The following is a 288,358-nucleotide window of genomic DNA, read 5'->3' on the forward strand; positions in this document are numbered from 1 at the left end:
GAGACATCAATATGCTGACAAAAACTTGTCTTTGGGCAAAGTTGTTTCCTGCTTTGCACATCAGCATGATGATGGCATTGGCCACGAGTAATATTGAAAGGAGCAAAGATTGTGAAAAGAAAATGAGGAAAAAAAAACTATCTGGTTTTGAGCATAAGCCAAACCTTCCAATACCAATGCTGCATAATTAAGGGAAAAACTATGGGATTTGGATCTTCAGAGAAGAATTGATAAACGAGCAGGACTTATTAAAATTGAAGTGAAAAGAAAGAAAAAGAATAGAATTATGATGAATTCAGAAAAACTCTGATAGAATATTCAAAAGAAGCATGGTTAAAATCAGGGTTTGTAACTATACTAACAGGAAGAAATTCCTATAAAATATTTTTTTAAATAAAGTGTAGAACTGTGGGACAGGTCCTCATCCTCAGCTGAATTCAGCAGCCCAAAGATCATAGCAGCTAAAATCCTGACCTGTGTATGTATAATAAGCACATTTATAAATAGGGTAATGATCATTATAGTTAAGTTCAGGCCACAGCAATTGGACCTGGACTTTGACCATGCCAGTCATTAGGGAGCTTTGGATTAGGCCCATCTCTAGGAAACACATGAAAGATAGAGGAGGAGGAGGGATAAATGACAGAACTACAACCACCTAGAAGCGACCTTTAAGATGCTATATTGTATATTAAATATAAGAAGTGAAAGCATAGGGAAAGAACATGCAACTAAAGATGATAAAGTGTTTAAAAGAACCGTCAATAGCAAAACCTGGGAATTTAGGCACACATTAAGCACTGATGAAATTTCCTGTCCTGACGTGATTTCATTTTAAATTATCTGAAGCAGTGAAATAGCTGAATTACTTTTCATGTCTCTCACCTGCAAGATTTCTAAAACAGACCTTTTTCTTTTTGTTTTGTCTTTTTTTTTTTTTTTTGTTAGCCACACTTGCTCAAAACATGTAAAATAGCAAGTTCTCAATGCACTGGTTATTAACACCATATGTCTACTTCATAAAATATCTGCAAAACAAAACAAAACCCTATTCTAAGGGTAACGACTGTCTCAGCTTGTATATGAAAAAAGGATGTGTTAGCACAGCATACAAACCTTCAAAGATCTATTGAATATTCGTAACAATGCCATATAAAAACATGATTTAAACATAAAAATATTCATAGTATATAAGACAATCTTCCAGTGGTAGTTATTGGACATTACTCTTCACACATACCCTACCCACGCATACAGATACACAAACGTACGCTCACTCTCTTGCCTGGGGGCTCTGTAGCCCCCAGTGTGGAATTGCCTTTCTTCCAGATTAACAGCTGTTGCTCTAGGTAAACAGCTGTTTCTCAATGCATTTGATTCCAAAGTAACACAAAGGAATGATTCAATGGCATGGCAAAATATATTGTTTTTTGAAAAGATAGTCAATAAATATTGTTCTGCTACAGGAAATGTTGTGTAACAGTTTCGCCACATGGTTTGCAACCTTATACAAAAGGGCAGTTTTTCTAAGTCCTTATCTCATTACAAGTACTACGGCAAGGCTTTCTTCAGAAGCCTCTTGAGTCTTAACTTGATCATATTTTTCGCTCTGTTCACAATCAACATTAAAAGAAGCCCAAATCCCCCAAAAAGCAGCCCAGGACGAGGAACAAGTCATTCAGATAGGAGTCAGTAAGAGCCATGTGCTTTCACATTATCTCATCTCCTCACCCTCAAACAACATTCCACAGTTTTGCCACCTGTGGAAACCAGGAAAAAAAATATTTATGCATATATGTCTCATATACAAGTAGCTTTGTTCCCCTTCACCACACTCTGCCCTTCCATCTCCTGGGTGTGTTACTCCCGTAGCAGACAGACAGCAGTCATGAGGTGTGCTAATGACTTCTCCAGGTCACACTTCCCAGAGTCCTTTTCAAGCATTGCCAAGAGAGGGTGTGACTAAGTGTGATTATATTTTTTTTTTTCCTGCGTGTTTATTCTTTTTTTTTTTTTGCTGTAGAAGTTGTCCCTTTAGTTTGTGCTTTGTTACGGTTTCCTAACATTTTCCCAAAGTACAGTATTTTTATTTTGAACAGATAGACTATCTTGAGCCCTCAGAATGCGTTTTTTATTTTTTTTCTGTTTCATTTTAGTTACTTAAGTGCAGGATGAAATTTTTGCCCTGTCATTTGTCACTTTGTTCTCTGCTCTCTCTCCCCACAGCCCTGGGAGACTTGTCTCCGCAAGTCCTCCCAGTGGGCAGCTGCCAAAGTCCTTCCCATCTTGTCTCTTGCAGCATCTACAGGGTGGACGAGCTTTGCTTATAATCCCTCAGGATGACAGAGGCATAGGTCACATCTGGGGGTGTGCAGAGCACTGACTCCGACACAGGGGAGCTGGGCACGGAGCTGCCTGAAGCCACTGAATCCCGGAAAGGGGACGGGGGCGTCAGTGCCGGAGAGTCTTCTAGAGTCATTTTGCTGGTTGCCGGCTCCTCGTCCTCCTCCTCTGTGTTCTTTTCATACACATATCCCTGAATGAGCTTCACCTTCTCGCTCTCTGCTTCCTCAGCCGGGGGAGACAGGGGCTCCTCACTGAAGGCAGCCACCTGGAAAGGCTGCAGGGCCGGCTGCTGCGGTGGCGGGGGCGGGTAGGGGGGCCGCACGCCATTCCCTGAGCCAGGAGGGGGGAGGACAGTGTTGAAGTCAGGGATGCTGGGGGCAAATTTGTTGACCACTCCTTGCAGCTGGTCCATGAGAGACTGTGGCTGCAGGGGCAGGGTCTTGGGGGACTGCTCAGGCAAGAAGAGTTGGGTTTCCTCTGCTGTGGCCTGCAGCGGAGGCGTCGTTGCCACCCGCCTGTGCACCACCATGGAAGGGCTGCTGGACTGGTTGAGGCGAACGGGCTCTCTATCTTCTTCCTCCACCACATTGTACAGAGTCTTACTGCTGATGTCAGTAAAAGTCAGACTTTGGCCGTGGTAGTCTTTAGTGAGGGGTTTGATCACTGCTGTCTGATTGCACCCTGTCTCCTGGTTCTTCACATGCACTGAGAGTCTGTGCCACGTATGTTCCCCCTTTGGATCTTGTCTTCCACCTGGTTCAGACCATGACACAGACTTTCCATTAGAACTATGAATAAAATAAAGATGGGTTTATTTGCATTTACATTACAAAGACACAGGCAGTATAACAAACAAGCCTACAAAAATACTGATTGCTTTGCCTCATCAGTAAGCCTCCCCCCTCCAGTTTTTCATGTCCTCCCAGAAATACTACATGAGAAAACAACACTGTGATTTTCATCCAAAAGTGATTACTTCCTGTTGGTTATCCATCCTACAGCCAACCTGGAAAGGCTAGCCTGCAGGAAGGGCTCCGGGTGAGCCATCTGTGATTTGAGGACTTGAGCTGTCATTTGGTATCTAGGTTTGCTCACCATTTTGCAGGGGGAAGAAAAAAATCAGGAAAAAAAGTCACAGGAAAGCTTTAATTAAGCCTGATTTGCAGCTTATAGGAAATATTTTCAAGCTGTTGGAAGAAAAACAACCCACAGTCATAGCCTTTGGCAAACTGGGTAGAGAGAGAAATTGTTGCTAACCCCTCCTTTCCCTCTTATTCCCTCTCCCCCTTTTTGCACTTAGAAACAGATTAGCTATCAGAGAAATGAAGGGCTTCCAGGGCCTCTATGAGGTGGGAGGCAAATGCACTTCTTCCTGGGTGACTGTTATTTATGAACCAGGCTAAAATGCTGGGATGAAAACAGCTGGTTTGTGTGGGAGGAGGAACAAGCAGCAGCATGACCATGGTGAGTCAAACCTTCTGACTCCTCGTACGGGCTAGGTCCCATCGAAACGCTGGGCAGTTTGGCTGAGTGAGGGTCTGAGGGTCAGTTCTGACACTGAGGAACTGTAGGTTTTTGCATTTCCTGGTACCCTTGAAGGGAGCAGCACTCAAAGCTGAGTGGCAGCTTGTCAGCAGCTGGTGGGACAGGGAGCTGAGCAGTGCTTTAGAGGACCAAGAAACTGTTTAATTGCAGGTCAGGCAGTACAGATGGTTCACAAATCATAAAATACATCACCTGGGTGGAAACCAGAGACGGAGAGAAATTCTGAGATGATTTATTCGAAGCAGCCTTGTCTCAGGGTTTTGTCCCTCAGGGACCAGAGGCAAACAAAGAATTACATTTCAGACCATGTGATTGCGGTGCAGACAGGAGACAAAGTGAGTAGGAGGCTGGTACAGCAGCCTCACCTCCTGCTACTGCACACACCAGGGGAGATCCCTTCCCTTACAGTATTGCAGTATTTTTCTAAGCATTTCACTTTCCTTGCTCAGACTCTCATGGTTCTCCTTTTTAAGGAGTAAGTAATTGCCACTTGAATTTTATTAAAAAACCCATATTTACTGACTTTTTCATAGCTGGAAGAGACTGGTACAACACAGATAGTGTTGTAAATCTGTCAAAACAGAAAAGAAATGTACATGACAATGTGTCACTTTTCTGCTGAGCAGTAAGTACTCCTGGAGAAAAAAAAAAGAATTTAGGTGGATCCAAGCTGGGAAACTCATCTCCAACTCCAGACTCCAAAGGCTGGACCTGTGACTCACCACCTCTGTGGGAACTGGGGCACATGAAAGGGCCAATCTAAAAAATTCATAACTCCCCAAAGCAGGTAGTTGGTATGACCTGGACCTGTTTGGATTTAGAGTTTTAACCTAGAGAATAAAAAAGCCAAGTTCCCAGCTGAAGAAAGAAACCTCTGTATTATAGTGATCAATGAAAAGATAAGAATGAAGGTTTAGAAGCATTCCTGTTTTGATTAAAATGAACTGTGGATGACTTTTTTTTTAAGTGCTATAGAGATAAGCAAATGAATGTAACTCTGGAGTGTGAAAGATTTTTGAAGTAATGTTTTAACATGCCAAGAACTGCAAACTCTTCACACAGAAACACATTTGGTCTACTTTAACTTCAAAACAAGTCTCTTCTTGTAGAGAGAAAAATAAGTCAAGTACTCTCATATTGTATTTTGTTGATGCTGTAGCTTATAAATACTTCAAAGGGCTTTTCTAAAAAAAATATGATGATTATCTGCTGCCTTTTATGCTAAGTCCACTTCTGCATCATTTGTTTCTTCATATCTAGTTCTGGTGCATCGTCTCACTTTTGATTCCCTCCTCACACCATCTGTTTAGTCTCTATCTCATTTTATTTCCAAGATTTTCTATTTTACATCAAAGGCAAGCACAACTATTTTAAGGAACTCACTACCTCTGTCTTCAAGTCTTGCTCCTCTTTAGTTCATTTCCCTCTCCCTCACTCTCAAATTCTGCTCCTCTCACTTCTTTCTTCTGTAGCACTCTCCATAGTCCCAAGTCAATGGCCATGCTTAAGCTGTGCTAGGACTGCAATATCTAAATATGAGCAAACCATTTCATCAGGATTTGTCTGGTACCAACTTACTCTTTGGGGAGAGCTGGTGCTGCTGACCACCTTGCCTCTTGCTTGCCAGACCTTAATGCTCATGGCTCCAACAGCCTCATGACAAAGAGTTTTAGGGCTGCAGTGGCTCTCTGTGGGATCCATTTGATGATATCCACTGATTATTCACCTCAGGTTATTGTTTCAGCTCTTTGCCTCTACTTTCTCTGCTTGCTATGTCCAAGCACTGCTAGCCTGTTAATGAGTCACATTTTGAGATGGAGTCCCAAGACTGCCACAGAAATACCTGGGCTCTGTCTTGCTGGATGGCTGTCAGGGAGTCACACCGAGACTGACACATTCAGGCAGAATTCATAATTAACATGCAAGAAAAGCACTTGTTATGCTGGAACGAAGAGCAGCCATCTTGAATATCATTAATTGACATTTAGACAAAAAGCAAAGAGGTGTCTCTAAAAGCTCAGACCTGAACTGAATCTCAGTGAGAGGAGTTGTCTCACTTGTGCAAAGCAACGATGACAATCCTGACTGTGTGGTCACCATTCGCTAAGTGATTGTCATCCCCTCTTTTGAAGGAAGCATCCCTTGGAGAAGGTCAAGATCAAAATAATCTGCCTGGCATAATGGGAGAAGGGATGGTTTTCCACACAAAGGCAAGAGAGGGCACCAAGCTGGATCACAGTTAGGGTATTGAAAACCTGATGTTCAATTGCACAGCAACGAGATGGCACTAAGTGGTGGTTTCTTCATTTTATCTGTAGGATGATTACCCAGTTCATCTCTGTCCTTTCTCCTGTTAATTTCTCATAGGATTTAGTCTTCACAATTTCTGCATAGAAGTGAACTTCTTGGAGTCTCAAGGGATCTTAAGGTTTGTACTTGAGCATACCTAGTGTAACACTCCAAGTACTATTTCTTCAAATCCTCCCATCTAGTCTGCAGGTTCAGACAGATTTCTGGATATCCTATCAGCACATAGGATGGGTTTGCTTTTGCTTATAAGCAAGAGCATACATTGAATTTAGATGTTTTTTCTCAATTTTCACCACAGCTTTATCTATGGGCTTTGTATTTTGGGGAAAATAGAAGTATATTTTTTGTGTGAGTTTTTATTGGTTTCATGAGCAGAGCTGTTGCTATTTTTGGTAATTCAAAATTTTGCTTTTAATTCATGCATTGATCTTTATAACATATTCTCTGCATGACTCTGGGGCAGTCATTTTGAGGCACTTTCAGCTGTTTATTATAGACACTAAACAAAATGGAAAACAACTTCAGATCGTAATAGTTACTTGCTGAAAATCTTTAAAAGAACTGATGCACGTGATTCTGAGACTGTGGTTCAAAATATGCCTGCCCACCAGTAGGACATGCCTATAAGCTGTCAGATGGCTCACTGTTCATTGTTAAGTATCTCCAGATGCTCAAAATCTGGCCCCTCCTTGTGACCAGGAGTTCCCCAGACTCAAGTCCAGTTTCAGACCAAAAACAGAGTCCTGCTCTTGCCAGTTCCTGCAGGATCTGACCTTGCTGGTTTCCTTGGAGCAGTGTCAAGTCTGAGTACCCCACAACAGTTGGTTCCTCTTCACACTGCAGGAGTGTGAAGATGCCTTACTTTAAACATTGCATAGAAAAGATTCCTTTACATTTTAGGGGCTGAATGCTTCTGAAGTGAAAAATTATTGTTCCATTGGTCTAAGGTAAGTTAGTCTGTGCAGCTATAGATCCTTTCACCAGTGAAGTTATAACCTGAGATCCAGAGCACAGAGAATTAAATCACCTTTGAGTCCTGTGTACTTGCAACTTTGCCTTTTTTTTTGCCTTGAACATTTTATGTGTAACAATCCCTAATTGATAGCATATGAAATTGTTAAGCAGACTGATATGTGTTCTGATGAGGTTAACTCCAGGAACCCAGAAATTGGAAAATGGCTTCAGATGCAGTCAGGCAAAGCGCTTGAGAAAGAGGCCTTCTTGTTAAAACAGGAAGGGACATTCCTTGATCTATGAAAAGTTCATCCCCTGTTTCGTCCTTTTAGGATGCCAGAGTGGTGGTCTTCTCCAAGTGGCCGTGAGCTGAGGGAGAATCTTAAGCTTGCTGAGATGAGTGATAGAGTCATTTGAGCCAGCTTGGTGGTGTTAGACAAGACACGGAGTACAGATTTAATGTATAAGGCTGGTTTTTTAAACACAACAATGGCAATTAACCAGATGAAGAAGTTATAGGAGAAATAATAAATGTTACCTGTCTTTCATTGCCAGACCAATGATTTGGCCCAACCTACCTCCTTGTAGTCACTACAGTAACTGAAATGCCACAGCCAGTAGAAAGCACTGGGATAACCTGGCAGTCCCTTCTATGATGATAAAATCTTAGGACTGAACATAAAATGCAAACTGAGAGGCCTATCAACTTTGTCAGCAAAAATTAACTCTGAAACAAACCTTGAACTATCTTACTAGCAACCAGAGGAGGTCAGTGTCAGGTGCTGCCCAGTCATCCAATGCTGCTCCTCCCTTCAAAGAGCAGGGCACATTTACAGCCACCCAACAGCTGGCTCCAGAGCACAGCGCATGTGGGGCTGTCCCTGAGCACTGACACAGAGGTGAACAGCCTTTGGAGGCAGTGGGACACAGGGCAAAAGGAAATGTCCTGTTCAACAGCTGTGCGTTGGACAAAACCTTTCTCATCCCCACACAGCATTTGCTGATGGATGCCATCCTAGGGAAGCAAGTGAAGGAATTCCTGCCCTGCCCACAGAGAGGCAGTCAGTCAACTACAAGCTTTCTCCAGTCCTGCAGTCACGTAAGTGGTAATGAGTCTGAGTAAAACTCTGTCCCACTGCGCCTCAGTGTTCCCAGAGACCAAGCTAACAAGCCTAAAATTTAAGGCTAATACCTGCACTGCAGCACACTGCAGGTGCTTTGCTGGTATCCCCAAGGTCTCTTCCAATATTGTTTCCATTTCAGTAAGGCCACCGGGGCATGAAATTTGATTAAGGGAGTGAGCAGATTTTAATCCAGGGTAGTGATATCTCCCTGCGCTGAGCAGCCTGTCCTCTCAGAGCTTCAATAGCCAGCCCTGATGCTCATTAGCAAAGCAAACCATGCTGGTCTGTGTGTTTTCTGCAAGCCTAGCTTCTGAACACTGGTTCTAGGGTCTCAAACCTGGGTTGGTAAAACTCCTCAGCACTCTCTCACGAGTGAGGGAGCCATCATCCACCACAGTCCCTATCTGGTGTACACTGAGGATTTTTGCCTGACATAATCACCTAAATGAAAAAGAGAATCACAAACCAATTTCAGCCTTAGTTCGTTTACACTATAATCTCTATCTTGGTGATAAGAAACAGTTCTCACAGCATGGCTCCAATACTTTTGTTAGTGCTGTATAATTAGAGCAAAGTTTAACCTCCCACTTGTGTTTCTGGAAATTTAAATTACTTAACTAACTTTTCCTTGGGCGTTGGATGCAATATTCTATGTGAATTAGAGCACTGCTTTAAATGTATGATGAAAACTGCTTACATAAAATACAGGAAAACATAATGCGTTACACTGTCTTGCCAGGGCAAAACCTGATAATACTTAGGGGTGTTGTGAGTGAGCTCAAGTCCAGGGCTGCCTTTCCAACTTTCTGTCTTGCCACTGGTTTATGTTAAATAAATGTAACATACTCATTTCCTTCATAAGTTACTCTAATGCAGAAGTTAAGTATCATTTTATCTGAGTTACACATAAGCTTTCTAATGTGTATTGACCCTATTGATAATTGGGGTATTTTTCTCTTTTTTTAAATTGAAATCTTAGTATTATACAGTCTGTAATGTGGATGCAGTAGCTATGTCTAGGCTGAGTACTCTGTGATGAGATCCTGATTTCCGTCCACAGGGTCTCCAGGTTGGGGTCAGACCCTTGGGCAGGATCAGAGGTTGGCAACCCCCCTCATGTCTCCCCCAGATGGGGAAAGCTGGAACCAGGACTGGGGTCACTCACTTTACGTTTGTGTTACCATGGAACAGGGTTGCTGCTAGGCTCATACCTGGCTGTAGGGGCAGGGAATTATTTCCAAATCCAACAGCTCAGATATAGCCAAATATCCCCACATAAGTAGATTTATTCTACATACACTTTTATGTACATAAGCGCTTTTATACGGCTGTGAATTTGGGGCCACTAGGGGGTGGTGAGAGAAATGGTCGGTGCATTGCTTCAGTGTCGTTGAAGTCCCACAGCTTCAGCATGTACCACAGATCTAACCTACCTAGCTCAACAGAGGTGGCAGGATATTACACTGATAATGTGTAAGAAGGTCTGACCACTAATTATAATTACTACCAGAAATCTGTAGTCTCTGAAATACAGAAGCTGAGTCACATTTCAGTCATCTAATTAATAGTGAAAAGATTTGGTTCACCTGTGTGTTCATTAGGTATTTTGAAAAAGTTATCAAATAACTACGAAAGTGTTGCTTTGAAAAAACAATCTAATAAATAATACAAAGTTCAGGATAATAAACAATTTGTCAGAAACAGCAATAAAATTCATCCAGTGTTCAAGAAATGAAGATGAGAAACCTGCAAATCAAAGTGAAATTAAAAAGTGCTCTTATGCTTTTGAATCTGTTTATTTTGTTCTTATTAATTAGTAAACCCCACCAAATATTCAGAATGACTTCATCCTACTGAATCACTTTTGTAATTATTTTAAGGACAATAAAGATAATGCATGGGAAAAGCGCGGTGTAAATCATCATAGACTCTCTGTTATCAATGGAGAGGCACATTTGTGTTATCTGAAGGTCTGTCTCATGCTGCACATTCAGATAAAGGTATATGACAGTGCAGCCAGTGCCAATGCCTGATCTGAAGCATTTATTCTGACAGGCTCAGAAGGGAGCACAGTTGATAGAACCTGAAAACTGAAAAGTACAAGGTTTTGAGCAAAGTACAAAGTACAATGTTTTGAGCAAAGGAACCTGGAAAGCTTAGGAACATAGGAAGAAAATGCTAGAATTAAATTCATTTACAAAAAAATGGAGGTGGTTGCAACTAAGGCAAAATAGTCTGTAGGATTGGGAGGCTGTGAAGATCAACAACCTTCAAAAAACATTACATCAAAAGAAATGCCATGGAGTTGCTGTTGAATAAGAAACACTCATTAACGAACTTTGAATATAATAAAACCACAAAAATTGCCCATGAGTTTTGTGTTCCCCACTCAAAAGCACCACACCATGGTGCAAGTAGGTCTTTCCCTATGAATGCAGTTTGGTAGTAATTAAGACAGTTGGAGGTTTTTCCTTGCTTTCTGTAATCCTCTGTGGTTCTGATGAAAAATTATTTGGGCCACCATGTTTTTTGCCAAAAAAATATATTGACAAACTGAAAGCTGTATAGTGAACAGCAATAAAAAAGCACTGGGGACATAGAATAGAGAGGATGAGATAAAACTAAAATATCCGAATATATTCAGGTTTTTTTCAAGCATCTCAAAGGCATTAGCACCAAGACTGAAAGGTATTTCACATGGCATAGAGATGCCCAACTGAGACCCCTAAATGAAGCTACGAAAGGGCCAAGTTATACTGCTCACCCAGAATATTTCTTAGTCAGTAGCTGTATCAGAGCAGGAATAAATTCCTAATGAACAGAAAAGCCTGTTGCCCTGGATATTTTCTGCCAAAAAGTGTGGAACCCTTGCAGGGGTAGCAGTCAATGAGGTCCTTCTCCCACTATAGCTTGTCAGATTCTCTGGTATGCTTGAGAATAAAATAAACTCCCAATGGTTTAAACAGGGCTTAAAGAGCATCAGACTTGCCTTATCATGCCAACATTTTGAGTGCTTCACCTTGTGGCAAACTTAACCAAGTTTCAACAGGAAGTTTGGTCATGAGGCCTCTTGTCTGTAATGTACGGCTCTCCCTAATATGCTGCAGCACATAGAGCAGCCTATAAACCCTGTGGGTTTTTTGGGTGTATCCAAAAGTTTCCATGGTAACGAATGTGCAGCTTCAGAAGAAGAGTCCTGAAACTCAGAGCTGATGCTTCTGGGTTTTTTTAATATGATAATAAAATTTTATGATTCTATATTTTGATGATTCTGCATTTCTAACCGTCTCCAGGATTGTACAGAAAATGGAGACAAACCTTAGTGAAAAACATGCTGCTAAGTATTATATGCATCAAAACACATGACAGTTTCAAGACTCTACATCTACTTGCTTGTAACTGGGAGCTGAGGGAAACCATAGCATGCATGGCGATTTCTAGCATGTTGGGGTGGTGAAGCAGGGCCTCCTAAGGAAAATCTGGACTTGCAAACTGCTGCAGTTCTGGTGAGTGAGACTGAGGCTTGAGACAAGGTGGTGCTGATGGACAGCTGGTGATATGATAGACACTTATCTACTGCTCAGACTAGGCTTTGTGACCACAGAGAGCTCAGGCAGTCGGTTGCACATGCCCTTCCCTGGGCCACAGTGCAACACTGCCAGGCCTCTGAACACATCAGCCCTGGCTGGAGGGAGAGGGAAGCCTGAGGGGAAGGGATGGGCAGAGAAGCCAAAATAGCAAGCTTCATGCTCAGCAGGTCTGAAAAACTCCACTGTTTCTTAAAGCATTTCTTATCTGGGCAGCTGCCACAAGCATTTGGAGACCCGCTGACAGGTTGGAGCCCCACCAGAAGTGTTTCTCAGGAGCGCATGTGGATAAGTATTCTTTTTTTTCCAAACTGAAAAAAAAATCCCAAGCATTGTCATGCAAAAAGCAGGAGCTTCAGCCTTCCCTGTGGTCAGGAGTTTCACAGCCTGTGCCCATGCTTTTTTGAATAGAATCCGTTGTTGCATTTGCTTTTGCCTCCTCATAGTATGCCTGTGTTAGACTCCCATTTGAATTTCCAGACAGACAATCGGTGATCTGTACCCTGAGAATCTGCAGCACTTGTTCCAGTTCAGAAAAGAGAGGCATATTGTTCTGATTAGAAGAAAGTAACAATATGTTTGTTCTGCTCCTTACACTGCCTGTGCACAGTTTGCCTTTCAGGGTGCCAAATCTGGTTGCTGCACAAGCCCTGTAATGCCATTGCTACTGCTCCAAATGCATATATGATGCATTTTGGGGATTTCTTCTGATCTGCAAATCAGAGGGGCAGGTTGGATTGAATTAACATAATTGCTACATGCCCACAAATTGCATAGACTCTCAGAGTCATACACAGAGCTAGAATGCTTTGCACTGCTTGGAGCAGTGCAACAGCATCTCTGGTTGCAGCAAGCAGCACTGCTCAAAATGCTGTGTCAGTGGACCACAAGCATCTTTCCACCGAGTCACTCTACAATCTTCCCTGGGGCGGGGAATGGGACTGTTTCACATCTGCTGCTTATCAGATGGAAATGATCTGGATCTGGAAGAAAGGAGGTGAAGCCTTTCTGGTTTTGCAACAGCTTGCTTGTTTTCTCCACCGTGTTTGTGTTTGCTCAGAGAGGGCAGTATTTGCATTTCTTGCATCTGAATAGCTGAACTTCGCTATTGTTTGCTGAATGCAGAATTATGCCGAATCTGAATATCTTTCAGAAATTATAACAGAAAAATAATTCACTGCTATTGAGATGCTGTTTGTTCCTACGCCAAATCCTGCTGGTTTTATTTACACGTGCCTTCTTGTGATTTCCCTGTTTTCTGTAAATCCCATCAAACAAGTGTTTTCTGTGTTTTCTCTACTGGGTCTGCAGCCGCAGTTCGCTAACAAACACAGGTAGCAAGAGCTGTGCACAGCAAAGGTGTCTCGCCGTGTAAAGCACACAGGAAAATGTCATCTCTATGAAAAACTATAAAAAAGAGAAAAAATGTTGGCTGAATGGAAAAAGAAGGTAAAATTAGTACCAAAAAGAGGACATATTTGCAAAGTTGTAGACATTTAGAAATAAAAAAGTAAAAGCTGCAAAAAAATTATTCAGTGTCCTCTTCATCACATCTGGACAATGTTTAAAGTATTGTGTGAAACAAGGGGACATAAGCAAATTTCCCATCTTTAATGGCATGCATCACATTTGTCCCATCATTAGACATGATAAACCAATGAGAAAGAGAAAGCAAGGGGTAAAACCACTCTTTGTCATGCAGCTTCTCTTACACATTCACTGCAGGGATTTTTCAAAGCTGCACGTGTGCCGACGGACACTGGCTGGTGGGCGAGAACTCTGGCTGCCTCTTCCTGAAGATTAAAAAGAAAAAGACACCCAGTGAGTGGTTATACACATGTGCACACATGGTGGCTATACCACTCAATAGGTGCCTGTCCCTGACCTATGTCTGTGGGCTTTCCCATCTTTTCTACTCTTGTCACCTTAACTTCCACATAGATTTCTCTTTGGCTCCAGCACAATACTGTTTAAAATAGGTTTTCATGATGTTCATTCTGCTTCCTGTGCTGAGCCTTGGTGCACTTTACATACCAGATGGCAAGGGCTGCTGTGCATCTAGCTGTCAGAGGAACTTCGCCCCTGGTATTCTCAACACAGGATGAAATGATGAAAAAAGGAGCATCTGCCTTTCATATCTTATTTACAAAAGCATCACCAAAAGTTTTTGCTGGTGGAGTTTTTAATATATACTCAGCTGCTGCTTTTTCCTTTGTCTCTCTTCCCCTAATCTGTTTTTCTAAATGTTTCTTTTACTTTTGGAGCTCTGGCTGAATAATCACTATCTTTCATTATATGTGATTTCACTACTGTGCTTCTTTTCTTTTACGGGAAGCATTGGGCTTATTGAGATAGACACAAAATGAATAGTCTCTTAAGCACTCTATCTGCAATGGTAATTCAATACAGAATTGCAAATTGCAGTTTGGGTCATTAACATAGGACGATTTCCACTTCATTTTTCTTTTCTTCCTTGCCCTATCAAGCAGATGCAAATTCTCATTTGTCTTCCCCATTATCAATAAAAATAATATACACACACGCGCGTGCTTTGACAAAAATCTCAGGTATTTTTGGACATGGAATGTATCACTGAATTTCTGCAAAAAAAAAAAAAAAAATCATCATTGTATTGCAAATAAAATGCAAATCAAAATTCAGCATTTTCCCCCATCGAACAGTCATAGTGCATGCTTGCCAGACTTCTGTGTACCTCCACAGATTCATGGATGGTGTGTGCATGTACTACATACTCAGTACATGAGCCAAACAAGCCATTCCTCTCACCACATACTAAAGCATGACGTACATGGAAAACATGCATACCCATTTTGGAGCGGTAAATGCCTTGAGATGACTTCTGAACTATTATGAATAAAACACAAATAAGACATTCTGCTGAGCAATTTTGCCAACCTGATCACCTTGAAGCCTCTAGAAAAAATAAATTCCTTACCAGGTATAATGAGATTGCTGAGATTTGAAAATTTAAAAGTGATCATGACTAGGAACTAAGCTACCATGCTCTCTCCTCTGCCCTATTAAAATTACAGGGATTATTAGGCTTCTGATTAGACAGAATATTCAACATTTCTACAGTCTTCCAGTTTTCTTAATCAATTGAGAAAATAAGAGCTTTCTACTTCCTGTACTTTTTGTTCAGTCACAGGATCTAATTTTACAAAACAAGTAGCAATATGCAGTTGATTATCTGAGATAAGAATCCAGAGCTAAATGTATTTCACACATATGTAGTGCTGTACACTCAACTGAGGGCACACAGCCACAGACAGCCCTGCTTAGGGACTGTGGAATAAGTGAAAGACTTTTCTTTCAGAGCACTGCTTGGAACTTGGATCTTTCTGAGTCAACAGGCTTTGCCAGCCATCATTCCTCGGCTGCTGCAGTTTGCTGTCACTTATGGCTTGCTTAGCAGCACACTCTCTGTATTTCTTCTTATTCATACATATCCCTGTAGTGAGTTCAGAGCATTTTGCTCTCCAGGCTTTGGGCATTTGTAGGTCTTGTTATGAAATCTTCCTAAGTGAAAGGAAAAAAAGAAAGAAGCCTGCTTCCTCAAGCAGTTCAAAATGCCTCAAAACATGTTCAAAATACAGCAAACTCCTCTCTTACTGTGACCACAGTTGTGCTCCTCAGCCAACAGATGTTAATCTAATAGTGTATGCAACCCCCAAATGCCTGGCCAGGTTTCTGTTCTGGAGGAGGTTGTTGTTGCTAAAATGATGCTAAGCTCCATCAAAGCAGTTGTCTGCCTTTTGGTCAAGGTCAAGGGTGATCCCCACATGGTGATGCACAGCTTGTACTCTACAGAAATCACCTAAATCTCAAGGTTCATGCTTCAGTAGAATTTGAATTTATAGTGAAATCTAGATTTATAGTTACAGGAAATGTAGTGCATGTGTTGACTGTATTTCAGTGAATTATTTTCCAATTTTGAAATTATGAAATCCATGTTAACTGCATAAATAATAATAAACACTTTTGCATTGAATATTAAGTATCCTTGTAGGCTTTCTTTTATCTTCCTAGTAGTGTGTGCTAATACTGCAGAGCTGTGATTCAGAATTAATGTCCAGATCTCTATACCCTTCTTTTTTTTCTTTTATTTTTAATTATGACAATGTATCCCCACTTCTTTCTCCCAGCCTTGCAGGCAGTAATGGCACTTCACATACATTTCTCTGGTTATAAAACATTAGATACTCTGCCCATCTTTACAATATGAGGATTAATGAGTCATTTTGGGGGCAGTCTTCTCAAGGGTAATTCCTGCTGAGTGGTTATTTGTATCCTGAGCCCAGAGGCACGATGGATCTTCTGTGCATTTGAACAAGGAGCTGGCATACCATCATGAAAGTGTCTGAGTTGCTTTATAACGAACCCCTGGGTGCAATAACAGGGAGTCTGGCAGAGGAAGCAGGGAGGCAGTGCAGAGGGTTCCTGAAAGAAGTGGATTAATTGCTTTACTTTATGTTCTTTGAAGCAGAAAAATGCTTCTGGCTAGTCATTCAGAAGAGGGTAGGTAACAAGCCTGTTGAAATTTGCAGTGAGGAATATGAAGGATACAAGGGAAGTGTCACTCTTGCTACCATTTTTTCTCTTAAGTGTAAATGAATCATCCCATGAGGCAAACAGCTGTGTCAGGATTATAGGAAGTGTAAATTGCTATCTGCACAGCTATATCTGAACAGCTGTGAAACTAGAAACATTCACCTTCTGCTCTGGAATTATTCTCTCTGCTCAATCAGACTCCCCAGATAGACGCAAACTGAATGAATCTGTCTGGTGCCCAAGAAAACTGAGGTGCAGTACACTGTGCTACTTATCATTTGAAGTCATGGTCAGAGATCCTCCTCACTAGATGAAGTCCAAGCTGTAAAAAAATCTTTCACATTCCCCATGTGAAAAAAGTACAGAATAGCACATCACCAGAATTTATACAATCTCATTTGAAACAACTGACCATCAATAACATTAGGAATAAAGTAAAATGGGGAGGATATTCAAGGAAAGTTAAGTGATAGCCCTGAATCAACTCCTCATTTTAAAGAACTTATTTAATACAGGAAAGGAGAAGTCTTGTACCATGTGCCCTTGGCACACTGCCTCACATTCCAGAGCACTTCCTGCTCCAACACTCAGACTGGCTGCCTCTGCACTCTCAAGGAATAGCTCAGCAACATCACAAACTTTCTGGCCTGCTTTTCACCTCCTCAGTGCTCTAGAAGTCTGCAAGGTGACTGGGAAGGTAAGCACCCCTCATGTGCACAACCAGACCAGTAAAGTGTTCAACTCAACTCTCACCCCAAATCCTCTTGCCTCTCCAGTTCTAGCATCTTCCTAGGAAGAAGCATGTTCCTCTTCAGATGTTTGTGTCCTTGAAAGGTCAGGTTTTATGTATGGTTGTCATGGCTGCATCAAAAGATATCTACACAAAAAGAAGCAAGCTCATGTCGTTTTCCTGTAGGATGGGGAGCTGAATTTTCAATGCCTTTCATATGAGCTACAGCCTGATAGAAGATTTCTAAGCCCATAGATGAAGTTGGGAAGATGGACAGATTCTTGGTACAAATTAATTTTTAAAACACAAGTACTGAATTCCTGTCTAAGTGATGTCTGGAAATAATTGCTCTGGGCTTTAAATTAATTATGCTAATCAACGGCACAGTGACAGGTTTTGGAGAGAAATTAAGAGCTGTGGTGCAAAGAGCAGTATAAGTAGAAAGGAGTCTATAGGGTTATTCACCCTTGCCCAGCAGAGTGAGGCATTTGGATAATTATCGCCCACGGAGGACTGAGAAGCAGGAGTGATTTCATGGTATACCCTTTCTGTTGAGGTGTGAGCATCTGCTGAAGAGGACAGAAGGGTCAAGGTCACCAAAGAGAACATAATCCCAGAAGGATGCCCAGAAAGACCTTGCACTGAGCTGGAGAGTGAATATGGAGCAAAGGCTGTGTGTACTTCAGGTCACCCCAGGGCAGCAGGAGCCAGATGTGTGCTGGGGGAGCGCTCTGGCACTCCCCAGTTTCTTCCTTCTGCTGCTCTACCTTCCCCTCTCTGTCAGCACAACCCTTGGTGCAATTATTCAATCATCTGGCAGGGAAGGACAGGGACAACTAATCTGGGTCACAACTATGCCAGAAAAAGAAAGGGAAAAAAGCCCCTTTTGTTTCCCAATTTGAGTTCACAGCATGGCTGTCCAGATTCTTGTCCCCGTGTACAAGAAGTGATGGCATGGGGTAAAGGAAGGCTTTGAGTGTCACTTCTGGCTTAGGGCAGCTTAAAGCATTTGTGGATTGACAGGCTATGATAGCCCAAAGTAGCTGCAGGAAAATCTCCTGGCTGTCTGGGATAGTGGCTGGAGAGATTTTTGAGATAACTTATGTAACACTAAGGATTAAGAAATGTTTATAGCCTTATTTTCAGAGGATATGGGAAAGTAAAGGAGGAAGGACTGCTCACTGACTGGGGAGCACAGAGATGCCTGGGGCCGCACTTTGTGATCCCCAGAGCCTGTACTGCCCAGGCACACAAGCTCCGACTGCACACCCACGCAATCCCGCGCTCCAGCCCTGTGAGCCCACGAATGAACCTGCCAGCTGGGCACAAGAGCCGCGGCTCAGTGGGGCTAATGCCACCCACACGCCTCGTCTGCTCCCTGGGCACTTTCTGCCGCTGTGGCTGTGCTGCTGTGGCTGCGCTTTCAGGCACAGCTCCGTATCAGTCCTTGTCAGTCTGCTCAAGGTAGATAATCCCTCGGGGGGCGTTTCCACGGACTATGGGATTTGCTTTTCTTGGTTTGATTGGTTGTTTCCTGGGTATGTTGGCTATCTGGTTAGTTAACTTGTTTGAGGCGTCTGAGATGCAAAAAATTAGTAATGTGGAATAAGTCCCAATTTCCAGACAATCTTTTCTCCGGCAATGCAAGGCTTGCAAGCCAGCCAAAACAGGTGGAATGGAACTATCTGAAGATTTAGGTTGTGTCAGGAAAAGAAATGGCCAGAAAATAACATTAAAAAAAAAAAAAATCATTCAAGTAGAGGGGAAGACCAACAAGAACTCTGAGTAAGAAAGCGTGAACATTCTTGGCTTTAATACACCAAGGATGAGGAAAGATTAATAGTGTTGGGTAAAGGGAAGGAAGATATACTAAACAGCAGGTGGCTTGTAGATGGTTATTTAAACTGAACCTGTGATTCTCGAGGGCTGATCAGACTGAAATTGCAAACACCAGCAAATAATCTACTAGTGAGGGGTTGCTATAATCAGATCAAGGGGCCCTTGTTTTGATAGAGTTTATGATAAGCTTTGACATCTCTGGCTGTGGTGCTGCAGCACAGCTGTGCTAAACTAATAATTTTCTGCTGAAAGGGACAACTCTCACCCCTGTTCCCCAAACCATGGACATCAGGGACAGTTTGTCTTGTGCTGACATTAGTGTTTATCTGACCTTGAAATCTGGCTCAAGGAATCCAGAAGACAGTAATTCATTTTCTTTTCTTTTTTTCTCTTTTTAAGGTTAATTTTATAGGGTGGAAGAAAGCCACATCCTGCACACCACAAAAAAAAAAAAAAAAAACAGAGAGCAGAGAAGGGGAAACAGCTTAAGAGATAAACTGAAGCAGTAAACTAGAAATGGTAAATTGTCTATAATGCACTAACAAAAAACCTGGAGTTTTCAGTTTTCAAGTGGGCTTTAAAGTAACAAATTGTGTGATTACTTTCAGCCTGCACAATTGTTTGCAGTTTACAGTGATAATGACTTTTAACCTATGCTTGTCAGGTGTGGGAGGCTGAATGCCAGAGCACGTATACACTCTGAAGAATTAGTTGACTTGTTATTTTAAAATTAAATAGTCTCTAACAACTTTAATGTGGAGGCAGATGTTTTATTGATACAATATACTTTCAACCCACGCTTAAAAGTGGTTTCTTAGAGTTCTTTGGCACAGCAGAGAACCCAATTTCTCATGCTGGCCATGTTTATTAGTGACTCTTTGACAGTGTATGTCTTCTCTGTGTGGAGTCTGTTCTACAGATGCACCTTGGTCTGAAAACCCTAAAAAAAGATCTGACAATGAGAAATTTGCCCATTCAGAGTCTTTGGGGTACAGAGCTAAGAACAGGGAGAACAGAGAGGAATGTTGTCACATCTCTGCTCTGGGTGGGAATAGTTTTCAGTGTATTTGGGACATATGAAAAACAGAATCAGAAGACAAGTGAAAAAAGCATCACACTATACTAACTAAAAAAAAAAAAATCTAATTCAAGTAGAAAGCCAAGAAAGAGATTTTTAAATTCCTTACTCTTACAAACTCTTAAATAACCAAGAACAAAAATAGTAAGAAAGCAAATTGCTCCGTTACACACGTCTGAAGGATGGACATTTAGCAAAGACTACATCCAGATTTTGGACTCAGTAGTGCAGCACAAGTTAGCCTCTGCTTTGCCATATCCATCATATCCTTATACAGGTATTTGTAAATGAACATGTCTGATTCTGCAGATTTAAGTTCTAAGAGGGTGGAGAACCATACCCACCTACATTTCCTTAGCAGAGATGGACCATCTTCTCTCTCTGGGGGTAGGATTCATTTGTGAATTACAGAGTCTGGCTAAAAATCAGATGCTTTGTCAGCATGTGATCACAGCATCTGCAGTTTGTCTTGTGGTGTTTTGTTTTGTGAGTGTCTTGGGGTGACTTAATGATGTGCATCCCCTATCACCTGCTCTGTGCCAAGACATTAATCCTGCGCTTTCCTGTGCTTTTAAAACTGGGTCTGAGAGAAAGAAAAAAAAGCCAGGCCAACTTTTCAAAGCGATTTTTTGGTCAAGGACACAGATACACACTCCCCTGTGTTCTGCTGTGGCAGCAAGAGGGAGGAAGCGCCCTTCCTGCTTTTAGCCTGCCCTCGGCTCCTTTTCTCAGGAGAGAGACAACCTGCTAGCAGAGGCATACTGTCTTTTCCCTGGAACTTCAGTTTCCTCTCTTCTGGACTGTTCAGCAAAACCAGAACATCATCTGGGAGGCCCACCCCCAACCCCAGCTCTGGAGAGGAGCACCCAAAGAAAGGACTCTGAAATTTACCAGGTTCTCTCCACAGCAAGAGGTTTTATTATTTAGCATTACTTTTACCCATGCCTGAGTGCATTGTATTTGTTAAATAAATAGGTTTTTTTCCTTTCACTGCCCTCCGAGGAAAATTTTTCCCGAACCTGGTGGGGGAGGGATGGCTGTAACCTGCCTTCTATCAGAGGACATCCATTTTGGACGTTCCTCCGAACTTGTCTCAAACCGGACAGTGAGGCATCCCTGAGCAAAGAGGACTGCTCATCACAAGTAGGGATAAGCTTGTGAACAAGCCAGAATGCAAAATGCCTTTCACATCAGTGAAAGAGATTTGTCCCCTTCTTAGGCTCTTATGTGTCTCTTATGTGTCCCTAAGCAAGGAAAAGGATTGAATAAATAAGCAGTAGCTCTTCATTTCACATTAGTAACTTTGCACTAAATTGTTGGTATGAATCAAAAGTATTTTTCAGACGTCTTCATTTGAGGGAAAAAACAAACTCCGGTATTAACTGTATACGGATGTGAATACTACTTGTGCTGTTTTATAGTCTTGATCTTCAATAAAGAATATTAGAGATCCACATGATATCCTTCAGTACCCAAATTTTTTCACCTCCAAATTAGCTCAAAGATGTATGAAATCAAAGGTGGCTCAGAGACCCCTGCAGAATAAATGCTTGCAGAACACCCTGCATGTTTATTCTAGCAAGTATTTGTACATGAAATAACATATGTTTTTGAAATGTCACAGCTCTCTTTGCTTCTGCTGAGGTGAGGTGAACAGTGGCATGGGCTGAAACATCACACTTTGAGAATAGAAGGGAGGTAAATTGCATTCTTGACTTTAAAAATGTTAGTGACCTCTAGAAAACTTGTATTTTAGTTTTTTATTCCATTTCCATTTTATATTTCAGAGCACTACACAGAGAACGTATGTTTAGGGATTGTTTTGTTTCCTGAGAATGTGCTTATAATCTGATTTCTACATGTAATGTACAGAAATATCTAGGGGTTTAGGTGCTTAACTTCAACACCTACTTATGTACCTGACACTCTTAAAAGGTGACGTTTTCTTCCTTATTTTTCTCACAGAGACAATTGTAACCAAACCAGTGTGAGAGTATGGTGCTAAGCAGATAAACAACACTTGCTTATCCCTACATGTGAATGCAGTTGTTTGTATCACTCACTATTGAGTTGGTGCACTTTTGCAGCATCCTAACTGGATGTGAATAATGCATATAAATACCAAAATACAAGGAAATGTAATAAGTGATCCAGTCAAGCAAGAAATTAAATTACAAGTGGTGTCCTTATTCCTGTGGTTTATGCCAAGAAAGATACTAGCTTTCCCCAGGGTTTCTGTAGTGCTGCCTTTGCTTCCCCTCAGTCAGGAAGCAGAGGTTATGGTACATAACTGTAAAGCTCCCCTCTGATGTGACTGGGTATCTATTCGTCATTGTGCTTAAGTACTGAGAGTCATTAACAAAGCTACAGCAGTGCCCCCAAGCAGAAAAACATTTTTTGATTCAGCATCCTGAGAGCTGCAAAACAAGAGGAGTAGTAAGGTGAGGTTCTCCAGCAGTCCTTTGGCAGGAACCAGGCTGGACTCAGAGACCATGCCTTAGATTTATATCCTGTCAAAATCTCCTGGGAGAACAAAGTTGTGACTGCCCATGAAAAGAAAATGGCAAAACTGCCATGGACTGGGAACTTCTGAGAAAGAGAGGAAATTGCACAAAACCTTACACAACAGCCCTCTCATCTAAAGGGACCATGCACATAAAACGTGGCTCTGACTGGTGATAAAGAAGCAGAAGTCTGGATGGCAGGGCAAGGTGCAGGCAATGTATCCTGTAAACTTACTCAATATAACCTGGGTTTTGCCTGGGAGGGGGGGTGGTTTATCATCACTACTCTTACTGTGAGGCCACTGCAGAACCTCATAGCTTTTCTAAGTTATTTCTCCCAAATGTAATCTCAGGCAGCCTCTGTTTGGCCATGGAAGCAAACCCAGAGGACTGAGCTTAAACTGACTGAGCCAGGCCTTTTGGCTTGTGCTTGATCACAAACATCCCAATCATGGTGTGTATCTGTCCCCACTCCTCCTCATCTTGCCTTAGGAATGGCATGTGATCAGTTATGCATAAGCTGGGACTCCCTTTAGTTGGTATAATTTACAAGGAAAACTTATGTTGCCTTATGCAGCTATGCCCCTTATTTCTCATTAGAAGGATGAAAAAATCCACTATCACCAGACTGGTTATTTTGCACATATACACACAGATAGACAATTTGGTATATAATTTGATATATGCATATGCCATGCCTGATTTTTAAATAAATATGGGTTTTAGTAGTTATTTAATTGAGAAGGAATGTAGGTGTGGAAGTGATATCTGAAAGTCTTTTATCTCCTTTTCTGTATTTAATTTTTGGTCTATGGGCCAGAACTATGATATATGTGCATCACAATCAAATGCAAATTCAAGGCTATGGAAGACAATATTAGATATAATTACATAGATCAAATTTAATAGACAACCCTGCAGCAGGGCTAGAAGAGATTGCCATTGGATTGTTCAGTTTCACACTCCCCTGGTATTTTGTGTTTCTTCCCAGTTCTTTAACATTGGTTCTAAGAGTCTCTTTGGAACCATGTAACTGTCTTCTGGGAGTTTTAAATATTCACTTAAATCAATATACTGACATGGACTGAACAGCTTGACTGGGTTTGTTGTATTTTCTTACATGAAATTCACATCACATCCACAAGAGAACAGGATAAGAGCTGTAACATGTCACAGCGCTATGTGTCTGCAAAATCATTCACGGTTTAAGACCAGTAAACAGCCCAGCAAAGCCAGCAAACATACCAGCTGCTGAGAGAGAGATGTTTAGCATTAACACCTTCAGCTGTCCTTTGTGAGCATGCAAGAGGCTTTCCCAAAAAGGCACTGCAACCTCAGAAAAGGGTGAAAGACTACACTGAATACAGAAGCTGGGTAAATATCAGGGAGGGCTGCAATATGAAGATGAATCAGGCGAGAACAGGGTGCCACCTGCCTTCCTTGTGACAGCTGTGTCACCAGGAGCCTTTCTAGAGGTGCCATATCTGCATCAACCTGTGAAGGAAGCAGACTCCTCCATGATATGCCCTGGGTGTGATGTAAGGGTGAACCAAATATCCAGTGGTTTTGGAGCCTCATGCCCTGATGGGGATCTGGGAGCGTCAAAGCCACGGACCAGCACACCACCTTGTGCCCCACAGTGCCACTGCCCTAGAGAGTCAGCCCCAAAAACAGATTGTGGGTGTCAGCATTTTATTGGGGGTTAATGAAAAGATCAGATATACAGCAAGAAATTGTTTAAATAAACAACTGAATCTGTCCTGTACAATTTTGCCAATTTTTTTTTCTTTTCAATCTCTGTATAATTTTTCCAACTGGCAGAAGCTCACATCCTTTGTGCTGTTCCAAAATTGTCTTTCATAATATGCCATTTCCCCCTGGGGTAAGCTTCAGTAGGATGGCTGTGCAGGTGAAGCAGGTGTAAGGGTGTTCTCGAAAATACCTTGGAATGTGGTATTTTCCAAGGTCTGTAATGGTAAAAATGAAGGTCTGTCTCATTGTGTCTGCAATACTACTGCAGGACATGAGAAGTTTACCCACTGCATCAGTTTTCTAAATTGCAAAGCAAGGTAGTCTACCATTTCCTGTTGGATTCAGCAAGCATCTCTATACTGGTTTGGCACTGCTGTAGGAAGGTAAAACTACACCAGATGCTAATCTATATAAGAAGCATTTAAAGATAATTCTTGTGTGCTGCAGGCTAGATGACACACTTTAGGACCAAAGAAAATACTTCTCATGTTGGGCTTGTGTCCTGAAGCACAGGATTTAATATATTTTTTTTACAGGAGAAGGTACAATGGTGACCAGTTTTTTTTAATCCTCCTTGCATTTTCCACTAAATTGACTTGTTTCAGATGTTTTGAAGCATTTCAGCCAGACAGAGGGAAATATTCCCCGTGTGGCTATGCTAGGTTGAGATGGATTGGTTTGGTTCAATTTCACCTACTTTAGCCTGCAGAGATCAGAACAAATGGCATTGTTTTACATCAAAAGTGCTTTCACATCTTCTGTTCACACTTTTCTCCCTCCCTCTTGCCTCCATAACCCCTGTTTAAAGATAGAATATTGACTCCACAAAGAAATAACATAACTAGAGTGATGTTATTAGTACATGGAGTGCTCCTGAGCACCTATTCCTATGACAGGACAGTCAGGTTGGATCAAGTGACAGGGTGTAAAAGATCTACATTTGAACAACTGCAATTCAGCATGCTGAACATTTACTCTGGAAGCTCCAAGTCTTGCCGTGCTGCACTCTGCATTTGCCTCCTCCCACCACCACGAAAACCAGTGAAACAAAATCTTCTGGACATACTTGTGCTAAGATTCCCCTCACTGTGTGTCTGTGGGAGGCTTGGAAAAAGAAGGAGGTGAAGAGCCTGAAAGCCTTTGTGGACTGTGAGTGGCCAAGGGAAATGAGTCCAGAAAAGCACGACTTGTCAGTACAGCTTGCTCAAGATGAAATGGCAACTCAGCAAGGCAGTTCAAAGAGAAACACTAATTTAAGAATAACTGGAGGTAATTTTATAACTGGCAAGACAAAAAAGCAGGTGGTTCCCTAAGCCACGCTAAGGGAACAGACACGTTACTAGAGGTTACTGAGAACCCTGATTCCCAGTTAAAAAACTGTACGTAGGGATCCAGAACAGAGGGAGAAAGGACAAAGAGAAGCAGGAAGAAGTTACTAGGGGATGTTGGGTTGTCTGGAAATTTTTATTGGAATAAAATAAACCAAATTTTAGAGATCCATGGGCCAGGTGACTGCCTGGACACTGCTTAGAGTGGATGCCTGTGACAGAAGTTTAGAGGCATGGACTGCCAAAATGTGTTAAAAAGATAAATTACATGTTTGGAAGTACTTTAAATCAGCTATTAATTTCTAAGGGAAGACAGCTGGATGAAAAATAATTGGATGTAAATATACTAAAATTACAAAGGGAAAGCAGGTGGCCTATGCATTAATGTGGAGTCTTGGCCATTCACTGAGTCTTGCTAGGTGGCTTCCTATTAACTCAGATTTTGCTACACAATGTATATTGACAAATAAATCCTTACTCACTGCAATAAAATGGTGTCCAGACCTGGGTTCTCAACCATAAATTTAAAATAATTTATAGGTGGAGACTGAGGGAGCACATAAGCGTCACTGCCAAATGTGGAGCTAATTACCCAATGATACAAAATGAACTTTCTCCCTGCAATCACTCCTGCAGCACTGATCCCTTCCAGGCTACTGCAACCCACAAGAAGCATGATAGAAGAGGTGAGCCTTGCTGTGTGGCTCAACTCTATTTGAATTGTGTGTGTACCACAGAAAAGCAACACAACAGACCTGCAGACTACAGTCCAGACTTCAGTCTCCTGCACACTGAGTAGGGTCCTTTTGAAGCAGTGGCTGGAGAAGGTACTTCCTGAAACCTCATCAGAATCAGTATCTGAAGTGTCACTGGCTATTTTTTCTGCATGTAGTACAGAAGGGAGCATTTCTTCCCCAGGGAAGGGATCATACAGGCACTGTACACACATCCTTCTCATTGACCCTCATAGACTAAAGTAACATTTGTGGCCAAGAACAAGGCTAAAGATCGCACCAAGATCCATACACAAAAGTTTTCATCTCGCATCTGGAAAAAATAAAATATAGATGCAAAAGGCTCTCCTAAAAAATGCTGCTATGCCATCATCCTACAACAGCCAGGATCTTGTAATACCATCAAGTAGCACACTAACAATAAATGTCCCCACAAAGCTTCAATACAAGCAGCAGATGACAGTCTCTCTTCATCTCTCCTGATGGAGTTGCTCTATTTTTTATACATATTTAAGTATTCATTTGACAAGAGGGTAAGACTGACAGTTGCTTGGTACTGAAGACACTCATGAGGGATCTCTCAGACCCAGATTCAAGCTCTCTCACAGAATAATACAAAGTATTTCCCTAGAGTTTGCATTACAATGTTTTTTCTCTGTTCCAAAATGCTGCTGGACAAGGACATAGAGAAAGGAGGCTTGCCCTGGGACAGTGCATAATCCAGTTATAGAGCATCCACCCGGGAAATGAAGGAGATGCTCTTAGCCTAAGTGAGTGCTTTAACTTCTGGGGTAAGATTCCCTCATGATTTTCCAATGTCTTCTCTCCATGGGAAAAAAGAAAGTCCCTCTGGCCCAGGGAATATCCTTACCAGCAAAGCCCGATTCTATGAAACGTTTTGAGAGACCAGAATTTTCTGGAAACACATATATTCCACTGGAAAATTCCCAACCAGCTCTATGGAAAATAATTCTGGCTGTAATTGCTCATAGTTTAACTCAGCCAAAGTAAGAGAGAGTTCAAATCCTCAAGACTGCACGTACCATCTTCAGAGTGCAACAGATCAGTAAAGGCAGTGTGCTTTATTTTTTAAGTGAAGACCAGTGTTACTAAGCAATATATTTTCACTGAAACTCTGTGGCAATGCAGCTGGGACAGACATTTTTCAAGATGGTGTTTCTGACCTCTATATCAGCACCAGAGGTAGCTGAAGGTTTTGAATTGACTAATAAAGCCTGTGTTAATAGACTTCCCTGGTTAATTATTTTGCTTTACTTGAGGAAGGAGAAAGGAAGAGTGCCTTGGCTTGCTCTAATCCTCAAGCTATACTAGTTAAACTAACAGCACAACATTGCATGAAAATGCTTTATGAAGGCTTATATAAGTTTGATTTGCCCTTGTAAATGTAAAAAAATTTCCATTTTCAAAACTAATTCAATTTAACCCTATATCTCCCCACCAATTTAATTTAGATGGATGCCACTTTTCTGTTTAGGAACTGGAATTCAATGGATTAAAGAGAGAAGAGATTTGATACAGGCAGCAAAAGAGATGAAAATTGAAAAGCAGAAAAACAAAAGCAAACTAGGAAGAGAGAAGGTATAGCAAGAAAATAGATGAACACACCTAGAAGAGAAATCTTTTGAGTGCAGAATTGCTGGCCACCTATAGACAGAAAAATGTGGCCATGGGGAGAGACTATTGAAGACTCTAAAACAGAGCAACATACTTACAGGGATTAAAATTACTGAAAACATGGCAAATAAATCCCAGGTCTTGATAGGGAATTAAAACAAAAAAACCAACCAAATCAAATTTAAAAAAATCCACCCAAAACCAAAAAATAAAACAAAACAAAACCCCAACAAAAAAAACCATAGAAAATCAGTCTGAAGGTCATTTCTGTGGGCATTGAGCATGTACCAGTAGCTTTAAGTCCTGTTTCAGGAAGGACCTGACTACACATTTGAGTTATCTAGGTGCTTCAAAAGCTGCAGCAAATTCTACTTTTTCTTTCTTGGTTTCCACAGTGACTCACGTTTTTATCTGTGTTGTCACAATGTCCTCAGAAATTTTGCAATGGACTCAGCTAGGAGCTAAGAAAACCCTCCAAAGCCCTGAAATTACTTTTTGTTTTGCCTTGTGACTTTATTTCCAAGGCTTCATGTTTCTGTATTAAACTTCTTTCAGTTCTTCATGCCTATGAACAGAGAGATGGGCTGTCCTTTTCCATCAGCAATCCCAGAGTGCCTCTGCACCTGTGCTGGTTTGGGTGAAGAACATGCAGTAACTGTGCAAGAGGTTTAGGCCAGGGGTGGGAATTTGGCTGTATAAAAGGCAGGGATGCTTAACTTGAGGAAAAAGGCATATTAACTAGGTATTGAGCTTTTAGTTTAGAAAAGCAACTTAGAACTCTGTAGAGCTTTTTTGCTTTGTAACACTCGCACAGGCTTAACAGGGAGGCCAAGAAAACCTTACTAAAATTGTGTAACAAACAAATTGCTAAAAAGCTCAGGTAAGCCTTATTGTGTTTTAAAGGTGACAATGATGAGGGGGAAGCTCAACTTTTGAATGGGATGAAATATTCTCTCATATTAAGAACTGTGTTCTAAGTATATTGCATATCTAAGTATATCTAAGTGTATTTTAATCTTTTAATAATTTTTAATAATAATTTTAATAATAATTTTTGATATTTTAATATTACTGTTTTTAAAATAAAAGTAGAAGAAGAACAAGCAGAAAAAAGAATTAGTTATTAAGTTTCTCATGACCTAAAATACTCAGAAGTCCTCTTTTTTTGACAGACAAAATCTTAAAGAAACCAACAGCGTTAGCCTGAGACCATGCTGCAGGGACACCACACTGGTTTCTTACAGATGCCTGAGTCCCCATCCAACTACCACAGAGTCAGAGGAAGGTGGATCAGTCTCCATCTTTCTATTTGCATGGAACTCAAGCTCTTGGGCTACGGAGATTTTTGGCCATCTCCCTACAAGTGGTGGCTGCTAGGACTGCTTGCCACTCCCTGCTCCTTCTCTGTCTAGCTCAGGAGCTGGCAGCCTTGATGTGGCCTCTGTGGCACACTGAGCCATGTATTTGGGTCACTTTTGTCTCCATTCCCTTCCCTTCTGACCCCCTGTCAAACAAAACAATAAATGTATTGAAGTAGCCTAAAGACAAAATTGATCACAGCATGGGTTTTCTACAGTATTACCTCCATCACCAGGACAGATGAAAATGGTTCTTATGCAAACTGAATCAGAACCAACTTGAATGACTCACAGAAACCTACAGATCCCAAAAAACTGGAAATTAACTTAGTTTCAATTCTATTGGGAAGCTCAGAAATGTAGGTTTCACTGGTGCTTTATTTTTTTTTTTTTTTTAATTAGGACAAAAATCATCTAAGCTCATATCTAGCCCTGTGGTGCTTCTTTAAAGATTAAAAAGCAATAAGATAATAAAGAATGCAAATTTTCAGACAGCTTCTCACAGGGAGTTGCTGTTTGAAGTAACAGTTCTCTCTCCCGCTCTGCTGCATCTGGGTTGCTTTTAATTATTAGCAAGGAAAATAACAGGTTCAATAGATGTGAATGCAAGTTCATTTTCACCATCAGTTGACTTCTGCAACTTTCACACCAACGCTGAGTTTGGGAACATGGAGAGATTGACACGAATGATGAGTAAGAGTATTGCTCATAACGCTGAGTATTAAATAGAGCATAGGGATAGCATGGAGAGTGCTTTTGAATCACAATCATGAGGGCTGTCACAATACACTCCTTAAAAACTAGTGTTCAGTCCCCAGCTTTCACACAGATTCCAGTGGCCTTAGGCAAGTATGTGTGATTTACAATCACTCAGACAGAGATTTCTTTTCTAAAAGGCTACAGTAGCACCTCAGTTTGAACATAATGCAGAGCAACTGCACATCAGGGCGTGAGATCCCTGTCACAGGCACATGTGACGGAGATGCAAGAAGGGGCAGATGGAGTTGGTTACTCTGCCACTGCCTGACTTGCCCCAGTGGTACAGGGAGTTGTGCACAGGGCTGCCTTCAGAGTAGGAGAGAAGATAATAAGGAACATGTCAATATCCATCTGAGGCTTGGAACTAAGGGGTCATTTCCACCTTCTCTGCTACACATGAGATGAAAAACTGTTACATACCTTACTATTCAGCAGACTAGTCAACCAAGAGAGAATGGCAAAGAGAGGGACATATACAGATAGATGTGTACCTGCAGTCAATCCACTTACTTTGGATTTCCAGCCCCTGGCTTCTTTCTCCGGAATATGTTGAGGAAAGTGTTGGACTTGCAAGGTGCCTTGCCATCCCCGACATGCATACGCACCACATCCGAGGTGGTGAAGGCACTGCGGACGTTCCTCTCAGGCTTGGCTATAATGATGTACATCTTAGGAGTGAACATGCACCCCAGAGCCACCGTCACGCTCAGACTCACTGCGAAACAGGTGGTGATGATCTTGTAGTTGCTCCCAAAATAGATGGGCACAAAGGCCAGCCAGATGATACAAGTGGTGTACATGGTGAATGCAATGTACTTGGCCTCATTGAAGTTGGCGGGCACATTGCGAGTCTTGAAGGCATAGTATGTGCAGCTCATGATGAGGAGTCCATTGTAGCCCACGGGAGCCACGACGCCCAGGTTGCTGGTGTTGCAGATAAGGTAAACTTCCTTAATGCTGGGGTAGGAGAGGATGGGCATGGGGGGCTCCAGGATGATCAGTGTGATCACCAGGGTCAGCTGCACGCTGATCAGAATGGAGGCGATGACCACCTGGGCCCAGGCGCTCATGAAGCGGGGCTTGCGGGTACAGATCTTCTTCTTGCTGCCCGCCAGGATGCGCGCGATGCGGTTGGTTTTGGTCACGAGGGCGGAATAGCACATGGCGGAGGAGAGGCCCACCAGAAGGCGCTGGAGGTAGCAGGATGTCGTGGTGGGTTTAGCTATGAGGGTGAAAGGGCAGACGTAACCCAGAAAGATGCCAGCCAGGATAATATAGCAGAGCTCGCGGCTGGAGGACTTGACAACAGGGGTGTCTCTGTAGAGCACAAAGATAAGGGTGACAAACATGGTGACCAGGATTCCCAGGCAGGAAAAGACCACAGCCACAATAGACTCTATATTGCTCCACTGGAGGTACTTTACAGGGATGGGTTCGCAGCCTGCAGTGTACAGAAGAGAAACAGAGAGTTAGAAAGGCAGCTCCTGGAAGAACCCTCTTTTCCTGTATCTCAATATAATACAAGCATTAGCATATGGCTATGTAACATGGATTATTAAAACCATTTTACAAAGGAATGATCTGCAGCATGGAAAAGTTCTCATGAAATATGTTCAAAAATCAGCCATCCATTTTGGGTGTCCCAAACATTTTCTCATGATCCTACAAGAGGAAATTAGATTTGGAAATACCTGCTTTTGGAGATACCTGATTACAAGCCCAGCATATCAAAGGCACAGCTGGGAACAGAGCACAGACAAACTCAGCATCATCTCTTCATTTCAGCAGGGAGAGCATTGTTGCAGATCAGAATGGGTAGGTTTTTTACCTCCTCAGATTAACTTATTTGATCATTACCACAATCATTATAGCTTGATCTACTACATTCTTTTGAGAGTGATTTTATAAATAATATAAATTAATCAGAGGTCTATGGACAGAAAAATGGTAATAAATCCAAAATTTTAATGGAACTATATCATAGATACCATACCTTCTTAGTACATTTCCTTTTTTCTCTTCACATTACCTTATTCTTATTTTGTCAAACCCTCTGCTCTTTGTTTTCCTACTAAAAAATATAATTTAATTCCCTTGGAAAAGCCAAACCCACAGAATATGCATGCCTTCAAATAAAAACTGGAAAGACTCTCCTTTCTGACTAGTACAGATGTGCAAACAAAGGTATCTGTTAAGATGGTGCTTAACTGCTCTCTCCCACACTCAAGTTTAAGGAATCTCTGGATATCTTCCTCACTGTGCTGAAGAAGTAATACCAGCAATAAACATTACAGAGAAAATAAAATCATTTGTGTTAATAAGATGTTATGGTTGTGAAGCTGTTATGGAAAACCTTCATTCTGGCATTTTCTAATTTCTGTTCTTCACTTTGTAGTTCCAAAATGCTTTTAAAATGTTTCTTTATCCCAAGGGAAGTATCCATGGCCTCTTCTATTTCTTGTTTCTGTCCTCCTCCAGTTTCCCTAGGACACAGCTCACCTTTTCTGGCTTTCCCCCACCTCTCAAGTATCTTTCCTGCCAGTCCCTCATCCTCACTGCCTCAGTTCCCCTTACAGTTCAGTTTTTTTCTAGCCACCTCTCCACCCAGATGTCTTCATCAAAACTGCTGGTCCAGATTTTCTCATCCTGGCCTGGCTGCTCATGAACTCTGCCTATCTGAGTTGTTGGACATGCCTGAAAAGAACAAGGAAGAAATGGTAATGTCAACAAGCTTGTGAGAGAGGCATTTTTTCCTCTCAGTTTTGCTGCTAAATCTTGACAAGGGCCCTGATGTTGTGATGGGCTAAAGTCATGCTCAGTCCCTTCCTCCTCAGTGTGGAGTATATCTGCAGAAACCACCTATGAACTAAAAGCTTCTGAGTCCCATAGTTTTGCCTAATTTATACGCATCTTCCATGGGGTGACACAAAACTACCAACAGATACCTCTGCTGTAATGTAGGTTCCTGTACTGTAATGTAAAGTCCTTCCTTCCAAATAATAGAGAAGTAAGCCAAGGTATGGATTGGGGTTAAACAGTTTTACTGTAACCTCATTTGAGAAACAGAAGGAGAAGAAATGGTTTTTGTTGAAATTAAAAAAATAAAAAAAAATCAGCCCAAGGCAAAGTCCTGACATGGAAAATTTCTGCTTGAACTTTTAATACCTGCCAATGTCATATGAACTGAGAGAAGGTCTTATGATTCTGTACACTTTGCCTCAAAGAATGCCAAGCTGACTTAAGTACAGGTGGTGTTGTTACATCAACTGGTGGCTTGTAACATCAAAAACAGTAGAAATTGTAGCCATAGCACCAGAGGTCTTATTTTATAAAGAAAATATAATAAAATACAAAGAAAACTTTATAAAGAAAATTATTTTGCTCTAAGTAGTCTGTTCAAGACTCAGATAGGAAACCTATACTTCCAACCAGTACTTTTATGGTGAAATATGAAGGAAAAGCTCTTTATCAGAAGTGTGAACCTTTGGCCATTGGCCTCAGCAGCCCTGACGGGAAGCTGTCTCCTTCTATGATTTAATAAAAGACTAAGGGTCAGCAGCTTCTGCTCTGGTCAGCAGTTGTTGGAAGGGTTAAGTTTCAATTTGGGCTTTAAGCTTAAAAACATCAAGACATACTCACATTATTCCACTTCAAACTATATTTTCAGGGGCTTAGCCCATATCCAACATGGTAGTTAAGCCTATCATTTGCTTTAAGCTTATCCTGTGCAAGATTTTCTTAGAAATCTGTTTCATTAAACCAGTGCAATTCCTGTGCTCCCAAGAACAAAATATTGTAGAAACTGCAAGAAGTTCCCTTCACTGCTTATTATCAGCTAACAGTTGTTGATTGTCACCACCTGTGAAGGTGGGTCCTTTCCCAGCTAGGAGAAAGTGGCCTCTGGAACCACATTGAGACTGAAGGAGGATACCTAGGAAATTGTGCACACATTAAAAAACAAAACAAAACAAAACAAAACAAAACAAAACAAAACAAAACAAAGAGAAAAAAAAAAAAAAGCCCCCACAGCAACTAACCCAAACCTCAAAAAAATCAGAGCAAAAGCTTCACAGTTAAATTTTCTGGTAAAAAATATGTCTGGTAGTTTTCATGCACTATTTTCCCTGCATTTAACCATGAATAATTTCCAAGATCAGAAGGCTAATAATTTTTTTTATTATTATATTCATAGTGCAAAGCCAATAAGAGAATCTGTTATGTTTTCTGGGGTCATTAGCACATCCCAGGTAACTGATGGCCCCAAAACCTTACGATTATTTTCATAAGTCTATAAAACTTCTTATCCTATCTTGTATTATTGCTTATTTAAGATGTTTTTTGTAAACTGAGTTTACTAGCTTGACATTCATCCTTTTTATATTATATTCTGGTACTATAAAAAATTTCTCTTGGCACAAGGTCTAAGGTACTGGCTTGAGTGACTATTTCTCAGGTCAGATTTTCATCATCTGTGATGAGAAATCCTTTGTGTCTGCTGAGTCCACTTCACTGAATTCATATTTAGGGGAAGCCATCTAAAAAAAATTGTGTACATTTAAAAATAAAATTAAAATGTCAAGAAATGATTGCTGAGCAACAGAGACTGTTTTCAAATGGAGAAAATGAGCACCTTGAAGTGCATGTCTTACAAAACAGTTTAGTATGTGCTTCACGTTTCTTGAAGGGATTAAGGATTTTAGAGCCTCCATCTGTAATGGAAAATGAGTCTAAAACCACATACATGTTTAGCATTTAAGATTTAAGGCAAAGGGAAAAACAATCTGCACTGTGAGATGTTACCGTCTGTGTCTAGATGCTATGGTGACTGTCAGGGTATGAATACAACACATAAAATCAAGCTATAAAAAATATGTTTGATGGGAGTCCTGGCAAGAAGAGAGAATTCCAAATTAAATCATACCAATGGTGACTCCCACAAAGTTCAAGAGACAGAGTTTATCTAGATAAATCACCCTCTTCTAAAGATTAGGATGGCATCAGCTTCCCTTCACAGATTTGGACTTTGTAGTATAGTTCAAGTAAATCAATTTTAGGGGTTAAAAAAAGAAGTTTTTTTTCTTCAATAAGACAGACTGAAGAAGCTGTGCGGGAGCAGACTGCCATTTCAATGTTCTCTAGGAAATAAGTCGATGGCTATGCTGTCATTTGGCTGACGTTACTGTGATTTTAGAACAGCAGCAGTCCAGTCTCCTTGCTGAGAAGAAACACAAATCAGCAGGTCATCTACTGATTTCATTAAAAGTTAATAGATTGCAACATGCCCTGGAGATTTTTTCCAGCACTGATTCTTTCCGCAACTCTTTTCAGCAGTGCCTGTCATTTCGACATGACCCCTTTTGAGCCACTTTGAGCAGCTGGTAGCACTGAACCGTATTACCTCAAGTGCATATTGATCTCACCAGGTTCTTGTTCTGGCTTCTTTTTAATAGCTAAGTCCTCTTTTCTTCCCTGAAGAGTAGATATGAACAATTCTGTGAACCTCAAAGATCAGCAAAAGCTGGTTGTCTATGGATATCTGCTTTAAAATTAGCAGACACTGGTGTCCTAGGAGCAGGAATTATATATGAGCTTTTCCAATGGTCAGGACACTTATGAAGGGTTCTGTGGATTTTTTGGTTTCTATTATTACCAGATATTTTTCTGCAACTTGGGCCCTTACAGAATGTATTTTTCATTAACTCCTCTCCCTACAACCCACTGACATGAAACTTGAAGGGTCTGAATGATCACTGAGATTTCTGTATCCTGGAAAATCTGTTTTTAGGTTCAGCTGCACACCAGAGCAGGGTCAGGGAGGGGTGGTGGGAGTGGGAGGTACGGGATATAGACATTTACACATACATTTGGGCCATGACCATAACTTATTTTCCATAGAAAAGCAAGACAGACAATGGGTCATGTTTCCCAGTCTCCTGTAATTAATAGCATATTTTTACCCAGAGAAGTCGCTAGCTTTCACTCTCAAAATACATCCTCTGAGAGCTCATTTGGCTTCAGTGACTAGCTTAAAGTATCTCACAGAACAATTTAATCAAACTTTGAGGATTTTGTCTACGTGCTAAATGTTGCAGCAACATCTAGCTGCCAGCCAGTCATGGTAAATGACAAAGATGTGATAAGTTGCATATTTGATCTTTGGCTAGGGTGATCAGGTTGTTTCTCTGATTGCTGGCATCCAAGATTTGCAGAGGTGACATGGGGCAGAGGTGCCTCTAGTCATTCACAGTGATACAAAGCAAATGCTAAGGTCAGGGTGATGCTTCTCAATATGTTGTAGCTATTTTTTGAGGGTAATGGTTGCTGCGAAGCCCAGAGCAGGTGTGGAAGTTGACCTTGACAAGTAAAAAATAAACAGAAGGATGCCACAGCATGCAACTCATACAAAGCATATACACAAGGGAGACTAATTCTAACCCTTTCCAGGCAACTCTTCTCAGGATTTTGTTGAAATTCCTCTTGCTGATGGGTGCAATGAGAATGGTCTTTACACCAAACAGGAGTCCAGTAATCGATTACTGAAGGTCCTGAAATCCCAGGTAAAGTGCTACTAACTGCATGGTAAAATGATCAGAAAAGTATATCAAGTCAATATGACAAGAATGAACTGAACACTTGATAGTCACTGCTAAATTGCAGCAAATGCTGCTGAGTTCATTAGCAGTCTTAGCAAAGCTTTATTAATACTTGTGGAACAGACAGACTATAACATTTCTTCTTGGCAGAAATTTTGCTGTCTGTATTGTCTCTGCTGTTGCACTAAGCTGAAAGACACCCTAAACTGCACCGTAACATTTGTCCAAGTATGTACCTTTGATATGTCTGCACACTGCCACCTTACCGTCCTGCACACGGCGTTCTCCTTGTGCCCTGTAGAAAGGGAATGTGTTTGGAGGGACACATCCCTACCTGTCAGGTCAGCATTCGGCCACCAGCCAAGCTCACAGGCTTTACACGTGAATTCATCCTGAACAAATTCATTCTCCTTGCAAGCAGTGCAAATCCAGCAGCAGCTCACTTCTCCTTTCCTGATCACCTGCAATCCAAAATACGTCCTCAGTTCTGATCCTCTATCAGACAACTAAGAAGCACACACCACCACCCCCCAGCAAACACGTAACACATACAACTGTTTAAAATATGACAGGATTCCTGTGTATGGCACATTTCAAACAGCTAGAAAACATGAATAATGATTTTTTATCTATTCCTGCATGTTAAAATTTGTGCTTAGGAGTTCAAGGATAACCTCTGGGGATGATTTTATTTTGTTTTGGGGAAAGCAGTTCTGAGTTAAAAGTACAAAACCATTTTCCCTCTGGTACAGAGGCAGGGTGAATGTCATATTTTCAATCAAACGTCAGGCTTTATCTGTGAGATGGCAGAGGTCAGAACAAGTAGCTCAGCCCACGCTTAATATATATTGCATAGTAAAAAGCAGTAAACAAAGTCAAAGGTTAGAACAAAGAGTAATTTATGCATAAAAATACATATATATATATACACGTGTACACACAAGCACAATCACATACACATAAATTCCAATTTATGTTGAAGTCTCTTTGGGGCTCTTTACACAAGCGTAAATAGAAATTCAGACAACAGCAGATTACAAAGCATCCTGCTCAACGAAAGTATTGGGTTCTAGCAGAAAAAAACATTAAGCAGTGACCAACCTCATGCTTCACAACAGCTTTTTTAGGGACAAATGTCCCTGAAAATGTTCTTTCTTTGCTGTGAGGGCTGCTAAATGTAATGATCCAATGCTGAGAAGATTATTTCCTTGTCTTGATTCCTAGTTTCATTACCCTGAGGCTGAAAGGAAGATTAAGGATATCTCCAGTTTCTAAGGCTCTGACAAAGACTCTGGCCTTGTTTGCCAGGAAGGAGGAATCCAGCCTTCTCTTCCAGATCTTCCTATCCATCTATATGCAGAGAGAAGTACAGTAGTGAAATGCAAAATGTTTGTTTTATTGAATACTGGCTTCGTGGGCTTTTTTTTGTTAACATTTCCTCCTGCAGTCTGTGGAGACAGTCCAATAGACTTCAAAGAGAGCTGAAGCTGGCATTTTGTATGCATGGTGTTTACATATACACACATACACAAACTGCACAATCTCAAAAACAGGGAAAAGATGTTTGGGAGGGTAGTAAATACCAATAATGTTTCTCCTCCAAGTTTGTTGAGTATGTCACTGTGCCTTTGCCAAATCATCAATCGCTTATTGCTTAGAGTAGCAAAATAGAAATAAAAAGCTGCAAATGTGCTTATTAAATGTAAACAGAAAAGAGGTCTGCTCTAATGAGATTTTGCTGAATGGGCTTCTTGCCATTTTAAACTTAATGCATCCATACCATTTTGAGAGTGGTGAAACATGTCTATATGTCATCCAGACATGACTGGTAGCAAATTATTCATAGCCTGATGCAAGTGCTACACTTTGGTGAACATAGAGTGATTTCATTTGTGTTTCCATTCCTCCTGTTGTGAACATGAGATACAAATAGGCGTGGGGGGGTTTTATTTTTTTTTCAACTTTTCCTTGCAGGTGTTATTGCTGGAACAAAATACTGGATTCCCATGGGTCACGATATTTTCAAGATCAGCCCCCAAGTGAATCACAGCTACTAAATGTTGTAGGCAATGACTAAGTGAAAATCTTTCTCACATAAGGTGAAATTCAAATTCTGTCACATTAGAAGATTCTGCATCCTTACAAAGGGTAATTTTAGAAAACACGGGCCTGGATATGGTATCATTAAACAAAGATGTTAATTTAGGAGTCTTTCTATAGTTTTGGCTTTCCTGAACGAAAGGAAGTCCTACCAATTGGCTTGAAAGAAGCTTGCTTGGGTTTAGGGAAAATCACTGACTAGATATTAATATTTCTATAGCAGAAAGTAATTGTCTGAGGCACACCTTAATCTGGCCCTTCAGGCAAGGCTCGCTGCACACCGACCGGACCATTCCGCTCTTATTCATCTGAATTCTGTAGTCGTCAATGTTGAGCACGCCCTCGTGCCAGGTCCCAATGAGGACATAGTCGTAGCGGTTGGGCTCTATGTACTGCAGGTTCATGATGTCATATCTGCAAGGAAAAAAGAGTGAGTCACTCTCCTGCAACATAAAGGACAAAAATTTACCTCGCTCTTCTCCTTCTGCTCTAAATATTCATGTTATCTCTTAATACCAGGGACTTGGTTTTCACAAAAACCCCAGATCCTGTAGGATTTGCAGCAGAATCACAGGAAATGTCAGCTCTGATTGACACACAACTGCTGATTGCCTGCCTTGCTTGCATAAAACTATGGGAAAAATTTTGTGTGTCCAGGAAGAACTGCACACCAAAGACAGTAAACTCTGCTAAAGATGCACATGTAGGCAGTGTCTGGATGCCATGTTTTCAAATAATTTGTCAATAGGTCTTTAACCTTCACTTGGTGTCTCCATGCAGGCTGGTTGTAGTATAGCCCTTGCTGGATGCTCTTAAGTAGAAATGCTCAAACCAACTGAACTGGTTTGCCATAAGTTAACTGTAAGCTCTAAGTTCAACCATTCATATTATGCAGCCCAGTGATTCTGTCAGGAAAAATTAGCACCTCAGTCACTGCAGTAACTTCCTCACCTAGGCAAGTAGGAGAGCACTTCCCAAGGCTAAGGTAAGGGAAGCATAAAGAACTGCTACAATAAACATCCAGCCTCTACCATTGCCCCCAGTGTGTTGGACCTGGTGTGTGCACATCCCTTATTGATAATTATTCTATTCATTCTTTTACTCCACAGAATGTGGCTTGTTTCTTAGTATGAAATAAGCAAGAACGAAAGAATGAATGTTGGAGCACAGAGAGGAAGAACAAAAATTGAGGTTAAACCTAAAGCCTGGTCTCTTAAGATGAGAAGGGGGAGGACTTTGTTTAATAAATGACAAGAGAAAGAGCATGGAGAACAAGGAATCAGCATTGGAACTGAAAATAACAAAGCATCTTCTATTTTCCAAGCCTGGGATTTACTGCCTTGCTCTTCTGTAATGGATTGCCTCAGTCTCTGGAGATAAAAATCTTTTGTTTATAATGGGTGTTGCTAATCTATGCATTAAGAATGCTTTAAGAATGAAAGGTAAGGTAAGCAAATTATGAACCATAAATAAAATTGGGATGTTTGGTTGTGAGCAAAGAGAGACATCCATTTCTTTCTTTTCCATTTTGAGGTTCAAACACGCAAAATTTCAACTCTCTCTGCACTTCACAGAGGGAAGAGGTGCCAGAATTATTCTCTAGGGTAGAGCAGAGTAATTTTCTTAACTAAGTCTTCAGGTTTCTCTAGTTAAAGATGATTTACAGAAATGCATATTTACAGCTGTAATTAGACCTCAGTTTTGCAAATATGCATGCTCAGTTAATGCCAGTGCCACTGCAGAGCTCCACTGGTTCACATGTGAAAACGGATCCCTGTCACTGTGTTCAATGGAGCTCCAAGCAGGAGGCAGCTCCATTGGTTGGCAACTGGCCACTAATCAAGGCATTGCTTAGGAAAAGGGCAAATTTCAAATTCATTAGTGAACAATTACTTCTCATATCCCAGTTCTTCTAAAGGAAGTGCCTAAAAAAAAGAAATTCTGTTTCCAGGCTTGTGAAGAATTAAGATAGCAAGAAGCAGTGAGAGTCCGGCATTTCATAATGGATACTCAACAGACAGGAGTAAAACTCAGCAGAAATGTACATGCCTCTTCCTAGCAAGGAAAATGTACTTGGATTTTAGTTTGACCGTATATTAGACTGATACAAAATCAGTTACTCTGGGATGGAAAATTAATTCAGGAAGGGGAATAGAAGATTACTAAAACCTCATATTCCTTTAATGGAATTTTTGAGCCTGCACACATTGTTTTCATTTTTACAAAAATACATTATGAGGCACAGAGTGACATTAATGCAATATCAATTAAGAGTTTCTTCTGTGTAGGTTACCTGTCAAAGAATAAAGTAGGTAGATTAAAAGTTCTTACACAGTCTTGCATTATGACAAGTTGTAGTACAATGTTTGCAGCTTTGATACACAGCTTGAATTTTAAGTGGAAAAATGTGGTTTATCAAATACACTTGGTATATGGAGATGTGCTTAAGTTCTTTATCCTTTCCTTCTTAATGAAAAATCTGTGCTTCGAGCAAGGAAAAGTTCAGTGCTGGAATACCTCCTCCCATCCCCTTGCTCACATATGTACAACTTTAATAATTTTGAGCTTTGTCCATGCTAAAAATTATGATCCCAAAAGAAGTGGGTTTGATGAGAGTTGTGAAGCTCTCAGAGAGTGAGACTTCTCGGAGGCAGTTGTATTTGACACACACATGGCAGAATTTAAAGAAGCCATTAAAATATTCTGCAGGTAAGAAAATTAATCCTTTTAATATAAAAGCAAGCTCTCTGGTGTATTGGGAAATGATGTGACCCAATAGGTAGTGTCATATGAACAAGTTACTTGTAAGGCAAGCCAGAATATTAGTCAGCTGGTCACAAGCACATTCTTACTCTAGTTAATCTGAGATAGCTGAAGTTACCTTTTTCCAAAGCCATAATACCAGACTGGTACTGATGTTTGCTATCCTGGAAGTCAGGATGTAAAAGAGCAATGCTGAGCAATGCTGGGATGTAAATGAAAGAAAAAAAACACCCATGAATTCAAACTCCAAAACAGAAATGCATATTTGAAAAAAAAAATTCATTTACATTCAAGTTTGAAGGCTTTGCATAAGGCAAAATTTGATTACTTACTCAAAGCGTTGGAGTTGGTAGCATTGTCATGACTGAAGCCAGAACAGTTATTGGAAATTTTGAACTAAATAAACTTACATGGTTCTAAGTGCAAGTCTAGTTAAGACAAAATGTTAGTTAGGTGAAATATTCCTCTTAGTTTGTGAACCTCAGCATTTCTCCCCATATCAAAGGTCCATTGTAGGGATTGAAATTTCTCCTGCGTATTGTCAAAAAGCATTTTATGGTCAGAGGTGTATGCAAATCATTGTTCTAGAGAGGTAAGGGTCTTCATACCAGCCACAAGGTAAAAAGAGGCAATTATCTAGAATAGACCAGAGCTAAAAAGGTATCTCTGTATCCCAGAGAAGGATGTTGTGTTGACTATTGCATCCTTCACACCTTCTCCAGCCATTTCTGGAAATTTGAGTGGTATGATTGCTACAGAGAAAGGAAATGGGAGCTACTCAATGAAAGTAAAAAGTGCAGCAAATTTACTAGCATGTTCTTAATGACAGTATAGCAAGCACATACAGTTGAGTTTCCAGAGTTACATCCACGTCATTTTTTCCCAGAGGCAGCACAGTCAGCTAAATGACTGCATTTGTGCCCTTCCAATAAAAGTTTGCTTCATATTTCTGCATAAGAGATCTTCAAAGAAAAGTTTCTTCACAGAAGAAATACACCTTTGACAACATGCTTTGTGTCTTCTAATCTCATTTTGATAAAACCTTGAAACCATTAACTGAGCCTGAGAGAGAAAAAGAGTTGTATCTAAACAAATGGTTAAGGTTTCATGAAGCTGCAAGGGTTTCAAAACAGGAGATTATGGGAGTGCCAGACAAACATAACTACAGGTAACTCTATCTGCTCCACCCATGATTGCAATTAGGAGTTTGTGAGAGTCAGTTGCTTGAAGAACCTCACAGATTTTGAAAATTATGAGAAAGGTTGCTGTCTTCTAAGAAGGAATATTATTCCACCTTTTGAAGTTGCTTTGTTCACATGATTCGAGGGCAGGATATCTAAAAACTTTTTACACATATGTGTGACATTCTTGCACTGGCATAGAAAAGCCAAAAACTAGGAAATTTCATAGCAGGCTGACCTTGGTATTATTTAGGTGTTTCTGTGGTGTTTATCTTTCCATTTTTCTGAGATTCAAAAACTCTTTTGAGCATTGACACAGTGCTATGGTCTGTTCACTGATCCACAAAGAGACTTTCCACATGAAGCTGTGGAAACACTACAGCCAATCTGAAGCTACAGACAATTCTGTTAAACTACTGCTGGCATACAAGGATCTGACAGACTGCAGATCAAATTTCATGTACACATAACCATTCTCTGATATGATATTGCCCATGTCATAAATGCCACAGATTGATCCAACGATTACAGAACGAATAACAAAAGGTTAATTGAATTTCCTTGCCTAAACTTGCTAGCTCCAGCTGTGAAAATATAAATGAGGAACAACAACCAAAAAAAAAACCCTGCCTAAAATAACCTATCAAATTCTAGGTAGGCCAGAGAATCAAGAAAAATGAACCTTGTTGTAGACCAAAATGATGGACGGAATAAATTCTATCATTCTGGCATACTCAGAGAAATATCCTGATATAAACTCTCATATGTTTTGAATTCAGCAGCTGTTCAATCTAATTCTATGCTTGGTACTGATGAGAGTTGTGAAAATGCTCTTGGGTGACAAAATAATAACTAAGAAATAGGCTAAAATTAGAAAATTACATCTAAACATCAAACCAAATAGCTAACAGACAGAAAATGCAGATATGCAAAGTTGGAGTAATGCTTTTATGGACACAAATAGTGTGCAAAAAGCATAAAGCTACACTAAGCAGTAATTTCTCTGTATTATCTAAATTATATGTGCAAAGACTTGATTTATGCATTTGTGTCAGTAAGTATGTGTTCGAATGTAAGCGAATTGCTTGCTTCTGCTTTCAAAGGCTGACCTAATGATCTGTATCTTTGACTAAAAGAATCAACACTCAACAAGACCAAACTGACTAGCTTTTTATTGCTAATTAAATGTAATGAACTGTTTAAATGTATATACTGTTAAAATATGACAATAGGAAAAAATATAACACTGTAGAAAATGGTAAAACATTGGCCACTTTTGCTAATAAAGCCTAGTAATAGAGATAAGAGTTGCTTTAAGACCACTGTGTCTTATGAATACTCTTTGGAGGCATGAAAAGACATGAAAACTCCTGTTTGGTCCAGAGCCCTCCCTTTGTGTGGTGCTGGCGCTCAGATGCACTTATGCAATAAGCCCAAAGATGGAGTGAGAGAGTCTTTTATAACACTCTAATAACTCAGTAGGAAAACAAACTTCAGTGAAGCAATCCTTGAGTAGGTTTCAATTAATAATGGATTTTGTACTTCGGCAGTTGAATTAAATGTATTTATGAAATAGAAAACAAACAAACAAAACAAATCCACGTGTTAAAATAGTTTAACAGAACTCACAAAACTAAATGAAAGGAAAGAGCTCTGTCAGTTTGCTCCCATAAGAGAAACAAAGGTGACATCCAAGTCCACAAAGGTGCTGCCTTACCTACTGCTTGGGTACATCCTGAGTCTGCTAGGGGGCCTAGACAACAGCAGCTGCCACAGCTGGGACCAGACCCCGGATGAGTGAAACACAGAAACTTCTGCCAACCCCCCCCCCATCATTTGTCCTGCTCTATACAGACCTATCTTTAAATTCTGGGACTGGTCTGATTGTATTTGGAGTGAAACAAGGAGATCATACAGGAGCTTACCAATCAACACTAAATAGTCTCTGGCAAGGTTTCAGCAGAGCTCCAATTGGAAAAGGATGTGCTCCTCCCTTTAAAACTATGGCAGGTAAATGCTTCATTAAATTTCAATAATTTGTATTAGGCTTTATACATACTAAAACCCTGGTGCTGAGCCCCAGTAGTACCTTGCACACCAGAAGTCTGTGAGTTACAAGGTCTGTCATCTCCTAAAACACTAGAAATTTATAGGCTATACTGTAGTTCCTGTCCCAATATAAGATACCATGTGTTACCAGTGTTATTCCTGGCTGTGGGAAAGACTGGTCCATGCTTTATGTTTCAGCAAAACAGCCAAAGAAATCTACATCACCAAATGCAGTAACATTCCCACTTCCCACCCTCTGGTTTAATTAGTAGGGATGAAACCTCTTTACCTTCCAGGAGCATCTCCCTTTTCATCAAACCAAACTTCTTCTCCAGAAACACCAATGAATGAGGATTTGAGGAGGAACTCCAAGAGCTTGCTGCCGTCAATTGGCTTCATAGCATCACACAGTCCAACGTGTCCAGGGCAAAGGGAATGATGCATATTTTGTAGCCCGTAAGCCATAGCGTATATAGCATTGATGACAAATCCCATTTTACTGTCCTGCACATAATTTTCTTCTAGGCTCTCATTGCCTACAACAGTAAGAAAAAAAGTGTTGTTAGAAACAAAGATGAAATGACATGAAAATATGAAAAAGCAATGACACATAAAAAGAGATTTCCTTATTTCTCTGATAAAGCTTTAGAGGCATAAGCAAGGTTCCAGTCAGGGATTTAGAATAAATAAATAAATAAATAAATAAATAAATAAATAAAATGCTTCCCCACCACTACCCCAGAAATCTTGAATTCACTGAAAGTTAAATGCTCCATGAGAAAACATCCATTTAATCAAGTTGTCATAGTTTGTTTATTATTTTTTGAATTTTTGCATGTCATTCCACAATATTCTTTATTTTAAGGAAGGTTTATCAAGAAGCCAGATTTCAGCTGGAAGTATTTATAAAAGTGATTTCCTTGCAAATTTGACTTTTTTTACATTTGAAGTTTTTTTTCTTTAAAATCTCATGTTTTTGAGGATCAAGATAGCAATGTCCCTTTCAGTGTTAACAAGTAAACAGTGTAAATCAGCATCACTTCTTGAGTTATCAGAAAGAGTCATTTTAATTAAAAGTAGTAGTAGATACGCGACTGCTACAGAAAGTCAGCCAAAGTTTGTTGTACTGATTTTGTGTAACTGCAGCCTGAGCGGACATTGAAGTCTCCTTTCTCTGATCAGAAACAATGTGGCAGTGAAGGTTTTCTCTACACGTAGGTTTTCCCTCTGACCTGCAGGTGGGCCGGCACTGTCAGAGGGTGCTGTTTTTCGTCTGCACTTCCCATCAGACCCCGCTGGGTCCCGGGCTGCGCCCTGCTTGCCATCTGCCAGCCAAACTGCTGCAGAACACTGCCAGCGCCATCCCCAAGGCACTGCAGACCTGTGCTGCTTAGTCCTGAGGCAGCTGGAGGTAAGGAACCTCCTTGTTTTCTGTCTTTTCCCTAGTCATTCAGTCACAATATACTCCAAACTGCAAGTCGCTTTTATCTGCAGGCCTCCCACGTTACTCGATGTTTAGCAGGCAATTGCAATCCAGTCTCTGTTATTTTGTCTCAGTAACACCTTGTGTATACCAGGGAAGTAGGATGTGTGAGAGACTAGGTGTTAACTGTCACTCCTTGAATCCAGGCTGAAGAAGATATTTGTTATTTTAATATGATGAAAGGAGGTAAAAATCTACAAGTTCACTAAAACTTTCAAGTTAAAAAATAGTTCCTTACTCTAATGTATATATGATATGGCTTTCAAAGCAAACCATGAAGACTGTCCTTACATTTGTCACTGGAAAAGGCTCTAATTTGGTAGGTCTTCTCAGTTTCTTTGGCCTAAAACTCAGAAATTTCAGCTGGGAATTCACTGAATTCTCTGACAGCAGAAATCCCAAATGCAGGGATGTCTATCTTTTTTTCTCTGGGTTGCATTGCAGCTGGGCAAGAAAATTTTGCCTCGGTAACTATTTTGCAGATGAGCTGAACATAGCAAACAGATGTGTTGGTGAATTTAAAATGCTTTGTGAATATAGCATAATCTGACTGAATGAGTTCATGTGCTTCTCACTGTTATATATTCACCACCAGCACCACCAAGCAAGGAGCAGCTGAAGAAATTCTTTCCAGAGGCAAGGTATCTGCCTCTTTCTTTGTGAGAGAAGGTTCACAGCTCCCATTCAAATCACCCACCACCAATCATGAAACCAACACCTTTCAGATTCGTGCTGAGAAACACAGAAAGAATAAAAACCTTATATGCAAGATGACAGAACATTTACCCAGGGAAGCAGAAAGTGCACCTGTGCATGTGCACCCTCGCATCTGTACAGCATAGCCTAGACATCTGTATGCCTGTATATGTTAATATATAGCCTCAAAGTATCTGTTGGTGTGTTTTATCAGCTGATTTGTCCCATAGGATTAGCACACTGTGAATTTATCACCGATTCTGCTTTCGTGTAGCTAGAAGATGAAATTGTTCTTGGTTCCTAAGTGAATGAAAGACAGAAAGAACCTGGGCTTGGCACAGCAGTCCTCTCTTGTGAAGCTTCTGGGCAGCGGGTTGCAGAAGAGATCACAAAAACAGATAATGCACAGCACTCACAGTCTACTCTTTTGAACCTGAAAGTTTATCTCAGATCTTCCTTTTTAATTAGTTTAAAAAAAGGAGCATAAACATCAGTAAGGCTTGCAGGAGAAAAGGATAGCATCTGTGTGTTTCCTGAGGCAAGCCTTCATGTTGCTGCTGGAGGTAGAAAATGAAATGTAACAGCGCTTGCCAATGTTTAAAAAGAGGCCATTTCCCTTAAGTATGTATTCACTCAGCAAAACATGCTTTGGATTATCATATTTCAATATAATATGCATACTTACAAAGAGAATAAATATTTGACGGTGGAAGGATTTGCTTTTGACTATTTTGGAATGAACACCTAAATTAAGGTTGCAAGCACATAGTCCCACACTGCAGAGGTGACTGCCTTAATGTCACCTCTAGAAATAATTGTATTGTAGTGGATAGCAACGTGAGAATTGTCTGAATGAATTGTCTCCCAGTCAACAATGTAAAAATCCCTATATATAAATAAGATATTTTCCGGTAAATCCAGAATGAGAAGTCATTCTTTCCCTAAACATGACTTCCTAGAGTCAAAATCCACTTATTTCATTTTCATTGTTATGTCATCAATACATTATGCATTTGAATTTGTAAAATTCACTCAAGACAATCAGTAAGAAATGTGTATGTTTTTAGAACAAAAGAAAACATGTAATTGCATTCAGCCAGAGACAAAACAATGTTACTTAGGTTTTCATAAGGCAAGTTTTCGATAAATGCAAGAATTTTACTATATTTGTCATGGGGCTTCTCTATAAGTTGTATTTTGCCTCAGTAAGTCTTTGAAATGTAATAAAGAGCAAAGCAGAACTCTGAGCAGTGAAGCTTTTATTTTTTCTTTGTTTCTCAGCCCTTGGAAGAAAATATCATTGATCTACAAAGACTAATAGAAAAATATTTTGTTAGCTGTCTTCCTTCTTCCTTTTTTTTTTATTTTTTTAAATTTTTTTTGAGACTTTAGCTTTTACTAAGCAAAGAAAAATTGTAAGCCTTAAGTCATATGAGTACTGGATTAATTGAAGTCACTCAAATTAGACCATTAATTTTTGGATGACCTTGAAGAATTCAGGTGTCCTAAATATCAAACTTACTTAATTTTGTATTGGATGTAATGCAAATCTTCCTTTAATAATTCAAGTTTAACAGCTTCTCAGTAGTCTGGGTCATTTTTTTTTTTATCACAGTTTTGATTTTAGCCTTTTTTCCTGTCAGTACATCTTGGAGGACGAGGGCATATACACACATACACTACTAACTGGAAAGGAAAAGAAAAAAAAAACAACAAACAAGACCCAACAAAAAACCAGACACCACATCCTGGCTGCACACAACTGAAAAATGCTCCCAATAGTGCTAAAAGTGATACCCCAGTACAGGGGGAAGGAAGGAAGGAAGAGAAAACAGTCCAAATTTTCATGAAACTCACTGTTAATCTTTCCATTTACTATAATGCACAGCTCACAGCTAACTACTACTAGCTTCAGCTACGTCCTTAGAAGGATCAGAGTGTGAAGCAGCCATGATTTTAGTTTAGTGCTTTTGCTGTGAAGCCAGCTCTTGAGAGCAGAGAGCGTATTTTGCAAATCCCACTTGACAAACTGAAATAAAGAAAAAATATGCTATTGGAATTATGGCAAGACATGAGTTACCTTTCCTGTAAAAGTAAATTTAGGAGATGTCTCTTCATATTCAATATAAAACTCAGCATCAAGGAGTGCAGTCTGCAGTTACTCGTTTGCAGTCCTCAGAAAGGTTAGGCCAGGAGAGAATTTGTGATGGAAAGAAATGTAAAAACATTTTCGTTGGGGAATCTGATGAATACCTAGCCAGTTGGCAAATTTTGAGCAAACACAGACATTTGATAAAGAACACAGTCTGTTCACAGATGACTCCTGATTAGTTTAAAAAGCCAAAATCTCTTCAGCAATATTGTTATAAAGGGTAATATTTCATGTGGAATAGGCAGACAGTTTTATGGTTTCCTACGGTCACCTGCTGAATATTTAGGGTCACATAAAAAGTTAGCAACTGTATGAAAACTATCTTCTTTTCAGGTGGTCCTGACAGAGGTATGAAGGTATTAAATATTGTATATATTGCCTTCTTTATTTGTAGTGGTCCTTTCCAGAATTGCCATGCTTCATGGGTAGGCCAAATGAGATTTTTGTCTTTGTTGCAAGTTACAACATGAGTGATGGTTGCATTCAATGGTGATGGTTGGTAACTAATGCAAAAAAAAAATATATTCTGGAAGGACAATTGGGGCAAAATTTCATTGGGAAAATGAAATGAAATAAAATTAATCTCCCATACTCGGGTTGCATATGCGAAGGAGTAAATAGGGCTCCCCCCAAAAAATGCCATGTATGAACTGGTAGAGCAGTACCCACGCATATAGCAAATGTCCATATGTGTTGGACAAATTGTGGAGGCAGGTTTCTTATGCTCCCCTTCAGTCCCAACATACACTGCCTTTACCACAGGGTGGCCAAACACTGGAAGAGGCTGCCTAGAGAGCTGGTCAATGTTTCAAGCCTGTCAGCAGTTGGAACCATTTGGACAAAGCCCTTAACAACCTGCTTTAACTCTGGTCAGGCCCAACAAAACTGAATTAAGAAAACTCCAACGAAACAAAAGAACCCCCAGCAGCTCTGAGAAAATTTCCACATCTTCCTCTGTGCAGGTTTGTGCAGAAATGTGCTGGTGTCATAGCATGTCCTTGCAAAACAATGGAAGTCACATATCTTACAGTGTCTCATGCTATAGAAGACCTGCAAACTTCAACCACAGCAAATTTGTGTCATAGGATCTTGCAAGGAGCAGGGCAGGAGGTCAGCATTTTTGAACTGACCAGTCATTTTAAATCTGGGACCCTAAAGGTAAGAACTAAAGATTATTCTGGAAACTAAATGACACATTAATGGTGATGAAGAAACTTAGTTAATGGTGATTTTTGTAAACTTTGAGGATATTTGGCTATTAGAAAAATTGGAGCAGTTTTAGTTAGACGGTTAAGTATTTAGTTATGGTTTTATCTTTGTATACATAGGAGAGAAAATGTAACCAATTCTACATTTCTGTGTTGTCACCAATCCCTTGAAAATTTTAATTTTTAATTTTATTTAGAAATATAGAATAATTTATGTTTAAAAATAATTTTAAGATCATTGAGCCCAACCATTAACCTGACACTGCCAAGTCCACCACTAAACCCTTTAATATCTTTTATGATAGCTAGATTGGGTCCTAGTTGGGCTTTGGCGCTTCTAATTTTCTCCCTGCATAACCTCATGAAATCCTTGTAGTCCTTTTGAGTTGCTTGCCCCTTCACTCAAACACCATAAACTCTCCGTTTTTGACCTGGGTTCCAGCCAAAGATCTCTGTTCAGACAGGTCATTCTTCTTCCCTGGCTTATCTCTCCGCACATGGGAACATTCAATGATGGCTAATCCTCTGAGAACCATGCCAAACTATGATTGTATAAAATAATTTTTCCAAAGAGGTTCATTTGTTTTAACTCATTTGGCATTATTGATTCAGATGTTTTAGAAATATTGCCAGTTCACTCCCTCTCATATTCAATTTATAGCATCTTTTTACATTATCTAACTTCAAAGATAACAATAAAATTATTTAACAAATTTCACTTCAAGGCACTGCAAAATGAATAAGAGATTATAATGTCTCTAAGTGTGATAAGTACAACGATGGTGTGTTTAAAACCTGTGCATCTTTTGTTTTCTTCTCTCCATATCACCTGTTTGTTAACAAATACATTCTGATAATTAATATTGTATGGCTGAATGAAATGTGCACATCTTGAGGGTAAAAAGTGAATTTTTGCTCATGCTACTGTACTCATTATATCCAAAAATAAGTCACAGGAAAAAAGTAATTTATTCTATATGAAAACATCCAAAAACCTCTTCCAGCCCACAATCAAATATACAGTAACAAGAAATTCTGAAGTTTTATTTTCTTATGTAACTGCCTGTTTTCAAAGGCAATTCAAGCTGTAGCTGTCTTCCTATGAGGCAAAGGCCGGGAGATATTATTTGGTGACCAAAACAAGCAGTTGTGGATGAGGGCCACAGGTTCCACCTGTCGTGGGCTGTCTCAATGACATTGCTGTCTCTATGTGCATGCTAATGTGACCACCAACAATCTGTGGAAAACTTATCTGGGGGCGAAGCATATTTTCCAAGCCAAAAGATGATCAGAAAAAACAAGGCTTTGCTTCATTCTCAATTAAAAAAACATTTGCAATTTTCATGAGAGAGAATTGATAGGCTTAAAAATTTCTCACATTCTCACAGACCATAATAAAATGTTTCATTCAACCTACAACAAATGATCCCATCATGGTAAATTACTGTTTCTTTTATGGCTTCTGCTCCCAGGAAACCAGTTACTAGACTGTTTTCAACCAGAACAGGATATGTGCAATTCACTTCCTACTTTGATGTCTGTATCTTTGCAGCAGGGAGGCAAGTCCAAGAGGCAGCTAAATACAGTGAAAGAGAGGAGAAATCCCTTACAAGGGTCACATACATGGAGGATAGAGCTATCAAAAAGGCACAAGATGAAACAGGTAACTCAATTCCCACTGTATGTGAACTACTTGTTTGACTGGACAGAGCTCCTTTATTTGTAAGGTAAGGCTGAGGAAAGATGTATTATTGTTAGATAAGAAAAGAGATATTTCCTTAACTTCCCCCTGAGCATCATGTCACCACTCTATAGGAAATAATGCATTTCTCTATCTAGAACTGCAAGTTTCTCCACTTTTTGACAAGAAGAGAGGAAGCAGAGCTTTCACAGGAGCAGCCAAAAGGAAGGAATAGCTTATAATATGTGGGTTCTACACCAGATTTCAAAACATGCTGAAAAACATTTGACATCTTACAGTACTCATGAAGCAATAAACGGAGTTCACAGGGTTTCAGACTTTGTTTTCAGGATGTCATTAAATCAGAAAGGTTTTGCTTCCATTCTTCAAATGGTTTTTATTTCCCCAAGCAAAGAGATTCAATTCATGCAATTACATTTGATGTATTTTTCCCTGAAAAGCTAGGATACAATTACAGTTACCAGTGAGATACCCTGCTATTTTCTGAGCATGGTAAAATCTGAAAGACTCTCAGATACTACTGCTTTGTTACATCTGGTGAATGTTGTTTTTAACTGGGATTAGTGTACTTCTATTCTTGTATGAAACTAGAGAGAAGAGAAACACCCATTTGAAAGCTGGGTGTTCAGCAAAAGCTCCTCAAAAATTTGCACTAGAATTCTCTAAGGCATTAACAGGATGACAGACATTGATTGCAGCAATGTTTGTATACAAGGGGTTATTTTTTATCACTAGCAAATTTAGTCAAATCACTGATGAAATTTCTTCTCTTGGAATAAAGTTTATATTGAATTTAAAAGGATTTGGGTTTTTTAACTTATTTTTACCAGCATATATTTTACAGATGTCAACTCCATGGCTAAAAGAAACCAGAAAGAGTGAATTCAGCCATCAAGGTACAGGTTCTCCCTCATTTCAGATATCTAACACCTAAACCTTGGAAGATTAGTTCCCATTTTATATATACTATACACACACCACCAGTGTCTTCAGTTTCCTTGTCTGCTTTTGTGAGTATGCTACATTATTCCCCAGTGTTCAAAAAGAGGTGTCTTCCTTTTGTCTTTCCCTATGTGTCAGAAGCAGTGAGGAAAGATTTTAATTAAATTTACTTTCTTGGTTCTCCACATCATGTTATGTAAGCACATTAGGGCTTTAAGAGCTTAGTATCAAACACTCTGGAATAAGTCTGGCATACACAAATACAAGAGTGCCACAGTGAAGCTGAAGCATTATGAGGAGAAATGACTGTACAAGTCGATGACTCACTCATTAATATAGAGGGAGTGTCAAAGTCTCTAAGTACAGGGCAGGAGAAAGTGGACTCAGCAGTGCTGCCAGCCCTATGCCAAGTCTGAACTCATGGGTACAACCCATCCACCACACAACTTGGGAGCAAAGCAAAAGGAAACCGATCTAACTCCTCCTTCATTTCCCAGTCTGCAGACTTTGCTAAACAGATACAAGAGTCTGAAGCTTGCTCCCTCCTCTGCCCTCTCTGCCTCTTCCCATGGACATTCCAGACTCTCACATAACTATATGACTTCAGGAGGGGCAACAAGTGACAATACACATAACTCATGCTTACACTATGGGGGATGATAAAGACGTGTTCGAATGTGTCTTTGTCCAAGAGAGCAGAGAAAGATTTCCTCTTGTGTCTCCTTCCTGTGACCCAGAGAAGCTAAGCAGGGGATGAGAAGACTGTCAGTTTTCCTAGGGCTGGCTGCAACCTTAAGTGAATGCGAAGATTGGGCATGCCTGATGCCACACAATAATGCAGGGGTGAGCAGGCAGGGCACATCTGGGTGAGATATGGCACATTCACCAGCTCTCCCAGCTGATGTGCAATGCTGCAGCCCCTGTCTGCCTTCAGAAGAGACTGGAGGAAGGCTGGAGGCCTTTGCAGCAATTGCCAGCATGGCTTTGCCAGAATTGCATCATTGGAGTGGGAGGCAGGTGAGGGAAAAACAGGCCTGTGTTGGAGAAAAAGTTCCTTTTCCCCTTCTCCATAAATCTGCATTGCCTGCTCTGTCTCTTGAGTTGTTTAGCAGCAAAAGAAAGGACTTGAAGGGAAATATAATGCATCACCTAAGGGCCATGCTAACAGCACAGCTGTCTGCATGCCAGGAACCCCAGGAGAGGAACCCCAGGAACCTTCATTAGGCTGCCCCTGGCAAGGCATAGCTCTCCACCACCAAAGGTTTTGCAATCTACACAGATTGTTCCCATGCATTTATAACTCTTGTCATTGAGAGCTGAAAGAAACTGATCACAGAGTTGAAAAGTTGCAATATATGTCCACAAAACTACGTACAGCAACAGGAAAAGGAGCAAGAAACTGGATAACAAGCTGAGAGATTCCACAAGAAATTCATGTACAGGTGGACATGCTGTTAAATGCAGGTCTGGAGAAATCCACTTAGAGCAGATGGCTTGACAGAAGCTCATCAGCCTAATAAAGCTTCTGTAGGGGATGACAACAGCCTGAAGCCTCTGTGTTTCTTCCCACTAGGCTAAAATTCCTCATAAGAATTTTTTTTTTTTACAAAAAATCCTGGGATTTATGGCCCTATGAGGATGATATGCTGAGATTCTTTCCCTTATAAACAAGCCTGCAAGCCAGCATTTGAAACCTCTTCTGTACACATCCACTGCTATGAACTGTTAAAGGCTTGGCAGGAAATTTTAGCATTGCATCCCCTTGTTCCTAGCTTTTAGTGGAATGATCTTGATGAAATAGCTCTGCAGTGAAGCCTGGTTTTTAATGAAAAAGAAATGGAAGGATCTACAAAGTATAGCTCAGTGCAAGGTGAAAAAAACTCAACCCACTTCAAAGCATTAAAAAAAAAGACTTGTACCCGTGATATTTGTATGTGTACTTCAATGAAATCAGCTTGAGAAGTACAATTCACAGAATGTTCAACAATGAAGCAACATAACAAAAAAACTGCCAAAAATTCTAAGTTTTAACGTTATTGATTTCCTCATTTTGGCTATTATCTTAATTCCTGTTCTTTGGAATTAACAGACTGGAAAACAACAGAAGAAAATAACTGCCCCTATTTGAAACAAATTACTTTCTGGATCTTGTACTCTCAAGTAAGCATCAGTTCAAATGGTTTGAAAAGAAACATGACTTTGTATTTATTTTCATGGCTGCAGTCATGTGCCAAAACAGAAGTATATTTAAAAATGCCATAATGCAATAAAATGATGAATACTCATTTTTATGCACGCTCTAACAAAAATGTTTGGAATTAATTCCATCATGAAGCATGCAAGCTGTAAAGATATTTCATCTACTTTCTGATCATAAAAATAATCAATATTTGGCCATTCTAGCTTATGGAAGTTCATCCCTGATTAAAATACTGTGATCACGTATTGGAAGGCTAATGGAACTGACCAGGAAATCACATGGAAATAGAGTGGCTTATTATGGTCAAATACTCAAATATGATATGCAAGACTTTAGACTGGGAATCAATAAAACTTTGGTAGTGATTCTGAACTTGGGAATTCATCAAGTCAGAAACAGTTTAGGCTTAAAAGAAATCTACACTAATTCAGAGAGTTAGGATGCAACATTAAATTATGTGTTCATTCTAGAAACAAACAATGTAGAAGACAATGTGAGGTGATTCTAGCATCTTTTTTTGAAACAGAGAGTAATTATTATGAGAGCTTGACAAATAATTACTGTGATTAATTTTTTTTTCCTTAAATGCTGGACTGTGTGCAGTCTGCCTGCAAAATGACCACAACATGTTATTTTACTTATTTGAAATTATTATTTACCTTCTGTAGCAACATATTATCTCCCAGATCCTATTTTATTTAGAAATTAGTATTGCATCCTATAACCAGGAATAAAATATGCCAGATGATTTTTTTCTTTGATTGAATAGTTTGTATATGTAATCAGCAAAGACGCTGATTTCAAATCCTAATATACCATTTGAAATCCATCTTATTATTTCATTAGCTAACTAAGATTTAATGCCAACAAAGGCATTTGAACGGTCAGGCTCAGTCTTTGCACATTTAGCTCACTCTCAGTCAGCAGCACAGTTATTTTAATGGAGATTCACAAACAGGGGAATGGAATGGAATGGAATGGAATGGAATGGAATGGAATGGAATGGAATGGAATGGAGTGGAATGGAATGGAGTGGAGTGGAGTGGAATGGAATGGAGTGGAGTGGAATGGAATGGAATGGAATGGAATGGAATGGAATGGCTTTTGATCTGTCTCAGCCTGGTAAGAGGCCATATTCTCACCTGGCATCATGATACCCCAGTCCCAATTTATTCTTTGACTGATTCTTTGGAATTTCTTTTTGGGGCTTAGGAGGGGTTTTGTTGGGGGGTTATTTTTGGGGAGTGGTGGTACTCTTATTATTGTTGTTGTTATTTATTATTTTCTCTTCTTCTGTCCCCTTTCTTGGGAATATGACAGCAGGGAATTTAATTTGTTGCTGTTACTGTGTCTCACATAGCTTCTTCTGTCAGTTAGAGTTCAACAATAAACTGTCTCTAAGCCTCTATCAGACTCAGGGTCCAACAAGTGTCCATATTCCCAAGGCCTCATGGAACCATTTTAATCTGATTATTATTTTAATATGGTTATTATTGCAGAGACTTTGGATCTGCCTTTGTCTCTTGCTTTCTTTACAGCCTTCTCCCAGTGCCATGTGGATCCTCACCAAGATTCTCTAAGGACCGGATTCCACAGAGACAATTTTCTACATGACCTGAACTCCTGGGGAGAAACAATTACAAAGAAAGAAACCCCAACCTTCAGCTTTCCCCTCGCCCTCAGGTAGCAATTTAATCTTGCAGCCTTACTCGTACACTCAATTAAAGACATATTTAGAACTACTATTCTTAACAGATCAGTTATTTGGAACAAGTCTAGCAGATAATAAGTTGCTGCTACTCTTACATGAGACAGGAATGAACACACTTAAAATCAAATTCCTTTACAAATGTAAAGACACGTATGCAGATTTTATGCTATTTGGCTAGTTTTAATGAAGCTTTTCACTCTTAATAAAAAGAAAAAAAGTCAGGCCAGATACCCTTGTAGATGTCCTATTGTAACACACTATGGTAGAAAAATGGAAAGTTCAGGAAATAGGACTGATTATATTTCAGGTGTCACGCTTTTCATATGAAGCCTGAGACCTTATCTGAAAGAAAGAGATGGAACTCAGTAATTGTGCTGCAGCTTTCAGAGCATTAACTACCTTACAATACTTAAATTAGTAATCTGAATACATATTCAGGCACCTAATTAATTGACTTGATTAATGCCTGAACTTCTCTTGCTGCTGTTGACTTTCATGGAAATTATGGGATATCAGTACCCTTAAAAATCAGGCCAATTTATCTAGGTCTCAGAGCATGCACTGGAGGAGCCTAATTTTGAGCATTTTCATCAGAAAATGCTGGTTCAGAGTTGAAAATAAGCAATTTCATATTGACCACAGAATATATTATCACCAAATAGGGCAAAGGAATTAACAATAAATCCATTCTCAGGGTATGTTAAATATTTGACAGCAGTGCAACACCCAAAACAAAAAGTCCACGTGGAAAAATATGATGATGGTAATAAAATACACATATTCATCTGTGCTCCTGTCTGGCATGGAGACAGAAGATGGAACAAATGACAAACTCTCTTCCCTCCATTGATCTAGATTTGTAAATGACTAAGTAGTGGCAGTGGTTGTCAGTGTACAGGCATGAGATTCTGAGGACATCAAAGGTATGAGTCAAAATCTCATATTAACAGACCACATATTCCTCTCATGGTAGGACATAGACTAGCTGGCATAACTGGTCTTTGCCTATCTTAAATTCCAGTGGTTCTACATGAGTATGAAAAACAGCCATGAAAGATATCTAATATTTATTGCGCTTTAAATCACTACTGATTTCAGAGGGGCTTCAGGATTCTTGCCTGACAGTGTACCACCCATCAGCCAGTACTACTGCTTTTCTCTTTCTCTGTCTTTTCTTTTTTTCTTTTTTATTATTCTAAGAGAACAAACCACTTCTTCCTCACTTCTGTTCTTAATGCTAAGGTGGTATTAAAACCACCAGCATTAGCTGTCAGAATACAAATCCATAGGAACACCAATGTGCCTTACTTCTGCAGAAATATAGCTTACTCCAGATTTCTCCTTTGTCAAGTTTGCTGTTGGTTTTTGGATTTTGTTTTGTTTTTAATAGTCTGTATCCTCACACAAGACAGCCTCTGTCTGAAGGACTGGCTTCCTGGAGCCACATGTCTGCAGCTGATGGGATGGATATCCCATGTGCAAGGCCCAGGCGACACAGCAGCCCTGCAGCCATGCAGTTGCTTCCAGAGAAACTCCTGGCTTCCCAGGACCAAAGCCAGAGGCTGCAGCTGCTCTGGAGCAGAGGAGCTAAGTGGTCTTGGCCACCCTAACCAGCTGGGCCATGTTATAATTTAACGGAGTACACTCGCAGTTTTTGGTGAAATTAAGCATAATTTTCAAATGATTGTTAAGAGGATCCAAATGCTCCCTTGTAACCCTTGCGATATGCAGTAATTTAATCACAAATATGCAGATCACAAAGACCTACTTTATTTTCCCCTTAACTGGACATCTGTCCAGAGCTGTGTTCAGTATCACAGAAATTATCCTTCTTAAAGCTAAGCTAAGATTAGGAGTTTCTGAACAATGCCTCCATGAGGACAATGCATCGCTGATTAGCAGCAAACTAGAGCTAAGTAAATCAGAAGATAAAGTAAGTGGTCCTAATCTGTATTCACATGTTAAATTCAACAGAAAAACAGAAGCAGAATTCTTTCTGATCTGAAAGAATTTTAAAAGCATTCATTTTAGCCCACCTCTTTTTTTCCTGGGCATAGTCAAACGTGACAATGCAGAAAACACTGAATTACTTGAGATCGCTCAAGAAAATGGGCCCTCGTGATGTGAATTTTTAGACAAAATAAGCCTAGAAAAAGGAGCAGAGTAAGCTGGCCTTTGCAGAAAGTAGACAGTTCACTGAATAGCATGATGTGTACAGTCCTACTGCTTTGAAGAGAACAGCCCTGCTTTTTCATTCCTGTAGAGCTGAGCCTCAGTGCAAAGCTAAATTGAAGCTTTGAACTTGCGGGTTCCTCCAAAGCTACTTTCTACTCTATGAATCTCGAAAATCTCTGCTGAAGGAAACCTTTTGAAATCATCTGGTCTAGTACTTTGCCGTGCTACAATGGATTTCTAGCTCAGCCAGCAACCCAGTTTAGCTGCAGTATCTTGTTGCTACCTGTTCTGAGCTTCCCCTCCCCAAGACACTTGCCTCTGCCATGCGCTTTGAACCCCTTTGTTCTAAGCGCGGGCAAAACCAAATGTAACTCCAACTCTTTAGCAGTGTCTGATTGGCCGCTCACCCCGGGTCCGCCCCCAGTCCTCCCCTTTCCCCTTCTCCTAAAAAAAGAGATTATCAAGGGAGGCCCCGCCCTCTCTTGGCTCTGCTACCTTTCCGTGAACATCTCTTGTCTGTTTCTTTCTGAAAGCTTCTAACTGTGGCTTATCTATTCTAACTTAGGCGAATCGAGAGCTATATTTCTCCCTCTTTGCTTCTGCTGGTGGTATTAGCTTTGCAGCTGATACAGTTACTGATTTTAGAGCTACTAAAATGCTAGATTGCCCGAGGCTTTCTAAGGCATTGAACTACAAGCGCTAGCCAGTAAAATAGCTGAAAAGATACCTCCTCAATATCTTACCATTTTTCCCTAGCTCTCTCTACACAAGCAGACCTCTGCGCTTCCCCAGACACCCCAGTATGAGTGGGAAAACAGAGATTTATTCTAGCAGCACTACTCTTCAGAGCGCACACCGTTCATCAGATTATTCTCCCTATGTATACCACCACTACAGCATATTCTGACTAGGAAATTCTGTGGCTTTCATGGTTTAGGTTTTACCACTCAGGCTCATAATTTATTGTTCTTTATGCCACTGCTTGTCCACAGTCTTTTAAGAGGAACCCATTTATTTTAAGAACTCTACTGGCTATTTTTCAGAAAATATCCTTGTGTACAAAGAGCATCTCTGGGCTGCAGCTAGACATGTGTGAGTGTGTGGGTCTGTGCCTACATGTGTTAGCCTCCACTGCATCTCCTTTGCACCTGTATTTATGGGGTAATGCTGCCAGTAATGACAATCTGTAAAATTGCAAGCTGACTTAAAACTTTCCACCTACAGGTAAAAGGAGAGGGAAGATATCATCTAATAAAAGACATGGGATGCTGACAGAAGGCAGTTTGCCTTGTGTTCAGATCAGATACTTGTGTTATGTCATCTGACTTACTGGTTTGGTTAAATGTTCTCTCTCTGCTAATTGTTTTGATGCACAACCTGCACAAACAATTGATTTCTAGGAACAAGACAATTTATTTTAATTGTGTGCTTTTGTCCTCACCATGCTCCTGATAAAAGTTAAAATCATCTATGGCAATCTGAACAGTCAGGAGTGCCCTGTCTCTCTCTAGGCACAGGAGGCAGGAGCCCTAAGGAGGCACAAGGGAGCATGATTCAGGTGTCCTCTTCCTTAGCACCACCATCAGTTTACCCCTGTAATGGAGAAGGGTGAATGTCACAAACCTTCCTGAGGATTTTTTTAATCCCAGAGGTGCAAACTTCTACTGTTAAAATCCAAAATGGAAAATGCAGGCGTAGATTCAGAAAACTTTTGTCATATGCTGCTGTAATATGCATGGTTCTGCAAATTGTCTTCTATGCTGTTTACAAAGGCACATGTATATTGCTTCTCTCCTTTATTTCATGATGATCTCATTTTTTGTTATGGATCCCCAAAGAAGAAAGATTTTTTTTTAATTGTATATTGATGGACAGCCTGGTTTAAAAGTATTTTTGGAAATAAAAAATGTAAGATAAATATAGCTGCTTTTTTCCAAACATGGAAACAAAAAGCTAGAACTAAATGAACAAAAACCTGGCCATAATATCTTCTCCGAATAATTAATACAATTTATCACAGATAAGCACATTATTAATCCTCCTCATCTTCAAGCCTTAAAAGCTTCCTGTAGCATTGCCTGGGAAATAAAATGAGACTACAGCTCTCCCATCTGATCTGCTGTAAAAAAGCCTTGACTAAGAAAGGTAGCAACTAGAATATTTTCAGGCAAGTTGTCCTCGGTGGGCTTCATTCTAGGTGCCCATTAAATTGAGATCAGTTTTGAGCACTGCTGTAATCACTAGGATCTTCTGCCTAATACTGAGGAAAAAGAGTGTGATACAGCACCTAAGTATGTAATGAGAATGCAAAGCAGAGGAGAGCAAGGACAAGTCGCAGGATACTTATTGTAAATACATATTTTAAAGAAATTATGGCATGTCAGTAGCTTGATTCCTTCTTCAAAAGCTTAAAAATATGTCTCCTATATATCACAAAGGTGATTGACAAGCAGTGGCTGACTTGGCAGAGTGCACACCAGGCTGTTGCCTTATAATTACTTTTTCTGAATTATTGCAGTGGCAGTACTTCCTGCTGTAGGTGCTTCTGCTGATAAAAAGTCTCATGGGACAGGTGCTTCATGGGGGAGCCCAGCAGATGTTGAGATTAAAAGAATGTTCTCAGAGAAACACCTACATGCTTGTTTGACACAGCAGGATGAGCCCTAATAATGTCTGCTGGATCTAATTTATCCGACTCTGAAAACAACTCAGATCAACTCTCACTGGAAATGCATTCACTCCTTCAGAAAAGTGTAGAAAAATCAAGTAGACATCCTGGAGTGCATTGTCCACTGAGATGAGAAAAGGAAAACCCCATGTCATCTCATATAGATTCATCAAAATTGGGTGGGTCTTGAGAAAAAGTTCAGAGAACCTCTGAACTACATTACTGGTGGCCTGGATGTAATCTGAAAGATGCATTGGCCAAGTATAGCTGTGTCTCAGGATGGGAATAGGCAGCCATCAGTCTTCTATCTTCCCATCTGGTGCAGTAAGTGCAATCAAGGAGAACTTCACAAACAAAAACAGAAAAACAATCATGACTGGCATGAGCAGAGGCCCTGTAGATCTCCTAAAAAGATGTTATTATCCTTGCCCTTGTTTCAGCCAAAATCAGTGGAATGGGCTGTAGCCAAGACTGTAATGTTATTTGATACCATCTTACATCATTGCCAAGGTGAGGGAAAGGGCCTTTCTCTTACATTCCCCTCCAGTGGGAGAAAAGGTGGTGTGGTGGTGAAGAGTTGGTCGGTATTTGTTGCAGTTTTCCATGTAAACCACCTCTTTGTTTCTTTGTCTTATATTTTTCATTCTTGTTGTTCTGCTATTGTTCACTTTCTTATTTAATTTTTATTTCCAGTAAATTTTTTCTTATCTTAACCCCCTTTCACCTTCTGTGCCTCTAATTCTCTACTCCATTCCTGGACTGGGAAGGGGTGGGGGGGAAAGAGGGTGAGTGAGTGAGTCGCATCAGGTTTGGGAGAGTCTTGGTTGGGGCACTGAATTGGGGAGTACCATTTCTAAACCACAGATATCCTATGTCAGAAAACCCCAAACCTTTCACTAAAATTATAAGAGCTGCATGTCTGAATGGGATAAAACCAGTTACTTTTTAATGAGTGGGTGATAATGGTGGCAAACACTTAGGGATGCTTTTCAGAGAAATCTTAACTAGAGGCAAACAACTCCACCTGACATCAGAACCACTTGTTGAAATGAGTCGATTTCAAAGTTTGGGTATAATATTCCACAGACATAAATACACTACTCCTGTACTTGAACTGGTATTTTCATGTAACACTGCACAGATTTTTGTATTGCTGTATGGGTCTCTAATATTTAAACCACCTTTGCACAGGGCTCCACATCTCTTTCAGAGTATGGCTATACCAAATGTAGTCCAGTGACAAAATAATGTATATTCCCTGACATTCTCATCTCAAGAAGTATGAGCCTGCATTATTTATACCAAAGCATAAATGCCTCTTCTGGAATATTTAGCCTTCTTCCCAAGATTCCTCTGCTATCATTATGTTCTGCCCATGATTTGATATGTTAGGAAGATTTATGGTGGTCATCCAGAACTGGTTAGGTGTGATGAAAATTTATGTCTGCTGCAGAAAGGAGATGGGAAAAGATACATCTTCTTAGGACCAAATTTGACACAAGAATAGGGTGGACATACAGATCCTTGGTAGGAATGATGGCAAGCAACATCCTGTAAGCAGGATGGTAACAACAGCACAACCAGTGACTGAGGCATGTGGTTATCTAACCACTACCACCATCCTTTACTTGGCATGCATCAGGCTGCATCTAGAACACTGCACATGGTTTGTGAATCCCTAATAAAAAAAGACACTGATAACCTGGAGTGCATGCAGCAGAGGGCCATCAAGATGATCTAGAGCTCCATTCCTTGCCTTTGAGGACAGACTGAAGGACCTGAGCTTGTTCAGCCTGCAGGGGAACCTTACAACAGCCCCTCATACCTATGGGGTGGTTATGAAGAAGAGAGGGACAGGTTTTTAATAGTGAAGCCTGGTGGAAGAATAAGAGATGATGGGCGCCTCTTGAAACAAGAGAGGTTTAGACCGGATATGAGGCCAAACTTTTTCACATTCAAGCAGTGGAACAGGTTGCCCAGACACTCTGTGCAACCTCCCAGACACGCTGTGCAGCCTTGGTGGTTTTCAAGGCCTGATCAACCTGGTCCGAACTGATGATAATTTACCCTGCTTTGACAGGGAGTTGGACTACAGTCTTCCAGAGCTACCTTCTAGACTGAGTGATCCTGTGATCCTTGTGACTCTGGATGCACTCAGACTGATTGCTTGCAGTTCTCTTGGACCAAGACAGGAATTAGCAGATAAAGCAATCCTTATGGCATGACCAAAGTATGAGTAAGCATCCTAAAGGGAACTTGGACTATGACCTCCTTTGGAACAAAAAATATCTACATTTCTTGTTCTTGTCTGCAACAAATACATTCACTGACAAATAACCCTTCTTCACAAAGATCAATTGAATCAATGAATGAATCATGAATTGCCCACTTTGTTCCACTTTGCTCTATTGAAAAATGTTTGTGCTCATTGCCTGCCAATGTATTTTGTTGTCCCAGCAGATGAACTGCTGTGAGCATAATCTGTTATTTGCATCAGTTCCATTACCAGTTTCATAACTGTCTCTTGTGGTGCAGAGGAGGACTCATCCCACCTGGTTTACATAAACTCCAGCCATTGTATTATCTGCCAGGAGGAAAATAAGGCATTCTGTAGAAAAGCAGTTAGACATCCCTACAAGTGTTTGCACTGCACTGAGTTTTACACCATTTCTGTGTGAGTATGACTTGCATTTAATTTTGGCCAATGTGAGCTCACCATGTACAACAGAGAAAGATTTGCCAGTGAAATTTTGTGTGAAAAAAACCCACTTCCATTACATTTGGGCTATCGTATCAGGGAAAAAATGTCCTACGAATTTATTAGAAAAATATCTGAACCCTATTGCCTCAGACAGTCTATCATCTAACCTTGCTGTCAGTGTACAATCTGCAAAATGTGGAAAGGGCTGAGTTTTCTAATGAACTGAGACAAGTAGCAACTGTTCCTTGGGGCAGTGCCTGAGGCTGTGTGCTAAGGGAACCTTCTGTCAGGTCAGTCCTGAGTCAGATAGTGTCTCAGTACCTCAAATTCAGAAACAGCCTTTTTTGTTCCTGTTAAAACACTTCGTTCTGTTCTGACTTTTCATCTGAAGGGCATGAGGAATGATGTGAACTTCTGAATTCCACTATGAATAAGGGGTCCATGCAGAGCTGCTTTTGTTTCCTACAGACTGTAGCAGCTACATGGGATACATTAAAAGTACCTTAGTGGCACAGGCAATTTAAGAACAACTCTGTACTGGAAGTGGTTTTGGCCTGCTAGATATCCAGGAAACTCTAGGAGAATATCCATATACAAATATGTGTTTTCTACTGTGGTAGGTTGACTTCAACTGGCTGGCAGGTGCCCACCAAGCCACTTTCTCACTCCTCCTCCTCAGCAGGACATGGGAGAAAAATATATAAAAAAATTTTAAAACCGTTGGGTCAGGTTAAAGGCAGTTTGATTAAAAAAACAATGACCATGTATAGAAGAAAAGGAGAGTGTATTCTCTAACTCTGTCAGCAGATGATGTCCAGTTGGTTCCTGGGAAATAGGGCCTCAGTATGTTGCTTTGCAAGACACATGCCTTAATAACAAATGCTCTCCCACATTCTCATCCTTTCTCACATCTTTTATTGCTGACCATGACACCATATAGTGTGGAACCTTTCGTCAGTTTGGGTCAACTGTCCCAGTTATGTCCCCTCCTGACCTCTTGTTCACTCCCAACCTACCAGCCTTTGAGGGTGGGGATATGGGGTGGGAGAGAGCTTCAATGCAGCATGAAAGCTGCTCAGCAGTGCCCTAAAAAACTGGTGTGTTACCAACCATTTTCTAGCTACCAATACAAAGTACAGCACTATGAGGGCTGCTGCGGGGAAAGTTAACCCCATCTCAGCCAGATCCAACGCGTCTACATATAAGAAAGTTTCTATACTTGAACCCTACTGAGAAGGAATATCTCCTATAGCAGCTGGAGAAAGAGGGAAGGAAAGAGAGAGGGATAGGAAAAGTCATTCCCTTACAAGAGTCGCTTGGCTTAAACATTGCAAAGAATGAGTCAAAAATAGCTCCCACTCATTTGGCTGCCACCCAAGTGGGAAAAGTAAGTTGTTTAATTTTTGCAAGAAGGGATGATCCAAAAGAGCAGTAATTGCAACAGTCTTGATGGATTTCTTCTCTTCCCAAGAATTTGTTGCTACTACAACATAATTCTAGTAATCCAGACGAGCTATTTTGAAAATGTGGCAAATTGTTAGGCATCCTACAGCCTTCACAGAATAGAACACACTTGGACTTTCTTCCTTCCAATACTGCTTAGACCAGATAGACCTTTTTTCCCCAAAACATGCATGTACATTCAGAGCTCAGTGTAACATGAGAGTTTCTGAAGGACAACACCAGTCTTCTCAGAGACTGAATGAGGGAATTCAAGCAGTAATTCCTCTCATCTCAGAGAACGGAGATTTCTAGGAACTAGCTTTCTCTTGCTTTGTAGAGAGTATGCAATCCCAAGGTAGTGCTGACTCAACAGTAACAGGGTGTGAGAAATTGCAAATGCAGCAGCTGTAATTACTTGAGGAGAAGTCCTTGCCTATCCATGAATGATAAAAATTGAACTTCACATGCCAGTGGCAATTCCAAATAAATCACTCAGTAAACTGATTAGATTCTAAATGAGTAAATTATAATGGGCAGGCAGTAACTGAAGATTCTCAATAAATACAAACTTTGCTATTAATCTCCTTTTTAAAACAGATAGGTTCAAATATTTTGAATATTTTTTAATAAGGTATTCAAAGAGCAATGCTGTCTTGCTTTTTTTTTTGTTTGTTTCTAGCTGCTCCTAGCAGCCTCTTGATGGGTAAATACAATTACACTATGCTTGCCTATCACAAGAACATTTGTACATGGTTTTCTTTTTCATTATACAGTTTCCCGAGAAGTTAACTCTCCAGACATGGAAAATGAACTTGAGCAGTATGGCCTTTGATAAGTGCTGTCTATGCTGAAGTATGGGTGTGCTTTGTTCTCAGTAAGGACTAGCACTGCACTTCTGTAATACAAAAGAGACCATGACCCAGAGACAGTAACAACACATGCTAATAATATGCAAGGACTCCTGGGACCACAGGGGACTCAGCTTTTTCCATGGTGCAGGGCCCTGTGAGCCTTTTCACAGTAATATTGAGGGCATACTTGAGGTAGGAGTAAAAGCTCTTAGATATACTGGAGTTGATACCAGTACTGGATACTGATTATTTTCCTAGGGTGATATAGGTGTGGCAGCAGTACTTAAATTTGTAGTACCACAAAAAGTCAGAACATCACCTATTGGCACTTTTAATGGGTTTAAAATATTAGTGCTTATTATTTATTGAGCAGCATGGGTTTTCTCCTTCAAATTTGTGTATGGAGATACTTTGTGAAGGAGGCAAGAGGCAATCCAGACTCATTTTATTAACAGAGAGTTTGGGAAAAGGCCTGCCTCCAAATCTGTGAGCAGTAAAGAACGTGGTTTCTTGGCACTTTCATACTAGACTTCCTTGGAGAGAAAGTTTCCACCAAACAGCTTTGAAGCTGCTAGTATTTAAAGTGACATTCTTAACCTTCCAGAAATGTCAGATAAAGGCATATGCACAGAAAGGTCTGGAGGTGACAGAAAGTCAGCAGTCAGATCTGTGTAGTTAAAGAAAAATAAATATTGTATTGTCCCCAGATTTGCTGGGGACACGTAGATCTCTTGATTCTGTAGGTATGTCATTATTGGGAAAGATACCTTGTGATGCTTCCCTTTGGAGATTTGAGACATTTATGAACTTTTTAGTTGTGTGTGATAAGCCTGAGGGTTATCAGTGGTACACCACCAAATTTAAGACCTGATTGCTTTCCAGCAAAGCCTAAGAAGTACCACATATTTTGAGGTTTCATGCAAAAATTTACAGCTTTCTAGAGGAGGGAAAGATGTCTGGATGCCTGACTTGACACTGATAACTGTTAGAGTCTACCAATGTAGACAAATGATTTTGTGCTTCACTAGTATTATCAGAATGTAGTGGTCCCTAACACCTTGAGAAGCCCAGAACACTAGGCAGTCATGTAATGATGCCTCTTCAGACCCTCTGCAATGTCCAGTGACTTCAAACCTGGGACATCCTGAAAAGTTTGGGGTGGGATGTTTTTTAATAAAGCAGCTCCCATTTGTTTTCTTCTGTGATTTTTTTTTTTTTTTTGGCTTAAGTACAATTTTACAATCTACAGCAATTGCTGTCTGAAAACTCACCTACACATTCTATGCAGAAGTGCCCCATGTTGGCCATTTTGAACTCACCACGTGGTGAGTTCTCTTGCCTTTGATCCACCAGATGAAGGGTGACTATGCCGGTTCAGACTCAAGTTTTAGTTTCATAACCAAAGAGAGGCTGGAAAAAAAACTACCCATGTTTACAACAGCTGCTGAGATGCCTGAATATTAAGCCTTTTCTCATCAGCATGAAATTTATTTGTGTAAATGGAAAGAACGAAACAGTGCAATTTTAAGCTTCTTTTCTCACAAAAAAAGGTTGTGTATTTGCATTGTGCATCAATCATTCAACTCTCCTTAGCAATTTTTGCCCTTGTTGACCTATAATAACTCCTTTGTCTGAGTTGAAGCATTCCTAAAGCCGATTAAATATTTACACCAAAAATCAACATTTTGGTAAAGTCCAAAGTTAATAACTCCTTTCAGGAAAAATTATCAACACGGATTTAGCCTGTCTGGCTTGCCATTAGTCCCTCAGCAACCAGACTGGCCAGCCTGCCTGCCAGTCAGCACATCAACCCAGTTTTAAGTCAGTGACAGTATTTGATAATGTGCCTCAATGGTGAATAAGGGAACTGGAGAGAAGCAAACATACTGTGGAAGTTCTTATTAGGAAGTATTACTGATGGAGAAGGGAAGAACTAGAAACTGTGGGAATGCAGCTCAGGAAGCATGTGAACACCAACTGAGATTACTGCTAGGGGATAGAAGAGGTCAAAATGTAAAGAAAATGACTGAAATAGACAGGAAGCAAGGCTTCATTAGTTTTGTTTCTAATGAAATAACTTCCTTAATATCAAGCATACCCTTTTGACTAGGAATCAAGCATTTACAAACTACAACCAAAATATATGCAAAAATCATTCAGCAAGGATTTCACAGAAATGTAATCATCACTCAAATTACGAATAAATTTAATCTTACTGAAACATTTCAGTTTATTTTCTTGGATTTTGAATGAAAGAGAAAACCTGTCTATGCACAGGTACGCTTCCCTTGCTATGAGGTAAGAGTTACTTCCATGTGTACGATGTGTTTTTTATGTGAATGCTACATAGTAGAAGCAAACTGTGTATGTTTTACTGGGTTAAGAAAAAAAAGATAAAGCAGATTACTGGCCAAGTTTAAGACTCATCAATTTTCCTTAAAATTGGTTTTCTATTGTCTGTGAAATTCCTGATTACTCAGTTGATCACAAAAGCTGACTTTGAGGAAAAAAAGCATAAATTTGTTCTTATTTTTGTTAAAATTTCATGTTCTTTATTTTTTACAGGCCATACTACAAACTTAGGCACTCTTGTCAGCCTTAGCATAGCCCTAAAACAAGAAAAGGGGGTAAGTCACTCTATAACAGAGCAGAACTAAATTGAGAGGAGGCTGTGCAACCAACACCAGACATACTCCCACCAGGGCTGGGATTATTATCTGTACAATTTGAGGTCATCATCTTTCTTTGCATAAAAACAAACAAAAATAAACAACAACAAGCATTTAATTAAAAACAAACAATCAAAACCAAAAAACCCAAACAAAAAGCCAACAAAACAATGACAAGAAAAACCCAAACCAGAACCAAGGACAATTTTTTGCCAGGGCACAGACTCAAAAACTGGAAAAAAAAATTAAAATATTTAACAGGTTACCAGTGCAATTCTTCTGGAAGTTAGGATTCTCTAGTGGGTGCCCTGGAATGCGGCACTGAAATCTGTGCTGCCAGAACTCAGGGAACCAGGGGTTGCGCGTGTTGGTGTCCAGACGCAGCTTCAGGTAGTAGTCATCAAACGCCAGCACCTCAGGAGACTGCAGTTTGATAGTAATGCCTCCATTTGCTTCGGGTTCATAACCTTCAATGACTTCATCTCTGTCTGCCCAACCGTCACTGAAAAGAGGCAAAAATACACTTATTACACAAAGACAGAAAGCTTGTTTTGAAAAAGCGACCAGCCAAAGGCAGGCTGGCACCCTTGGAAGAAAATGTTTAATGGGGAATCTAAAGATGTAAAATTCAGGCAGAGAAAGCAGAGTGATAGCAACTTGTAATGAGCAGTCTGACTGATTTCATGCAGAGTCCTCATTAACTCATCCAGAATAATGAGGATTTATCCTTGTCCTTCTGGAAAGGTTATTTTGGCATAGCTTGTGCTGTGATGTCTCTGTGACTGAAGAGATTCTGCCTAATTTCTGCTGTTCTATAAGAGGTGGAAACTGAGAAAATTAATGCTGATGAAAAGGAAAACGAGCCAGGAACCTGGATGTTTTTCAAAATAGACCTCAGCATGCATGGATTATACAGCTGGAAGAGCAATTCAAATCAAACATGAAGTGAGAAATGCATTCTGTTGGAAGAGAATTGAGTAAGACTACTCAACCAAACTAAAAAGAAAACAACATGCTGTTCTCACACTGCATGGGATTTGTTATAACATGCTTTTTTCCCTCTCCTCCTCCTTCTTCTTTCTTTTCTTTTTGGTTTAATTAACAAACAACAGCTGTCTACTTCTCTGTTTGTTCATATGTGAGATACTTTTGAAAACCTGAAGATAAAACTCTTGACAACATTATTTCATGGAAAGTCTATCTTAACAGGTTTGAACAAAGTCCACTGGGCTTAGCATCTGAGCTTTAGTTTAGTTCTCTAGTTCTTTTTCTCCTTCTTTGGGAGTCCATGGATTTAGTGTCATTCTCCAGTTCTTATTAGGGTCCCCTAAGAACAGTGCTTTTACAGTCTAATTTAAGTGCAAATAAAAGTTGGCCATTGCTTAATCTTAAAATGCTGGGCATGTAATGAGAGAAATAGATTATTCTGGCACCTCAGGTCTAGGAATATTGCACTCAGAATCAAATCATCTGCACTGCTTCTGCGACTACCAGACAGATGAAGCACTTCCAGCAGCAAAGAGCTCAAGAGGAAAAATGCAATTGACCACTGAGATAAGTCTCAGAGTCACCCAAAAGAGGATTGCATCCTGAATTACAGACAGACTGAAACAATGTCCTTGTTAGAAGCCTCTTACACACAGCCTTGAGAAGAGTGTTGTGGTGCAGACCATTACTAGCTGAAGGCATTTATGAGACACTCAGCATACAGGTGCCTGGGAATCCACAAAGGAAAATAGACATGATTTGAAGTAGCAAGCTCTGGCACAGTCCTAGTCAAACAGCTGTAAGGTGACTATGCACTGGGCATGTGTGAGCCTCTGGTCCTCAGCCACAAGACTAAATAGCTGCATGGTTTAGTTGGCTTTCATATTAACTGCTGTATCTGTGCTCTAAGCACCTGGAAAGAAAATGGCATTTCTCCATGAAAATACAGGAAAACCCACGTGTAGTGGGTTGAACCTGAGCTGATGGACAGTCTTTTAGACTAATGACGCTTCTCACAATTTACATATTTAAACCACATGGAAAGGCAGGAATTGTCTTTCGTTTGAGCTGGTCTGCTGGAAGGTGGAGGGGCTTCTGAGCCTCCGGGCCCTGCTGGGCCGGGCTGGGCCAGGGCCCCTGCTCCCCCCCTTTCCTAACACCGCAGCACGGACCCTGGGTCACTGCGGGGGAACCGTCCCAGAGCCGCAGGCAGCTCAAACCAGCCATGGACGGCTACACAGCTAAACCCAGCCATGGACTGCCCCACAGCTAAACCCAGCCATGGACTGCCCCACAGCTAAACCCAGCCATGGACTGCCCCACAGCTAAACCAGCCATGGACTGCCACACAGCTAAACCCAGCCATGGACTGCCACACAGCTAAACCCAGCCATGGACGGCTACACAGCTAAAACCAGCCATGGACTGCCACACAGCTAAAACCAGCCATGGACTGCCCCACAGCTAAACCAGCCATGGACTGCCACACAGCTAAACCAGCCATGGACTGCCACACAGCTAAACCCAGCCATGGACGGCTACACAGCTAAACCCAGCCATGGACTGCCACACAGCTAAAACCAGCCATGGACTGCCACAGAGCTAAACCAGCCATGGACTGCTACACAGCTAAACCCAGCCATGGACTGCCACACAGCTAAACCAGCCATGGACTGCCACAGAGCTAAACCCAGCCATGGACTGCCACACAGCTAAACCAGCCATGGACGGCTACACAGCTAAACCCAGCCATGGACTGCCACACAGCTAAACCAGCCATGGACTGCCACACAGCTAAACCCAGCCATGGACTGCCACACAGCTAAACCCAGCCATGGACTGCCACACAGCTAAAACCAGCCATGGACTGCCACACAGCTAAAACCAGCCATGGACTGCCCCACAGCTAAACCAGCCATGGACTGCCACACAGCTAAACCAGCCATGGACTGCCACACAGCTAAAACCAGCCATGGACTGCACACAGCTAAAACCAGCCATGGACTGCCACACAGCTAAACCCAGCCATGGACTGCTGCACAGCTAAAACCAGCCAAGGACTGTCACACAGCTAAATCCAGCCAGCGCGGCTTCCTGGGACCGGCGGGTCCTTCTCCTCTCCTCTCTATGCAGAGCCGGCGGAGCCAACGGGAGCTGGCAGAGCCTCCTGTCTGCAGCCCGCACACCTCACACTGAACTGAAGAGGACACCATGCAGCCAGCAGCACAAAGGGAACGAGGCTTTCTCCGCCGTAAAGCCTGAACAAGGACACTCTTCAACATGGCGGCTTCAGAGTCAGAGAGGAAGACAAAGTGAGTCATGCGAGATGAAGCTGGAAATGGCGATGGGAGAAAAGAGGGCGGTGCCGCGATTGTCACGCGTAGCTTAAAAAACTTCTTGCATGCTGTGGTAAGAAACTGTAATACCACAAACTGTTTGTCTCTTTAATCCATTTGGAGTACATGGAGGGATGAAAAGTTCACGTGTGGCCTGTGGAAATTGTGAAGAGTGCCTATGCCAGGCTATACAGAAGTATTGAGAGGCTTTTTGGAGACTTGTGGTGAAAAAAAGCCTTTGTGTTCAGGCCAAAGTAACTCATCCTTAAAAAGATTAATAACCCCGTGTGATGGCCCATGTGTGTCAGCGTGAAGGAACTGTGAGATTTTAATGGAAGAGATGTTTTACACCACAGCAGATTGTTTCTTTCCGTGTGGGTCTGCTGTTGGTGGCAGTTTGGGAACTGAAGAAAACCCTTTTTTCCTTAAGAATATGAAAGACTTTTATCAAGAACTGCAACACTGACTAAAATCCCATGTTCTGTTACCCTTTGTGTGAGTTGGGTAAAAGGAGGAAAGTGCTGGAAAGGGGGAGGGGGTTTGCTTTAATTTCTTGTTGTTTCTCTTTACTTTTAATTCTATTAGTAATAAAACTCTTTCTTTGTACTGCAACTGCTTAAGGTTTCTTAATGCTTTCTCCTAATTCTTATCTCACAGAAGGAAAATAAGTAAGTAATGGATAGATATTTTGAACCAAACCACTACACCATGTACTAAATTCTTTCCACATGGCAAACAAAATGCCAACCTCTATTATGGAAGTTATTTAAGCCATGGGACATCTGGTAGTGCAGAGTGATCAACACATTCCTTTCAACCTAGTCTCAGGAACTCACAAATCTGTACAAATTTTAGATGGCACTACATGGCACCTTCAAGGCAGTATTTCCTCTCTGTTTCCCCTTTGCCAAGGCCTTGCAGTAGAACTGCCCAGAATTTCTGAGTTTACAAACTGTTGACCAATATCTTCATGCAGCATGAGATACAAGTATGTGCATGTTGTATTTCGTGTATTTCGTGTATAAAAGTGAAGAGCTGGGGGAGATGAAGGGTGTAGGTCACAGGAGGGAGACAGTGATTTTGGAAGTATCCCAAAGGGACTCTCTCTGCCAAGGTGAACCTGACAGAAGCTGCTGGTCATTTCTCCCAACAGCCAGTTACATAGTATTTTGTACCAATACAGCCCAAGTGATACCCACGTGATTCAGCCTTGGCCTGACAGCTGCACTTGAATTGTCACAGGGGTGCACAGAGTCAAAAACCTACAATTTTACAGTCCATCCCTGCTCCCTGCCCCAGCAGACTGCCTGAAATTCTGGAGAGGGAAAGAAGCCGCAGTTCAATATCTCTGCATCCCCTCACTCTTCACTTGTCCATATGCTGAGGACAAATAATAAAATGTACCATGCACCCCTGACCACTTCATGACAGACCACAGTCTAGATAATCCTGCTCTAGATAACCTTACAAAGGTAAAACCATGAAAACTAACTTTCTAAAGTAATTCAAGATGGACAAGAGAGGACAAAAAGACACAATACTTATTTTTTATTATGTGGGGGAAATGTAGGAAAGAGATCAGTCTTACAGAATGAGTAATTGAGTCCTAATTGCATAATTACCTCATAATTTGTCACAATGTTTTTGGCTTTCAAACTATAGACTCAAGCAGAAACATTAGGAAGTCAAAAAGATTAAGTAAATTGAGCCATTTTTTACAAGAACTTCTTGAAATGAGGTAGTTTCACTACTGCTTGGATTCCTACCAGCCAAAGAATAATTATTTATTTTTCCTCCCCCCTTCCCCAATATGTTTAACTTGGAAAATTGCCACATACACTCTGAAGGCAAAACAGAGCAAATCTGGAAAGACAAGAGAAAGTGTACTTTGAGTCCTCTGAGGGCAGCTCATTGAAGAATCCCCCTAAACTGGAACACAGATTTTCACCTAATGTTTGTCTCTTTCTGGCCCCAAATATTTTTTATTCTCTCTTCAACTTCCTCAAATTGTTAAATATGTCTGATAAGTTTTATCTTCAGCAAAATGGGAATAAAAAGCACTGGAATCAGAGGAAAAAAGTTCCTATGTATTGGAGCTCACATGGGAGCTTTACTTTCAGTAAAGTCAAGGAAGCAAAGAGGAGTCCTCTGGTTTCTTAGGGGATCTGTGCCATCCTGGCAGCTGCAGGCTGACTGAGCTGAAATGTGCCCTAGGGGGATGTGCAGCCCTACCACCAGCTGTGGGAGGATTACTAGAGACCTAAGATCCTGTTATAATACCTTTCTGTATTCCTTTTTGCTGTTTATGTACATGTTAAAAAAAAAGTGGCTGGAAGAATTGCACCCTTGGTGTCATATGAATAAATGGATAGTGGTCCAGAAGATGGTGGAAAAAAATGATGTTTTTTTGCTGGGCAACAGCATGATACTGATGTCCAGATGACAGTGGGAATGTCAGTGACAGAATCACAAGACCAATAGCTGAGTCAACATAAAAATGGAATTTCTTTTAAAAAGGAAGCACATACTATTCTTTTGTTGTCAGAAAAAGTACATTCCACCTACTATCCTTCTTTCATTCTTCTGAATAGCAAGCAGCACTACACATAGCACTTTTTGCTAGCCCATCTCTCTGTGTGCCTTTGATACAGATTTCAGGAGGTGGCCCAATACCCATTACCCAAACTGTCATCCCTGGTAAGTGTCCATGCGAGTGACTATCCAGCCTTGAAATGTGCTGGGTGTCTTGTGCAACTGTTGATCTGAAGCTCTGTGAGGGGGTTTAAAATGTGATGACAGAAACAGTGAGGGAGGGAAAAGCATGTGGGTGTCAAACTAGCAACCACTCTTTTTGCTCTTAGGAGAGAAAGAACAGCTTTTGTTATGGTTTTGTGGTGTTTATCACAATCAAAACGGTCAGTGATACTCTGCAAGCTGCTCTTGGTCCAAGTCCCAGTCTGGTGGCTGACATCAATGATACCAAATCCAAATTTCGATATTCACTCACAAACAAAAATCGGAGGAAAGGGAAAAAGCCCAAAGCTACCCCAGAGCATCACAAGTCCTATTTCCCATTATCACAGATGATTTTTTTTTTTCCAGTCAATTTACTGTTCTGTTAATCTGTGACAACGGACATCAATGAATTGTGGTTCAAGCGTCTTAGCCTCTCTATATTTTCTGAACCACAGTCACATATATTCTTGTGACTGAAACACTGGGAGAAATGGAATGGATTTCCAATTTCCTCTCCTCTTCCAAACATGAATAATGTCAGCTGCTTTTCACAAGGGCTGATGAGACAACCAGCAATCAGCCTTTCTATTTTCATCTCTTCAGGGCTTAACTCTTAAATGATGCAGCAGCAGCTCTGCTCTGCTTCTCAGCACAGCACTCAGAGAGTTACTGGTCCAGATGCTTTTTCCAAACAGGCAAACCCACAAAAGTAAACATGCTTATGAGGATTGCTTCCCCTGTGATTTTTGTGGGAGTTAGCACACTTTCACAGGTAAAGAAAATGAAACACATTTGTTAGTCATGGATACTGACTGGCAATTTGATCCCTGCACCCTTGAACAGTTTGATCTGACTGACCAAAGCTGTAGAGGGCAATTGATTTCGACTCCTCTGACTGGAGAGCTGCAACTCCCTTTGCACTAGCTGAGGTAATGTTTTCTTAAGAAGTTTTCATTCATGATAAGATATTTTCTTTTTCTTTGGACAAGTTATAAAATAAAAGAAATTAAGAGCAAGAAGCCCTTTTAAAATGCTAAATGAATTATTTCTGCAATAATCCTTCTGCCTACAGGAGATATTCTTGTCATTATAAAACCAAATAAATCAGTCATACTAACATGATTTCCATCTCTTTAGTTTCCAGTGTTAAACCTTCACAGAGGCTCCCTGCAGATATCCTATTCAAACAGGGTAGCAGGGAACTAGGTGACCATAATTGTCACACAAAAGGCTCAGAATCTACATTCTTTCCTTGTCTCCTTTCCACAAAACTAATGTCCATGTCAGTACACCTTCCCTGTCATGTTGATATTCATCCCTGCAGACCCCACTGCTGAATTCCTTCTTGCCACGCTCCCAAGGCTCCCAGCTGGCCTGCTGTTGTGTCAAACTTCTAATGCATTTACATATGAGGACAGCACCACTCAGAGAATTCAACATTCAGTAAAGTGCCATGACTTTTTTTTAATGTGTCAATATCTGTATTTTTAAAGACAATTATTATATAAGGATTAAATACATACATTTTTTTAAAGGCTGGACAATTTAATTGGAAGGTACTTTTTGAAAAACTGACTTTTTGTGTAGTAGTCAGACACTGATTTTTTAGAGGCTCAGACACTGCTTATGTAGGGGCATTTCAAAATGCTACAAAATCCAAAATAGTGGTAAGTGGCATTTAAATAATTTGTTATTTGATTCTGGCAAATGCCAGTGCTCTGGATTTCCAGAGCTGGTCAGACATGGAAGCCTGCAAATTTCACTTTCTCATTTTATAGAAGTTTTTTCTGACAGCACCCCACTGGAAAAGCCAGCACAGATTCTCCTGTCTGCATGCAAGAGTCATACAACTGCACTTCTTTACTGGCAGAATGGATGGAAACTCAGAGCTCAGCATAAAACAAACCCAAAAAGTACCACTGTGGCAAGTGGAATAATTTCATAGGCCAAAAAAAAAGAAAAAATCAGTGTTGCCACTTGCTATGATCACAGGTGGCAGAATCAGGCCCAGAGTTACTCATGAACAGCTCTGTAGGTGACTACTCAGCTGCCTTCTTCTGGAAGTAGATTTTAAAAAAAATTCTTTATTTCACCCGCCTGATGTGAAGAAAAAATACGATTACCTTATTGTGAAGGAGGATGGGCCTGTTCTCTGGCAATAAGGAACACTACCAAAGATATTCAGTGTCTGTGTAATACATGCCTTAAACAGAAGATGCCACATAAAGAAAATTGAGACTGTCCAACGCTCATAAGTCAGCAACTCATGAAGTGACTTTCCTCCTTAGGTGTATGCATTTTCAGTCAATCCCAGCAGTCAGCAATGTCAGCTAAAGAGTGCTGATCATTATTCCTAGTGAGTATTGTTGCAAACATGATAAACGAAGGGCCATTTTTGCACTTACTCATTTAGCTAATTCATTAGTATTACACACTTGCATCGAAGGGTGGGAGAGCTTTCCTCAGTTGCCAACAAGGAATTTTTAAAAAGGATAGTTTTTCTTTTACCTGTGTTATAAGTCCTAGCAATATTAGGAGAATAATCCCACAGCTACAGATAAGCCTGTATGTCACTGCCGGCAGGAGCAGGCTGAACGGCTGTGTACTGTCATTCTGTAGCCTGAGGCCTGCTGAGAACTGACTGACCTCCTCAAAACCAGAAGAATCAAGTTCACTAAATTTTCTCAGCTGAAAGGAAAACAAATAGGTGATAACATACAATCATAGAATGGCTTGGGTTGGAAGGGACCTTAGAAGTCATTTAGTTGCAATTCCCCTGCCATGGGGACACACTTCGCTAGACTAGGTTGCTCAAAGCCCCACCCACCCTGGCCTGGAACACTTCCAGGGATGGGGCATCCCCAGGGTCTCTGGGAAACCTGTTTCAGTGTCTCACCACTTTCACAAAAAATAATTTCTTCCTAATATCTAATCGAAACCTATCCTTTTTAAGTTTAAAACCATTTCTCCCTGTCGTATCACTGCATGCCCTTGTAAAAATTTCCTCTACATTTTCTTGTAGGCCCCCTTTAGGTACTGAAAGGTGCTGTAGCCTCTGAAGTCTTCTCCAGGTTTAATAACCCCAACTCTCTCAGCCTGTCTTCACAGGAGAGGTGCTCCATCCCTCTGATCATCTTGGTGGCCTCTTCTGAACTTGCTCCAACAGGTCCAAGCCCTTCTTATGTTGGGTACCTGGAGCTGGACTCAGTACTCCAGGTGGGGTCTCACAAAAGTGAATAGAGTTGAAAAATTGCCTCCTTCAATACAGGCCTCAGTTTAGGCCAGTAGTTTGGTTCCTACATGTATGGATGGAGGTAGGCAGGAGTTATCACCTTCCCGAGCTCCCGGTCTTTTTCAACCAGCATCACAGGGTACTGTGGGATTCCTATCTGTTTCCTTTTCCCACAAACTGTGCTGGGATCAAATGTACCCCAAATTCCAGCCTTTAGATTTCTCCAGTTTGCTCACCTCCATAGGTCAGTCTTGACTAAAATGAGCTGAAAGCATGGGAATATCAGTTCTGGACATTGGAAGCATGAGAGAAAACAACTAAAGGTCCTTCTGGGAAAGCTTTAGAAATTAAAAAGAAGACTGCTGCTCTGACGATCTCACACACACGCAAGAGAAGGTACAAGAGGAGCATTTGGTGCCAGACTGTGCAGATTTTAGACTGAGAACTCACACAGCGCTACTATGGCACTGTGGGCTGCAAACCGCCCATGGACTATAGACTGAAGAGCGTGTCAAACCTGGGGATGGTTATCTCTTGGGAGGATCAGTGTGACTGAGGAAGAGACTGGTATGATTTACCAGTTAACCCTGCTCCATTTGAGACAGCTCTGTACCATTATGGTTTCAACTCTAATGTCCTACAGGAGGTGCTACTTCCTGAGAGAAATTGACATATGATGTTTAAAAATAATTCCCAAGGCCACTTCCTGCAAGTGATTTGTCACATTTCTTGGTAAAATTTCTGTTCTTGTCAGGTTCTTCTTCATGACATTGCATACAACATCTTTCGCTTCCCATTCATGATTACTGAAAGCTCACAGTCACAGTAGCACATTAGTTATCATATTTCACACAAACAAAAAATGTTGGTAAGGGCTTGAAATTTTTATTTAGTCAATCAGGGATTTTTTTTTTTGAATGAATGACACTCTGTAAAGAACCTAAAGTTGATAGATGATAGTTCACTATGTTTCAAATTATTATCATTCACTTCTGTGTGAATGTTCAAAGTTTTTGCACTGCTCATTTAAAAATGTAGATTATAACCTTGTGGACCATGATGGATTGTATTTTGCAAATATGTATTTACAAAGGTTTTAATTATCATATGTGGTGCATATATTTGCATGCAATTTGCATAATGTAATTTATCATGCAGGCAGTATCTTGGAGAGTCTTTACTGTCAAAATTCTTGATACGTTTGGCATTTTTAAATGTAGTTCCTGCTTTTATGCAGGAAAGTTTTTACCATTCTCAAGGGTGTACAGTGCTGCATATCTTGGAAAATCAGCAACCATACACATATTCTCTAAAGCAATGACTGATTTTTTGAAAGGGATACACACATGCTTTCCCCACAAACTGACAAGTGGATTAAATCCTTGCACTGCATGTTTGAAATTCATAACACAAGGCATCATGATGAAAGCACAGTATCTTTTCCAAATGGAAGCATGTGTGTAGAGAAGAGTATCTAATTTTGAACAAACACACACAAATAGGAAACTTTAATCTTAGCATTGTGCCTCATGTAAGGTGCATCTGAGCTCCAATATAATGGAAATACAGAATCACAGAATCAGATGAACTGGAAGGGACCCACAAGGATCATCAAAGCCCAACTCCTGGCCCTGCACAGGACACCCCAAGAGTCACACTGTGTGCCTGAGAGCATTGTCCAAATGCTTCTTGAGCTCTGTCAGGCTTGGTGCTGTGACCAGTTCCCTGGGAAGCCTGTTCCAGTGCTCAACAACCCTCTGGGTGAAGAATCTTCTTCTGATATCCAGCCTAAACCTCCCCTGACACAACTTCAGTCACATGGAGTCAAATCCAAGATTTTTAACATCTTATTAATACACATAAATCTGAAAATAGAAAGGTTTAGCCTTGCATCTCTGTACCAGTTCCAGTGGATTTTTTGCATCCCCTTGCTGCTGCTTTGCTTTGAAATATGTGCAAGAAGACTTCATTGAAGAATGAGTATGGATAGTAAGGATATGGTCATTCCTGCTATGAAGAGCCCAACTGTAATCCCTTTTCAGGAAGGATAATTAGGAAGAAATATTCCTGCTAAGACTTCCAACCTGTCTGAAAGCTAGAGACTGAGGTCTTTTCTGTGTAAGCATGTAAGGGCATGAAGGGGAATAGAATCCTTCCTACCTCTGCTCTGGCCAACTACAGTCTTCGAGTCAGACCTGAAGGACTGGAAAGACAGATAATATATGGAGGGGAAACAGTATGGAAATACATGGAAAGGTATATATATGTATAAATATAGGAGAGAGATGAGGTAAACACACATTCCTCTTTGCTCCATGCCACTCCAGCAGATCTTGCTGGATGCTTGGATATGAATTTTCTGCACTTATGAAAAGATTAATTCATAGATGTCTTCCCTAACCACAAGCAGAAAAAGTGGAAGCGTAGTTCCTTTCTTCTCTCCTTGCACTGTTTGCTGAGGTCCTGCTGAGGAACAGGAAAACAGAAAAACATCTTAGAATCCCATTTCCATTTCCATACAAACTGTGCTTTCAAAAGCAGCATGAATTACAGCCTTTAGATTTCTCCAAGATATTTCCTTATTTTCACAGGATAATCCAAAATTTCCCTTTAGGGTTTATATTTTTAGGTGATTCCCTCAAGCCATCCCTTACTGTAACCATCTCATATTACACGAGTTAAGAGAAATGCACAGCATTTATAGGCCTTTTCTCAATATAAATCAAATTTCAAATATGAAGACCTAAAGAGGACATCCCACATCTTGCATTAGCTTGCCATTAGTGGTTTGCATATAGACTATTTTTCATACCCGCACAAGGTTTCTGGAATGCCTTTTCCACACTCATGCTTGAAAACTGAACCTTTACACACGTATTTGTTTAGGAACTGCTTTTTGCTTTGCTAGCCCTTTAATGAAGCTGTGTCTGCAGAGGAAGTGGCAGCTGCAGGTAAGAGTGCATTATCCATTCCATACCAATGCACACTAACATGGGCTTTGAAAATCAGATTGAATAAAATGAAGAACAAAAATGAAGTAGGATTGAACCCATGATAAAATCACAAAAAGCATTGAGATATTAATCAAAGTTATCATATATTAGAAGAATATTTCCCCAAACAACTGCTTCCACCAAAACAATTTTAAATTTGTCCTTATTTGCCGTTCTCTTTTTCACTTTCTGTGGATAATTGAACATTGAGATTACTATGAATGTTTATGAATAATATAATTTCCTCTCAAATATTTATGAGTCATTCATTTGAAATAACATATTGATATAGGAAATATCAAATTCATATTATACTAGTGAGTCTCCTAAGCATCTAAACTATTTCAGGGAGAGAATCAAGTAATACTTTAAGGCTTTCACAGAACAAATAAAATTGTTAAATTTCAGTAACCTACTAGCACAGCATTGTATTGTGTCAGTAAAGAAAAGCTCATGAACTGCTAGGAAACCAAGAAACCAATGAATAATTCGAATAACAAATTCACCTGAAAATTAGCCAATCTTTTCATGAACAATTGCTGAACATTACACAGGTGTAATACCTTGAATTTTTTTTTATAAACCACTTTGTTCAGACAATTCTGCTATACTTGACCTGAAGCAAATGCTAGAGAGCATTTAAAAATATATAAAAGTATTATTGATTTACCCTTCTGCAACTACTGATGTCTTAAAGTCATGTTTATCCCTATAGCTATACACTTATTAAATGAGAACTTTAAGTACAGTCTTATTCTTGTCTAAACCAAATTTAGTTCAACACCACCTGGCTAACATCTACACCTTAAGAGTTTCTGCTGTAGCAAACAGAACTAGAGTGGGACAGTAGCAGCCTTTTTGGCATTTAGGTCTCAGGTATCTAGTCCATATTAAAACCAAACAGGTCCTGAATATAACTGGAAATTATCAGATATCTTGCTCACTGAAATGTGGCATCTTGTTTGGATGTACTTATTTAAAGATTAGATCACGAGTTTATCATTCAGATTGTTCAAGTGTTATTCCTTGCAGGTGTCATGCTTGCATCACTGAGAAAGCTAGGATGGCAGATACTCAGTGACATACGGAAAGGTTCACACAGGCTGCTGCTAGCATGCAGAACAATGTTACAATATTGCATCCCAAAGTAACCTAATTTTGTAGCATGTGGGGCATGGAATAGCCATAGTGAGATGCATACTTAAATACTGAATTTGCACGCAGCAATACCTGCCTACCCTCCTGACTATCTAGGGATAGGAAAAAGCAGCTATTGAAGCCTTTTTCTTTTTAAAAAATTATTAATATGCAGACTTATCCAAGTGTAAACATAAGTGAGGATTTACTAAAAGAGATAGGCTTCATACTGAGTTATGCTAATCAGAAATGTATATTGAAGATTTTATGGACAGAAAGAGATAAAACTCCCTTATTGGTTATAAACATTAATAAAAACTGTGCACAGATGTACATTTAGAAAGAGTATAATGATTTGCCAAAATCTTGCTCACACTAGATGTATTCTTATAGATACTTGAAACACGCTTAAAATTGCAGGAGTAAAATAGCTCCACGTACTTTTTACATGGACAAGCCAAACTGAAATTAAGTAAATGTACATTGAGTAAACTACTGACATTTCATTAGACTAAATAAAATACCAAAATGCATCAAAGTCACAACTCAGAAGGCCTCCATTCTTCAAAATGTCTAATTTACCAAATCACCAAATTAATGCACAATATAATCAGATTAATTTCAAAATGGACAAAACAAATATTTATCCTAGCTAGTTCTGTACTGGAAATTGAGAAGGCATCTTTTTTCCTACTAAGCCCCAAGCTGTATGTGAATTGGAAGATTTCTTCCAGGCAATATCTATGAATATCTTATCTGATATCAGATATTTTCCTGATGGAAATTTGTCTTAATGATCATCTGTCCTAAAAAAATATGGAGCCTTTGCTTCTGATGTAGAAGCTATGTTTGTGCCCTTTGTTTATGCAGTCACGGAGTAATTCAAGTTGGTAGAGATCCCTGGAGATCTTAAGGCTTAGCAAGATATATGGTCCATGCAATCTCCCTTTAAGTAATTTGTCTCATTCCTGTCATTTTCTTGGGATCATTAGAGAAAGTACGAGTCATGTAACTAGGGAGACAACACATCTGCTGCTATAAATTAAGTTTTACACTTTTATTTAGGAAGGCAAAACTTCTTTTATATTTCATTAATCTATTGACCTCAGAGCAATCAAAGTGTTCCTAGGATCAAATTCTATTAATTAGTGATGATATTACAACTTACTAATGGAAAACTGAAGCAAGCTTTTTAAAAATAGAACCTGATTTTGTCTGGCTTTTAAACAAAGGCACAACTGTGAAACGCTAACTTGACTTTCCTCCTACATGGTACAGTGAGACAGAATTGTTTCTTTTTTCCTTTCATGAATCTAGCCAGAAAAGAAGAATGTGCATGGACCAACAGAAAACACATGCTGTCAATTGCTTCATGCAGTATTGGGATATGCAAAGAAAATCTGAAAGGCAATGTGCAGAAACTTGTCTTGAGTAAAAATGCTGCCTTTATGGACACGGAAAGGTGGAAGAGTGAAAGCCAAATGGAATCAACTAAAGCCTGCTGTCAGGATGCTGCATGGGCCAGCTACTCCTTGAGGGCCAGGGAGCCAGGAACTGAGGGGAAACCCTGGGCAGGGCAGGACAGGGCCTTGCCAGACAGGGCTCAGTCCAGTGTGCCCAGGCCAGGTGAGCCAGGGACACCCAAGTGCCATGGCCAAGTTCAGCCAAGGGTTTAGGTCAGTGGGCTGAGTGTCAGTAGAAGAGCTGATTGATGCCACAACAGAAGCATCCCTTCTGTTTTCAGCTTTTTGGATGATTTTTAAAATCTCTTAAATAGAGATGGGAAACGGCATGGGGCCGGCCCGGCCCCAAGTAGTATCAGCATGGGACTGGCGGCTGCGCCAGGGAAAAGCCCCAGCCTGCCGAGGGTATCGGCAGCTCTGCGTGCTGCACGGCATAGAAACGGCAGCATAGCCTCCTCCATTTGCCACACTGCATGGACCAGAAGTGAAACAAACAGCAACCAAAAGATGCCACTAGCAGACCGAGCACAAGAAAGAACGCCATAAGCTACAAAAGCAGCTACTGTGTGAGAACTCAACCAGTACCGATCTCCAAAGTCAACACCAACCAGCCGCCTCAGCATTTTAAATTTAACTGGTTTGCACTGTTTTACCATTTTTTATGTTGTATAAAAATTATGCCCTTCCCTTTTCAATTTAATAGGAAAGAGGGAGATGTGGTTATCTGTTTACCCACTGCTTTTCTGATCCCATATTGTTCCCTGCCGCTTTTCCTTGTCCCTAGCCCTGGCCACTCCCTTGGGCTCTCCCTATTGGTTCCAGTACTCCAACTCCGCGCATGTACCGTCCCTGAGCCCCTGACAAGACCCCCCTGTGCCCGGATCACAAGGCGTCTGTGCCTCTGGGGATCGCTGGGACAAGATGTAAGATTAAAGATCTTCGGAAGCCTAATGAGGGACCCTTCTCTGCCTCTTTTGTCATCACTGTGTTGTAGAGCTGATAGCTGCCGGAGCATAACTGAGGAGCCATCCAAAATGGACTACGGGAGGGCAAAATGGTCGCACTGCCCTAAGCAGCTCCGCTGAGCTCTCAGGGAAAGCTGCAGCTTGTTAAACTAAACCTAGCAGTACAACAGGAAACACTGCGTCCTTAATGTTTCTGTCCCACAAATACAACTGCTATAGTCATCACAAACATGCAACATGTGCAGCCAGAAGAGACAACGACCCTCGTGACAACAAACTGGACCACTGCCATTTCCTGAAGGTAAGAAAGAAAAGGAAATTCAAAACCATTGAGAAGGTGACAAGTACCCAGTAATGTTATTTCCTTTTACTCTATGGCTGGATTATATGCAAATCTCAAAGAAACCACTCACAAAAATCTACCTCTGTCAACAAGCTCTGAAAGCTGGGTTTTAAATCCATGTTTATATGTGAAAATCAGAGAAAAAACAGTTACTTCTGGGGAAGCATTCAAAATAAAAAATGCTTTCTTATCCATTGAAATACTAACAAAATCTACAGAATTTAAGGTAAGTCACATGCAAGAGAAAAGAAAAGAAGAGAAAAAAAGAGAAAAGAAAAGAAAAGAAAAGAAAAGAAAAGAAAAGAAAAGAAAAGAAAAGAAAAGAAAAGAAAAGAAAAGAAAAGAAAAGAAAAGAAAAGAAAAGAAAAGAAAAGAAAAGAAAAGAAAAGAAAAGAGAAAAGAAAAGAAGAAAAGAAAAGAAAAGAGAAAAGAGAAAAAAACCAAAGAGAACAACAACAACAAGAATAACAAAACCCCAAACAGAAAAATGTGGGGAGAAAAAGGAAAACAGCCTTTTCAATAAAAATAATCTTGTGGGATAAATGTAAGAACAGTAGTCTGAAATTTTGAATATCAGGACTGTTCCTCACAAAAAAGTAGAAGGGATAAAGGAAGACAAATTGTTGGAGGTGGAGAGAGCCAGATAAAGCACTCTAGATTTTCTGTATGTCCTGGGCTGAGGTTATGAAGCCGCTTTATTCCTCACCCGCCCGCTCAATGCCCAAGGCCGCTGTGCCTTTAGGATGGACCCGGGGGCGGGGCCGGAGCCAGGGCCCGAGGGGGCGGCTGAACGGTTCAGCCCAAGGGCTTCAGGCTCTGGGCAGGGCTCGGGAGGGAGCGCCGGGAGCGCTGTGCTGCTTTTGGGTTTCCTTTGTGTTCCAGCTAGCTGGGAAAAGGTTCTCTTGGCTTTTTTCTTGTTCTTTTTTCCCTTTCCTTCCTCTTGCCTCACTGCCTCCCTTCCCTCCTTGCTGGCCCGGGGAGCCCGTGGGGTGTCCCCGGCTGGTCTGAGCCCGCGTGTCTGTTCCCTCTCCAGGAATTTGTTGTATTTTGAGGGTTTTTTTCCCCCGTTCTACCCTGTTTTGTTTGTGTGTTAATAAACAGTTTGGTTTTTTCCACTCTCACTTGCTGTGACCCACTTGTCTTATTGATGGAGGAAAAGGGGAGGCCCTTTCCTCCTGAAGTTTTGTCTCCAAAACCGAGACACTGTATAATATCCTGTGAGCTGTAAGTAAAGGAAGACTGCACAGCTGGTAGTACCTTGGGAGAAACCTGGGATGTGATTAAAAGCCAAACAGGCAGACTGCTTTCAGCTGCTTCCCGCCATCTTACAAAGGACAAATGTTTGAGTTTTCCAAGTTTCCTTTAACCTTCTACTGGTGGCCACCTGTGCTTAGTCCTATACTTTCCTCTCTACTCAATTTCTGATGCATTAAAACTCCTTTCCCATCCCAGTGAGAACTAAAGCATGGGGAATTTTAATGTGCCCAGTCAAGAGGAGTGGACACAAAGGACAGTCCTATAGAAGCCTGGGCCTTGAGGGACCAACAATTCTACATGGAGCAAATTACTTATCCCTCATGAATACCATGGAGTTGACTCTGGATCCTCTAACAGTGGTCTGGTAACACCCACTTATCTGAGGGATACAAAAGGAAGTAAATGAGATTGCTCAAGATTAGTAAACATTGGTCAGTTAGAGAAATGAAGGAATATGAGGATAGTATCAAGGTCACTTCCATCATGGTGCTTTTCAGAAAGTCCATAGCAGGCAGAGGACACAACTGTTGGGAAAGAATGCAGACGTAGTAAATTCCTACAGGACAGTCAATGTCATTTGATATATAAACAGTTCATAATCTATCCAATACATATTAATCCTATTTCCAGTTGTAAGAAAGGAAAAATATTTAACCTAATGGCCCATTTGACAATATTTAGGAAACAATGCTGATGGAAAGAACAGAAAAAAAATTGATACAGGATCTTTATGAAATAATGCTATGTTTTTATTTTAAATGGAGTAAAAATATAAGTATTCACCAAATTAAACATTATTTAAAATCAAAAATTGTTTACTAATTAACTAGAGTCATATATTTTTTAAAATTTGCAGTTAACTTCCCTTTGCAGTTGTTATTGGGGGAAGAAGAAGGAGGTGGGAGAGCTGTGCAGATGTGAAACCTATGTATCATCTATGTAGCAACCACAGATAAAAGCTAAAAGGGAATTTACATGAATGGGAATTAACTCTATTTGCCAATCAATTTTCACTTTGTCATACCTGCCCTCTAAGTCTTCCTTGTTGTGATATAGGGCCATGCACTCTGTCCTGGGCAGTGACCCCCACTATGGCCAAGCAATCCTTTGCCACCCCATCCTTTCTCTTTCCCATCTGCTTGTCTGTTATCTCCCCAGTTATTCTTCCTTTCTACACTACACAGTCTTCACCCTTTCACACTGTCTAGATACTGGGACTTCATTCCTTGAAAGCCTCTAGATACTGCTCTGATTTAAGTGACACAGGAACATAAAACTTCTCAGCCACTATTTTGTTCATGAGAGGCAGTATCTGCATGCACAGCCAGCGACTGCACACTGAAAACTACATTTTAATCCCTACTGAAATACTACTAAGTAGAAGAATGCTGCATCAGTTAAAAATAATTAGCTGTGAAAGATTGGCATTGTGTTAGTGGGAACTACATAGTTTTGGCAGAGGAAGAACAGAACTATCCCTGGAAGTTTGACCCAATACAAAAAATGAAATGACTACAACAATGTTATTTATTTCCATCAGCATCAGGTTTAACTGTACTATAACACACATAAACACCGATAAGATATAAATGCACGTCTGTGTTCTGAAAAACAATTTTAAAAATTAAATACATCTGTTTATCAAAATTAGAACTCGAGCCAGGATTTGTCACAGAGATGCTTGAACTAAAATGTAAGTGGTAGAACACAGTAACACTCTTACTGTGAATTCAGTTATGACTTGCAACCTATATTTTTGCACAGAAAATAGAAGGGAAACAGAAACTATGTCTTGATGATAGAAGTAAAGTATCACTCCCAAAAAAAGACAACATTCTGTCATATTCTAGTCACGTATATATATGTTATAATTGTTATATATGGTATATATGTTTGCCATTTAATTCTGCCAGCCAAGAAAACAGGAAGGCAATAAAGAATTATGGGGGAAAATATAACAACTAATAGACAATGAAAGTAATATCTATTAGGTCAGTTTTTACTACCTTGGCAGGGATGTATTTGCGTTAGGACTCAAAAGCTGTGGACATCAATGAATTCCAGCTTAGGACTGTGTTGTCTAATATCCAAAGAAAGCAGAGGAATGACTTTGTTATGTGCTTGTCTAATCAATGTCCAGAAATAGCAAGGATTATTTTTCAGGACAGGTTTGACAGAGAAGTGTGTGATGGGAATTGGTTTAACAAGAAAACCTTTTAAAATGCTATATTCAGGAAATCCTTAGAGAAACTTATACCAGTATTCATTTGACACCCTTCTCTGTAAAAAGCTTTTTTCTCTTAAAAGAAAATAAAAATAAAACTCATGAAGCTCAATAGGGACAGATTCCATTTCCTCTTTTTTTTTTTTTTTTTTTTCATGAAATCACAAGTCTAATTAACCAGGCCTGGAGTTTTTTGGTATATTGAAACAGAAGCTCATTTAAAGCCAATGAGCCCATTCAACAATAATGGAAATAGATACTGCTGCTCCATTCTCCTCTCTGACACCACCTTTACCACATACCAACTCATCACCATAAACCAACTAACATTAGCCCACATCGGTCATTAGCTGCTTTGCAAAGAACTTTATGTTTTCTCATTTATAAAGAGAAGAAACAATACCAAGAAAAATTAGCTCTTTTTACTGCCTCAGAAAAAGAGGTGAGGAAAACTGCCTATTGTACAACAGTAGTTTCTTCTGTGCCCCAACTAAAGCACAGTACCCAAAACCAAGACACTTCATCCTCAGAAGTGTTGCAGTGTTAAAGCATTTATTGTTGACTGTTCACATCTTCTTCAAGTAGGTTGTCCTTGTGATTGTTAAATTACCAATAAACCAAATAACTGATGATCACAGGCTATAATATTGTAAGATGTGTAAAAATTAAGACATATTACAATACACAGTACTTTGAGACTTTTTAGAGCCTTCGTTGCTTACATACTTCATTTATTGAGGCTTTCTTTGAAATTGTAGGAGTTACGCAATTGCTTTATATTAAATGAAAATGAAGATTTTGTGTTGATGCATGCCTTCACTAACTAAAATTGAATAGTAATACAAAAGAATTCAAAAATGAAAAAAAAAAAATTAAAAAAAAAAGGCTGCTCTTTCCCACCCCTCCAAGGACAGAGAAGCATATTTAGTAAGCTAAGTTCACACATGACATTAGGGCTAGGAGAAACCACCGTGTTTCATTCTACAGTTTGTTCAAGTTAATTTCTCAGAAAATCTATTCACAAATACTTGAAAATATTGGAAAATATTAATGCAAGATATACCTGCTGCACAGTACTGCACTGGCAATATCAAGTCATTCAAAATCCATCTTAACTTTGCATCTTTATAGTACAAAGCTCCTTGAGTTATTAGACTGGTCCTACAGACTCATGAGAGTTTTGTAGCCCAGAAAGACAGGACACTAGCTACTCCTTAGTGAGATACTAAATCCCTAATTATTCAACACTTTAATGTCTACTCCTTTGGGGAATGCATCTGAAACAGCCATTGCTATCCTGGTATTGCAGAAAGAAAACAGCTTCCAACATCCCAAGAATGTTTGGGATAGAGTTAAAAAAAGAGTAAAGAGTAAAATTATTTCTTTTCCAAAGTTGAAAAAAACCAAAGGGTTTATTTTATCTTGATACAAAAAATCTTTGGGACCAAGAGTGCATCTGAGATCTGATATCTAAAATAAGACAGAAGAAAATAAAAGGAGATGGAAATATTACTAGTGATTGGATTTACGCTTCACACTACTGGTACTTGCTTACTGCTGCATGATGGAAAGTTTATGCTGAAAATGTACTTCTAGTTTCAAACTTCCCATCTACATAGAAGTACACCCAGAATTCTTTTCATCCCCCCCTTTTACATGTACTTTCCAGAATTTTATACATATAACAATCTTCTTCATTGTGCTTTTAGACTAATTTCTTTACATGTAAAACATAAATTTGAATCTTTCTTCTGCCTGTTTACATCCTTGGCATTATTTGCTCTTTGTTCATTTCTGTATTTGCTTTATTTCTCTTATATCAGCAGCTATATTTGCAATGTTGTTCAACACTTTTTAGATGCCTGTGTGCCTCATCTTCATTTGTCTTGAGAAAGAGTTAAGCAGCAGCTAGTTTAGTAATGTTAAACTCATTATTTCCTATCTTTATTCATGAGTTTACTTCCTTCCTGCTATTTATTTTTTCTCATTGTAATTGTATAAGCCTCTCAGATTTCTCTTAACAAACCAGCTATCTCCTTTTATATATGTTGTAATTTCTTTTCTTCACACATTGTTCTTGTCTGGCTTACTGTTATATCCTTCCACTTGGCAGAAAACAGGAATGCTCAAATAGCCAGGCTGAAAAAATCATATTCTTCTTTATGCACAGCACCTTATTGATATGCATTACTTATATAAATTTTGAAAAAGTTGTAATTTATACTGCGAGTTCCTAGAAGAAAAAGAAAAAAAGACCTATCTTTGGAATTTCAGTATATAATTTGAAGTAATGCAAATCAGAAGCAGTGCTTCTAATACTTACCTGACTTGATCTTCAGGCATACATATATTACTTACTATTTGAGGGGATGAGAATCCTGAGCATGCAACAGTCGTAGAAGCATTGCTTGCTTTCAGTAAGCAATTTTGTAAATCCATTTCAGCCTTTAGAGAACTTAACAATTTTCATATTGCTATTTCTCTGTATGGTTATATATGTTTGAATACATATTCCTATGCACCTGTACTTAATGAAAAACATCAAAAACTGGTTACCTATTTACCGTAGTAATTTCTTTCCTTACAGACCCTGTGTTTCCCAGCTGCACAGAGACCTCACCACTCAGCTCAGCTCTGCTCCTGTTAGCTTTCCCAGTACCTGTCTTGGACTTGGCAGGAAAAGTCACCATGTCTGAAGGAGTGCCAGCACGCATGCTGCCATGCCTCTCCTGTGTTCAAATGGATTTGCTCTCATATGGGAGGTGGAAAGAGGAACTACAGGACATTATTTCTGCCAGTGCATTTCCAACACATAAGCCACAGCCAAAGCTGCAGACTTTAACCCAGCTCAGTTCCCATCTCTGTCAATTCAAAATATACATTAAACTCTCACCATGAATACAGAAAGGTCTGGGTTCATAGGGGAACGGGTAGGGAAAGATGAAAAAGATCTGAACTTTTGTATCTTAGAACTTTGGCATCTTAGAACTTTGGCATACCTGGTTGAAGATGTATTGCACATGGGAACTGGGAGATACTACCTTAAACGGGGTTTGTGGATCCAGGTCTTTGCTAGAGTTAATGGCCTCAGAAGATGATTTTGAATATTTCCGCTTCAAACTTTGATCACAGAGATGAAAAGAACCCATTAGGATAGTGCTGTGCTCAGGAGGAAGCCCAGACCTTCTCACTCACAGTCCATTTCTCTTTTCTGAGAGAGACGGAAAGCAAGGTGTGGGGTTTTGTGGGGCTGTCGCCTACTTGGCCTTTTCACAGCACTTAGGCAGTGCAACTCAGAGATTAGGAGAAATTGAGAGAAGGTCAGAAGGTAGTGCAAAGGGAGACAATCTTGGGCAAAGTGATTACCCAGATAAAGTCCATTCATGTTTACCTTATCTCTAGCTAGGAGTTTGTGCCCTCGTGCATGCCTGCCTATGGACAACACAGTCCCTTTATGAACAGTACATCTGGCTGTTCTGGCTTCTGTTGTGAGGCTGGCAAGGTGTGTCAGACCAAGTAAGCAGCAGCCAGGTGTGATAGCTACCAAAATGTTATTACAGCACTAAATACAGGGCACTGGTTACACTGGCCTCCTATGACTGACCACTGGCATCTCCAGTTCTGCGGGGTTGGCTGCTAGGCAGATGTGTGTGTAGCAGGAGGCTCAATCAGTGGAACTCCAATACATTATAGGCCTAACCTACAGTGCCTTTTGGAACATATGCTGGTTATCTGATATGGCTTTTTCCTGCTGCTTTCTAAATTTGCACTTGTTCCCAAGGTCTGGGTAGGTAATCTTGAAGGTGCTTGTACGGACATTGTAATGGGATGGAATCTTTGGGTCAGTTTGTAAGAGCAGAATATAAGGGGCACTCCAAACAGCTGAATCAGAAACAAAAATACATAGTGGAAAGTTCAGCACAATTGAGACCTTATAATGGGAAGCTAAAGTAAAAGATTTCAATTGAAAACAAAAATTAAAACAATTCAATTAAAATCAGTGGGAACAAATATTTTGCTCCAAACTCAATTAAAAATGTGCTGCAGCCAGCATGAGATGCAGAGGCTGTATGTCACAAAAGAGTCCAGAAAGGGTAATGTAGGAGACCAGCTGTCCTTAATAGTATGTGTACACAGGCCATAGATCCTGATCGTTTACAGATCTCTAAGCTTGAAACAGAAACTGAACCATTTAGTTAACAAGTGATGAGAGGTATTAGAAATGGCCTCTCAATATGTACCACTAACATTGAAAGAAAATCTGCATTGTTGTTTGTGTTTAGATCTAAGAGAACTAAATAGATTGAAAAAAAGTTCCATGAAGTGATGCATTAATCTTTCACTAACTTAAATGTATATCTGCTTCGCTTTTACAAATCTCCCCAGATAAGAGGAATTCAAGGCAAGCCACTTCCAATGCACTGTACAGGAGGTAGTGGTTTCACAGGCGTCCTTTGGCTTAAAAAATATTCCTGAGATTTTTCACTAAGTGCTACATATTTCTTGAAGGAGCTGAATCTATTGAAATGCACACAGATGATGTTCTGACTTTTGAGAGTACAGCAACAGAACATCATGAAAGACTAAAAAGTGCATTTGACAGGACTATGAAATAGGACCCAAATGATACAACAAATTTAAAGCTTCAGGCTCCAGAAATGTTTGAAAAAAGGCCTAAAGAAGGCAGTCAATTCCTAGCTATTCTAGACTTCAAAGATGAAAAGACAAATGAGTGTGCAAAGTGGGAGGGATGGTAAAATCTGTGGGAAAATTCATGCCAAGCTTGACAGTCTTTATTAGTAGCTGTCAAGCACTTAGAAAGAAGAGTGCACAATGGTATTCAAGCTTGGACAGAGACTTTCAAAGCTTACAGGGTTAATAAAGTTCCTATTAAGTATTTTGATAACAGTACAGAGACCTAGGCATTTTCAGGTGCTTTGGAAAATTGCTGAAGGATAGGATGCTTACAGAACAGGCTGAATACAGAGCACTTATGAAATCAGAATGTCCCTATGCTTTAGCAGAGGAAGAGGGTAGGTGAAAAAGGTTTTACATATTCACTTACAGAAAGTTGGCAGTAGCAAGACTTGATCACATAACATTTGTGCTCACAGTAAAGGTGTCACTGGTTAAGTATAACTGCAAAATAAAATGGGGTTTTACCAACTGCAATTATACCATTTGAAAATACAGCATGAACCTGGAAACATACTGATAGAGACAAGATGAATTCTCAGAAATAAAGGTGTGTTATTGCACATGGGAACAGTAACAAAATAATCTGTCTCAGAAACTATATTGTTGGACTATTATTTGTGTTACTATAAGGCTACATGGAGAAATTTGTTCCAATTTTTTCATGGGACGAATTAAATCTGCATTTGCCCGATATATCCTAGAAATTGTTAGATCTTAGCCTGGTCTACCACCTGATAGGCAGAACTGGATTATGGATTTCAACACATAACCTGCCCAGTTCCAGACATCCTTAACTGAATGGGCTGGTGGAAAATGCCATTAAAACAGATAAAAGGTTATTCACAGGCAAGTCTAGAAGAGATGTATTCTTACTTCTGATGAATGTGTGAGCACTATCTCTAGAATTGTCTGCCAGTAGCTGAAATTTAGTTTAACTCAAAAATCAAGATCAGACCTCCTCAACTAGGAGGAAAATCAAAGAAAAAACTGTTTCTGAATATAAAATGATACAATGATAGTATGACAGGAGTTCTAGAATATTAAAGTTTTGGAAGCCTGGAGGTACAGACTGTATGCATAATGGCACTTAGTGGATGCAAGAGGACAGTGACTTGTGAAATGGTGCTTTGTTCATCTTATATTAACTTGGAAACATATTTTATGGGAAGCTTGAAGCCATTACAAGGATTTTCTGATTAAAAAAAAGCATCAGACCAGCCAGGAAAGGAAGGTGATTGTCCCACTCTACTCTGGATTTGTGTGGCCTCGCCTCGAGTCCTGGGGGCACCTTTGGCACCACAATATAAGAAAGACATAGAGCTATTAGAGAGTGTCCAAAGGAGGGCCACAAGGATGGTGAACAGTTTGGAGGTGAAGCTGTATGAGAAGTGGCTGAGGTCACTTGGTCTGTTCAGCCTGGAGAAAAGGAGACTGAGGGGAGACCTCATTGCAATTACAACTTCCTCATGAGAAGAAGAGGGACAGACACTGATCTCTTCACTCTGGTGACCAGTGACAGGACCCAAGGGAATGGCCTGAAGTTGTGTCAGGGGAGGTTTAGGTTGGATATTATAAAAAGATTCTTCACCCAGAGGGTGTTTGGGGACTGGAACAGGCTCCCCAGGGAAGTGGTCACTGCTCCAAGCCTGACAGAGTTCAAGAAGTGTTCAGACAATGCTCTCAGGCACACAGTGTGACTCTTGGGGATGGTCCTGTGCAGGGCCAGGAGTTGGATGCAACGAGCCTTGTGGGTCCCTTCCAACTCAGCATATTCTGTGACTGTGTATTAGTGATGGGGGAGGAGAGAAGAGGAGAGAGAAACTCCTTTACCCTGAAAGCAAACTGGAAGCAGAATTGTATAAAGAGCTAGAGGATTGCAGAATGGTGAAAAATGGACAAATTCTGAAGTGCTCTTAGAAGACCAATGAGAATATGTAGAGCACTACTAAAATGGTTTAATGGGATTTTTTATGACCCGTGTAAACGAATATTTAGGGTGAGATCAACTTCTGTTTCTAAAAGAAAAGGAAAACCAAGGAATTTATCTACTGGCCCTTTGAGAGTAAAATAACAAAGTATATGGTCTAAAACCATTAAATTGAAACCATGAGTTCTGAGCAGAAAGCATGTTAGTGCCAGAAAAGAGCAAATCTGGATCCCCCTCTCTTTATACTCTTTATACAGTGAAATTTCATAGGAAAGAGTAGCTCTGATAGAGAAGAGGTGACAAAGAAAAGTTTCATCAATTATCTTCTGGCTTTTAGTTGCCAACTACCAGTTGAGCCTGATTTCTTCCCTAGTCCGGCACAAAGAGAAAGCGTAAACAACTCCCATTCTTTGGGAAGAAGAAGATGAGCTGTGTTAAGGCAACAATGAAAATGGGAGGGGTGGTTTAAGAACCTTTTTCTGCTGCTTCCCAGTGATGTCTCTGCTTGCCTGTTAAGCCTGCCTACTTATCTAATGTCCTTATTAATATGGCCCATCCAAACACCAAGAGGGAAGAGGCTTGCCAGCATGGGCTGACTATGTAATATAAGTATATAATTTTGTGTACAGCTATAGCTGCAGAGACACTTGGACCTTGGTTGCAAGTAGATGCCTTATCCCCAGCAGGTAAAACAATTGCCACCACATCACCAATCTCCCCAGCATTCACATACAACAGAGCTCCATTGGGTACATTGACCAAGCTTCATGGATGTGATGTAATCAACAGGGATCAGGCAGCTGTGGAAATGTGAATCCAGTTGGATTCAAACAACTTGTAATAATTACACAGTCAGTTCTCATTGAAAAATACTGGGAGATGAAAAATTCCCATGATCTGTGTAACCATTTTAACTTTATATCCAGCATGTAAGCCAATTTCTCACCTTGCTGAGAGTAGAGTGAATGAGAAGCAGCTGAAACTAATAGAGTTATAGTACCATGTACTAGAAGAAATTGTATCAGGACTTATATCTAAATACAAAATTGGATTTGTTTAAACTTTAGAGTTCCAAAAGCTTCTTGACATGAAGGTGAAACAATACACCAGGATGTGTGATTAGCTCCCAGCATACATCTGCACTCAGCATTAACCTGCTGTCTAGTCTGTCTCTGCTCAGGACAACCCAGAGCCAAGGGGCAGCACAATGCAGGAAATTGGTATTCGAAGACACTAAAGAGACACAGGGCTGGATTATGATGGCTACTGATAGTCTGCTGTTTGGGCCCCATCAAGCATTCAAAACTCCTTTCTTCCCCATGTGCATAAAATTTCCTTTGTGGACAATATATGCTTAGGTTACCTAGGGGATACTGTGCTGAGGCAAATACGTGTAGAAGAGGAGAGATACAATGATATTATCTTGAGAAAATGTCTATCGCCATCCTGAAGAACTACACCAGTTCTTGAAGTAAAAAAGAATGCAACTGAGGTTATAAAACCAGCATGAAGTCTGAAGTTAGAATAATGTGTTGTCTTAAAAAGCCAAGAGAAGAATCCAGGTCAGTGTTACTTGTAGCATCAGGAAAAATAGCAACCAGACACACAAAAAGGGAAAGAGAGGAATAAAGGTTTATTGGGCAGTGTCAGGATGATTAAATGTCAAAAAACCACCCAGTCTTCATAAAAGATCAGTGATAAAAATACCATCCCCTAAGGTTGAAAATAGCAGAATAACCTTACAGGAATAAGTGTCCCACTTTTATGAATGTGACCTGTAGGATGAGTTACTAAAATCTTAGCATAGGTAACTGAAGATTAGAAAGACAGCATGTAGCTATAAGTGAGTATGTACTGGACTAATAACCTTAAAATACATGACTGAGGAAACTCACAGAATAAGCCATAATCCATTTTAAAAGCTTTAGATGTGAAAGGACAGCAGTAACAGGTAGAATATTCATAAAGTGATGCTATATTTAAAGATATATGACATATACAGCAAATTAGGAGAAAGTAACTCTCTTCCAGCATTTTTGTTCCCTTATGAAATAAAATTCAAAGACAGTTTGTGACACTTAGAGACATCCAGTGAATGTTGTAACAGCATATGAAAGGAAGCAAACTAAAAAAATAGACAAGTGAGGTAGTGGATCAAAACCAAATTAACTTAATTTCATGAATTCATCATTTGAGCTACTCCATAGCTGTACTTCCAGACCTTTCAAAGATGTGCATATTTCTTCTAATGCTAGGTTTTTATATTCCTCTAGAGTGAGCCAACCTAATCATTTGCATTCTCTCTTTCAGCTGGATCTTTCAAAGCTTATTTGTACATGAAAGAGCCTGCCTTATTTACTTCTGCTGCTTTTCAGGGGACAGTGCTGAATTCACTGTCTCAGAGGTGTCTATGGTCCTATCAGAAAACCAAATTTTTTCATGGAGGCTGTCAGGAGTTTGAAAAGACTAACCAAACTTCTAATTATTGTGTTAAGGAAGCAAAGCCTTGTGCTTTTAATCTGAAGAACAACACAGATTACAAAGACTAAATCCAGAATTAGGGAATTTAAACCTTGGTTTATTTAACTTTTCTCAGCAGGAATTCTAGGGACAGGAAGATAAAATACACCCCCTGAGAAGAGAAAAAATTGCAATATATAAGGATCTACTGTGCCCTGCCCAGACCTAGGAAACATTACATTATGTTATAAGGTACTGCACTGGTACTTAAATCTAGTCACTGAAATGTGAAATCAAATAGAAAGCATGCTTGAGAGGAAGAGATTCCTGAAAGAAACATTAAAACAGTCTGGAGTAAATACGGAATGTGTGCATGTTACCAGTTACATATGCTTAGTGAAATGAATTTAAAACACATAGATCACCCACACAAGTTTATCCAAGATGCTGGGGCACCACATGATTATTCATTTACTCATCTTTAAACGGAACTAACTTCCCAGAAAGCAAAAGTGTGAGATCTTGCTAGAGAGAGCTTTAGTGTTCCTTCTATCCCCTTCCTTCATTTATTCCCAGATACAATCTCACGCTGAACACTCTTCTGAAAAGCTGTAGTAATCACTTTGCTGAATGGTGCAGGGAACCACTGTGAGTTTCAAGACTGCACTAATTTACAGTCAAGGATAAATCCCTGTCTGACACATCAAGGATCAAGCAGAAAATAGCTGATATACATGGCAGTTCATTAAAATCTCTGTTAGCTGTATGAAAAAAAATAAAACCAAATTTTTGAAAAATGCTAGCAGCAGAGTTTGAGGGTACAGTTATACAGTACTTCCTTGGATTAAAGTCTACCAAAATAATGTATCTATTATAATCTGAGTATCAAAGCCCTACTGAAGGAAAAGGAACTTTCCAGAATCTATTCATACGTTTGATTGCAAATATAGCAAAATGAGTGCTCTTTTCTGACATGTTCATATTATAAGCAGATTTGCAGAAACATGCAAATAATTCATCAGTTAAACTTAATAACCACTTCCAATCTGAGAATGATGAAAATGCATAACAGTTTATTTAAACTGAACTACTTTACCAGCCACTACTCAAAAATCAACTACAAATGCATCTTTGAACGTCTTTTGTAGGAAAAAAAACCTCTCTGTATCTAAGATTATAATACAGCATGCCTGAAAAACTGTAATTTCTGAAAAAAAAAAAAAACATAGAGAAAACTTACACAAGTCTAAGGTAATGAAGGCCAGTCAGCCATTTGGAGAACAACTACACAAGGCCTGTTTCTAGTATATGTAAGTTTTTAAGGTGAATATGAGTTTCATATCAAGCCAAGGTAAAGATTTTTAAACGGTGCTAATGTGTTGAGACAGTCAAGTGTCACTGACATTTTTCAGATATTGCCATTTTTTAGAAACAGGGTTTCATTAACAAGATAATCACAAAGACATATAAAGACAAAATTTCCTGGATCTTTCCTTTAAAAAACAGTGGTGTTAACTGACTCACAGTGTCATTTTTAACCACCAGGAATCTTGCTTTGCAACCCTACATATCACAGAGGTTAGTAAAACAGGACTGGTAGACCCAAGGTTACCAAATATGATTAGACTAATAACATGTAAAGAGGAAATCATGCATAGAGAGAGATGCTGGAGGAAAAGCCTCACATATATTTAAAGATTAGTAATGTTATTTCTGTTTTAATATTTTAAAACTATGGGACACCCACAGCTTAACACAATGAAAGCTTGCCGTCCGAATCCATCATAATAAACGCATGATGTGACAGAGTTAGAGAAATTGTGACATTACTGTTATTTTTAATGCTGCATAGCTGAACCTGATAGCATCATCACGAAGCAAAGGAGAGGGCCATACCAAAATATAGTGTTCTTGGCAAGATGCAAAATAGAACAGGGATCTCAGAATCTGAGACTCATCCAACCTTTTTCAAGTACATGAAACACAAAGGATGCAAATAAACAATAATAATAGTGGATTCTAAAAATAATGGTCATAGACATATCAAAAAGATATGAGTTGTGAACAGTGGAAAACAAGTAATTTAAGTAATTTTCCATCACATTGAGTATTAAGGGAAAAAAGAATCCAAAGGAAAACCATATTGTCCTTTCTAGACCATAAAAATGTATTTTCAATTTGCAGAAAAATAACAAACATCCTTTATACTTTGATGCTTTGATTTTTTTTGTCTTTGATGGTCATTTCAATAAGGGTTTATGAAAGAAAGTCTTCCCTGTTCACCATGCTTGCCTGGGGATTTCATGCGTTGTGGTGCATGCATAGATATGCAGTAGCCATTATTTATGAAGATAACTAATGAGTGGAACATTATATAAGAATATTTATAAAAGTATTTACTGAATTTATCAAGCTGTAATCACAGCAAAGTTCCTGTGGTTACACATTTCAAATGGCTTCCTGACAGCACCTCCTAAAAATTCACCAGATCCTAAGTGTATTAGTATTAGGAACCCCACTTTACTTAACCCTTTGCTTTTTACTCAGATTCTCATTTCTGCCACTTTTCTCCTGAACACCAAGTTCATTTTCTCTCTGAGTAACTGGTAATCTCCCCAGGTCTCATTTTGAGCAGGCTTAAATGAAAAATATGGCAAATTGTACAGATAATAAATTGAATAAAAATGAGTAAATAAACCAAATATAAGAGACTAGGCTTAACATAAGAAAACCCTACTGAATTGGTCACAACTGAAGAGTACAGATTGTTTGAATTATCTCAGACTTTTGAAACCCACTGGTAACAGCCTCCAATTAACATTTTTGCCTAGCTGGCACATCCCAAACATTTACTAAAACTTGGGTGGATGTTGCTGTTAATTACTAAAATTGCCTTTGACTTCCTAGGGTAAGATTTTGTATACAGTAATTTGTAACTTGGAAAAATACCTATCTCTTTGCCTATTGTTTACCTCAGGATCTTTTTTATTGATGTCTTTTTAAAATATCCAGAACAATTTTGTAATTTCTACTATCATAGTTGCAGCAAAAGACTGTTTTGCCTTTGAAAAGAATCTCTTGTGACCTTCTTTTGAAAAGTTCTTGCAAACTCCATCCTGAAATTTGTGAGGGCATACAGAATTTTTATTACTGTCTTTTGAAAATACACATTTAGTCAATGCTCATCCCATCTTTTAAGTGTTCAGGGCCCAGGGAAGGGCTCTTGCCCAGTCTCCTGCTCAAAAGAGGATCAGCTCTGAGGTCAGACCAGGCTGAGCTCCATGGTAAAAAGTGTTAGAATCAGGGTCAGAGCAAGATCAAACAGGAGACTCCTGTGGCAGCTTGAAAATCTCTTTGGCCCAAACAGTCAGCTCCAAAAGTGTCACTATTATTTACCTAGACAGTATTGCTGCTTCTAGAGATTGCTGGTATAGATTCCTAAGACCTACACTTCCTTTTCCCAGGAAAATAATTATGACAAGAACAGCAAAATCAAGGCGTCTAAAGACAGAATGGTGAGTTCTCCAATGGTTAGGCACAGGCAACAATATTCATTTTTCAGCTGTGTCTAAACCTTAAAACTATATCATCTCCCCTCTCAGATCTCAGATTTTTAGGCTACCAAAAAGATCAAAAGTCTTATGTGAGGTCAACTTAAAATGCTGTTCAAATTTAAATAATTTGTTTCACTGTTAGGTTAACATTTTCATTCTTTTCCCTTTCTAACATGGTTCATTTTTTAAATGCAAATTGCTCTCAGGTACAAAAGACAGAATTTTCATTTACAAGAATCTGAATTTTAATAATTCAGCATTTTAGAGAAAATATTTCAGCTAGAAAAGTCAAAAATATTTTTATGTCCTCAAAACAAACACTATCTAATAGTGTTCACTCTCACAAATTTCTATATATTTTTGGTTCCTTCAGTATGCCAGCTACAGTATTAAAAATTAGAAAAAACCTTTTCGCCACCACACAGGCATTTTCTTGCATAGCTTCAGAATATGAATTTCTTAACAATGAATTTAACTTCAGAATACACTTGCAAGATGGGGGAAGAGGGTTAGTTATTTCTTCTTCACAGAAGCTGAAATGAGACATGAGAGACAACCAGTAAGTACAAACTAATTTGAAAGTCCAGTAAGGACACCTAGGACCCAGTCTTTCAGACTACCTAGTAATATTTTATTTAATTGATTATGTATGTATTTTACATTAATTTTTATGACAGATTAGTACACTCAGCAGTTTTGCAAATCATACTTCAAGGCTTCAAAGCTTGGCCACCTGCTAAAACCTTACGCTAAATGACTTTGTCAGCATCACACAATGTGATGTAAGCGTGGTGTTGTGGCAGAGACAACAACACCACAATTTTTTTTTAATTTATCATAAATGGTGATATTGAACTGTTTTAATAACAGACACATTCTCCTTAGGAAGGGGCCCATCAGGATCATCAAGTCCAACTCCTGGCCCCATACAGGACCATCCTCAAGACTCTTACCGTGTGTCCAAGACCACTGTCCAAACACATACTGAACTCAGGTTCAAGAATGCAGGACAGGCTGGTGCTGTGACCACTTCCCTGGGGAGCCTGTTCCAGTGCCCAAGCACCCTCTGGTTTAAAAGCCTTTTCTTGATATCCAAGCTATACTTCCTTCCCTGACACAACTTCATGCCATTCCCTTGGGTCCTGTCACAGATCACCATAGAGAAGAGATCAGTGCCTGCCCCTCCTCTTCCCCTCATGGGGAAATTGCAGACTGCAATGAAGTCTCCCCTCAGTCTCCTCTTCTCCAGGCTGAACAGACCAAGTGACCTCAGCCACTCCTCATATGGCTTCACCTCCAACCCTTCACCATCCTCATGGCCCTTTCTGGATGCTCCCCAATAGCTTAATATCTTTTATATGCTGTGGCACCCACAACTGCCCCCAGCACTCGAGGTGAGGCCGCCCCAGTGCAGAGCAGAGCGGGACAATCCCCTCCCCTGCCCGGCTGGCGATGCTGTGCCTGATGCCCCCTGGGACAAGTTGGCCCTCCTGGCTGCCAGGGCACTGCTGACTCAGGTTCAACTTGCCATCGACCAGGACCCCTGGTCCCTTTCCACAGTGCTGCTTTCCAGCATCTCATTCCCCAGTCTGTACACACAACCAGGGTTGCTCCATCCCAGGTGCAGAATCTGACATGCACCCTTGTTAAATTACATATGGTTGATGATTGCCCAGCCCTCTAATTTTTTGAGGTCTCTCTGCCCTCAAGGCATTAAAAAAACTCCCAATTTAGTGCCATCAGTAAACTTACCTAGTTTTCCTTCAAGTCCTTCATCCAAGTCATTAATGAAAAGAACTGAACCTAAGAGTTTTTGAAGCACACAGGAGCAAGGATGGAGCCCTGTGGAACACCACTAGTGACAGGTGGCCAGTCTGATGTCACCCCATTCACAGTAACCCTTTGCACCTGACACATGATCCAGCTGTTCACCCACTGTGTAACCTGGTTAATCCATCTGTGTGCTGGACGTTTTGTCCAGAAGGATCCTGTGAGAGATTGTGTCAAAGACTTTACTGAAGTTCAAATAGATTATATCAAATGGCTTCCCTTGATCAACTAGATGGGTTACTGTCTTGGGGTTACTTTATGATGTGTATCCCATATTGCTGCCCTATGCCCAGGAATTAATTTTGTGCCTTTCTATGCCTTTAAACTGAGCCTGAGAGGGGGGAGGAAACCCTAAGCAAAACTTCTTCAAAGCAGTTTGCAGCTTGTTCAAGGTCACACAGAGATAGAGAGTTTTTTTCAGCTGCAGCAGGGGAGTGAGGAAGCACCCAGCTGGCTGCTTTCCAGTCAGCTTTTGGCCAGTTGTTCAGTTTCTTTTTCTCCAGAGAGAGACTGAGACTTGAACTTTTTTCCTTCCCTGGAATTTCAGATTTTCTCTTTTCTGCTGGACTGCTTCAATATCAGAACACATCGGGAGGACTTTCCACCGAGTGCAGAGGGCCTGGCCCTGGGCCAAGCCCCAGCTCCGAGGAGACCAAAGGGAGGACTCTAACACTTTCCCAGGTTTTTCTCCACAGCGAGAGATTTTATTATTTAGCATTATTTTCCTTTTCCCGTGTGTTTGGTAAATAAATAGTTTTTATCTCCTTCACTTTCCTTCGAGGAAAATTTATTTTTCCCGAACCTGGTGGGGGAGGGGTGATGGTGACCTGCCTTCTCTCAGAGGATATATTTCTAAATTTGGCCAAACCAGAACAGTTAACCTGTTGTAGAAGGAAATCAGGTCAACAAGCAGGACTTGCCCCTAATGAAGCCATGCTTGTTGTGACCCGACTGAGTTGTCATCCAGGTGTTTCCAGTACTTCCTGCAGTAATCCTTTCCATGATTTTAACAGCCACTGATGTGAGACTGACAGGCCTGTAGCTTCTGGGGTCCTCCTTCTTGCCCTTCTTGAAAACTGGGACAACATTCACCAGCTTCCAGCCTACTGGAACCTCTCTGGGTTCCCAAGACTGCTCAAAAATCATTGAGAGAGGTTTGCGATGGCTTTACCTACGTGCTTGAGGATTCTCTGATGAATCTTATCAGGCCCCATAACTTTGTAGGGATCCAGCTGGAGCAGTAGATCTCAAACAAATTCAGGTTCAACTGGGAGTTGATCATTCTTACAGTCATGATCCTCCAGCTTGGTCCTTCTTGTCCTCTTGCCCTCTGATTTGTTTACTACATGTGTGACATTTCAGTATTCCCTGAGGCAGTTATTCCAAGCAGCAGTTGCCTTCTGACACAGCCTTGCCCGTACCCAGAGGAGATCTGCAGCATGTGCTGAATAAAGCAGTGTCTTATGAAAAAGGAACCTTGCAGTTAATTAATTGAGTGCTTCATTGCATTCTTAAATGCCAAGTGATTTATTCATAACTTTATGAATAAAGTCAAGAAGTAGTTGTCTCTGTGTGTGTATGCATGTGCGCATCACAAATGTCCTCTTCCTCCAACTATTTCCTCTCTTTTTAAGAACTTATTTTCCTAGCAACCTCTTGCAACAGAATATCAGCTGTATGTTATCTCCTCTCGTGAAATTATATCAGGCAAAAAATAAATTAAGGATCTGAACACAAGTTTGACGATTCATGCATCTTTCTTTTCCTACACAGTTATGTTCCAGATCCTTTTCATGCTATCATTATTTTTACACCAAAAAGCAAAGGTCCTCATAACAAGAAATTAGGCCAAGTATATGCAGGCCAGCATAAATAAGTATACAACATTGAATATGTAGATTTTGTCCCATATTTCATAGGGAATGCATTTGATCTGTACATATAATAATTTGGGGAAAAGATGAGTTTGGCAGTTCAGAAAATTAAAATGGAAAGTCCATGTACAATTAAAATGTCTATCAGGATAGAATAATGATGATATCTGTTCTTTTCTCAAGTTTTTGCATGAATGAAATGCCTCCTGAAGTGCCGACAGGTACTGATACGCTTGGGGAAAGGTGTAGGGGGTAGCTAATCCCTACCCTTGACAGATAGCATCTGCCCACTGGCCAGCAAGTGGTCTTGGGTTTGGTTTCACTTCATTTTGGTATTTATTGGGCAGACAGCATTCCATTCTAGCATGACTGACCAAGTATTCTTATATATAAGTGCATTAATTTGGTCTTGTGTAACATGTTGTCATGTATTGCCTCATCAGGGTTCTTTCCAGCCTTGAATACACAGCCTGCCAACAGGTCCCAACAGGAAGACAGGTCCTATGTAAATGCAGGTTCTCTTAGTGCCCTCTTCATTGCTTCACCTCACTGAAGGGCATTTTTTAAGTCTTCGCCGACATGTGAGACACTTTCAAAGCTTTCAACACTACAGTGTGGAAGAAAAATTCAGTGCTGACTGCCACAGATGACAAGAAAGAATAAGCTTGAAAGATATAAGTGAAATGAAATGGGAAAACAGTGCTGTGCAAAACCAAAATGCAGGTCTTAAGATCAGGAGATTTAGTTTCATGTTCTGAGCTAGATATGAAAATTCTCAAGGAAGCTTTTTTTTTCCTGAAAATCTACCCAGTTTAGGAAAATGTTGTTTCTTATTATCCATGTGAGAAATACATTGTAAAGAAAGTATTGCTTAGGGTAGAGCAATTACAAAAAGAATTGTGTTGGGTTTTATTTTCTTCTTTTGACTTCCTTTTCATTGCTGAAATTTGATTATCATTTAAAAACATAAGCAAACTTTTTATTCAAAGTGCAGTAAGGGAGAAAAAAGGAAACACTATTTCAATCCTTTATGTAGCTTACAGGGTTTTTTTAATCACCTTAGAGTTGGCAATGCAGTTGGGACCTATCTCATTCAGATCAAATCTGACTGCTGCAGATGCTAGTGAACAGATACTTTTTTTTAATAGAACTTACCTATTGGAATACCATGAGATTAAGAAGTTTGCTTTCAGATTTTTCTCTACAGCATCTGCTGATACTCTACCCCTATTTTCTGCTGCTTTGTTTGTTCTTAATGAGTAATTTTTTTCTATGAATGAGTAAAATATTTGCTTTAGTAAATGACTGCAAAATTGACACCATGCCTAAGCTGAAAAATTTGTATGATAATTTGTAAAACTCATACCAAATAATTAATAATTAGCAATGTCCAGAAAGAATGTTCTGTTTCTTATATTGACTACTACAGGCTGTTTGCATGACATTGTTGCTATGTACTTCCACCTCCTCAGCATAATTTTAAAGCTGCTGGGCTTGACTCAGTAATATTGTGAAAAGAATATCAAATTCCACAGCTGCTTTCCTCAATAGGGGGATTATTTAGTGAAGGGATTTAACAGGAAATTACAACTGATAAATACACACCTTGGACTTGCTTATGGTTATGATAAATAAACAGATTCTCAGGTGAGATGTGTGAGTGAAATCATTAAAACCCAGAGAATTTAATACTTTTTTTCTGTTTGTTCTCAGCCGAAAAAAAAAAATCCAAACACTTTCTGCAAGTTAAATGGTAACTATGTCAGTTTCCAGACGTGATATTCAGCTTCAGAACTTTTTTCCTAAGCAAAAATATTGACACTATCCAACAGTACATTCCATACCTAACACTGACAATATTAATATATTTTTATATATGTTTAGGAAACACTTGAAGTGGATAAAAGTCGGGGAAGGATATCAGGCTAAAATGCTTATGTTCCACTCAGAACAGAGTTTAAGTTTTTTTTTCCCTTCACACTGATCTTTTCTTTTTCATATGGTAATGACCACAAACCCACTCCTGCTAACAAGAGTAACAATGTCCAGTAATTTGAATAGCCTATTTTCTAGCAAATAGGGTTTGTCTTATATTTACCATTCTATCTACAGGGATGGATTTTCAAAAAAACACATAGAAAGTAAAGAGAAATTAAGCAATTGTACTTCAATTAAAATCAGCAGGAGTCAAGGAGCTAATACCTTGGGCACAGCTTTAAAAATGTTGGGATGAGCATCAATTGACTGGGCAGCACTGGTATCTGGCAAAGGATCTGGATTTCAAGGTTATTTATACAGCATGAGTTCTTACAACACTAAATAAGAATGGGCAAAATTAGAGTTAACCCAGTGCAATGGCCATCCCACAGAATTAGTTCTTGGGATGACCCCCAGTATATGAACTCTTTCTTCTATGACCCGCCCTTGCTGCTCAGCAATCAAATGACTGAATCACGTAACACTGTTATAGTCCCTGCAGTGGTCTTTGTGAGCCAGAATCAATTTATCAAATGGGATAAATGTACAGAATTGTCTAGCAGATGAAAATGATTTCTGGATAATACCAGGATGAAGAAATTTATTGCTAGCTATTCTTTTCTTTATCTGGGAAAAGACTAAACTAAAGTCCCAGGAGCACTTACAGTGTGATTTCCAGGAGGACTTAGCCTTGCAATCTAGTGTTACATGAAAAACTGGGGATCACTTCTTTTTGTGAAGGAGAGAGAAGCCCGAATCATCTGCTTCTGCTTGAATTTGCACATCTGGAAAACTGATACGGTCCTACAGTTGTAGGGAGATTGCTCCTCCCTTGGAATACTCTCACTGTATATGCTGGCAAACACTATAATGCACAAGGAATAAACAACAGTGAACAATAATTACACTCTAGAGCACATACAAAATACACCGTACACAAGGTTTGAAAATGTCATATGCCAAAAAAATAAATAATTCATCTGAGTGAAGTCATGAGAATTATTATATAATTCTCAATTATATAACAGATCATAATTATGCCCAACTACCTGCAGCACAAAAAACATCATCTATCAGCTGTTTTAAAACATTCATCATAGAAATGCTAGAATTTATGAAATATTTGACTTAAACAGCCATTTTCTAGACAACTTTCATTGAGAGAAAATTAGATATCTCTTTTGGACAGATGTTCTTCCCTACTTCATACAAGTCATGATTTCTTTTTAATTGATTAGCAATAACCTGCAGTACAGGAAATCTTAACTGGACAGTAGCGTCTAATCAGGAGCAAACTTTAAAGAGCAGGAAGATGTTGGACCAGATTCAAAATTCACATGACTTTTTTTATTCACTTGAGAGAGGTTTGGATCAACCTGAGAAGCAACCTAGAACTAATGAATAGAAAGTTATATTCAGATTACATAGCCACTGGTAAAGCTCATGGAATGAAGTAAAAGGAACCAAAACCAAGGAAAGCTGTAAATTAGGGTAAAAATATCATCATCTACCAAAAACTGTAGCTAAAAGATAGACGCATTTATATCACATTCCATTTTTTAACAACTGTTGAATGCAAAAATAGAAGCTGAATACTAAAACCAAAAAGAGACTGGCTGAATGATGTGCCACAGCTGGGTGGAATCCCACCTTACATCAACAAATTTAAGAGTTAGAAAAAATTAGAATATGTGTGTATTTCTAAGGAGTCCAGTTGCAAAATTTTCTCCAAGTATAGCTTTTTATTATTACAGGAAATTTTAAACATATTTCGAATTATGAGTATTAAAACACCTTTGAATTTAATTTGAGGCTGAATACTTGTTACTCCTGGTATTGGTCTAATCCTGAAAATAACCTCCACAAAGACAGACTTTTATGGCACTTCAGAGTCTCGCTGATTTCAGTGGTTTCTCTGCGACCTATTCAATAGATCACTATTGCATTACAAGTTCAGGTGTGTGCTCAGCAGAATATTTAAGAGCACACTTAAATCCATACTTACTCAGCAGAGTACTCAACTATAGGCATGTACTCAAACCCCTGCAGAATCAATATGACTTAAATATTTTACTGACTATGAGTAGATATTTCAACTGGGACGCTGGCTGGGTATGCCAACCCATATACACCTCATTTCTCTAGCGAGGAATATGGAATATTTATTGTGACTTGCACTACTATTAAATTGTTGGATGTGGTTAAAAAATCGGCAAATTACATTTGACCTAACACATTTATATTTTTACCTTTGAAAAAGTTTGCTGGAACCATAAGTCTTATACAGCATTTCTGTGATATTTTTCAGAGGACTCAAGTATGACAAAGTTTATTATTGCATTGCTGTGTTGGACAAATTTGATAGAAACAGATGGAAAGACCCACCTATTTTCACTGCCCACTTCAAAACAAACACCAGCTCTCAAAAATTTTTGAGACAAATGTACATATGTACTAGTTTGGAAACAAATCAGTGGGAGATCGCAAGTCAGAATTATAATTTAATAGGAAAATTAAAATAAGTGCAATAGTACAAGAGCACTGACAGAGTTAGGACACAACCTGACACCCTGTCAGGGTGGTGGTAGCAGTCCAGATGAAGTGGTTCTGTTGAAGCAGTGATACTGTAGAAAAGGGTCTGGCCTTCGCCTGAAGGTCCAGCAGTAGCTCTTGTCCTCTGTGAACCCAGTAGATAACGTTGCTTGTGCTGTTCCAAACCCCAGATGATATCCAGGCGGGAATGCTTGGCTTCTCCCCCTGGGCGGAGCATTTCACAATGGGATGATGTAATTCTATGACTCATGCACTTGGTCCTTGATTGCCCATTAACAGAGATAGCTCCCAGAGGGAGTTATCAGGGATGAGTCATAGTAGGAACACTGCCCCACCTGCTTTAACAGCTTGTGACGATGATAATAGAATACATACTTTTGATTACATCTTACATTGTAACCTAGCACTACATGGAAATAATTAAAAATTAATAAAAATCAGGATGTTTTAAGCTGATTTAATAGTGACTTACACACTAGCTTTAAACTAGAGTAATTGTTCTGAGAACTGCAGAATACCTGGACCTGTAAATAGAGTACAGTTAGGTTTGTTAGCCTGAAAGTGTTTCCTATGTCTTGATAGTTACTGAATTAAAAAAAGGTGAAATATTTCATTTTAATTTTTCACATGACTCCTTTTGAACAGACTTCTAGGTCAAAATTTACCCACAAATTGTCTTTAAAATAAGCTTTGTGCCTCCAAATCTAGATGTTGAAAGAAGAGAGCATTATTTCTCTTTGTAAGGGAACTGGAAGATACATAACATACTGCAAAATTTTCAAGACAAATAATCCACAAATCACAAAAAATGAAAGATAATATAATTCTGTTATAAATCAAAACCAACTGTAGAACAAAGTAAAATAACCATCCTTTGTGCATAATAAATGTCAAAAGTAGTTATCCTCTTGTATGCAATCTGATAGCTGAAGCCTCTAGAAAAATTAGTTGTGTCAGTCATAGCCCAAACCAAAGGCCAGTTTTATCTCTCTTTTCTCTAAATCCTTTCCAGTGAAAGAGTTGTCATTCCTAAAATCCAATTAGGCATTTCAATGCCTTTTTAATTCTGCACATTTAGAATTGTTAGTGTTTGGATTGTGTTTTGGTAGTATGTCAGCTGCAGTAGTATTTGCAGTAGCAAATTACACACAGAACTACAAGTTGTCTGATACTCTTACGACACCGTAAGATAAATACCTGGGACAGGTGAAATAGCTAGGAAAACATTTTGAAATAACTAAGGCCCATAACTAGTTAAAGCAGGTTGAAGGTTGTCATATTCTTGTGTCTACTGCTAGTGGTGTAACAAACTGGTGTGACAGTCACATCTGAGTGAGACACACAGGGTCCATACTGAAGGCACTTACCGAAAGACAGAAGGAAACCCCACCAGCAACTCGTATGTTGCTCTGAGGGTATCAGCAACTGCTGTTTCACCTTCCACAGAACGGAAGGGTAACTTTGGGTGAAATATTTACAAAATATTGTGATGTTAGCAAAAACCTTTTCCATTTTTCTTTTAGGTTAGTAGATTGTATTTATACGTAAGGGCAGCACACTTTGCACTGTGTTTTCAAAACAAGAAGCATTTTGCAGACTGCGAAGGATACAATCCCTATGATTAGCCTCTTACCCCTGCAAGCTTCAGTGGAGCTAATAATCATCTTTGCAGTCTGCAGGTAGAGTTGAAAAGTCATGAAGAAATCTGATATTCTAGCCAATATTATACTCACAGCAGAGGGGAAAACCTTAGTTTACTTTAACTAACGTTAATAGCAAAAGCAGTTTGAAGTTCAGGCTCTGTTCTCCAAAGCAGTAGCCAGGTGTTTATGAGCTCCACCGAGGGTAAGAGGAATACACCAGTGCTTATGGCAGCCTTACCAGAATTGTAGAAAACCTCGCCAAAATAAAACATAGTTCAGTTGTTGAAAATTTGATAATAACATTTGGTTTAATGCTGAAAAAGACAGTCAAAGCTCCATATCCTCAAATTATTTTTAACATAGAACTGTCAACACTGGAAGCCTTTAAAAAAACACCAAACTAAAACACTGTTTAAATTTATTTTGAACTTTCTGTAAATGTATCATTACAGAAAAATTAATGTTATAGGCACAGAAGAGATATGTTTTTATAAAATTAATACTAATTTATTTGTCTTAACTATGTCACATAACTTCTCAGAAGATCCTTTTTTTTTTTATATAAGTCTTATTACAACATATAGGAAGAAACTAAACATTTGATAGAGGAAATTCTGAGAGGCTGTCCTTAATCCAAGCCTTTGCATTAGCAAGGCTGTATAGTTGTTAAAGGTGCCATTCAACAGTTTTTAATCACTGAGTTGTCCTCTTCACCACTGAGTTGTGCTACAAAAGGTTCAACCAGCACTTACACAGGTTGCCTGGGGATGCTCTGGAGTCTCCATCATTGCAGATACTCAAAAGCCATCTGGATGGTCCTGGGCAACCAACCTTAAATGGCCCTGCTTGAGTAAGGGATTTGGACTACATGACCTCCAGAGGTCACTTCCAGCCTCAGGCATTCTGTGATTCTGTGCTAACTCTGAATTTATTTCCTCTTATCTTCTTTAACTATGAATATTCCACTAAACTTTCCTGTAAAGTTCTTGGACAAAATCCTAGCTATGCAATACAAATTCACTCTTTGGTTACTATTTTATGTCCTCCTTCTTCCCCTCAGCAAGAGGCTACCTAAGCCTACAGATACTACGAAGAATGTGGGACACGCAAACTCTTAAATGGCTTTTGTGCTGCTGACACTGAGAGGCAAGTGAGCACAGCTCTTCTGTGTGCTTGAAGGGAGCTCACTGACAGATTGCCAGGTAAGCTCAAATATTTTATCAGGCCCGTGTCTTGATCCATCCCATTGTTATTTGCCATGCATAGGAGAAGTCATTTGGAGAAGGCATCAGTGACAGGCTTGAAAGCTTTGTGCAAAATGCAGTTCAACTTGAATTGACTGAGAAAACAAAGATGTTCCTGGTCCCTGACAGAAACAAAAGGAGACACCAATACAGAAATGTGCTTTTGCTTCTTGTATTTTACAGACAAAAAACTGTCTCAAAAAAGAAGAGTTCAGTGAACTATGTCCACCTGGTCCCTCTGGCCCAAGGTATTTTTAATCTTAAAATATGCCAAATGGAGGCCATGAGCCTTAGCTTCAATGCTGAGCCACAAGGCAAAAGCGATCCAACAGAGCACTAAAATCTGTGCAGTTCTGTGTGCCTTTCTCTTGTGGGAAAGGAAGTAAAGAGGAAGCAAAGAGAATTAATAGTAAAATGAAATTAATAAATTGGCACTCAGTAGTCAAAGTCCCCTACAATATTTTTATTTAATCGTCTTTTTCCTGGCAGTATGAAGACTCAAGGCATTCAAAACCATTATCTTTGGAGAGCTCACTTCTCACTCAGCCCAGAATAGCTAAGAACTTGTCAGGAGCTGTAATAAACTCCCTCCCAACTGAAATGTACCTCTAGAATGCAACAGACAGTTTTTGTACACAGAAGCATTATACAGCAGTTTAAAAGAGAAAACTAAGAAGGAAAATTACAATTAAGGACAAAATTCCAAAGGCGTATTATAGTTACACAAAATGCTGTGATTCACACAGAGGTTCAAAGAAGAGTTTGAGCTCTGTACAGGCTTATTCCACTCTGCGTGGAATAACAGAGAAATGGTAGATCAGGTCATAAATCTATGAGACTTAAAGCTCTACCTGAACTCCAAGATCCTGAAATATCTTCAAATTCCAGGGCTCAGGTAAATGTTCTCCTTGTGGCTGACTCTGCAGTGGGGATAATGCCTAGAATTGACCTTAACAACTCTTCTTAGTCCTTCTGATCTGGCTCTTGGAAAAGCAAAATCCCACATACTAACATCTGTTGCTCATATTGTGATGTCTCAGTGATGTACAGATTTGAATCACTAGAATTACAAGACTGGATACAGGAATTTTGTGTGTACATGCACCTCTATCTTGACAATTTTTGTGTTAGGGTACATGGGTTCATTGGCACTTCCCCAGCCTGACACTTCTCTCACATTATTCACATATCTGTTTGTATTTCCATCTAAAACTTCACTAAAAAATTTCACATGCCAAAAAAACAAGTTAAACAGTGGGAGAAGCAGTTCCCCACCACAGGTGACTTCCAGCCATCTCCCTTGTAGCACCCTAGAACATGCAAGGTGCTTAGATTGGCTCTTGGGGAAAAATGTGTGCACCTATACCTTACAAAAACAGTCGTGATTCATATCATTCCTTGGGGATTGGCATGAAATTTCCTTCTGAGAGTTTGATTGGAAAATTATCAACAGTTTTTCTGCATTCCCTCTCAAACTTGTGGTAAACAAGTGCATTTTGGAATAAAAAAGAATCCTCCTTCATTGACCTGAATGTGTTGTTCCAAAACACTAGCAGGTTACTCCACTCCAAATATCACTACAAAAAAGACACTTTGTGGTACCAAAAACGTGTTGAGCACTAGAATAGGGGGTCTTCTTTATGCCTGTCATTTCAATTTTATTTTATTTTGGGGGCTTGAAAGGGAGGGTTCTTTGCTGTTCAGAGTTTAGTGCAAAACTGTAAATGTAGGTTGCTTGGCAACTGCTTTTAAAGAGTCCTATTTGCTCTCAAAGAGACAAGCTGTTATTTCTTGCCTTTTAAAACAAAAACATAAAAGAAGAAAAAATGGAACAAAAAAAAGAGAAAAAGAAAAAAGGTAATTACTACACCAGCTATTAATGTAAATGGCTCCTTTATATGCATACAGTGGTGACATGCAAGGTCTTCCTCGTCCCCACCATATGATTTCCAACAGAGAACCTGTAGCAAAGAAATGGTTTTCTACAAGAAGTACAGCCAAGTGGAACTGACATCTCATACTAACTCAGAAAAATAAATTGCATGCAAGACAATGCATCTCACAGGGGAAAAAAGCTGTTGGAGACCAAGGTCAAAACAGCTCAAAATTTTCTTTTTTAGAAGTGCTTGCTAGCAGCCTCTTGGGGAAAAACTGTAACAACCTGTCTGCATATCCCCCCCAACCCAGCTGCTTAATCCTCTGTTTAGAAGAGGCTGTGAAGGGGCAGAGTCTCAGCAACACCAAGCCCACAGAGCTCACAGAGCAGAATTAGGGAGACTGAGCTGTAAGAGACAGGACCACTGGGCTCCATGAGGAGGACATCCCCCATCTGGAAAGCTTTCACACCTTTTCAAGAATTGAAGCCCAGAAAAACAAGCTAGCAATGACTGCTCAAGACAAAAATACAGTGGGTCCATAGATTCCACCACTTGCACCTGCCTCCCTTTTCTTCCTTATCAAGTATTCAAAATCTTAAAACTGCTTTTGCTGAATTTTGCATGTTTTGGTTTTGTGAAGACAATGAGTATTATGTTGCATCATTAATATCAGCTATTCCTTAGCTGCAAAAAGACAGATAGATTACAAAATTCAGGCACACTGAAAGATCCATAAAGTGATTAAAATTTATTTGGTATGTGCAGTTTGGGTTGCAACTTGGCATGACAGAATGTGTGGTTTATAAAACAAGCATACTTACTTCTCTTGGAGGAAAATTTATGCAGGGCAGTGATCCAATTCAGACTACAGAGGCTAAACATTTCAAAAGAAAGCTTTTAAGGTACATGTATGTCCTCAACTGGCCTTCAGCTCAAAGATATATATGTATATACATTTTGTCTACTCTAAGCAAGTAAGTCAACTATCTCAGAGGTAAGAGTCAACTACATGAATGTCTCTGCAAAACAAATAGAAAGGAGAAGAATTGGTAATAAAAATTAATCTGAGTAAATACAGTAGCGAACTTTAGAACTTTTGCTATACTAGCAAGAAGATGGACAATGCAGCAGTTTAATATTCTTCTAATACTGACAGATGAATATAAGTTAATAATAATCTGGTTTCTGTCAAGAATACCTTGCAGATGAAGATTCCCAAGCCAAAACAAAACAACTAGTCTTCTGAACGATTAAGTCTCTTGAAACCACTGTATGACTAGAGTTAGCAGGTTTCATTTAATCTTTCTGGAAATCTTTGTACACAGTGAATTTTAATATCTGCTAGCTGGCAAAAAAAAAAGAAAAAAAAAATGAAGACATATGTATAAGTCAATTAAGAGGCCAAACCTCATCAATTAGCTCTGAATAGTTTGCATCCTTAAGTATACCAGTTGTGTTGCACCAGAAAAAATTTGTATTCAAGTGATGGACCTATATCTCTTTCAAGTCCAAGCCCGAGCTACAGCAGCACAAGACACTTTGACTGCATGTGGATTGAATTTTTCTTATCTTTTTTTTAAGTAATTTTCCTGTGGAAAAGTTCAGTAAAAAAAGTAGCAGTTCTAGCTATAATTGCTTAAGCATTTTGCAGTTTCTTTGATGGCCGCCAAAACAGAGCCTGATTTCAGTATCTTATATTCTCATTTTGAGATGACATTTTAGGATAAAATTTGCTTCTGAAGAGGGGAACTAAGATATATTCACCTCAGAAAATGGATTATGTGAAATGCCTTTCCTGGTGTGGTTCCAACTTTAAAAGAAGAAACATCTTTTCTGATATACATTAAAAACAGTTCTTAAATGAATGGCCCTAGGGATCTGTCTCTACATTTTGTTTGAAAAAATAAAAAGAATGACTAACAGCACTAGCAAAAAGAAACACATGTAAAACATGCAATTTTATTCCAAAAGGGCGGAAATGATTTTTTCCTTTGCCTGTCATTCAGAAATTACTTTCTGTAGCTCACTGTACAGACAAATGTCTCGTGACTACAAGAGAGAGCAACAAAGCTGAATGCACGGAGTTCTACAGCTGTGATCCTATACAATTTTTTCATAACCTCAGCAGTGGAACCAGTGGTAGTGGCACTAGAAAAAACTTTTCATGGACACTGTTAACAGCACAGAATGTGTAATCATCTCAGCCAACTTTTAATTTGTTGGGGTGTTTTGCAAGACCTTAATGATTGTATGAGACATTAAGAAAATGGGGTGGCAGATACACATTAGATGGGCAACTGAGGAGCTGGGCACTGCCAGACCTCTCAACACAGCAATGGAAAAGTTGCAACCATGTCTCAATTCAATTTTCATTTAATCTAAAGCAATATACAAGGGAATATGGTGAGAAGTAATGAGCTGGTATTGCTTCTGTAGAAGTCATAATTGAGTCCAATAAAGCCCACAATGTTTCTCCAGTGTGGTCCTAGAGTCAGTCAATTGTGTATCAGGCACCTTAGTCCCCAGACATGCATTTTCCCCCTAAAACTGTCAATACCATTAGGAAGCATGTAATATGTGCAGTGGTTACTTTTTCAGAAAGCAATCTATTGACTTATTTCAGACTGCAATTATTGCCAGAATCAGCTTGAACAATTTAAAGATTTTTCCCAGAGCTGGAATTAGAGTAAATATGCATCTCTTAAGACTGCTCAGCCCTTTATAGCACATGTGCAACATAATAAGTGCCAGATTCAGAGCAATGATAGTGGTCATTCAAATTCTGTACTGCAGAAGAGAAGATAAAAGGTGTGAAAACCATCAACAGACTGATTTTGAGTTCTAAAGTTAGTATCTGAACATTATCAGCTGTGGTGTAACCATCCCTATTGGGCGGTTGAAGATCCTTGGTTCCAAAGCCATTAGATCAGGAATGGACAATCTGGTCTTCTCAGAGGGCACCTACTCTGGGCTTCTCAAGGCAGGCAGCAGTCACTTGGATGGCAGCACCTGATTAAGCAGGGGCATTGCTCACTTTGCACATTAACTTACTGGTAAAGCTGTTCCCACAGCCAGAAACTTGGGTTTACATTCTTTGTTTAAGCAATTTGAAAGGCCTATATTCCTTCTCAGGTGTCTCAAGGCATTGGTGAATTTAAAGGGCAGTCTCAATTTTTGTAGCCCCAGCCAGGCTAAAGTGTGGAAAAGAAGCTGAAAAGCAAATCATGCAGTGGAGTCCATTTCTGTAGCCTGGAAGTAGGCTACAAGGTCAGGGGCAAAATTTGTAGCTTTCACTCACTGTTTCCTGGATTGTTTACACATTTTGCAAGAATCTTTTTTCTTTCTTTTTCTGTTTTTTTTCCAAACAAAAAATTAAACGAGCCAGGAAATTCTTAGTTAGAACCATTCAGCATGGTACATTCCAATTGCATATTCACTAAAGTGGAACAAGGAAATCAGAAAAATTATGGAACTCTCCGTACCATGGGAAACCTTTTTAGGAGGTAGAAAATATATCTGGATGCAAGATTCTTTTTTGTCAGAACTTTAACAGAGAAAAATTACAGAATGGTAGTCACTTGGTTTTCCATAACAGGTGTGAACTCTGGTTTGGGTTTTTTTGCATTCTTACTGAGGAAGCGTTCTTTGTCTGCTTAAAAACCTGCAATTACCTCTCAAACTGCATCACCAATCAACATTTGGGGCTTCCCTAGTTCCAAGGATTGCAACTAAATTGTAACAGTAAAATTACAAAAGACCATTTTTGACATTATAATAAGACCTCAGTATGTACTACATGTCAAAACATTAATGTTCATATAAAATTATTAATTACTTTCAGTTAACTTAGTCTTCTTACAATCTGAGGCCCATCTATTAGCAAACACATTCTGCACTATCTCAGCAATTCCATCTGAGGTTTAAATGAAGAACTTGTGTTTTGCTACTCTTTTGATATTTGGATAACATTCCGACTTTTTATTAGAGATTTTTTAGTGAAGTGCCATCCTTGACTGTAAGCTGGCAGTTAAATTTATCATTCCAGTAACAGCCTATACTGAACACAGATTTGTAGTTCAGTATAAACTAAAAGGTTGGAATTAGCATTATCTGTTGATAATGAAAATTACATGTGCTGAAAAAAGATGCTTGAGTCAACATGATGAATGAGTAAAGCAGTGGGAAGGGAGAGGCCTGAGCTGATCTGACCCATTGAAATGGGCCAGCTCTCTTGTGTTTGTCTATAAGATATAAGCCAAAAAAAAGCTGTTTCCAGCCTCCCAGGTTAGTATTTCATCAGACAACAGCAGGATACTGGCATAGCAACACTGCCTCCACAACAGATAGGACTTCTAAGTGCTGGACCAGACTGGGAAACACCCCTAGAGGAAATTTTCCTTCTTGCTATCTCTTTCATGGATGTTTTTTCTTTTCTGTAGTCCTCCTTTCTACATCAGAAACTTGTACCAGTTTTCTAACATGAAATAAGCTGTGTGAACCCTCTCCAGCCTTCCTATAGTAAAGTGGACAACAGCATGATTGAGTAATAGCACCTAGATTTGGAAAGTTTCTTTAAAGACATTTAAATCAAAATAAAAAACTTGGCAAAGTACTAGCCTTTTACCAGCATCTTTCACAGAAAACAGTTAATGCCGTTTTTCTGTCCCTGCCTGGAAAAGGTTGCTGAAGTGCTTTGAGAAACAGAATTTCTCCTGTTTCAGCCCCCCCTGTAAAGTTAATTGCTTGAAACACTGTTAGATGATACAGCAAAAGGACCATACAGGTTTTTCTTTACTGTATTTTTTGCCTTTGCAGGATGAGCCATTAGAAAACATCTTACTTCTGTTTCTCTTTTCAAGGATTTCTCCTGTTGACAGGAACATTTACATGAGAATACAGAACAGGCACTGACTGACACTGTGTTGAAGCTTATAAAACTATCAAATTATGTTAGGTTAGAATAAATGTCACTGGCATACAGGAACATAGCATGCTTACTAAAACTTCTGCATTATTAAGTTTGAATATTTACTGAAAACTAATTAAAGAGAGTATAACAGTCTGTTCAAAATTAGGGAGTTTGGTTTGGGCTTTTTGTGTAGGGAAAGGGAAACTACAATTTATTTAAAATACTGAAACAGGTGATACCAGATCAGTTTTGCCACATCTCACATTTCTAATGGAGACAGGTTTGAGATTAAGCTGAAAAATGTATTCGAGTAATGAGGGAGTTATTTCCCATTCTGTGTTATTTCATTGTGTAAACAAATACACTCATGCATATGGACATTATAAGTGAGTAAAAAATAACGGCTCAAAAGCTAATAAAAATCTCAATTTTTTTTTTAAACTACTTATAGTCAAGATGTAGCATGGCTGAATCTCAAAACCTGCTACAGGAATGATCTGCAAATCTCACTGCAACAAACAATTCCTATTTCTGGCCAGGCTGAGAATGGTATGTAAAATTCAAAATGCACTGAGAGAAAGGACTGTCCAATATTTTGCATAGATATAAAAGGATCTGGAACAATACAGATACAGCCTACCAACCACAAACCATTTAAACCAAATACAGTGGCTGAGATACTCTTTGAGGGTGAAGGCAAAGGTATCGGTAGTATTCTTTCCCTGGGAAAGTGGATGAAGTCACTCAGCAAATGACATTTTAAAGTTGTTTCCATCTAAAAATGAAGAATTTTTTGAGAATGCAAGGATATAAACTTGGGACCAAGCATTCATGAACTTATACAGAGTACTCTAACAACACAAAGAAGGAACGAGAGCTGCCTCTCATTGAATGACCCCCAGTCAATTCAGGGAACAGGTAGGTGTATCAGAAGGGGATGTAATGCACAGATGTGTGGGAAAAGTGCCATTTACTGAGAGAGACAGCATCAAACACAAAATGGCACAACCTTCTGGTGCTGTGGAAACTGGGAAAAACCAGATAAATGGCAGGTGTCAAATATGGAAACATAATGAGGAGTACAGATATGAAGGGATAAAAATGAAAATTTAAAAAATAAAGGATAAAGAAACATAAAGGTTATACAGGCCCATTTGAAGGAAGATTAAGACCATTATTTAAACAGCAAAAGAGAACAAATAAATGATGTGGCACCTAATACTTTTCTGGCCTCTGCCTTCAGTAAAGGATAAATCAGTGCTGACCACAATTTTCTAACAAAAGGAAAAAAGAAAAGGAGAGAAACTTTTGGACTTGTAAGCTAAACTATGGGTATCCCTTTTACCAGGAGTGATGAAATTACACTTTAGTACTAAGAAATGGATGGACGCACCATTAAGAGTTGTCTTGAAAACCCCTTGAAAGACTGCAGAACTGGAGGACAATGGGGAGAACTGGAGGGGTGGAGGAAAATCCACAAACTGGGTTTGGGTTTTTTGAAATATCCTTCATCCTTACTTCTTTTGTCCAGTTGTAAACATTGTAGATGCATATTACTTCTTCAACCTTTCTCTATAATTTTTGATCAAAATTGCATTTCCACAATAAATTGTTCTGGATATTGTAAGCAGCAAGCTTCCACTTTGTATCGTTAAACATTTTAAGTCAAGAGAATTTCTGGAAAAAGAAGGAATTACAGGATCTTGCTGCTGGTTATGAGTTACCAGGCACATAATTTTCAGCTTTTTTTCATTTAAGAACTTACGGGAAATGTTACATATTATGGACATTTGATGTGCATGGCTTTTCATTTCTTTAGATTCTTACAGGAGCAGAATAAGAAAGTTTACCTGAAAAAACAAAATCTTCATGCAATACAGACCATAACAATAAAATAGCATATCAATAGTCCTGTAAGTGTTTTAACTCAAAATACTGAAACATTCATTAGCTAAAGCAATTAACATTGGTAGAATCATTCTCAATTTACCAACTGGGTTAACTCTGCTCCAAGTTAGAACAACACTGATGTATCTGACTGCACAGAGAAAATTCTGGCACAGGTCAGCAAGCCCAATCTCTAGATGATCTATTTTTCTTCACAGCAGGGCAGACTTGTGAGATATTCATGTGAAAATTTCCAAGCACAGAAAACTTATATAATTTGAATTTGTGCTCTGATCCATAAAACCTTTGAACTGGGATTTCTAGTATAACATGCCACTTGAAGGAAGACAAAGGTTCAGGATCCCAAGCATAGATATCCACAGCGAGGGAGAACATACATCAGTGTCTCCCCTTGTATCTCATAGAGATAAATGCACAAAGCATCTGACAATATTTTTAGCTGAAACAGTAAAAATTATACAGTCAATTCAAGCTTTGGCTATCTAATACTGAAGACATGTTCAGCTTTATCCTCAAATTCACAGTTCTCCTAAAGCTGGCTCTGACACTTAGGCAGAAGAATGTTTGTTTAGCTTGCTGAAGCAATTATGAGGACCAAATTAAAATATCAGCACTAGGAATAATATGCCTCTTACCTATTTTCTTCTTAAGGTAAGAGCAACTGCATTGGATTTTGTCTAGGGAAAACACCCATTTTCGAATAAAAACTATATGGAAGAAAATAGAAGATGTGAGATGTACTGTAAGGGGTGAAATACTAATGGTGTTTGAGCAGGTTGATCTAGAAGTTGTTGGGAGGAGGTAGCAGGAGAGATTGGATGAGATAATATTTACGGTTCCCTTCCAGCCCAAACCATGCTATGATTCTACGATTACATTTTATTCTGTGATTTGGTCAGGAACATGCTGTAAGCAGCAGTTCTTGGGACTTTGAGAACTGAAGCAATGTTATAATTTAGATTGTGAGAACATAAGATATTTAGTATTTCAACATTTCTTTTCTGCCCTGGTTGCCAGGGCAGAGGATATATCAGAGGATATATTTCTAAATTTGGCCAAACTGGAACACCAGTCTATGTTTATTTTCAACCCTTGCCTTTATTTTGCCACTCACACACCATTCCTAAGGATTCATTTCACATCTGCTCACAAAGCTCAAGTCCTAATTCACCTGCTAAGCAGCAACTTTTCCATGTGGGTCTGTTTTCACAAAAGCCCCTGGCTTGGCAATTGCACACGTCAAATCACAGCATTCTCAGGATACAGAAAATAAGGCAGCTCTCTCTCTATGCTATGAGTTAGATAAACAGTAATTTTACAGATATCTCTGTAATTTTACATAACATCTTTTCTAGGTACCTGTTACATAATGGCTGGTTGTTTTTAATAAGCCCTTTATATTGAAGATCATGTGATTATATTTGCACTTTGTCATTCCTGCTTGTATTTTTTCCGCAGACTTGTGCAATAATGGGAATTCTGAGATAATCATAAAGAAAAGTTCTAAATTACAATGCGAGGATGTAGAGGGCAATAGTTCCTGCATTCAACATTAAGAGAAAGAAACCAAGGCAGAACTAAACAAGGCAGCTGGAGAGTCAAGGCAGGGCTAGAGAAAGACGCTGAAAAGCCAAGCTGGAGAAAACTGATTAGACTCAGGATTAGAACAGAAGTAAAGAGCTGTGGAGATGAGGCAAGTGCAAAGCAGAGATCAAAGGCAGGAGTAAAGAAAAGGCAATATCAGGAAGTTAAGGCCAAAAATGGAAGCAAGGAAGGAGGGCAGATATACTGCAGTGGTTAGAGGAAAGTCTGTGTACCACCTTGCATCAGAGCTTGTCCAAATCTCCTTCTATGGGAGAGTCAGCAGAAATACAGAAAGACCAGTGAGTAACTCACATTTCTTCTCCTCCCACCATAAAAGAAAACAGAGTTCTTTGAACAATGGGGACAGAAAATCTGTCCAAATAGGAGAGTCAAACATCATTTATAGTTACCAAGCAGGCTAAGGGCACCACAGATTAAGTAACAAATTAATTTTCTAGAAATTAACATACAAATGAAGGATGGATCTGGAAGGCTTTGATCGTAAACACCAAGATATTTCATTATAGATTTATGGGAAGATCTGAGAAAAAGGTAGTAATTTTCCCAATCCAGAAGCTTAGGCATACAGCAGTGAGCAACTCCCACCAGAAGGACTGAAACTTTGTCTTAGTCTCTGCTTGAAAATGGAGGCCTGCAGATATCCAGTCCAGTGGAAGCCTTATCAGGCAGCAAGATATAACTAACAGTGAAACCTGTGACTTGGGGAGAGAAGGTAGAATTTCTACCAGAAGTGTTATTCAGCTCTTCTATACAAATTCAGCAGAAAAATATTCAATCAACTTGATGATAAATTAATAAAGCATGCTAAACACTGCTTGAAATTTTGACTGATTTTTTTTACATGTCCATTGACTTTTGGAGAATAATTAAAGGAAAATGATAGTTCCTTCCAAAATTTGGAGATGCACCAAGTCCTTTCTTTCAAGCCTAGCCAGCAGAGAAGAATATCAAGCAGCAACTATTGTATCCTGGTTTTGGCTTGTACATCATGCAGAGAGCTCCACTTTACAGTGTCAGCCAGGTACAGGTATGCCAATGACTCAGTTTGACTATTTTCAGCAAAAGATGTACAAGATCTCCCAAAATTTATAACTAGTATCACAAAGTTTTTCAAGTTGACTACAAACACAAAGAAATATTACCAGTAATTTTCTGCGTTGTACATGCTTGAAAAGAACAGAGTTGGGCAACAAAGACTCTTTTCTTTATTCCTTCCCCTTCTTTCAAATTATTCTGTGTGGTTCCTATTTTGACCAGTCAGGTATGAGTTATTTTCTTCTTTGTTAGCAAATTGTTAAAGAAGGTGGCAAAATTATCCATACTAGCAATTAGATGACTCAATGTTTATCTTTATCCAATGTTTGCAATAAGATGATATGCATTTTAGCTGGTTGTTGGGTGATGACATCATTACTGTCCCATTGCAGTTGCTATAGAAACACAACTGGGCTTTTCACAGGCCAGGCAACAGAAAAGCTGCAGAGATTTGCTTGTTTCTGGTTTTGATACATGACTTGTCAGCCAAAGGGTAAGACCTTATAATCTTGTACCTGATGGAGAACAGAAGTATCAGAGTTCACCTACATCCTGAGACGAGTGGATTTTGTAAGGTCATTACTAAATGATCAGTTTTTCCTGCAGTTCAACCCATATTAAACAGATCATGATGCCAGCTAGGGAAGGACTTACTATGAAGTGAACTGAGTACATCTGAGTATCCTCACACTGGCTTATAGTAGCAAGTCTGGATTGTGGTATTTATACCTCTCCATCACATTTACATTTAGATGCTGTCAGCTGCATGCATACTTTCCAATTCCTTACAAAACCCCAAGCAAGCAGTCAAGGCAGATAGACTCCTGTTTAAATCTCACATGAAAGTGAAAATACTTAAGAGATCTTTGTGGATTTGAGTCTGCACTAAACCCTGCATTTCTGTAAAACTCGCAGATTCTCTGGGGTTATACTCCTTAAGCATGCCACATATTCTGAATGTGCAACATTTGGTATTTGCAGTTCAGGAGGGAAGACACAATAAAGACACTACAAGACCAGGGTTTACCCCTTCTAAAATATGTTCATAAATGAAATCACACTTTATGTTTGCATGTTTTGGTGTAGAAATTTTCATCACAGAAAGAAGACAATCACACAGCTTTCAGAATTTAGTTTTGACTTATGTAGGTTTGAAATTTAGAAACACAAAAGTTCTCTTTCAATGAAAACAATCCTGAAAAAATTGTTTGTGTGGTTTTTGGTTTGGTATTTAATATAAACAGTTATTTAACGGTTATTTTGGAAAGAGAAACTAAGACTCCATGCTTTCATAGAAGGTCTGAAAAGTGTCACTTCACCACTGTCAGTCTCAAAAAAATCTTTCAAAAATACTTCTATTAAAATCAATGCAAAATATATGCCACACATTGCACAAGATGCTACATGATCTTAAAACAGATAAACCAGTTACGATTCCGACTCAGAGCATGAAACCTTAATTTCTTTGTATACATGGAGGCATGTTTACTTACATGCCTATGAGTTAGGAGCCAAAGTTGCAATTACAAAGAAAACATAATCAAATGCAGGCAACAGAGACTAGATGGTGTTTGAAGCAGCATGAGTCTGTTTCACGGGACTGGACTGGTTTAAAGATTGTCTTGACTTGCTCTGTAGCTGTAGTGAGATCTCAGTCATATAACACACTTAAGACACCTAAACTGAGACACTTCACTTAAGATGTTGTAATTTGTAGATAAATCTCAACCATGTATCTGAAAAGTAGAGTATAATCATTACACATTAGAATAACATAATAAAGGGGGCAGTTGTAAAGGCAGTAGGAGCAAAGACAAGTGCTGTGTTTGGGTACTGTTCTTCTCTTCCATAGTAAGGCAGCATGTTTTCATCTGGAAGTCCAAAACCTGGCTTTGAGTATATGAAACTCCAGGCTCATACAGAAAAGTAGGTAAAAGGGTCTTGGTGTGGTCTCCTACAAAGGAATGAACCTTATCAGAGGTGGATTTACTTGGCAAAATATCCAACTCAACTCTGCTATTAAAGAAATATTTGTCATGCAATAAATCGTCTATTGGAGAGACTTCCTGTCCTTGCACCCCCCTCTAATAGCACGGACCAGCTTAGCTCAACCTCAGGCATATTCATAGAAACATAGGAACATAGAACTTCCTCTTCCCCTCACGAGGAAGTTGCAGGCTGAATGAGGTCTCCCCTCAGTCTCCTCCAGGCTGAACAGACCAAGTGACCTCAGCCACTCCTCATATGGCTTCACCTTCAACCCTTCACCATCCTCATGGCCCTTTCTGGATGCTCCCCAATAGCTTAATATCTTTTATATGCTGTGGCACCCACAACTGCCCCCAGCACTCGAGGTGAGGCCGCCCCAGTGCAGAGCAGAGCGGGACAATCCCCTCCCCTGCCCGGCTGGCGATGCTGTGCCTGATGCCCCCTGGGACAAGTTGGCCCTCCTGGCTGCCAGGGCACTGCTGACTCAGGTTCAACTTGCCATCGACCAGGACCCCTGGTCCCTTTCCACAGTGCTGCTTTCCAGAATCTCATTCCCCAGTCTGTACACACAACCAGGGTTGCTCCATCCCAGGTGCAGAATCAGGCCCTTGCCGTTGTTAAATTTCATGTACCTCCATACCTTAATTCAGTTTAAAAAGGAGCAACAGTGGGAAAAAAAAGCACAATGCATTTTAAACTTTACCATAACAATATTCAAATTTACTTTTTCCTAGAACAAAAATTAAACAGATTTTCCAAGTGCGTTTTTCTTTTTTAAGGAAGAAACACAGCTCCAAAGCAGACACTGCTTTTTATCTCTGTTTTTATCTGACTCTTTTTATCAGAAATGTATCCAAAACCCACAGGAAACATTCATTAATTACACACAACAAACCTAGCACATCTGCACTATCTTTTTTTATCTCAGCAGTGTTGAAAGGCTACATTTCCTTTTGTAGCACCAGGCTGAACCACTCCACTTTGAGAGTGAGCAAGCAGCATTACATTTTTTTAACCACTGAGTTACTAGAAAGAGACTTATCAGTATTTTCAAACAAAAAATATATTATTGTTTGATTTGCATGCATGTATACTAGTCCATAATAAATTATTAAGATTTAAGCCATTCTGCAAAGTGAATCAGGTAATTATTTCCCTTGTTAAGGAGTATATATGAGCTTTTATTCAAACAAATGCAAATAACAATATCCTATATTTTATTGGTGATGTGTTCTTGCACTGGTGAACAGTTACATGAATGTTTCCACTGAAGTCATCCTGCCAACTTCAGCAATGAAGTGTTCAGCTAGATGAGTAAGAGACAGACTGTGTAATTTAATTTTCCTTTCTTTTTTACATTAATACAAGTAAAACCTGTTGGCTAATAGTTTAGCATACTCTCCTATGATGAAAATTAACAAGATAAGCAGTTTTGGTTAGACACCAAAAGTGATAAATTTTGTCAAATGCAAATATTTTTGGAAATCCTAAATGACTACTGAAGAAGGATTTAGAGAAAATGCCAACTCACACGTAATATCAGTGGTACCATCTCTGTGCAACCATGTATTTACTATGGCATTTAAGCAATGCTATTTCCCAAAATTAATGGCACTGAATGACTTAGCAGGACACAGTGAAAAATAATTCATTCTCCTCTAAAAACCTTTTGCGAAACATATTTCCTCTCCAGTTTAATTAAAGCCATCTAAATCTCAGTCTTTCCTTTTTATTTGTTCACATTATTTATTTAATGCTGAAATCTTTTATTTATATGGGATTGTGCAGGTAATTTATTCATAACAGAAGTTATTTAACTGAACTAGCAGTGAATTGTGCATGAGATCACCTGTGCCCATAGAGAACTCAACTGAAGTGATTCAGATCCCATCAAAATGCAATCAGCCTTTGAGCCATGGCCTTAGTCACAGCACTTAGATTTTCCCTTTTATAAAGGGTTAGAAGAAGGTTCCAGTGCAGAGAGGATGCCACCAGTTATACCATGTTCTCTAGATGTGTGTGCCCATTTGTAGATTGGAAGGTAAGTATTTGTTAATTCGCATCAGTTACACTAAGAATTTTGTTAAGGGCAAAAGGAACACACCTCATATGCAAACCCAAGAATTTATTGGCAGCTTAATTAGTCTTAGCAATCTGATCCATTATTTTTAACCTAGTTGCAAATAAAATTTTATTACATACATAATATGGTATAAAATGTAGTATGATGTATTACATACATATATTATACACAATTCAAATTATATATATCCAAACCTTCATGTTTTTGATGTTTTATTGACCTTCTTAAGGTGAAACACTTGGTGGGGTGCAGAGGGGGGGAAATGAAGGGATGCAGAGGAGAGGAGGAAAGGAGTCTGCTGTATGAAGAGAATTTTTCCAGGATAGCAGTGTGGACTGCTATAGTCCTCACTTAGAGTAATTTTAAGGTTTGATAACATGTTCTACACCCCTTGTTTTTTCTTCATTGTTCAGCAAGACCACAGAGCAAGTCAAATCTCTGGGTTATTTTGTTGGTTGTTTTTTTTTTTTTTTTTAACTGCTCTTGGTAAATCTGTTTCTGATATAACAAACTTGCCATGATATAACAAACTTGCCAAGGTTTCATTCCTTTTCTGGTGACTGGAGAGCCACTCAACACCCCAGAGTCTCCAGAATAAATCTATGCGTGTGTTTTTAAGACCTGTGTCTGTCACCCCATGCCTTTACTTCTCTGTGCTGCAGCTCATTGTAGCCTTACAGGGAATTAATTCCACACACAATTAACACTATTTATTGTGTACTAGTTGCAGAAAAAGCAATAATCATCACAACCACACAATCATAGAGAGTCAAACAAACACCAAAAAAAGTAGGTGATAGTCACCTGGCCATTAGGTAAGTAGTGCTGCAACTTAAATCTCCAGGAAGGCCAAGATAGAGACTAGGGGAAGATCTGTGGCCTATTACAAGCAAAACTGTCCCCAAATTCACTGGGCTACAAGGTTACATATGTCGTTTGAGGAGACAAAAATAAACTTAGCTGGTGGTTTCTAGGACAGAAAAAAAATCAGTGACAGATTTCTACAGCAAAAGTGCATCTGCAATCTACCTCTGAACACCATATGTGAGATAAAGCTGAGGGTAACATGCTTGAAGTTAAGTCTATTGTGGTTGAATTACGCATCCATGCAAGATTCGGGAAATTAGGTAAGTCACCTACAAACTGATATACACAAGGATGTATTTGTATGTCCAGTTGACTATATTACACTTCAGAGTAACAAGATGCACATGTATAATATTTTCAAGCACATGCCAGTCTTTCCCTAACCCTTTTGATCCATCTGCTCAGATGAAAAATCCAACAGACCAAATCCCAAAAGAAAAACCTAAAAAAGAATTTTGAACCCTGGCTTCAGAAGTCTCAAACACACTTTACTCTTTTAATCTTCTATTTGGTCCCTTACAGACCAGTTCATTTCACAGGAAGATGCCACTTGAATGACACATGACTTTTCATTGGGATGGTGCTGTGCAGGGCCAGAAGGTGGACTCAGTCATCCTTGTGGGTCCCTCCCAGCTCAGCTGACTCTGTGATTTTGTGATTCTGCAGTGTGACAGGCAAAATCTACAATTTTTCATGCAAAGCTTTTCTTATCTTGATTGCTACACATTGACACCATCATGTGATTTCTTCCATATGAGTACTTCTTTCCTGCTGTTTTAACTACCGTCCATCTACATCCATATCTATTTTCATTGTTTACTTATAAATTTTTAAAACAAGCCCACACTGTGCTAGGACTGGGATTAAAATATTTATGGATGTTGCATAGGTATCATGGAAACCAAAAAAAGGAAGCTGTGATTAGTATATCCACCAGGTTGCTAAGCAAAGAAGCATCTTTTCCTTTACAGACTGGATGACTGCAGGAGATTTAGGGAAGATGCAATCCTTATAGAAAGGAAACCCACAGGTCATCAGGTAAGAATAACTTAAAATAAGTTTCACGAAAGCTTTCTGTTTGAATGTAGGGGAGGTCTGGGTAAAAAAAAAAAAAAAAATTGTTCACTGCAAACCCCCCAACTCATTATTATATCAAATTGTTCCTTACTTTATTCAAATTTGTTCCTTCCTTTATTCATACCACATGAAAGAATCAGTTTATTTTCACATTATTATATTGCCCTTCATAATACAGAATTTCACAAGAGTTTTATCCTATAAAAAGTGAAAAGGAAGCCAAAATTATTGAAAGGAAAAGTCCTTCACACCCAAGACAGACATGTCTAGCAGATTTCAGCTTCCAGCCAAACTGTTGGTATGGCAACAAAAGACATTCATAGTTCAAAGACAGAATTGATAGTGTGAGATATATTGTGTATTCACGTTCAAAAATACATTTTGAAGCTCTGTTATTTGATTAGTATTAAAGGCGGATGCTCTTTGGTATATATTTTCCAAGTCAAATAGATCTGATAAAATTCTTCCAAAAATTATTATAAATAATTACCGCTCCCTCAAAAGCAGTAAGAAAAGAGGTAGTTTTCTGATCAGTCCCACATCATTTAAGTTACTCATGTTTGTGAACAGAATTTATATATTGTTTTGCTTCTCTGTCTGACACAGTTTCTGAAATTTCACTGTGGGGGATTCTGACATTAAAGTAACAATGTATCAGGTACAACAAAACCACTGATACCTTGTAAGTGCAAATATATAATTTCAAGTATCAAATAGGAATTGTATTAGTGAAAACCACCCCTTACCTCAAAATAGTATCTGTTATAGCCTGACATGCAAAATCGTTTCTATATAATAAAGCAAGAGGCTCATCTAGATGTTCTGAGATAAATGATACATAGGGCAGTCATCTCCAGGCTCCATTCATCTATCTATCTTACTCATTCTGCCTTAAACATACTGAACAACAATTTGTCAAAAATGTCATCAAGGCATCATTTGGGCCTCTGACATTGAAGAACATTGAGTATTTTATTGCTTGTAGCTGTACCAAGAGCACATACTGACAGATGCTAGGAAGTTTGGCTCATTTTCACCATACAAAATTAAAAGGCATATCTGTGATGCACTCCACATGTTGATCTTAGCCCACAGCACCCATCAGTCCTGAGCAGAGGACATCCATCACCCTGCTTGGCTGGAACTATACTGTCCCATTTTTAAAAATTTTCCAAAAGGCTGGTGCTACACGGGTCACTATCTTTTCTTGTTGATACATGAGAGCAGCTGGAGACATAAAATACCAAATACAACATCTGAGCTCTGCTGATAAAATGGCCAGACATTTAAATCTGTTAGATGCATCTATCATGTCCTTGTATGCTGGTAAAAAGAATCCCAAAATTGTCAACTACACTCTTTATTGAAGCAACTAAACACCCATGCATTGTTTTTTTTTACTGGAAGCTACTTTTACTTTTTACATCTGTATTATTAGTGCCATAAAAGGTAACCTCATGCTAATCACACTATGCCCTCTCCAACTTGTATTTGTGCAACGTGAAGATGTCTTCACAGATAAGTTACTAAAGCATATTAAATCAAACAGTCAATGTGAATTTGCTTGGTAGGTTACTCTACTAATGGAAACACACCAAGAAAACTGGCAAAAGATGTAATTTGTGGTACTTGGCAAGATAACACAGTGTGTGAAGGCAATGCATCTTCAGAGAAAACAAACAAAACAACAGCCATTTCATCACTTTCAGAATTCATTAGCTCAAAGGAATTTAATTTCAATTCCTGTACAGCCTTAGTATAGCCAAATGTGTGCATGCATGTGTATGTTCCACCAGCTTTCTGGTAGATTCACTTGGCACTACACTCTGCAATTCAGCCAAAAGCTTCGCTAAAATTCTCTGATACAAGACCTCCTTCTTTATTAAATCATGTTTTAATTTTATTATGCCATAGCATGTGGATACAATTTCTGAGCAGCCAACAAATCTCATTTGTTTTGGCAAAAGTAATATTTTTTTGTTTTACTTTGGCCAAGGCTGTTACTGTATTTGACTTCACTTTGTATCAGCCCTTATGTCCCGAAACCAATCTTGTTCAGATTTCAGAGGTCTTACTAAGGACTTTAAATACTAACTGTAAAAAGAAACAAGTATCTAACTTTTTGTAAGAGTTAAAAGTCTTTTCAACAGTGTTTACTTGTTTGAGTGCAAATACAATGCTGGAAAGCTGAAGGAATAGTAAACTCCATGTGCAATGCTAATTGTCTTATATTAAAGAACAATATCACTTTTATGTTTTCTTACATCCTCCTTACACCAGAACTCAGCATTTTTCATTTCACTGTAATGAATTCTTTTCTAATGGATATTCAGCACTAAGTCACTTATACCAATTAGTTTCAGTAAAAAAAGAATTCCAGAAGTACCACAGCTAAGAAAGCACTGATTCACTACCTAGTTGGTTTCTGCATTTCTACAGACCCCCAGTGAATAACCACAGACCCTCAACTTGGCACTTCCTTTCTTTGACCTCAGACTCAGCAGGAGTCCCTCTGGCCCCGTCCATGCTGACTGCAGGAAGCAGAAGAGGTCACTTTAGCTCTTGTGGAGCTAAAGAACACTGCTTTGGGGTTTCCCCTCTGCACAGATGTCAGTTGTGGTAAGACTGATAGAAACTTTAATTCTGAAGAACTTTACTTGTCTGCCAAATCTATTTGAAATTGGCCAAGAGTCTTAATCTTTTTTATACTTTTTTTTTCTGTAGAGGCTAGGGTAAGGGAAAGTGAATTTTGACCAGATTCATTCCCTTTCATATTCATTTTCAAAACTAAAATTTTAATAACTAAGAATTCAGATGTTCAGCTCTTCCAGATTTAGCCTTGCCAGTAGAAAGTTATACTACATTATTAATGAGTGCGCTCAGAAGTTTTTTCCTATTTTTTCCCCCCTTCTTACTTTTTTTCCCTTGTGAAAGCGAACTGTGTGTTAAGTTTAAAAGCATTCCAGCAAGACGGTGAAATAAGAACTTCAGCAAGCTTAGAAATGCAATCATTCTTGCAAATGAAATGTCCCAGATTCTTAAGCTTCCCCAGGACACAGCCAACTCCTATTAATATTATTATTAGTAGTAATATTTAAAGACAACTGGATGATAGACCTCTTTTCTTTTTGCATCTCTCACCATTATCCAGAGTAGCCTTTATTAGAATTTTTTTACATTATATTTCTTATTACTGACGATGGTACATTTCTTGCCAATAGCAGATACTTCAAATTCAGAACCAACTTGTATATCTATACTTTTTTCTTCAGTTCCACACTTTTTTCCTTTGATGAGAGGGATTTTTAAATTAAAACAAACAAACAAAAAACCCACATAACAGCTGACAAACACTTAAATGTTTATGTTAAAGACAGTCATCTCAGCGCTTTCAAATGATTTATTTTTTTAAAAATCAGTATCTATAAGAACTAGATAGTTTATAGAACAGGTAATGAGATGTGAAGACTTCTATCAGTATTTAGGTCCAGCCATAAAACTGAAAATAAAGAATTACTGAGATCGCCATACCAGTGAGCATCTGTTATTGACTGTTTACTGATGAGAATCCAGTTTCTCATGGAAAAAAAGCAGTCACATCAGAACACAAATGTAGCTGACATATCGCTCGGTATCACTATTCAGGAGACAAAGACAGTTGTTCTCTTTCATTTGGAGCATTGTATTTTTGGGTGCTGCACTAGATCTGTTCAGCCTGTAAAGGATGTATATTTCTGCCGTTTTCCCTCTAATATGCTATACAAAAACTAACTTCCCCTTTTTGCCCCAAAATAATTTTAAAAATTAGTAATATATTCCAGTTAGATGGTACACATTTGTCCCTTGTTATCTTCCTTATATAACCACAGTACCATTTGACTTCTAGCATATTTTTACCTCGGGACAACCGAGGGAAATATACATTCAAAATCAGTATTCCTAGATAACACCTGGATATACAGATCTTCTAAACCATAAAACAACAGCAAAGCATCAACACGTTAATTTTCAAAACCCTCCTGCAGAGAAACAAAGACAAGAAAGCATTACAATGTTCATTTCACAGAGTACAAAAAGACCAGATGTTTGCAGAGGTCATCTGTTCAGGGTAACAAAGCATAAATAATAGTGATAAACCAGCATTTTCTTGCTTCAAGCTTTAGAAAAAGATTACAATTTCCCTTCTTTAAGCTGAAAACAACAAATACTCCTCTGTTTACTCTCAGAAAAATTAGTCAATGAGAAGTAGCAGTACAATCCTTACAACTCTGAGTTAAAAATAGGCCAATAATGTAGCCCATGGCCTGATATAACTAGAGTCATTGAACCTTATTATTTCAAAGCATGCTGGAAAAAAACAAAGAACAGGTGTTTGTGTTGATGGGAATAAGGATGAAATACAACACTTGTTTCTGTTCTCTTAGTAACTCCTACTTCATGATTTTTGGTGACCAATCTTAATTTACTCTAAATCTTCCAAAAATCAGCTGTATTAGAAAGGTCAAGCAGTGATTCAAAAACATTCAGTACTAATTCAGCAGCAGCTGACCAAAACCACAAAATTCAGGATTCATATAGTTTGTCTCAGTTCTCAGTCTGATCTGAAGTAACAGAAAGCACAGTTGCCACAGACTTTTGACCTTTTAAGCAAGTACAAGGCACAGCGTGTGAACATAACCCAAAAAACAGTCTCTAAAGAATATGCATCCGGACACATTAAAAGGCCAAAAAAAGTCATTTGATTGCATGTGTTGTCCCCTACCTAAGTGCTCCACCCTGCCATAAACAAAACACTTCCCAGACTGCAAGGCATAAATATACTTTCTTTATGAGTCTAACATGCATTTAGCAAGGCCTGATCATTGCAGTAGTTGTTCCTGAAATTTGGTCAGCAAAGCATGGTAAGTAGCCATTACTTCACCATGACCTACTGTGATAAGTGTCTGTGTCTGAATCTCCAGCACAGCATTGGAACCCCTCCCTCACCACATACACTGAGACACCAGATTCTCTGGGCTCAGCAAGCCTTGCATCAGGTCCTGCTTCTACCTGATGGTCTGGTGAAAAGGGAAGGGTAGGGAACAACTGATGCAGAATAAATGCAACTGCAAAAGAAACCAGTAGTTATGTAAACCTCGATGCTTGAGACTCTGACAGGCTCACTCTGTTATTAGAACATGTTAATTAGCGTATGTTCTCTCTGCTCCTCTTCTCAGCGCATAGGGAAAAGAACATGAAAATAAGTGTTAATTCACCTTATAAATTAACATGTACTCGGGGGGGAGGCATTGTTTGAATATTTTTGGGTTGAGTAACCTCATAATACATAAACCTAATCCTAGCCTCATAGCTATACTAAATAATCAACCAATAAGAATCTTGTATCAAATATCAATTGTAGTATGTTGATGAACAGGGTTATTCATCTTGTACAGCTGTGGAACATGTCAGTTGGTAAGAAAGTGCTCAGCAAGATTTTCTTACTTGCACTGAATTTCAACAAAGACAGGAGGTGTCTGATGAGAGATCAAGAAGGAAGAAGATGGAAGAAAAGAAATTTAGTAGATAGAGAAGTCTTGAGCTGAGAACACAGAGAAAAAATCCTGTCCCTAGGGATGTTGAGCAGTTCAGAAAGCTCTCCTGCACCACTAAAATCCAGACTAGTGCGACCTAGTGTGACACTGATTAAATGGAAAAAGAAGAAGTAGTGCTGGCTTCCCTTCTCAGGGTAGAAGAGGATTATTCAGAAGTATTCATGAGTCAGCCATATGTATCCACCAAATATATCTTTTGGCTCTAGCAGTGAAAAAAGGACTGTTCATTAGTCCTGCAGAGAAATCCGAAACAGGGACAGGAGACCTCGCTTGTGAGATGTGGGACCTGGAAAGACTCTACCTGACACTTCAGCCTCTGATACTTAAAATGGCATCAGCAGATTTAATGCAGATGGCAGCCTGGAATACACAACTGACCATTGAGAGAATTTTTCTATTTAAAAAAAGAAAACAAAAGCAAATGTTTGGAGTTCTACAGATCTTAAATGATAAAATTTGTAACATTGAAGCAGGTGTTGTTAACTACAGAGAGATGATGACACTGATAGCATGCTGCCTTTTTTGTACATATCACCCTTTGTTCCTCAAAACACAGGGCTGCTATTTACATGTTAGTTGCAGCCAAGGCTCCATTTCTCTCGTAGGTCAGAGCAGATTACTTAATTACGTACTTCTGTGAAAGAGAATCACCAATTCACATCTCTGCTTTAAAATTTATCCCTCTTTCATCCAGCTGTATCAATTGCATTATGTATGCCTAGTCTGAGGACTGGTGTAAATGAAAAGTACATAATCTAACTTTGCAATACAAACAATAGATTCGGGAAATTAGTCTTATTTTAAGCTGAAAAGTTAGGTCTGTGTTCTGCTTAATTTGCAATGTGTATTTATACCAAACTGATTGTGGATGTAAAGCCAAATTGCTGTTCTATTATCACAAATATGATACAGTCCTTAACTTCAATATAGATAAAAACCCAATCATAAATCTAGGTCCTGTTTTCTCTCTAAAATAGCCCAAAAATACCTTCTGACATTCATTCCCTTTGAGAAACTCTAAATACTAATTTTTAGAAGCCAGTATAAACTGCCTAACACTTAAAAGTACAAGAATTTTAATTGAGGAAAAGTTCAATGCACTACAAAAGTGACAGGTTCTATCTCTACAAGCTGTAAAGCTTTAGGAGAAATCTAGTTTTCAACATAAGAAAAATCTGATGTTTTGTGCCACTTAACAGAAACCACAAACCAAAAAGGAGTCCAGATGTATCAAAGCGGTTGACCAAGGACCTAAAGACAGACCAAGCTCCCAAGAGATTCCCCTTCTTAAGGTCTGTGAGAACAAAAGAGCCTCCAGCACTGCTGGCCCTAGCTATGAACCATAGCTTTCTGAATCACCACCCTGAGGTCAAGTAGTCCTCACCCCAACAGTACCAAAAAAGACTGGAGACAACTTCAGGCCTTTCTCTCCCTAAAAAGGGAAACCATGAAGACTCTTCAAGTTCTTAGTTGAAGAGCCCCATCTTCAACTAGTTTTTCAGGAATTGTCAAGTACAACTCCACATCCTAGAGACTCTAGTCCCATCTCACAACTAAATGGAAAGTTATCCAGAAAAAAATGCCTCAACACCACAAATGTACCTTCTTTTTATGTATGAGTAAAGAGTTTGGATGCTACTTCTAACAAAGAAATGCATGTAAATTATATAAGCATGTATTCTCCAAACTTTAACTTATTTTGTGAAGGGGCATGAAAATCTAGACAAGAGGAAGTATATGACTCGAGAAATGGCAAGGAAGCACCTACTAAATGGCCCTTTCTCACTTCTGAATGTTTGGCTAGGTATTCTATTGACACAAATTTATCTGCTGGTTAACAAATATTTTGGTGTATAGACATGCATTTGTCCTCTCAAAACATCAAGAGCTTTTTTGGCTACCAGATATGCTCCAGAAATTGTAAGAGAAGCTGTGGTGGTTCAATTAAAGATTAGTTCTTAGAGCATGAGACAAAAAAAAAAAAAAAAAAAAATTAAAGAAAACATAAAATATAGCATAGAGGAGTAAATAAATAACAATAAGATACAACAGACTCTTACAACAAGGAAATCACGTATGTCAGTGGTTATACAGACAATATAAGATAAAGATTAGACAAGAACATATTCTGTCTTGAAAATCACAAATCAATGGCCTATTTATTAGAAAGAACTGTTATCTCAATTACACTGAATTCAGAAACAAAATTACAAATAAAATCTTACTGCACCCCCAGACAAGGAACAAGGCACAAATGCAGGTAACAAAAGCACAAAGAATGCTGGTTTTCAGTGTCTTTAACACTTTATCACTGCTATAAAATTATGTCACTCTCCTCCATGATTGCATCTAACATCATTTTATTCTATACAATGCTTATAAATACATCTGTTGGCTTTTTAATCAAGTTGCTTTTCTGACTTACATGACTGCAAGTCTCATCTTGTTTCTGAATCCTCTTCTGTGTTGTAGCCATTTTAATTAGCATGATTAGAGTCAAGCTAAAGATATATTGACAATAACTATGCTCGTTCTTTGCTATTAAATGTTATTCTGTGTCACTTCTTAAGCTGCAATAGAATCTTACTGCTTAAATTCTATACTAGTAAATAGCTATTTAGTAGTCCAGAATAAAATGTTAAATTATAAGCACATACTGTTGGAATAATAATTTAAAGCCAGAGCCTAATTCACGTTTACTGCCTTTTTTAAGCAAATCTATGCAGAACAAAACGTTGTCCCTGCCCTTGCCCATACAACCTCACTAAGAAACATGAGGACTAAAGTGGGAAGCCTACATGGGGAGAAGAACCTCATATCCCAGAGGACCAAAGTAATCTAAGATATAAAAACCCTAGACCAAAAGGTGACCTACAGCTCTCATTTACTTTCACAGGGACCTCTATATTAACCAGGGGTAACAGAAATGAGGTTATTGTCTCTTTACTGACAAAATTCCTTCCTTTCTCCACAACAGAAGGGATGGTGCCAGCACAGGATCATTTTCTGTCCTGAAAGGCAGAAGTGTTTCACAAAAAACCCTTTGTTTCTTTCTGTATACATGTTTCCTCACCTCCTTACCTGATGCTGGAATTCCTGGATTTCCCTTGCATGACTTTGCATTTATCTTATCCCTGTAGCAAATGGAGTAGGGGAGCAGGGAGACAGGTTGATGGACAGACAGAGAGGTGCCTTTAGAGATCAACCTGGCCATGTGTAGCCAGCTCAGAATGACTGCTCTCCTTGCTCTGGTACTGCAGGAAGATCCTAACCTTTAAAAAGAGCACTGTGAAGCTGGACTCCTCTTTGGTCTCTCCTCCTTTTGCTGATAGAGCATTGCATGCATCATGGAGCTTCTCTGTTGCAGTGCATGTTTGCAGCTATTTTCTAGGGAGCAGTTTAGAGAGTGTTCTTTCTGTGTTCTCATGCATATATTTTTATGAGTATTGGTAAGCTGCATACCTTATACTCGATCTCCTAAGGCCAGTCTCAGACAGAAGTTTCGTATTTTCACAGCACTGCTTCATGCTATTGCAGAACACTCCCTTTTGGCATTTTGGCCAAAGACATCTTCTAAATAGCTTTTTCAAAGATCCACACTTTCCTTAAGGATAAAAGGAAAGCAGGCATTACACAAGGATTTTGAAGCCAAGCCATTCAATGGGGAGCCAAAAAAACAGATGATGGTTATCAGGAACAGGGTATTCCATGATGCTGAGAAGGCATGTAGCACTGGCCCATGCTCCTAAGGACTTGAGTCTACATAGCTTACATTGCATTTGTGTAGTTCACAGAGGAAAAAAAAAAAAAAAGGAGGCTTCTATTATTATCATTATCCATAAGAGCAGAATGAAGTCTCAGACTAGTGAAAACAGTAGTAGATTTTGATTTGTGGAGTAGCTATCAGCTGGGATTTCAAAAGAATTAGTAAAACTTAAAAAAATGGATGAATAATACAGCTGCTAGAAATTACACTTTTGGGGAGATCAAAATTATTCACCAATTTGGAAATGATGGAGGGTTAAATGTTATGATAATTTATTTTGACATTTTCTAGAAGAAATAGTTTCAACATTTTCAAAATAGAAGCATTCTGACTTTCTATTTTGAAATAGCATATTTGTTTTGAAATTGACACAAAATTGCTCTACATATAACAAAAATGTTTGTGTTGGCAAAGACAATGCTTTCCTGCTGAGAAAAGAAAACAAACTATTAAAGTCATTAAAAGTTGTTTCAGGTTGTTATAAGCATTGCCTCCCAAATGTTTAGTTCAGCCACTTAACTTTCAAAACAATGATAAAATGGATCATTTGTACAGATCTTTGAAAAAACTGCAGGGAGAAAAGGAACTGGAGATTCATACCTTTCAAAGACCAAGGACTTGAGGTTTTTTTTTCCTTGGCTACCTGCCACTGCAGCATAAATTGACTTCCTATGTTATAAACCCAAGAAAACAGATACATATCATTTGAAGCACTGTACATCTGTTTCTCTGCCTGTACATCTGCCCCTATCATTTAGCTCTCCATATACTCCATAAGGATCAGTAGACCTGGCTCCTTCAAGAGGTATGCAAATCACTCCCTACCTCAAGGGGATACTTAAGTTACACAGCAAGGCTCCTTCTGCTTCTCAGTCTGAAAATTTCTGGCAGTTTCATTTAAATAGATCCCAGAGCTTCATATTAAGTTACATACAACATGTAACAACACAGTCAATACAACAGTTGATGTCTTATTTTCATGTTAAATTCAATTTATTCTTGCAGTGTCTCCACTATTTCAGCTTTCACTGTGTTGCAGATTTAGGCATTAACAATGTATGAAGTTTATTTTAGAGGCTGCCAGGAGCAGAGAGCTGGAGAATTTGGGTAGGTAAGGAGTAGGTATATGAAGGTCTGTTTGTTTGGGGATTCAAAGTGATTTGAGGTTAACTGGAAAAGAAAACTTTTATCTGGTAAAACACCTGTCAATGAAACAGCCACATTCTTCAGTGGAAACTACAATCTCAAAATCAACGATTACAAGGAACTCTGAATATTACAAGGAGCTCACAAATCCAGTTTTCTCTAATCCAAGGATTTTGGCTTAAGGAAAGCTTCGATTTTTAAAAGATGAAGAACTAGATTTGGTACTACAATTTTCATTGCCTCAAGCCAGGAAAAGGAGGAGTATGACTTTAGGTAGGTCTCCATCACCTTGCAGACTCTGTTTCTGGAGCTTTGTCAGAGAAACTGAAGCTTTTATCAGTGTGCCTATACAGTTTGAAAGAACCACAGCACTTTAAAAACCACTTTCTTCTCCAGGCTCCCTATCAGCCTCTTTCCATGGTTATCAGGACACATGGCACAGCTGCTCATGCTGATGCTGAACACTTCCACTTAAGCAGTGGAGCCATGACACTCATGCAACATCAAAATAACATTTTCATAAGTACATACAAATTATCTCCCTCTTCCGCTTGGTGTTTGGCCTTTCCTAGACATTCTTTCCTAAAACATTTTTATTCAGTTTTAAATATTGTTACTTTTTGCATGAGTTGCAGTAGTGATCAGAAAACTCAGTTATGAACCAAGGTTACCCTTCTTTGTATGGCACTTCACAGACCTAAAATACTGTCCCTTCCCCAAGGCATTTATAGCATGCAGAACCTTAAAAACAGTGCATTTAGTCAGAAAATGACATGAGGGCAAACATGATGCTATGTTTAACATAAATGATGAAAATGAATCCAGGTAGACTCATATTCCCCGTTCCATTAGAAAGACTTGATTCAATTAAAAGCCAGCAAATGTAAAGTACAAAGACATTCTCTTATATTCAGACTCGTGTTGGGAACTCACAGACACCACTTAGTTTTTCTCAAAGTAAAAAAGCTTAGGAAGCTCTAAACAAGCACAACATATGGAATTTCTATACCAAGCATGAAAATTACAGGAAATGTCAATCATCTTGCTTGAAAACAAAATAGCCAGACAGCATTCTAGGAGATACATTGCTTCACAGAGGGGGGGGAAAAAAAAAAAGTGGAAGTAAAAGATCTTTATTTGAATCACAGGCACTGGATGTTCACCACTGACCAACATGATCCTAGAACATACAGATATTTCTCTTTTTTACAGGTAAACACTTCATATCAGAAAGACATTCTTATTTCACACTTGTTTTAAGAGCACTGTTGTCCAGAATGTCACTCATGATTCACAGCAGCATGAAAACAGAATTCAGACCTTGATATTTTAGTGGAAAGGTTTAGTTCAAAAAAAGCATTCTTTTATGGAAGCCTGATGGGCTAGCAGTCCACCACTTTTTCAGTTTGGAGTCACAGTTCTGCTTTTTCATGTATCAAAACATACCTTAGTCTAGACCTGAAAAAAATAATCATTACCTGTAACCAAAACTCTATCATTCTCCACCTCTGTCTTACATACAGACTCTTACAACTCATCCTCTCCCACTTCCACATTCTATTTGCTTTCCTATAATGGATGTTTTTCTTTTTTGCATTTTAGCACTACCTCTTCTCCTTTCTTAGCCTTTTATCTTTTCTCCTTCTTAATTCTGCCTACATCTTTCTACAACTGCAATTTTTACCCTGCTGGAATAGCTGGTGGTGCAATTACTTAAGTCTTCCCATCTAAGAGGTTTTCCATAAACATAATGGCAAACAGATAAAAGAAATCAGTCATACTTGGACATTGACCTCTCGAGAAACATTGTTCTCTATCATCCTCCATTTTTACTAAACTTAGAGACAGTGAAGAGTGTCTTGTAAATGCTTCATCCCGACTGCCGTTCAAGGTTCTTTTAACATACAGTGTAATCACCCTGCTGAGACAAATTCCTTTGAGATGCATGCAGATTAACACCTAGTTTTGTACTCTAGGTGTTCCACTGGAAATCAGTCTGGGCGATGGCCTTAGCAGTGGTACTTTCAATAGACTTTGGCATTTAGTTTGTTTGCTACATTATGCTACCTCTTAGTGAGTCCTCACAGGTACTCAGTTTGCAAATCTGAAAGTGCTCAACTGTCAACCTCCAAAGTCAGAACACTGGCCTAGTTTTTCTCCCTTATACCATTGCCTCTTCTCAGAACTTAGTTTTAAAATACTGGGGACAGCATGTGAGACCAGATTACCTTTACAGTATTTCAGGTCTGTAAGGCAGCAGTGGTTAATATGATAAAAAATACTCCATCCTGTATTTTTTTAAGGGCAACAATAATGCAAAGTCCAATCAAGAACAGTTGAAAACAACAAAAGGACCAGTCTTACACAGCTGCATAGCTACTTTTGATGGGGAGGGCCTTTTTTCTTTGACTGCTTGTTGCACATCCACAAACAAAAAGAGGACACATCATTCCTAAACTGGTGGGTTTACTTAATTATGGCTTTAGGTGTAGGGTGTTCGTCTGCCTAACACAAAAGAAGCAAAAGGATGATGCAGAAGAGTCATGAAATAACCTGTTCCTCAAGCATCTCCTTCATGTGAGTAAGATTTTCAACAGCAAGTTTTGCTTATCTCCATTTCTGATTAAGGAAATGCTAAAACTCTTCATGACTTAACAGAAAGGAAATTACACCTGCACTGCAGACTTTTTACTACAAAAAAATAGCAAGTGCTGAAGAGGTCAAGAAAGCCCAGACTCAGGTAAATGGGGCAGAAAGACCGAGATAGGATGGATGAAGATACAAGGAACAAAATGCAGTAAGGAACTGAAGAATGCAAGTAATATATAACAAAAAGGAAGCAGCTAAAAGTATATATTCAGAGATACACTAAAGGAAGAATAGAGAAAAGGTATAGATTATAAATGGCAACTCACAATGTTTCAACCTGCTGTGAGAAATAAGCAGAAACCACAACTGGAGTCACATTCACATTCTTATTTCTGCATACAGAATTGCTTAAATCTGACCTATTATGCAGTTTTCCTGATCCTCATGTTGACATGCAAGAGATTATTTTAAGCCTCTTCTTAGAAATGAAACCAAAGAATTTAGTTTTATTCTGCAAAGCAGAAAAAAAATCTCACTCCATTTCTATTAAGCTAAACACCAGTAGTATATTTTTCTTTCTAGCTCTGACTTGCATTGCATCCTTCTGGTATAACCTCAAAGAGGGCCAGGAGGAAAAAAACCTTAGAACTGACTCCCCACAGAATGAATAAATACAGCCAAATCACCAGCATGGAAAATAACTGTGTGAGCCCTAGGTATCAAAGCTTACCCACAAATAGCTCATAGTGAATAATGTATATGGTTTAAAGTCAGTTAAAATAAGTGCCAGGTCACTTATCAGGCAGCAGTGAATTTGCAAGGCTTTGAAACAAAATTCTTCTTTTGATTCTCCCTCTCTGAGGTACAAATAACTGAACTAAGATGCAGGTAAGTAATGACTGGTGTGAAATGTGGTCAAGAGCTTGCCAGTTCCACAGTCTTTTAGTCCTACACCAGAACAGACTAGTGGTGCTGAAGAGGCAATAGTGAAACAGAAAGAGCCAGCTTTGACTTTGTGAAACAAGTTCCTGACACCATTGGGTCCTAAAGCACTACTATGCCTCAGAAACTGAAAGGATTTCTCTTGGCTGAAAAATTCAGCAGAAAACCAACAGACTGATAATCTACCAACATGGGCCAAATGCCTTTAGTCCAGTTTAATTTCTGCTTTTGAGACATTATATATTTGGCTGCCAGATTACAGCATGTGTATGTTCATACAGATGCTTCAGGGCTAGCCTCCCTTCAGATAAATTCAGCTCCTCAGACTGCTGAAAGTTTTTCACACTTTCTAGCCTTGGAAATGTACCAGGGTTCTCCAGCAAAGGCCATTAGATTGAGGGCATTTGCAAAAAGAAAGAAAGAAATTAATGAAAATCAGGCAGTATATGAAAATACATGGCCTTTCTCCACAGCATCCTACCCTGCTCTTTATTTTACCTTCTTTGCTCAATGAGCCAAAGGTTTAAACAAGCACTAAGTTTCTGCACTGAAAGTGCAGCCAACTGATTATTCACAGGAGCTCTAAAGCTTCTCATTCCCTCCTTTCCAGGATGCAGTAGAAAGGTGCTTTAATTGCAACTTAAATTATTTTCCCGTTGATGTGCTTGTCCCTGTCAAAATAAGTGTTGTTTGTATGGGCACAGCTCAGACAATTACATTAACTTCAGTCAATAACTTAACCCTATTATCAATGTTTTTCTAGTGATCCAAAGACTGGAACTGTTATTAACAGTTGATGATATATATTCCAATACTGCAAGAGGAAAATCTATTTTTATATCAAGATGTGGCAGGAAACATGAAAATAATTACTCTTAAATAATAATGAATAATAATAATTATTATTATTCCAGGAAAGATTATTCTTCAATTTCTGGTTTTTTCTTTTTTTAAAAAAAGTTATTAATTTGCTGCTTAGAATTAAGAAAATAAACCTGACAAAAATTATAGAGTTTTATATTTTGAGGGAGAGTTTTGTTCATGTTTTAACCAGAACTTCTTTAAGTTTCATTTCTATTTGAGCACTAAAAGGAACCAGAAGTAAACCGCAGAAATTTGAAAGGTCACAGTATTAGAGTCTTATTTTAACTGTTGTGAGACAAACATAAACATTGCTTTGGTTCTTAGCCCTTTATAAAGAATCCCAGCCTCACAGAGACATGCCTGAAAAAAGCCTGGCCCTACATAAATTATGCAAAGACCCTTGAAATAACATCATTCAATAGGATTCATTCACATAAAAGTACAGCATCATCTTCCAGGTGAGCAGCAGCCATCCAGCTCCTTGTTTCTACAGGGGCATGATAAAACACATCCTGCCTAATAAATAATCCATTAACAACACACAGCACTACTTAATACCTCAATTATCTAACATCCATATTAGTTCATAGACAACAAGCAGATCTCGAACTTTTGCACATTTACAGTGTTGGAAAACTTTACAAAAAACTTAAAGGTAAATTATTTCTGTCCAGGTTGGTCCTTCCTTGAATTCACATGGACATTACTAGATTAGATAACTCTTCCTGCAGAACCCATGCCAAGACAATTTGAAAACACTGAACCAAGTGTTTTCAAATTTCAACTGAACTCAGCTTTCCTTTGCTAGGTAAGGAGCATAAACTGCCTTAGAATCCAGAAGATTTTAAAAATCCAGAAATATGAGGGTTTTTTCTCCACAAGTTTTACCACCATAAAGTTCAAGCATCACATTTTGTAATGCTTTTAAGACACTTAGTTGTATGCATTTGTTTCCTCTCCTATTCCAGTGACTTAAGCAAGTGAAAGGTATCATTCTTTTGCTTTGATAATCAATTGCACTACACATTCAGAAACACTAGTCCGTTACCTCCTCTCACTTATGAAAATGGTACACTAATGGCTACCATTAAAAAGTATATATTGCTTTAAAACATGTTTTCACATCCTGTTTGTTAAACCACTAAGCTTTCATATCACTTTAAAAAATTGAGTAAGTATTTACTTTATTAAAACATCCTAATTTATAAATCTGTATTTTAATAATCAATGCTGCTTCCACTTTAGTCTCATATATGTATTCCAGTTTTGGTAAAATGTCGTATTTATTTTTTGTAATACATGACATCTAGTCTTCTGAACAATAGCCTGGATACTGCTTTTTCTTCCAAGCTTCTGTATAGACCCCAGAGTGATGTACAACCCTTGTCCAAGAACAAAAGCCACTTTTAATCTAAACATATTCTATTTCTTACCACAGGTAGTCTGCAAGCATTCAAGTACAGTTTAAACACACCATTTCACATCTGCCTACAACCTTAAATTCCTACAAACATTCTTTCAAGAAGTCTTTGGATACATTGGAACCTGAAGACAGAGAATTGTAAAGATCATAAGGAAAAGCCAACAGAGAAAGATGGTGATGAATAGTTTGGGCTTTTTCCTATGTCTTCAAGCTCTTGGAGACCTAGTATTTTATGTCTGTCAGTATGGGACCTCTCTTGGAAGTGTGGGCAGGAATGGACATGGACTGATAGAACAGTCTCACACTTGTTGGTGATGTGATCTCTTCCCTCTGAAGTGGATTCACTTTAGTCACTTCTTCTGTGAAGAACTAGGAATAGCACAGAGATACCTGGGCTGAAATTTACTATTCTGTACCTGTTTTTATTGCATTAAGCAGAAATTCTCATTTCGAGCTACAAAAAACCCAAAAAACCCCAACCCCCCCCCAAAAAGGCAGCTTTTTTAAAAACTGAGTAATATTTACAAAAGCACCAGTATTTCACTTACAGCCTCTGTAAATTTCATCCTCATTTAAAGCACTGAGTGCATACACCGAAAGCTAAGGGTTAATACATGTTTTTAAAACTAATTCTGGATGCCCATATGAAGAGGTTTGATTACATACAAAACTTAGTTTAACTCGTGTCACACAGCAGCAAGTGAAAAGACTAAAGAACACCCCCATATTTAAAAAATTGCCCACTGTAATACATAAACCCCATTTAACATAAAAAATACGTACCCTTATTGTATTTTCTTGTCTCTGCAAAAGTGAACATTGCTCAAATATATTGCTGTTTAATTGGCACTTAATATGCAATCACATTTTTACATGGATTGATGTTATTGTAGGTTAGCAGGTGAACAAAATATGCTTGCTCAGTGTTCTTGCATCGTATAATTCTGTTTTCATCCACACATTACAAATTCCTGTCATAGTAAACAGGTGATAGACTACAACTACAAACTGAACCATGAATAAGGTATAAAATTTCCTAGGGACATGTTCTGAGGTTTCAGACTTTAAAGTTAGCAGTGGATCCTATTACACACCTTGATAATGTTCAAGAAATGGTCTGATGTTGGCAGGTGGGACTATCTTAATTGACAATACTTTGCTTAAATTTCAACTTCAGTTAGACTCTGAAGGCATTTGAAAAATTATAATGAATTATTTCAGCATTTCACAGAATCGACCTCAATTTTAATCCAGGAATTTGAATCCAAACCCAGCTAAACCTCTGATTACATCTAAACACTTATTTAAACACAGTCTTCCACTAACTTGGGAGTGTCAAAAACAACAGAAATATTAAAAGTAGTCATTCTAAACATCTTTGGTCATGGAGGTACCAGAAAGAAAAAATGGTTCTCTTTCTGCAGTAAAATGCATGGAAAGTAAACTTTTGGATCTTAAATTACTATTTTTCTTTTTATTTTCAGCATGCCAATCATGTTGTCATCTTTACTTTATACTTTTGAACCACTGAGTTTTACAACTCAGACTGCCCTCTCAAAAAACAGCACATGGAATATGAATGGTTTGGGTTCAATCATATACACTTAGCAGTGCTGGATTACTACCAGTTTTCTTAACACATTCCCATTCATAGAAAGCTGGGATAAAACAGTATCATGAGAAACACTGTGCCATATCTACTATTTTTGTCAGTTTTATAAGGCCCAAACCTATCCTAAATAATCTGTGCTAGCACAAGGCAGTGTTTTTTCCCCCATTGACAACATATTGTTGGTTCTTACTGATTTCTTTGTAATCTCTTAAGTAGCTAAAAATAGCTATTTTTTTCTCAATGGAATTAAACACATTGGCCCTGCAATACATTTCAGCTCTTTTGGGAGAATGTGGATATTTGTCATTGATTTTTTTGTAAATATGGGGCAGCCCCTGTGACAAATGAAGACATTGTGCATTGGAGAGCAGAGTACAGCATCTTTCTTTCAGCTAGTCAAACTTAAAAGAACCGCCATATCCTCTAATGGTCATCTCCTTTATGAAGGACATCCCATCAACAGTAGAATATTCTGTCATTTTGTAAGAAATGCATGAGCCACTGGCACCAGGGACTCATCAGGGAGCAAGAGGCAGGCAGTCCTGTTAGCCACATATGTGAGGTGGTATTTGTGACACTCTTATTTATGCCATTTGTGATGTCAGAGTTGAATAAAAGAGAAATACATAACATCATGCTTTTGGCAGTGTAAACTATGTCATCTGTAGCCTTGGTCAGCAGCCAAATGCTCACCCAGCCACCTGCCAGCTACAACTCTGAACAGGACAAAGGTAGAAAATAGGGAGAAAAAAATCTCACGAGTTAACATAAGGGGAGGTTGCGTAACAGATACCATTACAGGCAAGAGACTCAGCTTGGGGCAAACTAAAACAATTTATTGCCAATTAAGATAGATTCAAATAGTGAGAAACTCCTGTCACTTCCTTCTCCTGCTTCCTTGCTGAAAGACCAGCTTCCTGACCAGATTCTTCTTCCTCCCTCACTAAATGATGTTATGGACCTGTCAATTTCTGCTACTACTTTCTGCCAACTGGGATATAATTATTGTAGGATTTGGTGTGGTGGCTGGTGAGCCAGTGGTACAAGGGACAAAGAAAGACCAGTGGTGAGACAGCCCCTGGTATCAGGGATCCTCCCCAGGTTAGGGTGAACAGAAAAGGCTTTCCCCGGCATGCATTGTTCTCCTATGTTAATGTACCCTAGTTTCGCTTTCCTGGTTGGTCTGTGGCCCCTCCACTACCCCTTAGTGTAGGGTTCCCCCCTTGGTACCTTATATGTTCCATGCCCTAGAAAGTTCTTCACTCCAGGTTCCCCCTATTGGCCCTTGTCCCTTGCCAGTCCCCCAGAGCTTCCCCATTGGCTCCCATTCCCTAGTTCCGCCTGTGTACCGCCCCATGCCCTCAGATCATTGGTTTCTGATGCTCGCCCCGCTCCTGTACTTAAACCTGGACCCTCCATTGTCTTTGGTCTTCGTTACTGGACTCCTTCATGGTGTGGCTGCAATAAACCTTTGTCCGTGGAACTCTACATGGAGACCCTTCCTCCCTCTTTGCTGTCGACCCATATTACTGAAGCTATCAGTGCGTTTGTGTGTGCGCACGTGTGTGAGCGTCAGGTGGTCCTGCCGGGTGGCTTCGCTAAGGAGACACTTTTGGAAGATCGCAGCACTTCCCACTATGGCACAGAAGTCGCAGTGCCTGGCACAGCGATAGTTTGGGTCCCTGCTTTAGGCATGGCGGCCTGAAGTGCAGAGGCCCTCCTTCCTCTGCTGTGATGGAGCTGAAAAAGGATCAGTAGTCTCAGTGCTAAGGAACTGATGGGTCTGATTGGGGTAGGCAAAGCATTCTTCTGCCAAGTGCTGTACCAATTCAATGGGATTACATGTCTGTTCCACCAAAAAATTCCAGCTTTGGAAGGTGATAACTGCCCTAGTCACCTGCCAAAATCCTCCCACAAACCCTGCTGTCCAGGGATTGACCAAACCAGGTTGCATTTCTCTGTCAACTTGCCAACAAGTTGTTTACACTTGCACTTGGATGCAATCAAGTTCCACCTATCCAGCAATGTCAGAACAGGACCAAACAGCTTACAGTGATAACGCCTTGTCAATATTTTAGAAAGTGTGCATTTAAATGCCAAAAACCATTACTAATATTGGCTTTTGGAGGGAGGGCAGTCAGAAAAAATTTCACCACAGTATGCATCCTGAAAGCTCTGTCATCCTATGCTAAATGAGTTTTATTATATACATAGAAAGAACAGACTTGCCCTCTGTAATGTCCTGGGTTGACAGCAGAGAATCCAACCGTACCTTCATTGCCAAGCATTCAAACTTTCAGGAGAGATCACTGTACTGACACTTAAAATTTACAGTTCTACAACAGCACATATAGCAGCATTAATGGAGGCTCTAAAGCATCAGAAAGCCTACAGAAGTGAAGCAGTACCTAGTCTGTTACAAAGGACTGTGCTGAAAAACAGCATGTGCACTAGCATATCCCTTCCTTCATAAAGTTCCTCATACTTTTACACAAACCATTGAATGTAGGAGTTTAAGAGAACAAATTGGGAAAGAGCATTTTGATTTCCAACTATTTATCTAAAAATTTCTCTTCTCCAATGACCTCAGAATATCTCTTAAAATCAGTTATTTCATTTGTTTTTCATCTGCGTTGCATTACCCATACAGATGCTGAAAAGTCAAATTACATGCCTTTTATTGATGCATGATCTCAGGGGATATATAAGAGATTCATCTATCTTGCAAGATTCTCACAAAATCTAATTGATGCTTATTAAGTAATATAAAACCCAGTGGCCTGCATAAACATGATTAGACACATGAGGTTGAGCATCTTCCTACATAATCTCTTCACATCTAAACTAATATCTGCTAAAAGAGCTATCACCTAAACTCCCTTAAGAGTACAGTTAAATTTTTAGCATAATTTTTGCCTTTGCTTACTCCAATTCTATTCTAATATTTCTTTTTATACAAAAAGCCATGATCAAGTTTTGCCTTTTTTCCTTTTCATTATCAGTCCCTTTTAAGATTTATCATCATAATTTCATAGTTTAATAAATTTTCTCACTGATTCTCCACTACGTTTCAACACTATAGATTTCAGAGTATCTGCCATTCTGCCTCAGGCAGGATTGTAACCTCATCTATTGTACTGTCGTAATTCCAGCTTCTCTCCAGATTCAGAAAGAGGAATTCCCTTCTCACTAAGATAACAGTCTCCCAGTAGTAAAGGAAACTGAACTTCGGATTAAACAGAAGTCAAATTTAGTTGCCAGCTCTCTTTCTGATAGCATGAATTTAGTTAAGCTAAGCTGTTCCTGTCTGATTTGATAAAAAGCAATACTGGGGATGTAGCAGAAAGAGAACTATGTAGCCAGGTGTTCCTTTGTAAAGGCTTCCGCTTTACAGTGAGTCAGAGCAGAGAATGAGGTTGATAACATGTGGCTGATAATAAATCGGTGTGAAAACTAAAGGCTTTGTTTAGCTCATTATTGCAAAAAAAAAAAAAAAAAAAAATCTTGATTTCACATTCACTCCCACTTCCCTCAATTAAAAGAATGTTCTTAAAAGGCTCTTAGCTTTTTGCTTAGCTGGGTACTTGAATAAAACAGACTAAATAGCGCATCAAAGTAACGTTAATGTGTGCCTTGGTTCCTGTTTGTACACAGATGACCAAATTCATAGCTCTGCAGTTCCACTGCAACTTACTTATTCACAAGTTTGCTAAATTTGCCATTTTTTAAAATCACTTAATTAGGACAATTCAAAGAAAATGTCTTTTCTTTTAGTTCTGCAAGCATAAAAGAATATGTGCAAGCCCTATAGTACTTTTTATTTCAACCAGCTGTTGTGCACAATCCAGACTATGCAAAGCAATAAGCAGCCTGTTTTATAATTGACAGAACCCACTCCGCCCTAAAAAGGAGTATCCCATACTCAATTACCAGCATGAAGGAAGGGTATGTAAAAATCTGCCTGAAAAATATATAGTGATTTCCAAAGAAATTCCATTATTAGCATTTAATAGGTGAGCATTTCTGCCAAAAAGCACAGAACTAAATGGTTGGACAAATTCTAAGACAAACAAATGAGCTTCATGGACTAGTGTAATGTTTGGTAAGGGCTCGAAGTCAATTTTAAGCTGAAATGTTCCACACATCCAAGGAGTAGGGGATGGAGTACGTGGTCTAATAGGAAACTGAGGTTTGTGGCTTAATGTAGCAGGGTTAATTTCTTTGATTCTCTGCATGGATGGCATCAAGAGGGAGCACCAAAATCAGTGTACAATGAGACACTGCTACAGTGACAATACACGAAGAAAGCATAGCATTGTCTAAAGCTTTACTAAAACACATGGGATGATGTCACTGAGACTAATTTTATTATATTCAGTTCCTTCTATTCGCTGAAAACCCATACTTAAAACATGTCATTCCTGAAGCCTTCCATTATTCATTTCAATTGATGCAAACTAAATGATGCATGTGAACCACAAGGTGCATGATCTAGAACATACCATTTTCAATACAGCCTTATTCTTTATTTCATTTTAATACTGATGGTTCTCCACATGTGCTATGTCTTATCTTCACAACCTTCTAGAGATACAACCTCAGCTTCAAATAGATTACAAACAAAGACTGCAACAAAAAAATAATGAGAGTGACTGATTGCTTTCAGTCTGTTCCTTAGGCCAGATTAGCTATCTGACTTGTAGAAATCCTAACTGTGGGTTTTGAGGAGCAATATAGTCAGGGGAAGACAATACCATAGCACAGAACAAAAGGAGAGCATCCCAGTCACAACAATGTCAGGCACAAAGACTTTAGGGCAAGAATGGGACAAAAAGAAGTCTGATAAGATCAGGTGACAACAGAAGCTAAGTAGGCATGGAAACAACTGTCAAAGGCCTTGAAAGAATTAATTTAAACATTCCTTCAGGGAATATTAAGATTACAAATAAGAAAGAGAGTAAATAGAAGGATTAAAGCAGACATCAGTCTAACAGAGAAGACAGAAAATATCCATCCTCATCATTTGAGCAAGGTTCATAAAGACAGAAAAATGGACAAAGACGTTGCAGAAATCAAGGTGAAAGTCAAAGAAGCCTCAAAATAAGAATTATCACAAAAAGGCAAAGGTGGATAAAGCATGTGGTAGAACTAAAATGAACATATATCAGTGAATACCTACAAGGATAAACTCTAGTAGAACAAAACAACCATTCTCATTTTGATAAAAACAGCATTTTTCTATCCAACACACATCTGCACTGTTACTCTGGTGATATAAAAACACACATACATACTCATTTAGCCATCAGCAAGTTTGATGCTTTAAAAACAAACCAACTTGCATTATATCAGTGCCCCAGCTTTCAACAGCAAAGATCACAGTAAAATACAGTGTACAACTGAGAATGCCAGGTTGTAATCATAACACTGGAAAAAAGTTCCAGTAATCAAAAACACTTGGTTATTTGGGGTTTCACATTATGAGGGGCCATCTTTAGTTAAACACATGAAACTTTGTCGCGTGTCACAGATCACATGCTGAAACCAGAATTCTTCACTCCCTACTTCAAGTCTAAAAATCTGCCCATGAAACATCTCTCTAAAGTGGGCAAAAGCACAAAAACAGTAATGTTATATGCTCATATAAAATAGTAATTAACATTTATTTCAGCAAAAGCTATCACCACTGATCAAGTTGGCATATGTCTTCATATCCTTCCTGAGAGTCTGCTCTACCATCTTGCCACTTCTTTTCGGTCCTTAGACGAGTAACTGTGGAAATTACCGGTAGCCTGAACTGCACAGCTCTGAAATCAAAGGCCCACCTACAGGGCAAGAGGGAGAGGAAAGGCAGAGAAATCACACTCAGAGCCTTACCTTCCAATTAACAGGAACTCCCCAAGCACTCCCAGGCGCCTCATGGCAATGAGGATCCCCCTCACTGTCATTCCCTCGCAGAAGCAAACCACCACTCTAGCCTTGGGTAACCTTTCTCGCAGCTTGCGGAGCAGGCGATCAAAGCTCTTTTCCCCAGCATTGCTGTAGATCTTGTCAGAGTGAGCAATGCAGAGACCCTCTTGGGCAGCCAGCTCTTTGAAGGCTTCCATTCCACTTTCCCCATAATTTCCTGTTTAAAAAAAAAATAAATAAATTATATCATGCATTTAACCAGTTGGATGGTGATGTCAAAGTGATAGATTTCTCCCCACAAAGTCAAGTAGCATCAGCACATTAGCAGAAGGAAGAGCAAAGGAGATCCATCAAAGGGAACGTGCTCAGAGTTCAGTGGAGCAAAAGGATATCCAAGTATCAGTAGGTCTTAACAGGACTTGAGACTGCACGTTTCTTTTCTTACATTGACTTAACAATGGATAGTAAAGGGGATATTGTACGAGGGTTGGATAGGAAGAAAAGGGGACAGATCAGACAGCAAGAATGACGTTTTACCAACATTTCTATGGCAAAAATCGCAGTTGAGCTACTTTAGGGAAACAGCCATCAGAAAGAGAAAAGGGGATTTAATTCCAAGCTGTCTGTATCACATGCAGCCCATGTCCACAAAAGTGAATGAAAGATGGATGTAAATTTAAAACACACTGATCTGGTAACATTTTCAAAATCACTTATACTAATTTGACCAAGCAGTGTTTGTGACAGCTAAAATTTAGGATTGATGATGTCTCTCTTAGAATAGGAGACTTCCTATCTGAAAGAACTTCAGAAGTAACCCTTTCCAAGACAGAAATACTTGAACTGTATGGTCCAAACTATATACAAACCACATATAGAAACTGATTCTCAAATTTGCTTCTGTTTATACATTATGCAAGCCAAAACAACAGTTTTACAAAACTCAAACTGCCTTCTGCTATGGAGACAGGTGAAACCCCAAGTTTTCTTTGAATATTTTATGCCTGACATGAGCACAGAACTTATGAACACCCATCACGCAAGAGGAACAGATGGATTAAAAAAACCTGTATCTATTAACAGTTGCAAGAAATGGTTCAAAACAAGAATCATTAATTTGATGCTATCCATATCAATGATGTTTCCCCAATTTAATGAGAGACTAAAATCAGATATGCTGATCACTTCTAGACCCAGACCTTTTCAAGCAAGGGGTGACTGAAGAGGTCCTGTTCCCTGTTTCCAGCAACAGTTTGAAACAGCAAATTGCGAAGAAGAAGACTTCCGAATCAGCCTAAATTTGTTGACAGAAAACAAAATTTAAACTCCTCAAAAGTTAGCCATCAGAAAGAAAATGCAGCAAGAGACAGTTTAGGCACTCTGTGCAAATCCAGTAGAATGAAGTGCATTTTTCCAGAAACATGGATCATTTGCCACAGATCAACACTGTGCAGACACACTATGACAGTCACTGTCATACTAAGTTGCAGACAAACCTGTCAAGTCCAGTGTCAAACATAAAACTGAAATTCCCCAGCCCTTTGCACTGAACTGCCCTAGTTTCTCATAAATTTGAAGCGCAGCAGAATGGCCTCTTTTCTAGCCTGTGACTCAACATCATATTCAGCAATTAGGTCAATTCTGCTTTTTTTTCTGAGAGCCAGACATACGCTGGAGCAGCAGTCCTGCATTGGCTGTGGGGAGGAGAGAAGAGAGGAAGATCTGTGCCTGGTGGGAACTTGCCACCAAGAAGCCCACCCTGTAGGCTCAGCACTGCATCCCCATCCCACAACCCTGTACTTGGGTAAACACTGTGGCCTTGTCATATGCAGAGAATGACACAGATGGAGGCATTTCCAGGTATTTATAGGCCAGGACCTGCAGTCACCAAGGGACTTACTCCAAAGCAGTACAGTTTGAGCAGTACTGCTTTGATTACTTGCCTCAGGTCCCAGGCTGAGGCAGGACAACCTCATTACTGACTTGCCATTAGCAAGCACTTAATGCTTTGGAAGGATATATTTCCCAATTTCATGTGGAACTTTGTTCAACACAGACTTCTTTTAAACCAGTAGGAGTATTCTTAAAGTCTTACCTAAGGAGAGACAGGAGACTAAACTGAATCCTATTAGATATTTAGGCAATGCATATTAAAAAACATATTGGGTTTCTTACCCAAACTTTAAGGAAGGATTTTGTCATACATCAGTACAGCACTAATTCTGCTGTACTTCAAGTTAATGGTTGCAAGAAATGAAAAATTAAATCCATTTGGAATGATTTTTCTCAGCTTTAATTTTGATGAAATAACGATTATCTCAAACACAGTCAAACCCGTACTAACAGTACAACAGCCTACCAAAACATATGCTAAGAGAAAGATTGGTGTCTATAAATTCAGTAAGTGTGACAGAGAGTCTAGAAGGAAAAAAGCTAATTAAGATCAAGATCAACAAGGACACAAGATGGAATAGGCAAAAAACAAGGCAGAAAATCTGCAGCTCAAAATGAAAGATTTCCAATCTTTATATGAAAGTAGCGTAACAGCTCTCCAGTAGCAGCACAAAGAAGTCTGAAGTTTGACTGGAGCTTTCTCAGCTCACAAGAGCATTACATAAAGTAGGTTTCTGCAACAGCCAGAGATGAGACTTGGTGACCCAGGAGGTTCTCTTAATACCTGTTTGCCATGCTCCCAGAGCATGACTACATGCTGCACATCCTTCCCCTCCAGGGAAAAGGATCAGGGAGAAAAAGAACATGTGACATATGTTACATAGATCGTTCAATGCACTCAGATACTGGGGTATGGACAATGTAAGGGCATATATGGAATAGAAAACACTAGTTAAGTCTGTGCAACAGCCAAGAACATAGCCATCTGTACCAGCTTGGTGGGTACATCCATTTCAATCCACACACAGACAACAGCTGAGAGGGGAAACATGTAATGATAGAAATCTCTGCATGATTGTAGTCAGTGAAGAGTTACGCCAGGGCCCCAGGCTAGGACCTTTTCTTCCTTTGAAAGAGACATTGAATAAAAGATCTAATCTTATCTGAAACTGCCTTTTGCCACCAGGATCAGCTGTGAAAGGCAAAATAATTATTATTGTGATTTTCTTTCTGACCTCACCTACCCAAAAGTAGGTGAGCCAGTAACATACTTTGAGCCCCACAATACCTTGCAGTTTTTTAACTTTTTTAAGGTCTCTTCAACTATCTATTCAAAAAAACAGATATTTTCCTTATATCTGTGCAGAGTCTGTACAGCAGTATAAAAGTAAATTCTAAACCTATCATGACTGCATTTTTACCAAGAGGATTTTCATAATACTTTTCTCTCAGTTCCAAAGGAAGCTTTGCTACACCACTGCAAAAATTCCAGGTAAGGCCATTTCTGACAGGGATCTGCATATCTAAATATACTGCTGAGGGTTACATATAGTGGTAATTATTCTCACTCTTTGCATTCCATATGTTAAATATCTTAACAAAAACATGAAGATGCTGTAGTAAAAATCAAGGATGGTATCTTGATCAACAGAAGACATACAAAAGAAGAAACTAACAAAAATTCAGCCTCATAAATTGTCCCCGTGAGCCAGTCAGTATTATATTTGTGCCACAGCTATATTGAAACTAGCACTACTTGCTTGTATTAACACTCTAGTAGTGTGGGGAGCAGAACCCATGAGCTCCATCTAAAAGGTTTATTTTTTTTTTTTTTATTACAGCTGTTTTGCAAATTTTTCCCCATTCTCTTTATGAAGAGTTTTTCATTTATGAAATGGAGCAGAAGCGGCTCAGCAATGAGGTGCTTATGAGAATCCTGGAGATTGTTTCCTTAAGGGATGCATCGAATGTCTGTGTGGGTCTTCCCAAGGCACATAACAGTGTGTTTTCAGGGGGTTTAAAAACAAAACTGTGTGTCCCACATAATCTCTATCTTTGAATTAAATCAGTCATTGATTTATTTGTGCAATAACATAAGGAAATATGAATCATTCATATTTGAGCTGAGCAGAACATTTCCTTGAAATATAGGCTAACAACTGTTTAAAAAAAATCTTAAAGACCATAATGCTGAAGAGAAAGACTGAGACTGTTCTTTCTCACTCTGCTTTCAGTGTCGATAGGAAATACCGAGTACTCTTTTAAGACACATTGGAGAAACGCCTACAAAACCCACAGCAGAGAACTCTGCCTGGAAGAATGCTCCAATGCACTTAAAATGACAAAAGTTAGGGAGCAAGAGTTACTACGCCTACCTGGGCCATTAGTAATCTCTTCAGGTGAGGTCACCTACTGTTCACCACTAGGGCCTCGTTTGCTGCATTTATTCCTCTAAACCACGGCAACCACAACCTGGATCAAAAGCAAACACACAAAAAATCCCATACACCCTGCAAGGTCACAACAAAGGTAATGCACCAAAAAAGACAACCACAAAATCCTGAGTTTCACCTCAGGGTACTATAGAGGCAAGTCATATTGCAAGAAAGTTCCCCTTTTCAAATTAACAAGTGAGAAACTATTTTTTGTCCTCTTCTTTCCTCTCTCAACATTATGATCTGTTTGCTCACCTCTCCAAAGCTTCTAAACACATTGCTGGAGGTATGAAGTCTGTTTCACTGTTCAGTATTGATTCACTGCAAGACATCTCTTTTATTCAGCTAATTAACTGCTTTCTGGCAGAGAAAATAAGATGAGAACAGGAGGACTGCATGACATAACAGCAAGGAATAATTATTTAAAATCTTCACTATTGCAAAGGCAAATTATTTGGGAAGAGGAGAGCAAGGACATGATCTGATTATCAAGTTTGTTCCTGACACATTGCAATAAATAATTTGTAAAAACTAGTGATAATATTAAATAAGACAGTAACTTTCCAGTTGTCAAATACAAGTCTGAGAAGATGGGAAAATTTTGGACCACTTGAACAGAAAAAAAAAGGGCAAAAAGAACATCAGTTTTCTCTCCTATAATATGGTATGCTTCTCTACACCACAGGACAATCTTTGAATAGGGTCAGTAAACAAGGGAAAAAAATAAGTTCTCTAATTTTAGTGTATTTCTTATGAATTTAGTAACCATATAAAATAATCATGTGCATACTCCTAGTTAATTACAAACTAGGGAAGTTCATCCATCAGATTTAAACTAGTACGTTAGCAACAATTGGGAGTACATACAGAATCAGCTAATGTATCTGAAATGACAAGCAGTCACTTTCTAAGCTGTAATAATTCCACCACTTACACCTATTTGTCCACACCTTTGATTGAAAAAAATTTGTCCTCACCTTTGACAAATAAAAGTCAAAGTCCATATTTATTCCCTGAAGGTAGAAGACTAAAAAAAAAAAAAAAAAAAGGTTGCAGAAATGGATCTGCCAACGTATGTTATTTTGGTCTATCCCAAACATAAATGTTCATAGAAAGCAGCCCTGCTGGCACACAGCTTCCAGGGCCGTTGAACTGACACCATGTAGCCCCTGCCAGACTTCTTTGTTGCTGGGAAAAGAGCAAGGATCCAACACTTCCATGTTTCCCCAGAATATCTTTTTCAAGCCTATCGCACTGATGTCAGGAGAAACTGACAGGTAAAAACAGGTAAAACTATGTTTTACCAGTTATCAGTTACACCAAATAGGATTTTTTTTTTTTTTTTTCAGTGAACTCTCTACACTTAATGTTGACTTTGCTGCCTACTTTGCTGGTCTTTACCACAAAATTTCTTTTCAGAGTTCAGATAGAAAATTACATTGAGAAAGCTTCCTTCACTTAGTAAGTCTCGCCTCAGGTGTTTTTAAGGGACAACTTCAAATTAGGCAAGTTAGACTATGAGTGCACTTCACAAATGCTAAAGTACTGGCTACTTTACAATAAGTAGAATTCTGCATGGTCATGGGCTCCAATTCTGTTACCAGTCAGGACAAAACAGCAGAGAAAACATCCAAATTACAAACTTCACTAGACCTAAAATCCCAATAAAACTGCAAAGTTAAAGGAAAACCTCTTATTTCATTCTAAGTGGTTTACAGAGGAAGAAACAAACCAAAAACTGCTTTAAAAAGAATGCTGAGGTGTCTATTTCAATTTCTCAATGTACAGTGGCTTTGAAGAGAGAAATGAGTCCTGCAAACATTGGCCCCTAAGGACATTTTAATACAGGTTGAACATTACTACTACTCACTAGAGGCCTTCCTCTCCTGAAGATCAACTGGATTAGTCACTGCTTCTTGCTGCTTAGACTGGGTCCAGCTACCCATCTCCTCAGTTCTAAAGCTGCTTTTAACTTGCTACCACACACAGGTATCAAAGTCCTCCTTACCACCATCCCTTGTCTTCCAGACCAACCCATGGCTCTCTGGAAGTCAGCACTTCCCTTACATTTCCCTAGCTGTTTTTCTTTGACATTATCAAAAAGATCTTGTATTGGATGGAGGCCTCACCGTCCTTTAGCTGTGGAGAAGGAAACTCATTACTAGAAATTGAAACCACACTGTAAGCACTCTGTCTTCATTCAAGCTTAGCAAAGGTTTCTGGATTCATCTGAGATTTCCAAGCAACTGCATGCTAGCCTTACAAAGGCCAGAAGGATATATTACATGACTGACAGGAGTCATCTTTGGTACACTACAGATCTCAGCCATCTGTGCTTACAGCCTGTTTTCTTCAGGTCCTTCTAGAAAGGCAGAAAGTGAGCTGTTAAGGCCAGACTAATCTTTTGTTCATTTTCTAGTATTAAGCAAAATAGAGTACAAGGAAAAATATTTTTTAAAAAGCTGAAATGCTGAATTAGATGATTATTACATCCATTAAACAATACACTGTGCCTAACGCAATTAGAGAAATGAGATTATATTTCAAACAAGAAAACTCACATAATTTTATTAAATGCTAGGTTACTTCTTGTCATTAATTACAAAGTAAGTACATCTTACTAACAGCTCACCATAGTGCTGTGTTACCTTGGTAAAGAGGACACAGTAAAAGGTAAAATTCTGCCACTTGGTAAAGTGGTTGTATTTAAGCCTTCATCCTGAAAGCAGCAGGTGCAATATCTTGAACAACTCATTGATATTCTTGTCAGAAATACAGCCACAGGTGAAGTCAGTCTGAAGTAATGAGACTACTAGTGCTAAACGACACTTCCCTAATATGCAAAATGCCAAAATGTGGTATCATGCCATTTTTTTCCCTAAATGTATTCAAAGCATACACCCAGTGATTATTTATTATGTATCTAATGAGGAGTTTGAGAGGTTTATATTCTAATGAAACTATTTAATCTCCAAACCTAGCTGACACACAGTACTTGTAATAAATTTGCTTGCTGAACGTCATCTTTCTGATCATGACTTATCAGGAAGGAGCTTCCAGTTTTCTTCAGAAAGTATTAAAATTAATCTAGTAATGCCTAACATTAACTCTTGGTTGCTTCTCTAGGTAGAAAAAATTCTTGCACATTTTTTTATGCTTCGTGATGAGTCTGGGGAAAGTAAATGTAAGAATAAAGTTTCATAATAATCTCTTTTTGGTTTAAGCTTTCTGTGAATATTGCAGTTAGTAAAATCATTTGCAAGGGTAGTTATAGCAAGGATACCCAGAAGTGACATCAAAGTAGAAGAACAATATTCCGCTTTTTTTTTAATATGAGTAGACATTTCAAGAAGGAAAGAAGTATATCCTTGGTTCTGCTCATGCTTTGGCAGTCTTCCAGTTAGGTTAGCTCACATTCAAGCACAAGATTTAAAACCAAGTATCCTACTATGAGGATTTAAACATAATAGAATTAATGAAAATTTAAAAACATATTTCCACTGGTTATCTGCTTTCTGAACCTGAGGATGTACAATAATCAGTTTCTGACCTTTCCCTATAATTTTGAGAGTTAAAGATGGCTATTTTATTTTAGTGACTCAAGATAATCACAAATTGTATGTTTTCATGGGCTGGCACTTAGAAGGCCAAACATCATGAAATGCTTTATAAAGAGTCAGCCATACTATGACCACTTCCCAATAACCTGCACTATCAATGGCTTCAGGAGGTATCTGGAAAGTATGTTAGAAATGAGGTTACTTTCTGAGGAGTATTTTTTACTCATTTTCTTATGAAAGAGGAGCTAGCGCTTGGACCTACTCCTACTGAAGTGCAATTTCAGTCAGATGTTTATTAAGTTCCAAGAGAGACAACTATTAAATTTTAATCTTTACTGGCTGTTAGCACACACCATTGAAAAAAAATCTAAAAAGCTACTGAACTGAAGTACAACCCCAGACTTAAATGTTCATGACCTTTAAGGCAGTTTTAGCTTATATACGATTGTTACACACTGATACATTCCATTTGTGAGAGTCACAGCTCTAGATGTGAATTATACTGCATCTGGAATAACGTCTAAGTAATAAATCCTAGTCCTTTTACTAAAAAATTATACCTAATCCTGTCTTATCCATCACAAGAGAAACTGTCCATCTAATTGGAATAAATCCTACAGTTTTTCGCAAATCGGAAAATAAACTTTTTGCTGTATGCTTTACCAAATCCCTGAATACTGTAATTATTCAAAAGAATATTATAATATTTTAGAAATAATTGTAGTTTAATTTAAATATGTTTAAGAAAAACAGTGGGTGCCTTGCTTTACATGTCCATTAAAGGTTTTGATGAAAATGAATATAATTTCACAATATTATCTGAAATAAATTCAAAACAAAAAACAAATTCAAATCCTAAGTTTGAAAGGTTTTTTCAGTAATAAAGTTGAGGAGAGATACTCAGTCCAGCATTTCCAGTTGAGTTCATAATTGCAAAGATTAACACAATATAATTGTTTGAGTTACACAATGTTAAATGTCATGTCTGCTGCTGAATGGTGAAACAGTTGAAATACCTTTTCCCAAAGGCTACCGTAGTATCTGCATATGAAAAGGTGACTTAATGTTGAGAATCCAGGCAGAGCTAGTACAGGAAATTAATGTAAAAGCTGAATTACCACAATTAACAAACAAATTAGTAGTTTACTTTAAATAGATCCCACAGAGGTAATACAGAAGAATAAACTCTAGAGGGACAGGCTTGAGAGCTAGAAAAAAATGGCCAAATTCAAGTAGGAGAAAGTGATAAGCCTGAACATATGAGATAGTGAGATATTGCACACAGGTCTGAATCTGTGCAGCTTTGTGAGGCTTCACCCCAGGGATGACACCTTGGACAGGCTGAGTCCTCCCAAACCCTCACCCATGTCCACATTCAGGAATGCTCCCAGGTCACCTCCTGTGCTCCTGGACCTAATGGGGGAGGCCTTAGGACTTGGCAGGAGACCCTTGCAGCACTCCTGATGCAGTTCTTAAAGCACTGTGCGTCCTTGAGGAGATGTGGGCAGTGCTGCTACGCAGGCCTGTAAAATTGGTCATTGGAGGGAAAACAAAAGGGCCCTTTGCTGGGTTAAGAAATAGGAAAAAAGACAATTCATGGAGAAAAACAAAAATACTGGGTTTTTTTCCCAAATATTGCAGACATTGAAGTTTTGCCTCCTCTACAGCCAGGGCTTACAGACACCTCCTGAGGAATGGCTTCTGGGTACTCATAAATTGTAATCTCATCCAGAAGGTCCCAGCAGCCTTCTCTTCCCAGCTCAAAACAATCTGAACCCAAGCATGCCATTCCATCATGGCTTCAGCTGCTCTGTCCTCAAATAAATGTTCCTGGAAAGATGCACTGAGGGCAAGGAGTGGCCCTCTGCCAAAGGCCCACAAAATAACCACAGGCCCCTGCATGTCCCAGGGAAGCTGGGCACAGCCCTGCTTGCTCCCACCGTATTGTCTTTTTCCAAATCACGCCTCTGAGGGCCAAAGCCCTCAGAGAAACTGGGCACCAGCAAAGTGGCCAAGGGGAGAGGGCATCAGTGCCATGCCCGGGGCACAGGGCAGAGCTGGCAGAGCAGCCATGCTGGCCCAGGGTGGGGATGCTGGCAGCCTGGCAGCTGTGTGGCCCTGGCTCCCAGGGGAGGCTGATGGCAGTGCAGGCTCCTCTGCCACACCGTGTCCCAATTATTGAGAGGGAAACCCAGGATGAGAAGGAGAAGGAGAGCAAGGGGAGGCAGGTGACCACAGATGTTGGAGTGGCAGGTGTGACATGGAGGGAGAGAGGCCAAGGCTGTGCATACCCTGAGCACATCCAAAAGCAGCAGCTACGGAGGGCAAGGCAGCCATGCTTGCACAGTTGGCTGCGTACGAGCTCTCCAGGAACCCTGTACTAACTACTGCCAAAGCGGGCTCTGAGGTGGCAGAGCGTGAGGCAGATTTCGGTGGCCTGCTGGTCTCAGCTTTGGCACTTCCCTGACAGTGAAGAAGCAAAGGTTTCAGCCTTGACAGAGGCCAAAGGGCAGCATCGTCATGGCTGGCTCTGATCTCACAGCTCAGAGCCAGGACAAAATCCATCTGCAGCTGTGCAGATGTGATCTTCTTGGCAAAAACATTATGGGAGACTCCTCAGCCAGTCTGTGTGGTTGCTCCAGCACTGGGAAACAGCACAGCCCACTGTGTGCAAGGAGTTTTGATGAACATATTCATCAAGGAGCAATTTTCAGTGTGTTCAATGTTTCTGCCAATAAATGATTGACATAGATGCCTCTTGATCTTATGACGACATGTGTGGTCTCATCTACACACTAAAGTATTCCATATATTTATCTCCAGCAACAAACCTATTTTTGACAAGGAGGAATGGAGCAGTTCAACAGATGTACTTCTGCCACTGGGAGTGTCAGAAAATTCATCCCTAAAGTTGAGTGGGCACCATGCGGTGGTTATATAAGAGACTTAAAAATCATAATTGTCTCAAACACTATTAAGATCACCAAAGGACTTTGGGCAAACTGTATTAAGAGGCTGCTATCATCTAAGTCCACCTTCTCACCATCACTGTCACCACCATCCCACTCCAAATATGCCTCCTGGATTTTGGGAATTTGGACTGTGAATTAAGTCACCTGATGGGTCCTTGAGATAAAATAAAGGTGGCACTGTTGTTCAATTATCTCAGGTGTAAGGAGAACTAAACAAGGCTGAAGGAGAAGAATGTATCCACAAGGAAAGCCAAACCCAGCAGCTGTGCTGAAAATCATCTCTGGCTGGGTTTGGGGCAGGGAGGCCTGCCCCAAGCCCAGCCAGACTCATTTGCTGAGGTCAGGTTTGCACACTCTCCCCACCAACCAAGGAGGAGGAAAAGAGTTTTTATGTGTATGATGGCAAAACTTCTGGTACAGAGGGGTTGAACACCCATCACCAGAAGCTACAAGCCAGATAAGAAGCAGACCCTATAAAGAGTCCTCCCTCACACAAACTGGCTCAGTTGTAAAACTCCTCCAACCCCTGGGAATGTCACATTCACACAGGACATTCACATAAGAGGCAGGTGTCTTGTTTTAAAAAGGGTCATAAACCATCAAAGACCCCTGAAGCATCCCCCAGATTCATTCCTAAGGCCTTCCACCTGATCCACAAGTATTGCAACAGATCGAGAGTGTGTTGAAAAAGACAGTGTAAAACTCCCCAGCACAGGGGAGGTGCTTGGCACATTCCCACAGATATCTGAATGTACTTTATTCCACTGAACTGTATGTTTTTTGGGACCCCCACCACCAAAACCAGAAGAAGAGGATGAACAGGACACTGCTGGATCCACAAGGGTGGTGAATATCTTTCTATTTAATCTGTCTCTCTGTCACTTTTTTCTTTCTCTCCCCCACCTTCCTTCTCTTCTTCCTATTTCTTTCTCTCTCTGATCCAAAAGCACAAGACACTACAATTCCATTTTGGCATTGTATAACCCGACATCACTAACATGCCTCTGGTATGAAATAACATAATGTTCTGTGACAAGATGTAAGCAACAATGAGTGAGAAGATACTGAATGTTTCAGATGCATAGAATGTTTTCAGGCCATATATCATCGTCTTCTTGTATCTAATCCAAATATAAATGAGTGAATTGGTGCTGATAGAAAAACACATGTGAGATCAAAAAATAAACAATTTTCCAGTTTCTATTATATTGGACACTTTATAATTTCTTTTCTTGTTCCTTTCTTTCCTTTTTTTTTTTTTATTCCAGAAAAAAAAAATCACTTTCTCTTTTTTTTAATGTAATTACCATCAACCTTCAGAAACACAAACTTAAGAAGAGGTGTTAAGTTGGCCAAGTGTTAAAAGAAAAGAAAACCAAAAACAGAGAGAGGGTCTTTATGACAGCAAGCTCATAAAAGGTTCATTAAAATGTTAAATAGATGCAGAGGAGAAATGGGTCTTCTTAGAGAAAAAAGCAGCAGTGCAAAGGCCACTGCAAATTCTGTATACCACTGAGGTTTCACACAAAGTCTTTCTCTCTCCAACAAAGCATTTCTGGCACTTAAAATAAGATCTGTTAGTCTTTTATAGAAGTCTTACATAATCTCCTCTCCTCCATAATATTTGTTAGATTTGATGATTGTTAGTACAGAACCAAGATTTCATCAAAATAGCATAGAAAATACCAATGCTTCACCTGCTGTTGTAGAAAGAAAATAATGATTCTTAAGATGCAACTAAGAGATATACAAGTCATACACTACTTTGGGTGGCACTGATGTGCCCCTTTTATTAATTGTAAATGTTTTTCATGCAATTGAATAGTTAGTTTCTATGGTTTTCATGCACTTATCTTTTGAGAAGCTTATCATGATACAGTGATCTTACAGGACACCTTTAAATGAGGTTTGCCTTACCCTATTTTGAAGAGCACTCTCCTGTTAGACTCTATGATTAAATTGGATTAAAAGGGTGATATTTCTGTATGTAGTTGTATAAGGAAACAAACTCACAGCTGCTTGGAATAGGGAGTTTCAGGGCATCTGTGAGTCTGCACTACGTGAGAGCAGTGATGCTCAAGGACTGGGCATATCCCACTTACATGACAGGGATTCCCCTAGATGATGCAGAACACATTAAGCTGTGTCCTTATCAGCAGTATTTCTCTGTTTCTGAAATGCTGGTATATTTCTCACCATCCATGTGTTCAAAAAATAGTGGTTTTGAATAGTGTTTTTGTTTAAAATGTGGTCTGAATGCAAATTTTTCTCTATCTCCTTTGAGACTGTTTGAGCCTCAGAAGGTAATATTGAAATCAGCCACTGTTCATTTCCTTTGGTGCCATCCGGATCCAGCTGAAGGCTTCCTGATTGCACAGATAAAACATCAATGGGGAAGGGAGGGAGAAAAGACTGTCAGTCTTTTATATAAAACCATACACAAATTGTTGTCACAGATTTCAGCCTATTTTCTTCATGGATTCATCTTAAATCCCTCTAGGATGCTTACCCAGAGGAATAAGGAGATAAGAAACTCCCTCTTGTATGCAATATGCACTAATTCCATGAGCAGTGCAAAGCAGCTCATTCCAAGCTGTTGCTCTCCCATATGGAGTGTGAAAGATGCCCACCAAAGACTGTCTGGACTGCCTATTTGGGTAATGCAATGGCCTCTCTCCCACTATCACTGCAGCCCCTTACCGGGGGCAGGGCTTAGGGGAGGGTGTGAATGTGTTTTTGGTGCGTCTGGGAGGGTGGGTACAAATGCAGAAGGCTGCTCTTGAAATGTCAGCCTGATGATAGAAATTACTGCCACAACCATGAGCAAGCCCTTTCCTGCAAAATCATTGGCAACAATGAACCTAAAAATTATGGACAGAATTTGTATTAACTTAAAATACATTTGTTAGACTTTTCTATAATCCTCCCTCCTATATAACAACAATTAGGGTTTGTATTTTATGTGTATGAGATTTTGTGTCTAAGATTAGCTTTATCCTCAAAAATATATTTTACATTGCTATGGTATTTCCAAATGAACTACAATCTTATCATATACATCTGTCCAGGTTTTAATATAATCAGAAAAGCATATGGTTATGCATATTAACATATTATGAGAAGGAGATGCGCTAGGCAGACCTCAATTTTCAGCTTTGATAACATGACTATTTATAAAATGTTGGAAAGCATATTAAATGACAGAGTGAAGACAAAAAAACTACTGTTTTGAGGATGCAGATTTCACTGATTGAATCTGGGGTTACATGCATATACAAGTGCAAAAACAGAACAGGGAGCTGGGGCTTATATATCTGACAATTTTACAGATGCTGTTGCAATTTGATGCAAAGGAAGGCCAAAGGGTGAAGGTTGTGTAAGTTTGGAGATTTTAATAAATATCAGCAACACTTGTCTTCTCACTTTTGCCTTTCTTGGTTCCAACATTCCTCTGTATGTTCCTTGGGTGCCTGTTGTCTGTACAGATGCGAGGGGACTGTATTTCGAGGATAGATAGAAGAGTACAGCAGGGCCATGTTAAGCACAAAGGCATACTTGACAAGGCCCACTTATAGGCTTTTGGGAACCTAAGAGCTAAATCAATTATCTTCTGAGATTAATTAAAAGAACCCTCAGTGTACTGAGTGGAAAAATCTAAGAGCAATATAAGAAAATCCCAGATATTGTTACTGAACTCTGGAAGACCATCAAATGCATCTTATTTATGAGTGAAAGAGCCAAGGCAAGATTACCAAAGAATCAGAAAAGACAAATGATCCTGCAAAAAGCTTTTGAAGTCTGCTAAAGGTCAGCTGAAGTGAAAGATATAGCAATGTATTCATTTTTCTGACCCGTGTATGGGCCTTTCACTTAAGAGTTGGACAATCCTTGTGGGTGCCTTCCAACTCAGAATATTCTGTGATTCTGTCAAAAGGCTTTACTCTGTAACAATAATAAAGGCTGATGATTACAGGCATGGTATTTTTGCATAAGGATTTCCATTTTTACTTAAATAGTTTATCTGCCCTAATCTTAGGTTAGTGCTTTCTGAGAAATTTCAAGCTCTTATTAAACTGAAAACAAACTTTTCCATTGTGCACCTTTTAAAAAAGTCTAAAATTATCTGGACTGAATATCTATTGATTTTATTTTGCAAAAACGGAGTCTCAAGCAAATGATTGCTGAAAAAAAATGAGGGTTGCAGGCTTATACAATGCCTCTGAGAATTCTTACAATATAGAATGACAGTATTTCCAAACTGTCTTATTGCATCTTCCTTAGCTAACAAAGAGGGCATATCAAGCTAATAAGACAAGCTAAAAACAAAATTAAGAGATTAGAGAGGGGAAAAAAATAGGATATGATAAAAATTTTAAATCACCAGACTCTGCTAGGGGTAAGTTAACTTCTTATCTAAAGATGATATTTAAAGATAGCACTTTCAATGCATCATCTGACACTTTACTGCAGTTATTTAAAAAAGGAAAAACAGGCAAACTTTGGAAAACAGGCAAACTTTAAAAAACAGGCAAACTTTACTTACTGAATTCACATACAGGAACCTTCTGAAATAATCTATTGCATAGCAGTTTGCAGCCAAAGGAACTGAATCTGATCATCCTTTTTGTCCTCTCCGTTCAGTAAGATTTTTTCATTCTTCAGATGTGGAGGAAAAGCAAACACTTTCAGAAAGACAACTGAGTAGCTACGTTCTCAGTGGCACTGGGACCAAGTTTGGTGGCACACTCCAAGTACACCTGCCCAGGGAGAATCACCTCTCTTCATGTAAGCAATAATCAACCTCTGAACTAGTGCACCGGCCTGGCAGCTTTGTGCCCTGTACTGCTTGCTAAAAGTAGTTGTGTGTGATGCTTTCCTTGTAACCACTTTCACTCCATGAGCATTAGAGAAGCCTCATCATAGCATCTAAAGAAAAGCTCAGGAACAGCAGAGCCTTTGTCTGGACTAAAACCCTGGTGTGATGAGTTTCACTTGGCACCTCTCAGCTGAAGATTAGACTTTATCTCAATGACCAGCAAACAATCATGAGTAATAATTAGATCTGAAATACCTCTGCAGTATCTTGTTGGAACACTCACTGCCAGCCTTGCTTTCAACCCTACACCCTAAAGAAAGCTGTAACTGAAGTTTTATAGAAAAGTGACTTGCAAGAGTTACCCCCACAGCACTCGATCTTCTCTTAAGTCTCATCAGCATGTATAATAAAATGTTTGCATTTCCAATGAAAAAATCCAACCTGAGACAGGAAAGGCTGTTAACAATATCATAATTTAAAATGTTATCACACACATTGCCTAGGAATAGAGGTTAGATGTGACAATTTTCCTTAGCAATATTAATCAGACTAATTACTTCATTTTTCTTACAATCTAAGAAACTAATGATTTTGCTATTTTTGTAAGGAGATGTCTGCCTATAACAAAAAGTACTGATGACTGAAGATAAGCGGATTTAAGACGAAAGAAATCCAACTCTGAATTATCTATTACTTTGACATCACAGTGCTAGAAAAAAAAAATGAAACATCACTTCCTGAATTGTATCCACTTTAGTCACATTTTGTTATAGATGTCAGTTCTGTCAGAATATCATCTGTCAAAATGAATTAGTGCAAAATTTAGTAGTTCACTTTTAACCAGGAGTAAGATTGTAATGGCATTTCAATTTTCCTTCATCCTCTTGTTAGGACTTGATAAATGCACTCTCACAAGCACTGCTGCTCATCTGACATGATGTTTGCACTCTGATTTAACAAATCTGAAGAAAATGCAAGGGCAGAAAGCTTTCTGGTTTCCTTAACGTTTCTCGAGATCTCTGCAAACCATTTTTTTCTTGACAACTTAATTTGAGTGGATTAGTAAGGGTTTTTTCTCTTTTATTCTGAGTGGATATTCATATTAACAGATGTTGATGAACATAAAACACAGTGTCAATGAAAAACATCTGGAGCACTTCTGTATGTTCGTGTATGTATAAAGAGCAAGACAGATGAACTGATTTTGTCTCTTACAGATGGGATGCTATGAAGTTGGTTTTTTTAACCACAAATGACCATTTTTTCTTTCTTTTCTCATAGAGTTATGTCAGAACACTACACTTGGAATAGACACTTCCCCTGAGAAAACTGCTGTGCTTACCATCCTTGGGAAACAAATGCCATTGATTCTCCAATGCAAAACCCAACTGTAGGCACAACTAAAGGCACAACAATGACTCAAGTGGCCAAATGTTGACTGGGTAATCTTTCTGAGCAACCCTATTATAGATTTTCCATCTTCTGAACACACAGCACCACCAGCCATCTGCTACAGAGGGAGCTCTGTAACTGGAGCCGGCTCAAAGTTAGTCAAAAGCATTAGTGGATGGGAGGAAGGGCCCTGGGATTCAGGACAGGGTGAAAGCTTTGGGGCAGCAGGTTGATTGCCCCTGGCAGATCCTAAAATGTGGATGCCAGCAGCCCTGACCACTACTCTTGGGAGCTGTCATTCCCACAGCAGCAGCTACTGCCTCTTGTGTCATCTCCTGCCCTTAATGACACCAACCAGCTTTGCCTGCCAGAATAAGCACAGTCAAACTGGGCAGCAGAGCTGGGCCTTCCTCTGCATCTCCAAGTAATCCCTCCTAGCCACCTTCTTTGCTTAGATCTGAACTGGCCTTCCTCTTATGGAAAAAATGAAATTATGCCATTTTGTTGGTGATATTGCAGTCCAAAAGGTAACAGAGAAACTTTAGAAGCTGGGAATTTCGGAAAAGAAAGAAAGAAAAAGAAAGGATCATGATGATGGATCAGTGCTAGAAGGGATTCTGCAGAACAGAAATAATCATTTAATAAGTTTTTATTTTCTGTACTTTGGGAAAGAGACAGATAATGTATACATACCAGAAGATGATGACGGTGTTGATGGGGATGATGAATGGCAATTTCCCTTCCCAACTCAGAAGGAAATCAAGTGGCAGCTCCAAAAGGCAGGCATTTTTAAATGGATGTGTTCAGATAACTTCTGACAGAAGTTGCTGACGAGCCTCTGAACTACTAGAAACTATTTTCATTAGCTGTTGGAAGTTGTGAAGTTCTAGAGGACTGCAACAAAAGCAGTGTTGTGCAATATTTAAAAGGATAAGTGAGCTAACCTTAGTAATTACAGGTCTGTCAGCCTGACATCCATTTTGGACAAAAAAACAGGTTATTTTGTCAGCTGACATGGAATTTGTCTACAAAAAAAATTAAGGCAATGGGGCAATGTAAGAGTTGCCAATCACTACATGTATGTGGAAACTAGGTGTTTCCAATACAGTTATTCAAATCATCTTTTATCACTGGATTTATAGTCTTGGTTATCAAAAGTAATATTGGCAATGCAATACAGTTCAGTTTCCACAGTACATCTACCTTCATTTTGCATGACATCTTGGCTATGAAGCTGGAATGACAAGAATCAGTACTGCAGATATAAAAAGATTAAAGTCTGGCTGGTAGGTTTCAACATATACTTGCAGTAAAGGAATGCTAATTGAGTGGGTGTCTCTTTATTGTGTCCCATAAGGATCTGTTCTTAGATTTTACAGGTTAACATTAATCAGTGACCTGGAAAAACAAAAATACAAAAGCATTACCAATAACATTTGCAAATGACAGAAAGATTGGGAGACAAGTTATCAATGCAGCCTGATCTAGGTTAATCAGTAAACCGGACATAGACAAAGAAATGCACAGTTAAATACACACATAAATTTAAACTTTCAGGAACTACAAATGCTGCACATATGGAATCTTGAAGTCCATCACGGGATGCAATAACTGGCTTGGTAATTATAATAGATAAGCACTGAAGGTGATGCTGTGGCTAAAAAAACAATAGAATTGGGGTTTAGTTATGTAAATAAATATAGTACTGTAGTAACAGAGAGATTATACTACCTTAACTCTATTTCACAGTATTACAACTGCCTCTGCACTGATATCCAGCATTACAAGATAATGGAACAATGGTGAAATCTCAAAGAGTAGCTATCAAGATCATGAGAGACAGGAAGATGTGACTTTAAGCGAGCTATACAAGGGCAGAGTCTCCTTCTCAGATCAAAACCAAACAAACTCCATAGCAACATTCAAAAGTAAAGTATTAAGCAGCTTTTAAGTGTAAAAGGAATTAAATTTTAGAACTGCATTTCAAGAGAACTATTGGTATTAAGGAACTTACCAGGCATGATTTCAAAGTGGATTAAGTTGCACACATACAACTGTACAATGTAAGGAAACCTTGAAGAAGATGCTTGGAGAACTGTGTGATTTTTGAGTTGGACTGTGTCTTGGGAAACTTCTGCTCAAGTGGCACTAAGGCTATACCTCTGTCTCTACTCTGCATTCCTAAAATACGTCTCCTATTTCAAAGCAGTTGAAGTTCTCATAACACCACAACTTCTACAATGCTTGGGAACATCTTAAAAATGGAGAAACTTTCCAACTGAAGTGTATGAAATGTCATTTATCTGTAATATATTCCTATATCTCATCAGCACAGTTGGTCACAAAGGTATCCAGGCTACTTAAGCACAAAGCATGCAATGTAGGAATTGTCCATACGAGTGCTCTAGGCTGTAAATCAAGATTAAATAATTTTACACTTCTAAGTCCTTGAGTGGCTAGAGTTTGAAATGCTAATGCCATTATCTCTAAGGTATCAGTTGTGAAAGTTTCAGTGTGATGTTACAAACTCAGTGAGGCCTCTGCAGACATAAAAGTTCAAATCAAGCAGTTCAGCATTTAGAGCACTCATCAGAGAAGTGGGCAATATAGCTTCAATTTCAACATGAGAGGGTAAAAAAATACATCACTGAATAAGGTGTTTCTTGAGCTGGACTCTACTGGATCTGGCTGCAATGGAGTGAACTTTCCTCATGGCAGCCTGTATGGGCTGTGTTTTGGATTTGCAGCTATTTGGATTCACTCCAGTTCTACCTATTATCTCCCCTTGTCCCCTTGGTACAGAGGGGGAGGAGGGAGTTAGTGGCTGTGTGGGTGGTTGGCCACTGCTCAGGGTCAATCCTCCACTTGGAATAACAAACACAGAATTAGTTCCTGCAAAATACTGCAGTGTCACATTTGACAATAATGCTTCAAAAAATGGTATTCTCATCTTCTCAGGGTAAAGTTGATCCAAAACCTCTTCAGTTAGTGTGATATGAGTTAACATTTATAATAAGAACCCCTATCATGTGTCCTTCCTTGTGTCTTGAGAGCGCCCCAGGATAAAACATTTTCTTAATGTTGAAATAATTTCAGTTGTCCAAATTACTTTTCCATAATAAATACATTAATGAATCATTCATCTCTACAGCTAAGGTGCAGACACTCACCATTTCAAGCTGTGTTAGGCTTAAGGTAAAACACTTCTTGTTTTGTTTTGTTCTCTTCATGTAACTGTGACACATATTTAGATCCCTCTTTTCTACTGGGTCTCCTCCTAATTAGCAGTGAAGCAGAACTTCTTACTACATACAGAACTTAAATGCTCTGAATAAAATCAAAGTTGCAGAAATTAAGGGTAAGGCATCTGTGCTTGCAAATGTGCTCCAGCCCTTTCCTCTTTTTTATTAAAATGTATCCTTTTGCCTATTGGTGCTCCTGAGTACAGTATAGAGAGCACCCTTTTCCCTTTATTCTAAGTAACAATGGCCTTTGTCACCACAAAGATCATTAGTAGCAGCATAAAGTTTCCCTGAGATTCAAATTCAAATATACATTACAATAGAGCAATTCTTTATAAAGATTTACATTTTTAGGATGTATCCCTGAAGACTCTCTACACAAGAATAAGGCAAACTGAAGTAATACTGTTTCTATTAGTAAGATGCACAGACCTTCCCTCGGGTTTTGTGTTTTATAACCCTCTTTCCTCATATACAGGTACATTTCACTTATATGCATGTATATTTGCCTTGAAATTGTATAATAATTAAAACATAACTTCTTCCTACAGAAATCAGTGGCAAATCTTCAATGGACATCAATGAAATCAGATTGAAAGGTAATTTTACTCTTATATTAAAATAATCCAGAGAAATAAAAAGCTAATTATGATCTAATTGTAATGACTACAAAGGATTTTTCAAATTCTTTGCCTATCTGGAAACTAAGCTTGCAGGTCAGCTAGGCATTTGGTTTTTTTCAGTCTAAAGAAAATGCACTTGCCATTGGCTTAGGGAATGATTCTGTGTGGTTCAGAGATGCTTATGCCTAGTTTTTCAAACTGGTGAATTATGTTAAAAACATGAAAAGAACAGCACTGAAGATGAGTGATTTTGCAGTACTTGTGTGCTTTTCTAGAAGCACTACCTTCTGAAAACAATGAAAAGTCAACTGAGCTTTTGAGAGACTGTCCTAAGTTTCAATATAGATTCTGAGACACAGGCCTGGGAGAGGAAGATGTAGGAAAGACTAGGAAGCAACATAAAGAAAGGTACAGGCTATGAGTATTATGGGATGGGATGATGAGACCAGAAGTCAGAGCTAGAGCCAGTTAGAAGATGCCTATAGGATATTTTCCTTTTTCTAAGGTGCTGATTCAGCAACAGCAAATGATTCAACAAAAATCCTATCATATCCACAAATTTCTCCCCAAAACAAGGCAGCCCAGTGCCTTTTCACAGTAGCTCCCAGTCACCTTCTGTATGCTGCTGGCTAGAAAATGAAACCTGCTTACTAAGAAATGAAGCACACACAGTGCTTATTCTAAATATGATCTATATATTTTTTTTAAATTTCTGTTTCACAAAACATTGTGTGTTCTGAGTTTTAAATTCATATATGTTAGAGGCTAGACAACTTAAGATAGTGTCCTTGAAGTTGAATGTCTGTACAAATATAAGAAGCCTGGCAACACCAAAAAGCCAATAGCCTTTTACGTCAGAAGTCTTTGTGTGATGGAGACACAGAAGTAGTTTCTTTCTTTTTCTGCTTTGTGTGTTATTTTCCTGCATGTATTATGATAAAAGAGCTGTCTAAGGTCAAAAATTTAAGCACATACAAATTAGCACTCCAAAATTATTCATTATAAAAGAGAGAGGGAAAAAATCCAGGTGACATTTACCATAGTGTAATCCAGTATAGCAAATGAGTAATTAGAGCAAAACAAACAAAATACTTTAAAATAAATCATAGTTTTTTGCATGGTTAAATACAATTAAGTTTCAACACTCAGTTGGCTGCCTACTTACCTTGATCTTCTATTCATAAAATTAGAAAATAATTAGAAATTAGAAAGCCAAGCTAATCAGTTACTTCGGCACTCCACTTTAAATTAAGAAAGACAGCAGCAACTAACTGTCACTTCAAAACAGCACATCTAAAATCCTGCCCTTTTTCTCTAGTGGGTTGCAGCCTGTCTTTATTTAACCCACTCATCAGTCTTCATAATCCCTTGATATGCACAATACTAAGGCTCTTTGGTTTCCCCCTAGACTAACCCACTGCAGAGTCCCCTACCAGGCTTATAAATGTCTGCTTTATCAGCAGAAAGCCTGTCTTTAATGTGAGATAAGCACACCAGGCCTTATCTTGTAAAGCACTGGGCACTATTGCAATGCCAGCTACCCCCAGAAACTGTATTGTCTAAGTGTGTGGTTAATTCTTGCCCTCCATAATTCAAGTGCTTAAAGTTAAGATAACATTCACATGCCATTTGGGATCAAGCAAAAGCATTCTGCACCTTACAGGATCATCACACAGCATCATCACAGCTAAATTTCAGTCAGTAGCTCCTATTGACTTTGTTAAAGCCAAACCATAGTTCTGAATACAGATGTTTTACCAGAACTTTGAAGACACTCTTATTATTCAGATGTCCTCAGGATATGAACTATAAAAAGCAGTGATGTGACTTTGGATATTCGTGGTACCAGTACATTTCTGTTTCTCACTTCACAGACAACAACACATCTATGATAAATGTGGAATGCATTATTTCACATATATTTGGACTCCATAGAAAAGTCAGAAGTAGATGTGACAAGGACAAAGGATTTTACAAACATGGCTAGACTCTAAGTTGCCTTGTAAAAGGACATTAAGATGTTCATTGCATGAAGGGATTGTGTTATAACATGTTGGTTGGGATCTGAAACAACCAGAAAATATTTATGTTCATATTATATCTGTTAAAATTAAAACAAATATTCAGAAATTCAACACTGAATTAATTTCTAGAAAAACTGCTGGGTAAAAATGTTAATTAACCTAGCTGTCAATTTCCTGTTTTCTTTCACAGTGGTTTTTTTTCTTTTTTCATTTACTTTGCATGGGCTGTCACATGAATTAAAGCATTTTAGGTACAAAGCAGTATTCTAATTAGTGAGACCACTGGAAAATGTCATTGCATCTTTTTAGAAAACTTACTGTTTTCTTCAGTCACAGGGGCCAACATCTTTGTCACCAGTAAGAGAATAAGTGAAGTATAAATTCCACACGGAAATGGAAATTTCCCCCAAGCAAACAAAACCAATAGGAGCTGGGGCTCTGCAGTCTAAGGGCAAAATGCATTACAGGCACCAACTGCTGATGAGAGGACAAATACTAACTTCAAATACTGCATGTAAACTGAAATAGTGGTCTGACTTTGAATGATGGAATTATTTTGTCCTGAGTGTCTCTTCCTCTACAATCAGTATCCACAGCACATGATACTTTGGATGTTCGTAGGCAGCTGAATAAGCCCAATATTAAGCTACTCTTTAAATAAAACATTTTTGTCACCTCCTTACATAATTAAAACTATCCACAAATGACCAAGATTTAATGACAAAAGAAGTCAGCTCTTACTATCTGACTACCAATCAAATCCCAGCCCATACATTTGCTCCAGATGCAACTGCACTGTGTCCGGCGAGATGCATTTCAAATAAAACTGTTCTGGAATATCTGCAGCTAAATTTGATTAGACAACATCAAAAGTTTGAACTTTCCTCAGTCATTTGTCTCAGTGGTTAATCACCAGCATGAGTGAAAACACAGGTCTTTTTTCTAATTGGAATGTGTTGGCTTACCAGCCATCGGTGCTTGCTTTGCATGTAGCCATTAGGATGAAGAGCCCTGTAGTTCCCAGTGGCTTTGTTTGCTTGGAGGAAATGAGGCATTTTTGATAAATCAAGTTGTATCTCCTTTCGAAAAACCAGACAGATGAAGCTGATTTAGCTTCCTGCTACTAAGCACTTTTTTCAGCCCTCAAATAATTCAGTTTTATCCCTATCTCTTTTCAATATTTTAATATTGGTTTTTAAAAGTTGACAACAGAACTGAACAAATACCAAAATTAAAAGTAATTATCCTTAGATTGAGGTTCCCACTTTCTCAAGGATGGCATTAGCTCTTATGGGAAATTAGGGAAATTTTTATGTAGTTCCTCTATAATCATAAAGTGTACTTAGGACTTCTTTCAAGGACACAATTCTCCTATGTAAGCTGCACATGTGCTTTATTCTGTATTTATGGTTGACATTTGACTGCATTGGAATGCATTTTCCCAGACTGGGCCTACCTTGCCAAGAGATTTGAATCTTCCCTTTTCTCACCATTAATTGCCATTTCACAAATCTGTATGTCTTGTCAGCAATTATGCTTAGTATATCATTGATGAAGACGGTGAGGTATTAGACTCTTTGTCAAGCTCTCTGCATAATCTTATTTGATGATCACCCTTTACTTCCTGAGATCAATGTGTGGAGTTTAAATTTATGGGACATCTGTTTTCCTGACATTGCACAGTGCTTTTTTAATAAAAATATTCTGTAATACTGATTCAGTGCCTGAAAAGAAACCTAAGATACTTCATCTGCACTTTCAATCTGTAGCTACCAAGTTTGCATATTCATCAGGGAATAAAATCAGGTTTGTTTGAGAAGAGCTATTCTTCACAGTGTCACACTGATTGGTTTTAATTTAATTACAAGTTTTTGTCAGCTGAAGTCTGCATCACCATCTTGTTATTTTTCTGGGGATTGCTGTCTTGGTAGCCAGAGCTGTCTGGCATAGCTCATTTGTCTTTCATGTTTGGATTTTTGGCATAACTCAACACTGTCCATTTTTGGCTGTTCTGTAATACATTGAAATCAATATTCGTTGACTCACTCAGCTTCACAGCATCAGTTTTGCACATTACTGTCTCAACACCACTTTTACTACATTCTTCTCCTACCCTTTTTCAGGATGCCAACATTGAAGGACATGATTGGGCCATGGTTATGGGCATATGTTTAATAGAGTATTGTTTACCTCTTTCTGAGTTTGGTGACAAATCCATAAGGAACTCCTGGAGAACTTTCCTGTTATTGTAATCTCATTTGCAGGTTGGCACTGTGTGGGAAGGGAAGGAATTCTGGCTCTAGGTGACACACACTGGCACCGTGTCATTTAGTATGCCAAGACTGAGCTGTCAGATGTTGGTGCCCAAACTTGACAGTGGACAAAGAATGGTTTGAGTTGTGCAGGTATCCACCCAAAAGAGGAAGGCTAAGCCTATTTAACAGGGAATGCAGTGACAGTTAAGAGCCACAAGTGTAGTGCCTTGAGGGTGGAAGGGAACAAGAAAGGACTAAGTGGTACCCAGTCTTCCAGGGCTGCTGTCAGGGCTGATGTCTGGCTCATTCCCCCTTCTCAAAATCTTCAACACTTTTGTTCCAGTGGAGCAACTGTCCCAGCTCAGCACTTTGCTTCATACAGCTGATAGCTGTAGAGTTTTTAATTTGATCCTGAATTATCCTCCTAGGAAATATGGCCTGGCAACTAAGAGCATCCTCCAAAAGAATGCTGTCAGCCTGCTACTGTAACCCTTTCTGAATAGTTCAATAGGAGTGGATTTTTACTTTCCAGTCTCTCAAATAATCCTACAATTTTCCAGTGCTCACAATACAGCATTTCTTAACAGTACTACCAATATTCATTTTCACATATTTTCTGTTCTGGCAAGAGACTGAGATGTACTCATGTGCAGCTTGCAGTCAGAGAAATATGTTCTCATTAGGAGGATCACCAATTTCAATACCCAGCACAAACTTCTACATGCCAAATTTCCATTTGCTGAAGCCGCTCCACAACACCAGGTGGGTAAGAAAGGCTTATAAACAAGCTTGAAAGGTTTTCTCACTTCCTGGCAATTAATTGCAAATTTATCTTTTATATTCTACTCCACCTAGGAAAAGATATTCAATGTTCAATGGAGCCTGGCCAAACATTTTAAGAGAGTATTTATGGACACTTATTCACATTTCTAATGGTTGTCATTTCAGCAATATTCATGTCTGGTTCTTATTGCTGTTTTCCAGGATGAGTTTTGTTTGAATAAATTTTTGAGAAATTACTAGCCTGTACAAACCCATCTGTATCCACAGATGAATAAGGATGAAAGTTGCTGGTGAAACAACTGTGTTTAAGAAAATGAAGGTTTTTTCCTCAAACATTTTGCAAAGGGAAGCAAGTGTTAAATTTGCTGGGGAACTTGTATGGGAAGAACTAGATTCAACCTTCTTCTAGCTGGAAGGAAAAATTTATGTATCTGAATATCCTCTAACATCTGTACAAATCCAATAAACACAGGTTTTTTTCGCACAATTTTACACTACTTTCAATTAATTATGGCACACGCCTAGATGTGGGATTCACAGCCCCTGTGGATTTTTATGGCTTTCTGAGAAATTTCAACTCAATAACCTGAAAAGACAACATCTGATGTCCGTGCTGAGCCCCATTCAGGATCCATTGGACTCAACAGAGGGCCAACAATTAATTTCAATGGATATTGGATCAGGAGTCTTACAGCTACACTTGCTCTCTGCACCAGCACGGGACATGATCTTCTCTGCTTTGTCTACGAGAACTGCCAAATGCCCATGCTTACAACATTACTGCCAAATTCCCAAGGGACTTATAAATCATTGATGGCTGTTAACATAATTCAAATATCCTTTAAGAAATACATTTGTTTATAAAAATATTCAAGAGAGATTCTGAATGAAAATTGTTCGAACAAAGGACCGCAACACCACAGATAACAATACAACTTTTCAGTAAAATGGAATATCTGTCACCTTGGTTTTTGATAGACACGAGACACAAGCAGTGGCTCAGCAGAAGAGGAAAAGATGGCTTGTGATGCACAATACCCATGCCACAAAATGTTACTAAGACGCTCTGGCTCTGTAGGTAGCACTGCCAGACTGTAGGTCAGACAATGAAAAATGAAGGCAAATCTTACATACTGTGTATTGATTTATTTTTCATGTGTTTCATGTGTTACTCATTTGCTCATTGAACTCACAAAGGAAGAAGCAACTCTTGATTTAGTCTTAAGCCATACAAAAATTGTTAAGACCTAACTATCCAAAAAGTAGTCTGCAATTTTGACTATACTTTAGTGATATCTGGACAGAAAAAAGCTGCATGTGACATGAAAAAAAACCCCAGTATAAGTAATGTTTAATTCAAAGTAAAATAAATTATATCAGAATGAGAAAGCTAATTTCAAGGACATTAAAAGAAGTAGGCAAAAGAGTGAAATATGAACAAATCCCATGAAGACTAGTCAGGAGTATATAAGAGGCTGAGAGCCAAAGTTCCAAAAAGATCAAAAAAACTGGCATGATAAAGCAGAAAAGTAAATTTCATCATGCTATTAAAATAAACAAAACAAAATAAATAAAACAAATACTTCGAAAAGTCTAAGTTGTGTCCTAATGAGGGAAAGAGAATAGAGTATACCTTGACTATTGAAATATAAAACCACAAAAAACCAAGATGAAACAATACTGAGACATAAAGGAATAGAATTTAATAACCCACCATTCTTCAAATATTCAAGAAATGGGAAACTTGCCTGATATTCAGTGATAACTAATTATATAAAGAGAGCACTCAGGGAAGATAAAACCACAACAGAAAAGTTAAATTAATTCTCTCAGTCTGCACTGCCTGAAAAGGCGGATAGGACAGTTCTCACACAAAGGTCATTCCATATGTGGGATAGAAATGAACCATTGTCTCAGAGTGTCAATAGAATGTATTTTAGAACAAATCCAAATTCATAAGGTGGACTTCAACAAATTTCCAATGCCAGCTAATTTTCTATTGTGGCATGTTAACACCAGTAAAAGGGGCCTTAGCACAAAAACAAGCGGTAAAGTAGAAAAAGCAATTTTATATATTCACGTATCAGTTTTCATTTTTAACTGAATTTATAGGGAGTAGAGAGGCATAGCATGTAATCCAGTGAACAACCGACACGGTATTTCTGCAGACTTTAGATATTTCTTCACAAAGCTAATTGGCAGGAACAACAACAAAACAGTATTAAGGTACAAATAAATAAATATGCCATATCAGGGAAAAATTAACATAACTTTTCAGAAAAAAACCACATACCTCAGAAGCTCATTAGACTTCTGTTTTGGAGCAGGTAACCCTGTGAATAATACAATCACTATAGAGTACTTAGGATTTAAGAAAGCTTTTGGTGAGGTCACTTATTAAAGTCTCTGACAGAAATAGAGGTAATACGAGATACAACAGAAGGTCCTGGATTAATATTTGGCTAACAGATAGGAATCAAAGTGTAGGAAATAAAATTTGTGTTAATAAATTAAGGGTAACACACATGAGGATAACCCTGTGTGTGATGGCCTCTGAAGTAAGCCTTACCATTTAAGAACAAAGTTTTGTGGTAATTTTAAGATATTTTCTGACGACATCCATTCAGTGCATGGTGGTAATTAAAAAAGTAGTGGACTACTGGAAGTTTATCAGGAAAGGTCTGAGAGCAATGCTGAAATTGTTACTTCACAAGGGAGTTTAACCATGGTGTACCCCCACCCTGAATACTGAATAGCTCTGCTTGCCCACATTTCATACTGGAAGTAGAAGTACAGAATAATGATCAGGATTAACAAATGATGAACAGTTTTGTATGAACTTCTGAAGGTAATGCAGTTATCAAAGAATAGTTTTAAGTGAATAACAGGAAACATTTGTTCACACAAGATACTTATTAATTTATAAGATTGAGGGAGAACTTTACTGTGAGTGTTACTGTGCCTGGGAACAGGCTGAGAGATTGTGGAATCTCCTCTCCAGGAGATATTCAAAACCCATCTGGACAAAATCCTGAGTAACGCGCTTTAGTGGACCCTGTTTGAGCAGGGAGGCTGGATGAGATGACTTCCAGTGGTCTTTTCCAATCTTAATCATTCTGTGATTTTGTGATGCTCTAGAGACCTAAGTATAAATGATACAAAATGGGATTGGACAAACTTCTAAAGGAAACCTTTGCTGGTGGCTGGTAGACCTAGGACTTGGGAACTTGCTACAGACTGGAACTGTGGAGGTATGCTCTGTCCTGCTCTTGTTTCTTTTCATATTCAGCCTCTCTCTCAACAGCCAACTTTCTGATGGCAAACCGGATATAGATTTGTTCTTTAAGATGCACATTAATAGTAATAGCAGTGTTTAAGGAAACACTATTGAAAAATTAGGCTGCAAACCTGAGCTGGTTACCCGCTGGATGGCATTTGTCCCTTGCACATCTCTCTCCAACCATCTCTGGCGATAACCCTTAGCATCCCTTAGATACCTACAGGTGACAGGACAATTTCTTTAGGTGCAATCAGGTCCAGTCAGTTCCTGGCCCTCCAGTTCAGACTCCAGGCACAGGTGTTAATTACTGCCATCTGTGACAGTGGCTAATGCAGCAAGCACACCTGCCACCCAGAAGATAAACTGAAATCCCTGTATTGCTTTGTGTGAGCACCAGTTAGTAACAACTTTGATCAGCATTTTTCTGGGCTGCATGTGGCAGGTGCAATGCTTCTGGGCTCTCACTGCAGTTCCCAGCTCACTGATGTATCAGACCCCTAAAGAATATTTCTCAATGGATGACACTGCTTCTAGTTATATTTTTATTCCACGTAGCTTTCTGTTTTCTGTTTGAAAAACCTTAGTGCAAGCACCTCCATGTTATGAACCACAGGTTTGAAGGTATATTTTAGAGGCATTTTCTCATAGCTTTTTGAGGAAGCTAAGTTTATTTAACATTTTTAAAAGTCTTCAGTGAGGCAAGAAACCTGACAGAGTTAACAAGAATTATAGGACATAGAAATCTGATAGCAAGGACATAATGTAGAAAAAAATAAAAGTAAAGCACAAATGAACCCATTGTGCTGACTGATAAATATGAACTCTAGCAGTATTGCTGAGAAGGCAGGCACAGGAGTTCGATGAACCTTTTGAGATTATTTAACTCATGCAGCTGCCAGTTGTGTAGTTGAAAAGCTATACTATTTGTGAATTTAGGAGCAATGCAAAGCAATATATCTTCAAGAAGGAATTTCTCTTGATGTCTACTGTCACCAACCATAATTTTTTCAACTTTAATCTATGTAAATGATTCTCCCAGCACCTTCTAATTAATACAATTAATGCATCCAACGTATATATACTTGTTTTGAAACTAATTTCTGCTTTTCTTGGGACATATGCCTCTCCCTTTTTTCTTGTCACAAAGCCTCTGAAGATGGTTAGTGAACTTAAACACAGAAAAAAATAGATTGAAATATGCATCTATGAACACTCATCTCAGCACAATTCACACCACTACATGAACTTAACCTTCAAGAGCATTTTTGTAATTGTTGGTGTCTATAGAAATATTGGCACACTCTAAAATTTCAAGCATTTGAACTGGAATTCCTTATCTCTCTTGCCTGACAATATTTTCACCAAAAAGTATTAATCACTGAGTGACACCATAGAATTAATAATAGAACATCGTTAGAAACACCTTCTGAGAAATTAAACACAATTTTATGAAAATCATTCCTTTGAGCAATTTGATCAATATAGCCCCACTTACCTTTAAAAAGAAGTATTATCTTCCAGCATATCTAAAGCTACTTTAGTGGGTTCTACTGAATGAATTTATTTCTCTTGAGATTTGCAATAAAGTGCAGGACTTGCTCCTTTCCACTCTCTTTCCAACATATATAACCATGTTTATGAGTTTCCTGTACAATGGACAGTGTGCAGCAGTCAGGTTATCAAAAATCATTGTGAATATAATATACTTAGCATCTACTTTGATGTGAAAGTCTTTACAGTTGTGCCATCTGCTTCATCATAGTTCATTTTAAGCCTTATACTCAAGAAGAAGGAACAGCCTGGCAATATGAATCTGATAAAATTTAATCAAGTCCAGAAACATCTCACTTTTCTCCAAAATTAATTTCTAACCAGCCCAAATTTGGTGCAACTTAATCATTCCATTTCCAAAGCTGCTTCTGCGAAGTCTGCACGTCAATCTGTTGGAATGGAAATTTTGTTTATAAAGGGGTATTTGTACAATAAAGAGTAAGCATGGTCCATACATTGCAAACAGCATTCAAAGGAATCTGTGCTGTACATTTAGATTTTGTTTTCACAGAATCAAAAATCTCACATACTTTTTATGTGGCTAACAGGTAGGTAATGATTTAAATGAAAAGCCAGGTACAGGTGCCTAGTATTTCTATTTGCTTATCCAGAAGTGGTGTACTTAGAAGAAGAGATGATAAAAGGGCTACTTACACCATCATCTCTCCTGCTCCATGTACAAGAGGAACAGGTAAAAGTGAGGGATTTGGTGGAGACTTCATGCTGATCACTAGCCAGGGTGCAGGTGTCTTGTGGGTTTTGGAAGTCAGCATAACCTACATCAATCTCATAACCATTCTGCATTTTCTGGGGGCAACCCCATTAATTTCTGTGCCTTCAGCATGAAAGCTGAAGTGCTTGGTATCTCTTGCCTTGTTCCGCAGGCAGCCTGGGGGCTCTTCTCCAGGAAGAAAGCATCCCCTGTAATTCTTCACCAAATCACCAGTGGCTGCCTGGTTTAAGTCGAGAATAATACCTGGCTCTGAAGTTATCTTGCAAAAGACCAGAATATCTCACTTGCAAAGTTACCCTTAGCAAGCATAGATCCTTCTGCCCTTATCACACTAAGGATTGTGCCCAGCTTAAGATATGTGCTTTCTGATGCCTTTGATTTCCTTAGGAAGCTTTGGCTCAAAGTTAAGCATCCACTTATGTGCATTTCAAGATAAGAATGATTTTCAAGCCTAAAACCTGAGATGTAGACACACCAAGAACTCCAACACTGAATTACCTTTGAAGAAAACTTAAAAAAATAATAGCCTTGAAAATCTTTGCAATTACTATATGGTCATACAGCCTTCCACTGACAGATGCACAGATTTGTTACAGCATTTAATGACTGTTGCCCACTCTGGAAAACACTGACTCTCATAATGGGCAACTATGCTCACCTGAGATACATAATAGAATAACCAAACACAGTAACTCCTTTCTTTCTTCTTTAATGTGGAGTTTTATGTGTCAATTTTTATGTCCAAGGAGCACCATGCTATGTGGACCTCTGAAAACAGGTTTTATTCACTCGCTGAGAAGTTTTTACCCAGGTGCAATGTTTATACATCTTAAACCACTGTGTAAAAACCCCAACAGGTCTGGCACATCTACGTGCAGCTTCATGTACCAGAGTGTAGAGACTGAGTGTAGTAACAAGTCATCATCACTAATTAATTACCATATCAACACAGGAAGAATAAACTTACATGTCAAATGAAAACTACTTAAAGACATCCTCCTATATGGATGACTTCTTTGTGTTCAATTCTTATGGCATGTGTAAGCTTCATGTTTAGAAACTTGGGCAACAAATTGTGTGGTATTCATTTGTGATTTTCATTAAAGCTGTAATTGTGTACCCAGGTATTGGTTTGGGCATTCAGCCAACTTAAGTTAGGCTGCAGTAGTAGAGGAAGGGTAAGCAGAGGAGTTAGATGGTTCAGGCTGGGAAAGGGCTCATCTCTCTGGGCAGTTTCAGTGACCCTACGCCGGGCCAGTGAGGACTGAGGAGCGTGGCTCGCTGACAGAGGCGGTCAGTCAGCTCAGTGGTCTCACTGCAACCCCTTGTGGCTGGGCGCCTGCAAGAGCTGAGCATTGCCCATCCCCATGAGAACCAGAGGTCAGGGCAGAACTAAGCAGCTTTTCTCTCTGGAGAGGGGCCCAAACTGGATCTGGAGTACCAGGAAGGGGAAGGAATTAACTTCTTCACAGTGACAACCTGTGCATTTCCTAGAAACATACCCCTTCCTCACAGTCCTTGTTGAAGAGATCCTCCAACCAGTGATGCCCTAGAATTCCTCCCAGCACATTTTGCAGCCCACCGTAAAGACAGTGTAGAGGCCTATGAGTAATTGTGGAGGAGGAATGTTTCTGACTACATTTTATCCCTGTATTTCCAAACATAGCGTGGATGGAGCAGCTCTGCTCACACAGACTGTTATTCGGAGTGGCTTTGTGTTGTCTGCAAAGAATGATTTCACCTTTAACAGTACAGTGAATGCATGGGGTTTGAAACAACAGAAATGCAACCATTTACACTGATTTTCATGAATACTAATTTCACTTTAAATAGAAGAGAAAAAATAATCTTTGGAATCTACTGAACAGCAATTGGGTGGGGGTCAATGACTTGTCTTTCTGGAAAGAAATGCAAAAGTTTAAGCTTGTTACATATTTTCAGTGACATTTTTGGCTTGAATTTAACAATAAGGGAATGACAGACAGAGATTAATAAAAAAAAAAGTAAATCTGAATCTCAAGCTGCATGATCTGCAAAATCCTTGTGACCTTTCCTAAGAGGAGAGTGCTGCCTTGTGGGCTATCCCGATTTTCAGAAGTATCACTTCAAAATCTTGCAACAATTATTTTTCATCAGTCAGTAACATTCATAAAAATAGGTATCTAATTAAAATTTCTCACAAGAAATGACTGAAGTTGCTACTTTTAATGATCTTTTTTTTTAAATGAACCTTCAGAAGATGTTCTCTTTTCCAAAAGAGGTAAGGCCCACTAATGTTAAGAGGAGTGAGACAAAGAGGCAGCCAGTCCCTCGAGGCAACTCCTCAGGCACAGTGAGTTAGCAGAGCTCCCCAGAGTGCCTTGAAGGGAGCGATGGCTATTTAAATCAACAAAGAATTTACCCCTTCCATGTTTATTTGTCATCCTGACCTTCCACAGGATCTAATCATATCTCTCAACAATAGAGAATCTTAATAGCTTATGTTGGAGTCTTACTAGCAGCTCATTTTCCTATCTGAACAGGGCATAAATTAACTGCAAATGTCAGGTCATTGCTTCATGCTCTCACTTGTCCCCCAGCTCCCTCAAATTGCAGTACTTTCTGGTTTTGGTGTCCAAATCAATCCAGTTCCCTTCTGAATGATGTAAATATGGAACTCTTCCTGGAGATTCTTTTATTTTTTCGTCACAATATATATTCTTACCTAATTTTACTTAGTCATCTCTGTGAGAATGCAAGGTGTGGAGTCAGCTCAGTAAGCAGAGGGAAACATAAATCAAATCTATACAAGAGATACACTCAGATAAACAGAATAGTTGCAAAGCTATAGCAATAATGTGGTCAGATTTGCATTTTTATACTTAAAAATCCCATTTTGAGGACCACAACTGGACTACAGGAATATCACAATAATATATCACAAGAGTTTGTTTTCTATCAAATGCAATTACTGCTGCAATTTATGTTGGTCCACCTAGCCTGGCTATAAACCAATGTCTCCTCTTTAAAATAACCTTACTCTTGCTATTTTTCTTTTGATATTTAAAATGAAGAAGACCTGTTGACTATGAACAGATTGTGCAGAGCGATAGCTTTGACTATTGCTCAAGCTGCATGCAAGCACACTTGCCCAGACTTCCTGGCAGGTGAGCCTCTGCCTGCCCTTTCTCACAGCACCTGGTTTTGCAGGGGCTACCTGGACAGGGGAGGGATTTTCAGGTTTCTTTCCTCTCTGTTCGCAAACCCAGAAAATCAGTTCACATGCAGCAAAGCCAGCAGCTTATCCCGGAGTCCCTGCCGACCCCTGATTCCGTTTTGCCAAGCTCCCCGCGATGGTAGCGACCGAGCGCATCAGCCCCACGGACTGACCGGCCCCACGGACCCGCCGGGGCCCAGCCGGAGAGGAGCGCTGCCCGCCCCAGAGCCAGCTGCTCACATCTGTTAACTTTTATTTAGAAACACGAGAACCACTCTGTGTGCGAATGGGGACAGGGCCGGGACCGCCGGGGAGACGCCCGATCTCTTGCGGGCATTGCTGCGCCGCCGAGCCCCGCTCCCGCTGCCCGCAGCCGGGGGTCCCTCCGCGCCGCCGGAACGGCACCCCCGCACCCCCCGCTTTTCCACGTTCGCTTCACGGTCTCCGCGGGTGGCAGCGGCCGGCGCTTTCCCGGGGCGGAGCCGCAGCCCCGGCGCCGGGTCCCGGCGGATGAGCCGGCACCAGCGCATCCTTGCGGAGCCGCCGCGGAGGGCGCAGCGCTCCAGGGCCCGGCCGGGGGGGCGAGGGCTGCCCCATACCCACCTTCCGTGTGGACGGCGGAGACGTAGGTCCAGTTGTAACGCTTGACGATGTCAAGCATGGCCCTGGCTTGCAGCGTGTCGGAGGGGACCACCCTGAGGAAGTACTTGTACAGTGTTTTGTCGCTCAGGTCGATGCTGGTGGCGGAGTAAGCGATCTGGGGGATGTCGAAGAGCTGGAGTAGATTTTGGACTTGGATAGCAACTGAGCTGGAGCCGGGGCCGATGACCCCCGCGATGGGCTTTTTCACTCTGGTCTGGGGCTGGGTCTGTGAATCGGAAATGCAGCGGGTGCCTCCGTCCTTGTCGTCCCTAATGGAGATGAGAGAGTCCCGTATGAACTCGATGCTCTGCTCCAGGGCCACGGAGGAGTGCCAGCAGGAGTCTCGGATCTCGCTGCCCAGAGTGATGTTAGGTAGCAGGACCGGGTCTGCGTTAATTTTATCCAAAGTGTGAAACATGGCTTCTACTCTCTGGATGCCGTATTGCTCCCGGATTTCCCCGCACTTCCTCTCGGGCACTTTCTCAGCCGGCGGCTGGTGATGGACAGAGAAGAGGGCCCCGATGATGACATCCCCGTCCATCCGAGCCACCGACCGCTGTGAGGAGGCTGCAGAGAGAAGAACCCTCCGACCACCACTCCTGGGCAGCACGTCCATCTCCAGGAGCAGAGCAGGGAAAAAGACCAGCAGCACACCAATCATTTTGTTGCACGATGTCATCCAGACCCAGGTTACGAATTTCATGGGCTCCCCTGGCCTGCACATGGTTTAAGGACATGTAGGAAATGGCATCTGCTTCTCCCTGACGACGGCCAAGTTGCTTCAAGTACCATCACAGCGAAGCCTCACAGCATCACTCTTGAAGGTGCCAAGACAGCCATCATCCTAGTGACTTTTAACCTGGTGGCATAGAAATAGGGGATAAAACGGGCTAACCGGGAAATAGATGTCAAACCTGAGCTCGATAAAGCAATCCCGCACAGAGATGGCTGCTTCGCAAATGCCCAGGGCAATTTGCTTCGATAAACCTCTCAACAAGAAGTTTCAAGAGGGATTAAAACATGTATTTATTTGCCTTGATATACGATCAGGCATACGCACATATGCTGAGTTTCTACAATCCTTTTTGCGTCTGCTTTTCAAGCCAAGGCGGCTACTTCCCGCACCTCCAGCCAGCACACACCCCCCCTCTGCCCCCGGGAAGTTTTAAAAGTTTCAGGAGGTAGGTAGCTCGTCGGAGAAGAGCCCTAGCCCGGCCCCTGCGGCCCCAGCCCTGAAAGCAGGGTGACAAGAGCTTCTTCCTTTGAGTTCTGATTACCTGAAGGCATCTTTCTCCGTTTAGACATTTCCTTTCTCCATCCATAATGTGAGTAAAAAGAGAAAGCGAGCAGTCTGCCCTGCCAGCCACGGGAAATGTCATTTAAAGGTCAGCGAACGGACGAAGAAAGGAAGCACTCTACAGTTTAGATTAACTTTTCCGTGTGTAGGGGGCAAAACTGTAATTCTGTCAGGTACACACACATGAAATCAGGGGAAAATACATATTAGTTACTAAGGCAACCGCGGGCAAAAGCCCCGATGTGCCTTACCGGCACGCCTGCCGTGCAGACAGGCTTCGGGCGGGGAGCGGCGGCGAGCCCCGCGACAGGGCTTGTCGGCTTGAAACGCCGTGCCGGGAGGGAAGATGCGCCCGCCGCCGCCCGGGAGCGCGGTCGGGCTGCGTCCCTGTTGCACGAGGAGCCGTCAGCACCCGAGACAGCGCCCGGCAGCCGAGGCAGTGACGGACCGCGGGCCCCAGCCCCGCTGCCCTCCCGTCCGCTATCTCCCGGTCCCGTTGCCCCTGCCCGCAGCCTCCTGTCGCGCTGTCCCGGCACCCCGCTGCCTCGGTGCTCCAGTGTCCTGCTGTCCCGGCCCCGCCACCGCCGGTTCGGCCGCCCGCCAGCACTGCGGGGCGCTTCCCCAAAACTTCTGCCCCCCGCCAGGCGCTGCTGCCGCGGTGTCCCCGCACGCACACGCACCGTGGCTCTCTCTCTCACACACACACTGCCCGCACACACACACTCACACACACGCGCGCCCCTCCCGGGGCTCGCAGACCGCCGCGGCACGCACCGCCCCGGGCTGGCCGCCGCTTCCGTCCCTCCCCGCCGGCGGGCAGAGGTGCCGGGGCCGGCGGGGCTGCGTGTCCGCCGAGCGGCGCGGGGGGCTGGAGACGGTCCCGAGGAAGGCGACGCTCCGAGAGGAGCCGCCGTCCTGGCTGCGCGTCCGCACCCGCAGGCAGGCAGAGCCGCCCGAAGCAGGCTCCCGCGGGCAGCCCCGCAACCCGTCTCCCCAGTGCCATCTGCCTGCCCTGCCCGCCCCGCCGACAGTCCCACGACTGAACCCCGCGGTCCGCTCGGAGGGTCACCCCGGAGACGTACCTGGCCGGGTGAGGCAGTGGCTCCCTGCCTGCTGGGAGCGGGCATTGGCGGCTCTCCGGCCGCCCCGAGCTGGCGCGCTGGCGGCGGGGCGACGGCTGTGGGCTGGGCGCGGGTGCCCTCTGTCTTCAGCACCGCTCCACCGCAAGGAAAAAAACAGGTCATCCCGGGCTCATCCATTATCTCATACAGAAGGATCAGTCATTTTCTCCCCCTCCTTAATTTTTTCGGCTATTGTCTTGTAAACTAGTAAGGAAACATCACCCGGAGCACGGTGCGACTGCAGGGGAGGTGTTTGCTCTCACCTCCTGTGGCTCTTAATTCATATTCTTCCTGCCTCAATTAGCAAGAGGGAGAGTTAAAGCAAGAGGCTGCTGATAGAAGGGGACCCAGACCAACCTCGGAAGACCCGAGACAATGAAATGTGCCGGTCTGCCTCATGGGCAGGGCTTCGCTACTGAAATAAATATTTATATTTGGGGAGAAAAAAAAAAACAAAAAAGAAAAAATACACTGCAATAAGATAAAACACCTGTAAGGATAAAGGCATAAAAGGCATTGAGATTGCAGTTTTCAGGTCAAGATGAACCTAAAGGAAGCACGTGAGAGGCATGCCAGATTAAAATAATACCAGATTGAATAATCATAATTCAGACGACCTGCTTGCATCCCTAACACAAGTCTCGGGTGTTTTACTTGACTGTATGAAAGTTAAAGTTAGATTACCTCCCCACTGGGAACTCTATAGATATTTGCCCTACTTTTGAAAGAAAGAGGCAAGGACAAACATTTAACTATTGCTCATTCAGAGATGGGTTTGCAGTGAGTGCTGCCTCAGGGGTGTCTTCTCCTTGTGTCAATATCTGAGCTGTTTTCACTGTCACACACCTAGTTATTTGTCTGCACTGTGTTTATCCATGAACTGGGTTTATTATGGAGGACCCAGCCCAGGGGGTTGCTGGTGCCCCCTTTCCCTGCAGGTAATGTTTCCCAAGGACGGAACCAGGGTCAGATGGGCTGCCTGTCCTCTGCCTGTGGTCATGAAGCTTCCCCAAGGCCAGCCTAGGGCAGTTCTACCAGGGCCAGATGTGGAGAGACATTCAGATGTGCACAAAAAGGGGGAACAAATTCCCCTTCACCCACGTTTTAATGATTAAACTTCAGTTTTTGCCCTTGACACAATGAACCTGCAGCATGACAGCAAATTATTCCAATGGTTAAGTTTGGGGTTGCTTCTCTGGCTTTGGCAGGGAAAGCATTTGCAAATTGGTTCTTCCCAACATATAGCACCCCGTAGCCTTCATCCCCTCTAACCTGGCACTCACAAAGACAGCTGCTCTTTATGCTGAGGCTCATGCAGAGCTGTCACACAGAGCTGTTCTCCCTCTGTGATGGTCTGAGCTTTGCTGAGACGGGAAAGCAGGTCACTGGGTCCTGATGCCCAGCCATGGCTGCAAATGCTGCCTCTCTAACCCCTGCAGCAGCAGGTAGGAGCAGGTGGAAATGGACAAAAGTCTGGGGCTCATATGAAGACACCTGGGATATCAAGAGGCTTTAGGAAAGGCTAGGAAAAGACAGCACTGGGGCTGCAGTGGCTTGTCTCTTCCCTGACCATCATGGGGGAAGAAAAGGGTTTCCCCACTGGGAAATAGCACTGCTAGCACTGCTGTCTTTGTCTCACCAAAGAGGCCAGAGTCATCCCACTGCCTTTTATCCCTGACTCCTACACATCCTGATCCTGCTGTGGCTCACAGATCTAATATTTCTTCTCTCAGAAACAGCCCACCTCCCCAGTCCTACCACCTTCACAAATTTCTTACCATATGGTACCTTTATCATCTGGTAACCATCCTTGAGGCACTCCATGGAACTGCATTTTTTGCAGAGATATGAGCTGCCATCAGGCAGGGAATCAGGGCAAAAGCAGAGCAGGGCTGGAACTGTCTTGTAAGCAGTGGTTGCTTTTTAAGGGAAATTGCCTGCTGTTGAATAATTTTTCTTTCTGAAAAGAAGGACAAGTGAATAATTTTCATATTCCCATGTTAAACAATTTAAAAATCACTTAGAGGTTGATTGAAATATTCTGTTTTGATGGCATCCAAAATGTTTTGTTCTCTTGTCTTTTTAAATTTTATACAATGCCAAACAGTATTTACTTCAGATAAAATCAATCATTAACATAAAATGGATGTTCCAGTATTTCTTAAAAAAAATTCTTTTTTTCTACTCCTATTTCATCAGAATTACCTCTTTCCAGTAGAAGATTTTCTACTGGAAAAGTTCTGTTCAGTTCTTATTAAAAAGGCCAGTGTACTGTAGAAAATGGTTTGAAAGGAGTTTTTTTTGGATTAGCAATGGTTGAAGCCTGGAAACCTGGTTTGTTGAAATTCCACTTTTGGTTTCCCTAACACGGCTACTCCCTCATCTGCTTCCTGCCAAGAGAGACAGGTCAGATTGACTGTCTAGTTGTGCAGACTCTCCAGCTAAATTACTGGGGAGATATAAAGCTATTCTGCAAGGATCAATGCTGCCAAAATTATACAATTTTATTCTGCCTTGGAAACAAATAGAAAGCTCATGTGTTCCTGTCTGAAGTAAGTTGAAACACATAGCAGCTATTTGATAAATTGTCTCCAGTCCTTTTTATTCTGCTCACTCAGCTGCTTTCCTTTCATGATTTAGAAAAGCCACCTGCTATATATAAACAGTGTGCATGCAAAACATGCCTAGGTAGCCCACAGTTATAGACAGTGAACAGTTTGCCTGTGAACAAAGATTTAGAATCATCATCATCATCTATCAGGCTTGTTCAGATAAAACAGGGATTTAATCTTACTAATATATTCAACATGTTTTCTCCTTTGCTTTTAGCAAAGTAAACATTTCTCATAGGTTTTTGTTTAAAACGTGCTAGCTACAGCATTGTTTTAACCTCCTTTCTTGTATTTAAGCTTTCAGGTTGCCCTATCTGTAAGAAACAAAGCAACACCATTTTTAAGTTTTGATTGCTTACACTTATTTGCTGCAACTGCTAAGAAATGAGCATAAATGGATCGATGTCTGTATATATGGAGCTTTGTAAAGGTCTGATTGCTCAGCTCTTCCTTGTTCTAGTAGATCCATTAAAATTAAATAGGATTAACTCATGAAATTTAGGACTCACTTCTGAGATACTTAGAAACTCGCAATAGCTTTTACACAAACCAATGACTATATGGGGTTACTTTCTCTCTGCTTCTTTTTTTTTTTGACAGGAATAGACACACCTCAAACCCAAGGATTCCCAGAAATTTGAAAGCTAGCATTGGTAGTCATCCAACACCCCCTTGTCCACTGTCTCCACTCACAGTATCATCAGCATATTTTACAGATTTAGGTGATTTTACATCCTTTTAAAAAAAGTTCCTCCTCCGAGGCTTTCTCAGGAGGAAAGTGTCTGCCTGGTTGTGATTTCAGATGTCTTTCAAACAAATGTGAGATCCAAATCAATGCAAAATTCAGTATTGAGGGATGTCTTGTAAATCTTTTACACTCTCTGAGCATTATAGACTCCATGAATTGATGAATAGAGCAGATTTATTCAGACATTCAGCAGTTTTCATCTCTGGCTAGCAAAACTGTTAATGAGCTAAGAGTAATTCTTTCTACATTTAAAAACAAGTAACTGATTGCTTTTATAATTCAATATTTAAAAAAACTTTCAGCAGAAGTGCTTTGTGCCAACTGCTAAGGAGAGAGACTGGAAGAACATGGTCCAGAAGACAATGATCCTGGTCTCTCCTCAGGGGAAACTCATCTCACAAATGGTTTCCTTGCCAAAAGCCTGTGCCCTCCAAGTAACGGCATGCAATAGTCAAAGGCAACTGGTTTCCATTCCCTACAGAGAGGGCACACGCCTCATATCTTGAAGGTTTCCTGGGCACCTGCTCTTGTGAAACCCAGTGACAAATTTTGGTGGTCTGATGGCAATGGGGATGCTCCCAAAGAGTGAATGAGATGTCAGCTGAATGTCTTATTTGCTAAGGAACATGACTGTTCAGTCCTGGATAATGTTTAAAATCATTCCTGTATTTATTTCTTAACCTCAAAAATGTACTTAGGGTGCCCCCTAGGCCAAGATACTACACAATGTTTACAACATCTGCTTACACCAATTCTATCCAGTTCAATTAATTTTGGTAAAACTCCCTTGCCCTGAAATCCCCTGGTTTCCCTGAAATTATCCCCTGAGAAACAACATGACTAAATAGATAAATCTGTGCTGGGACTTGCATACCAACAAGCTTACACTACATCAGGCCAAAAAGAAAAGTGCATTGCAAAGTCAAAGGTCCGCAGTTCCCGAACTTCAGACCCTCCATTTAAAATCCACAGACCTCTAATTTAATTTGGAAATGTCAGTCTGAATCATTCTGGCTGAACTCACCAGACAGGGACTTATATAAGTGTGAAAGGAGAAACAGTACCTGGAATATATGGGATTTAATACAGATTAATGAGACAGGTCTACTTAATTAGATTGTAACTAACAGGACAAGGAATTTAACAAGAAGTCACCATACCTTATGGAGACAGATTTGGTACTCTGTGGGAAATATGGCAGCTGAAGCATCTGCTAGCCAAATTTTCTAGTGATTTTCAAGGATGGCTCTGTGTAAAGCCATCTGCAGGAATCCAGTCTGGTACCACAGAAAACTGGAAACACCTACATATGGAAAGGAAGTCCTTGCTGTGTAGATGAGGGAAAGGTGTTCCTGCTCTCTCCTGCCATCTCAGCTTTCAGGCTGCAGCCGTGGGTGAGAAAGACCTCATGCTGCAGATTGCAGTTACGAAAGGAACTTGTGGAGATCAAAAGTTTACTCAAACTGTACAATGTAACAACACATCTCTGCACTGCTCTGAGAGAACCTGCACGCAGCTAGTAATTTCTGAAATCTTCCCCATGACTACAGTCAGCGCTGAAGAAAACAGCTCTGTGTTTACTGGCTGTTATTTGTGTCCTTCATTTCTCCACATAGAGCCCTTACAGACATTTTGTAAAACAAAAAGCAGAAAAAAAATGATTAAAAATCACAAATATCAGAGATGGAAAAGGCTAGCTTTTCAAAATGAGAAGCTTTTACACATGACTAAAGAATCAAAGGAAGTTTTACAAATACAAGTTTAGCAATCAAACAATGTGTGACAAATATCTGACATACTTTAAAGAACCCTTCCAGTGCTCAAAAAAAAAAAAAAAAAGAAAAAGAAAAAATCCCAAATGAACATGCTGAATACCTCTGAATGTTAATTTTCCCATTTGAAGTCTAGTATTTTTTATGTAACACTGTATACAGGATACTTTATCAGCTTCCCTAAATACCTATTTTTGAAGTCTTCAATAGCAAATAAAAAAAGGAGGAATGGAATACCTTAAAGACTAGTAGGATTTTGTGGTGACCTTTAACTGAAATGATCTCATTTTCTACACTGCACCTTCTTTATGCAATTGTTCAGGATGGATGGAAAGGATGCCTTAAAATCACTGCCGGCAGACTGGTCAGCTTTTATTCACTTTTTTCTTGCTACACCTGGCTGTAAAAGAACTGAAGTGCTGTCAATAAGGGGAACTTCCAGCCTATTGTTCTAGTTTCACAATCATTATTTTCATTATTTTTTATAAATGTAGGTAATGTGACAGAACAGCACATCATTGTGTAGTTACTCAATAAAATAATGTAAATCTGTGCTGGTTTGGGCTGGAATAGAGTTAATTTCCTTCACAGTAGCTGGTGCAGGGCTGTGGTTTGGATTTGTGCTGGAAACAATGCTGATAACACAGAGATGTCTCTGTTACTGCTGATCAGGGCTTACACAGAGCCAAAGCCTTTTCTGCCTCTCACCCCACCCCACCAGTGAGGAGACTGGGGGTGCACAAGGATTTTGGAGGGGACACAGCTGGGACAGCTGACACCAACTGACCACAGGGATATTCCAAACCATACAGCATCATGCTCAGCATATAGAGCTGGGGCAAGAAGGAGAAAGGAGGGGACATTTGGAGCAATGTTGTTTTTCTTCCCAAGTGACCATTACACATGATGGAGCCCTGCTTTCCCAGGGGTGGCTGGACACCCATCTACTCGTGGGAAGCAGGGAATGAATTCCTTATTTTGCTTTGCTTCTGTGCATGGCTTTTACTTTCCCTAATAAATTGTCTTCATCTTAACCCATGAATTTCTCATAAAATACCAATAATACCATATTTATTTGTAATATATAGCTATTACTTAAAGCAAGACATACACAACAAGAATCTGATACCCAGAAATAGAATGAGGATATGTGTCGCAGTGGGGATTTCTGCAACATGTATAGGACAGCGAGGCCCGTGGAAAAAATTAGGGACTGATTCTTGATAGATGTTTTAGAGATCTTTATTCTCCAGCCGCATGGCCGGGGGACTGCCAAAGAACTGAGCAATCACAGGACAACCAGGGTCCTCCTCGGGCAGGGGAACACAAAACAACCAATGGGGAAAAGGATTGACCAGGGAGCAGGGAGACCCCGTAGGCCGTGCCTCTACTCCAGGGTCCCCTGCCCCCGGACCCCATGCCAGGGGGGAGGAACCCAAACATTTCACCCTTTTGTTTTAACTAAAAGAGATTTAAAACTTAACATTGCAAACAACTGGATAAACACAAGATAACAAGAACAATTTCAAAAGAAAACAAGCCACCCTCCTGAGTCTCTAAATGTCCAAATAGATGTTTTCTCTGGAACATATTAGGGCTAGCAGAAGGGAGACAGGACTGTCTGAGCATGCTTTGTGGGGAAACTGAGGCAGGAGAGGGTTTCTTCCATTTATACCTGTTGGAACGCTAAACAACAATAGTTAATTTTTTCCCCCCTTTGTCATCCCCCACTCGACCTTGGAAAGGGATTTTTGGGGAAACAATTGGTAAAGGCATGGTTTTGTGAGGGAAACCATGGGTGGAAAAATGGATTGGGAATACACTGAGGGTAATAGGATATAGGATAAAAGGGAAAAGTGGGATTAGGAAAAGGAGACTGTATGGGCTGCTTATAATGGGGATATTGTCTGACATGACTATGATTTGCAGCATATATACTGCCTATTACAGAAACACCACCAGGCCTGGTAACATTTGCTGCTTGCAGGCCTTTCCTTCCTTGGACAATCTTAAACTCTACCACTTCTCCATCTCCTAAGCTTGGGATATATTTTTTGGGGTTATTCTTCATAATGGCAGTACAATGAACGAATATGTCTTCCTTGTTGTCACATCTCGTTATAAAACCATAATTTTGTTTGACATTATACCATTTTACTATTCCTAAAACTTTAGCTACGATGTTTTTTTTTTCTTTTTACCATGTCGCTGCTGTTTTCTGTCTCGCTGTGTTCCTGGTTTCACTTTCGTTTTCACTTGTTCCTGTGTTGGAACTGCGGGTGCTGCCAGTGCTGCCGGGACCATCGGGGCTGCTCGTGCCTGTGCGCTCTTGCCGGGGGGTTTTGGCTTCCTGGGGTCGCATTTGGGGCCGCGCGGGCTGGGCCGGGCCGTGCTGCTCAGCTCCTTGCACGCTGCCGCTGCCTCTGGTCAGAGCTGCGCTGCCGCTGCCTGGGGCCGCGCCCATGTCTCAGCCGGGTCCCCGCGTGGCGGCTCTGCCGCGCCCTGCAAACGGCTCTGTGCTGGCACGTGCCTGGGCTTCGCGCGGCTCCGCTCCGCCGCCACCGCCGCCAGCCGCCGCCCGCGCACCGCCCCTCTCGGTTGGGCGGTCACGGGGCTCACTCCACCATACGCTGTGCGGGACCGGGCGGGCACCGCCGGGTCGTGCCACTCCCACCGCACTTGGTTCCACTGCCGAAACCACGGCTCGCACCGCTCCGCCCGTGCGCGGGAACTGCCTCGCTGCTGCTGGCAGAGTGCTCGGCGCACGTGGCCTGGGTCGCACAGTCCCTGAGCCAGGCTTCTCTTCGCCAGGACACAGCTGATACTGTTCAACAGTCTCAGTAATTAAATAATATTCATGGAAATATTCTTCCATTGGCATATATTTTGACTCAGAAATTAACTGTGTTCAAACATTCTTCCAAAAGTCTTTGGTAAGAATTAAATCCCAAGAAACATAGAAGAAGTTTTTAAACAACCATGCCAGGAAGTGTCACAGTTCTTTTTGAGCTTGAATTAAGCTAAAATTTACAAATCGTTGTTCAAGAATATTTTCAAGTTTAAGATAAATGTCCCAATGTGACTCAGAAAGCCACAAGTTTATCCACAGTTCCTCCATAGTTTATGGAACAGCAAAACAAAAGCAAGAAGAGAGATCCAGAAAGTTTCTTTACTCAGGAATTTTTGGGGATCTTCAAAATCTTGATTGTTTCACAGTCACTGACTCCAGGGAATCGTTATGCCCGCATTCAACACCATTTGTTGCAGCGGGGATTTCTGCAGCATGTAGAGGACAGTGAGGACTGTGGAAAAAATTAGGGACTGATTCTTGATAGATATTTTAGAGATCTTTATTCTCCAGCCACATGGCTGGCGTCCTGGAAAAGAACTGCCGCAATCACGGGACCAGCAAGGTCCTTTCCTGCGCAGGGGAACACAAAACAACCAATGGGGAACGAGGTTGACCAGGGAGTAGGGAAACCCCGTGCCTCTACCCCAGGATCCCCTCCCCCTGAACCGCACGCCAGGGGGGTGAAACCCCAACAGATATGGTAGTACAAACTACGCTCCTCCAGCTATTTGCAAATTACTTGATGTATTTGTTCAAAAAGTTGATGCAGAAAAGCACCAATCCTACAAAATGAGAGGATAGTCCACAGCATTAAAAAAAATAGATCTCACTAAGTGCTTACACATCTTCTGACATCTTCTGTGCAATAACAATAGAAAGAACAGTATCAGATGACATACGTTTCTTCAAATACTTAGGATTTGTCTTGATAACAGAAATGGCACAAACTTTATAATTTTGACTTTCTATCCAAGAAATGCACTTCTGGAGGCATTTCATTACTTCAGGATCTATTAGAATCCTTGTTGTAGCTCTCTTTCCTCTCATTTCCCTGAAAGTATGCTGCTGTGGCTTTGATGACACGTTAATTGCTTTTTCTCTGTGATTTCCTTCTGGTGAAGTGGCTGCACTGTCTCACTGGCCACCTGCCATTGCAGAGATGTCAAGACCTTGATCCTCACTGGGTTGCCTGACTCCTCAGCTAGTTGCTCTAACTGCTTGGTCCTTGGGGTGTTTCAAATCCCAGCATCCCACTTCCTCCAGAATCACACATTCTCGGTCTTGTTCACCAATGCAACTCTATTTGACTTAATATTGGATTTATCACGAAAATTGCCTTTTTAAGGCAGGAAAACAAATGTCAAGTGTAACACGACCAGGGGTGATAAAATAGCTGAGGTCCAGCTGATCCAGCAGCTTGAATTCATTGACTGTAAATGCCTGTCCTCAGTAAGTACATTCAAATGCTTTTTATCTTGAATTTCGATCAGCTAGTTGCCTTTTGTCATCCTTTCTCTAAGTAGGCAATATTTCATTTATATCTCTAGTTCATTTATGATTAATGGCTTATGTTTGGTTCATGGATTAGATCACAGAGCTCCAAACATCATACTTGGATGTTTGCTCTCCTGCATATCTTCCTTAACCACTATTATAATTTTTTGGCTCTACCTGAGCAAAACATGCTTACGAGGCATTAACAGATTTTCTACAAACATCGAAGTAACAGTGTTCTGAAATACCAGACCCTCTCATATGCTTTGAATAGGACGTTAAGAATGTGTCTAAAATCATTAGTTTCTTTAAAAAATCTTACTCACTAACTGTAGCCATGGGGCTGAATTGAAAATTATCAGAAAGGAAGGCCAGGAGCAGTGACGAAAACTCAAAGAGAAGAACCTCACTCAATTAAAGAACACTTTTATCTTCTTTGTCTAAGGAAATAAAGCTAGCATGTTAACTGTGCCTACTGCCTCCGCAGCCCTTCCTGACAAAATACCAAAAATAGTCAGTATGTGATTGGGGAAAAAATTCACTGAAATTTGAAAAGGTCTCAAAGGTAAATACATTTGTTCAAATTTTTGAATGTTGGTAGTCAACTAGAAGAAGTAGACTGACATAAATACCCACGCTGGGAAAGAGACAGGTAAAATTCTTCACTCTGGGGGAAGTGAGGCACAGGTACAGGTTGTTCAGAGAAGCTTTGGATGTCCCATCCCAGGAAATGTTTAACACTAAGTTGAATGGGGCTTTGAGCAACCTGGTCTAGTGGAAGATGTCCCAACCTAGGGCAGGGGGCTTGGAACTAGATGGTCTTTAAGTTCCCTTCCAACCCAAACCATCCTATGATTCTATGAAAAAAACAGCAGTTGCAACCAGGTGCCCATTTAGCACAGCTCTGGGCCAGCTGCAGAACAGGGTGTCTCTGTCCTGGGGAGGTACAACTGAGTCCTCACAAGAGATGACTTTCAGGGGTGGAGGATGGAGCAATCACTAGGCAGGCTGATGATATGTGCCTGATTACTAGGTTTGTGTAGGAAAGTGGGGTTCTTATGGAACCACTATTCCGCTCATGTATGTAAATCATGAGTACATTACCAATTTTAACTCACAAAGTGATTCTTGAAACCTGTTTAGCAATGAGCAGATCAAGGGACAGAAAGAATACATGGCTGAGGTGCTGCATTGTCATACTGTAAATAGTGGTCATAGGTAATCAACCTTTGCTTCAATAAATTAAGAGAACTCACTAAAGAGAAAATTTCTAAATACCAGTTAGTTGCCTTGTTTAGAGAATGTCCACACATACATGATGATTCTATGTAAACAGTGTATCCTTGTGGTTTGCAAATTTTCTGAACAAGTCTGTTGTATAAGCACATACTAATTTCATGGCTAGCCTTTATTTTCATTCTAGAGGATATTTTCTCAATAACTAAAGTACGTGCTTGTTTTCTTTCCTCTTTTCTTAGCAACAGCTTCTTAAAAGACTCTTTTCATCACCACTGCACTTTTTATTTAGCTGCAAACCATAAGCCCCCAATAAATTAACCCAAACCAGCTCAACCAATTTGGCAGCTGCTGTCACTACAGTAACAGACAGCTATTGATTTCCATGTCTTGCTTTAAATTCAACTGATACTTGCTTGTGTTGCATATAAACATCTTAATTCCTATTGTGTTTCTGATTTCTAAGTGATACCTGCACTTAGTTTATCTTTTCTTTAGCTGGCTTTTATTTTTCTCTAAATTGCAAACACTGTCAACAGGGGATGCAAATCTGCACATCATTCTTTCTTCTTGCTCTCCTTTACCAGACAATTTAATATGCACCACTCAAGTTATACATTTTTAACCTATTTTCTAAATCATCCTAAAATTTGATTCTTCAGCCTAAATATACATGAAAAGTGTTCGTGTGCTTTCATTTTGTGGCTACATGTAAATAGACTGATGACACATGTATAGAACTTAATCCCAAAGAATGTTTGGTCATATGCTTAACTCCACTGTCATTTAACACAGCTTTTAAGTTCGTGCCCTCATTTTTCTTTTTAGAAATTGAGGAGGAGGGTAAGGAGCGGAATCCAGGGATATGTGGTGAGAAGACTGCCTTCAGCTTTGATTGTGTAGTCCATTTTTAATTTTTGTTTATTCACTTCTAATAAAGTAAAATTAAAAATTACAGTAAAATTTTTTTTAAAAAGTCTGCCTAGCAAAACTTCAGAGGAAGTACTATCCTATGAAGCGAGGACCACATTTGTTTTCCCTGCATCACGGCTATGCCTTCCACCTGTGCATATACTTCCTAGTTCAAAACCCTCACATCTGAAGAGACAGAAATCCTGGCCCATTTGCTGTTACAAGGAAGACCTGATGCTGTAAGAGCAGAGTTCACAGTGGCTCCTTGAGGTTGCAGGGTGCGTGTGAGAGTGTGGCAGATCTCTAAGTAGTGTTAAAAAAAGAGTCTCTTAATGCTTCACAGTTGTAAATTGTACTTTTTAGAATGCTGAGATTAAACTGCTTTATCTCTTTTTCCAATTTAAATATCTTGGTTGAAGATATGAAATGTGGGTGAGAAGAAGATGTTATGCAGTTGGTTGCTATTTTTAATTTCATAGTGTAGATAATGTATTCAGAAACCTTTGCTTTCAAGGCAATCTGCATTCAATGCTGGTAAAGAGTATCAAATCTTTACACAGTTTATGGGATAATTTTGATTAGATGCAGTTCTTACTCTGTGTACAGAAGCATACAATACCTACAATAATTATGGTAATTGTGCATTGGAGGTCAGCTCTTAAGGAGAAAGCTATCTGTTTAGCTTAGGCCTGTGGGATAGGGAAGTATCTGCAGTTGAAGGACAAACAATAAAGACTGCTTGAGAGCAGGTTGTCCTTATGTTACTTCACTTTATACATATCTTAAAGATCTCTCAAATTGAAGCTTTCTTGCCCCAAACAACACTAACTTCACCGGAATCCCTCAGAAATGCAAGGCATGAACGGGGAACAATCAGCTTGGCTCCTCAGGAAACCACCTTGCCTGTGCAGAAGCAGATGTGAAAGGGGCATATTGCCTGGGAAAGGTGGCACCAAAAAGTCAAACCACACCAAACTCTCATCAGGCAAACCAAACCCAAGCTGGAAAAATTTTGGCTGGGTGCAATCAGGCCGAACTGGGCAAGCTCTCAAGTCACAAGAAGCTGAAACAAAAATTCTGTAAGAGTTTACTTGGTGTAGATGCTACCTCTATTTCCCTTCTCAAATCATGCTGGGTTTTTGGCTTAAGAAAAAGGAGCAAAAATTTTGAAACAAAACCAGCAGCTGCAATAATTCTTCTGGAGTTACCAGTGTAGTAAAGCAAAACAGAACTTGGCATCCAGGGTTACATTCAGTGGATAACTCATAAATAGTGGTGAGTGGCTGGTTGTCTGCAAATAACCTAACCTTTCTGCATTACCAGAGATGTATCTTCAGGTCTTCTGACATCACACTCATCAACAATGCCCTGATCTGTGCCCAGAGTAGGACCAGCCCTAGGGCAGCAGCAAGTGCAGGGAGCTCATTGGACTCTTCTCCTTTCTAGGATCCCATCAGCAGCTGCACACAGCACTGCCATACTTGCAGTCATTTGGGTTAAAACTCGATAATGCAGATATTTCCCACCAGGTTTTCTGGAAGGCTTCCTGACAAATGTGAAATGTGGTTTCCATGTATGGGTGAAAGGAAAAACCACCCTTGGCCTTGGCACCCTTGTTGCTCTCCTTGTGGATCAGATATTATAGGGCTCCAGGGGACTGGTGGTGGTGGGAGATCCCAATAGCTGTCTGTCACAGCACAGCCTGGTAGCCAGGGTCCATCCCATCTCCCCAGCCTGGGAGGAGTGACCAGGAAGGGCCAGTCAGGGCTGGTGGTGGCCCCACGGCCCTGGCAGCAACATGCCAACTTATGCTTTGGGCAGGAGCCAGAACTGTTGCAAAATTGATCAGCTGTAAACAAGATGCTTACCAAGCCAGCAGAGAAGCATTCCTTTTTTTTGCTTATATCCCTACACACAACATTGTAGTATTGTTATTTATATCCTATAACATCTTAATCATTTATCCCTCTCCATCTGTGCTGCAGACCCAGGACTTCATCAGCTAGGAACATCTGCAGGTCCATAAGCATCCCAGGAGAATATTTTTGCAAAATTTTTTTATTATGTTCCTATCACCTAGAGAAACAAACCATAGTTAATGAAAAGTAATACTTTGTTAGAAAAAAAGGGAAAATATTTTGTTCTGACCCCATTACTTTCTCTCACAATCATTTTTCAAATAAAAGCCTGTTCTCTCATCTCTTGGTAGCTTCCAATTACCTCCTCAATTAAAAAGGTTTATTTTTACTCAACCAGGGTCATGAGATGTAATATTTCATTGTTTCATTGTGTGACAAGGTAGGGTTTCTTTCCCCGAGACTGTGCTCAGTGATGCACAGTCATTTCTGCTGACTCATTTCCCCAGTCAGAGAACGTGGATGCTACCCAGCCCAGCTAGGAGGCAGAACAGTCCTGTGGTACACAGATGGGGCACCATGTAGGAAAATGCCTTCGAACAAAACAAGTCAAAAAGAAAAGCCCCAGAGCACTGAAAGCAGGAAAGACCTGGACTGAAGCATGGTTTATTACTGACATTTGTGTACAAGCTTTGGAACTGTAGAGCTACATAACAGGTTATGCATCTACCCTAGTGAGAGCACAGTAGACACAGAATTTTTCTTTGTTATTGTTTTACAGCTAGAACACAATCCATACATCTGGGTTTGGTTGGATGGGGAAAGGCAAAGTAGAGAGTAGTAACAGGACAATATCTACAGTTGCTGGAAATTAAAGAAAAATATAAACTCTATTACAAATTTCTGTGATTTGAAGTGGCAAATATGTACAGAAGTACCAAAATACTTAAATTGCTTGCACCAGTTGTGTTGGTGATAAGCCAAAAAACGAGCTGCTCATTCACATGGGCCATTCCATCAGTCCCCCACTAGGCTGGGCTCCCTGTGGTACCATGTAGGAAAACAAAACAAAACACACATTTGAAGCCCCAAAGTAATTTCTCATTGCTTGCTGCTCATTGCATTTCTAATTTTTAGGCCAAAGACATGCAAAAATATAGTTTGATTAATAAGCCTAAGTGTATGTATATTTAGAAATACAATGACATTTATACCCAGAGAAAACATCCTTTCTCATTAGTTAAGGTTGTTGCCTTAGTGAGTTAATGCCCCAGGCCAAAGTAAAATCTCAACTCGGGGATGATTCAGGCACCTTTCTACTACAGACTTGCTCCAGGGACCCACAGTGCCCCACACGACAAGGGGTCTAGAGGCTTCTGCTATCTTAACATTTCTCCCTGAACAGCAGCGTCAACCTTGTACCACCACACTCGAGCCTCTCCTGTTCCAGATTTACTGCACCTTTCAGGGAATAGTTGTAAGGGACCAGGTCCCAAGAGCAGCAGAAAGCATCCAGTTCTGCAGCCCAGCTGAGAGCTGCCTGGCTGTAATTCCCCTGTGGCTTAGTGTCGCATCTTATTCACCTCCGTCGGATCCTGCAGAGAGAAATATCCCTATGTCTTCCATCAGAAAAGCTGCCTGGCACTAACAACATCCAGGTACGGAAGGCGTAGCTCCCGCGAAGCACTGGGCAGTTTGCTGACAGCTCTGTGGCATCTCCTCGGCTCTTCCGTGCCCTGTGCAGTCCGTGAGTCAGCACCGCCTGCTCCCGCAGCCCAGAGCCAGAGCAAAGGCTGGGCGGTGCTCAGCCTGCCCCCTCTGAAACCTGCCGCTTTCTCTGACTCAGGTAATCACCCAAGCGGGCTCGAAGGTGAATTTCGGACAGATAATTTAATATAATACTCCTCTGAAGAGAATGATTATTAACCCTCTGCAATGAAGCCACATCAATCTTTATGTACTTGTTTCAACACCAAACCTTGGTAAACTCAAAGAAAACATCTGTGGAGGCATATTTTCATCTGTGTGAAATAAATACATTGATTTCTGGCTTGAGAACTGCAGATCTTTCTATACTTCTAAGTTGATAAATCAAAGAAATAACAACCCTGATGAAGTTCGTATGTTCTTTGACAGAAACTAACAAGACTGTTTATCACTTATTTATGAGGAAAGAGGCCAAAATAAAATTGTTCCAAAAGACTGCACATTTTTGTTTCAAATTAGATTTGATTTGCCTTTTTATCCACAGTATAAAACATAGATAAGAATTCTGCAAGCAGTTTGGGTTTGCTTAATTTTTATATTACAGAGGCATGTTATGAATTCAAATCCTCTCTTGCCAGAGTGTGAAAATCAGCATTTTTCACTGCCAAGAAATATATCTGTAATAGATAAAGTCTGAAATCTCTCTTTGTTGTAAGCATCCTTCAGCTTTCTTCCAAACCACTGTGCCCTGTATTATGTTACAAACATCTATATTTTGAGCCTAAATTTCCAAATGCTTTTACTGATTTTATTATAAACATTTTATTTACTTAATTCCAGTTTTATTAGAAGGTTTGTTTTTCTCAGGAACTGCAAACTTTTCCTTTATGCATTTTTGTCACATTAAAAAAAAAAAAAAAGGCTTATAAAAAGAATATTAAAGCAATGAAAACACCTTATTTAGGTATATATTTAAATAACTCCAAGAACTGGATTCCAAATCCTACATAGTAACTCTAGACGATGTCCTAGATGCAATGACATGGTTATTTTTTTTCTGCTCTATATTTAGATAGTCTTTTTAACTGTCCTTTTCTCTTGGAAAAAGGGAGATGGGCTTAACTCCCACCAGTGACAGATCAGCTGCTGCTGTCAGTCCTGAGGTCAGGTGTATCACCTGGTTTTCACAAAACCAGCACGTAGCTCAGCTGAGTGGCAGATGGACAAGGGTGTACAAGAATTGTGCATACATGTGAGCTGAGACAGATGGCCTGAAGTGTGTTATTCTGTAGGGTGCAGGTAGATTCCCCCAGGAGATGCTATGCTAAGAGGCAGAAGGGCATGAGTGATATGTTGAACTTCTCTGTTTTGAGGAAACAGAACACAGTGGAAGCCCTGAAGAAGTGAAAACGAGGAGGCTTGCCATCATAGCTCCATGGTATTTTTTGCATGCTGGGTTCTTAGCTTAGTGGCTTACATGATTGCTTCTGGCACACAATAACATTCTGCTCTTTGTAGCTCTCCAAAAAATATTTAAATCCTCCACTCTTTTGCCCAAAGCAGCATTATGCACTGTGGATGGTAGCAATTATATGACAACACTTTCAAAGTCCCACTATGATAGTTATATTATTTTCTATTACATACACCAAACACTATGGAAGTTGGGCAAGAGCTTAACCTATGAAAATAATTTCCTACCAGGGCACAGAATACTGCTTATGATTTTATTAATCTAGAATAGACTGGAATGATAGTATGCCTCCACTGGGGTCCATCTTTCCATTTCTGTCACATGGTGATTTTTATCAAAGGAGCTCAATAGATTTTTCCTAGCTAGCTAACTACCCGGGTAACACATGAGTTTGCTGAGGCACAGCATCACATGCAATCATTGTAGTGCAGGGAATATAGTCTATCTTCCCTCATTTTTATTCATTTGCTACAAACATTCACATTTCCTGCCAGAACCAATCTGGAGACAAATAAAATTTTGATTTTCTTTAGAAGATTTCTGCTTGCCTTTGCAACTAAAAAAGGGATTTAAAATACCACAACAACTAACATGCTGTTTTCTCCATCCTTCCTCAAAAAAGAAACCCTTTGAAAAGTAGCACATCTCCTGACTTTATTTGCTTACTCTTTCTGGGCTTTAAGAGTTGCTACTGAAAGCACAGGGGAATTTTTATTCATAGGCAAGGGAGGCTATGTTCTCAAGTGTGGTCAAAAAAATCACATGGTCTTATTTTATGTCATATTCTCTTCTCTTTATACTGTTCCTTTTTATTTTGTTAGATCAAATGGCAATTATCTTCTTTCATGCACTGAAGTCCTTTAGAACAGGAGAGAAATTACTGGGTGCTAATCGCTAGGATCCTTAGTCATTAGCTGCTGAATAGAAACAGGAATTTTTCCACCTGATCTCAACCCTTATTTCAAAGTATAGGTTTGTAAGTGGCTAGACAGAAAATCAAAACTCCTTCAGACAAAGGATGGACACAGCATGTGGAGACCCCTTTATAAACTTCCAGGAAATGTGTCAAACACTACTGTGGAGCCACAACAGGCAAGGTAACAGTCAGGTGTTCCATGAGATATGCCATGAGATATGTAGCTAAGAGATTTCCATGAGAAGTGTGAACTGTAAGCTGAGGGGAAGATGACCCTTATCACTGCAGTCAGGTGGATGAGGGAGTAATGCTAAGGTGTTATGGCTCTGTTCCGCCCTTCCACTAGACCCACAGTCTTTGTAATTCCTCGCTTTGTTCCTCTAGGTATAAATTGTTCCTTTTACATATAAACTGGTTGCCCTGCCCCCATTTATGATGGCAGCACAGTCTCACCTCCACTTCTTCCAAAAGTATAAACTGGCATTTGAAATCCTTCATGACAGAGGCTGAGAATACAATCACCTTACTGGCAAATCAACAGGCTTGCTCCCCTTTCTTCCCCAAAGCAGGGACACTTCTTTGGTAAGATTTGTGCTTCTGACTGTGTTGGAGTATACTCAAGAACTTCAGACGAGTGCTCCTGACACACCAAAGATCTCCATTATTTGGCTCTATGCTGGATCCAGGACCAATGATCTCTCTCTCTTCACCCCTTTTTTCCTTCCTCTCTCTACTTTTTTCCCACCCTCCTCTTCTCATATAACATTGCAAGGTTTACCAATACAGCCTTTTGCTAACCATGTGCCTTCATCTTTGCATTAACAAATGTGACTTTTTCTTCAAAGAAAATCGTTACTTGTTAAAGGACCTCTAGTGTTGTGTCACTACACCTTTACCCAGAAGTCCTAAGGAGTACCGAGTCCTGACCCAATAAGTGGGCAGGGAGAGCTTCTCAGCTTTAAGCCGGGGGGAATTTGAGCAGTGCCAAGACAATGGCTGCCTGGGAATGGCCAGAGCTTGACTGTTACACTGTTTGGAGTTATCTCCTCCTTCCCTCGGCAGGAGGACTGTGACAAGGTTGTTTATCCTGAGAACAAGGAAAGATATTTCTTACCAAATGAGGGTGAGAAAAAAGAGAGGCTCAGACAGGTATTGTCATGACCCTCTTGGGGCCATTGTGCTTTCCTCCTCTTCTGAAAGCAGAAATGTTCATTTCTTGCTTACTAGATTTCATGACATATAGATGAGAAAATAAAGTTCAGTTTCACAAATGCTTTATATTATAACTCTTTAAAGACCATCATCCCTACCAAAGAAAGCAAAAATCTCAACCCAGGAGAGGAAATTTTTAATAGAAGACATGGACAATATAGAAATAGAAAAGCTAACTAAAGGACAGGGACTCATTAAGAGATTCATGGTCCTGTGAACAGCCCTGTAAATGAGCCTGTGACCAGAGGCATGAACTATTGTCTGCTATTTCTATAAGCGTTCTGGAAGTGTATGATTTTCTTTCCTGTTTCCCATTGCTGGTGGAGTCCACCAAGTGGAGGAGGGTGAGCAGCAGTCACTTGTGGGACTTTCTCACAGCATCAGGGCACCAACAGCAGGTGCAGGACACTTGCATGAGGAGTCACATCTTTGAGGTCCCATGTGGGGGGACTCTACACTGCCCCGGACTTGGCAGCATGCCCCCGTCACCTCAGTAACTGCGATGGAAGTTGTCCTCTGGCTGCCCTGACTCCTGCCATCAAGAAAGCCAGTTCAGAACGGGAAAACTTGATATTCACATCTTGCAACATAAACCTGGATGCCCTTCCTATGAAGGAGCTGCCTACCCAGGTATATGGATGCATACCAGTAATAGGAAGTGAAACAAGCTAGCTTCACAAATTCCTAATGAAGCACATCACTTCAGCTGCTCACTGTCTTACAGATTGAATCAATAGGCATCCTGGCCTGTGTCAGCAACAGAGCAGCCAGCAGGAACAGGGAAGTGATTCTCTCCCTCTACATGCCACTGGTGAGGCCACACCTCGAGCTCCGTGTTCAGTTCTGGGCCCCTCACTTCAAGAGGGACACTGAGGTGCTGGAGCATGTCCAGAGAAGGCCAACAGAGCTGGGGAAGGGTCTGGAGCACAAATCTTATGAGGAGCAGCTGAGGGAGCTGGGGGTGCTGAGCCTGGAGAAAAAGGGGCTCAGGGAGGATCTTACTGCTCTCTGCAACTCCCTGAAAGAAGACCATAGCCATGTGGGGATCGGCCTCTTCTCCCAGGCAACCAACAACAGGATGAGAGGACGTAGCCTCAAGCTGTGCCAGGGGAGGTTCAGGTTGGACATTAGTAGGAATTTCTTCACAAAAAGGGTGATTAAACATCAGAATGGACTGCTCACAGGAAGGTGGTGGAGTCACTGTCCCTGCAGGTGTTTAAAGGGAAGACTGGATGTGGCACTTAGTGTCATGATCTAATTGACAAGGTGATCAGTTAGAGGCTGGACTTGATCTCAGAGGTCTTTTTCAACCTAAATGATTCTATGTGATTGTGTCTACCCTTCCATCTCTGTTCGGCAGAAATTTCCTCTTGTAACATGGGACCAAGAGATGCTTTTTAAGCTAATTTTAATTTAGGAATGTGAAATTAAACACTGCAAATTAAAACAGCCAAATGACCACGGCATAAGGGCCAACACTCCAAAGCTACTGCACAGCATGGTTTTGAGCAGCTCTTTTGAGCCCACAGGGGCTTTATCCTTTCAGAAGGGCTGAAAATGGTAGAAAATCAACCCAGGCAAGTAAGGAGTTAATCTGTAAAAACTAATACTAAAAAATGGTTGAAAGAATTGTTATAAAAGAGAACCCTGCCTTCTTGCTGTAAAGGGTTTTCTATTTGTGTATTTACAGCTGTCTCCAAGTGTCAATCTGTGCATTTCACAGAATCACTTAGGCTGGAAAAGACCTCAGGTCATCGAGTACAACCTCGGAGGGAACACCACCTTGTCATCTATACCATGGCACTAAGTGCCATGTCCAGTCATTTTCTGAGCACCTCCAGGCACGGGTGACTCCACCACCTCCCCGGGCAGCCCGTTCCAATGTTAAATTACTCTTTCTATGAAAAAATTACGCCCAATGTCCAACCTAAACCTCCCTTGGCAGAGCATGAGGTTATGTCCTCTCATGCTGTCGCTGGTTCCTGCGAGAAGAGGCCTGGCTACACCCTCCTCTCAGGGAGCTGTAGAGCGATAAGGTCCCCCCGTGACTCTTTTTCTCCAGGCTAAACAACCCCGACTCCCTCAGCCACTCCTCGTAGGACTTGCGCTTCAGCAACTTCACCAGCCTCTTTCCGTGGCTTTTACTGAAGTGATATTTGCTGTTTACAATTAATTGGCCTGATTTTGCCTTTTCACAGTGCTAACAGCCCAGAAACTCGCTCTTTTAATTGCTTTTGTCAGATGCCTGAACAGTCCTCTCTCTTCTGCCAAGTGTTTCAGGCACAAAATCACAGAGTGGGTGAGGCTGGAAGGGACCACAGGAGGTCATCTGGTCCAACCTCCCTGCTCAAGCGGGATCATCCTGGAGCACGTGGCACAGGATTGCGACCAGACGGTCCCTGAGTATCTCCAGTCAGGGAGACTCCACGGCCCCTCCGGACAATGGGTTCCAGTGCACGGCCACCTGCCCAGTGAAGGACTTCCCCACGCTGAGGCGGGACTTCCCGTGCATCCCCGGACCGCACCAGCTTCCCACGCCCCCGCCCCAGCGCCCCCCTCTCAGCGCCCCCCTGCCCGCGCGCCGCGCGGCCACGCCCACCGACGTGACGTCACAGCCCCGCGCTCGCCCCGCCCCCAGCCCCGCCCCGCTGAGGGCACCGCCGCTTCCCCGCCCCCTCGCTAGGGGCGCACCCAACTGCGCCTGCGCTGCCCCCGCCCCTCCTGTCTCTTTGTTCCGCTGACGTAAGGGGAGGGGCGGGGCAAGTACCGCGGCTCCCGGAGCCCATTGGCTGCCGCTTGGGCCAGCGCGGATGCGCGCGGCCCCCGTGCCCGCCCCCCCTCCGCCCCCCGTCCCCTCTGCCCGGGGGCTCCGTCCGGCACTGCCCGGGGCGGCGCGGTTTCGCCCCCCCACACACCCCCCCCCGCCGCCGGCGCGCGGGGGGGGCCCCGCCTGAGCCGGGAGGAGCCGCGGCCGCCGGGGCAGCAGCGTCACCGCTCCGGTACGTCCGCGGCTCCGCGCCCCGCTCCCCTCGCCCTGCGCCGCCGGGGCTGCCCCCCGCCCTCCGCTACGGCCGTGAACGGCCGCTCCGCCTGCGCCGCTCGCCCTGCGCGTCGGGGCGGCCGTGCCGCGGGCGGCGGCGGCGGGGCCTGGCGGCCCGGGGCCTGTGCGAGTGGCCCCAGGAATGCCGCGGGCCGATTGCGCGGTGACCGGGGGGGCGGCGGTGGGGGGTCACCGCAGCCGCGCAGATCCCGCCGGTGGCAGGTGTCGCGGTGGTACAGTGCCGACTGCCGAGGGTATCGCATCCCTCTGCTGGGCTCGCCTTCCCGAGCTTCCAGTCACTTTCCTGCGAGACAATGAGGGCTGTCCGCGTCCCTGCGGCGGAGCGCGGTGCGGGAGGCCCCGGCCCCGGGGGCGGCGGGCGCTCGGTGCGGCGGTGAAGCCGCGGCGCTGCCTGTGCGGACAGCTCCGGCCGCTTCACCTGCCCCGCGTGCGGCTGCCGCTTCGCCTTGTAGGCACGGGCGTCTGCTGGCCGCGGGAGCTGTAAGCAGACCCCACTCACACAGAGCTGTTCCCTCCCGTTTGTCCCTGAGAGTGCGATGCCCAAGCTGGTGTGCACGTGTAGGCCGGGATGCCGCGGGGACCCTTCTGCCTCTGGGTTAAATGCACTGTTTGCTCGCCGTCGGGATTTGCGTCGAGTGCTGTCAGCATCGCTCCGTGTGCGTGAGCATTATTTTGGAAAACTCGCCCTTCCTTCCCTTAACTCTGTTGTGTAATTATGGGAGTCTGTCGCTCTCTGTAACTGCCTGAAAGCAGGCTGTAGCCAGGTGGGGGTCGGCCTCTTCTCTCGGATAGCTGTGACAGGATGAGAAGAAATGGCCTTAAATTGCGCCAGGGAATGTTTAGGTTAAACCTTTGGAAGAATTTCTTACCAGAAAGGGTGATTAGGTATTGGAATGGGCTGCCCAGGGAGGTGGTAGAGTCACTGTCCCTAGCAGTGTTTAAGGTGAGATGGGATGTGGCACTGAGTGCCATGGTCTAGTAGTTGACAAGATGGTATTCAGTCCCTGGTTGGACTCAATGATCTCAGAGGTCTTTTTCCGACCTAATTGATTTTGTGATTCTGTGTTTGAAATTCAAACGCAGCAAGATTTGTATATTCCAGGATATTTCCTTCGGCTTTCATGAATTATCAATTAGTGTTTGTTTGTTATGGTTTGTGTCTGGTTTTTTTTTTTTTTTCCCAAGACCCTTCTAAAATTTTTCAGTAACAGGAATTCTGTTTGTTCCAGCATAAGCCGCTTTAACATTAGGGTATGGCATACTAGGTTCAGTAGCTTGGAATAAGCTTCCTCTCATCTTCCTACCTTCCTTTAAAAGTTGTATGCACAAGCTGAGTTGACACCAATATATATACTGACAAAATGTAATATGAGGTCATAGATCTATTGCTGTGTTCAAACTCCTTGTAAAAAATCTTTTATTGAAAAAAAGTTACTACTTGTTTGAGTATTTAATTAAGAGCGTGTGGTTTTGACTATGTAGTTATTAGTTTCCCAGATTGGTCTAATATTCTATAATTTGCTTCTTCATATATACCGTTTAGCAGGTGTACTTTATTTTCTGGTATTTTATCCACAGAATTAGTTTTGTGCCCAGAGTCAGTTAAGGAGTTGGATGTCCATCTTGACTTAGGTTTGCAGTTAGTCGGAATCAGTACGACTTTGCATTTAGTTTTGTGTTTGGTTCCCCTCAAATGTACAATAGATAACTAAGGGCTCTTCTGCAAGCAGTTTGTATATCCAGGGCCCAGGATGCACAGTTTCCTGGGAAAATTATTCAATGCTAGTAGGAAGGTCATTGGGGACTTTGAAGGACAGAACTTCATAGCCTGGGCTCTAAACCATATCTTATGTAGTGGCAGCTTCAGACTAGCCCTGTGTCAAGTTTGCTTTAAGTTTCAGTTCTGTGTAGGCTTTGAAAGGAAAAAGGAATTTTATGTGTGTTTACCCCACCCCCAAATCTCCTGTACTTCCTGCACTTTTGTTTTCGGTTTGTTTTGGGTTTTTTTGCTGTCTCCCTCCACCCCCAACTGTGAAGGATTCCACTGTTTCTTGGTTTATATCTGTCCCACAAGATTCTGAGTAACATCTCTGAAATGAAGCACTCTTGTTGATCTTTGTCTGTAGCTGTCTGGCAAAATTAGAAAATCTCGTACAAGACTGTGCTTCATGTCGAGCTTTGTGTGATGGTGCAGGAATAGGAGAGGCCCTCTAAAGCTAATACTTCTGAACAGTTTGACTGCATAGTACTTATGTTTGTGTCCCAGAATTTTGCAGAGTGAAATTCTAGTGTGGGCATTTGATTTTGTAATGCCTGTTGTTGACTGATTTACTTCACCTTGCAGATACTGAAAATACCATTGAGAAAACGGCAAAATGAGTAGTCGTCGAAAACGTGCACCTCCATCCAAAGTGGATGAGGAGAAGAAGAAAAAGCTCTGCTGGAATATGCATGAAGACCGGAGAAATGAGATGGTGACATTAGATGATGAACTAACGAATGAGGACCATATTCCAGTTCCAAGCACTTCTGCATCTTTCATTGTTATAAACGATGATAGCATTGATGAAGATCTTGTACAGAAAGAAGGCAGTGGCTCAAAATCTGTCAAGTTTTTGACAGTTAATGATGAAGAAGACTCTTATTCCATCTTGACTCCTGTGTCTGTACAGCTAAATATTATAGTCTTGCCATACCATGCAGATAGGTCCTGGGAGGCTTTGTTGGGAGAATTTGCTCTTCACCTGCCTTCTGAGCAAATTCTAGCTGATGAATTCCGTGACAGGAGCTTTACTTTAATGAGAGGAGACTCTGATGATGAGCTGCAGGTCTGTGTTCATGAAAGAAGTGAAGAAGAGTACAGTAATGAAACAAAAGAATACCTGGGCACTTACGAACAACGTATTTTGGTGAAAGCAACTTTAAGTGGTGAAATATTGGAAGGCTTGAGATGGTTGCAAAAGAAAAAGATAATTGGACTTTATCAAAGACCTGGAGAGGCTCAGGCTTTAAAGGTATGCATTCATTATACTTGTTTTGCATTTTGAAAGTTTTTTTGTTTGTTTGTTTGAAATACAAGATAAAAACATCTGAACAACAAGGTTTGGCAGCTACTATATATTTATAATGTAATGAAAATGTATAGTTTCTAAATGCTTTTGTAATGTTTTCAGTGTGTGTCTTCCTAGAAATGTTTTCTTTTTCACCATTAGCAATGTATTACCTGAAGGAATCACAGAAGCTTTTAGCTGTAATTCCTCTAAATGTTTGTTTTAGTAGATTTATTATATCTGTCTCTACCTGCTAATGTTCAAACCACTGTTGTTATTTTCATGCTCCTCCATTTATAATTTTCTTGTCAATTTAACAGTTAATTAAATTGTTAGCTGTATAACCTTTTCACAGGTTGGGATTTACCTTCTTGAAGCTGGGCTAAGTAAACCTGAGTTTCTCAGTGACGGAGGTGGAAGACCCAAAAAAGCTAATCAGATGATTCAAAAACTCATGGAAAAGTTCTACAGTTTTTTAATTCCAGGTAATGCCATAAAGTTGATTGTTGATGAACAGGAACATTTTTTGTTGTTAGAGCTTGTCTTGTGTAGTAGCTGAAAATGTAAGGGAAAATAGTAGTTCCTGCCATACAGAGCAACTCTTATTTTGCAGGCAATGTTATTAGGTAATTCACTGAATACTATTATCTGACCATTAATCATTTGCTAATTTGTTTATGCTGAAATTAGAGATGATAATTCTTCTCTACAGATAGGTACTGAAGCACAGAAATGTTTTGTGTCCTTACTTTTTTGGCAGTAAATGCAGTTTTCACCAGTTCATGTGTGTCGTTTGAACAGATCTACAGTATCTTGTCCGAATTATACAGGATCAGTTTAAAAGAACCAGGAATTAAATTTGGAAAATTTGTTCCCAGGTTGGTGCCTGTCACACAACTGCAGTGATAGGTTTCGGTTTGGTTTATACTATAAAGAAGTTACAATGTAAAATACTACAGAATGCAGCTGTATGACAGTTTTGAGAATATACCACTGCAGATTGACAAACATGGGCCTTGCTATCATTTCAGAATTAAAGATATGTTTGCCAGATTACACTTAGTAGTATTACAGATTTATAGGGTGATAAACAATGACTTTATGTTGTAATGTCTTAGGAAACTTGAGGACAAAAAAAACCCCAACCAAACAACCTAACCAGCCTTTGTTCGTTCCTGAGTATAGAATTGATTCAAAATGTTGGCTGAAGACTGATTCAGTGACTGTAGTATAGTGAGTGTGTGTTCTTGCAACAGAAGCCTAGCACCCCCCCCCATATAACTGCAGTTAAGTAGAAAAGGCAGAGTTGTATAAAAAATCAGGCAACTTTGCTAAAGAGAAGCTCAAAGGAAGAGCTAACAGAATAAAATCTGAACATCCTTACCTGCTGTGAAGAACAGATGTGCAACTGTAAGGAAAGATTTGAGGTGTACCAGGGGATGGGCCAGGATAACTCAGTAAGTGGGGAAGATACTGCATGTAAGAAATCATCCTTCCAAAAACTGAAGTCTGACTGACACAGATATGTCAGTTTAGGTTTGAAAGCACAATAAAGCAGATCCAAGAAGAGGTCTGAAGAATAAATAGTTTAAGGTCTAGAAATGAATAGTAATGGTTTTAAATCCATTAGGAGAAATACATTATCATAAATGTATTGGAAGCAGAATAGTTGCCAGAGAATTTGTAGACTTGAGATGTCTAAGGCATATGATAGAGTGCTGAAATGAAAGTAATGCTATAGCAGAAAGCACAGTTTTCTTCTCTGCATATCTTCTTATTGTGGAAAAGTTGGGGAAAGAGTTTGTGAAGAAAATGACTGGTGACTTATTTTGGGATCCAGAGTAATTTTCTGCTGAAACCTGGGGCATTTGTCTTCAGTACACTAAATGGGTATTTATTTGGACTACCTGGTTCAGTGTGGCTTACAGGTGTAGAGGCACTTTTTGAAAGGGAAGACATGCCCCTCAAAGTTACTGGAGCAAGAATGTAGACCTGAGCAGTTGGGTTGTCATGCCTTAGCTTTTCAGAAGCCATGCAACCAGCTCAGGTTCATAAAGGAGCTACATTGCCAACTGGTAAAGATTCTGACCATTTTTCAGCATGTGCATTTTTATGTGCTGTAAAATAATAATAGAGTCTTGATTTCATGCCAGTGAATTACATGTAAATGACAAAGTAAAATAGCTGACATGGAGAACAGAAATAAATGATTGCTAATCACCAGTCAAGTCCTACAAAGACATGTGCAGCTTAATTTATTACTAATGCTTTGAGAAAAAGAATGAATGATTGGTGAAATGGTATCAACATGTTTAAATGTATTATTCAGCATAACAGATGAAGAACAGCTAAAAGCTTGCAAGCAGACTAGGCAGTGGAGTTTCAGTAGAAGTTCAATAGATGAATATAAAACAGCGCAGAAGAAAAAAATTATGTCTTCTTTGCTAACTGTTGCAAGTAGGGTTGTAGTTCAGTAGGTAGGTGTATAGCTCAGTAAATACATCAACTTTAATGTTCAGTGTTAGTGAAACCAAATGAAAGGTAAAGAATTATCCTGAAAGTGTTAGAGGACAAAACATGGTCACTAAACCACTATGTAAGTCCACAGTGTGCATTATGTTCTGCTTTGAATTCAGAAAAAGCATGTCACAGAAGTAAAAAATACTTGTGAGGGAAAACCCCAGGTGACTATGCACTGTGAAACTAGTTTCATTTCTTAACAGTTTTTGAGCACCTACTTACTGATGTAGCACAAAATAATACAGCCTTCATTCTGTGCTGATGAACGCATTCCTCTTAAACGTTTCTAACAACTTAGTCTCTGTTTAAATTCCACCTGTTTTTAAACAGAATTAGTTGAGTTTTTTGTAAAATTACACCTAAGTATGTATTTTAACACTTGTCAATATCTAAAGTGAAATTTATCCAATAACATTCCATGATGAAGCTTCTTGTTCCCCTCACTGATGAGCAAATTCTAATGCTGGAGTTGTGTACAAGCGTTTACACAAATAAAGGATATGACCTCTCTATTGCTACATTTAATTTTTATATATTTGTTTTCCTCACTGTACTCTGCTAATTCTGTTAATATTCTTCTAGATGGTTTTGAGACTTTGTGGCCAGAAGCTCGTCTATTTTATGGCAAGAATAGCATAGATGCATTAAGTAATCTGAAAAAAAAAGTGATAAAATATTTAATATTGAATCATTGAATCATTTAGGTTTTAACCCAGCACTGCCAAGTCACTCAGCCATGTCCCTAAGTGCCACGTTTACATGTCTTTTAAATATTTCTGGTGATGGTGACTCAACCATTTCCCTGGGCAGCCTGTTCTTATGCTTGACAACCCTTTATGGGAAAAAATTTTTCCCTGTTACCCAATCTAACCTTCCCTTGGTGCAACTTGAGGTTATTTCTTCTTGTTCAGTTACCTGGGAGAAGAGGCCGACCCCCACCTCATTACAACCTCCTCTCAGGTAGCTGTAGAGAGTCTAAGGTTCCCCCCCCCCCGCCATCTACTTCTTCTCCAGGCTAAATGACCCCAGCTCCCCCAGCTGCTCCTCATAGCAGTTGTGTTCCAGATCCATTACCAGCTTCGTTGCTCTGCTCTGGACATGCTCCAGCGCTTCCACGTCTTTTTTGTAGCGAGGGACCCAAAATTGAATACAGTAACCTCACAACATGCTTGTAGTACTCCTGAACTGCCAGGCCTTTCTTCCAAAGGTCATAAACTCTCTCTTTTCCCTGAGTTTCAGCCAAAGCTCCCTGTTCAGCTGGATGTTCTCTGCCATCTTTTCTTTTGGCACATGGGGCTAGCCTGCTCCTGTACCTTTAAGATTTCATTCTTGAGGAATGTCCAGCCCCTTTGCCCTTCAGGACTGCCTTCCATGGGACTCTGTCAGACAGACTCCTAAATGGCCAAAGTCTGTGCTCTGGAGGTCTGAGGCAGCAGTTCTGCTGGCACCCCACCTTACTTCTCCAAGAATCAAAGCCATACCATTTAGTGATTGCCATACTCAAGACAGCCTCCAGCCAACACATCACCTGCCAGCCCTTCTGTCTTTGCAGACACAGACAATGCAGCCAGCAGGACACCTTCCCTACTGGCTCGATAATGGTGCACATTATGGAGAAGTTGCGTGAATTTCAAAAACTGCTTGCAGAGTTAACCACCTTTTTGAGAAAATTGTTTGTAGACATTTATTTTGTTTGTTTTAATAAGTTGCTGGTTTTATAATAGCTTGTATCTTCTGTATAGTATTACATGCCTCTTCTTGTAGCTTCAGTGAACACACGGGCATAAATTGCTTACAGATACAGCAAAATGTTTTCTTAGTATGAAAAAACCCATAGTCTTTATAATTAAAAAGATTAAAAAGTCTGTTGAATTGTCTGTTCCAGTGAATGGTAAATGGCTCAGATTTTGTTTTCCCATAATGTCATGGAGCAAGGTAGCTGGCAATGGCATGTATTGTATACCATTTGCCTTCAGTTTTCTTAAGAAGAATAAATTCTTTGTACAATGATGTTTTTGGTATTTGCAATATTTACTACCACATGTGATGCAACAAGTTTTCCATTCATCTAGGCTTTTTTCATTAATGTAGATAGTGTTATACAGCAATCTGGAGAAGGAAAGATCCTACTGTAGATGCAATAGCAGAACTGTAGTTCAGTCATTGAAGGAATTAAATCAGTACTTGAAAAGCATCAAAGAAACTGAATTTTTAGATAATACAATACCATCTGTTTCTCAAATGTAAAAAAGATTAAGATGAGACCTCTGTAATTGAATTACATTTTGAAATGTTTGAAAGCATAATTAAATATTCACTGTTTAATAAATAACTGAAAGAGGGGTAAACTTCCCTAGCATCCTTTTCAAAATCCCTGTGGTACATAGAACCATTTAATCATGAAAAAGAAATCTCTGAAAGAATGAACAAAACAAAAAAGGTATGTACAAAAAAATCCAATTGTATTAAAAAAAAATTGCTTTAAATTATATTTTGGTCTTTGCTCCCCTGTAAAATTCTGGATAGACCTAGTTTATATAGAAGCCAATTTATTATGCTTAAAAATGTGAGATTGGAAGACTATTATTTTAGCAAATATGATGATAGGTGTCATTATATATCACATTCATTGATCAAAGTTATAACTTTGCAAACACTCTAATTTTCTGTTCTTTTCCTAAAGTGAGGGATGTGTGTTATAGGCTCCCTTTGAATGGTTTCTTTAATATATAAAGCGGAGTGCTTTGCTTGGTGCTTTTCATTTGGCTGGCTCATTAATAACTCTGATTGCCTTCTTTGCATTACAAGTCATATGTAAAGTTTTCATGAATATATAGAAACTTAATGTCTTTCCATATTCTTGTTTCCCTTGTGAAGCACTGGAAGTGTTCCTTTTGATTTAAAAGCATTGGGGGCGGGGGGCATTGATGGCTGCCATATATAGGCATATAATTTCCTGCTTTTGTTTTGGAAATCATTCTTTACCTTAACCACCCATTTGAGTGAAAGAAAGCTTTTGCTTTTCATGAAAGAGAGTCCCAATAGCAGCTCCTGAACCTTATCTTAAGATTAAGCTTTCTGGTTTTTGCCAGGTACATCTCTTCTTGTTAGCCTGAGGTACCAGAATTAAAATTTAAGTGTGCCAGCCATTAGCTGTTTAATTAGAATGTTAAATATACTTTAACATGCTGAAAATGATGGCCTTGACTTGCTTCCAATCTTTTTTTTTTTTCTAAATCAAAATTCTGCAGGGTGAATTTATCTCCAGTGCTAGCTAGGGTTAGAATTTGTCTGTATTTTTTTGATACTGATGTTTTAATTTTAAGCCTAAAACACTGTCAAAACTTGTCCTCCAAGTCTTTCATTCTCTCACATCTGTTTTCTAGAATGCCAATACTTGAATTTTTCATGAATTTTTGTTCTATGTTAAGTTCTGTGTCTGCCCATATATCCAAATTATATGAAAAATACATAAGCAAAAGGCCTTCTTTCCTCCAGGGTAGAAAAGACAGATAGGCCTTCTGTCCTAAAGGGTGCACACTTCTCTTGAGGTGTGTTTTTAATTTTGAAAGTATGCCTTGTCTGAATTTTTGCAGTGATGCAAGTGGTGAGAATTGCATGTTGTCCTGCTGCTACAATTTTCTTATCCAGATGAAAAAAATAAAAGTTAACTTGAAAGGTCTCTGAAGAGACTCTCCTGTATTGTTTTTTTAAATGTGTAATTTTTTAAAGAAAGACTTTATTGCATGAAAAATGTGCAAATCCTCGGCAACCCACTATATTTTTTTCCTTTCTGTAAGGTCATTGACCCATTATTAATACTTAAATCAGAAACATGAGATACTTGAGATTCTGTACCGATTGGAAATTTTTAGTGGAAGGTCTTTATTAAATAAATAAGATCTGGTCATTCTATACCTACATTCTAAAGAAAGAGCTTTCCTGATTATGTATACATCTGTGATCACCACAGCATGTTAACTTTTAGGTGTCCTGGTTCCAGCTGGGATAGAGTTAATTTTCTTCTTAGTAGCTGATCCTGTGCCATGTGTTTGGGTTCAGTGTGACAATAATGTTTGTAACACAATGAGGTGCTACTCCTTGCTGAGTGATGCTTACCCCAAGTCAAGGACTTTTCAGTCCTTGATCTGCTGGTGAGCAGGTGCACGAGAAGGAAGGGAGCATGGCCAGGATAGCCAAAGGGATATTTCTCAGTTTATAAACCGAGGAATAACAATATCCTCAGTTTATAAACTGGTGGGTGTTGGCTGGAAGCCATCAGCTGCCACTTGGGAATGGGCTGCGAATTGATCAGTGAGAGATAAGCAATTGTATTGTGCATCACTTGTTTCTTGGGTTTTCCTAATCTCTCTCTTTTTCCTTTTCATTGCTATTACTGTTATTATTACTGTTGTTGTTATTATTACAATGTTTTACTTTATTTCAAGTATTAAACTGCTCATTGTTTGCTACTGCTGCTAGCTGAATCAGAGGCAGTCATGGCATATGTTTAGATGACATTTTGCTTTGCTTGTTTTCATATGTGCAAAATAAATATGTTGCAGAAAAATTTACAGAAAAGTTGTCCCAAGTTCATTGATAATGCATGTCTTGAATTACTTGTATGCAGATGAGCTGGAGGAAGATGGGGAAGAATCTGACATGGAACTAGAGCGACAAAATATTGAAGAGCTTTATGACTTTGTAAGGCACACTCATCAGCAGGATATCCAATTACTGAGAAAGGACGTGCAACATCCTGCACTAATTCCCATTCTGAGGCCATACCAAAGTGAGGCTGTCAATTGGATGCTTCACAGAGAGAACCACACAAGTGCTCCAAGTAGTGGCAAGTATATGGATCTGAAAAACTTGCATAATGGAGGGAAGTGCAATTGTATTGTCAGCAGTAATGTTTCCTTGCTGTTTGATTAGAAGTTCTGTGAATTATTGCATTAATATTTTCGTAAAAGTCGCTGTTTGGGTAGTATGCTAAATTATAAACTAGGTCTTGCTGAACAGCAGTTGATGTATCATGTTGGTCATGAAGCTCTGTGGAGGTGGACTTCAGCTTTTTGTCTCTTAATGTCACAAAAAGGCTGAATAATTCTAAGGAGTGTGCTGTTAATCGAGAGACCTTATCATAGTAACATGAACACTTTCTCCATAGAAAACACGCTGCACTTCTTATGGCGGGAGGTGATCACTCTGGATGGAGTGAAAATCTACTATAATCCATTTACTGGCTGGTATGTTTTTATAGTTACTCTTGCTGAGGACACCTCAGGGTTGTACTTTGTGAAAACCATATAGGTAGCTTTATCCTGTACGGTATAAGATATTCCATTACTTGTTTTTCAGTTTGCAACTGAAGAATTAGAACAGGGATACATTTAATTTCAAAAAAAGCACAAACTGGAGTATGTAATGCACAGGTAGATATGTAGATCTCAAGTTGAAGATGTAATTATTAAAGTTTTTTTTAAAACAATGTCAATAATTTAGTTGTTTAATATTAACAATTTTTTAACTTAGAGTATTGGAGACTTTGACCTTCTGATCCAATGTTTTTAAAGTCCGAAGGAAGGGGGCAATATAATGCTTTTTATTAATGCTAGGTATTACTAGATCTGTTTCTCTTTTCTCATTAATTTGGTTAGAATAGAACCTTTTGATTCCTAGTTTGCTTTTTATTTTTCCCTATATAACTTTCCGATCTTTGTCACATGTGAATATAAAAATATTTCAAAGTTTTTGAGACTAATGCTATGATATTCTAAGGTTAGCAGGGAAAGGCCTATTGGGAGGTGAAAAAATTCTAAAAATTCTGCCATACATATTTGTCTTGGTCAGGTTCATACACCCAAAAAGCTTGCTAGTTTTTGTTAATCTCAGTTTAACTGATAAAAGATAATGCCTCACCTTACAAACTTTGCCTAGCTGAAGTTAGGCTGTGTGTCCCTGAACTCATGCTTCTCTGTCACACCATCCTGTAGTTACTGACTTTCACTGGGAATGTACTTGAATTTTAGTATTATCCGTGAATATCCAACTGCTGGACCCCAGTGGCCTGGAGGTATTTTGGCAGATGAGATGGGTCTTGGAAAAACAGTAGAAGTGTTGGCTCTTATTCTGAATCATACCGGACCAGACATTAAACAAGATGATCTGACATTACCTGAGGTGAGGAAACCAGGGTGAGAGTTACTATGAAGAAAATGCTTTTCAGAATTAATGCAAATGCACTTCTTGAATTTACTGATTTCTGGTTTATAGAAGTCCATATGTAAAGCTGTTTTACTGTGAAAGTTTTTCTCTTTGTAGGACATGATACTTGGCAGCATAAATGGTGGAATAGTTTGCACAACAAGCTGTTGATCCTTTGCCATTGTTCAATGGTTTTATCAGGCAACTGCACTGTTAATATAGTTTGCACATGCTTCAGGAGTGTATAAATACATAATTTAATTTACTATGTTGGAGGTCATTCTCCACTTCATTGTATTGATGAGTGTCAAACATCCATTAGACATGTGTTCTGTCCTAAAATAGGGACAGCTTGTGTTCTGAATAAAGATTTCTACTCTCCCTCTATTTCATATAATAAATGAGCTTATTTAGCAGCAGTTTTCCATCTTTTCACTTTCCTCATCATGCATACTGTGAAAACTTGGCACATCCACTGAACGCAAAAATTGTTTCTGAAGGGAAAGAACCATTAGTCTTAAGTAAACTCTTATCACTTTGTGAATTCCATCTCTTGGAAATCATGGCAGTCAGTTTCATTGTGCATTTATCAGAGTGATCTGCCTGCTTGTAATTTTATCACTTAAAAGGACTCAAATCTTACAGAGAATAAGATGATTCTTAAATGTATAAGAGGATCAGCACCAAGGAGTGCAAAGAGGGGAGTATAAGCACTAAAGTGCCTGGATGCCGACTGACAGCAATAGCTCGAGACCAGAGCTTTTGGAGAGCTGGAGTTAGTGAAACTGTTTCATGATGTAAGTGGTTGGGACAGACATCTTAGCTAATATATTACTCTAAAAATTGAGTAAAATTTTGGGAGGCAATCCCTAAAAAGAGAAACATACTTTTATACAGCTAGCTAGGGGCTCTTCATCTATATTGCTTACCTCCTTTTGTGTTTCTAGCTATATATTAAATATATATTTTTCTCTCACCTCAGTAACCTAGATCACTTACAGCTGTAGATTGCTACAACTTAATGCTGAAGCAGTGGAGGACCCAAGAGGCTTTCAGGGCTGCTTTTGGTGTTTCAGTTAGGGTGCTGAACACTGTTTGCCAAGAAACTGAACTGAATGATGTGTCACTCTGTACATTAAAAATGAGCTATATGAGCAAATTAGTGGGATCAGAACATACATCTGTATCAGCTCATGCTTATTTTCAAATGTGAAAAGATTAATGAAGGTCAGAGTGACTGTGAAGAGACATGAGCTAATAACTATTTAATGTTGTCTGCATTAGGGTAAGCTTGTGAACTTCTTTGTTCCACCTCAACCTTTAGAGGGAAGTAAAAAGAAAAAAACAAAGGAAATGGAGCCTAAATTAAAGGAAAAAATACAGTATCCCAGTAAGTATTTCCGATGACTTTTAAAATACATTTTGCTTTTAGCATTGTCTTATATTGGCCACTGACTATGAGTTCAAGGCTACTCTTCACTTCTTCAGAATGAAATAAATTCTTTTGCTGAGCACTGCCATGTAGGGTTGCATGCTACAAACAAGTGACTCACAGTCAAAAGTAAAGTTACCAACTCAGAACTCTGTGCTACAGAGCTCCATGTAACTAGGAGGTCTTTGTAAAGAGTTTATGCATTTAAATGAAATAAGTGCCTTTTTTATGCGTCAGTAAGAAAATTGAGTGACTTATTTCTTTTGCTATCCAATGTTGTTTTAGAATCACTGCAAAATAGCAATCTACCTCAGGCAAAAGCTTGTCAAAACTGCTGCCTGTCTGTTTTGCATTTTTTAGATGAGCACTATGTTTAGAGTTCCCTTAGTACGCATTCTGTCAGGTAACTTTCATTTTATCTAAAGCTGTAAGTTGTTTTGTTTTGATTCTTCATACAGGCTTAAGAGTAATGATATTAGCAGCTGTAAAGGAAATGAATGTGAAGAAAGGAGCATCCATTATTGCAATATTTAAGTACATCAGTTCTATATATAGGTACGACACACAGAGAAATAGACGGCTTCTCAAAAGAACTCTAGAAAAGCTAATTGCAGAACAGGTGGTAGAGCAAGTTAAAGGACATGGTCTGGCTGGGTCTTTCAAGCTGGGAAAGAATTACAAGGAACAGAAGAAGCGAGAAAGAACCAAAGAGCAGGTAAAACATGCTGCCATAGTTATTTCAAAGACTGTTTCAAAGGCTGTTCTTTTTTCTGCAAATTGTGTGCTACCCTCTGCTGTACTGTCTGTGTGCACTAGTTCAGTGACACTGACTTAGTGGTAAAAATGAAGAAAACTGCAGCAATTGCTTTGACATTCATAAATAAAGAAGCAGGAATCATTAAGTAGATCAAATTTGGGGCTGAAATATTAACTACATCTATCATAAGTCTTTTAAAATAGTGTCACTGGGAGTTGCGCTGTTCTTCCTGTGAAGTTGTTTTTTAAACACTGGTAAACATTAACCAAATCCTCAAACTGGAAATTTATATAAACCCTTAATATCTATGTATAGATATGTTTATGTGTTCATAAAAAGAAAAAGGTGAGGAGAAAGTTGTTTGTGTTGGAAGGGACTTTAAAAATCATCTAATTCCAAACTCTTTGCCATGGGAACACCTTCCAATAGACCAGGTTGCTCAAAGCCCCATCCAGCCTGACTTTGAGCACTTCCAGGGTTGGGGCATCGTCAGTGTCTCTGGGCAACCTGTTCCAGTGTCTCATCATGCTCACAGTGAAGAATTTCTTCCTAATATCTCATTGAAACCTACTCTCTTTCATTTAAAAACTATTCCCCCTTGTCCTGTCATTACGTACTCTTGTAAATAGACCCTTTGCATCTTCTTGTAGCCTTCCCTCAGGTACTGGAAGGCCATAATTAGCTCACCCTGAAGCCTTCTCTTCTCCAGGCTGCACAATCCCGGCTGTCTTAGCCTTTTCTCACAGGGGAGGTGTTCCAGCCCTCTCATCATCTTAACGGCCCTCCTCTGGACTTACTCCAGCAGGTCCACATCCTCCTTATGTTGGGGGTCCCAGAGCTGGATTGCAGTACTCCAGGTGGGGTCTCACAAGAGTGACTAGATAGGCAGGATCCCCTCCCTGGCCCTGCTGGCAATGCTGCTTTGGATGCAGCCCAGGACACGTTTGGCTTTCTGGGCTGCAGGTGCGCTTTGCTGGGTCATGTCCAGCCTCTCACCCACCAGCACCCCCAAGTCCTTCTCAGCAGGGCTGCTTTCAATCTGTTCATCCGCCAATCCAGGTGTAGCACCTTGCACTTGGTCTTGTTAAACTGCATGAGATTCCCAGGGACCCTCTTCTCAGGTTTGTCCAGGTCCCTCTGGACAGTATCCATTCTTCAGGTGTGGCAGCTGCACCACTCAACTTGTCGTGCAAATTTGCTGAGGGTGCACTCAATCCCCCTGGTTATGTCATTAATGAAGACATTAAGTAGCACTGGTAGATGTTAAATGTCACTGGACAAGTCTGAACGTAAAGTCTGAAATTCCTGGTTAATTTTACTTTGTAGGGAACAAGGACTTCAGAAAACATTCAGAAGAAACAATTGATTGATGCTAAAACTCAAACCAAAGAATCAAAAAACAGTGATGTAACATCTGAAAATGTCTTTAAAACTGCTTCACATGAGAATATTGCCATGGAAGAACATGATTATTGTACAACTAGTAAAAATAACAGGAAATCTGAAGCAGATCATGAGAACTCTGTAGAAGAGAAAAATGTTAAGCCGGAAACTGTGGTCCCAAAGTCTCCTGATTTGCACAGCAGCCTCCTTGTCTCCAAAGACGTGAGCAGCCATCCTGATGTTGATGTTTCTAAAACTACAGCTGATGTCCAGCAGGAAATCCCAAAAGTCCAGTCCTCACATTCCCAAGAACATGCTGGCAATAGCGGACAACACACCAGTTCTGTATTTCCATTTAATACCTCTGAATATCGTTTTGAATGCATCTGTGGTGAGCTCGGATTGGCTGACTACAAAGCTCGTGTGCAGTGCCTGAAATGTTACCTGTGGCAGCATGCAGAATGTGTAAACTACAAAGAGGAAAACCTGAAGAGCAGGCCCTTCTACTGTCCCCATTGCCTTGTGGCAATGAAGCCAGTTCCCACAGGAGCGACTCTGATAATTTCTCCAAGTTCTATTTGTCACCAGTGGGTAGATGAGATCAACAGGCATGTAAGATCATCATCTCTTCGAGTTCTGGTAAGATTATATAGCTTCATATTCCGGAGAGTTATTTTATCAAGGCTCAGGGCTTCCTGTCTGACATTCTGCATCACTCAAAGTTCAAAGGTCTTTGTCTTCTGTGTCAGAATTGTACATTCCTTGCTGCTAGACCAATGCTTTGGCATTATATGGTGCATCAGTGTCCCAGAAAGACAGTCTGCAATTAATTTACGGTTTTTTTTCGGTTTTGGTTGGTCACTGGGAGATAAATCAGTGGACGAGATTGTATAGCAACTGGAAACAAATTTTGAGCAGTTGGAACAACACATGATTTCTGAGAGGGAAGGCTGTTTGGGAGACTACCAAGGAACTTAAAAAGGCCTATAGGTGTTTTGAGTGTTGTCTCACTGTACACTTGCACTTTAGCAGGTCTCTGACAGTTGCTCCTCATTTCATTCTAGATAAAAAATATTTCAGTAGGTAAAACCTGTAGTTTTGCATTTCTGGTTCTCAGGCTTTAAAAAAGAAGTCTTGGGCGTCAGTGATTACTGAAAACAATGCTGTTACAATTTGGGCATTGTCTCTATAGCATCTGCCATATTTGTTAGGATGTTACTTATTTGGAGACCATGTGTTGTCATTTTACTTGATTTCTAATAACCCTGTCACTAGAATAAACCTAATAATACTTGTAGTAAAAATGGCTTTACAGGATTTTTTACAGTACAAATATCACTGTATTCAAGAGTCTTTTATTACCAATGCTGTCAAGTTTTGTCCTTCATATTTTTAGCAGTCAAGAACCTTTGTAATGATCAAGAGCTTTGAAAACCATCAATCACTTGTATTCTGAACAAAGTAGTAGCAGGTTGATATAACTTTGTATTCAGGGATATATCTAGTACGTTCAGCTACTATGCATAGTTGCGCAATGTATAAATGAATTCTAGGCCTCCAGTGCTATTTGTGTGAGCAGTCTAATTAGATTTAATGCAGGAAATAACAAATGTGTAAAACTCGCATGGTTTTCCTAGGGCCCAGTCCAAGTTAATTACCAGCTTTGATTAATGATAAAAATTACCAGAAATAGATTTACATGGTAACAGTAAAATAGTTTAAATACTGAATGTCAGTACTTTAAACTGTGTCACATCTTCCGTTCTACAAGATTGTTTTCATTTTCTTTTAGCTTTCAATTGTGAGACTTGTTTTCAGTGTTGCTTCAAAATGAAAATTTGATGTTTTATTTTCTGTAAATGTAAAATGAAAGTAGTGGAGATTGTTTCGAAGAATCAGTTTCCCATGTTAACAATTTCTGCATTGCATGTGAAGTGTGTTTTTTACTCTTCAACTGCTTACAACCCATGGGAAATTCTAATGGTTTTATGTAATAGATCAAGAAATTAAAATTTATCAGTAGGTCTTGCTTTGTGGCAGATTGTCTTTTCCTGCTGCTGTGAAAACAACCAAAACTTGGCGAAGTTATAAATCTCCAGAAAAACTATTCATAAATACTTGAAGAAATCATTAAGACTTCTACAGCTGTTTATTTCTTCTTGGTCACTTCAAGAGCGCATGCTCTTTTTGGTTAATTTGTTTCTTTTTTCTTCCCCTTCCAAGCCCCACTTCTCTGTTTTGTTTCATGTGCAATGAGCTGGGTTGCTCTGTTGTCCCACTCTGGGGCTGAACAGAAAGAAATTATCTGCACGTGTTTCTTTCAGTTGACAGAAACACTGTTGCCATATGCACAAATGTAGAGGAAGATTATTACTGGGAGAAAAAGTAGGGTTAAGAGTGACGTTAACAGTGAAATCATGTGCTGATCATCAGTGGGTGAAGAGCAGTTATTTTAACATCTGTATGTTTCCAAAAGGATTTGGCTCAACACTATGAGGGTGATAAGAAAAGTACTTCTGATAATAGAACAAATGTCAATATGAAAGGTTTCTGTTAGTGCACAGGGATTGTTTCTTACCTAGGGTATTTTTTTTCATCTCCTAAATCTCTGTAGAAATCCTTGTGTAGTTAAAACTTTACTCAGAGTATAATTTCTGGATTTTTATATATATTGATGCATATTTCCGTCTTTGCGTAATCATCCATTAAATTTCAGTGAGTAAAATTTTTGGGAGAAAAGTAATACATCTACAGTAAAGGAGAGGAGAAGACTGGATGTGTAACAATGACTTACATAGTGTTGTTCCATAAAACCTTACAGAGTATTTAATCTTCAAACAATTGTTACAACAAATAACTGTTGTAGAAAATAATGAAGTCCTATCTTCTTCAAAGGAGGAAATAAATGTTTCACAAAGTTAAAAAATTTATACATATGAATTTCACATCAATGACTATTGTATTCATTATTAGGTTGCTTAGATGAATTTCCCACCATACTACTATATGAATACAGATTTTATGAATGTTTTCTTTTTATATGAGCAACACTGCTAAAAGCATGCACATATTAAGCTGTAATGGTATTTTGGCATTTTTATCAAAGTGTCTCTTACGTTCCTTCTTTGCTATTGTGCTGTTGAATATAAATCTCTGTAGGTGTATCAAGGTGTGAAGAAGCATGGCTTTTTGCAGCCCCACATGCTGGCAGAGCAGGAGGTGGTTATCACCACATACGACGTCCTGCGCACCGAACTGAACTATGTAGACATTCCCCACAGTAACAGTGAGGATGGGCGCCGCTTCAGGAACCAGAAGCGCTACATGGCCATACCAAGCCCCTTAGTAGCAGTGGAGTGGTGGAGGATCTGCCTTGATGAAGCACAAATGGTTGAATGCACTACTGCAAAGGTATGGCATTCCTGGTCATGCATTCACTTAACTTGAAAATGTTTTGACAAGTTTATTGTAAATAATAGTCTTTCCTCTACCCCTCTTAACGTTCAGAGTACACTCATATAATTTGCCTTTGTCCCATGTTCTTTAGAATTGAATGTTCTGTTGGAGATACTTACTTAAATGGTTCTCCTGTTGGAATTTTGGCAGATAGTGAAATATATCCAGCTCAAAAAATACTTAACATAATCTATACTGACAGTTTAAAGAACTAGGTCATTTTGTTGTATATGGTGTTTGATAGTTTCAAACAAGACACTAGCCTGTTCAGTGATGTGGTTCAGAGGCATAGATATGTCCTTTGGGTCTAGAAGCTAAAACAGTCAGCAGTCTGTCTGCAAACTTGAGGGATACAGTCTTCAGGGGGGATTATTTTAATTAGTGTTTGTCCAGTCTTTTTGCCCAAGACAGGAAGACAAAAATGCGACTTACATAATGGTTTACAGGCTTTAATGTTTAATTCTTTTTAACCTACAATTTGTTTTGCTATTTGTTTGCCTTCTGTGAGCCCTTAATTGCACTTGATTACTTGGAAGATGATGTGTCTTTTATCAGCTTTCAGTTACCTTCTAAAAAGATAAAAAATTTTCAATATGTTTTTGTAATATATTGTACCAATGCTGCTTCTAGGTCTGCTAGTGGTACATACTGAAAAGATGTTCAGAGTTCTCAAAAATGAGGTCCACATGTCATCAGACTGTGTTCTGCTCTGTTTTTCCTTCCCTGCCTTTGTCTCTATGTCCTTTTATTAGGCTGCTGAAATGGCACTCCGTTTGAGTGGAATCAATCGCTGGTGTGTCAGTGGCACTCCTGTGCAGCGAGGATTAGAAGGTGAGGTTTGATGTAATCTGTGGGATTTCCTTATCCTGATGATTAGATAGGGCTTTGAAGCAGTTAAAGTGTCTGCTAGTTCTGTTCTGAATTTGTTAGGTGCTCTAACTTTGTAAGCCATAAGCTTTAAGCATGGTAATAAAAGCCATCAATACATGTATCAATATAAAAATTGAAGAGCTGAAATCTTTTTGTCTCCCTGAGTTAGACAAATATTCTGGGGAGCAGAGAAGCTGTGTATCTAATAGCTGTCTCAAGTCTGCTCTTCAGTTTTCACTTAGCATAGTGGATAAATATTAACCCATCTCTATTGCAGCTATAGTTAGTCTGCTCCAGTTATAGAATCCTTTGAACTGTCAAATACAGCAAAGCTGTATTTGCTTTTTGCATAGCTCTGTATGAACTACTGTGGGCATCCACTGCCATGGATATAAATTGTAAATATTGTGCTAAAGCTTATAAAACTGTCTCAAGTCCTTATGTAAGGACTTAATGAATTGTGTGGAATAGGTACCTGCATGTTAACAGGTGTCATTTATCTTGTCTTTTTTTTGTGTGGTACTCAGTTTCTGTAGAAAGGTTTCAGACAGAGATAGAATAAAAGAAGGGAACTGACTAACTGCTTTGTCTCCCTTGTGTTCTCTGATGGGTTTTGGAATATATGGTATACACTGGGGCAATGAATTTGAAAGTGGGTAAATCAGTGTAAGCATTTGTGGACTGTTGTTTGGATACTAAGTTGTAAAAATCAATATTCTAGATTCACTCATTTTGGAATTGTGAATTAAATTTATAAATACACCTGATAGTTGTGAAAATGCATAGTTAATAAAGCAAAGCTGTAGAAAGAGGTGATTGGTTTTAGTGTCATGATTAACTTCTTCAAGGCCCTGTGTGTGACAGTGTTGATTTAATACATGTCTGAAATGTCACATAGTTGATAATACATGTTGACAAACTCTCAGGCTATACTAAGGCAGCCCTCATCACGTCAGGGATGAAAACTGCTGACTCATTTCAATCTGTGCCACTGCTGCTGTAATGCAGTGGGATAGGACTTCTGGGTAAACAATTGCTTCTTGCATAGAAATGATTCCCAAGATTTTTCTTCCTCTGGTCTGTGATGTATTTGGTGAAGTTCTTGATGCTTTCAGCTGATTACTGAATTACCATAAAGCTAACAGAATAAGGAATGTAGCCACCAGATTTTTAGGAACTATAAGATACTATCACATATCCCAGTTTCTGCAGTATCCACATGAAGCATTTAAATGTGTACTTCTGTATTTTTCCAGTAAGATTTAGACAGAAGTTTAAAGTCAGTATGTCCTTAAATTTCATTCCAAAATTCTGAATTAGGCAGAATTAGCAAGATGTATTCTCTCAATTTGCAAGAAAACAATTTAAGTGTCTTTTGTTAATTTCTTATGCGTTAGTAGAGAAGTGAAAATTCTTCTGAATTGCAGCCCCTTCTAGGGTTGTGGGCAGCAGACAGTTGGTGCACAGCAGGCTCTGAAGTAATGCTGCTGAGCAATATTGGTTTAGAAAAACCTGGCAAGCCCAGTTAACCATATGCAATCATGTAATTTCTGCCTCTTGCCTCTGCTCTGAATAGGTTTGAATTCTTTGCTCTCTTCTGCTAAACTTGAAATTAGGAAAGTCTCACAAATAGCTATATTCTCACAAGAGAACCCCCACCTTCCATGAACCAGTCCCCTGCTTCAAATATTTTGCTGAGGTAGTGGCTGGAAAACAAGTGGAAAAGATAATGGCCAGAATGTTGATACTTTATGCTTAATAGCCTTTGTATGAAACTTGATTTCTTTTGAGGCATATTGTGATGCAGTAAAACATAAACACTTTCTTTTCTTGGCAGATTTGTATGGATTAGTCCTTTTTCTTGGAGTTGACCCTTACTGGGTCAAACATTGGTGGGACCAACTTTTGTATCGACCTTATTGTAGGAAAAATCCCCGGCCTCTCTACAGTCTAATTGCGAAGATAATGTGGAGATCAGCAAAGAAGGATGTGATTGACCAAGTAAATAAAAGTTTTGAATTTTAGAATTCCTGAACTTCATTTATCAATAGTTTTATTACTTACTTACTTTTTTAATTTCAGATTCAAATCCCCCCTCAGACAGAAAATATACACTGGCTTCACTTCTCTCCTGTGGAGAGACACTTCTATCATCGCCAGCATGAGGTGTGCTGCCAGGATGCATTGGCAAAACTCAGGAAGATTTCGGACTGGACTCTCAAGCTTAGCAGCCTAGATAGAAGGACTGTGACTTCTATTCTGTACCCTTTGCTACGGCTGAGGCAGGCCTGCTGTCACCCACAAGCTGTTCGGGGAGAGTTCTTGCCACTACAGAAAAGGTGAATTTCTGTCATTTCTTAAATGGCCTACTTTATTCAAAGCAAAACTCTGACTGTCCCCAGCAGTGCGAGTTCTTGTACAGTCCTCAAATAAGCCTAATTTTAAGCTTCTTTGGTTAAATGTGCGACTCTGGCACACCAGGGTAATCTGACCTCAGAGGCTGAACATGGCACAGTGGGGTCGTTAGTGTAATTGCTATGTTAAAGAACATAGTACTGAAGGCATTTGATTCTCCAGTGGCGTTCTCACCTTAACATGACTGGGGTGTTGCAGGTGACAGATTAAATGTGAAATAAACCAGATTCTTTTTTTTTTTTCTTGTCTCTTAAAAGACTCATGTTCATGAATGAGAACAATGAACAAACTGAATCAACAGAATGGAATAATTCTTTAGTTCAAAGAAAATGTTAATGTGAGGTTGCAGAATTTGTAAATGTAAATCGAAACTTGAAAGCTGTTAAATGCTCTTTTTTTTTGTATGCTTTCAAGATCATCTTCCCTCACAAGTGCCCTTCAAGTATCAGTTTGGTCTCAGCACTTGTTAGACCAAAAGCATGTTGTCACTAGTGCGAAATGTAGCTGCTACTTTTTCAATCAGTTAGAAGGAGGTTGTGAAGGAATAGGCTGTTTCCATTTCAGACTCTCACAGCACTGTGTTTCTTTTTCAAGCTGCAGGTAGGAAAGAACTTCAACTTTCAACACTGCCAGTGTTACTGCTACTGTTTCCTAGTCCATCCATTCTGTTCACTTTCTTTCAATCCTTGTCAGAAGTTTTGTGTCCTACTCCTTGCTCTTTGTTATACAGGGCACTTGAAGTGCCTAAGTAGCTGAAGCTGACTTGGCACCTACTTGAGCAGACCAGTAGTTAGACACAGTGCTGTAGCACTTTCTGTAGCAGTCTGCTAATGTGGAAGCAAGGACTGAAACGTAATAGAAATCAATATTTCCACCCATCTTACAAGATAATTTGCGTTAATATGAGCCAGTGTAGTATAAATGAAATGTGTAAACTGAGCAGAGTATGGTGGGAACAGCTTTGTACTGTGTTGATTTTGGTAGAATGGTTGCACAGTGACAGCTGCATAGTAATTATAAATTTTCATTGCTGGAAAAGCCAGCAATGAAAATTAAATCTTTCTTGAAACCACATGAAAAGTCATTTCCCAGCACTGTTTGTGTACATTTTTTTTGTGAACCAAATTCGACTGCAGCAGTGGACATTCCCAGAATTGAGGCAAGATTTGGTCCCTGTCTTTGGTTATATGTAGGAGAATAATGAAGAAATTCACTGCTAGGACCTTTGATGAATAAGAGAAATTTACTGAAACAAGAAAGTTGATGCTGGAGCATGTAGATAAGAGACATGGGCCTGGAATAAAAACCTGACTTTGGGGCATATTCTATGATAAATTACTTTTTTCCCCACATCTATAGTGAAGGCAGTAAAAGTGATCTACTCAGAAAAAAAAAAAAAAAAAAAGCAAGCCCTTAAAAGAGATTTTTCTAGGTTCCTCTAGTTTAACTGAGTAAAAACCCCTTCTTTTTGCCTTAATTGGTAGTCTCAGGCTGTGTATCAAATTGCATATTGTATATGTACATCCTTTTGAGGTAAGTAGCAATGGTGGAAGTATCAGCATATGCAGGTGCTATGTGTATTTACCATTGCCTTTTTAGAATTCAGTAATTATGAATAGTGATTATATTGATTTAAAGCTCACTCTGGTGTAACACTGTACTATAAAACCAAGAATCAGTTGCTCTAACTGGAACAATGTTGCAAGGAGGGTAAAATAAAGGCCTAGGCAAGGGGTATCCTTCCAGCGTAATTTGAGCCCAGTCTGTGCAAGAGTTATGTCACCTCTTACTCTGTTCCACAGTGCTAAACACCAAATAGTAAATGCTTCTCCTGAAGGTGAGTGAGGCTGAGGAACAGGGTTTCAGGGGAGGCGGGTGGTGTCTGGTGTAACAGCAGCCTCAGGTCAGCTGTTGTTGGCTGTTGTTACTGTTTACTCTCCTGTCTCTTCCTATCAGTCCTCTGATTCTTTAACCTGTGGCCTTACTCCAAGGTATCCTTCAAGCTTCTTTCTTGCATCCTCCTCATTTATGTTTCTGCTCCTCTCTCTTTTTCCTCTCCATTTCTGGTATTTTTATGTTAAGCTAATTCTCTTCTGGTGAAATCCCTCTCATAATTTGCGAATATGACAAAGGTAGAAAAAGAAGTTTAGAATTATTTTTGCTAGTCTTCTCTGTCCTGATTTCACACATTTTCCTCTTTACATTGACACTTCATGTGTTTTGGGTTTAGACTGGTAGCAGAGGGTAGAAGTGTAGTCTATCATAGCTGTTTTCATCTGAACAGCTCTTGACAAAATGAGGTCTATTTTGCTTGTTTCCAGTTCACCACTAAGAGAAGGAGAAAAATATTTTGCCCCATGAAGGGTTATTTTACCAAGTTCTAATTTTCTTCTTGCTTCTTACCTCTTTGTGTTCCAGGAGATGTCAACTTCTGGACACACTCAAGTTAGGGTAAAGCTCTAGCAGGAAGAAAATCTGACAGCTAGAGGTTTTTAAATAAGTAAAGAAATCTCAGAAAAAACATATGCAGTATGTTGGATGCATGTAATGATCTGCTATGCTTCTTAGCATGGCTCTCTTACTTTTCTGGTACTGTGATTTTGTTTCAAATTTGAGCCATTTGGTCTCCTTTTCAGCACTATGACCATGGAGGAGCTGTTGGCATCTCTGCAGAAGAAATGTCGAACGGAGTGTGAGGAAGCTCACCGACAGCTGGTGTGTGCTCTTAATGGCTTAGCTGGTATCCATATCATTAAAGGTGAGACCGAAGGGCTGTAGCATATTCTTTACTCCTTTCAGTACAGGAGTAAAGAATATGCTCCATCTCTGTGTACTGGGAAGATAAAAGAAGTCGTACTTGTGTAATTGTTCTTAACCTGCTTTTGTTTTACCAGTGCTGCTTTCTGGGCTTCCCTTGTGCCCCTGGCCATGCAAACTGCTATGCTGACTGTAGATTCCTTTTGCTGCTCCTGCTAGACAGCTCTGTCAATATAGATTTTTTCTGAATTATAAGGAAAAAAAAAGCTTTGAATGAGAAACAAAAATAAATACATGAATCTTGAGTGTCCCCCTAAACAAAATAAAAATAAATTTAAATTACTTAGTTATGAATGTGTAAAAATGCCTCTTTTCCAAGTTCTTCTAAAGTTGACAAGCTGTTATTTATTTTTCTAGCTCATGTCAGTCTTCCTTCAAAGAGAACAGGCAAACTGCCTTTTCTCTTACTTGCCTCACAGAAAGACTATATTCAGATTCTTTAATCTGTAGTTAGTAAGGTTGAAATACTTTGTTACGATTGCAGCATGGAAATACGTGTTTCTGATAAAGTGCTTAAAAAGAGTTACATACAGATGTAATGCTTCTAAAATACACTAGTAGTGTATGGCCTATTTTGAAAACCAGATTGATAAAAATTTCATCTGGTGAGAAACAAAAGCAGGACAAAAGAGGCAGAGCTCTAGTCTGTAACTCCCACCCAGTATTACCCTTACACTCAGTTTTCTTTATCAGGAAGGGGGAAGCACACCTTACATAAAAGTGAGGCCATGAATTCATTCATACTACAATTGAAAACTTATAGGTGTAATTATTATTAGTCCAAGTTTAATCGCTACAGGCAAAGAAAAGAGTAACAATCACACTTACTTGTTTCTACTGCTTGTCCTGCTTTTATGCTCACTTTTCTACTTAGGCCCATCTGTATCCTGAGGTCAGTGGTTTCATAGATGTGGCAGTGCAATGGCCCATTGTCACTACCTTCATCAGGAGGAATAAGATGTTTATCTTGATGGTTTCTTTCTCACACAAGAATCCAGTGAGGGTCATTTTTATGTTTGCTAGCATGTTTGCATCTTTCTCTTTCTTCATTGGTCTGCAGCTCCATGAAAACACCAAATTTAGTGTACATGATGCCTTTTATGAATGTTACATACTCTTTCTTTGTTCTCTTTGTTGCCCCTAAAACCAGTTTTGTCCAGCTCTAAGTCTGCATTTCTTTGACTGTGGGTGAGTTGTTTATAGCCATGGCTTTCTTATTCACTGCCAAGCCTGTGCACCATCTCTCAGCATCCCATGGCTGTACTCTACACTGCATCCTATATCTTTACTTGTCAATAGCCTCTGCTATTGTTTCTAGGCCTATATTTCCCTATGCTACATCATTGTGGTAGTTGTAAATATCTCATTCTACACGGAATAACTGCTTGTTACTGCTATCTATATAAAGCTGTGTTTGTACCACACAAAGATAAACAAAAGTTTAAAAAAATACTGAAAATTAGCCATAGACACCTAATTAATTACAGAAATTGCTATCACAGCTAAGCCAAGGATAAGGTCCAGGCAGGTCAAGAAAAATTCAAGGAAGGTCTGAAGCTTCAAGCTTGAGAGAGGCCTTGCAAATTCAGCACGTAGCTTTTGGCCAGTACTAGTAATGGCAATCCTGTACTGCAGGACTACACCCTTACAACTGCAACTCTTTCAGTGTAAGAAGCAGCAAATCTTGTTGACATAGAATTGTTACACTTCCATATAGACGGGATGATGGTTTTTGTTTTATTCTGTTATCTGTCTTTGTGCATTTCTTGTCTTCTCTATGTTTTAAGAGTCTCTAAGGCTATTATTGGCTAAGTAAATTTCCATCAGTTGAGGAAAGAAAATTAAGATGGATTTACTTTTTCACTGCTTTTCCATACACAACTTCAATTTTGTATTTCTTTTTAATTTATATAGGCTATTTTCTGAGAAGCAATTGTGATGTTGGCAGCTTACATCAATAGTTATGCTCCCTGCATGTACCTAATAATTTCTGCGTTTCTGAAGTATGACACAACTTTCATGGTTTTCGCTGGGAGAGTGAATAATGTATTTACAGTGCAAATTTAGCAATGCATCACTGCAGTGAGTTGTAGATGATTTTTTTTAAGTGCAACATGAGATTTTTTTGGATTTATGCAACCATGAATACCTATTTTAAGATTAAGAGGTTTACAGATCTTACAGTCACAGAAGATATTTAATTTGTAAACTGCTTTATTCTTTGTAGAATATCGTATTCTGTCTTTTAACAGTTTTTTTGGGGGGAGGCATGGAATGACTAGGAAAGAATTGCTTGAAGACAGGCACGCACTATACAGGCTCTCTGAGAACATCTTAGTATGGTACAAGTAGTGTTTAACACTTGTAAGGTTAGTCATGGCTGCCGGTATATTTAAAAACTAACACAATATGTCTGTGGTTTTGCTGCTCTTTTTTTAATTCAGGAGAATATGCACTGGCTGTGGAGCTGTACAGAGAAGTATTAAGATCATCTGAAGAGCACAAAGAAAAGCTCAAAACAGATTCCTTGCAAGTGAGTGAGCATTGAAATGTAAAGAGACATAGTTAAGAACTGGAATACTTTAGATTTAATTTAACAGGTCAGTCTTTTCTTCCTCCCAGTGATGCGCTGAATTACTCTTTCAGCCTGGTGTAATGATCACAATCTTTTGATCGCAATCTTTAGATAGGAATCTGTCCCATGACCTTCATGTTTCCTTTTCTGTTTTTTGACAAAAAAAAAAGCTACTGTATTTCTAAAAGCTTGCGTGTGAGATTTCATGATGTCCCTGAAGCAGTGTATGATCTCCACCTGCTGTTCTGCAGTAAACTTAACAAGCTGAATTCCTAGACTTGTCCATGTGACTTGGGACTGCTCACATTAACAGTGCTATATTACATCCTGCAATTACAGAATGCAGGGTTTGCATTGAGAGTGATATTAATGTGCCAAATGATAGAGAATAATAAAATAGTTGCGCTGCAGAAGGTAAAAGGCCATCAGAAGATGGAAAAGAGTCAAAGTGCCTTTTCTCTTTGTGCATTTGACTTCGTGCCTTTTGAATACTGTATTAAAAATATGAATATATTTTCCTGGTAAAAAAGTCATAGTTCTCTAAGTAACATATTTATAGTTCTTCAAGAACTATCAGTTCTGAATTGACCAAAATTTTCTTCAGCATAACAAGAGATTTAAAATGTTAGTGACACATAGATAAAATGTGATCAGTTGTCTGTTTCTGTACTTGCTTCTCTGAGTAAATTATTGTTTGATTATGTTGCATGTGGTCACCTGATGTCTCTGTTGTGCTTCTTTGATTCTTCCTTTTTGACTTTCTGGTTGATTTTTATCTTAGCATGGATATATTAGCATATACTTGTTAAGCTGCTCATGGTTATTAATTAAATTGTTATACTGGATTATGCAATCCAATAAGGCTTTTTTTTCCCCCTCAAAATATATGCTGCCTAATATTGCCTTAGTATAACAAAATTTGACTTTTTAAAGTTTTTCTCAGTTGTGTAGGCTTAGCTCTTTGGGATACTGGCAAACCACTGCTGGCCAGTCCTCTTAAGTGGCTGAGATAGTAATAGAGCAAAGGTGAAAAAAGTCCAGGACGTGAGAAGGGCACCAGTTTATGAAAGTGGAGAGTATTATTATGAGTTTGTGGGAGCTTTGCAAGAAGCATAATATTGTTGGTCTGGTTTGAGAAACAAAGGGTGAAGCCAGAGAAGAGGAGCAGAGTTTACTTATATTAACAATCGAATTTATTTTCCCTAAAAGGAAACAAAAAGGTCATGTGTTTTTAATACCTATAATTTCACAGAGCTGAAAAATATGAAAAATTATTGAAGCTCGTGGTATCTAGTCTTTTCCTTACACTTTATTTTGCTTTAGATAGGCTAAATGAATTGTTTCCTTAGAACATTCTAAAAGACATTTACAAAAGAATGTGCTCTGAGATAAATGATTTGTTTTCCATAATAGTCAAGGGCTGTTCTAATTAGGAGGGTGAGTCTGGTACTGGATCTGATGACCTGGTATCACACGTGCCTGCTGATTTGCTTTTGAGCAGTTAAAGAAGGTCTTTTTAGTATTTCATTTCCTGTCATTTCCTATCCCAGTAAAATGCGGAAAGGAATCTTTCTTTTCTTTGGAAAATGCTTGCAGATCAGCAGAGAAGGACAAAACTAATTTTAAATGCATGCTAATTTCTTGCTGTAAGCTTTCATTGGTGTTCAGGTTTTTCCTGTCACAGATGTTGCAATGGATTTTTTTCATGATTGCTCTTGACTTTGTATATATTTAGAGACTTCATTCTACACACAATTTGATGGAATTGTTGGCAAAGCATCCAGGAATTCCCCCAACATTGCGTGATAGCCGACTTGCAGAAGAGGTAAACATATTTTGTTTTTACATAAATACTGAAGAGCTTTTGAGTTAACTACAGATATTTCCCTTAAACTTAGCAAAATCTAGAGTTATTTACTGTGTGATGAGAGCAGAAATGTCCAGTAAAATACTGCTGTTCTCAGTGCTGGTGGCCGCTGTTACGTTGTGAGTGCGTTTAATGGAACTTTTAATAATTTTTGCCTCTAAAATGCTGTTTCCCCACCCCAGTGTTCCGGTGGAAATAACTTACATAGATGTTACTGATAAAGAATGTGTCATCCTGAACTCTTCTGAGTCCTTTATTTCCTCACTTTTTTTTTTAGCTTTCCTCATTTTTAACTTCAAATAGTCAGAGTTTTCTGTAGGTGAAGTTCGTTTTTCTTTGGCCAGATGAGCAAGTCACTGTATATCCCTTTCTATATGCATAAGCTTAACTATATCCTTAATCTTAACTGGGCAAGTATCTGGAAAAATAGCTGGGATTACTCTTCCCCACTGGTTACTTGCAGTGGACATAAGGACATTTGCAAAAGAATGTCATTATTGTGTCACTGTTTGGGCTGAAAGGGACCTGGGTCATCTCTAGCTGAACTTCCCACTCAGAGCATGGTCAGCATGGATTTCTGTCCAGGTATCCCAGGGCTTTATCCAACTGGGCTTTTAAAACCTCCCAGGAAAGAGATTTCACAACTTAGCTGAGTAGCCTGTTGCAGTACTTCGTAATTCTCATAGCAGGGAAGTTCTGTGTGAATCTTTTTCCTGTTTCAATTTATAGCGGTTGTCCCTTGTTCGCTTGCCATGTACTTCAGTAAAATGCCTGTGCTCCCAGTTTTGGTGATTTTCTTCTGCCTGCTGGAAGGCTGATGTTTAGTAATCTCTGTCCTTCAAGCTGTGCAGGCCCAGTTCTTACAGCCTCTCCTGTTTTGTGGTTGTGATGAGTATCTGTCTTATTATTTGGATATCTCCTGATATTTTATCATTTTTATGCAAATTGTATGTATGGGTATCAGATTTTTCTATTTTAATGAGACTTGTTCTTCTATTATAAAGTTTGTACCTGCCTTACAGAAATTCTGTAGAAGTACTGCCTGTTTTTTATTGACCTGTAATTCTAGCAATTCTTAAATACCACATTATCCTGACATGATTATGGGTTAGATTCCAGTTGCCTTTTGTAATGCAGTGTATTTCTATTGTTGTTTGGGCTTATCCAAAAACAAAGTTGCATAGTTAGCATCTTTGTAGTAATTTTTCTTCTCAAATGTTTTATTTTTGGCTTACTAATAAATGCTGGATTCTAGAGAAAAAAAGATATTGCTTACAAGTGAAAGTGGGTAGCACATAAATAGGTAACCATTTAAAACCACTATGGTAGCTGGGGAGTTTTTACATTTGCAATATTCCTCCCAGATATGACTTGTGCATAGTTTAAGCTCTTACTTCTTATACAGGCAGAACAACTTCGACAACATTATATGAGTAAATCCAATGCAGAAGTTGCGGAAGCACATCAGGCCTTACAGCCAGTCCTTCAAACCATTCGGGAGCTTCAAAGAAAGGCAGGTACCTCTTATATATTTTGTCTCTGAATTTTGGCATTTTTAAAAAATATTATTTTCATCTGTTTATCCAGAACTATAGCTGTTTATTATTTCTAACAGTTTTTGAAGCCGTGTTTGGGATGGGGCTTGGGCACACTCACCACAGGCCCAAAACATAATCTGTGTTCCCCACGCACATGAACGTGATGAACAGATGACTGAAAACATAAGTACATGGTAGGGGAATACATCTAGTAAAGTTTAACACTGTTCTTGATTTTTTAAATTAACTGTGCTTCACCTGTAATTTAGGTAAATAAGTTCTGGGGTTTGGCATTTGAAACATTTCTGTGGTGTGTCAGATGGTATTTCAGTTACTTTGAAGGGAAATGTTTTTTAACATTCATTTAGTTAGTGTGCTTAAGGCTTAATTATGTTTAGTCAGTGTGACAACTCAGATTTCATGGAATGTAGCAAACCCTTAATCAATTGGGGATGAACACCTGAGTTGAAATGGTGCTTGTCACATAATAGTAAAGAAATAATAAAGAAATGAGGATAAATGGCACATGAGGAAGTAAACTTATGCAGCTTCTCTCGCCTGTTAAAATTATAAGGTCAGTTCAGTGTTGCTCTATTAATTTCACAGGGAACTTTACTTTCTCTCATTAAATGATCTTTTCATCTCCTTTTGAGAGAGAGAGAAGGAAGAAACTTGGAGATCACAGCATCTCTATGTGGCTGTTCTGTGTAGATAGCCTCGGTGAATCTGACTCCACTGAAGGAATATAAAGGTGTGGAGAATGTAGACAGTTTCTCAGTCATGTGTTTACACTTCAACAGATGATGAGATATTTTTTAATCATACTTTTATCCTCCACTTTTCATGGAATTTGCCGGTCTGTGTTTGACCATGGCCTAAAGAGTGGTATATGCCTCTGCTGCAATGAGTAGATTGGTTTTCTGTTGAATGTTCAAGGATAAATCTATTCTTTTTCACACAGATACATTCAGGTTCTCCTTGGTGGTTGGATGTCATCCAGACAGCAATACAGTATGCCATCGATGAGGAGCTTGTTCAGCGTGTGCAAAATGAAATAACCTGCAACTACAAACAGCAGACGAGTAAACTCTCCATGGCAGAGAAGTAAGAGAATAACAGAAATAGGCTGTAAATACAGTTAAATCTACTCAGGTCTTCTTACTAGCTTGTGCTAGCAGTTGCAATTAGATAGCAGACGTTTTTGCTTCAGAGCATCTGGACTGCAATTATGTTTCAAAACCAGTCCCTGAAAAAAAGGGCAACTAGATAGAAGATTAGGTAAGAAAAGTAGGAAAATTACTGTTTTCTCTTAGGCATTCTTTGAAATGTTCTTCTGTATTATCTACTGTGGTTTTACGGTCTTCTATACTCATGAAACTGCTGAGTAAGAAGAATTTGAAGTTTATTGCATTAAAATTGAGTAACCTCTAAAAGAAATTGACTTGCTTAAATGGAAAGTAGACAATATCAGAAGATCCTTTTGTAACACCATAAAATAGCATCAGTGTTTTTCTGTGCAAAGAATTTGAGGTTGGTTTCATGTTCAAGACAACAGTATACCACTTCTTTTTGGGTTCAATTACAGAATAATGAATTCGGAAGGAACTTTCAGAGGTCACATAGATCAACCCTCATCTTACAGATCCAGACCCGTGCTTGTTCAATCCAGCAAGGTTGCACAGGAATTTGACCTGTTAGGTATCTCCAAGGAGGGAGATCTAATAGTCTCTATGTGAAGCCTGTTCCAGTATTTGGCCCACTTGGTGGAAAAATAAAAAAAGACATGAAAATCCTTTTACCTAGTTAATATTTCCTGTGTTGCATGTTATGTACACTGTCTTTTGTTCTTTCACCAGGTGCCTTTGAGAAAAGTTTGACTCAGTCTTCTCTGTACCTTGCAGTTAGATAAATATAGAAAGCAATAAGGTCTCCCCTGAATTTTAGGGTTGAATAGACCCTTTTCTCCTAACCTCCTCTTGTACATTCTGGCTGAACGTCTGTAAGTTCATCACAGAAAAGGGAGACATAGGAAGGACAGTGCTCTCATAGTTTAGCTTCAGGCAATTTTCTCAGATATATGAACTTATGCTCTTAAATACAGTCTTTCTTGATCATGTTTTAGTCAAATACATTTTTATTATATTTATGATATATATAAATAGATGTGCATAAATGTATATGCATTTGTGTACAAACATCTAATGTGCTTATAAAATGTGTATATGTGTATAAATTTAAATATTTAAGATACACACATAATTTAGTTCCACATGTAAAGAGATATCCTCCACTCTGACTACTCTGCCATCATGATTCCAAAAGGTTGTAATTTCTTCTTGAAATAAAGACTTTTCTGGAAGTAAACCTATCTTTTACTTTTCAGTACTTAATGTAATTCTATTGAATAATCTAAATAAAGATACAAAACTTAACCTCTTTTTTCTTCAGCACAAGAGGCAATGGGCAAAAACTGAAACAGAAGATGTTCCCTCTGAACATCAGGGAATGCTTTTGTACTGTGAGGGTGACTGAGCACTGGAACAGGTAGCCCAGAGAGGTTGTGGGGTCTACATCCTTGAGATACTCAGAAGTTGTCTGGGCATGGTCCCGGGCAAGCAGCTCTAGGTGACCCTGCTTGAGGAGAGCATTTGAACAAGACAACACCCCGAGGCCCCTTCCAACCTCAGCCAATGTGTGAGTCTGGATATAAACATTTAATGGTTATTTGAGAATGATAGCATCATATTCTGGTCCAAATAAATGTGAGGAAAGGATTGTTTGCGTGTTTATGCAAAACTTTTATGCCTATGCATCTATCTGTATGTTAGCTTGTGTCACACAGATTTTTTTCTTCCCCCCTCAATTGAAATTAGGTATTTAGAAAGTATCTTCTGAAATTGCTGCTGCTTACAGATAGCTTTTCCAAAGTTACACAATCTGTGACTAAACTTTCTTTTATAACACAGGGATAAAACTTACTTCCATTTCAATTTATTTTAGCATATGAGATAAAACTTAAAAAACAGTGCCTTATCAAGTGCTACTTGGTCAGTGGTGGAAGCAACAAGTACTCTTACTGGAGTACTGGATATGATTAATCCATGGTATAGTGAGGGAGATTTTTATAAAGCTGGTATTTTTTGGCAACTGATGGTATTAACAGCAGACTCGTGGTTGCAATTTACATTTATTTTCAGACTACCTGGTTAGGCAAACCTTGTCTATGTTATTTTAAAATGCACATCACTTAAGTAGGTCATATTAAATGCCAAGCTTTAGTACTGTTAAACCTGTGCTTTGCTCTCTGCACTTTACGAAATGGATGTTTTGGATCAAACTTTCCATATGGTGTAGAAGCACAGTCTTGTACATCAGTGTCAGACCTTGTAGGAATGGTGCACTTTCTTTCAGCAAGAGACTTCTGCTCACAGGAAAAACACAATATGGAAAGTACTTAACTTGTGTTCATGTTTCTCCTCTAATCACGAAAGACAGCTAGGTTTTAGGAAAACAGGTTACTGTTATGTCCATTTAATACATTTAACTTTGAAAGCTAACTTGCCAAATGAAGTGTATTTTTGTGATGGGTGCATGTGTCTGCTGTGAATTGCACAGGTGCATTGCAAATCACTTTGTTGGCCAACAGACACAAGTAATACTGTAAGTATGTGCAGTACCTTTAGTGGATCTGCATTGTGGCCCAGAATATTGCCAGTTGGTGTTCACTACTAGTGTTTGGTCACATCTCTCAAGTCATGGAAAGGTCCTTCTGTTCTAAAAATACCAGGCATCAGCTCTGGGGATACACTGGAGTGATTTCTGACAGCATTCCATGTAGTAGTAATAAGCATTTGCTTGTGGTACAAACATTGTATGTTGTCCTAGATTGCTTTTTAGCTACTTCTACTTTAAAATACTGAATCAAGTTTGGATTTAGTGTCTTGGTGTACAATAATTTCCCTTTTTCTTTAAATCAGATTCCGTGACTGCAGAGGCCTTCAATTCCTACTTACAACTCAGCTGGATGAAGTGAAGAAGTTCCAGAAGATTGTAAGAGAAGCAGTGAAAAACTTAGAAGGGCCTCCTTCTAAGCAGGTCATTGAGGCTGCCACTATCTGCCATTTGCGACCTGTTAGACTTCCACTTAACAAGTATGTCTTGAAAACAGAAGATACATCTTAGATGTGTATTACTAAATTTTCCTTTATTTGAAATAACATTCTAAAATCTTGATTATGTACTCAGGAGCTGTATGCACACAGATGTCACAGATCCATTTGTTCGAATCATGACCTTTTGTTTTATTTTTATAAAATCTTCTCGTGTCAGCTATATTAGTGTATATATGACTGTTATTTTGTTGGTTTTTAAGAATTTTATGTAGCTTTATATGTTGGAATAGGGGCTTATGATAATTTGGTTTCTGATGAAATTCTGAGTGCATCTATTTTCAATTTCCTGCATTGCAGCTGTGTCTTTTGTAAGGCTGATGAACTGTTCACAGAATATGAGTCAAAGCTCTTTATGCATAGGTAAGTTCATAGCTTTATAAATTTATCACTGTTAGAAAATATGAGAGTTGGGTTGGTTTATGTTTTCTGAAATAGCTTTATGACCAAATGACAGCAGCTTCTTGCTAATGGCTTTGATAGCAGTTCTATTAGGTTTAATTTTCTATGTAAATTTCATTTGAATAAACTGTATCCAAGGAATGAATACATGCCACTTTCTATCAAGCTGCTATAATATGACCGTTTGAAATGAAGTATTGGCATGTTCAGAAAGCATGTGTATAAATACAAGTATGTTATTTTAACACATACTCCTATTTGTGCAAATATTTATTTGCAGTCCAGCTACAAGTGGTATAGTACCATCCTCATTCAATGTTTCAGTGAGAGAAGAGGTCTCAGACAGGATGAAGCTGAAAGAAGGGTGACACCAGCACAGGTGTCAGAGAAGTATGCAAAGTGGGCAGTACTGAGAGACATAGATTACAGCCCTCTGCATGCTTTTGTTTGGACTTCTATCTCTCAATATATCAAAATTAGATTGAAAAGTCTTGAGGTCACTGAGAAAACATTTTGAGAAGTCTTTACCAGTGGGAGCTTGTTGCCTCACGACTGCTGGAATCAGGAAGCATCAATGTATTTCTAAATTAGCATTATTTGTCAAGGAGAGAACTGTGGAGCTGTACTGTTCTTACACAGTGCAATACACAGCAAATTTTGTATCAGTTTAACTGTAATTCTTGTTTATATAAAAAGTTAGAAATGAAAAATTTTTAATGAATGTGACATTAATAACTACTGAAAGATGATTTAGATGTGTAAGCCTTTACAAAAGCTATTGATGATTTTGAGCTGACAAAATGGCCTGAGGATTGGTACCGAGGTCACTTGTGTTCAAAGCAAGCTTTTGATATATTAGGTAATAAAACAGCTGTTTATATTTGCTTGGTTTGCATTATCTTTTAATCATATATAAGAAGGCTGAAATAGATGATGAATAAGTACAGATGGATGTGGAAGTACGAAATCAGTGCGAAGTGCTGTGTTGGGTTTGTTTTGAAGTGTTAAAGGCCAAATGGCAATCTTTGAGGAGATGATAGAAGACCAAGAAGGGCTTGTCGATGATCGTTTGCCCACCACAAGCAGAGGGCTCTGGGCGACCAGTGAAACGGAACGTGCCTTGAAAGCTCTTCTCTCCTTTGCCAAAGCTCATCGAATGGATGCTAGGCTAACTGAAGAAGGAAGCATATTCCTGGAGCTCTTTGAAGCATGGAAAAAGGAATATAAGGTACTGTAAATTACATGGTGGTGAAACAGTTGTGTGGTCCGTTTAATTTATTATAAACAAATTGAAACTGAGTATTAGCACATCTAAGTTGTATTCCTGAAATTAGGCTTTGCCTACACCAACCTTTTCCACAGTGCTTATTACAGGATTTGCTCTTAAATGATTTATATATGATTTAAGAGTTTCGAAAAGCTATACTGGTGACTAATCAAATTACTAAGCAATGTAATTGCATCTATTAAGACAGTATAAGGATGCAATTATATGTGTTCATCTGTTTAGTTAAATCAGAATGTAGCAAGGCTCAACAAATCCAAATGGTCCCTTCTGTAATTCAGTTTCCCTTCAGTCTTGTGAAGAAGGAACAGTTTTTCATGTGCCTTTATGTTAGGAAACAAAAGGTGGGACTAATATGCCAATGAGAATGAAGACAGTGTTATGGATTCCATCTGTTGTGACTTGGAAATACTGATTCAGTGGTCTGTACTACTCCAATCTACATTGAGCTACAAGGATGATACTCCATGAAATAACCCTTATTTTATTCAGCATTTGTTTAGTTTTGCAAGGCATTTCGTTTCTGAATTTTTAGTTGCATTAGTTATTGTAATGTTAATAGTTGTAGAAGAAATAAGAGCCATCTATTTATAGTTGTTTATACAGAGAGGCTGGAAAAGAGAGCAGGAAAAATGGTGTCTATACTGCTTGTTTTCCTTTGTAATTTGTTGTTGTTGTGGCTGAATACTGTAAAGAAATATTAACCGTTCCTCCAAAAAGATTCTCACGTTTTATTTTACATTGTATGGCAGAGTCATGTAAGTGTAACTCAATTCAGTTCTGCTGTTCATTTGTTTGGGGTTTTCTTACAGTTACTTCATGAGTATTGGATGGTCCTTAGGGATCACGTGTCTGCTATTGATGAACTGGCAATGGCGACAGAACGACTGAGAGTGCGTCATCCTGATGAGCCAAAACCAAATCCACCTGTTCTCCACATTATAGAACCACATGAGGTAAAGTACTGGGCAGGAAAGAATGGTTTCTTTCTGAAGGAACCTGCCTCCTACAAAAATAAAATCTGCATCTGGATCTATGTATAAGGTCTCTATTATGTCTCTGTTTCCATTTCAGAAAGGCTTGGTAGAATATAGAATTCTTACCTATTTCTGTTTCAGTACATGGGCCATTTTGAGCTTGTAACTGTTATTTTGATATATTTTTTTAGCCTTCTGACAGAGTGGCATGTTTCCAAAAGACTGCTGTCCTTTCAGCAGCAGCAACTTCCTTCCTTTCTCTACAATTTCCCAGTTTGCCAAGCTGGTGGAAAATTAAGTTGACCTGATTCCTTACCCGTATTGATACTTTCCACAAACACCTATATAAAACAGAAGGAGCAGCTAAAAGACAAATCTTCTTCTCAGTATTTTGAAATTTCTGAGCTACCCCTGAGAGACACTGTTTATGGTGACAGAGTGACAGAGAAAAACCTTTTTTTTTTTTTTTTTTTTTACCAGTAGAAGTATATTTTCTACAGACACATTTTCTGGTTTTTTTTTTTTGGTGAGATTCAGTTCGATAAAAGTGCTTCTTTCTATAAAGAAATAAATTTTATCTCTGTATTTAAACAATTTTTTTAAAGGAGCACTTTGCTTAACGAATCCCTAATAAAGTCTTAAGATTTATGTACGTATATGCAGCCATAAAAGAAACACCCATAACTTTGGCCTTTATCCTTCAGGTGCCTGCCTCTTCTTCAGTATTAATAGCTTCTCCACTATCAGCTGTAATTAATCTAAAAAAAAAGTCAGCTTAATGTTTCTGTCTTTGTATAGGTTAAATGAAAAGTGGAAATTTCTTAGAAATGTAAAGAAAATACTTGTTTCTTACACACTGTTTTTGGAACTAGCAGTTGAGTTTAGGATGTATATACATGACTGTAAGAATATAGATGATAAATTGAATGAAGTCCAAAAGAAACTTCTAAAAAATTGGGTTATTTTAATTTTGTTTCTGTAAAGAACCAATAATGCAAATAAAACAACAGAAAACAATTTTGTGTACCTTCTGTGTCTCAGCCCATTCGCAGTGCTATGTTCACACTGGGTACGGAAAAGGAATAGATAATCAATTTTGCTTGGGGAAAAGCACATCTTAAATTTCCAGCATGAGCTGTTTGTCCCCAGTAAATTACTCAGCTGAATTTCACAAAAAAATTAATTCAAGCCTTATTGTAAAACTTAACTTTTTTTTTCATGTTTTAATACATATTTAATTTTGTTTTCATAGGTAGAGCAAAATCGAGTTAAACTTCTGAATGACAAGGCAGTTGCCAAATCACAGCTTCAAAAGAAATTAGGACAACTTCTGTACCTCACTAATCTGGAGAAAGTAAGATTAATGGTTCCTTAGTCTTTACTAAGTGATGTACTCCGTACCTAGTGGAAGAAACCTACCATTATTTTTATTTAAAAGTTCTATCTTAAAGAAATTGTATTTTCTGTGAAGATTCATTACATTTTGAAATTCATTGTGCTGTTCTTTGTGTTAGTGTATGCTCATGAAATTATTTATTACATTATATATTTTAGTTACTTGCTTAATTACATGCTTATTAAACTATGAAGTAGTTTTAGATGCTTAAAGTTTTCAATAAAACTAACTGGGCCATGTTTAGTAGAAGCCTTATAAAATTACGTTCATCTCTGCAAACTTTGGTATTTTACAAAGAGCTTACCTTAAACAGAAGGACAGTCATGTCTGGAGATTAAATAAGTGTTAAAAAATGCCCAGAAAACAAACCAAAACAGACAACCCCCATGTATTATATGTTATTTTAATCATAGTGTTTGAGTAAGTGCAATTATGTTAAAGTAAGCATAGTTAAGCAAAATTTAAGTGTTTTTACAACAATGTGAAGCTGATAGAAAATATTAGGAATTTCTTGTTTGAAGCTTGTATTTTACCAGGATTTTTCAGAGCTGTCATAGAGCTGCAGATGCCATCTGAAGGACTGCAGTATGAAAAGTGCTCCCTTTGCTTACCATAAATTACATATTTTTTAACTCCTCGAGATGGACTTAAGTAGATGAATATGTTTTTAATTTGCTGACACAGTGTTTTGGTTTGATTTCTTTTAAGGGCTTCAATATTCATTTTTTTCTAGAAGCTTGTTTTAAATATAGAATAACAAAACACAGAGCTTATATATTTTTTTTCTAATTTATAGTCTCAGGATAAAACTACTGGAGGAGTCAACCCAGAACCATGTCCAATCTGTGCACGCCAACTGGGTAGACAGGTAAGATACTTATTCAGTAGGTTTTAGTTTTAGAACATCTTTAGCTAGAGCTGAGCCAGTTGTGTGTCAAATTGTCAAGATCTGATTTTAAATGAATGTTGTATTGAAATGGGGGAAATGAGCTGTTTCCTGTAATGTACCAATCAGCCTCTCCCCTGAAACAACATCTTTCTCAAATGCAAGCACCTCTACTGCTTTAGCTTTTGACATCAGTGCTTAAGTATTCCAAAAAAGTGTGTTCATGATTGTTTTGTAACTCTGAAGTTATACTTTTGTCAGAAACATTTATTTCCCATTTATAAGCTAACAGAACTAAGTAGGTAAATGTCTGTTGTACACTATTGTATTTTACTGTAATTGTTCTTATTGATAGTATTGTTTTCTTCTAAAGAAAAGGATATTACTTATGTAAACATAGCAAAATTCAATAGAATAAATACTGGCAATGAGGATTTCTTTCCCCTCCACTTCCCATCTGAACCGCAGGAGTTGAAATTCAAGTGAGACTTAAGCTATGTCATAAAGTACAAAGCCATAGGTTAAACTTGACTTACCATGCATTAGGGAAAAACATGAAAGGACTCCTTTTCAGTCGCACTAAATTGTCTCTTGCTTTTTTTAGGGTAGTTATTTCAAGGAGGTTTAGCTTCTTTGCTTTATAGACATGTGTAAACATGAACTGCTGCCCTGCCATGTTTCCAAAAGCCCCTCTGTGCTCTTCTTCCAAGGGTAATACAGGTTTTTACAGAGAATAGCTGTTAGTCCTGTTAACTGCCATTATGCTTTATCTCATAGCTGGAGGAGCACACTGAAAGGGAAAATAATCTCTTAACTTTATCTTTTCTTAAAAGCAAGACTGCTGCTTTGGATGATAGCAGCTTTCAAGTTGCAAAGAACTTTTAAAATACTTTGCATCCTGTTTCTGCACAATTGAAAGAACCTTACAAAGCCTAAAAGACCTTCTGCTTGGTTTAGTCAATTCCTTTTGGTACTTGGTCCCATGAAAACTTTCAGTTTTTCCTCTTGGAACGGCCTATAGAACAGACTAGTACAGCAAAAGATACTATTTTGAGTTTCAAAACCATTGATCTGCAAATTGCTTCTCTATTACGGAAGGTTATGGCCAACGTGTAGATACTCTAGGCTCACAAAGGAGAATGGCTTCTGCAATGCAATCTTTTGTTTCATACACATTCTGTCAAAAAGAGAGTAAGACACTGTGTACAAAATCTTTCTTCTTAAGTCCAAAGATGTTGCGTAGGACTTAACAGTAGGGAAAAACTAAAGCATTTTTTCTGTCACTTACTAAATAAGACCAATCTAGTATGAATGCAGAGATAAAGAATTTTACAAAAGGCAAATACAAACATTTTTGTATTTTTTTAATTATGTAAATGCTTAATCTGTGTTTATGTAAAGCATTAAGAATCATCTTTCATAGAAGTGAAAGTCTTTCCTGAAGTTCAAAACTGAGAAAATGCAAAAAATGAACAAAAAATGCAAAGACTTTATTTAGATCATGAATGGCTCTGTACTGGAAAACTTGGAAATTCAGACTTTTTAGGAACTGGAGTGCAACAATTCTAAAATTCTTCTTTAATCTGATGAGTATCATGAAAATAAGGTAAATTATCATAGATTAGTACACTCTTTTTCTTTTGCATTGATCCAAAATTGAAACTGTGTTGTGTTTGGGTTTTTTTCATTTCCTGCATAGTGGGCAGTGCTGACGTGTGGACACTGTTTCTGTAATGAGTGCATAGCAATCATCATCCAGCAATACAGCGTTGGCACCCGCCGCAGCTCAATTAAATGTGCCATTTGCAGGCAGACAACATCTCACAAAGAAATATCTTATGTCTTCACTGCAGAAGCTGCAAATCAGGAGGATGATATTCCTGTCAAGGTGAGTTGTTTGCAGGAGTTCTGTGGTCCAAACTTTCAGCAGTGTATATTTGTTGTGTTTTGTTGCATACTGCATTTAGACAGACAAGTGTACTATATAGTTTTATAAATAGTTTGTCCTAATGGCGTTCCTAATGGATTTCAGTCCTGATTGCACTGTTGTATCTACTTTTCTTAGTAGTGGAGGGTTTTCATTGGGTTGAAGGCAGGGCTGGAGGAAGAGACAGCATCTCCATGAGTCTTTAGCAATACTGACATATGCATAGTGCATAGGTACGTGTTTGCTCTGCATGAATGAGTTGTAGAAACAAAAAACCTGTGTTTATTGCAGTTGTGGAAAAAATAGAGGATTCTGGGCTAAAATGCAAAGGTAAAAGACATTGATAATATTTTGGTTTAGATTATACTGCTGTCTTTCATTAAAATATGATTATAATACAGCTGGACATAACTTACCATAATTTGATTAGTATAATTAAAACTAATAACTAGTTGTGCTGACAGACTGATATCTGTGCAAGTCTCCTTGAGCCTTGCACAATTTCTAGGGTTGCTGCCCTGTGTTGAAGACAATGCTACCACATTTACACTAGTTATTTCAACCTCCCTGGACAAATGGAATTCCATTTTGAGTAGATGATCCCGAACTCGAATTTTGAAAGTAGTTGACAGTATGTAGCACCAGGGGGAGTAAATAGGCTGTGTTTTTCAAATGCTACTTCTTCAACCATCACTACATGCAGGGCTTTTTACAGATTAATTCCGTATACAGTTTAGAGATACCGCCCTGTTTCTAAGAAAATTTCAAATATGTTTCATAAATTACATAAAAAAAAACTAGAATAAGCAAGTTTCATAAATAAGACACTGAAAGAACATGTCATCTGCTGTCCTGTGTAATGAGTTGTAGTGTTTTCTTGAAGTATTTCTGTGTCAAAACTTTGAACAAAGCAAAAATATGAATTCTGTGTGAATTTGCTTGAGCAAATCTCATTCTTAGTTCATGAAAAATTAAAAAATTACACTGTAGCTTCACTGTACTTACTATCTAAACAAGCAACATTGTTAAAAATAAAAATTTCTGCCTCATATTCCTTCAAAAGACAGTTAACAAAGAATAACAAACTTACTATGGTTTCTATGGAATACTGAGGTTAAGATCAGTATCTTTCAGTATAGATATGAAAATTGTGTGATTTATTCAGTGTTTGTTTTAATCTGATCTTTCTCAATCCCTCCAGTCTCTTAAAAGTATTCACTACCTCTCTTTCTATCTATCTTACTTTTTATTGTACCAACATTAACCATCTTAAGGTAATGCCTTAGATGCAAAAGGACTACTGTAAATGGAAGCATTTTATACTGAGAGAGATTACTGGCATCCCTGCATGTTTTAGTTTTGTAAAAGCTTCCTGTGTCTGGTCAGTATTGCAGTGGGTGTTGCCAGCCTGTCATCTGAGACAGAAATTGTTAGAGGGTAGTTTTGGTTCTAATGTTTACTGTTCCATAATTCATTGGAACTAGCCAATTTCTTTATAAATAGTCATCTGAATATTCAACAAAATGACTCATGGTGTAGGGGTGATGAGTGGGGTAACATTTCTTAATACAGACTGAATGTCAGTTTCATCTCCATAAATACCCAGAACAAAATTGAATTTTTTTTGTGTGCTGTAAGCCAAAGTTTTAGTCACTTGTAAATTCAGTAAGTCTAATGTAGTTTAATGTAATGTAGACAAAGGGATGAAGAACTTTACACAGTTATCTTGTGTAAAAAGTAGAGCAAAAAGACTGTGACCACTTTGAGCATTGTGCTGTTCTTTTCTCTGCTATAGATCCTCTTACTGATCTTGCACAAAGTCACCTTTGTGACACCTGAGTCACAGGAATCTGAAGCGTGGAAAAATCAACAACAGTGGCTTAAGTTACTATCTGTTATAGCAGGTTAAAATAGAACCTGTGATAAGGTCTAAAAACAGTTTCTGAGGAAAAGACAGAGCAGATTTTCCAGGATTGTCATCACTGAATCAGAGATGAATGGTATTGGAAAAGCACATATATGACCCTGGAATTATGTAGGAAGTACTAAAAGCTAGTCTTGGATCTCCTAATGTAGGTGTTTATGATTGGGAGGCAACTGCCATAGGGCTGCAAATGTGTCATCCTTTCAGATCAGAACACCTGCCAACATAAGCATTTTTAATTGTCCATCTGACTTTGCAAACAGTGTCAATGTCTACCAGGTGCAGCAGAAGTGACATGGAAGAAAGGTGGTTAATTTCTGTGGCTGTGACATTGCAGAGTTGGAATCACTGGGGAGGACCCTGAGTAATAAAATGGTACTGTTTACTGCAGCCTTTGGTAAAACAGTCTGCAGAAGTCTTTCACATGTTAGCTATCTAATGTGTGAATGATCAAGCAGCCCAGCATTGGTTCCCAGCTTGTGCTGAGACTGCTGACATCCTTCCCAGCCAATTCTGCAAGCAGCATGACTTCAGTAAATTTGATCTGTCATTGTAGTGAGCCAATAGTTAATTCAATGTTCAAAAGACAGGTGCAGACAGAAATAAAACAGTATTTGTCCAGCTGAATCTAGCACAGCTTGAAATCACTGTGCATGTAGCAACTTGTAAGAAAGTAAAGGCTTCTTTAAAAAAGACATCAGGTAAAATTGCTGTAATACAAAGTACATACTGAAGGAGATGGAAAAAAGAATTATTTCTCATGGTATCCTCTTGCTGACCTAAGGTGAAAGGGAAGAGTACATAAACCAAAATGGACAAGAAGTAGAATATAGTGTTGGATTCATTAAGCACTGAAATACTTCTGAATGCAGAATATGAAGATGTTTTTGTTGCAGCTCACTATCATTCAAAAATTAAATTATATTTACAATTTCCTTACTGTTTTAAATATAATTAACAAGATTCATAGTACTGAATGTAAGTTCGATGTTGCCAGAATGAGAAACAAAAGCAACAGAACAGGATTCAGGTAGGTTTTTTTTCTTGGTCCATTTTCAAGAGGTGTGAAGGTAGGGAAATTTTAAAGTGCATTTGGAAGATTCTCTAAAGACTGTGCCACAAAGTTAAACTGCAGGAGGCCTAATGGGCATGTTTGGTGGTGCCACTGCTCTGCTTGGGCCGTCTATTTTGCTTCATGCAGATCTAGATGGCACTTCATTCTTCCATGTGCTGCACGTGCTGTTACACACTACTGATCCTAATGCAGTGCATTATAAGGGAGAGATAAAAGTAGTTCAGTGCTACTTAACCTGCCCTTCCTCAAGGCTGATAATTTTTAACTTTGTGTAAGATATGTAAGAGACCTAATATACCATCATTTAATTAAGCAATGATTGTGGAAGGATTGTTTTACTATCCTGCTTTACTAATGTGCTTCTTTGCCTTTTCAAAGGGAAGTCACTCCACCAAAGTGGAAGCTGTGGTCCGAACACTGAAGAGAATTCAATTTAAAGATCCAGGGGCTAAATCCTTAGTTTTCTCAACGGTATTAATCACCATTTTCTGTCTTGTCTTTGCATGTGTGTTTTGAGTTTAAGGCGTTCATAATATTTTCAGGAACTAGTTTAGCTACCAAAATGTTGAATCATTCTGTACAACCACTTGATTGTTTTCAGGATTTATAGGGCAAGTCCTGTAATGGGAACAAGAATAATGATCATAGTCAGCAGATGTAAAAGCTTTCCTTTAAAGGGCAAACACTTAGATTTGTATGGAAGCAGTAGAAATTCTAGATACTTTTAAAAGTGATGTCCAAATGGTTTTGATACATTGTAAAACTCTTTTTGCAGTGGCTACCAATTTCTTTTATTCGAGCTGATCTTTCTAAATTACCTGTCTTACTTAGTTTTATGAAAGATTTGGTTTCTAGCTCACTGTTTGTTTTTTTTTTAATTGCAAGTGCTAGCATTTTGAAAAGCATTTTAATCTACTCTTTGTTAGGGGAAGTTAATTAATATTTTTTAGTTGTCATTGCTGTTTGTAATGTTGAGTTACTTTTATTGTGTTGTGTGGTTTTGTTTTGTTTTTTTTTACAGTGGCAAGATGTGTTGGATATAATTTCAAAAGCTTTGTATGACAACAACATGATTTTTTCTCAGATCAATGGAATTAGTAAATTTCAGGTACATAAAGGATATTTTTCTTAAATTATTTTCAGTGGGAAAATTGTAGTTCATAGAAGTTAATCTGATCCTTTTACTTTGTTGCTTCATTTCAGAAACTAAAAGAGCAGCAAATTTGTTTGGCAGAAACTTTGATCTCTAACTCATTAATTCTAAAAATCATAATCTCAAAAGCCCCAATTTAAAGCGTTCGGAGATAAGCAGTACATGTGCTTTTGAGAAAGATGCGTTGGCATGGAAGCTAAGGATGAGACATACTGATCAGTGTTGCAAGAAGTTCATGCCTTCCTGAAACTGTCATGTATCTGTTCTGAGATGCCAGGTCTTGGATCAGACCTGCAAGATTGTCACTCTGGAGCCTGTGTTAGCTGTTACAATTTGTTGAAAATGTAGTCCCGTCCCCCACACTTCTTGTTGAGGAACTTGTGTGACACTGCTGTGATGTTTGCCTTTTAGGAAAACCTGTCTGCATTTAAATATGATCCCAACATCAATATTTTGCTGCTGCCTCTTCACACTGGTTCCAATGGACTAAACATCATCGAAGCAACTCATGTTCTACTCGTGGAGCCCATTCTGAATCCGGCACATGAGCTACAGGCTATTGGCAGAGTACATCGTATTGGCCAAACAAAGTAAGATTTACAGCTGTGTTCAATGGTTTAGATGTGGTCCAGAATAGATCTGCATACTCTAAATTAGAATAACTCTAGTCCACTGAACTCCCCAATTTTGGAGATGAGGGTGTTCATAGGAATCCTGGTTTTAAAGATGATCATGCAAGGGACAGAAAGATTAAAATAAAAAAAGTTTACTGAATAATCACATTGTGTATTTTAGAGAGTTATTTTGTGCTTCGGGGGTAAGACACAAAAATAAATTGCATTTGGGCATTTAGGAAGAGTATAGGCTCTTGAGTCTAAAATTCTGAAAAACCTTGTTTAGCTGCTGCCCTATATTTTATGTGTGTGCCATTGATGCCTTAGTTTTTAACCTTGGAGTTCTGCTTGCAAAAATGTCCAGAAATGTCTTAGCTTTGCAGGTCCGAGCAACTCATTGTTTATGTCATATAGGGCTAAATTCAGGCATGGCCTGTCTGAGTTTCCTTGAGAGGCTCCTTTTAGCTGGTCATTCTCAGGTCCAGGTTAGAAGCCGCATAAGTTGTTGAGAGTTTTTTGTTTCCTTGTTTTGGGGCTTTTTTTGGTTGGTTTTTTTTTTCCAAAAAAAAAGCTATAGCACACTCTCTTTAGAACTGATAAGTTTTTAAATCACAGTTCTGCCCTCACCGCTGTCTACATCATTTTGAAGACATTAATGAGTTTGCATGTCTCTTGTTTGTTTCAGTGTTGTTGCTCTGACATCGGTAGTACTGAACACTTAACAAACTTTTTAGGAAGTTTGCCCTCAACATATGAGATGTATATATTTTTCCTAAGGTCTCATGTCACTTGAGAAAAAAATTAAAAGCCCAGTACACGAAGAAGAAAAATAGTAGCCACAGTCAATTCTGGAATAATAATACTGTAGAATAATAGTGGGGTTTGTGTTCTGGAAATGAAAGCAAAGAGAGAGCACATGAAGGAGCACGTATGTGGAAGAATGCTTATGAACAGGTGGATATTGGTGTGTGTTGGTAAAGATTTTGAATAAACTGTGAGGGCATAGGAAAGACTGATTGCAACAGCCTATGGTGTAATTTTACATGATGCTGGCACAAGAGGTCTGGCAAAAACCTTGCAATAAAACCACCTAGATACGTTGTACTTTCTAAGAATTAAGACTTCAGCAAGGCTTATTTGAAGAAAGAGCTGTGTTCCAAGTACACTGAGCATTACTCTGTTTAGTGTCACTGGTGCATCTATTTCCAGTTCAGTTCTTATTTACTTTCATTTTTTTGGGGTAGACCATTGCCTATGAATCTGAAAACTGTCTAAGCATTTTCAAGGGTTCTTACCTTGAAAAATGTTTATACTGGGGATGATGGGGTGATTTTTCATTTTTATATTTGGATCTGACTCTTTTCCGTTTCACTTTCTTGTGCCTGGCACTTTTCTCAATTACTGCTTTCTTTTTTGAAATTTTATTTCATAAATGGAATTTCATTTTGTGTTATGTTTATTGACATTTTGCGTTTTATGTTTTACCAATGTTTACTGACAACAATTACTAACTTCTTTTAAAAAAAATTATAATATTTTGCTGTCTTCAAAAATAATGTTATTAAAACTCTAGGTATTAGGTTTAATTATCCATCACATTGAGCCCTTGTCTCTTGGAATAATTTGTGACAATTAAATATGAACATTGTATATAACCAGTGGGCAAAGCTCTTTTTTTCTTTAGGCTCTGGAGAAATGTTTCTAGTAAGGACACAGAAAGCAGAACTTTGCCCAGTATCTACATTAGGATTTTAGCTAATACAGCTTACTTTCATTTAGTATGTGATTGGTAGAGTGAAAGTGTGTTAGGGAGGCACTAAGCACCCTGAAATGTCAGTGGAAGTTGCTAATTACTTGTAACATTTATTTCTTAAAATACAGAGGTATATTTTCAACACTTTTACAAGAATTAGTGTGAGATTATATAAACTGTGGCAATAACAGTATAACTATAACTTCTGCTCACTTATGGTGGTGTTTTCTTTTTTTTAAACACATTCAGATCTACAATTGTTCATAGATTCCTGATAAAAGCAACAATAGAAGAGAGAATGCAGACTATGCTGAAAACTGTAGATAGAAGGTATGTGTTGAATTTTTTTAAAACATCATTACTGCACTGAAAATGAAAAGTTGGTTCTCCACCATACTTTTATTGTGGTTAGGCGTGTATATCTTAAAGATAAACTTCAGCTGTTCTTCAAAGTGTTCTGATTGGCAAAACAGTTTTAAGACTTCAAAAATTTTAACCTGGTTCCAGTAACTTGCAGCTTGAGGTATTTTAATTCTCTGGAAAATATTTTGGTTATGTTTTGTGTATTTTATTTCATAAAAGCCCAATTAATAAATTATGTATTATGATATGATTTATCTTTTCAGTTTACCTATTTCCGTTAGTATAAAAACATTGCAATTGATGGAGTAGGACTAAGCCTGCCACTAGAGCAACAGCATCTGTTACAAACTGATACAGAACATGGGTTCTTTCTTTTGTTATTTTTAAATCCTAGAAACCCCGTCCAACAGTGCTGTGTCACCCTCCTTGGTTTCACAGTCCGTGCAGGCATTACCCAGATGCTAAGTCATACATCAGGCTGGTGTGCAGACACAGAAAGCAGTTCTCACTGTATTTGTGTTTCCAAAATCTATAAGCAGTGATGGATTGGAGTGAGACCAAAAATGCTATTTACATTCTTTATGCAGACAGTGTAAGAGGTTTGTACTTTTTAAATAGATTGTATACACATGAGAAACCTAGGAGGAGGCCTTAGTTTAAGGAAATTTTGCCTGTTACAGATAATGAAACTAAAAATTTACATGCACATCTTTGGCATTAGTTATGAAAGATTCCAGTTTTAGTTCTTGAAGAATGATTTATTCTCCTTATCTGTGAAGTAGCACTACTTTTGCACATAAAATCTGGATGAATGTACAGTGGTTGAATGATCCCATGAGGGTTAGTGTTTTGAAAGTAATATTTAACCTCATGCTTGGAAGCTGAAGCCAATCCCTTGAATGGTAAGAGGTCAAAGCAGATTATTCCATGTTCTGCTGCCTTTGCAGTATTTGGTGTTGGCCACTGTTGGGGATGGTGGATGAACTTTGTATCTTACTTGGAATGTGCAAGAGCAGTAGCTGATGAGTGTATGTGTTTTCCTGGACAGAAGGTGTGTTTTCCTGCTGAGCCTCAAAGCTGAGCAGGTATTGGCTCTGAACTGTGTGGTCTGTCTTCAGTGCACACAGCTTGTTACTGACATTGATTCTTTCTCTGATGCCTGCATGCAATTTTTTCCCACAGCCACACGAGCTCTTCCATGAAACAGTCGGAAGCCTCAGTGTTGACAGTGGCAGATTTGGCTGACCTTTTTACAGAGGAAACTGAAGAACTTGAGTAGAAACATTGGTTTAATCTAATGAAATTGGAACGTATCTGACCCCATAAGCACCAGGATATAATCCACTTGATCTTTCATTCCTGTAGACATCGTCTAACATTTGTCCATAACAGAGCAGTTGGAAATTGAGAAGTCTTAATTGTTACTGATTTATTCCTTGGTGACATTCATAGCAGCACACACTTCTGATGGCACTGGATAAAAGTTGCACTTTGCACATTATACAAAAACATGGATTTTATTCCCAAAGAGCATTTGAGCTGGATGCTAAAACTGAGATCTTGGACCCTTGGTTGAGAGGATTTTTACCATCAGGTTTGATCGGCTAGTAGCTCAGTCTGAGAGCAAAACTATGTGGGTGGTTGGGTGGGAAAGGGAAGCAGAAAAATACAAATCTAATTTTTTTTACTGTACAAAGAGTTGTTAGAAAGAATGACTGTAAATTAATATTCTTCTAGAAAGGGCTTGTTAGATTTAATGCAGAGTTATTAAATGTCTTATTGTTAACACTTCAAATTACTAATCTTTACTAATAATTTGGATATTTGTATTAGGCTTTTAGATATTCATAAAGACTTTTGACAGTTAAATATTTCATTGTTAATGCTTACTCACTGCAAAAAGATGATAATTAAATTATGCTTTTTGTATGTGTGTTGGTCTGGTGATCAGTTAAAGACTTGCAGTACATGTTTTCACTTAAGCTGTGACTAATTTAGTGCTCTGGGTAAAAAAAAAAAGCACTTGTTACAGAATTTTCAAAAATTAATTGGTTACACTGCTGATCACTTCATAATTATTTGGTGCTTCTGTGCATTTTCTCACCCTGATCTTTTTGTCTAGTTCTTCTCCTTAAAGATGCAGCAATCTAAATATACAAAATACAAGAAATTATAGTAGGCAGTCTAGTTATTAGGTGCCTGGTCTAAGTTAGAAAAATAGTGGGGAGAAATGGAACTTTTGTGAAGTTTCATCTTTAGATATGCAAGATTACCCATCTCTGTTGACAGTAGATAGTTTGGAAAACAAATCTAGGCTAACTTCTAGACTGGTGAAGGTAGGCAAGATAATTTTTAACCCTTTTGGGCATAGGGTGTGGATGTGCATTTACATAACATTAATTTCCAAAGGTATTACAGAAGCAAGCTCAATTATACAGTTGGCATTAAACACAATTTTGTATTTACAGAGCAGGAAAATGGGTATGCTTAAGCAACAGGCTACTTCCCTCAAATTACAATATTTTGCTGTTACAGTAGACAATGATTTTTGTGTATTTCAAAAATCTTACTTGAGGCTGAAATTAAAATGAGCCCTTTAAGAAATCTCATCTTAGAATTTTTAACCATGTCTGCTGAGTAGATTTGCCATTAGTTATTGATCTGCTTGAGTTCTGTCTTCAGTCATACGTTTGAGTAGCACTGGTCAGTTTATCCACATGGCAGACAAGTTTGCTGCTGCTGACAACAAATGGGAATAGAATTTGCACGAATAATACTATACTAAAAAGTGTTTTTCTGGAATACATATTCTGTTGGCCTTCTGGACCAATTGGATACTCTTGAGAAAAAAGTATTTGAGTAACTTTACAGAAAATGTTTCTCTGTTTCCCATATTTGTAATAGCCAATCTTAGTTGGCTTAGCCCAGAAAGCCAACCACATCCTGGGCTGCATCAGAGGAAGTGTGACCAGGAGGATATGAGGGAGGGGATTCTGCCCCTCTGCTCTGCCCAGGTGAGGCCCCACCTGGAGTGGTGTGTCCAGTTCTGGGGTCCCCAGCACAGGAAGGACATTGACCTGTTGGATTAAGTCCAGAGGAGGGACACCAAGTTCATCACAGGTCTGGAGCACCTCTCCCATGAAGAACAGCTGAGACAGTGGGGGTTGTTCAGCCTGGAGAAGAGAAGGCTCCAGGGAGACCTTGCAGCACCTTCCAGTACCTACAGGGGGGCTGCAAGAAAGCTGGAGAATTACTTTTGACAAGGGCCTGCAGTGACAGGACAATGGGGAATGGCCATAAGACGGAGGGCAAGTTTAGATTGAATATTGGGAAAAAATTCTCTACTAAAAGGGTGGTGAGGCATTGGAACAGGTTGCTGAGAGAGATTGTGGACTCCCTCTGGCTGAGAGAGATTGTGGAAGTGTTCAAGGCTAGGTTAGATGGGACCTTTGTCTAGTTGAAAGTGTCCCTACCCACAGCAGGGGGTTGCAGTGATTATCTTTAAGGTGCCTTCTCACCCAAACCATTCTATGATTCTCTATGTACATTTTATTTTGGAGAGGACTGATTTTTGTCTTTGCAGATTACAGTTTGCAGCAAGGGAAATGGAATAGATAGTAGACTCTTCTTTAGATAAGAATTGATCGAGCAGTTTACACAGAAACTGTAACATCTCCATCCTTGAATGTATTGGGAACTCAAACAACCCTGAGCAACCTGATCCACCTTTGAAGCTGGTCCTGCTATGTGTGGTGTGTTGGACCAGATGACCTCCATGGATCCCTTCCAGCCTAAATTATTTTACAGTGTGCTGGAGATCATGCTGTACAGACACTCCAGGAACTCTGAGGGCAGCAACATTCCAATTTCCTCATCATCTTCAGATAATTTTGATATTGTGCAACACAATATGACTGCACAAGAAGCTGCTATTCACTCTGAGAAATTATATATCTGTGCTAAAAACTGTGGAAGCACATAGTATTTACATTCATAGCTCCCATTTTAATTAACTAGATGTGGGAAAAATAGTTGTCAATGAATATGAAGACAGAGAGGCAAACTGAAAAATGTCAGCTATGAGAGGTTTCCCAACCTCTTCCAAGTTTTGGCTTATTTATATAAACATGATGGTTTCATTGTTTATTTATAAACATGTGGCTTTTGAATTCCTAACCAAAAACACAGCTGCTTATCAAGCACTGCATGAGTCTTTAGTCCTGGCTTACCTTGTTTTATACTCACATAACAGCATGGAATGCCAGAAAATGTGGTTCTAGGTGCTCTCCTGACTGCCCTGGAGCACCAGCACCTAGAGCTCTGGAGATACTACACTAAAAGGTGGGCATGAGTTGTGTTAAAGCACCTCTTGAAATTTGAGGGTCGAACCACTGGAGTATATAGCCAGTGTCAGTAGTAGAATTGATTCTTCAAGTTTCACATAATACTAAACACGGAGACCATATTTAATGCTATTTTCCATTCTTTGCAACACTTAGTTTCTTTGACAAAGGTTTTTCTTTCAGACATCTTAAGAGACTTCTCATGAAATGAATTCTTTCTTTTTTTTTCTTTTTTTTCCTGCTGAGGGTGCAGCTCGTACATCTGCAGTGCTTTTCTCTTATCAAAGAACAATAAGCTTGTTTTCATGGTGCTGTCATGGTTTTGCTCTCTACCAGAACACTTTTGAAAGACAGTATCTTAGCTGAAAACAGAGTCTGCCCTATCTTAAGACTTCCAATATACTCCTAGAAATGGCATTTTCCACAGAAGACAGAAACTTACAAATACTGACTGGAGTGTTTGCAAACATTCACATGGACATACCAGAGTCATGTACCAGATTCTTGTGTGTTCTCCTGCTCAAACATGTAAATGTGATCCAAGTTAACAGTATTACTTATCCAGTGAAGTCAGTCCCTTGAAAAATGAGGCTTTATCAAAGACCTCAGTGCTGACTTTTTATCTCTTCCATTTCCATGACAAAGGATGTTAGGAGCTTTTTTGACTGTAGCTGGTGAGCATTTTGGGACAGGTTTTCTCACTGTATATAAAGTTCAGTGCCTTATAGAACAGGGCTGTCATTCTGGTATCTGTAAAAGCTTGATGCAAATAGTGAACTTCCTTGAACCACACAATATGATTGCCTTGGAAACTGAGGTGTTAAACTTCTGGTGTTAAACTGAGCTCTGTGAATGTCACTGAGGATATTTAAGAGAATTTGTAAGTTAAGATTCCCTCTTGGTCTCTAAATCAGCCTGTGCCATCTTTAACCTGTTTACACCTTAACCTGTTAGGTAACTTTTTCACATACTAATGAAAGTCCAGGACATACTACAATTTTCATTCAGGTCAGGTACCACAAAAGGAGATTTACCTCAGTCTTCTCTTGCATGTTCAAGTTGCATATTAAGGACTGGACATAGGAGTTGATGATGCTTTTTGTGAGATAGGCCTTCCAAACCATCTCTTCCAAACAGCCAGTGTGTGCAGATGTATTAGTCTGTGAGCAGGATCCTACAGAAATAAAAAAAATAGTTGTATCTGGTAAAATCCATGATTAGATGTGCATCCTCCTGTAAAATTCTGTCTGGACTAGTAGCTGGGCCCCAGCTAACAGCTCTCTACCACTGTCTCTTTTGACACAAACAGTGCTGTCCTCTTTCCATTCATTTTTGCAGTCCTTATGACTACATTACCTTTTTCAGGAGTCACAGAATTATTTGTTCAGTTAAAACTGTGCTTCAGTAATTTACAGGGAAAAAAGTCTGTATTGATCAATCTTGCATTGATCAGTATAAGAAAAAAATTGTAATGTATTGCTCTCCCAAGGTAAGCAATTAGATGAGTTTCTAAGGAAAACCTAGAAATCTAGGGTTTTTCTAGCTGTAAATAAAGCCTGTTTCTGAAGCTTAATCTAAAGACTTACTGCTTAAAATCTGTATGCTATGCTTTCCTCTAGGCTGAAAGGCAAGTTACAAAGCCACCGTGCCTGTGCTTTTTTTTCTTCTGATTTGGTTGCCTGAAACAAGTGAGGTCTTTACAAGATTATATGCTATAAATGTAAATTAAATGGATTTCATAATGGAGAAAAAAGTAAGGTGCAAGACATCTGTCTTGCCTGCCGCCTGTGTTTTTTTCTGTGTCAGTCATCTTGTTCCACCCTCCTCCTACCCCCAGCTTGCTCAGTTTATTACAAAGAATGCTTGTGTTTGGTCAGTGGAAGTAGAGTAAAAGAGTTATAATCCAAAAAATGGCTATAGTAAAACTAGCTTACTGCATCACAGGAAAACTATCTGAGGTAAAGGGAATTTTAGCCTGTTACAAACTCCTTTTTGTACCTATAATATTTTCATTTACCCCTCTTCTTCACCACTCTAGCAGCAGATATTGAATTTCAGTCTGGTAACTTTTATATATCTGGTTTTATGTCGTACATCTGACATACAAAAAGGACCTCAGTAATCTATTTACTGAGTAAGCAGTGAGGCTTACAGGTTTTTCTTGCCAAGCCTATAGTTTCGGCATTCATAAAGTGCACGTGAAGCACTGTCACAAATCACAGTGTATCCACTGTCTTCTCTTCTTAAGAGAAGGAAGAAGGAATAGGTAACTACTGATTCATGGTAGTACTGCATTCAAGTCCCAAGTAGGCACTCTGTATTCTACAGTCATTCACTGTGTAAAGAGGACAGTTAGTTGAAATTGTAGCTTCCAAATGTTGTTAAGGAGTTAAGTCACCCTGGGTAGAAGTAGATGACATAGGGTTTCTAAGTACTAGAATAATTCTTAGGCAATTGGATTGTGAGATACCTGTAAATCTCTGGTTGGGTTTTCTTCTATGTACAAGATATCAGCCTTCCAGGGCTAACTTCTAAGTTCCTTTGTTTTGTGTATTTATAGAGCTTACACAAGCAAGTGCCCAACCCCATTCACTGAACTGGACACAAACCAAATTTTAGCAGTTTAGGAACAGGTGTAATTGTTTCCATGATGTAACATCTCTTGGTTTGATAACAGCCTTCATACTGGGTAGAAACTACCTTTCCAAATTCTACCAAGTATAAGGTCTGACTGCTTATAGAGTGTCTCAAAATGTAAATTGTTGGTTTAGGCTGGCTTAGATAGTTGTGAGGAGTTTTATGCCGCTTTTCCTTCTATCCTGTCATAGCAAGTGAGCTAATGGGATTCATGTTATGTTGCTAGGAATTGTCCCTTCTTTATGCTAATGGATGATCTATGTGTGCCAGACTTCCTCTTGACTACGTCATTTGGTTAAGGAAGAAAATCTAGACTGCCTTTCTTGTTACCTTGATGGAATTTTGCCTTGTCACTCTTGGAGTCTCCTGAGATGGAGTTTCATGAGTGTGGGAACGGTGACTTTGCATTTGTGAATGCTTAAATTGTAAGGGACTAGCTGTATTGGCTGAATGTTCACAAGTCCATAGGGCCTGATGGGATTCATCCCAACATTCTGAAGGAGCTGGTGTATGGTATGGAAGAACCCCTCCTGATCATCTACCAAAGGTCTGGGGAGCTCCCTGCTGACTGAAAGGTAGCTAATGCTGTTCCAGTTTACCAGAAGGACATGAGGGAAGACCCAGGAAAGTACAGACTTCTAGTCTAACCTCAGTTATACTTATTATACCAAGTATTACTGAAAGACATATATATGTGTTGTTTCACTTCTAGTCTTCTACAAAATCTTAGTGCAGCAATGTAGGAGATGTGGACATGATTACCCCGTGGTAACTGCTGCCCCCAATGTTAGATCTTGTAAGCAGATCTGGTTAAAAGACGTTCTATCCTACAGTTCCTGTCACAGAAAGCCCAGAGCACTTCACTGCCAGCCAGAAAAGAGATGGAGGGGGATATCTCTGAGACCAGGTGATCCATTCGTATGTGCTGCTGTTGTACATGCTGCAGTACAGGTGGAATCTGTTCTAGATGGAGTTGGAGGAGATGGGAGGAGGTTGAAGGCAAAAAATGAGGAATAGTTGTAAAATGTGAGTGCCCTTCTGCTGATTTTTCTGTGGGAGGAATGAGTCACTGATACGAGCAATGAATAAACAAAGGGTGAAAGATTGTAAGTGTAGCCTATTCATTGGAGCTAAATGTTCATCTAAATGCAGTGGCACATTTTTGTGTTCCAGATTTGAGATATTAGTCACTTTCTTACTGAAAGTTCTTGGGCTATGAACATACAGGGCTGTGCAGTGGTTGAACAAATGGGAATATTGAAAAGTTTTAGCCCCTAATGTGCACCTAAGTCATAGGACTTCCCAGTCAAATGCTGTGGATTTGTTAAGGATAACAGTTCAAACTTGTAAGATCTATTTTTATAGATTAACCTTACTGAACCAAACAGGAAGGTTTTGCTCAATAGTGGCAAGGTGATTAATCACTTCTGCTGTAAATTTAACAAGTGTCTCTGAAGGGGCAAGACAGTGGACTCAGTAATTGCCACTTGGGAAATTCTGCACCTCATGAACGTCTGTTTCTGCAGCACGGGTGAACGGCAGTAAGCCCAGCCCTCTTGTGCAGGGAAACAAGTGCTGAGAAATCTAGCCAAAGGTTTGAGCCTGCTGTGTCAAATGAGGGACATGTCATGGATATTTCTGGAGAATCTCTCCTTTTGTATAGTGTAATGTTCATCTTGTAAGCATAGATTTTCTGTAAAGTTTCTAGAATTCTTAACATACGCTTCCTTCATCAACAAACTACTACTGTTCAGTAGGACTTTTCTTTTTTCCCTGTGGAGTGTGTATTTCTTTCCTGTTACTTGTTCTTAACAAAGGTGGGTGATCCTGAATCATTTACAGCTCTCATTAAAAGCCTCTAGAATAGAATTAAAGGACATGAAACACCAAAGGGGTAGAAAAAGTGAATGAACTTCTGCTTACTAAAGGGCACACTGCTGCTCCTGTAACACAGAAGACAAATGTGAGTGGGGAAATGATAGAGAGGGGTGTCCAGCCCTGTCCTGGGGGATTTGATTCTAAAATAGAGAGGAAAGGTTTTCTGAGTAAAGTTCCTGCTCACTCTGCACTTTAGGAATCCTATTGTTGGGCACAGGACACCGTTTGACCGTTTTTTGAGGCACTTGATTCTGTGGAGAGGTTTTAAAGTCCAAAGCCACGACCCGGGACTTAAATCTATAATTACACACATTTTGATAGAAAATGTTTTCTTTCATATAACTGCATATTAACAGATACTTTGCCAGGCATTTGCAAGCGATTTGATGTTGTGTAATTTAATTGTTCTAGTAACAGAACACTGAAACTAATCAGCTTTTGCAGCAGCAAGTTAATGACTTCTAGAAAGCAACCCACAGGAGAGAAAAGAACAGATTTCAATTGTGTTCCAAAACTGAAATTCCTGGATGATAAGCCAAGAAAAGTGTATTTTGATTACCTCTATGTTTCCTTGCTTTATATAGCTGTTGTAATTTCAGTGAAATCATTTATTTAGAAAGTACCAAAGCTAAATTTTTATTTGAAAATTATCGGGTATGGATAAATGCACAACCTTATATTTCATCAATAGCCTTTCTTTTGCACTCACAGTTTGCTCTCAAAATGACATCATAGTGTCTCTTGAGCTTTGCAGCTATTTTAAAGCCTTTGTGAATATAAATTTTTGTTTTAAATTATCCTGCTACTGAAATAATACTGACTGATGTAACATTCAATACCTTTTCTCTCCATCTTCCTGCTTTGTGGAAAAATAGCTGGTGCCTCTTCTGAGAGACAGCACTTAATCATTTGTGTTCCTGTTCCTCATAATGTAACTGACTTGTCTGATAGATGTTACCTGGTAAATAGTATCGACTGATAGGAATGCTCTGCATGTGTAAGTAAGTGTTATTCAAAACTGCAATTACAGTATGTGTAGAAGCACAGGGGTCCATAATTATTCTTTCCAATGTGGTTGGTTGAAGCCAGCTCCAAAACTGCTGACTTTTGGAAACAGCTGATGCTTCCCTACAGCAATTCTTCATTACAGTCTCCTGCTCCATGGAGACCAGGCCTGTGACATGTCCTTGATAAAGTTATCTGTTGGATCAGTTGTGTCATATTTTCCTTCCTAGAACTGTAAATCAGCCCTGGTCAATCCCAATATATACAAACTATTTTTAAGAGAGTGGTATAATTAGAGGAGACCTCTTTGGCCCTCTGGTGTATTGCAGTTCATGTGTTACTGTTTATAATTCCTTTTAAGATTTTAAAAATTTAATAAAATATAAAAAAATGTGCACTTAGTTATACCTAGATAGAACCTAAAAAATAAATAGCAGATACATTTCATAAAACCACACTTCTTGATAAAGCACAAGAAATTATATTGAGAAAAGGTATCTTATGTGAGTTTCATACATCGCTCCAGCAGGGCCTTATTCTTCTGGCACTGTACAAGTGCTTGGGGTATAATCCAAAGTACAAATCCAAAATGCGATATTCTCTGTCAAGTTAAATGGGCTGTGGAGCAGTTTTACAGGGAGGGACAACCTGCAACAACACTGCACAGAAGCTGCAAAGGATGTGAGGGTGAAGAGCCCAAAGCCAGATGGCAGCGGAGATGGAGCCCCAGCCTCCCCCATCCCGTGGGGGGACCAGGCTCACCCACCTGGGCCGGGGGCAGCCAGCACTGGCACAGTGCTGGTCTTGGGCTGCCTGCCTTGCCCAGAGCTGCTGGCACAGTGGTGTTGGAGCCATTCAGCACAAGCTGTCGCGCATGGTGCCTGCTGGCACACAACGGGATCCTGTTCCTGCTCTTACTGTGGTATTTATTGTATACTGATGCAGCTCCACAAAGGCTCTTGTGACTTGCTGGGTTCCTTGCAATGCTCCCTGCTACTGAGTGTTGTGTGCAGGCAGAGCAGGATTGTCTTCCATGTCCCCCACACTCAGCTGACAGCTTTTGACAGCCGTCCTGCATTGAGCAGCCAGTCTTCCTCGAGAGATGTCAGTTCTAGCAATAATGTGGAAAAAAGTGTGACCTTGGGAAAAACACCACATCTGTTAACAGACCAGAGCCTGGTATGACCTGATAGGTGGAAGTACTTACGGTGTAAACAGGCAGGAGATAGTTTTCCTATCAAAAAGGCAGCACACCAGTCAAAAATGCTGCATGCATTGATCAAGGCTTTTATATATCTGTTACACTTGGTTACAAACAAATAGCAAGGTGTTAAGGATGTAAGAGGAAGGCACCAACAGGCTCTTTGGGGTGCAGTTATTAAAAGATGATTGCACAGAAAGTCTTCAGTGGAATCTCATTGATTCAGTAGCTGGGGTAGGTGACATGTAGGCTTTCATTACATCGTGTTATGATGAGAGCATCTTATGACATCACCTGTACCAGCACTCATGCATGAAGTACACTTCCACCTTGCTGGAGAGAGAGAAATCCCTTCCGTTTTAAATACTGTAATAGGATGTACAGGGTGAGAAATGAAAGGTAGGATTTCAGTGGAATCACCCTGAAAACATCCATTTCATATTGAGGTTTGACTGGGAAGGAGTCAGAAAGCCCCTCTGGCTTTGGGCAGGTGAGGATGTGGTACCAATGGCATATGACTGAAGGCTGTCAGAACCTGGTTCCTGACTCCCTCCTGGCTGATACTGCACAGGATGGTCCCTGTGTCAATTCCACAAGCCCCTGCAGTGAGCCCCTGCCTTCAGGAACTGTGAGTGCATGCTGGTGATGACTGAGACCTGTAATCCTCATCCAGGGAGCATGGGAACGGGGATGTGTGAAGTAGAACTGCAGTAAGAGAAGTGGGAGTGCATGGGTAATGCCTGGGGGTAGAAACTTTTTCCTTCTAGCGCACGCAATAAGAAATTATTGCTACATCTTGTTTTCCTTTGCTTGGCTGTCCATTGTATCCTGAATAAGGAAGACTGTGTGTTAATAGAACAAAAATTGTTAGGCATTCATATGGCAAAGGAAAAGGGAATATCTGGACTTCTGACAGTTAAAAACTAAACAGGAGTCACAGCTGGAGTGAAAGGTCAAAAGGTAAGGTGTGCACTGGCCATTTCCAATGAGATGTTCAAACAGGTTGGTTCCTCTGGGTATGTTTCAGTATCTAGGGACATGTTTTGCTGTCAGTCAGTCCACTGTAAATCTGAAGCTTTATGGAGTTTTGTTGTGCTCCTGCCAGTGCAACTGAGTAAACTTTGGCTCTGGTTACATCCATCTAGAGCAAGCTGCAGCTTGCCTTATCCACAGAAGAATTCCTGCTGCCTTCATAGAAGTTTTTCGTGAGTTGGGACATCGGGATTTGGTACAGTAATACTTAACATTGTGATGTTGCTGTAAACACTAGGATGTTTACAGAAAGGAGAGACGGATCAGACTCTTGCTAACTATTTCATAGGAGCATAGAGTTTCATCCAAGAAAAATATTTCAGCTCTCTAGGGCAGCATCTGCTCCCAGATTTCTGTTCTGCAGGAAAACCTACATTCAGGAAGATTAAAATTAGCCTCCAGAGATTCCTGGAGAGTCAGCTTGAGAATTTCCTGTGTCTTGCAATTTCTAATTGCACTAATTCTCCTAAGTGTCAGTGAAACGGTAATGGGTGCTGAGCACCTGTCTCCCATCCCTTGGGAGTTGCAGCCTCAGTCGACCCTAAGCCAGGGCATGCTTCATCTGATAACTACAGTCTCAGCCTGTGTTCCAAGAGAACAGTAAGTGACTACTATAAAAACTGAGGATGAAAATGATGAATATTTAGAAAGGGAAAGCTGTATTTTAGATGGACTTCCCTTGTACCTGAACCTAATTTTTTGAGATTTTCTGAGGTAGATACACTGTATGGTTACATTTCTGTTTCTCAGTTAAGCCCCTTCTTAAATACAAATCATCCATTCAAAGCAGAAACTGATATAGCCTATTTTTCTATGTCCTGCAGCTCCAGGCTACTCCAGCACATAAAACAAACAGCCACCATGAGAATTAGTACATAAAAACCTTCATAAGCTGCTTCAGTTACAGCAAGAACTGGTCCTAAACCAGCAGGAACTTTCTGTCTGCAATGTGGCAAGAGCATTTGCAGAGCTCTGTGCCAAGGGTTAGCTGGCAGTGAGAGGGAACTGCTGGCACCGAGGTGGAAGTAACTGGCTGCAGCTTAACACGAGTTGGTCAAGTTGATGTTCAGCTGGTGACTCAGTGGTAAACAGAGAGCTGGAACTCTCCCTGTGCAAACTCTGCAAACACAAGAAATAATCTTCCCTTCATTTTGCAAAATACCAGAGGCTGTATAAATAATTGCAAAGGTTGGATAGAAAATATCAGGGTTTTTTCATCCTGGCCAATATAATTAAAATGCTCCCTGACATGATCACCTTCTTGGGATCTTTGCACCAGCCTTGAACCAGAGGTGTTGCTGGAGTTCTGTCCCTCGTTTACCAGAGGGGGAAGTTCAGTACTTCTCGCTGGTGCTGTTTTCAGCAACTCTACCAGCATGGCTTCACTTGGTCAGGAACTGAGCCCCAGAGGATGTCATATTCAAGTAAACATCTCATGTGGCTGGAGATCATCCCTTCCACATCACCAGCTAGATTTGCTGTTACAGCAAAGGGAAGCTGAATATCACCTGTCTCCTACTAATGCAGTATTCAACATTTCCTTGTTACTTTTCCCAAAGAGTTCATATACACACTAAAGGAAAAGAAAGACACAGCTGGGCCTTCCTCTGTCAGGTCGTTTTTCAGCTTGAGGGCTGCTCTTCCCACACTGCCAACAGGAGGAGATTACTACAGTCTTCCCTGGATGCGTCTGTGGGTCACTGCTCTGGTGCTTCAGGAGGTGTTTTTCAGATCAGCTCCTCTGGTACTTGGCTGTGAGTTGCTCTGCTGCCAGTGCACCTGTAAATCAGAGTGAGCTGTGCATGGGAAAAGGGAACTTTCAGGACTGTTGCCCACTGGGGTGGAGTGCTGTCAAGCCATCATTTGGTGTCAGAGTACACGCCTCCAAAGCCTTCTGGTTCCAGCAGCCTTGCTGGGCAGTTCATCAAAATTACCATTTCACACTGAGAGGCAGGAAAGCCTCTTTAGTACACAGACTGTGATAACCACTCCACTCTTCCCTACCCCATCCAAAGGTGTCAGTACATCCCAGCTTCTGTGTCTATGCTTGTACCCAGTCAGCCTTTGGAAGTGGCTGTGTAAGTGGCGCACACTGCCTTCAGCACCAAGAGGGTCATTGCAAACACGAACCTGAAAAACGAGCTACACTTGCCCTAATGCAAACTCCACATCAGGATTTGTTCCTTGCACTGATTGCTGAGACCTGAGCAGAAGGGTCCTGCATCTGACAAAGGATGTTCTTTTCCATTCCTGTCTTTTTTTTTGTAGGCACTGTGTGCTAGGCACAGATGTGAGGGAAGAGGTGCTTCAACTCTTGCACACAACACAAATATTCTGGATCTCCACCAGCCTATCTCCAGTTCTCCAGAATCTATGTTTAGCAGCACTAATGAAACTTAAAATAAACACCTTGGCTTTCATTTAACAGATGACTTTTTTTTCTTTTCTTAATCCTTTAACCATTCTCCAGGTTGCTGTACTGGTTCCCTCATTTGAATTCCAGGGCCACATGACAATGGAGCCATGCCTTAATCGGCTGCTGGTCTCAGCCCTAACTCTGTGCTGTGGCTGTGAGGCCCCTTGGTAAACCTCAGAAAGAGAAACCTGTAGTATTACTAATACTGGAGCATAGGGTAGGCTTGGTTTCTTGTTCAGTCTTCACTGAGAAGACTTCTGTCACTCTTGTTGAGACACTGGTATAGGAGAGGTTTGCATTTCTATGAATTAATGTGATGTCATTTATTAAGGACATTGTGGGTGGATGACTTGTGTAAGAAAAAGGAAGGCATCAGGCCCAAACAGTTACTTAAATTCTTTCCCAAAGGAAGTCTTTCAAGATTGCAATGTATTTCACAACTGAAAAAATTGGCCTGTGTAAAAGAAAAAAGAGTAACAGAATTGTTTTAATGATGGAAGTTGTTTGCTATCATAAATAAAAGATTTATTGAGTCTCTGTTGCTACCAGTGGAAAAGGTGCTGGGCTGGTTCCTAATTTCAGTGATCATTAATCACCCTGTGTGACAAGGTGTGGGGCAGTAATTACTGTATTTCGGACATACTGTTCCAGCGATCTCTGAGTCAGGGAAGTGCTAAATTAGATTAGAGCATGATAATATTTCATGAAGGGGGTCTGAGTCACCCCCTCAAACAACCAGGGATGAGAGTTTCCAGACCAAGCTTTGTCTCCCGAGATGTCCATCCCCACTGCATTAGTCTCCTAATGGAAAGGGCTGCCAAGCAATATCCCTAAGAACTGCTGACTGCTCTCCTCAAGGGGTGCATGTTACACTATTGCTGAGAGCTGGGCACACACAGGCTTTAAGGTACCTTTTACCTTTGCAGAGCAATGCAGAGCTCTTCATGAAAGTCCATGCTTGGGCTAAAAGATCGATCCAAACGTGAGTCAAAGAGAAGAAATATTTTCCTAAAAATTAAACCTGTGTATGAGCTGGACTAGTTCTGTACTACTACAGCATCACACATAATTAGGGGCTCACAAGGCAATACCAGTAAGTAGAGAGCAAAGTTGTTCCTCTGCTCTGGTTGCTCTGCTGACCTGGGATTTCTAGGCAAAATATACCTAAAATACAATACCCAGTTTCTGTAGAAGTTTTCCCTGAGTCATTTTCCTTTGAGAGTGCTAGTCTAAATGCTTCACATATCCCAGGGGCTAAGTTCTTTACTTCATGGTGCACTATGGGATTTATGGGAAAGCTGCAATGAGTGGCAAGAGGTTTGTCACAGGGAAGAAGACAGGCTGCAGGAGGGAGTGGAAGCATGAAGGATTTGGGCAAGAATTTCACAATTCTATTTCCCATTGACTTGAAATAAGAACTATTCATTCTTAAATATCAAAATATTTAATTTTGTTTACATTTTTGAATCGGCATTTTCAAAAATCTGTTTTATGGAGAAGACACCATTTTCTATTCAGGATATACATAAAGCTCAAAGTATTAGGAAATTATGAGAAATAGATATTCTGACTTTTCTTCCTTAGCTGTACTTCTTTCATTGTACTTTTTGTGACTGAGCCTCAGAACAGATGTATTTCTACATAAATTTGAATCCAGAAATCTTTTGTAGATCTTTAGGTAAGAGGGTTATGTTAAATCTGAGTTAGGATTAATAGGATGAAGAATCAAACTGGCCTCAGCTGTATGAATGCAAATGCTTAATTTTAATGTTTATACAGAAATCAATGAAACCCTTGTCTGTGCCAAGGCCTGACTGAGGTGGAGATTCCAAGTGCCTTTCTTTTGAAAAAGAATCCTCAAATTCTAGAAAGTATTCATCCACATTAAACAAATAGGGTATTTTTATGCCTTCATCTGATGGGCTTTTTTTCCTTGTAATCTGTTTAATTTCATTTGATCTCAGTGACAATTACATATTCCTGTAGTCAGACTCACTGAATAATGTCAAACTTACCAAATTCGGTCAGACAGATAATGTTAGACAGTGAATGTCATTAGAAACAGCTCCTGCTGTGGCTCTCTAGGCTTCAGTCTGAATTTAGATGACTCACTAGACATCCTTGTGTCTAGAGGAAAGAGCAGAAATGATAAACCATTTTCTCTTTATTTCTTTATAATTCTTTCAGGAGTAAAGAAAATAGAATTTTTCTTTTTGGAAAATATAAATAGTGGTGGTAGATCAAGGAGACAACTCCAGGCCATCAATATGGTGAAAGACCAGAATGTTAGAACAAAAATGACAAAACAAGGTCTATGCCATTCCTTTCATAAGTTCAGCTGCAAACCTCTTCAGCTGAATTTTGTCTGATCATTGCAAGGACTTGACATGACACAAGACCTGTTTCCCATCTGCCATAAATCAGCAGAGGCACAGAGAAGTCAGATGAGGAAGATCTTTCCTAAAGGCTCTTTCCTGAATTGATGAGAGGTTATTCCTGTCACTCAGTCATGGGTTTCTGAAGCATTGATAGGGAATCATCAGGCCTTTGTCACTGTCCCCTCCATCAGTAGCTGGGAATCTTGCCTCATTCACCGTGAATTTTGATGGATAGCATGTTAAAAAAATATCAGGAGTCTTTAAATACAAGAGAGCTTGCAACAAAACCTTGGTCTTATCATAGTTCTATGAAAATTTCTACAAGAGTAAAGATTTGCTTTGCAATTCCCACCCTGGAATATTTCATCTGTCTCTTTTCTCTAACTTAGACATAAACAGGTAACAATCTTTACATCCTGTATGACAAGTGATATAAATTACACTCAATTCAGTTTGTCATGTGAAAATCCATTTTTTGTCCTGTCTATTTGAGTCAAATGAAAATGTGTTAAAAATCTTCTATTTTCTCACTTTACTATGTATTTTGCTGAGCTGTTTTGAGAGACTTGCATTCCTATTTGTTGCCTGCCTACAGTCAACAGTGTACAATGACTTGCATTTCAGGGTACAAGAACAGGTAATGTGGAAAATAGCATGAATACAAGAAAATCCAGCTGTTCTTTGCATGCATCTGCTGGAACTGGATAGGAAGCACCTACATGGTGTTTACTGTTGTGCTTTGACTTCTTACATAATGCTAAGCAATTTACTGTTCTCTCAGACTGTTAATCAAACCTAATTGAAAAATTAATTTTTGTGTGGTAAGAAGGGGGGGGGAGGCAGAAACATACCATTTGAAATTGAATTTGGCAATGTGCTCCAGTTAAGCCAAAGAGGACAGAATTATAAAAATACTGAAGTATTTGATACTTTAACAAATTGTTTCATGTTGGAAAAGTAAATAAATTATTTCAATGCCTCCAGAAAGAAATATATTAGTTGACTTCAAAATCATATTTCTCATTTTGCAATTAACCGACAGAAAAAGCTGAACATTTGAATTGATTCAAAATGTTCCTGTTTGTTGGGCTGCTTGTTTTATCAGAGATAAACATCCATTTAATTTCCATCCAGACAATTTTTTGTTGTTTTCTTTCTTGAGTTTGGCAATTGATTCAAAAAAAGTGTTTATTTGTCTAAACTCAGATTTAAGCTCTGGGAAATGTCATCTGTTATGTAAGCGTGTGGTTTAACCCCAGCTCCCGACGGAGCCCCTCGCAGATGCTCCCTTCCTCCCCACTGGTGGGATGGGGGAGAGAATCAGAAAAGTGACAAAACCCGTGGCTTGAGATACAGACAGTCAAACAGGAAAACAAAAGCTGTGTGCATGAGCAGAACAAAACAAGGAGTTCCTTCACTGCTTCCCATGGGCAGGCAGGTGTTCAGCCATCCCTGGGAAAGCAGCGCTCATTACATGTGTCGAATACTTTGGAAGACACACACCATCACTTCAGATGTCCCCTCCTTGCTTCTTCTTGCCCCAGCTCTATATGCTGAGCATGATGCTGTATGGTTTGGAATATCCCTGTGGTCAGTTGGTGTCAGCTGTCCCATCTGTGTCCCCTCCTAACTCTGTGTGCACCCCCAGCCCCCTCACTGGTGGGGTGGGGTGAGAGGCAGAAAAGGCTTTGGCTCTGTGTAAGCCCCGATCAGCAGTAACAGAGACATCTCTGTGTTATCAACACCATTTACAGCAAAAATCCAAACCACAGCCCTGCACCAGCTACTGAAGAAAATTAACTCTATCTAAGCCAAAACGAGCACAGTAAGAAAATGTTTTGCAGCAAAAATCAAAGAATAAAAGTGCAACAAGACTTATACTGGAGATCCCTAAATCAAGCTCAGAGGATTTTATTATGGCTGCCTTCCAGCTCAGATGATCCAGGCAGATGATCAGACACAAGAGATTGGACTCTCACAATTCAACAGCAAAACTCTGCAAGAAAAAACCCCGTGCTCCTGCCTGCATTATTTCAGGGCTGTGTACGGAGCCAAAATGGGAGCTCTGCTCAGCTACCAAAGAAATTCTGGGTAAATGAGGATATAAATCTGCTGCAACTCAGCAGCCTCCATCAGTACAGCTCCTAGATATCAACTGTGCATCCTGTGGGTGTGAGGTTCAGAGTCCCCCATGCCATGGCTGAAAGCTTGATTCTAAGAAAAGACCCAAGCCCCTATTTTGATATTTTGAACCTATGGTCTTTCTGCTGTAGTGCATAGCTATAATTAATAGCTTCTTGTTTATTTTATTCTTTAGAAATTAAGTGTTTCTCTTTCAGAGCCTGGAATATGTGTATATAATCTAGTTACAAAACAACCTGATGTTAACACATAACAAGCTGCTAAAAGTTATTATTTCATTCCAGATCCAGATTATACCTGAATGACCCCAAATGCCATGGTTTTGAAAAGGGAAATGTTTGTGCTCAGCATTAAAAACTATTTGAACAAATGAGAAAGAAGAGTGGCAATATGTGCAATGGCCTGGTCTCGAAAAGAAACCTATTTTTCCCTAAATGCTGTGTTTATTTCTTCTGGTGCTGCAGATGGGATGGCTTAAACTGCAGAATAGCACACGTTTGAGGATTAAGCACACACTTCTGTGCCTTCTCTGTCTTTTCTTCACACTGTTGACCTGTCCTAGTTTCTTTTTATTCATTTCAACATCTGTGAGGCCCCCTGATGTTTCCAAAAAATTTTATGGCCATGAAGAATTTGTAAATTTAATGCAACATTTGAATAACTTATATCATTAGTAAGACATTAGCAGCATTAGGCAATAAGAGCAAGTATGCCTATTCTGCAAAACTGTAAATTTTCTTTAAAAGACTGACGGACACTAAGCAAGAAGCTGATGTTGCTCAGAATCCATGGGAATATATCTTTGCACAGACAAGAACAAAAACTTGCTATGTGTGCAGTTTCAGAGAATACATTAAAGAAAGAACCTCACAACTAAAAAGAAAGATCAAATTCAGAAGGTTTACTATAGGTGATTTACTATAGAAGATTTACTATATAATTTGAGAGGAGAAAGTCCAGCAGCTTTCTACACTTAAATTCCTTTGATTACTAGCCATAATTATAATTCACAATGTGAATTATTAAAAATGTGCAAAACATCATGACAAATAGATGTGCACTTTGGGGAAATGAGAAGAACGACAGTTTCCCAGAAGCCTGGGTGCTCTGCATGAGGAAGGGGAGGACATGTGAGTGAGACTGCCTGAATTTTAGGCTTTGAACACCTATTGCAGAACAGGTGATGTGTACTTTTGGCTTCACTGCCTTACACAGTGGAAGTTTAATCATGTCTGGCACCAGCTGTTAGTTTGAAATTACACTTATGAATGTTCATTTTCTCCTCTTAATCTACTCTGCTTTGACAGCTAACAAAGCCTGTCTCCTTATTAATTTGCATGTCACCTCCTACCTTCACCCCACTGCCGTGGCACCAGCCTCTGTCAACCCCACCAGCCTCTGTCAGCCCCTCCACTGGAAAGTTTTGTTTCCCTGAGTCCTTCCTCAGGGCTTTGGAAGCACTGAGCCCAAGCACCTCAGTGTGCCTGCACAAAGCAGTGACACAGGGGCAGCAGGGTACCATGTCTGATCTGACAGTGTGGGCAGGTCTGGGCCAACTTCAGCATTCCTGTGAAAAGTTCAGTGTAGCTTTTCACACCACAGATCCCAATTCAGCAGAGCACTGAGCTCATGCTGCAGTTACTGTGCCTGTGCCCCAGTGACTTGAGTAGGGTTTGAGGTTTTAATTTCTGGCTTTGCTGAACTCAGTTTTATCTGTCATCTGACAAAGAGTGGCATCAGAAGCATGGTGTGTCTGGCACCACCAAAGTTTGGAAAATATACTGGCTTATGTTACTTCAAAAGCAGTAATTTTGTTTCTTAAAGTAAGAGGCTATTCAAAGACGCAAGAAGGCAAATAAAAACTAAAAGTACCAAAATATGGCTATCTGTAATGCATGCAAAGAGTGATTTTTCAGTTCAGACATGCTTTTTATGAACTGTTCATGGACTGTTTCACTGTAACTATGTGGTTGACCTGAATAGTTCACAGAACAATTACACCAAATACGGAAGATGGTAATTTCTCTGTCCATGCAAATTTGAGGAGATATGAACTGTTACAGCATTTTTAACTCTGAAGGACAGCATTTTTGTTAAAATCAATTTGGTAACTAATGTGCTTATATTTTGGTTGTGTGATAAGCTCTTTGTTGTGTGGGGGGCTACAGACGTGGCTTCTGTGAGAAGCTGCCAGAAGCTTCCTCTATGTCTGACAGAGTCAATGCCACCTGGCTCCAGACAGACCCACCAGCAGCCAAGACCAAGTCCATCAGTCACAGTGCCAGTGCCTCTGGGATCATGTATTAGAGAGGGGAGGAAAAACCCTGCTGCAGAGCAACACCTGGAGAGAGGCATGCAAATGGACAGGAACAGCTCTGCAGGCACCAAAGCCAGTGTAGAAGGAGGGGCAGGATGTGCTCCAGGCACCAGAGCTGAGATTCCCCTACAGCCTGTGGTGCAGACCATGGTGAAGCAGCTGTGCCCCTGCAGCTCACGGACGTCCATGGAGGAGCACAGATCCACCTGCAGCCCGTGGAGCAGTCCCATGCCAGAGCAGGTGGATGCCCAAAGGAAGCTTGTGACTCCCCAGGATGCTGGAGCAGGTTTCTGGCAGGACCTGTGGCCCTGTGCAGAGAGAAAGGTGCCTACGCTGGAACAGTTTGCGAAGAACTGCAGCCCATGGGAAGGACTCAGGTTGGAGAAGTCCACGGAAGACTGTCTCTCATGGGAGTGACCTCACACTGAAGCAGGGGAAGAGTGGGAGGAGTCCTTCCCCGAGGAGGAAGGAGAGGCAATGTGTGATGAACTGACTGCAAACCCCCATTCTACTTTTCCCTGTGCAGCTCAGGGGTGGAGGTAGAGAAATCAGAAGTGAAGTTGAACATGGAAAGAAGGGAGGGGTGGGGGAAAGGTGATTTTAAGATTTGGTTTTATTTATCACTATTCTACTCTGATTTTGATTGGTAATAAATTCAATTAATTTCCCCCAAGTTGAGTCTGTTTTGCTCGTGATGGTAACGGGTGCATGACCTCTGCCTGTCCTTATCTCAACCCATAAGCCTTGTACTCCATTTTCTCTCCCCTGTCTGTCTGAGTAGGGGAGTGACAGAGTGGCTTTGCTGGGCACATGATGTCAGCCAGGGTCAATTCATCATAGGGATTTTTTTTTTCTAAATACTTCTGAGGTGAAGGCTGGAAGACAGACACTGATGCCAAAAAGCTATTATCACTACTGTGCTTCACAATCACAGAATCACAGAATTATTTAAGTTGGAAAAGACCTTTAAGATCATCGAGTCCGACTGTGAACAAAAGAGTGGTCTCACTGATACTCCATAAACATCAACGTTTAATCAAGGGAAGAGGTTTAATGACGTAACAAAGGAATAATTTCAGTTGTTCAGCACAGGGGGTTTTAACATAAATATTCTCATTAAGAGTGAATTAAATAAAAAAAACATTGAAGGACAATGACTACCATATTTCCTCTGAGGCCAGAGTGCTGAAATGACAATGAGATAGCAGAGAAGAAAAAAAAGCTGTGCCATGGGGTTCTGTGCCCTTTCTGTCACAGTGACAACCTCCACTATGACTACCCCGAGATGTAAGCCCCGGGTCCTTCTCTTGACTCCTGTTTATGCTTCCCTATTCATGCTTCATTCTGGTTCCTAAAGTTTTCTCTTTTCATAGGAAAGATCTATCATGCAGTTAGATCATGCTTTAGATTAGCATAATGAGTGATGGAGTGATGTGGCTTGCATCAGGTTTTGAGCCTTTGACTTTCCTATCCTGAGTTGGTGGAAAGGCACCCTTTGTTGTTTCCCCATAATGACAGAGGCAGCCAGGTGGGGATGGAAAGTAAACAACTCACAAGAAAAATGCATTTCATGGGTATTACAAATAAAGGATGCCACCAGAAAGGTTGTATCCTCACCTAGCTGGTACATAATGCATGGCTTTTGGTCAAGAGAGGAGATCACAGAGAGTGGGAGGCTTGAGAAACACAAAGCCTCGTCTGACTCACCTGCTGTAGCTGACCAGTGGAACAGGCATCCCTGCTGCCATGAGTCAGTAGCAGATTCAGGCCAAACAGCATCTTCATTACTTTCGTGGTTCATTTTCTCCTAGGTTGTCTTTTCTCTTGTCTCTGGAGCTCTCTGCCTGGCTCTCCTACTTTGGAGAAGGAGATGTTCCTGCACAGAAGACCTCAGCTGCTCTCCTGTGTCCATACCTGGTACTTTCTCACTGTGTATTTGCTCCGGTTCACTCACTGACTCTCCCTGGATATGGACTGCCACCACTGCCCCTGTGCTCCCACTTTTTCTGTCCCCAGCACCCTGCCTCCAGCCATAACACCTGTGGCATGCAACTTCCAAAGGCTGATACATTTCAGTGGATTTCTTTTTCTCAAAGTAAGATGAAATCACTGGGAAAAAAAAAACCCAAAACCAACAACCCCCCCCCCAAACAAAACAAACAACACCCCCCCTCAAAAAACACAAAAATATGCTTTAAGTGAAAACATTTTAGTTAGCTGCAGGTTATTAAATCATTCTAACTTTCAGTGAAATGTAGAATTCTAAAAAAAAGTATTATTTTAAACTTGAGAGTTGGCAATTTTTGTGTTAAAAATGTTGAAAAAATATTTCAACGAAGTCCCTTCTCCCTTTTAGACAAAACTGGTTGCTTAACTGAAATGTGTTATGTTAAGCCTCCTTCCACAATGGATTTGAAGGGAATTTATTATAAAGAATTGTCGTATTTAAAAATACGTAAATGCAACTGAAAGTCTGAATCAGTTAATGCTACAAAAATTTTCACCCAACAATAACTTCTCACTTCTGAGGTTGCCACAAGCACCAATTAGATGTAGGCACAAACAATAGCTTTGAAGCTAAGGATTTATAATCATCACAAAACTGTATCTGTCTCCTTCAGGTTCTGGGACATGTAATAATTCCCATTGAAAACTGTTGGTCTACCCCAACAAAAGAGCCTTCCCATACTGTCCAGTACTCCTTTATAGAAGAAAGGCTTGTACTCCTGCACCATAATTAAACATTATTCTGAATCTAAGGTTGACTGAAATTTTTCTGAACAGCATATTTTTATTAGAGAAAATATGCAGTGAAACTGAATATTTTTCCACAGGAATATATTAAATTTTATAAGAAAATAATGGAAAGAATCAATGCCTTGAAGAAATTCAGTGTGCTTCATTTGGACTTAACAGGTTATGAATGAGGTTGAAGCTATTCCAAACAAAGGTCTTTATGAGATGAAATACTTGAAAAAGAGCTGTTTGAAATTTTAAAATAATAATTTCTTGAATTCTTACTTCATGGGGAACAAAAAAAATGTTAAGTTTTCCTTTCAATTCAGGTCAAAAGGAAAAGTCAAAGCAGAAATCTACCACAGAGGAGAAGTTCTCTATATTGACCAATTCTATTGCAGTATCATTAGCTGAACACCATGTACAGTCTGACCATAAAGTCATACATATTTTCTTATTTGTGTAAGTTCCCATGTAATTTTACTCCAGAATTTAGAAAAGCTTTAAAATAGTCACTAGCTAATGCAGGTGGAAAAGAAAACTTGCTAAGTAAGTGTAATTTGCATTTTGATACCTCTGTAAACCTGCACAAAACACTTCCTTCTGCGAGGAGTTTACAGTTTGTCTCTGTGAATTACTAAGATGAAGACTGACCATAATTTAAATATATTGCCTTTTTGCTGATGATAATCTGAGCAGAAACACCAAGATAATGTGTTTATCTGCCAGTAATAAATGGAATGACAAGCCATGGATGAGCAATAGCTGGTGCTTCAGACTGCAGGGATGGAGACATGGGCTTTGGTCTGACAAACCATCAGCTGCTCTTGATCCAGGTTAAGATATCGCTAAACTGCTGTCTCCCAGCTGCCCATCACATCTTCCTCTCTAAATCCTCAATCTCTGCTGGTTTACCAGCTCAGCCAAGAGCTCTGGGTTACCAAGGGAAGCAAGTATTTCACATAGCAGCAGGTTTTAATTTGGACCACTGTGCAGAGGCAGATTACTGACTATGAGCCAAATGGGCAAGTTAGCAGAAGCTGTCCCCCCCCAGCAGGATCCTTTACACTGTATGCCCTTTCCCTCTGGGACTGCAGCTGGATGCATTAACCCTTCATGCAATTTTTGGTGGAAGTGCTCAAATACTTCTGGAATGAATCCAGAAACAGGCATGCCAGTAATTCTAGGGTAGTCTGTCTTGCAATTTCAAGTTAAATCTTTCAATAAAATGATCATCACAGCTTTCACTTCAAGGGACAATTTTAAATCTTACAGTGTGCAGAAAAACTAACACGTGTAAAGGCTTGAAATAAATTAAAAGAAATAGGAGCTACTGAACATTTCAGCTAGTGAAAAACTTCATTGAGGCAAATTTATTTACAATAACAGAGTCATTCTTCCCTGCTCCGCTCCAAGTACACTACCTGTTTGCATATTTCATTAAAAACTCAAATCCAAACCATGTTGATTCAGGATGGCACCATGTTCCCTGGAGTCAGAGTTTACTTACTCTATGATTCAATTCTCCTCTACCAGTTTTTCTAGCCAAGGTTTTTCTTTTTTTTTTAAATACAGAAGATATCATAAAATCTGTAATGTCTCCAGAGTATCCAGATTATAGGGAGCTGGATCTACAGCTCCCATTAGGAATTAATTTTCTTTTGCAACCATCAAATTGGCTCAACAAGAAAACCCTCCTTTTTCCATTGATATTGAGAACTTACA

General features: G+C 39.6%; 2 protein-coding genes across 4 annotated transcripts; one reads left to right on the forward strand and one right to left on the reverse strand.

Annotated features, from left to right (window-relative positions):
- Nucleotides 1-2,302: 2,302 nt before the first annotated feature.
- Nucleotides 2,303-190,144, reverse strand: GRM1 (glutamate metabotropic receptor 1). Its single transcript, XM_069010433.1, has 8 exons — nt 189,430-190,144; nt 154,039-154,288; nt 69,709-69,944; nt 45,131-45,377; nt 39,094-39,262; nt 37,083-37,209; nt 30,666-31,596; nt 2,303-3,134 (listed from the first exon to the last, which is right to left on the reverse strand). The coding sequence occupies exons 1-8, from the start codon at nt 190,127-190,129 to the stop codon at nt 2,303-2,305; spliced, it is 3,492 nt and encodes a 1,163-aa protein (XP_068866534.1). The 5' UTR covers nt 190,130-190,144.
- Nucleotides 190,145-213,585: 23,441 nt separating this feature from the next.
- On the forward strand, nt 213,586-265,152 carry SHPRH (SNF2 histone linker PHD RING helicase). Of its 3 annotated transcripts, none has more exons than XM_069010435.1 (30): nt 213,586-213,675; nt 216,082-216,751; nt 217,143-217,272; nt 223,938-224,156; nt 224,478-224,556; nt 225,340-225,490; nt 226,799-226,904; nt 227,405-227,661; nt 229,030-229,725; nt 232,246-232,497; nt 233,295-233,373; nt 235,250-235,413; nt 235,495-235,751; nt 238,464-238,585; nt 241,089-241,177; nt 242,955-243,044; nt 244,492-244,599; nt 245,586-245,728; nt 248,602-248,775; nt 249,094-249,156; nt 250,198-250,423; nt 251,293-251,436; nt 252,710-252,811; nt 253,650-253,721; nt 255,439-255,627; nt 259,044-259,136; nt 259,687-259,773; nt 260,230-260,408; nt 262,435-262,515; nt 263,731-265,152. In XM_069010435.1, the coding sequence occupies exons 2-30, from the start codon at nt 216,113-216,115 to the stop codon at nt 263,825-263,827; spliced, it is 5,088 nt and encodes a 1,695-aa protein (XP_068866536.1). In that variant the 5' UTR covers nt 213,586-213,675; nt 216,082-216,112; the 3' UTR covers nt 263,828-265,152. The 3 variants fall into 3 exon arrangements, with proteins under 3 accessions (XP_068866536.1, XP_068866535.1, XP_068866537.1); XM_069010434.1 differs by lacking the exon at nt 213,586-213,675 and adding an exon at nt 213,924-214,393; XM_069010436.1 differs by lacking the exons at nt 213,586-213,675; nt 216,082-216,751; nt 217,143-217,272; ... (1 more) ...; nt 224,478-224,556; nt 225,340-225,490 and adding an exon at nt 226,169-226,311.
- Nucleotides 265,153-288,358: the final 23,206 nt, after the last annotated feature.

This window comes from Aphelocoma coerulescens, chromosome 3 (genome assembly GCF_041296385.1).
Source record: "Aphelocoma coerulescens isolate FSJ_1873_10779 chromosome 3, UR_Acoe_1.0, whole genome shotgun sequence".
NCBI classification, from domain to species: Eukaryota; Metazoa; Chordata; class Aves; order Passeriformes; family Corvidae; genus Aphelocoma; species Aphelocoma coerulescens.

What these genes read in the sequence shown, in the direction of transcription:
- SHPRH (XM_069010435.1), top strand. Translation starts at nt 216,113, where the DNA reads ATGAGTAGTCGTCGAAAACGTGCACCTCCATCCAAAGTGGATGAGGAG. An exon ending in GTTAGACTTCCACTTAACAA is followed by an intron (nt 248,776 to 249,093) that starts GTATGTCTTGAA and finishes CCTGCATTGCAG; the next exon opens with CTGTGTCTTTTGTAAGGCTG. An exon ending in CATGGAAAAAGGAATATAAG is followed by an intron (nt 250,424 to 251,292) that starts GTACTGTAAATT and finishes GTTTTCTTACAG; the next exon opens with TTACTTCATGAGTATTGGAT.
- GRM1 (XM_069010433.1), bottom strand. Translation starts at nt 190,129, where the DNA reads ATGATTGGTGTGCTGCTGGTCTTTTTCCCTGCTCTGCTCCTGGAGATG. An exon ending in CTCCGCCGTCCACACGGAAG is followed by an intron (nt 154,289 to 189,429) that starts GTGGGTATGGGG and finishes TTTTTTAAACAG; the next exon opens with GAAATTATGGGGAAAGTGGA. An exon ending in AAGGGAGATGCTCCTGGAAG is followed by an intron (nt 39,263 to 45,130) that starts GTAAAGAGGTTT and finishes TTTTCCTTGCAG; the next exon opens with ATATGACATCATGAACCTGC.